Below are 288,358 nucleotides of genomic sequence, written 5' to 3'. Positions count from 1 at the left end.
ATTATTTTGCTAATATCTCCATCAACATACAGACGCAAATCCACAAATGCTATCAGATGTAGTAAAAATCCTGTGAAATATGCTGCCCCTGAGATCCTTAGAATTGGGAGTGATGTGTCAGGAAAAGCTAAAAGCTAAATGCTGGAAATAATAACAATAGTAGAAGCCAGTACTGGGCACTTCTATGAGCTAAAGACTGTTTTAATTGCCTAATATGCGTTACCTCTTTTAACCTTCAGAAGAGACAGATAAGAAGCACTAAAATGATAAAGGTGATGAAAATGAGGCCCAGCAAGTTTAAGGAAGTCACCTAAGATAAAGTAGTTCATAAGAAAAGAGCTGAAATTTGTGCTTGAATGTGTGCTTTTGTCTTCTGGACTCCAAAGACAAAGGCCAAGTGTGTGTGTGTGTGTGTGTGTGTGTGTGAGAGAGAGAGAGAGAGAGAGAGAGAGAGAGAGAGAGAGAGAGAGAGAGAGAGAGAGAGAGAGAGAGAGAGAGAGAGAGAGAGAGAGAGAGAGAGAGAGACTGGGAACTGAACCCAGATGCATACTACCTCTGAGTTACACTCCCATTCCTATTTTATTTTATTTTTATTTTTAAACAAAATCTCACTAAACTACAGCATCCTGGCCTCAAATATGCAGTTCTCCTATCTACTGGGATTCACAGGCTTGAGCCACTGAGCCTAGCTAAACTCAAATATTTATTCCATTGTTTTATTACTCAACTGTCATTGCTATTATGGAATATTTGACACAGGCTACTTAGAAAGATTAAGTTCATTTAGCTCACAGTTGGGAGGTTCAAGGGTATAGTACCCACATGAACTCAGTTCTGATGAGGGCCCCATGGTGGATGCCAGATGAGGACGTCGGGAGTACCTGTCAGGACAAGTCACATTTGAAGTCAAGAAGCAGAGAAAACTGGGTGAAGTCGGCTTGTTCCTTTCATATCAACCCTTCCTCAAGCACTCAAGGAGTCATCTGAGAGCTAGGCTCCAAGAGTATGTCCCCAGTGACATGAGATTAGGAACCACCTCTTGAGATTCTATTGCATTCCCTATTACCAATATCCTGGGAAACAAGCTTCTAATCACATGAATCTTAGCGGGGCACATTAAGCCATATTCAAACAAAATCAATTATATTATGTTCAGTGAGGTCTTAGATACTCCAACTATTCAAAAGGGACAACATGTTACCTACTTATTTATTTGGTTCTGTCATCTGACTATATCTCCAAACACAGAAACCAAGTTTGTGATGGAGAAATAGTGTAATAAAGAAGTATGTGAGCAAAAACACGGATGCCTGTGATTCCTGCCCTGTATCGTGTTGTACAGAAGCCATCACCAGGTCAGCATCTAACGTGAGGACATGCGATTCTGATGGAGGAATTGAATTACTGTGATCATACTGTGTGACGGGCTATCAGTGAAATCAGGAAATGCGCATGTTAGAGATGAGTCCAAAACTCCATTCATTTATGTGTTCAAGAAATACTTACTGAGAATCTACAGTGTCCTGGAGTTCTAGCAATTCAAGATATGGCTTCCACCATGAAGGGATTTATAGAGATACAGATCAGGAAGTCTTGTCACACTGATTCAGTGTGCTAGAAAGAGGTGTGGTCTGGGACCATTTACATATCAAGGAAGAACACAGGATTTAGATTTGGATTTAAGAGAAGAAAGAGGGAAATAACAGAACATGCTTCAGGAATGCAGTGCTTCCACTAATTCATAGTAAACAAGTAGAAGCTAGCTGGAAAGACTCAAAGGCCATCTGTAGGACAGATGAAAATAGCGAATCTAATGTGCAATAGGAGTGGTCAATGTCAAACGCTTCTTAGTCATTTGAGGACACACTCAGTCAAAATAAGTCTACTGCAAAGGTGTGGTGGTGCTTCATTCAAAAAGGTCTTTCATAGGGCTAATCTGAGACTCTCACATTTGAGTAAGATTTTTTTTTTTTACCATTTACACACTTTTTATACCACCATGCCATTCAATACCCTTTGAGATAGACACGGTTACCTTGTTGCACCAACAATGCTGTGTCATTTACCCAGGTTCACAAATGCCCTAATAGGTGAGTCATTACCTGCTAGTCTCCAGTCTCTAAGTTCCAAGTCCTATGGCTGTCAGGGCAAGCAAGTATTAAAGGGGGTCCTTTTTTTGTCTTTTTGGACTGGGGCTCGAACCCAGGGCGGTGCACTTGCCAGGCAAGCGCTTTGCCACTAAGCTATATCCCAGCCCGATGACAAGCAAATGTTAAATGAATTGCTGAATGAAATACTGGCCATGTTGAATTTTACCTCTGACTGTTGGGGTAAGTCCTCAGCTCAGGAACTCAGGATCTGCAGGGTCCTTGGCTAATGTGACAGAAAAGAATTTCAGCACGTGCCAGTCAGAGATATGGACAGAGGTTTATTTGGGAAAAGGGAAGAAAATACACATTAAAGAGAGAATGCAGGCTGCCTCAAGATGAGGAAGGGATTTTGGGGAGTTCAGCGTTCTCTTCTTATAGGGGAAGGGGTGGGCTAGAGGAGGTGTGTGAGGATGATGTCAGTGCAGTAGTCCCCAAGCCAGTTTATGATGGTCTGATAGCCTGGTCAGTTTTAGGGCGGGTCATCTCAGTCTGAGGCGCTTCCTGGTGGTCTGGTGATCTGGTCAGCCTTAGGGTCCTCAGGTTGATTGGGGTCCTCATCAGCTGATTGGCAGATAAGCTGAAGTGTCCTAAATTATAGGTTTCTAGAAATACCGTATCTGTTTTGTTGTCAATGCACAGGGCAATTATAGTTTCTTTTAGTTAACTCTAGGGTCAGGCCTGGGAAAGAGAACTGGTTTGTGGACTAGAGGCTGAAGAACTTCAGTTCCATGTTCTTATATTAAAGTTATGTTTTCAGCCTGGCGTGGTGGCGCACGCTTGTAATCCCCGCGCTTGGGAGGCTGAGACAGGAGGATTGAGCAGGTTTGAAGCCAGCCTCAACTGGCTTAAGAGACCCTGTTTCCAAATAAATTATAAAATAGGTCTGGGAGTATAGCCCAGAGGTAGATGGACCCTGGGTTCCATCCCCAATACCACAAAATAAAAGTTATGTTTTACTTTTCCTTCCTCTCTGTCTCTTTTCTACCTACTTATTTCTTCTATCCTACATCATGACTAAGGAACAGAGAATCCCAGCTACATGTATCGATTCTACTTAACTTCATAAATAGGTATCATGATTTCTAGATGCTGAAGACATCAAAAGAGAAGGAACATGGTGCTTCCCTTCACAAAGCATCTTAATGTGGAGCTTGAATTGGATCATCTATACTAGTGGAAAAGGTTTGCAAACAACTGGCCTTTGAGTGTTGCATTTGTTCCTCAGTGATTGCAAAACTAGAAAACAGTCCAAACACCCAGGAGTAGTTAATAATATTCTGCATATGCAGCTTAACAGCAGTACTGCCTCCCTGAGCAGCAGCTAACTCCTAGGAAAGAAACTTAGAGTTGAGATATTCGCTGGATCACAATCTGATTCCTTTAAAGGACATATGTATTTTATTATTTATTTATTTGATTTTTTTAAGTGGTACTGGAGTTCCTGGAAGCCCTTTTACATCCGGGCTATACTCCCAGACCTATTTTATACTTTTTTATTTTTGGAAATAGGGTCTCTTAAGCCAGTGCGGCTGACTTCAAACCTGCACTATCCTCCTGTCTCTGCCTCCCAAGCGTGGGGATTACAAGCATGTGCCACCACGCCTGGCGGACATATGTATTGTAAAGGTCCCAAGAGACTTTTATCTTTAGAATCTTATAGGTGCAATGAATTCTACATTGCAGCGAGATTCAATGTGATATATTCATGCCAGGTAATCCCAGTACTTGGGAGGCTGAGATAGGACAATCACAGTTTTGAGGCCAGCTTCAGCAACTTAGTAAGACCCTCTTTCAAATTTAAAAAAAAAAAAAAAGGAAAAACATGTCATGAACAGCACGATAACTTCTGTGGGTTCTTGGCTTCCGTGGCAAAAAGAATTTCAACATTCGCCAGTTAGAGATAATGGCAGAAGTTTTAACTTAAGCAAAGTAAGGGTACACAGTCAGGGGAAACAGGGGCCATCTCAAGAGAACGCGAGAGTGGCCATGGGGAGAGAAGGCCAAGAGCTCAAAACATTGCCCAGAATGTTCATGAGCTTCCCCAAATGGCCCCAAATGGTCCAGAATGGCCCCCAAAATAGCCCCAAATGGCCTAAAGTGGTTCAGTGTTCCTCAGAACTCTACGTTCTTATAGGGCTTACTAGAGAGGGGTTGGCCAGGGGCACATGGGATGGCAGGCTCCTTCTTTGAAGCTTTCTGGTTCACAGAAGTTGAAGTCAGGAGATACTCCTGTGGGGTGTGGAGCTCTGTTAACAAAAAGTGTGACTTTTGAGGATCTTCCTGAAGGGGAACTGAACTTTGACAAACGGTGAAGCTCTCAGGTTTTAATCACCTCAGGAATTTCCTGAGCCGTTCTTTTTTAAATTTAAAAGTGTAGGTCTGACTTCTTAAGAATATCCAAGCTCTGTTAACTGAAGATTTCAGATTTTAAGACCTTATCTTTCTTCCCTTCCCAATGGGTCTCCTTTCTACCTAAAATTTTATTTCTTCTATTCTACCATATCAAAAGGATGGGGGTGTAGCTCAGAGGTAGAATACTCCTAGGTGCAATCCCCAGTACTAAAAATAGATGTGATATATTCATATATGAGCACAACATGTTGAGGTGTATTTCTCTCTGCACTCTGCCTCACTACCTCCCTTGTTCCTCCTCATACATGCTAGCGAAATTGGTAGTGATATTTTATTCTTTTTGTGTGTGTGTGGCACTGGGGATGGGACCCAGGGACATTCTACCTCTGAGCTACACCCCCAGCCCTATTTTTTATTCTTTATTTTGAAACAGGGTCTCACTGAGTTGCAGAGGGTCTCGCTAAGTAGCTGAGGCTGTCCGCGAACCGTGATCCTCCGTTCTCAGCCTCCCAAATGCTGGGATTACAAGCATGTGCCACCACGGCCATCTTGATATCTTCTTATATAAACATAACATTATTTGATTTGTTTTCCTTCCTCAAACCTCCCGCACAAGATATTCTTTTTAATCTAGGAGCTAAAAAATGAAGCTATGATCATGTGATTATAGCTGCATATTCGGCCTTTTAGATGGGAAATAACCTGAAGTCATTCTGCCAAAAAGGGGTCCCCCCGCTACAACTGATGGGGTCGAAGGACATGGGTAACCCAAATAAAAACGAATCTCTTTTTGCAGTCTTATGGGATCGGGAGTTTAGGAAAGAGAATTAATTAATGTCGTTTTTTGGTAGAAAACACCCCAGAACAGTATAAGCAGCCAAGGAGAGTCTCCAAAGGCAGCTCACTCTTAAGGGAGAAAATGGAGTCAGAACCTTCCTGCTCCATGGAAATCGTTGGCATTCTTTCTTCCAGCTTCTTTATTCCAGGCTCACAAAAATCTCAGGTCTGTTTATCTCACTGTTTTGTGACAAGAGTCTTCTCATCTTCCCTCTCTGTGGCCATGCTGTGTCTCTTTCTCCGCAGTGAAGTGGGGGACAGCCCATCGCTGGGCCCTCCCTCGGGGATCCTTTGACCTCTCTCCCAAGTCAGGAGGTGGTAGGAGAGACTTAGAAGTAGGGAGAAGCCTTGAGCCTCCACGGAAGCCTCAGGCGATGCCTCCTCCTCGAACTGGCTCCAAGGAGCTAGTTTATGAAAGTGCTGCAAAGAAGATGTTTGCAAAACCCTCAGAGGTACCAAGGAGCTAAAATAATAGAAAAAAACTAGAAAAAAAAAACTGGTAAGAGACTAAGGAGCGGTCTGAGGACTGCCTGAGGGGTGGGGGCTGTTGTGGAGCTGTCCTTGGGAAGGGGAGCAGGGCAAGAATTGAGGATGCCTTGTTGGTTAGACAAGGAGGGGGCCCCAGGGTCTTAATGTCTTAATGATTGGGGGAGGTTATCATTTTGGATAGAGGAAGCATGCATTCTTTTATCTCATTTGATTGTCACTGATGAGAAGGTAATAATTATTAATTATTCATTAAATGGACATGCAAGTGGGGTATGGTGGCACATGCTTGTAATCTCAGCATTTGGGAGGCTGAGACCGGAGGATCACGGTTCACGGACAGCCTCAGCTACTTAGTGAGGCCCTTTGCAACTCAGTAAGACCCGGTTTCAAAATAAAGAATAAAAAATAGGGCAGGGGGTGTAGCTCGGAGGTTGAATGCCCCTGGGTCCATCCCCAGAAACGCAAAAAAGAAAAATGGACATGCAAATTCAGATTGACCAAATTTATCTTCTCTCTCACCTGTGATGACTGCTATACTTTGCCCACAACTCAAGTGTCCACAAGCCTCACTGAAGAGCCCTTATGGGTCTCGTTTTAATCAATCACAAGCTGCCTTCTGCATCTCTTGTTCATTATCCTGAGTGTCTGTGCATGCATTGCCATTGAGAAGCTGGCTGACTACAGAAATTGGTGTACTGGTGCTGAAGCAGGGAAATGGAGGGAAGGCTTATCCAGAGGTGTAAGGTGAGGAGTTTGAGTCTAGCAATCTTGCTATTGAAGAGACGATGAAATTTCCAATTGGAGATATCTAACAGGGAATTGGAAATATGAGCCTGATAAGAAACATCAGACCTTCCTCATAAACATCAGACCTGTAAGTACCTTCCTCATAAAGAAGCAAAGGTCAAACATTGGGAGTAAGCAAGATGCTGAATGAGAGAGTAGTAAAAAAAAAAAGATGCTCAAATGGGCCAGAGCTTAACTGCAAGAAACACAAACATTTTTTTTTATAAGAGAAATAACATTCAATTCAACACCACACATTATTTTGTGAGTGTTTGTGGCAGATTCCTTATTAGATATGGCATTCAGAGGCACCAAAAATAGCTACAATCTCTGATCTTTTATCTTTTCAATAAATGATATTGAGGAAATTGGATATCCACATGTAAAAGAATGTGGATACACAAGGATCAACTCAAGATAGATTAAACACTTCAACATAAGGCATGCAATTGTAAAACTCTTAGAAAAAAACCATAGGGGAAAAGCTTCATGACATCCTTGGCATGAATGTAACACCAAAGCACACAGAGTAAACACTTAAATAAATGGAATTTCGTCAAACTGAAGACATCGTGCACAGCAAAGAAGACAACAAGGTGAAAGCCTGCCAATGGAATGAGAGAAAACGTTTGCAAACCACACAGCTGATTAAAACTTAACAAAAATTATATATATGTATGTATGTATGTGTGTGTGTGTGTGTGTGTGTGTGTGTAACTCCTATGACTTAATAATAAAAGTTAACAACCTGATTTTGCAGTGAGCTACGCAGTGGATGTGGTGGTGTATGTCTATAAACCTAGTACTTGGAAGACGGAGATAGGAGGATTACAGGTTCAAAAACAACCCCTGCAACATAGAAAGATGCTCAGCAACCTAGCAAGACCCTGTATCAAAGCAAAAAATTAAAATGGCTTAGAGTGTAGGCAAAAGGTAGAACATCCCAGTTTCCAATCAATCAATCAATCAATCAATCAATCAAATGAGCTAAGAATTCAAATAGACACTTTTCCATCGAAGATATATAAATGGACAACAGCTGTATAAAAAATGCTAGGCATTACTGGTCGTAAAAGTAAAGTAAAGCAAAACCATGAGACAACAACTCACACCTACCAGAAGGGTGGCTATTATTTTAAAAGAAGAGGCATCTAGCTGGGTGTTGTGGTACACAACTGTAATCCCAGTATTTGGGAGACAGGAGTATTTGCTGAGACAGGAGGATTGCCTGAGGTTGGAGGACAGCCTCAGAAACTTAGTGAGAGCCTCAGTGAGACCTTATTTCAAAATGAAATATAAAAATAGGACTTGGGTGTAGCTTGGAGGTGGAACACCCCTGGGTTCAATTCCTAGTAACACACACACACACACACACACACACACACACACACCATCTTTCATTGTTCCTAACCCATTACCCTTTACCCTTCCTAATGTTATTTGAAGGTACTGGAGGTGAAGATTTTGCGGTTGCTTCAGTCTTCTGGTCTGTTTATATCTTACTGCCTTCACTGTATGACTCCCCACTTTCGGTAATGTACTCAGCTCCACAGCATCCAAAAATGTGAATATCCTGATGTTGAAATCTCTGTCTGAGACACTATTAAATTTTAATAGGACAACATCTGTATTTACTCCAATCTACAGTGTTCTAAAGGGCAGGTGCAGAAACAAAGCTGTGGTTGTTGGGGACAAATTTTCAAGGAGGAGCAAGGTGGTTGGCCATGTCAAAGGAAAGAGGGAGGTCAAACTGAGGCTCCTAGGGTGTTCCAAAGAGTGATATCGTCAAGATGGGGGAAGCAGAAGCTAAGTTAGCAGGGGTGGAGGCAAGAGCAGGTATAGGAGGAGTAAAAGCAAACTTAATATAGTGAAGACTTCCCTAAAAGTGAACTCCACTCATTAACTCTACCTTCCTGCCAAGGATGAGAATAGGCTTAATAAAGAATCTTTAGTGCTTCAAATTCTTTGAGAGAATTTCTACTAAATTCAAAGGGCTCCACGCTAATAAAAACCAATGTTATTTTTTTTTCATCAATTTTATTCTTGTTAGAATGAAACCGTTCAAAAGAGAAAAGAGAGAGACAGAGGGGGCAAGGTAAGCTCAACTGTTTTCATTCTAGTGGGTTTCTAAAGGGGGTCTATTCTTCAATAGAAGAAGAGCAAGCAGTTTCAGAATCTAATTTCTTGTTGGTGTGCTTGCTACTGTTTAGCTTACTCATAGCTTTTATCCATGTAGAAAAAGCAGCAAAACAAAGAACAGGAAATTTCACCACCTGCAGGAACTGTCGAAATGGTTGTTCTGGCAAAAAATGACATATTCACACTAACCACAACTCTGGCCTTGCATCTTCATTTCCTTTGTTGGATGATTGGTCAGAAAGGAGCTGGGCTTTAAATATCACCCCTTACAGCAACAGTGAAAGAAAATCAGTTGATTATTAAAATAATATGCTGGATTATTCAGTTCCTAACCGAATAGTTACATAGTGCATGCTGTAGTGCAATGCTGTAGCTCATATAATTTTTATAACCCCATGAGGTCCATATGTTTAATATTCTCATTTTACAGAATAGAAAGGGGGAGATAGAACTGGAAAGTGATAGAGGTAATCAGTGAATACAGAGCCCAGAATTCTAAATAAATGTTATATGGTCAGTACTGCACAAATCCCACCATCTGAGTAGAGAAAACACACTCTTCCCAATTACCTAAAAAACAAATGAGGAGATGCCAAGAAGAAAGCAGTTAGAAAGGCAAAGTTAGGCTTAGAAGTTCCATGAATTTTATTAATTTCACAAGCAAATTACACCTGAGAAATTATAATTAAATAAATCAATCAAAACCCAGCCCACCTAATTATCTTAAATCACCATGACAACAATAGTTATCATGATAATACAAATTAAACTTATCATGCAACCAATAATCGGTCATAATTAAACCAAATCCGAGTGTTTAGTAGGAGGGTCACAAGGCCAAGAAACAGTTGTATTTCAAAGTCCAGGTCATTGGTAGAATAGTTAGACCTGTGCTTAGTAGCAGAACTTTTTGTGATGATGTATTTTGTCTGTTCTTTCAACATGGTAGCTGCTAGTTATGTGATCCTTGAGTAGTTGAAATGTGGCTAGTAGGACTGAAGAACTGAATACTAATTTTGTTTACTTTTAATTTAAACTGCTACATGAAGCTAGTAATTACTGCATTGGATAATGCACAGATTGAGTCTAAAGAGATCTTTTCCTATAATTATGTTGTAAACACACACACACATACACATACATACACACACACACACACACACACACGCACACACATACACACAAAACAAAAACCTAGTGGAAGCACCAAATCTAAGCTTGAAAGCCCTAGGACTTTGTCATTCTTTCTAAAAGATGTAGAACTGTCGACACAGAAATGTCCATGTAAACCTTAACGGAAAGGGGGAAACAATAATGCCTGGCTAATTGAATATTATCTGAAATCAGACAAAAGGAAGTATGACTCTGAGCTGGCCGGTTAGGGAGAGGTCCTGAAAGCCAAGGAGTTAAAGGCCACCTGAAATTCAGTGAGTAATTGACGTCTATTCGCTGAAAACAACCCGCAGCTGAAAAGAAGTGAGCTTGCAAATTCAGATCCTCAGCTAGCAGGTCAGACTGCACAGTGATAAAAGAAGCTGTCACTTTCACCTGCTTTGGGGTGAAGAATGTCAGAAATGTAGTTTGTGAGTAAAAAGAGAGCGGCGCCAAAGAGAAAGACAGCACGTGCCTCCGTGTGGCCACACCTCCTCCTGGGTGGTCATGTGCAGCTAAGCAGATCATATCTTTCTATCCTTGGAGGTAAAGGCAAGGAGGCTGAGGATATCCATTTTCAATAAAATTTGAACATCTCCCTCAAGCCCTGGCCTCTCAGGACTCCTTCCCTCTGTTTAAGGACTAGAAGTATGATTCTCTGTCCAAGCTTGGAGCTCGATCCAGCATAAGGATGACAGATCTCAAGAAATCTTACTCCTTTGTAGACACCTGCAGCAAACATAGGTGCATCCACGTGCATCCGCAAAGGCCATCACAAGGAAGGGTATTGCCTAGGCACATACATCCCCATCTCTCTGAACTTTGTTATGAGGTGTGATTACAATGCACTAATAAAAATATATTAAAAATAATCATAATGAGAAAACCAGGAAGCTGGAGGCCTGGTGTTTCTGCTGCAATGCAGAATCAGGACCTGAGGGTTGCCCAGAGGTTGATCTGAGCCACACAAACCAAAGAGAAAAGGCCCAGAGAAGGGACCTGGGGAAAGGAAGAATTCATGTCTGTGTTGGAATGTGCACATATTTTTGTGGAAGTATGGAACTTGTCAGGCTTGAAGCAGAGAGGTATCTATTTTTGTGTGTGTGTGGCAGTTTTGTGCAACGTGAAGTTTGACAGACTTTAGCCCACAGCTAATCCTAACCAGAAAACCATTCTTGTGGCAAACAGAGAGATAATTCAGGAATTAAAGGATGCTAGAGGCATGGTTGTGTTCATGATGTTTCCTCAGGTCAAAGGAATTTTTGGCAGACTACAACTGCAGTCAGGTGTGCACATGCCTGTTTAACACATGCAAATAAATCCATGTTATACCTTCTTGATTTTCAAGTAGAGTGGCTCCCTAGATCCTTATGGTGTTTTTGCTTTCCATGGTTTTTGATATCTGTGGTCAACCATGGTCTAAAAGTATTATTACAGCGCTATGAGGAATTACGATAATTTGAGAGGGAGTCCACATTTGCATAACATTTATTATAATAAATGGTTAAATTGTTCTATCTTATTATTCACTATTATTGTTTATCTCTTACTGTGCCTAGCTTGCAAGGTAAAGTTTATCATAGGTATACACGTATAAGTATAAGCATAATGTTTGAAATACTAGAGTCCAGTTTTATCTGCAATTTCAGACATCACCTGTGGATCTTGGAACATATCCCCAGGGAATAGGGGGAACTGCTATGCAGATTTGAGGGCCTGAGAAACAAAAGTAGGTGCTCAAAGTATGATTTGGGGTTCAGAGGCCATACAGATTTCAGAAGCACCAGGAAGACATTAATCACATGCTTCCCTGCTGCCTGAACTCTCCTCAGGTGTTTCCTCGGGACCAGCAAGCTTTCTTGCATGACATCACCATTCTCCCTTCTTTCCACATGACTCGGAATTCAGGGAGTCCAACCCAGTGAGAGGGGGCTCTGCATCTGGGAGGAGAGCAAGAAGCAATTTGAGAGCCTGTGGACCTAGGATCCAATTAGGAGAGAGAGTGGGTGACAAGAGGAGGAAAGACATTAGTGTCAAATTTTCCTACTTAAAAGTTTGCCTTAGGCCAACCGTGATGTATAAACTATGACTCTTGGTGACTCAGGGGCTTTTGTGATAGCCCTACGCTGGTGTCATACACGCACCTCAAAATAACTGTCATGTCCTAAAGTGACCTTGGTGCCCTCCACATTATTCCATCTCAGTGAATGCCACTCCATTGCCTAGCCTCATAAACCAAGCACTGCCTTCAATTCCTCCTTCTTCCTCACCTCCACATTAAATTAGTCACCAAAGCCTCACTGCATTGCTCTACCCTGTATTGTCTCTCAGGTTTATCTCCTACTCTGCTTTGCATTTCCATTGCTGTTGCTCTGATTCAGATCATCCTTACCTCTTGCCTACATAGAAGCAAAACACCCTTGGGTTTTTGTGCTGCTGATGTATCCTATGCAGTGGTGACAGAGAGCTAGCCTACTGCAAAATGAGAGCTCTGATAATGCTTTTCCCTGCACAAACACCTCTACTGTCTCCTCATTACACACAGAAGAGAACAGATGACTACCAAGTTTAGATCTTTTATTTTCTGATTTTTGGTCCACTTAGAAAAGTAATCATCAGGAATACAAATAATGATAAATGCTGGCAAGGATGTGAGGAAATAAGAAAGCTTATACACTGTTGGTAGAATTACAAATTAGTACAACTACTGTGGAGATATGGAGATAGCGTGGGAATTTAAAAAAAAGACTGGGAATGGAACCGCCATATGACCCGGCTATAGCACTCTTCAGTATATTTCCAAAGGAACTGAAGTCAGAATATTACAGTGATGCATGCATATCCATGTTTCATCAGCACGATTCACGATTCACAATAGCCAAATTATGAAACCAACCTCACTGTCTGTCAACAGACAAATAACAAAACTAGTGTATTTACATAATGGAAATTTACCCAGCCTAGCCTGTATTTTAACTTAACCACCTCTTTAAAGGCCCTATCTCCAAATAAGGTCACATTCTGAGGTACTGGCGGCTAGGACTTCCATATATGCAATTTGAAGGGGGAGGAAACGTACAAAGATTAAAATCTTTGTATCTTTGTATGTGGCGCTCTCTCTCTCTCTCTCTCTCTCTCTCTCTCTCTCTCTCTCTCTCTCTCTGTGCGTGTGTGTGTGTGTGTGTGTGTGTGTGTGTGTGTGTGTAGTATGTGAATTAATAAAGAACGTGAATCAAACTCAAAGTCTATTGAAGAATACTTTGTCCCAAACTCCCACTGTAGAGGTAAAGAGATGATATTCAAACTGTTTTAGTGGGTAAAATGGTCCAGGAATCGATAAACTTCCCTTATGCAGAATTCCATTAATAAATAAGAATGAAAACTGGGCATAGGGCACACACCTGTAATCCTAGAACTTGGGAGGCTGAGAGAAGGGGATTGCAGGCCTCACCAACTTAGCAAGACCCCCCACTTATTGAAATCCCTTTTCAAAATTAAAAAATAAAAATGGAACATTATGCTAAGTGAGATTAGTTAGTCACAAAAGTAAAAAAAAAAATCGATGTTCTCTCTAATATGTGGAAGCTAGGGAGAAAAAGAGTCATAGAAAGAACTCTAGACAAAGAAGGAGAACCATAGATGAGCAAATAAGGTGACCTAACTGAAGGAAAGGGGATAGGGGAAGAGGGAAATTTCCTAATGTACATTACAAACATATCAAAGTCAGTAAGTGAAACATGAGAAGGAGGGAGGAAGGAGGGAATGGGGTAGAAATTGAGGGAGGGCTAAATGAGTGATATGTGCAAGTATGCCTCTACCATCTTGTTTCCCATTAAGGTGTATGACTACAATGCACCAATGAAAAGGGGGGCTGCTGGTAAAGTTTGGAGGTAGAATATTTTGGGGTTTAATCGCCAGTGCTAGGGGTAATAATAAAAAGAAGGAAGGAAGGAAGGAAGGAAGGAAGGAAGGAAGGAAGGAAGGAAGGAAGGAGATTTGAATGTGGTGGCACATACCTCTAATCCCAGTATTTGGGAGGCTGAGACAATAGGATCACTGACTGTTCAAGGCCAGCCTCAGCAACTTAGCAAGACCCTGTTTCAAAACGAAAAATAAAATAGGGTTAGGGGTGTAGGTTGGAGGTAGAATGTTCTTGTGTTCGATTCCTGGTACCAAAAATGAAAATACAATAAAGATGAAGGAAGAGAGGGTAAAGGGAATTACTGTGGAGTTAAGTTGATCAAATAATGTTATATGCATGTACCAATATACCACAATGAAATTCACCATTCTGTATAATTTATATGCACCAATAAAAAAGGAATAAAGATGAGAACATAGCCAGAGGACATTCCATTGAAATGAGGAGGACACAGTGGTTGATGAATCTCTAGTCAATGTCCAAAACAGTATTTCCTAAGCTGTTTTCTAAAGGAACATTAGTCTTGGGGACGGTTGATTCGAATTTTATGATATAAATTTTTTCAAATGAACTTTAGAAATTGAAAAGAAGAAAGGAAGAAAGAAGAGAGAAAATAAATCTGTGGCTGATTCTTATTTAAACTTGGTGAAGCCACAGAAAGTCATATTCCACAGATAAGGTGCTCTCTTTTTCAGGGGTGGCCCCCGCAGTGAAGTGGCTGCGAGGGAGGCATTTACACCTGTAATTCTTGTTTTATAAGGGAAATGAATTTGCCTGCTATGTGAGGAACGGTGGGAAATGAACAGTTTTTACTGTGTGCCAGAGATCTCACCTTGAAGTCAGGAAGGATAATGGCTAATAAAGCTTTGGAGTGGGAGAGGCTGAGCCAGGGTGGTGCTCTCCTGATGAGCTGGCTGGGAGGCACCTGTGCAGGATGGAATGCCCCTGTAGCTGGGAAGGCTTATTAAGCCTGAGGTCATGAGTTCAGGGCTGCCTCTACTATGCAACATCCGTGTGGTTTGTTTGGGCTCATCTGCCTGTGTGAAGGTGAAGATCCATAGATAATGTGGCTCTTGCTGGCCATTTACAAAATGGAAAGTGAGCCCAACCGTATTTATACCTGCCTCATTACTTCTGCCTTAAAGGAAGCCATAATCTTGGTTTTTATGACTGTCCCAAAGCCATTGGATTTTTTTTCCACATCAGATTTTCAAGATTCTTTGCTCTCCCCATCTGTATTTGACTGAATGAAAGTTGCAGAGTATAATGAAAATACTCTGACATATTTTCTCTACGAATCCTAAAATAAACACATTGCATACTGAGTTTATATGCAAGTTTTAAAATATTTTTGTATTTGAGCTTGAAACATCTGATTTTTTAATGAGTATAATTGGTAATGGCTTCATGTCTGAAAGCCGCCTTCTTTTGTTTCTAGGTGAACAAGTATCTTAAAGAAAATTAAAGTGATGGTGTATATTGTATGCTTTTATGTCATAATTTCTTTATTCATTCACACAGAAAATGTGTATTAAGAATTTGTTAGGAGCCGAGCATGGTGGCTGGTGGCACATGCTAGTAATCCCAGTGTTTGGGAGGCTGAGACAGGAGGTTCTGGGTTCGAGGACAGCCTCAGCTACTTAGTGAGGCCCTTTGCAACTCAGTGAGGCCTGTTTTAAAATAAAAAATAAAAAAGTAGGGCTGGGGGTATAGCTGTGGGGTAGAATGCCCCTGGGCTTCATCCCCAGTACCACAAAAATAAATAAATAAAAGGAATCTGCTAGGTACTACATGTTAGATGACAGGTAATCAACTATCTTGGCTTCCAGAAGATTGAGAAATTAGTGCTAAATTAAGGTGAATTGGTCACAATTTTCCTAGCCAGGAAGACAATGATAAATAAAATATGATCAAATAAAAGCAATTTATAGTGCCTAAAGAGTGCTTTCTCTATCTGTCCATAGGAACGCACACACAAAAAGGATGCTAATTCAATAAATTCCAAATTTTTTTTTACTTCAATCTAAAAGAGCCTCAATTTAGAGTTGTATTCCAGAGCTATTTGGTTGTGAATGGATATTAGAATGACATTTTTTTTTTAAAACTGAACTAATATAATGGCTTAGATGTGGTTGAAAACATGAAAGTCAGTCCAGCAGAGAGATAGGAGGCTGAGCTTTGGGCAGGATTATGGAACATAGACTAGAGTTTTACTCCATATACCTCCTTTCAGACAAAAACATCAGCATGAATGGACAATTGAGTGTTGTTAACTTCAAACACCAATGGATGTCACATTTGTGTATAACCAAAATGCATCAATTTAAAAAAAAAAAAGAAAGGAGATCAGTAGAGTAAAATGGGGTCAAGGAAGGGAGGAGAAAAGGGAAAAGGAGGTGCTGGGAATGACGTTGACCACATTATGCTATGTGCACATATGAATGAGTCTCACAGTTATATATAATTATACTGTACCAATAAAACATTTTCATGCTCATTTTATTGAGATGTGAAACCCCAAGTTGTTGAACACAATTTCTGAGAACCTTTGTAATAAGATTAAATGAAGGTAGTTCTGTAGAGAAATTATAAAAGTCAATGCCAAGGCACTATTTCTCCAATATTAGGTACATAAATATTATTAACTTTTTCAAACAGTCAAGATTTAGAGGAATATAGGAGCCGTATCAATGAGCTAACCAACAACACATGTGCAAATGCACATACATAATAATCTAAAATGCCATTTGCAGGAACCTAAGGACATCATTCTAAGTAAGATCAGCCAGTTACAGAAAGGGTCATATGTTTTCTCTCATATGTGGAAGCTAGAAACCTCCAAGGTACACCCACAGTCAGTCTCATTTTATTTTAAAATAGGCTCTTGTTAAGTTGTTAAGGGCTTCATCATGTTGCTGAGACTGGCCTTGAAATTGCAATCATACTGTCTCATCTTCCCCAATACTGGGATTATGGGTGTGCATCACTATGCCCAGAGGAATACTGAAGAAAAGGAAGAAGGAAGAAGGAAGGAGGAGGAGGAGGAGAAGAAGAAGAAGAAGAAGAAGAAGAAGAAGAAGAGGAGGAGGAGGAGGAGGAGGAGGAGGAGGAGGAGGAGGAGGAGGAGGAGGAGGAGGAATAAAATGAAGAAATAGTTTAGAACTGGGCATGGTGATGCATGTCTGCAATCCCAGTATTTGGGAGGCTGAGACAGGAGGTATGCAAGTTCAAGACCAGCCTCAGCAACTTAGTAAGATCCTCAAAAATGTAGCGAGACCCTATTTCAAAATTAAAAATTTGCTGGGACTGGTGGCGCACACTTGTAATCTCAGCATTCAGGAGGCTGAGAATGGAAGATTGTGGTTTGCGGACAGCTTCAGCTACTTAGTGAGGCCCTCCACAACTTAGTGAGACCCTGTTTCAAAATAAAGAATAAGAAAAAGGGCAGGGCATGTAGCTTGGAGGTCAAATGCCCTTGGGTTCCATCCCCAGACCCGCAAAAAAAAAAAAAAAAAAAAAAAAAATTCAAAATTCAAAAAAGGCCTCAGTGTGTATCTTGGAGGTAGAGGCCCCTAGGGGCAATCCCCACTATCACAAAACAAATAAATAAACAAATAAATATATAAATACATACATAAGAGTTCAGAGTGCTACATTTAACATGTTAACACCAATCCTCTGCCCTCTTTGTGTTGTACATTGCAGTTGAAGGGAGACTGTGCACAAATGGTACTACTGAGGCTATATTTGAAGGCTGCAGGGGATGTGGGGCCATGACTTGGCTGTAGGTCTAATCCATTAGCTCATTAGGCCCATCGCCAGCATTTCTACCATTGTAGAAATGTGTTCCCTGTAAGCTGTGCCTCTTCCAGGCAGGTTGCTAGAAATCCCACCTGCGAGGATTATGAGAGATGTAGACACGTAGATGCCCAGAAAATGTTTGTGTTCTGTAAAAGAGCCCAGCTAATGTGAACTGGCAGCGATGGAGAGATCTTGGATTAAATGTCACCTCCATGTTGTCCCTTCTCCTTGGCCCGTTTCCTAAATTGAAGCAGTTGGCGATTCAAAGTTAAGGAGGTTTGTTCCATCCCAGTCTGGTTGTGTTTCAGGTTTGGGTAATAAAGAAGAATCAGACAAGTGGTACCAAAACTGCCTGGTGTCAATGGCCCAGTGGCCATGAGGACTAATTGCTGTGCTAACAGGAGCCAAGATTTATTCAGACTTGCCAGATCAGTGGACACAGTCAATTTTCTGCAGGCACGGCTCAGTTCTGCCCCTTTCTCTGCGTGTGCAGCCCTAAGAGACACTGATACAGAGAAGCCTCCAGATGGCTGCAAGTCCTCACTTGTCCTCAGAGGACAGCCCTGTGGACTGGTGACAGCCACTGTCGTCTTTGCCCATTTACCTCTCTTCTGTGTCCCTCTACCTATAGAGTTTAAATTTTTTTTCCAAATTCAAAATAGTTATAGTATAGGTAGGATAAATTCTGTGAGTCTGTATGAAAATACAGTTTTGTTCTTGCTGAAGCACTAAAAGAAATAAGATCTTTGGGGGTTTGTGGGTACTGGGGTTTAAACCCAGAGGCATTCTACCTCCAGCTACACTACCAGCCCTTTTCATTTTTTAGTTTGAAGCAGGGTCTCACTAAGTTGCTGAGGATTTCACTAAGTTTCTGAGGTTGGCTTTGAATCTAAAATTTTCTTGTCTCAGCCTCCCAAGTACTGGCACCATAGGCATGTACTACCAGGCCCAGAGCTAAAGGAAATGTGATCTAAAGGGTGATTAGAAAGATAATGGAAGAGAAAGCAAGTAGCATGCAATTCAATAGCAGATTCCTCCTTTCAAGAGGAAGTCTGTTTCAAACAAACAGATTTCAGTTTGTTCTGGATAGGTGGTCCTCTTCTCTGGTAGCACTTTGCTGCAGGACTATTGTTATTAGACTGACTTAAGGAAGAGCCCTCAGTATTTCACAGCGCACACATGTGTCTAAAGAAGTACCCGTGGTAGAGCCTGTCTTGAAGATTGACTTTTATGGGTGTTTCAATACCAATACCTGTGTATTAGTTGGCTTTTCATCCTTTTGACAAATACCTGAGAAAAACAACTTAGAGGAGAAAAGACTTGCTGTGCTCGATGGTTTCAGATACTTCAGTTCATGGTTGGCTGACTTGACTGTTGTGGGCCTGCAGTGGCAGATCACCATAGTGGGAGGGCGTGGTGCTTGGGAGCAGAGGAAGGGGGCAGGGACAAGAAAGGCCCTTCAAAGGCTCCCCCAGTGACCTGCTTCCTCCAACTATGTCCCACCTCTGACAGTTCCATCACTTCCCAATAGTCCAGCAGAATTATCAATCCATCAAATGAATCAATCCACTAATAAGATCGGAGCCCTCATGAGTCAATCATTTCCTAACAGCCCCACCTCTGAACATTGATGTGCTGGGGACCGAGCCTTCAACATGAGTATCTGGGAGATACTTTCTTTTACATCCAAACTAAGAACCCACTCATCATCAATATATATTACTTAAAAATCCATCTTATAATCATCATACCACCAGTGAAGATACGAGTGCAGGTGGAAGTTCTTAACGATGAGAACCTGAGCAACCTTCTCAGCAGAGCTTAAGTCATGATTACTCTACATTCAGTTATGTCTCAGTGTGCTTGGGAGACTAATAAACTGTGATCGGTGAGGGTTTACTTAAATAAGGAATATCTTAATCTGGATTCTTTGGGTTGTAAATTTCAAAATAAATTTTAAGTTTTTAAAGGGATTAGAAGAAAAATATGATGTCTGTTTCCATTAATGTGAGCTTTAGACCTGGCAGGATCTAAGTGCTAGGTGTTACCAGGAATTTTCATCTTGACTCTGCTCCATCAGCTACTGTTTTTATTCTTTGACCCCAAGTTGATGGCAAAATTCAAGTTCACCATTCTACCAGCTTCAAGTCTAGTGCGATAAGATGAAAAAATGTTAGATATTCAATCAAATAATTGAGCAAACATCTTGGGATTCAGTTCCATCAATGTAGTTCTCATTTCTATCACTCCACTCCCTTAAAACTGTTGTACTGTTTTTTTTTAATCACAGCTGTTTTCTTTACACCATGACTAGCATATGAGTGACTTAATAGATAACTTGTTGAATTTACCAATGGCTCTGTATAAAGTTTGAGGAGAGCCAAAAGTTCCTCAGAGAATAGAAGAGTAGAACCCAGATAGATAAGTGGGTGCATTCAGAAGAAGCAAAATATGAGTTGTGGCTTTGGGCTGTAACATCTACTCTCATGATGACTAATCCATTACCGTGAAAGGAAGAAATCACTGTGATGAGAATTAATTCCTTCAAGAAAATAATTAATCCACTCATGGTGGTTCTGCTCCCATGACCCAAATATCTCCTACCTTCCAGTACTGCCATACTGAGAAACAAAGGTTCCAACACATGAAATTTGCTGGGTCCTCTCATTCCAAGGCAGAGATGCTAGTATACTAGGACGATGCTTACACAATGCCCTTTCTATTTAAGATCTCGCCCCTTGGGAAGCCATGAACTGTAGAATTTCCAACATGGTGCTACACTTTGTGGATCTGCCTTCACAACGCAGGTTCAGGGGTTCTAGCCCATTACACTAATTATTTCTCTAGTTCTTATCCTTGCAATCATGTTTCCTTCCTTTAGCTGCTGTTGCCATTTGTGGGTCCTGCGGGCAGCAGAAATGGGACTACCTCAACCCCTTTCTTTAAAAAATAAATATTCTGGTGTTTGCTGGATTAGGAGATGACTCATGTTACAGGAAATTTGGGAATTGAAGATAAGACCTAATATTTAACTCTCAACTCCAAAAAAAAAAAACTTCTTCCCCTTTTCTATTATTCCTTCTCCAACAATTTATTTTGAATTATGTGACACATTGGGACTACATAATAAAATATAACATAGTTTGTTTTAAAAAAATCTTTGATAAGCAAAAATTAAAAGCTGAGCCATTATGATTGAAAAACAATTTTTTAGCTTAGACTATGAATTTTTTTTCTGTTGTTAGCATGCGTGTGTCTAAGAATGATCTAGATATGTGAGGAAGAGTTGAGAATATAAAATGGTTTCCATCCAAATGTTAGATCAAAAAGATTATGACTCATTCAATCAAGGAGCTGGATTTTTTAAGGCTTATCCAAGTTTTGATGCCTTTTAGATTTGCCTATTACCATTCAAAATTAGTATGTGTTATTCCATTTAAATATTACTCAATGACTTAAAAATGAATACCACATTGAAGTATGTCATACCAGTGCTTTGTACCACTGAGTTCTCCTTCTGTGAGTTGAGTTTACTAAAAACACCACATTGCATGACCAAGAGCCCACAGACTAGACTGTACGTAAAACTGGGCTGGATTCTGCTGCTATTTCCAGATCTTGCTATTCAAAGCACTCCTTGGGTCTAGCTGGACTGCCATACTTTCCTGATATACTTTCTATGGCTATTCATTTATTGTTCTTTTATTTTACTGTTTATAGTAGGCTATTGTTTAAAGTGGCCATTTCTCTTTGGGGTGGCATTTCTATTGAGGTGTTTTGGGGGACAACGTTTTCTACTCTTAAACTACAATAACTGATGATGATACTGCATGCTTTTGATAGTTTTCTAGAACTATAGAATCACGAACCAGATTTTACCATTTTATTAGGGGTGGCTAGAGTGACTACTTTCCAAACCAAATTGGGCTGAGTATGTGTAAAATATGAAATTGCTTTAAATCTCTAGAAGTATCTAAGAAAATTTAGAGGGTGTCATTATTCTAGATTTAGTTAAAAAATAGCATGCATGGGCATGTATGTCTAGGAAGAGAGTGAGCTTTATTCTTGCTGTTTTAAGATTCATTTTCTTCTGAGGGCCTTGGGATCTCATGCTGAGTCCGCCCCATGCATGACAGGGTGAATTCCTAATTCTTTGTCAATTAGTGCATCTGCAGACTTACCTCTGGTGCTGAGTACAGTTTCTGCATTCAGCTCATTACTTTCATCAGTGTAACATATCTAAGATATTTCTAGAGGGCCGAGTTATTTAAGCATGGCTCTAAGTCTCTCCTTAAATGGACCTTGACTAAGTAAGGAGGAAGCCTTAGCAGACACTTGAGACTAATTTTTTTCCCAAATAGGTTAGAGTTGAATAGCAATTACTTAATGCTAATAATATAGTAACATTTTATGTAATAATGTTCGTTTACGTTTTTCCATCCTATCATGTTTAGCACGTGCTAGAGAAATCAGAGCAAAGACTGAGTAAATTGACTGCTTGCAGAATTATTTCTATGTAACTTCTACGCTTTTGCTATTTTGAAATTTCCTGGAACTTATTGGATCCAGAGCATTGTGCATCGTTGACTGAGTCCCCGTTAATAATGTACAAGGACCTAAATCTCATTTGTTTTTAAAGAATTATTGTGCTTCCTGCTTATGATATCCTGAATCTGCTTACAAATATTTTCCCAGATTGCCAGCCCGTTGGCAGATGCATATGCGGTAGCATACAAAGCAGTAAGAGTATTCCAAATTAGGACTGCCTTTCTTATAAAGGCTCATCACTGCTGCCTTTAAAAGACAGCTATAACAGTGTAGGTGAAGCCATATTTGCTGACAGATGTTGAGTCAAAAATATAAACTCATGAGCAACATGATTTCTCACTAAGAAACATAATATAGCTATACTCTGCAGCTTTCTATTATATGTATGTGCTGTAGTTTATTTCAAAAAACCCCATTAATTGACTTTTGGGTTGTTTTCCTTTTTTTGTAATTTGTAAACAATGTTACACTTAATATCCAGAGAAGCCTGTCTTTGAACACTTGAACAAATATTTTCATAGAATAAATTACTAGAAGGAAAATTTTTGATTCAAAGAAAATGTATATTTAGGTTATGGTAGGTGTTGCTAAAACAAAACAAAATAAAATAACAACAACAAAAACCAAAAAGCAACTTGCTCATTTTGTTCGTTTCCATGTTCTTGCCAACTCTGATTAACAACATTTTTACTATTTTCCAATTTTATGTGTCAAGAACTATAGTGCTGTTTCAGTTTTCATTTATTTGGTTAGCAAAGAAGCTGAATATCTTTTCACATATTTACTAGCCATTTTAATTTTTTCATTTGAAAACTACTCATAAGCTTGGCTCATGATTCTATTGGGTTGCTTTTTCCCCATTATTATACAAGTTTCTTATGTATTATAGAAAAAAATATTTATTTTATAATATATGTTGTAACCATTTTTATGCTTATCAAAAACTGATTACAAGCCGGGCGTGGTGGCGCACGCTTGTAATCCCCGCGCTTGGGAGGCTGAGACAGGAGGATCGCACAGGTTTGAAGTCAGCCTCAGCTACTTAGTGAGGCTCTCAGAAACCTGGAGACCCTGTTTCCAAATAAAATATAAAATAGGTCTGGGGGTATAGCCTGGAGGCAGAAAGCCGCTGGGTTCTACCCCTAGTACCACCACCCCCCCAAAAAAAACCTGATTACAATGAAGTACTTTTCTATTCTTTATTAAAATCACCCTCACTTGGTTCACTTAGCAGCTTCTATAAATTTTTATGAGAAACTTAATACATGCATTTGTTTTAATCATTATCCAAAGGAGCAAGCAAGAACCATTGCCTAAACATAGAGTAAATGGAATGTAAGGAACATTTTCATTAAGCATGCAAAACTATAAAAATGCCTATAAAATAACATTTTTTTCCAGAAGATTCTTGAAGACTGGACATTCGTGGAGATCAAAAATCTTGCACCACTAAAAGAAATACTTCACCCATGACAGAAAGCTGTAAATGTATTAGCTCAAAGCACACCATTATGAACCCCCAGCAAGGGTGAGGTATATTATAGAAAAAACACGATCCATTCATACATTCTGCTTCATCATTCATCAATCATGTGACCCAGTCTTGTGGAGCATCCAGTTCTTCATCTGTAAAATTCACATAATTAAATCTGACCTGTAGGTTGCTGTGATGATTAAATACAGTATGACTCATAAGCTGACTACACATACATAAGAAATGTTCAATAAACACTCCTATTCCCAACTCCTACAAATTATCTCATGAACAAAACTGTAGCTAGAGTTACTCAACTGTGACACAAACATTGGAAATGTAAAATCACCAACTCAATAAAGATTCGTTTTTTTCTTAAGATACTCAATTACTAAAATTTCTCACTTTCAGGTAAATTAAGATTCACTTGATTTTCTGGAATCAGGTTGAAACTATATTCTTTGAAAGACATTTTACAACTCACAGCTCTTTAATATTTAATGTTAATGTTGAAAATGATGTTTACTATGGAAAGAATCAGGCTGCATGACAAATACTAAGTTCCATAAACTATTCAAGTAAAATGAGATGGTGGCCATGTGTAGAAAGTGGATTAGAGACCAGGTGGACACTATATGTCCCTTATCTGTCTACTTTTGTGAGGAGGGTCTCAAATATTTGGGGCAATAGTCTTCTCGGGGAGCAAAGGAAGGCACCTGTGATTAATCGTGTTGATAGTTTGTCATCTTGATATCAGGTGATGAAAAGGATACTTTACCTCTATGGTCTTTCTCTGGAAAAACTAATAACTCTAGTCTAATCATGAGGAAATCATTAAGCAAAACCAGTTGAGAGATTCTACCCCCTGCCTGACCTGTAGTCTTCCTCAGAACGTGAGGATCAGCTGAGTGCAGAGGCGCACGCCTGTAATCCCAATACTTGGATGCTGAGAGAGGAGGATCATAGGTTCAAGGTCAGCCTCAGAAACTTAACAACTTTTATTATGTTTCATAATAAAAAGGGCTGAGGGTGTAACTCAAACTTAGAATAACCCTCGGTTCAATGCCCAGTATCTTCCTCCCAATAAAAAAACCCGAAGATCATCAAAACTAAGAAGTTCTAAGAAACTGTCCCACCCCAGGGGAGCCCCAAAAGATACATGTCCTAGAGCAGAATAAAAGGACCTTAGGCAGAAACTAAGGAATCTGAATAAAGTATGGGCTGTAGTTAATACTTATTTGTTATTATTGATTCATTAACTGCAACAAATTTAATAGAACAGAATATGTTGTTAAGAACAGTGAGCTGGGCGTGGTGGCACACGCTTGTAATCCCAGCATTTGGGAGGTTGAGACCAGAGGATCACAGTTCGCAGACAGCCTCAGCTACTTAGTGAGGCCCTCCACAACTCAGTGAGACCCTGTTTCAAAAAATAAAGAATAATTTACAAAGGGCAGAGGGTCTAGCTCAGAGGTTGAATGCCCCTGGGTTCCATCTCCAGACCCACAAAACAAGAACAGTGAAAGCTGGGTGTGCAGGATGTATGGAAAATCTTTATCATACTTTCAAAATGTTTCTGTAAATTTAAAACTATACCTGGGCATGAGTAATCCCAGTACTTGGGAGGTTGAGACAGGAGGATTGCAGGTTCGAGAACAGACTCAGCAAGTAGTAAGACTCTCAGAAACCTAGCAATCTCCTGCTTCAAAATTAAAATAAAATAGGGTCTGGAGCATAGCTTGGAGTCACAATGCCTCTGGGTTCAATCCCCAGTACCAAAACCAAAAGTGAAAACCTAAAATTATTCTAAAAGTTAAAGTTGATGTTTAAAAAATGGTTCCGTCATTCACATTCCATTTCTTTTTATTTCTGACCTTGAAAAGAAAAAATTCAAATCAAAAATTTTTCTCCAATATGTCTAGGAAGAAGGTGAAAGTGTCCAGCCTCACCCTGCCATTTACTCTTAACCCAGTACATCGCTGATTCTGATCTTTTCTCCCCATTGACGACCCACTGCTTTGTGAGCCTATGCTACTGACGGGCACTAGTGAATGCTCAAAAAAGATTTAGAAATTGCCGTAATTCAGTCTTTGTTAAGTGTGTGAATTGGGGACCAATCAGTGTCCTCCTCATAAAGTAACCCCATTCTACAAGAAGCCATTCTGCCGACCAAGAGACCGGGGCACTGCACAGAGTCGGCCTGTGTGTGTGCACACAGCCAGCCATGCTCAGGTTCCCGCCTGGCAGCCAGTCAGCCCTGGACAGGGAGCGCAAAATGAATGCGGGTCAGCTACTGTTCAATAGTGATGTGACAGCCTCAATCTCCTGGCCTGCAGATTTGGGTTAGGTATTATGCAGTCTTAAGTGGAACCAATCTAGACAGAAGCCAGCCCAACCAACACTTAAAAACTCTCTAAAGCACACGATGTACTTATTCATATCGTAGTCAACCACTAAGCCATGCATGGGAGGGAGGGATGGGGAGGGAGTGAGGTGGGGCCTGGGTGGGTGCTCCCTGGGTGATGAGTGCATGTATGTCTACACAAGATTTTTACCCCATTTTGATGTACAAATACAATGTTCCAATAAAAAATTTAAAAACGAACAAAAATCTTTTAGCCAAATAACGGGCTGGGAACCTGCCTCATTTTATTTAAATTAATGAATCAAAGCATTTATTTAAGTAATTGACCAATTTTTTTTTTTCGGTACTGGAAATAGAAGCCAGGAGGCATTCTACCTCCGAGCTATAACTCCAGCACTATTTTTCATTCTTCTTCTTTTTTTTTTTTTTTTTTTTCTGGTACTGGGGATGGAAGTCAGGGACATTCTACCTCTGAGCTATACCACCAGCCCTATTTTTTAGCCTTTTTTATTTTTTATTTTTTTTGAAACAAGATCTCACTGAGTTGCAAAGGGCCTCACTAAGTAGTAGCTGAGGCTGTCAGCAAACCACAATCCTCCTGTCTCAGCCTCCCAAATGCTGGGATTACAAACGTGGGTGACCATGCCCATGGTTACCGTGGGTAACCATGCTTGACCAGTGTTAATTTGCATGTTCAAGTGATTCCAAGAAAATTTGTCATATTCTCTATTTACATAGAGACATATCAAGTTCATATTGTGTGTGTGTGTGTGTGTGTGTGTGTGTGTGTGTGTGAGGGGGGGGGAGACTGGCAGAGAGAGGACATGTTCTGCATGCATGTGTCAGTGTGATGTTGGTTACAATAAGGTTGAGCCAGAGGAAGTAAAGGGCTGAAATATTTTATATTTAGTGGTCTTTCCAAATCAATTTTAAATGAAATGGTTGTTTATGTTTCTTTTATGTTGGGGGGTGACAATGAGTCCTGGTTTTCCAGGTCTTGAGGATGACAGAAGGACCCAGCAGGTCTGCCCACTCCTGTTGTTAATTAAAGTATTTCACGTTCTCCAGGGCATTACGCACTCCGGGCACTAAGCCCCAGAAACACTTGTGCAGTCTAATGATCACATATTCAAATAAACACAGTTGGGGACCACTGGGGAACCAAATAGATCACGTCACCCACCTCATTAGGGGCTGCAATATTCTACAAATGTCTAAAATGCACACAAACCCCGCTTCTTATGAATAATAACCACCAGTCAGGCTCCCAGGTGCTCCGCGGTTCAGGGAAGGTGGACACTCACTCGCCCAGCTGAGACCTACATGGTGCAGGGAGCGACATTTGCTGTTCAGAGCTTGCTTTACTGCATTGGCCAAGTGGGTCCTGCCAAAGCAGATTTCCTTGGATTTGTTACACCCTTTTGTCTGGGCTACACTGTAATTCTCATTTGTCAGCACTGTTAACAAATCTGCCTGTGTGTGAAAGGTGGAGAGCTTCCCAAAGCTGATTCTGAGTTGTCAGAGGGTCAATCCGCATGCGCCAAAATCACCCCGAGGTCCTCACAGCCTCAGCAAAAGAGGACATATTTAAATATTTAACATCCTTCCAAACTGTGAAACTAAGTTGCATAAAGTCTCCTGAACTGAATTCTTGAAATTTCAGTTGAAAGGGGGGCGAATTTACAAGAGAAGTATGTGGCAAAAATATATATATATATATATATTTATATATCATTATATTTGCTAGTTGTTGAGCCAGAGCAAGCTACTTCAGTGTTCCCACCTGTAAAATGAGATTAAGACAGGCATCTGCAGTGCTGGGGTTGACTCAGTAAGTTATTATTTAGGAAGGGCTTAAAATAGTGTACTCAGGAATTGGTATATAAGTGTTGGTTGATTGAATCAAAGATCTATACATACATGCATATTCAGGTTATATATGTATAATATATATGGTAAATATGTATCAATATTATATATGCAGTAGACTCCCTTGTTATACTGTTGAAGGTCCTTTTTCTTTTTCTTTTTTTGGTACTAGAAATTGAACCCAGGCGCATTCCAGCTCAGACCTACACCCCCAACCCCATTAAGTTGCTGAGGCTGGCCTCAAACCTTCAATCATCCTGGCTCAGCCTCCCAAATACTGAAATTATAAGCATTCGCCACCGTGCCAGGCTTCTGGATTTCATATATATCTACACATATACACACATAGGCACATATATGCGCACATATGTAATATATAGAAGGACTTAATACAAGATGCAATATATAGCATTTATTATATATATTAGAGTATCCATCAACAGACAAATGGATTATAAAATTATGATATATCCGCACAATGGGTTTCTACTCAGCTATAAAGAAGAACAAAACGATGTCATCTGCAAGAAAATGGATGGAACTAGAAATTACTATGCTGAGATCAGTCAGTCACAAAAAATGAAGGGCTGTATTTTTTCTCTCATATAAAGAAACCAGTGAGAAAATGGGATGTAGAAGAAACTCCAGAAAAAGGAGGAGAAACGCTAGTGGAGTGATGTAGGGGTCTAAGGGAGGGAGAGCTGATGAAGGAACACCTCAGTCAATGTGAATACTTATATAAAACTCCTCATTCCAATTCCGATATCATGGATGGGGACGGGAGGGAGCGGGGTGGGAGCTGAGGGGACACTCACCACGTGATGTGTGCATGTGTGCCTCTGTTGCTCTGAACTTCATCACGGGGTATAATTACAATGCATCACCAAATATATATATATATATATATATATATATATATATATATATATATATATTAAAAATACATTGATTAAAATACATTGAAGCATACTATATATCATGTTGTATATTACATTACACTTAGATGCAGGTGAAGATGCATCTTTGAGTGAGATCCAGAAGCCACGGCAAAAAGGAGAGTCCTGCATCCTTGAGGCAGGTGAGTTCAGTAGCCCCCATGAAGAAACCCTCCTAAGCACCTGGACAGAGTGTCTCCTAAGACTGAACCAGAGAGTCGGAGGAAACTCTGCAGAGCTGCCGACTGCCCAGGCAACCTAGCCTCACCCTGGGGCAGGGCCTGTGCATTCGTTCCAGCAGGCCTCTGCCGCCGCCTCCGCAGGCTGTTAGCCTTGATGAGTCTCAAGATGCGCTGCTGCTGGCCTTCTTTTTCAGGCAAAGGGGCAGGTTCCCCGGCTGCTGATAAGGACTTTGCTCCAACCAGGAGCTGCAGGGCCCCAGCACGCTGTGAAGCCCTGTGGTTTCCACACTTGAGGGGCCTGCAAGTCCTTTCATCTCAGGTAGAAATGAATCCATGCTGTCAGGCAGGTGTGAGAGAGAAGTATCCATGGACCACCGCAGCCGCATGTGCGTGTCTGTATGTTGTGCACCTCGCATGTGTGTATGCTGTGTGTGATCGCATGTGCTTGTCTGGGTGGACGTGTGTGTGCTGTATGTGATGTGGTGTGTATGTGTGGTATGTGAATGTGGTATGTATGCAAGAGACGTGTGTGTGTGTGTGTGTGTGTGTGTGTGTGTGTGTGTGTGTGTTTTCTTTGTAGTATTTCAGTGCTTTTCTTGTTCGTCTGCATTTGGCTCTTGCCTAATGGAGGCTCTGGTGTTTAGAGGTATCTCTAACATTCCTCTCAGGTACCCAGTGGGCTCAGGACTCTGTCACTGCATCTTCTCATCTGTCTGGGGAGCCCCCACCACCTATGCAGAGGCTTTGAGGAATTTATCAGCAAGCCTGAAGTCATCCTGATAATGGCTCAGCACAATGGCCGAGGATGGGTTAAGAAGCATTCAGAATTCTCTCAAAGTAAACAGGACCCACAGTCGCTGTTCTGCTGTGAGACCTGAGCGATTGCAGGGCTCTGGGTCTCCCTTGCCATCCCGGCAGCAGAACACAACACCTGCCTCCCACTGAAGGAATCAGCAGCCTGAGGTTGTCCTAAAGGAAGTAAATGGCTTCCTCTGCAACCGGGAGAAAATCACCTCCTATCATCAATGATGGCAGAAGGAGGAAGGCTAAACTGGTTCCCCCTCGAAGGCTTGGGAACTTCCTCAAGAAGTGCTTACTAGTGCAATTTGTCAGTTAACATATATATGCTAAATATGTATCAATATTATATATGCAGTAGTCTTCTTTCTTACACTTGGCTCTGGCTTATATATAGAGATATAGATACATATACATTTACATATCTATTTTAACGACGTTTTATTTTATTTTTATTTATTAATTTTTCTACTTTTCATATTTTATTGGCGCATTAACATCTCACATCATATTGTTAATCGTAGTGATAGTGACATGCGTGCACACAGCAGCTAAATGTAAACACTAGCTGAGGTTAGGAGCGGGTTCTCAGTCTTTGGCCTACAGTTCAGGCAGTACTGACAAATCAATACACCCATACAGATGAGGTGATTCTCAGGCGGCCAACCCTCTGCCCCCTTGACAATCCATGTCCCCTCCTCTCCCTGGCCCCTGGCAGCTGAGCACGAGAGGCTCCTTCTCTTGCACGTGGGTGGTTCCCCCGTCCAATTCCCAGACCTTGCACCCCTTCCCCTGTGAGTACAGTTTCAGGGATTCTTTTTGTAGGGTTTTTACTTTCTTGTCAGGGACTCGATCAGTTTGAAAATACACACTGACAGCATTTGGGGAAATCCCCTGGGCTACAGCCACCTCTGAGCCTGTTTTCTTAGGACAGATGGTATTTTGTGACAGCTGCCAGATTTACCAAGACCTTCTGAGTCTTTGGAAAGATTCAAGTAAAAGCCGAAAGCTTACTAGGGAGAGGGCCAATGCCTCAAGTTTCAGTTCTCTTTTAACTTAACTAAAGATCCCTTTGATTTACTGCCTGTTTGCCCTCCTGGGCCCCAACTATTTCTGTCCATATGCTCTTGGGGGAAGGACTTTTTTTTTTTTTACTGAGAGTGATTTTTTTTTTACTGAGAGTGATTTCCTTCACCACGTTTACTGTACATTTTCGCTTAGGCTATTTGGTTTGCTGTTTTCAAGATCTATCCTACAGCTTTTTATTTCTGGAAACAAATGGGTCTCTTTTTCTCCATTTGTGTGTGTGTGTGTGTGTGTGTGTGTGTGTGTGTGTTGTGTGTGCAAATAAAAATTATCCTGAAGTATCCTGAAGTTTGCAACTTTCCTGTGTCAAATACTTTATTAGACATCAAAATAATTTGTCCTTCTGCCTTTTCTTCCTGGATAGCCTCTACTGATAGCCTTCTTTGAGAGTTTGATAGACCACATGTCTACTACTTAAATTGTGTTTCTATATCAAAACACTTGAAGTTGTGTACCTAATAAAGAAGAAAGGTAATCAGGCATGGTAGCATATTCCTGTAATCTCAGTACTTGGGGAGCTGAGACAGAAGGATCTCGAGTTTGAGCCCAGTCTTAGCAATTTAGGGAAGCTAAAGTCTTGCAACTTAGCATGAGAGCATAGATCAGAGGAAGAAAGGAAGGAAGGAGGAAGGAAGGTAGGTTGGCTTAGCTCACAATTCTGGAAGTCCAAGAGCATGGTGCTGGCATCTGTTTCTGATATGGGCCTCACAGTGAAAAAACATCACATGGAGGGGAGAGAGAGAGAGAAAGAGAGAGAGAGAGAGAGAGAGAGAGAGAGAGAGAGAGAGAGAGAGAGAGCTCCATCCCTGGTGTTTCCATTCTTCCACGTAAGGTCAGGGAATGACTTTGTTCTCATTCTTGAGATTTCCCAGTGTTGCCATAAAACAGGTCTTCCTCTTAAGTGATTTTTATATTTTTACAACTAATTTTCCCAAGAAGATGTACTTCATAATATGACATAGTTGTACACTCTGGTATCTATTTTCTTTCTCAGCTCAGGTAATAGAGCCCTAACTATTAACCAGCCCACTATATTTGACAAACAAACTGAATTCCCCATTCTTTTCTGTTGCTAATAGTGAAGAGCTGACTCTACGAGTAAACAAAGAGATTCTTCTGTACAACCACAATACAAATATTAACATCAGGAAATTAACACTAGTACAATTCCATAGAGTTCATTTCTATTTTACGAGTTTTCCCAGTAAGTGCTTTATAATGACAGACAGTCCTAAATCATGAATTATTGTACTCAATTGCGTCTCTTATTTAGTCTTTCCTTAAGTCTAGATTGACTGTTCTCCAGTCTTCCCTGGATATTTTTGGCCCTGATACTTTTGAAGACTAGGCTGGATGTGTTGTAGAAGGTCCTTCCGCTTGGGCCTCCTTGCTCTTTCCCCATGAGAAGGAAGTTGCACATTTTGGGTTGTAGAACTGCAGAAATGGTGGTGTTTCTACCCAGAGCCTCCTGTGAGGAGGCTTAGGATGCCAATTGTCCCATTACTGGGCTTATTCCGACCACCTGGTGAAAGAGAAATCAGGTTTATCCACTACAGAGCTACTATTTCCCCACTTCTTTTATTCTAGAGCTATTGTTAGTGGGGACTTGTCTGGGCAGCTGTCCCTTGTTTGATAACCAACAGGTAATAAAGAAAGGATCATGCGGAGAAGTTGGCTGTGGGGCTCTGTTAGATCATTCTGATAGGCTGGCTGAGCAATCATTTAAAGACCTTGACAACTTTGTTACATAGTCCTTTTCAGCATCATGTTGGCAGGAACCAAACAAGCAAGGGGTCAGCCAACCCTTGCTAAGCAGTGTCTCTTAGTTTTACTTTACAAGACTCTATCTGAGCTAACTGCATATTAAGTGAAAGCAACAAAAATGCAGAGATATAAAAGAGAAGTAATTAAAAGAATGTTCCAGTAACCCAGACGATCAAAATTACGAATATAAGCCAGGTGCAGTGGTGCATGGCTGTAATCTCAGTATTTGGGAGGCTGAGACAGGAAGACTGCAGATTCATGGCCAGCCTCAGAAATCTCATGAGGCCCTCTGCAACTTAGTGAGACCCTGTTTCAAAGTAAGTTAGTAAATAAATAAATAAATATAAAATAAAATTGAACTGGGGATATATCTCAGAAGTAGAATCCCTGGGTTCAATGGCAAATATCACATACACACAAAATTACTAATATAGGCCATAGTCTCTTTAATTTATAATATCTTTTAATATCTTTAATAATCAAGGAGGTTCTTTATGAAAGTTTAGCTGGGATAAAAATGGTTGTAGAAATAGTTAAGATTAATATTATGTCCATTAATGAAGTGCTGGTTTGTTTTCTTGGTGTGTGTGTGTGTGTGTGTGTGTGTGTGTGTGTGTGTGTTACTAGGGACTGAACCCAGGGGCATTCTACCTCCAAGCTATACTCCCAACCCTTTTATTTTTGGAGGGGTCTGGGATGGAACCCAGAGGCATTTGACCTCTGAGCTACAACCCCTGCCCAATTTTTTATTCTTTATTTTTGAAACAGGGTCTCACTGAGTTGTAAAGGGCCTCACTAAGTAGCTGAGGCTGTTCGCGAACCACGATCCTCTGGTCTCAGCCTCCAGAATGCTGGGATTACAAGCGTGCGCCACCACGCCCAGCTTCTCCCAACCCTTCTTATTTTTTTGTTATGAAACAAGGTCTCAGCAGGTTGCTAAGGCTGTTGAACCTGCAATCCTTCTGTCTGAACCTCCCAAGTACTGGAATTACAGGCATGCACCATCACACCCAGTTAAAGTATTATTTATTAAACTCTTTATTTTATTTTATATTGTTTTATTTACGTATTTATTTTTGTGTGGTACAAAGAATGTACCCCAGGGGCATTCTATCTCTGAGCCCTACCCAGCCCTATTTTATTCTTTATTTTGAAACAGGGTCTCATTAAGTTGTGGAGGGTCTCACTAAGTTTCTGAGGCTGTCCTTGAACCCGCAATCCTTTGGTCTCAGCCTCCAAAGTACTGAAATCACAAGTGTGTACCACCATGCCCAGCTGCTTCCGCTTTTTTAAAGCTCTGGACCTTTTAAGAACTAAACCCCTTGAGAGTGGAAGAATGATAGTAATCTAGCTCTCCGTTCCTAAACATGGGTAACTCTTGTGATTAAATTGGACCGAACCGACTTAAGAAACAGTTCTAAGGAGTTAATTTTGTTCTTAAAGTTGTTATTAAGTCAGAATGGAGAGAAAAGCAGGTCAGAATGATCACTTCAAGTCTCCTCCATCAGGCCCAGCTCCCGCACACAGCCGATGTGGTCATCAGCATTTTCGGCCTGCCCAATTGTTTTTTTTTTTGTTGTTTGTTTTTTTTTTTTTTTGATGGTACTGGAGGTGGAACCCAGGGGCTTTCTACCTTCGGGCTATACTCCCAGACTCATTTTTTTATATATATATATTTAATTGGAAACAGTGTCTCACTAAGTTGCTGAGAGCCTCACCAAGTAGCTGAGGCTGGCTTCGAACCTGCGCAATCCTCCTGTCTCAGCCTCCCAAACACGGGGATTACAAGCGTGTGCCACCACACGGCCCGCCCAATTGTTTAAAGATAGTGAGAAGTTAAAAGTCAGTAAACATGCCAGTTCACAAATTTCATAAACCTAGCTGAGACAAATGCAAAGAACAAGTTGTCAGAAACAGTGGTGTTGTAATCCATGTGTAGCAATAATCAGACAAGAACAGTAATTGTGGCAATACATTTGCGTTATAATGAGATAAATTTTGAGAGATTTTTTGAGACTGCATCCACCCACCACAATTACAGGCTTATTTCCCTGTTTATTATCTTGCAAAATCTATAAATAAGATAATCTTTACCAATGTCTTTTAAAAAGCATGTTAAGCTGCCCAACATATAAATTGTTTTCTTATATTCACTTTAACATTAAATCCATTTATAAAAAGGTTATCAGATTCATTTCTTATGATCAAGTGCTAGATGCAAAATGTGGTTGCAGGATTAATTAGGCAGATATTCTTATACACTGTTGGTCAAAGTAAGATTTGCTATAAAATTTTCATATGAAAGTTTTCATATTACCATATTTTATGGGGTAATACAAACCAACAATATTTCAATTTTCATGTCTATTGATGGTGCATTTCTGTTTCTTAAACTCTATTCTAATGAAAAAGAATTCTACATATTGTTGTTATTACTTAGTGTTGTTCTGGAGGTTCAAGACAATTCAATCAAACAAGTAAAAAATATGAATTTTAAATATTGGAATAAAACTTTCCCCAGATAAAAAGCTAATATATTTTAAAATCTAAAACTTTAAAAATTCAATAAAATTATTTGAATGAATAAAAAAATTGAAGAATTCACTTATAAGAACAATGTCAAGAATTCAGGCTGTTTTTATATAGCTAATAACCAATTAAGCACATAAAAAGAAGTAGGAATTTGTGGTAAGAATATGTGCTATGAAATTCTGAGAAATAAAACTAACAAGACATTTTTTATCAGAAAGTATAAACTGATGGCTAATGATGTTGAGCATTTTTCATGCATTTATTGGCCATTTGAGTTTCATCTTTCGAGGTTCACTTGCCCATTTTTTGATTGGGTTGTTTGTTTCCTGAGTGCTGTGTTTCTTGAGTTGTCTGCATATTCTAGATATCAGTACTCTATCAGAGGAGTAGGTGGCAAAAATCTCCTATTCTGTTGGCTCTCGGTTGAGGTTTTGATAGTTTCCTTTGCTGTACAGAAGCTCTTCAGTTTAATGCAATCCCGTGTATTGATTTGCTTTTTGGTTTCTTGTGCCTTTGGAGACTTGTTGAGAAAGTTTTAACCTGTGCCTCTGTGTTGCAATATTGGACCTATATCCTCTTGAAGGAGCTGCAAGGTCTCTGGTCTTATTTCTAAATCTTTGATCCATCTTGAATTGACTCTTGTGTAGGGTCAGAAAGTGAGGTTTTTCTGCATATGGTTACCAGTTTTATCAACACTATTTGTTGAAGAGGCTATCTTTTTTCCTGTGTATGTTTTTGGCCCCCTTGTCAAAAATCAATTGGCTGTAACTGCACAGCTTTGTTTCTGGGTCTTCTATTCTGCTCCATTGGTCCATGTATCTATTTTGGTGCCAGTACCATGCTGTTTTTATTACACTGGCTTTGTAGTATAGTTTAAAGTCAGGTATTGCCATTTCTCCTGCATGTTTTTTGTTGCTGAGAACTACTTTGACTATTATGGTTTTTTTGTTGTTCCAAATGAATTTTAGGACTGATTTTTCTATGTCTGTGAGGAATGATCTTGGTAATTTAATGGGTATTGTATTGAATCTGTAGATCACTTTTGGAAGTATGGTCATTTTGATGATATTTATTCTGCCTACCCATGAACATGGAAGATATTTTCATCTTCTAAGATCTTTGTTGATTTCTTTTTTCAGTGTTTTATAATTTTCTTTGTAGAGGTCTTTTACTTGCTTGGCTAAGTTTGTTCCTAAGATTTTTTTTTGTGTGTGTGTGAAATATCCTGAATGGAGGTGTTTTCTGGATTTATTTTTCAGTGGGTTTATTGTTGGTATAGAGAAAAACTTCCAATTTTTAAGATTGATTTTGTATCCAGACACTGCTGAATTTGTTGATCAATTCTATAAGGTTTTGGTTGAGTTTGTTGGGTCTTCTAAGTATAATATTATATCATCTGCAAATAGTGAAAGTTTGAGTTTTTCTTTTTCTATTTGTACTCCTTTGATTTTCTTTTCTTATTGCTCTGGCTAGAGTCTCAAGTACTATATTGAAAAGAAATGGTGATAATGGACATCCTTGTCTTGTTCCTGTTTTTAGGGGAAATTCTTGAAGTTTTCCCTTATTTAATATGATGCTGGCTGTGGGCTTATTGTAGATTACCTTTATAATGTTGAGGTATGTTTCATCTATTCCAATTATCTGCAGTGCTTTTAGCATAAATGGATGTTGGATTTTTGTCAAATGCTTTTTCAGCATCTATTGAAATGATTATATGATTTTTGTCTTTGGTTCTGTTTATGTGATAAATTACATGGATTGATTTTCAGAGAGATGTAAATCAAAACTACCCTGAGATTTCACCTAACTCCAACCAGAATGACAATCATTCAAATCACAAACAACAACAAATGCTGGCATGGATCTAAAGAAGTAGGAACTCTAAAATATTGTTGGTGGGATTGCAAATTAGTGCAACCACTTTGGAAAACAGTATGGAGAACCCTCAGATGATATAGCAATACCACTTCTGTGTATCTACCCAAAAGAATGGAAACTAAACTACCAAACTAATGCATGTATATCTATGTTCATAGCTGCATAATTCACAATTGCCAAACTATGGAACCAGCCAAGATGTTCATCAACAGATGAATGAATTACAGAACTATGGGATATGTACACAATGGAATTCTATTCAGCCATAAAGAAAAACACATTTACATCATTTACAAGGAAATGGATGGAACTGGAGAGCATTATGCTATGTGAGATTACTCAGTCACAAAAAATAAGAAATCTGATGCTCTCCGTAATATGCGGAAGCTAGAGAGAAAAACGGGTCATAGGAGGAACTCTAGATGAAGAAGTAGATTCTATAGAGGAGCAAATAAGGTGATCAAACTGAGGGGATGGGAGGGAGGAAGAGGAAAATTCTCTAATGTACATGACATATAAACATATCAAAGTCAATTACTAAGCCAAACAGGAGAAGGAGGGAGGAGGGAATTGGGCGGAATGGGTAAAGGCTAATTAGGTGATATGTGCATGTATGCGTTTACCATCTTGTACTCCATTAAGATGTACAACTACAATGCAACAACAACAAAAAAAAAGGAAATATAAACTAGCAGGGCCTGGTGGCACTCGTCTTTACTCATCGCTACTCAGAAGAGTGAGGCAGGAGGCTCCCATGTTTGGGGCAAGCCTGGGCACCTTCCTTAGTAAGACTCTGCCTCAAAATAAAATTAAAATTATGAAGTAGAAGGAGGAGGCCTGGGGAATGAGCTGAGTGCTGGCCCAGTATGTACAAGTCTCTGAATTCAGTCTGAAACATAGCAAACAACAAATCATTCAATGCATAAATAAATAAATAAAATAAAAATAAATAGTTTTTAAAAAAAACTTAAGTACATAAAAAGATAATTTGAACAAATGGAAGGATTATTCATGCTTATTCAAAGAAATACTCAAATACTCAATATTTAAAAGATAGTCATTGTTTTAAAGTCAATACATCAACAACATAATTTCAATTAATATAACAACAGAATATTTCATAGAAAGCAGTGAGATGATTTTTAAAATGTTCTAGGAGAATAATTGGACAAGAATAAATTTGCTAATTTTAAAAGAGAAGAACAAAGAGGAAGAAGTGTTCTAATTATTTACATAAAACATACATAGTAATTGAACATAGATCATGGCATTGGAATATATCAATGAATCAATGAAATAAAAACATCAGATATAGCTGAAATCACAAAAGTGTATGGAAATTTGGTGTATAAGAGGGATGATATTTCAAGTCTCTAAAGAAAGTAGAAATGTTTAACAAACTATATTGGGACACTTGGATATACATTTGGAGAAAAACCACATTAAGTGTTTTCATTATCTCATACTATATCAGAAGTAAATTTTAAATGAAAAGTCTTACAAACTAAACAAAAATTATAAAATTTTAGAATAAAATACAAGAAAATTTTGTAATTGTGGAATGAAAGGTCTTAAAACACAAAAGATTTATAGATTTGAAATCATTAGAATGATATTCTGAGCAGGGCATGGAGGCGCACACCTGTAATCTCTGTACTTGGAAGGCTGAGATAGAAGGATCACAGGTTCAAAGACAGCCTCAGTAAGTAGTGAGACTCTCATCAACCTAGCGAGACTCTGTTTCCAAATAAGAAATAAAATCGGGCTGGGGATATAGCTTGAAGATAGAATGCCCCTGGGGTTCAATTCCCAGTACCACACACACACACACAGAGAGGGAGAGAGAGAGAGAGAGAGAGAGAGAGAGAGAGAGAGAGAGAGAGAGAGAGGAATGATATTCTGTATTAAAACACTTTAAAAAGTAAATGACAAGTTATAATTACATAAAAAGATTTCCAGCATATATAACAAGTAATTATTAGTGAAATACAAATGATTAACAATACATGAACCAAGAAGTTCAGTTGTCTAAAAATACATTTAAAATTAATTCAGCATTACAGGCAATAAAATTTTATTTCAACAAAAGGGATACAATTTAAAATAATTTTATTATTAATAATTAAAATTAAAATTTAATTAAAAATAATTATTTTAATTATGTTCTGATGAAACTCTGGAGAAGCAGTATTCCCATGCACAGCTGCTGGGCGCATAAGTCAGTGTGACCATCTTCATTGGCATTTGGCAATATCTACTACAGTGAAAAATATATATTCTCTCTAACCCTCTACTTTCTCTTTTCAATTTCTATCCCAGAAAACAAAAAAAGATGCCCTATGAATCAATTTTAGGCACCAAACAGAAGACCTAGCCAATAATGAAGTGCTGATTATGTAGGGGTTAGCAATTCCACATTTAGAAACATGTATATTTAAAAGTAAAATAAATTTTTCTCTTTTACCAAGCTCATGAGTCCACAATTTTTATGAATGAAGAAAAAAAATTCAACCATTTTTTTTTCAAATCCAGATGGAGATTTCCAGATTAAACCAATCTATTGAAGTGAATACTCAGTGGATTTATTTTGCCCTCTCCCTTCTCCTGCCTCTCTCCATGAATGAGGCTTAGTCATCATCTGGACTTCAGAGAATTACCTGGTGGATGATCATGGGCACATAGCTCAGCCCTCAGGTATAATCCCTGTCACCATCTATCTCAGTCGCATCCTATAAGATGCCATTTCTGATTTGACTCTCTGTGGCTCCTCTCTTTCTGCTTCTCTCCCTCCACCCCACCATGAGGTTGATGTGATACCATCATAGTGAGTCTTTATTTATTTATTTTTGAAACATAGAAATTATTTAAAAGAAGGAAATGTACATTCAAGGAAGAATGCAGGCCACACCAAGAATGAGAGAAACCAAGTCTTTAAAAAGTGATTTTGCACATGGAAAGCAACTTAAAGAGGATCCACAGCAAACAGAAACAGTGTTTAGGGCATTTGACCTGTACTCTTGGGTGAAAGAGCTTTTTTCTCCTCTCCATCACAGTAGTCGCCCTTCCTCCCCCTCCCCCTCCTTTCCTCCTCCTCCTCCTCTCCTCCTCCTTTTCTTTCCTCCTCCTCCTCCTCCTCCTCCTCCTCCTCCTCTTCCTCCTTCTCTTTCTCTTCCTCCTCTTTCTTTTTTTTTGTTGTACACACTATTTTTTAATCCCACACAGAAGTGATAGAATCCTAAAGCCAATTCTAGGGTGTGGCTCTATGGAAAGGGGCCAGCAACCAGATACTTTCTCTGCTTCTAACCTAATCATTAGGATGGTAACGTAAAAGTGTTTTTGAGCCTTATCTATTGTTTGGCTTAGTTTCCTAGGATAGAAAACCAAAGAACACTTATGCCTTAGCTAGGCAGAGTGGATAGTTTTATGGATTGTTCTTGATATGATGGCTAACGAAAGACTCTGGAAATTTTCATTCCGACTATCTCTGTACAGAAATTTGAAAAACATCTAGCCAAGAGGTTATATTGTCATAGAGGATACCTTGTTTAGCTAGACGCTGAAGCAAGTCTTTACTCTGGAGCTTAGTTTCCAGATGCAGAAATAATAAGGGCTTGATGACACGATCTGTAAATTTTTCTTTAGTTCTAAATACTGCAATCTGATATAAAAATGAAATAGAGTAACAACTTGATGAGAATGCTCTAAATAATCTTCTACAACTGACAAGTTTAGCAGTTTTAATATTACTAGTTTCTAGAGTAGTGATTCCTAGAGGTATAGATTCCTCTCTATAGGAATTCTGCATTGTTCCTTATGTTGATGAACAAAAACTCCTCTGGAAAGAAGAAAAACTACTTAATTTCCAGAAAATTAAAGTGTGAGTTAATTCAAATTTTCAAATATTGTTTCGCAGCCAAATGAAAGCTTTTATACAGTGACTTGTGAGCAGGTATTGTCCAATGTGACATTGTTTATTGAAATCCAGAAACAAGAGAAAAAACCTATTCATAATTTCCATTAATGGTTGTCTATTATTTTCGTAACTGCAGTTAAGTGCTTCTCTGTCTTGATAGTCATGCTTGAGGCCCTTAAAATATGTTACTCCTGACTTTTAAGTACATGAATAATGAATTTCAGAGTCCTATCTCTAGAGGGTCCATGTCAAGTATTAGGAGGCGTTGTCTTGTCTATGCTTGTCTGAAGCCAACTTAGAACATATATTTCTTTTTATGCTTTTAAATTCCTGTTGGATCTACTTCCTATGCTCCTCCATCTTGTTTTTTGTGGACAGGTTTTATTGAAAGCTGTACATTTTTGTGTGTGTGTTATGTGTAATAATGAGTAATGCAGTTTTTCTTTTCCCCCTCTTCATTTTCCTCCTCCTAGTCTTCCAATATCCTACTGATCACTCTCCTCAATTATGTAAATTTCCTTTGGGTTTCTATTTTTCTCTCTAGCTTTCACATATAACAAAACATTCAGTCCTTAGCTTTCTGAGACTAGCTGATCTCACTTAGCATAAATACTCTTCAGTTTCACCCATGCTGGTTAATCTCAGTCTACTACTCTCCAGTTCCATCCATATTCCTTCAAATGACACAATTTGTTCTTCTTTATGGCTGAATAAAATTCCACTGTGTGTATACACCATATTTTCTTTATCCATTCACCTGTTGATGGACACCTAGGTTGATTCCATGACTTGGCTATTGTTAATTGTGCCACTATAAATGTAGATATGCAGGTATCACTGTAGTATTCTAATTTTTATTCTTTTGAATGATACCAAGGAGTTGTATAGCTGGGTTATATTGTGGTTGCATTCCGAGTCTTTTGAGGAACCTCCATTTCTTATAGAACCATCAGTATTCAATCATGGGACTTCACCCCGGTGACCTTCTCTAATCTTAATCACCTCCCAAAGGCCCCACATCTGAAAATCATAGTCAGATTTAGATTCTACCTGCTTACTATCTCACAAAAGAGATTAAACTTCAATATATGAGGTAATGGAGAACACACTGAAACTACATCCATCCAAACCACAGCAGGAGCTACCACTTCACATTGATGTGCCTCAGGAAAATTAAGTAATATTTCTTCTTTTGGGAAACAGCTTTTAATAAAGAACTACACAAAGAATTTGGACACCAACCACAGTATCTGGCCCATCATCACAAGGTGAGTGCCCATCCTTAGTTATTTAACCAAGGCCACTTAGATCTTAACATGTGGCTGTACCCCAACCTGGGCTTGCACTTTACCATTTAGTGCTCTTCTTCATCTCAAGATTCCCCAACTTTGTTTCCTTCATTTCTTAGTTCTGAGGGTCTAGGAGCATACTATTCCCAGAGAACTCAATCAAATCAGTCATACAGCTTTTCTTTGGAATCCAGAAGCGAATCCCTGAAGAAATTGCTAGGCTACATTCTAATAGTAATACTGATCTAATTGTGGTATCCATCCCACTCTCTCCTGTAAATAAATAAAGGAGGTTGTGAGCTCCACAGAGGCATTCAGTGGGAATTACATCAAGGGGTGGTGAAAAGAGCACTAGAACATCTTGGTTCACCCTTACTATCTGAGTGACCTTGTTAGAGTCCTTCACCCATCTGAGCCTAGGCTTTCTCATCTAAAAAGATACAGATTTGAGGCTCTATCCTATCTCTCTCACAGGATTTTTGTGAAAGATAGATGAAATTATACATACAAAGGGGCTTTGTAGATGACAAAACATAACATAAATGTGACTTTATCTTATTTGTTTTTGTGATTACTCTTAAAACAAAATGTGTTTGCAGTATGCTTTTTAATGCGGGCACTTTCAGCATCTTTGGTTTATGCAATGATAAATCATAAATGTGGGACCAGATGCTTCTTTGTCCCCGTGTTCTGGGAAGCATGTCAGGAAATGTTAGAGGTGATCATTGGGTGGCATTCAGGCTGACCCAAGAAGCGGTTTTCAGTCTCATCTAAGACGGGCAGCCAAGAAGGCAGATGGTTTTAACTATTCAGTGCCTCATGTGTAAGCGGATTGATGTTCGGCCCAGTGTGTTCATTTGCAAAAGTCTGAATTATATAAAAAACTTTCTAAGTGAATATTTAAAATTCTTAAATAACAATCTCAATTCATATCCACAAAAAATAATATGATATTTAATTCAATTAAGATGTGTTATGACGCCGGGCGTGGTGGCGCAAGTTTGTTATCCCGGTGCTTGGGAGGCGGAGACAGGAGGATCGCGCAGGCGCGGAGACAGGAGGATCGCGCAGGCTCGAAGCCAGCCGAGCTGGCTTAAGAGACCCTGTTTCCAAATTAAAAAGCATAAAATAGGTGTCTGGGAGTGTAGCCTGGAGGTAGAAGGGTTTCCAGGAACCCCAGTACCACCAAAAAAAAAAAAAAAGTGTTATGTATTACCCTCCTCTCTTAAAAAGTATGATTGAACAAGTTAATTTCTTGATTGGAAAGCACATACTAGGGCCTGCCTTATTATATTTTTATAAGTGATTTTATTCCTAAGAGAGAGGTGAAATGAAGATTAAAGTCTAAGAACAGACATGAGGCATTGCACCCATTTTTACTGAAAAATTAAAAGCATTTTTTTTGTGCGAGAAACTTTTCTTCTGCAGAACTCTAAATTGTGTCATGCCAGAAGGACATTTATCTCCCAAGCTTTATTTTGTTCTCAATTACATGTCCTTTTCATTTAGCCACCTCCAAATGAAATTTAAATCTGCCACCTTTCTTTTCTGATTCAATAAAATAATACGTACACTTATTTTTCCTCCTGTTAAGGGTAAAGGGTTTACTACCTGGTGCCTATGATTATAAGAAGACTCAGAAATCATGGAACAGCCTGCAGCCATGACAGAATCTTATGGTTATGCTACTGCATTCTTTTCTTAATTTGATATGTTTTATTAGAAATGTGATTAAAGCTGGGTGTGGTGGCACATACCTGTAATCCCAGTACGGGCTGAGGCAAAAGGGTTACAGGTTCAAGGACAGACAGCCTCAGTAACTTAGCGAGGCTCTCAGCAACTTAGTGAGACCCTGTTTCCAAATAAAAAATAAAAGAGGGCTGGGTGTATAGCTCAGATGTCAAATGCCTCTGGGTTCAATCCCAAGCACAATGTCATTAAATAGAATACACTTTCATATGCCTGGAAGTGGAAGGGCACAACCTGCCAAAATCTCAGTTGATAACTTTCTCTGCCTTGGTCAAACACATCAGGCTTGTGTCTTACCCTGGAGTTGGACTCCCCACAAAAATGCACAAATACACAAGATGTTTATTCTACTCATGGATCCACCAGCTAGTAATTGGCATCAGAGTAAGAAACCCTAAAGAGTAAGGAAGTCAATGTCTGCTCTTAAATGTTATAAAAGGCCTTTCCTTTTCTCCTCTTAGCCTGTACATGCATAACACAAAAGAGTGACCTCTGGAGGGGAGGGAGAATTCAAGGAAGGTATGTGTCCATCATTTGGTAGCATGCAGACACAGAGCACAACCGAAGTCTCTGTGTGGTAGGCTTGGACTTGTATTTCCTCTCATCTCTCTTTCCTTCTTTCATTTTGGGGAAGAACAGTATCCAATTAACTAATTCTTGAGGCACTTCCATCAGCAGTGTGTCTCTGGTCACAGAGGGGTGGCATTGCTTGGTTTCTCTGCTTATCTTGCCGAGGTGCCATCCTGAGGAATCCTGAAGAGCCTAAGCCTTCCTCCTTCAAAGCAGGCTGAGGACCCACCTTCTCCATCTTGGAGGGAGCTGGGGATGGCTCATAATTCAAACACTGTGTTGTTGATTAAAGTTTGGTAACTTTTTTTTGCCTTTTGTTTGTTTGTTTGTTTGTTTGTTTTGGTACTGGGGACTGATTATACCTACAAGCTACACTTCAAGTCCTTTTTATTTTGAAACAGGGTCTTGCTAGATTGCTGAGAGTCTCAGTAAGTTGTTTAGGCTGGCATTGAACCTGCGATCCTCTAGTCTCAACCTTCCAAGTACTGGGATTACAGGCATGCACTACCATATCTGGCTGTTTCTTCCTATTTCTTATGCAAGACTGGCCTTTATTCCTTTATTCAGATGGAATGTATGCTTCCTTCATGGGGAGAGTCTAGCTAAAAAGAAAATGTCCACTGAACTCATCTGCATACCCAGAGCTTGTCTCTGGTTCACATTTGCAGTAGCACTGGCCTAGAAAACACTCAACTATTTGAAATTAAACACTGAGGATTGGGGTTCTGAAATCAGGCAAATCGAGATTGTAATCTTGGGTCCCCTACTGTCCTGGGTGGAGTTCTCCTGGGGAAATTGCTTCAGCTTTCACTCTATCTGGTCAATAGAGATTATGGCAGTATCTCATCAGATTGTGAAGATTTAGAAGAAATAATTCCTAGGGCATTTTAGCAAGTAGTATGCCATCAGAAAATATTAATTGACAATATTTTTTTCTTAGTTACTTATTGCCCATTATTGAGTGTCTACTCTTCACTGGCAGGCCCTGTGCTAATTGTTACAGATGCAAAGATGAATGAAATATAGTTCCTGTACACAATAGCCACTTAGCCTAGACTCTTTCCACTCAAGAGATCCTAAATAAAGTGGGTACACTGAGGTCAATCACTCTCATGACTCCCACCCCAGCATTTAGAATGAGTGCAGAGAGAAAATTAGCATGAATAAATACTTCAAGTACAATGAAATTGAACTTTCAAATGCCTTTCACTGGAGTAACAGAAATGGAGCAATGGGAAATGATTTGGCTCATGTAACTGGAAGTCTAGGACAGGGTTAGCCTCAGCGCTGACTTAATCCTGTGGCTCTGGATCCATTGTTCCTGAGAGCCCTTTGATGCAATCTTTCTCAAAACATTAGCTTCACCTCTAGAGGGTTAGAGAGATTATGATACATTCTATGTCTTTTTTCCCCCCTGGTACTGGGAATTGAACCTAAGGGAGTTTTACCTCTGAGTTATGCTTCCAGCATTATTATTATTATTATTATTATTATTATTATTATTATTATTATTATTATTACTTCTAGAGGTTGGTCTCAAACCTGCACCATGCTACAGCACAGTGGCCTCAACACTGGGATCTTCTTGTCTCTGCTTTCCAAGAACTGGGATTATAGGTGTGCGCCACCACACTGGGCAGATACATTTTCAGTTTCACAATTTATACCCAACTAGATCCAGAGAGTAAAAACAAAACTGGTTCCAGAAGTTCTTCTACAAAAACAAAAATGAATCTTCCCAGTCCCCTTGACTTTAGTGGCCCTATCTTAGATCATAGGCTCGCATCTAAACTAATGAGCCGCATAGGGAATCGAGGACCCCCCAGACCTGGGGTTGTCATGGAAGGATAGTGAGTGAGGAAAAAGTGTCCCCAGCAGATGTTGTGAGAAAATGACTGCAAAACCCTCCAGGAATTCCTCAAGGAAAGAATTCCCGTTGAAAATACCAGGCCTTGAAGAACTTTTAGAATAGTCGATTTCAGTTGCTTAGTTTATACAAAAAGAATTCAAGACAAAAAATAAATTGGATTTTCCATGGCCTCAGATCTATGACTCTGTTTGGGTGTTATTATTTCAGACCTATTGTGCTTTTAGTACCCATCTGTTTTGTTTTTCATCCTAACTAATAAAAATAAAAACAAAGCATATGATTCTGATTTTTTCCCATTGTCTTAGGGTTCCAGTAGTTGGTGAGTATCATAACTTGGACGGAGGAGAAAGGTAAATGCAGTTTGTTTACAGTACTTTTTGGTCTATTTTAAGGATATAGATTACCTTTCAACATTTTGGTCTTGTGGAGTTCCTCTGGCCCTTATTGATACAAGTTTGAAAGGGCCTCCAATGGTCTGAAAAAAAAACAAACTATAGAATTTGGGGAGAAAAGCTGTATTAATGTGTGCTATATTATTAGCAAATTATATATATATATATATATATATATATATATATATATATATATATTGTCTTTATTGTCTGCATTTTATCCTTCCTAAACTTAACCATGGTTTTGGTATATGACACACAACACTTTTGTTTCATTTAAAATTTTAAAATTCTGCTTCTTGTTCAGGTTACTTCTTATCATATGCTTCAAAGACTGACGGCTTACTATTTGGATTTGAAGTCCCAGTTCCCTTAGTCCCACCTGTGGCTGTGAATGTATTTCTTTCCTTTGTCTAGTATTTGGATTTGAGTTTTTAATCTGCATCATTCCCTTAGGCCCCCATACCTTATGCCACCCTCAAAAGTAACTACCCAGATCCTAATCCCTAATCCTAATTAGGCTTGTCAGGTTCTGAAATTCATAATACAGACAGAAATTGTATTGACTCATCTTTTCTTCTCCTTAATTATAAACTACTTAATACTTGAGATTGTGTTTTGCCCTAAGAACAGAATCTATTATAGCCAAATAAAAAATGTTGTTAAAATTTAACAGGAGCATGAACTGGTGGCCTAGACATAAGACCCACTGGAAGACTGGTTTTATTTGGCAAAGAACATGTTTTAAAACACATTTTTTAAAATTTATTTTTATTGGTGAATTGTAATCATATATCATATTGGAATACAAGACTTGAGAGGATATACAAGCACACATCATCCAATTAGCCCTCATCCACTCCCCATCCCATTCCCTCCCCCTCCCTCAATCCCATGCTTTGGTGATTAACTTTGATACATCTGTTTATGTACCTCCTGTGTTTTAAAGAGGCTCCATCCTCCCCTATTCCATACCCTCTGATTGGTCACTTTAATTGCTTCACTATAGGGCCCTTTCTATAGCTCGACCTCTTCCTGTTGCCCCTTCCTCCTAGTTATTGCTGATTAGGGGAAGCATCTGGTTTTTATTTTCTGCGATATTTCTCTGTGCATGCCATGTTGCAAGTACCGATCCCACTCTTGATGGCCCCAGTAGTGGCCTGGCTACCCGGTGGACTGATCCAGACCTCACTGGCTCAAGCAGTGGCCTTGCCCCATGGGAGGCCCCAATTCTGGTCTCGCTGGCCCCGACACTAGCCTAACCCCTCGGTTGGCTCCGATCCTGGCCTTGGTGGCCCCAGCACCAGCCTAGCCTCAAGGCAGGCTCTGATTCCAGCTTTGGAGGCCTCAGTAGCGGCCTTACCTCACGGTAGGCTCCGATGTTGGCTGCTGGCCCCAGCACCGGCCTAACCCCTTGGCAGGCTCCAATCACAGCCTCAGAGACCCCAGCTCTGGCCTTGCTTCACGGCAGACTCCAATCCCAGCTTTGCTGTGTCCGTCGCCGGCCTCACCCCTCGGCAGGCTCCAATCCGAGCACCCTCTTCGCCCAGCCATTTGTCCCATGTTCTCAAGGGTGCGTGGTGGTAACATTCTGCCTCTGGGGGTATTACTTTAAAGGTTCCAGGTGTAATGCATCAGATCTCTGTCTCCCCTAAGTACTGGCCACTGCCATTGCCACTGCCTCCACCATTTCAAATCTTTCCCAAGCTCTTTTTCCACTCTGAATGTTTTTCCTAAGCATGCATGATGGTAGCATTCGACATTTGGTGTACTTTCTCCAAAAAAAAATAAGGTTGGTAGGTTCCGATTTCTGCTTCTCCTGAATACAAGTCTCCACTGCCATCGCAGAGACCGCTTCCGACACTGCCTTTCTCCTAGGTCTCCACTAAACTCTCTCCTTACAGGTAATGTCTAAAATTCTTAACAATGTAGAGAAGAAGCAGTCCTCCTTTGTGGGGAATTTTTCCAAAAGTTCCAGTTCATTTGGATAAGTTTTGTCTGCATCTCCAGTGTCCTGGCATCTGCCATGGCCTTCTTGACCCCTCTCCGATATTTTTCTTTTCCTTTTTTTTTTTTTTTAAAAAAAATAAGAGAAGACAGTATGTGTGGTTTGAGGAGGTTGTAGGCTCAGGCACTCAGTAGCACTGTGACCCAGGCCCGGTTTCCCCAGGGGTCCAGCGTGCTCCTCACGACTCCTGCGACCTGGGCTCCGGCTCTTCCAGGGGTCCGGCATGCCCCGCCTGACCCCCACCCGGGGCCCAGGGCCTTGTGACCAGGCCCGGTTTCTCCAGGGGTCTGGCGTGCTCCGCACAATCCTACCCAGGGCCCAGGGTCCTTCTACCCGGCCCCGGTTTCTAAGGGGGTCCAGCGTGCTCCACCTGACCCCCGCCCGGGGCCCAGGGCCTTGCGACTGGCCCCGGTTTCTCCAGGGGTCTGGCGTGCTCCGTGCGATCCAGCCCCGGGGCCCAGAGTCCTGCAACCTGGGCCCCGGCTCTTCTGGAGTCCGGTGTGCCCTGCCTGACCCTTGCCCGGGACCCAGGGCCTTATGGCCGCGCCCCAGTTTCTCCAGGGGTCTGTTGTGCTCCGCGGTCTGGCCCGGGTCCCAGAGTCCTGCCTGGAACACATTTTAAGTGTGTTTCAATAGGCCATGTATTTGCAGATTTTGAGTATGAATTTCTGCTATTCTAGTAGTGTTACAACACTGCATTAACATTATCTGCTTGTCCTAAAATGTATTTGAGATTTAGACTGTGAAGCCTGGCTTTACTATCTAATTACTTCAGGTTTACCCTATTACAATTTTATCTTTTTAGGAATATGTATTTTTCTATTTTAGTTAACTTTTGGTGCTGAATATCTCCATACCAGCCTTTTAGCCTATGGCCTTGCACATATTAAGTAAGCATCAGCTCTATCACCATCTTTTCTTTTGTTTTTTTTTTCCTAACCTGAACTTTTCTTGGTGCTATGACATCATTATGGCTTCTCTGCCTAGCATTATTTTATTCTTGGTGAAAACACAGAGGCAGACATCAGGGACTGGACATAACGATCTCTGTGACATTGTGCTTGTATGAGCAGCTCTAACTCCCTGAAGATCGCAGGTATGTTGACTTACTATTTGAGACATCAGTGAACGTACTTATAGGTCGTTTTAAAGTAACAAAGACAAATGCAGTCCTGCATAGCATAAATGCTCTTTGCATGCTTTTATTACAAACATGCAAAATTTATTTCTTGCTCTTTGATTATTTGGGTATTTTATTGACTAGAATTAAGTTTGGTTGCAACTGATTAAAAACATAAAATGCTTTAAACTGGACACATGTTTAGCATACTCTCACTTAAGAGGCTAAGATGGTCCAGGGCTGGGATGGTAGCTCAGACGCATTCGAATTTGTTCACTGTCCTTTAGGTTTCCCCCCTTGTGTCAACATGGGTGCTTTAGTTCCAACCATCAAGTTCATACTCCTGCCAGCAGAAAGGAAAAAAGGGCAGGAATGGGCACATTTATGCCTTTAAAGTACTCACCTCAGAAATTTCACATACATACTTCTCCATTTGTTCCCCTTCACCACAGTTCAGACATTTGGCCATTGCTCACTACAAGAGAATTTAGGAAATAATATTCTCCTTGCAGACAAGTATATAGCTAAAACTTGGAGGTTCGAGTACTGTAGAGGAATGGAAAAATCAATTTGAGGGAACGCCAACAATCTCTAATTTCAATATATAACAGAAGCACTATTTCAGTAGTTTTCCATCTTTTGTACAACAAAGGCATTTGCTTTCTTCCCAGAAAAGAAAATGCATATGCCCAAAAGCATACAACACAGCTGAAGCCAAAGGTGCAAAGTCTTAGTCCCCACATGCATTATTTACATTAATAATATCTGTGCTTATAGTGAATGATACATCTTTGCCAGATTTTTTTAATGTTAAAATATATTATATAGAGTGCCTCTGGACATTTTAGTTTACTGAATTATTATAATATATGATGAATTTACATGTTGAATTTTTCCGTGCAAAGTGAATATACATGCAGCAAATAAGTAATTGACAGAAAATGAGAAGGATGGCCCAACATGTAAGCTTCACTTAGAGGATTTAATTAGGTGCTCCATGGCTCACAAGGCATTCTGGGAGTCATGCCAAGAGGATTTTCAGAGAGAGAAAGAATATAGAATAAGTAACAGTGTTAAGCCACCTGCAGAAAGGAGTGACTAAAAGGTTATTTACCTTCAAAGAGTTGGTCAAGAAACCTGAAGGAAGGACATCTCTGATGCAAGATAGGAGTTGGCAGCCCAATTCCATGTCCAAAGCAGCTGTAGACAGATGGCCAGAAGAGAGGGCAGTACTGCAAAGCCCCGTGTGGTGCCTGGGGAGTGCTCATATGGAGCTTTTTCTAGCACTTGCCAGGATAAGAAGTGACCTCGCTTAGTTGTTTGAGAGCTTACAAAGGCTGTAAGCTTTGGCAGCAAAAAGCCTCTTCTGCAGAGCTTCCCTTCCCCTGCACCAGGAGATGAACTGATGTCTGCAGCTGCATCCATCCCACAGGATCCCGTGGGCTTCTTCTACCTGGAGTCTTGGAAAATATCACAGAGAACACTCAATTATATTTTTATACATCATCAAGGGAGGGCTATGACAATCCATTAGTCCTCCTTAGCAACCCTGTTGTCTCAATACAAGCCATAGCTTTTACCCTACATGCAGCAGTACAGTCCTAGGACTGGGCCTCACTCAGGGGCAATGGAACCAACATCTCCTTCAAAGGTTTATTCATCAAGGATCTGAGAATGACAGAATAAACAAAACATAGATGGGCTACTGAGTTGTCAGAGAAAAGAAAAGCTACACTCAAATGTCATCAGTTAAGTGAACTGAGGCCAGAAGTCCACATTTTCAGAAAAAAAAAAAAAAGAAATGAAGAGGGAGGGAATGGGGTGGGGATTGGGTAAGGGCTAATTGGGTGATGTGTGCATGTATGTCTCCACCATCTTTTATCCCCTTAAGATGTATGACTACATTGCACCAATAAATTAAAAAAAAAAAAAGAAATGAAGAGATGGTAACCTCAGGACAAACTCACAAAACTCAGAAATTATAGTGAATATAGTAGTCCTCATTTTCACTTTCCACACTTGCGGTAAACTATGGTCAACCACAGTTCAAAAATATTGCATGAAAATTCCCAGAAATAAACAACTCATAAGTCTTAAATTGAGTGTTGTTATGAGTAGCATCATGAAATCTCCCATTATCCTGCTTCATCTTACTCAGGACATGAACTGTGCCTTTGTCCAGTGTGTCCATGTCATATATGCTACCTGCTCAGTAGTCACTTAGTAGCTGCCTTAGTTATCAAACCAACTGTCAAGGTATTGCAGTGTTATATTCAAGAAACCTTTGTTTTACTTAATAATGACCCCACAATGCAAAAGTAGGAATGTTGGCACTGTATTACAGAACATTATGACAATTGTGCTATTTTATTATTATTATTATTATTATTATTATTATTATTAATCTCTTATTGCGCTGAAGTGATAAATTAAACCTTATCACAGATGTGTATAAAAAGAAATAAATACAGTGCATAAGTTTCAGTACTATTCCCAATTTCAGGATCCACTAGGACCTTGGGGTGCATTTCCCTTGGATAAGAATGGACTGGTGTATATAAATGGACACTAGCTAGGTCATATATAAAAACAAAACTCTGGCCCACAATCTGCAGCAGCCTGCCCAGAAACCTAACCCATTATCTATATAACCATCCAGGAAGCCAGCATGCTAGCTAGAGGTGAGGCTTGTGAGAAGTCAGGTTGTTATCTCTCTGAACAACCCAGGGAGCCAAATATCAAACTTCTGTAACAATTGGTCTGAAATGGCTAGGACTTAATTCATAGCTAACAATTTTCTTTTTCTTTTTTCTTTTTTTTTGGTCCCTACTTCCCATTGAGACTCAACCAGAGATGGCCATATATGTATCCCTAGCCAACCCCAGAAGATCCCTCTGCCTTTAATTAGCTATCTCCAGCTTCCCCATGACAACAGCCTCCAAGCCCAGCATACCTGCAACTACCCGTCCATTTTTATCCACTATAAAGTTTTCCCATTCTGCTTGCCTTTGAGTCTCTGCCAAAATGCTAGCAACCGCGGCTGACTCCCTCACTGTAGCAAACTGAATAAATAGACGGCTTGTTCTCATTTGATTGGTCTCCATTTATTTCTGCAGAAACTGTGTTCCCTGCAAAACTAATTCCATCAGTTCTCAGTGCAACCTCTCTGCTATTTGTCACCTTTATTTTCTTTTCCAGAAAGCCTCTCCCCTCTCTCATCCATCCATCCATTCATCCACCCATCTACATCATATCCTTTTTTCCAAATCCTGATACCTCCAAAACCCTATCCCAGACAGTGGCGACTAATCTGATATGTTCAGTTCACAGTGTCCCATTATCTGCTGAAAGCCCTTGGCATTGTATATCTCTAGAGTGCATCTGGGGACTTGGAATATTTGGTCTGGTAATATTGGTTGTCTTGTTCTCTAATTTGAATGTGTTTCAGTATCTTCCTGAAAATTTTGTAAGGAGCGTCTCACAGTCGGTCCATTGGTGCAGCATCAGTCCTCTTGGGGATTTTTAGAAATGCAAATGAACTGGGCTCTGACTCCTACTGACCTGTCTAATCCAAAAATCTCCATCCCTGCAGTTTGGGAGACACTGCCAAATAGCCTCTGGCACTGTTTTTAGGTCCTAGGAAGTTGTCAGTGGATATTTGCAGAATAGAATTGACTGTTTCCTTATGGCTGAGTAAATGGATGGGACTTAAGAATCTTTGCTAAGTGAGATTAGCCAGTCGCAGAAAGGGAAGGGTTGTATGTTTCCTTTCATATATGGACGCTAGAGAGAAATTAAGAAACAAAGGGAACTTCAGACAAAGGAGGAAAAACTCCAGTGGAGCAGTACAAGGGGTCTGGGGAAGTGAACTGGGATCGGAGAAGGAGACTTGATGAAGAAAACAGTTCAAATAATGCTATGTTCATATACAAAATGATCGATTCCAACTCAATAATATGCATGGGAAAGGAGAGGTGGGGTGGTATGGGGAGACACATCAAGTGCTGTCTGAACCTCCTGATGATGTATAATTACAATGCATCAATAAAATATATTTAAAGATGCAATTGTTTCCTTTGAATAAACCAAAGCTTCAAACAGAAGCACTACCTTTCCTCTTCAAGGACTGAACAAACACAACTGAATGAACATTTCTTTGAGCTGAGAACACAGGCTAAAAAAGGCATTGAAAAGCAGCTCCTCCCCACCCATTCAGCCTTCACACACTTAGAGACCTCAAGGAACCAGAGGTTTTTATGGTCTGTGAAGAGTGAGTTAAATATGAGCAAATTTAGACTTAACAATAGCGCTAAACCTGTGTATTAGATGTGAAGTCCTGTGGAATAAAAGAAGCTAATGACGGTGGACAGAGCCGATTCCTAACCAGTAGCTGCATCAAAAGCCAGACACTCAATTGAATGAAGAAGTCCCAGCTACCCTGGAGCCAATAGATCTCCAATGAAAACTCAAGGTACAGTCTCCATAGGAACCAGTCAGGAAGCCAGTACACTTGCACCTTCTCCCCAAACACAGCCATGTATGCCAAAACCTGGCTGAAACCAATGGGAGGAGTCAAGAATGTAAAGTTACATTTCTGGAGAATCTTGTATCCAGTTTTTGCAGGGTCTGCAGTTGTTATTACTATAGAAAGAAAATCAGCTGACTTAGGCAGATCCTATATACTTCTATTAACTTTAAGGAAGCAAGGCCAGAGGACTGGACTTTCTTATTATTTTCCAGAAAACATTAATTTAGCAAGAAAAATGATATCTTAAATTGGTGAAAGAAATGGCAGCCCTGGCTTGCCAGGAATGGAGACTCTTAGCAACCAGTAACTCTGTGGATAAGCCTATTATTTTTTTTGTGTGTGTGTGTGGTACTGGGGATGAAACCCAGGGGCATTCTACTTCCAAGCTACACCCCAGCCCTATTTTTTTTTATTCTATTTTTTTAAACAGGGTCTCGCTGAGTTGAAAAGGGCCTCACTAAGTAGCTGAGACGGTCTGAGAACCGTGATCCTCCTGTCTTAGCCTCCCAAATGCTAGGGTTAGAAGCGTGCACAACCACACCTGGCATAGGCCCTATCCTACCATTTTTATAAAACAGTATGTCCTGAAGACTTGATAGAACCCACTAGTAATAGGAGCTGCAAAAAGGGCTCTGGAACAGACAGTGTGAGCCACTCACAGCCTTCACTAAAGCATTTGGAGATGATCTGAATCCATATCCCGGCTGTGGCCATTGAATAAGAGGGATAACCGCCCTCCTTGGGCAATCAGCCTCCTAGCACACATAACCAACAGATCAGGTTTATTCTCAACAGGCCTCACCTCCGCTACACAGATTACAAACTCTTCTTAAGAATCCCACTAAAATTAGAGAATAGATCCTGAGGTTGTTATTGGCAAGGCTCTCAATGCAGTGCCACCCATGTAAAATACCAATCATAAAACCTAGTGAAAAGCAAATAAATTTAGTCCAATAATACCTCTGCCTCCCCTCCAAAGGAAAAACGCGATTAAAATTCTACACCAGGATGTGAGCTTGCCGACAGACGGGAAGGCTGATAAATACATTAACGCCATCTTAAAATGTGAGCCTTATCATGGAACCATCTTGGCAATTAGACACGACAGCACAGAATAAAGAACTAAAAGCCAATTATAGGTCCCCCGGGACTCAGGGAGAATTCATAAAAAATTAATGCGCAGTGAAATGGAAACCATCTGAACTACAGCTGGCAAGCATGGGGGATGCACTTTGATCGTCAAAGCCCAGCAACAAAGAGCACTTTTCGTTATTGTCTGTTAGGCTAAAAAGTCCCTCTGTCTTACTCCTGCATTCCCTGGAAGGCATTTTACACTGGTGATGGAGCTGTGGGAAGAGAGGGTTGGAATGCAGATGATGGTTGGCTGTTGTATATAGAATGGATAGTTCTGATGTGCTCTGTGGGGGAGGGGTGGAGGTTCCAAAGGACATGAGCAAAATTCCATAAGGCCAAGCCTCAGAAGCACTCTTGGGAATAGAAATATCCTGGGGAGACCAGGATAAATATATAAATTGCTATTCCTCTTCACTGCTAGGGACAGACAGTAAGTCAGGGTCTCTCCAAGTTGCTGAGGCTGGCTTCAAAACTACAATCCTAGCCAGGCATGGTGGCGCACGCTTGTAATCCCCACTCTTGGGAGGTGGAGACAGGAGTATCACGCAGGTTTGAAGCCAGCCATGCTGGCTTAAGAGACCCTGTTTCCAAATAAAAAAAAAAATATTAAAAAATGGGTCTGGGAGCATAGCCCAAAGGTAGAAGGGCTTCCAGGAACCCCAGTACCACCAAAAAACAAAACAAAACAAAAAACCACAAATAAACCTACAATTCTCCTGTCTCAGTCTTAAAATTGCTTTTATAAGTGAAAGTGTTAGAAAAGCAAAGGTTAATAAACTAAAATACTTCTGATTTTTAGACCTTTTTCTGACTGTCCAACTCCATGATACCCATTCTGTGTACACATCTCTGGGTATCACATTCATGGATTTAACCAACCTCTAATCAAAAACATTTGGGGGAAAATTAAATCTGTACTGAACATATACAGCTTTTTAATTACTGTTTTTCCCTAAGCAATACAGAATAATAGCATTTGCATCATACTCAGTATTTTAAGTAATCTAGAGTTAAACTATGCAGACGGCTGTATATAGGATCTATGCAAATACTACACCATTTATATAGGGATTTGAACATCCATTAATCTTGGTATGGCATAGTGTCCAGGTGCCAATCTTCCATGAATACAAGAGACCACCGTGTCAATATGTATGTGTGTGCATGCACATATGTGCACATACATGCATGTGCACATACATATATATGCTTTATTTATTTATTTATAAATATATACTTTAGATGCATGCAAATATGATCTCACAGAATTCCTATGTGATAAAAAAAAGGTTGCTACCTAGGTGAAAACTAAAATATATGCTATAATACCGAAAGTAGACAGATTTAGATTTTTAAATTTTCATGCTATGGGAAGTTATGAAAACTAGCACTGCACGGGCACTGAAAGAAGCCAGCCATGCCGACTCTCTAGTTGGTTTAATTTACTTGATTTTTATGTCTATGAGATACTTTGCTTTTTTTTTTCCGTAGCACCATCTCTCTCTTAAACTGAGATCCTGACTCAAGTTTCCAAGTTTATGAAGTTGAAAATAATGCAAGTGTGGGGAAGAGAGGCTGGCGAAAGTGGCCCAGGGTACTGAGCGCATTTACCACCATCCACTGACCCCACGTTCTGTGGCGGTATGTCCAAGCTCTGCAGGACTGTCTTCATAAATGTCCTAGATAATGGAGGGATATCTACTGGGTTCCCAGGTCTGGTGGTCCCTGCCCTCTATTCATTCCAGGTTTAAAACACAAAAGCCATGAGATAAGCACCCCAAAGAAAAGTGGAGAAAAGAGAAGACTATGAATTGGAGCCTAAATGGGTCACTACTTAATGTTGGGGCAGGTGAGTGGGATTGGTGGGATTCTTACATAAATGAGGATTACCATGTATGTATAAAGCATTCTAAGGGAACAAATTGTTTCTACTTAAAGTTATGTAGTGCTCTCTTTTATGTGACTCTCAGCCTTGAAACCTGAGTTTAAAGTGAGTGGCTGACTCTTTAAGAAAAGAGATGAAACAAAACCCAGCACTTCATACCTAATTCATTAAAAGCTTTTACTTCTTAATTTGGGCTAGCAACCCATTTTACTTTCACATATGTGAGAGCTTTCACTGACTTTAATTCACCAATTAACCAGTCTGAATTTCTGGAAACATATTATATGCCAGATGAAGCCCATAAAAGAGATATTTGTCATGGGAGCAAAAAATAAAATGTTTGGAAATTGATAAAATCATAGAAACAGACTTACTGATTAAACTCCCAAAGACTAGCATCTAATTTAACTTCCCCTTCTGAACCAAATGCCTTAAAGATAGATGTCATATCTTATTCATCAAACTATCTACCCCAATAGTAGATAAATATTTACTAGATTAACATGTCTCAGTTACCTATTGCTATGTAACAAAGTACTGCAAAGGGTATCAAATTTAAAAAAAATAGCTATTAGATTTCATCGTTCACAATTTTATAATTTTGGCAGGGCTCATCCAGGCAATTTATCTCTGCTCCATGTACCATCAACCTGAGACCAAAGGATTCACTTCCAGTATGGTGCACTCCCATGACTCATGCACCCTGCAAGTCAGCAGGGAGTGATGAAGTCAGGCTCAGGAAGGATGCTGGGTCAGTGGGGCTTCTTTTTCTCTCCATGTAGCCTTGGGGATTCTCTCTATTCACATGTCCTCTTTTTATGGTTCCTCTACAGGTCAGCTGGAATCCAGGAGTGCAACTAGACATCTTGATATTGATTTAGGGTCCTAAATGCACAAAGTGGAGACTGATTAAGACCTTAGACTTAAATCTGGTGTGCACCTTAGACTGAAACCTGGCACAGTATCACTTCAACTGTATTCCATCAGTTAAAGCACAGCGGGAGGGGACCACACAAGGGCAAGAACACCAGGAGGCAATGATAATTGAGCCATCTTTGAAAAGTAGCTAATGTAGAGTAAATGCAGGAACATAATCATTAAAGAACACTTCAGGTTTGAGGGAGGGAGAATGTCTTAGGACACGTGAAAGGAAGTACTTTCACTGTATAAAGCCATGCACCCAAGTTTAAAGAGAGAATGATACGGCTCCAGGAACTTGCATGCAAGGTGAAAGTTGAGTAGAGCAGGACATGGACACAGATCAAGTTCATTTTCTTGAAGCAGGATGCCCCATGGTTGTCACACAGCTAATCTTATAAAACATTACTAGTTCTCTTCTCTTAAAAAGTTTAAGTGGGCTTTATGATAAAAAAGAATCTGAGTAATTAAACACAATGGACTATAATATGTTGTGGTTGTTGGAGTTCTTTCGGAATTGGTGCTAGACTATTATCACGCATAGAATATAGGAGTCGGATGTAACACATAAGCCCATTAATATTATCTTTTACGTTCCTGAGCATTTGTGCTGCCTTCAAAAAATACAAGATATTCTTCTAGGTAAGTCATAATATCTGAATTTATTAATATATAAGTTAAAATGCACTGTTAGAAATACTTCAGTGGCTCACAAAGTAGATGCATATGGTATAGCTATAGTAGATGCTATTTTAAATACATATAGTTGGTAGCGTGAGGGGAGAGATGCACTCATAGGAAACACATTCACAGGAAGGACTCTGGCACAGCTATTTGAAACTGCGCTGCAGAAATTGCTGAATGGGCATCAAAGAATAGAGAACTTATCTTTGGCGGTGTCTTAGTGCCCACACACGATTATGCAATGGCCTTTGGCTTGCTTTGGAAATTCGTAGATCACTCTCCAGAAGTTCTGCTGTGAGGAAGACCCTACAGAACATCACGTCCTTTCCTTCCACTGCTGGCCCGGTCTTATGAAAATCTCCTTTTGCAGTTTCTAAGCTGCGTTTCTTATCTCTACTCTTGCTCCTTCCATACAAGGTCCCCCAGGCCAGGCTTCACCTCATCAGCAAGAATATGCAGTTGTGAGACACAGCAGGGGTAAGCAGGGAACCACTGTAAACTAGGTCACCCCTCCATCTGCTTCCATGGGCCCCTTTAGAAGAGTTTGGTGGCGTGCCCCAGCAGGTCTGCCAGGAAGTTTACCTGGATGTGGGCTTCCCAGAGAACTGCAACCATGCAAAAACTGGTCCAGTCACTGGGCATGCTTATGTCAAATTTTCTGGCCCACTCCCCTGACAGTTTCCTATGGAGCTTAAAAATAGAAAGTTTTTTATTCGCTAGAAATAGACCCACATGTATCCTCAGACATATACCTGCAATCAGCCACTTATAAATCTAAACCCCACAGACAAGCAGATGAAACGTCAGAAGGACTCTGCGCTGAAAAGTACTACGACAGGTGCTGATAATGATTTCCTCCCCCCAAACAACTGAAGTGATTAAAAAGTTAAATTGTAATTTCCCCAGTAATGAGAAAATATAGGTGATGATAATAATCATTTGGAAAAGTGATAATATTTATCCTGGATAAGTTAAAATTGTTCAGTCCATAACCACCACCCATTGATAATGGCTATTTAGAGCTAGCTTCATGTCAGGTCCTGCACGAGGTGTTTTATAGGCACTCTCTTCTAGGATTGTCACAACTCTGTACAGTAGACACTGTTGGGATCACCATTTTACAGATGAGGCTACACAATGTGTTGAAGGTCACACAGGCAGTAGGTAAGGCAGCCTAGATTCTCACTCTAGCTGTTGTATTACCCTTGGGAACCCTGCAAAGTTTCTACTGCATTTGTGTACCTGCATGTGCGCACACATACACACACACACACACACACACACACAGCTGGCCAACATACTGATAATTTGAGTGAAGCAAGCATTATTTGTACAGCATCCTCATTATCTGATGCCAATTGTGGTTTTCTATAGTCACTACTATTAATTAATCTATTTGTAATAAGTTTATAGAATTACTGTTAGGTTTCACTTTTGTTGGTCATTTTGTTCATACACGTTGCTGTGTTACTGCTTTGATTGCTACTGTTTTCATAATGTTTTGTTATCCTTAAGTGAGGAAACGTGTGGGGTAGCGGATGTGAAACCTCTTGCTTCATTTCAGTGGCCCATAGAGTCTGGGCATCGCCAGCAGAGGGAATGGAATTGGGTAGACACCATCAGCCTCTGCCAGAAGGATGTCATAAGCTGATGAGGCCAGTTGTGAGTTTTTAAGGGTCTTTTCCTATTCAGGATGTTGGCATGTTATATAAAGATCCCTTCCCTTCAACCTCAGAAAGTCTGTGTCTGTAAAAGGTCCAATTCTAGTATAACTTTGCCCTGTTAGGTCTTTTAAAGTGTAAAAGTCTCTGGGAGTCTCTTTGAAGTTTCATTGACTATGGAGGAGGTACGGGCCAATCAAAGGGTTTGGGGGGCTTCACCTGCCTCTTGGAGAGTCATTGTGGCTGAGATGTCCCCTCGCTGCTCTTTCAGTCCTGCCTCTGGCCATACAACTCTCTTCACATGCATCTCACACTCACAATTAGCACATGCACATTAAGACACACATAAAAACACTCAAACACATACACAGTCACTCATACGATGTACATGCCTCACATATTAAATATTCACAGAGATGACTGGACATGCACACTCACACACAGTTGTTTGATGTGGAGTTTCAGTTTTGCAAGAAACTTCAATTCCTCCAAAAATGTATTCTAGAAATCAGTCACATGAGAGTGTGAACATTATTCACAGTACTGAATCGTACACTTAAAAATGGTTAGGATGAGCTGGGCATGGTGGCACATGCTTGTAATCCCAGTACTTGGGAGGCTGAGACAGGAAATTTGCACAGGTTCAAAGCTAGCTTCAGCTATCTAGTGAGGCTCTCAGAAACTTAATGAGACCCTGTTTCCAAATAAAATATAAAATAGGTCTGAGAGTATATCCCGGAGGTAGAAAGCCCCTGGATTCCATTCCCAGTACCCCCCAAACACACACACACACACACACACACACACGCAGTTAGAGTGAGCTGAACATGGTGGCACATGTCTGTAATCCCAGCACTTGGGAGGCTGAGACACTCCTGTCTCAAAGGTTTGAGGCCAGCTTCAGCAACTAAGAGAGAGGTCCTGTTTCAAAATAAAGAAAAAGTTCTGGAAGTGTAGCTTAGAGGTAGAATGCCCCTGGGTTCAATCCCCAGTATGTCACTGTCTCTGTCTGTCTCTCTGTCTCTCTCTCACCACACATCACCAACACACATACACACAGAGAGAGAGTTAGAGTGGTAAACAATGTGTACTTCAACATAATGAAAAATAAAATTTAGTGCTTTGCAGACACCGCTGTCACCTGTTGTTCCCAGTCGCCAGCCGCCAGCCATGGTCAACCCCACCGTGTTCTTCGACATTGTGGTTGATGGTGAGCCTTTGGGCCGCGTCTGCTTCGAGCTGTTTGCAGACAAAGTTCTAAAGACAGCAGAAAGACTTTCGTGCTCTGAGCACTGGAGAGAAAGGATTTGGTTATAAGGGTTCCTGCTTTCACAGAATTATCCCAGGATTTATGTGCCAGTGCGGTGACTTCACACGTCATAATGGCACTGGCGGCAAGTCCATCTATGGGAAGAAATTTGATGATGAGAACTTCATCCGGAAACATACAGGTCCTGACATTTTGTCCATGGCAAATGCTGGACCAAACACAAACGGTTCTCGGTTTTTCATCTGCACTGCCAAGACTGACTGGTTGGATGGCAAGCATGTGGTCTTTGGGAAGGTGAAAGAGGGCATGAACATTGTGGAAGCCATGGAGCACTTTGGGTCCAGGAATGGCAAGACCAGCAAGAAGATCACCATTGCCGACTGTGGACAGCTGTAATACACTCGACTTGTCTTTATCTTCCCCACCAAACCATTCCTCTGCAGTGCAGGAGAGCGCCCCTCTGCCCTATCTGCTCGCAACCACCCCATCTGCTCAAATATCCAGTCATCGTGCTCTCGCTGCAGTTCTTTGGGTTCCACGTTTCCTTAATTCCCCTCCAAGTCTAGCTGGACTGCAGAGTTAAGTTTATGATTATGAATAAAGACTAAATAACAAAAAAAAAGAAAAAGAAAATTTATTTAAAAGACAGAGCCATTCACTGTAAATACATGCACACATTAGTTAAATCTTTTATTTCTGAGGATAGCAAGGCTTTTGTGCCTTTGTCCTCCCAAAGGGCCCTATCACAAGAAGAGGCAGCCCAGCAATGTCCAAGCCACTGCTCTGAGAGAGGGAAAGTCAAGTTTGATCCTCAAACCCTGGCACAAGAGGGCCTTGCCTAGCCAGGTGTGGTGGCACACGCTTGTAATCCTAGTACTTGGGAGCCTGAGACAGGAGGATTTCAGGTTCATAGCCAGCCTTAGCTACTTAGTGAGACTCTCTGAAACTTAGTGAGACCTTGTTTCAAAATAAAAAAAAAATAGGGCTGGGGGCATAGCTCGGAGATAGAATGCCTCTGTGTTCAATCCCCAGTACCTACAGGGGAAAAAAGACAGAGAAGGCTGTGCCTAAGGCAGCTGGAACAACAAGAAAACACCTGCCTTCGGGATCTGTTGCTGGTGTGGATTTACATCTGTCCTGAAAGAATAAGTAATGGGAGGGAGGGAGCCGAGCAGAGTCAGAAACACAGTCCTCTATTAGATCCTAAGCCCTATCTGGTGGCAGGTTCAATAGCACTTTAAAAAATACTTCTTGGGGCTTTAAATGTCATTGTCAGCCTTTGTCAAAACTCCCCTGAGGCTTCTATAAAGACACAAATGGGTACAGAGGGCCACTCACCCTCTCCAACTGCTCGCTACTATGGCTGGAACATGACTTGTAAACTTTTCACCCAGCCTCCCTGGTCCTCTCCCCATGACACCTCCTTCTGGAGTGGAAAGTTCCCCTCTAACTCCTACAGCATCAAGGGCAACTGAGGAGAAAGGCCCTCCCAAGAGATGGGTTTTGATGGTTCATGTCAGAGGGTTGAGCATCTTTGTGCAAAGCCAGTTGTTATTTATATCCACTTACCTCCCTCTGGAACTACATCTCTAACCAAAGTCCGGGTCTTGTTCAGCTGGAAAAAAACAGTAGCATCCAGACATGACTGGGTTCTTTGTTTGAGATGTGAAATTTTGCATGTAAATCAAACAGAGTTTGCTAAAACAGTCATCGCCTGAGCAAATACAGTCTGCTTCCTGGTCATTGCCAAGTAGGAGAAAGATGGTGGTTTAGCTACAGAGAAGAATGTGGATACCATAGAAATGAAAACTCAGAACTAAAGGATCAAGGCAGGGAACCTGAAATTTCTCTTCTCCGATGTCTTCTGCTTGCCTACAACTCCCAAAGGTTGTAACACAATTCGAATGGTAGCCAGGATCCCTAAGGGATGTGGTTAGGCATTCTTGCCTCAAACCCTGGGTAGGAAATTAGGCACAAATTGCAACTTTTATCAAGTTTTAGTGACTCGGACTGTGACCCCTTTGACTTCAAAAGAGTGAGAAGGTGTGCCAGGGTTCATGCTATCAGGAGGATGCAAGTATTCGTAGAGGCCCCATTCCAAGCCGGTGAGGCTGGAAAGAGGGAACAGGACTCAGTCTCCAACGGCCTGTCTCTCTGGAGTTTCTTCTTGTTCCAACCATCATTGGAGCGTCAGCAGCTGAGTCCTCCAGGGATACACAGGGAGGGGTTGGCCATACCGTGGTGAAAACGTTCTTTATGCCAGTCCTGGAACTGTTTGCCCTGAGAGTGCCCCTCGCCCTCTCCCCTCTCTACTTAGTAATGGGAGGAGGAAGGGTATGCAGAAGAGTTACCAGCCTTCAAAATCCCTGCTCTCAAGGCTGCCCAGCCCTGGTTAGCATCCGGTGCCTGGATTTCAGGGCTCTTCCCACCATCCCTAATGACACGCTCTTAGAAATGTGTGCCTCATACCCAATATCTGCTTCTCTCTATGGAGTCTGGAATTTGGGTATTATCTAGGCAGAGGGTACCTATGTGATCAGCAATCCCCCACCCCCCCAAAAAAAAATTAAAGCAGTGCCTGGGCCTGGAGTTTCTATTGGGCTTCCCTGATAGACAATGTCACATGTGTGTGGTCACAACTATTGCTGAGGGAACGGAGTTCATCCTGTGTAACTTCTCTGGGAGTGGGCCCTTGGGAGCTTCTGTTTCCTCTGGATCTTACTACCCAGGTGCCTTTTCCTTTGACTGATTTTGATGTATATCTTTTTGTTTTAATAAATCATAGCCTTAAAGATGGCTGTGTCTGCTGTAGCCTGCTGGCAAATCACAGCACCGGAGAGTGGTTCTAAGGACCCCAACGGAGAAGGGCTGCTTATTTTGCAGACTGTGTTTCCCAACCCAGTCCACTGATTTTTAGCTGAGTTTAGTTAATGGGAGGAAATGAAGGGACAGTGGACTGACAGGGAAGAAAAGAAACTCGGATAATACTTCCCACCCTTTTGACCTCAGACTGTGTTTCTGGTGATGGTTTACTCTCGGGCTCCCACCAGATGATCCACAGGGCTCCACTCTGGCCACATAACCACAGTCCTTGCACTGTGCTGCCAACACCATCCTGCTATTGCTAATTGCCACATTGACTCCCCTTCCCCTGTTCAGCTTCTTGTCTATCACCTGTGTAACTGATTCTATTATGAAATAAATATTTGATGAAGGACTAGATTTGAGGACTTGGCAGACTGTGTTAAATTCTCACTTTTAAAAAATACCTAAAAGTCAGGTCCAGTGGCACATGCCTATAATCCCAGTACTTGAAAGTAGTAGATAAAAGGACTGTAGGTTTGAGGCCATCTCCTGCAACTTGGTGAGACTCTCAAGAACTTAGGGAGACCCTGTTTCAAAATTAAAAAAAAAAAAAAAATATATATATATATATATATATATATATATATATATATATATATATAGTGGTACTGGGGTTCCTTCTACCTCTGGGTACACTCCCAGACCTATTTTTTTTATATTTTTTTATTTGGAAACAGGGTCTCTTAAGCCAGTGCAGCTGGCTTCCAACCTGTCTCTGGCTTCCTCCTGTCTCTGTCTCCCAAGTGCAGGATTACAAGTGTGTGCCACCATGCCCGGCAAACTAAAAATATTTTTAAAAAAGACCTGGGGGAACCAGACATGGTGGCACACGCGTGTAATCCCAGCATTCAGGAGGCTGAGACAAGAATCGCAGTTGGCAGACAGCCTCAGTTACTTAGTGAGTCCCTCTGCAACTTAGTGAGACCCTGTTTCAAAGTAAAGAATAAAAAATAGGGCAGTCAAATGCCTTTGACTTCCATCTTCAGACCTGCAAAAAAAAAAAAAAAAAAAAAAAAAAAAAAAAGAGCTGGGGATGTATCTCAGAGGTAGGATGCCTGTGGGAAAGAAGGCAGGCAGGCAGGCAGGCAGGCAGGCAGGCAGGCAGGCACTGAAGTGGTTTTGTTTAGCTGGCTTTATTCTTCCTGCTATATCACTTAAATGCCTATACTGTGCCACCTCCATGCCAGAAAATGGATATTCCAAGATGAAAGACATCATATGAACTCAAGATCCGTGGACTCAGGCAGCTTCTGAGGAAGTCACATTTTTTTTTTCCTGGCACAGGCAAAGTTTCATCTTATGACTAGAGTCTTTGGTTCTGACTTCTAAGCCACAGGACCGTGCGGTGATACTCTGTAAGGTGAAGGGCTTTAACCATGGGCTGGGTCTTGGTGCATCTCAACATTCTGTTACTGACCTTGTTAAGCAAAGCACAAAAGGATCTATTTCATTTATAATGCTACTGGGTTGGGGGCTTGGGGCTTTAGAGAGCCAGCCAATGTGTGTGCATGTTCCCATGACCATCAGTGAGTCTCAGGCCAAAAGTGGTCCAGTGGTTGGCTTTAAGGGTGACAACTCTGTCCTGAACACATTACTCAGCCAAGGGTTGGCACCTGTATATACTAACCTGACCAGTGCAAAGGTAGCTTTTCTTCCCAAGACTCCACATGATAAGAGTATCGAGGAATTCTGGATACTTGGGCCTAATGTTTGGCAAGAGAACAACCAGAGTATGGTAGCCAGGGTCTTTCTCTAGCACTCTGCAAAGAACATGGAGAAGGCAGGCTTTGCGTGGATCGTTAAGTGATCAGCAGCCTTTCTCTGAGGCTGGTTGGGATCCTCATCCTTTTGTCAACTAGTGGGGGTACAGACAAGGAAACAGAAAATGACCAGAGAGCACAAATAACACTATAATAAGACAAACTTTTTGCAGGATATTTGAGCCTGTTATGCCATATCTGGAGGGTGAACAAGACATGATCTTGTAGCAAGAGGAGGGAAGATGACAACTGTGCTTCAAGCAGGAGGCACAGAAGAAGTTTACTTCGACTAGAGCAGGTTGCGAGTGGGCTGGGGAGTGGGGCAGCTCAGCAAGATGGCATGCAAGAGATGGGGCTGCAGGGTAAAAAAGTGGAATCTAGCTTGAACAGAGCCTTGCCAGTGGATGTGTGGAATTCACCCTAGGAGCAGAGTTCAGTAGCCATTGAAGGGCACTGGTTGAAGAATCTGATTGTAGATTTGAGCTCTTCAATTTTTATTCTGGCTGCACTGTGGAGAATGGATTGGAAGGGCAGGGGAATGGGAAGATTCAAGAGCTGTTAAGAAGTAGACTAAAAGATATCTGATGGAGAGTTGGATTTAAGGATAGAGGGAAAGAAGAAAAAAGCTTCAAGAACGCCATCACGTGCCTGGTTTGGCCCCTGTATGCAGTGGTGACATTCCTGAGCCGGACTGGTCTTCAGGGAGTACCATCTCCCTCAAATGCGGGAGGTGACCTGTCACTAGGATAGGCCAAATGCCTGGCCAGTAGGCAGCTAGGTGTGGGAAACAGCAGCTCTGGAAAAGAGCTTGGCTAGAGGCCGAGATGTGGGAGGTGTCCCGAGACGGATGGAACTCGAGAAACTTCAGAGCTATGAGATGGTTGTAAAGTTGCCACACAGGGACTGCAGCGAGCAGGCCAAGTAAAAAGCAAGAGACGCTTTATTCTGCACTCCTGGGCAAGGTTCATGGTCCAAAGGTGTAGCCAGTGAAACACACTCCCAAGTCGGCAGGTAGAAACTGATTATGGGGCTGTTTTTTTGAGGGCAAGGGAGAATGGGGAGTTGAGTCTTTCTGGGAAGGCTGATTGTTGTTTCATAAGCGGTGGTCTGTATCAAAGTTCTTGGAACTGGGCGACACCTGTGTCAGGAACCAGGTGACATCGGACAGGGCAGTTAGGCCACCGTTGTTTAGCTGCAATTGCATGCACCAGTCGACTGGAAGTTTCAGGGGTGGGGGGCTGACAACGTTCCTGCTCTGACCTAACAATAACCGAGGGATAGTGTGTGGCACTGGAGGAAACTGCACAGTGTGCAATACCCCAGCAGCCAAGAAATAGAACTTTAAGAAGAGAGAGGGCGAAATGGTCAATGCTTCTGAAAGATTAAGAAAGTGAGAATTGAATGCCAACTCTGGGCATCAACTATTGGAGACTGCTGTGGTTTGAGTGTAGGATGTCCCCTTCAAAACTTGGGTTAACATCTGGTCCTCCACATAAGTGCTGCCGGATGGTGAAACCTTTAAGAGGAGACTGGGATTAATGCAGTTCTCATGGGACTGCTTAGTTACCCTGAGAGCAGTTTGTTTCACAGTGAGGCTGCCCCTCACGATCTCTCTTTTCTGAACACCTTTGCTCTATCCTTTTCTGCCATATGAAAATACAATATAAGCCCCTTGCCTGAAGCTAGAAAGATGCCAGTTCCATGCGATTGGACTTCCCCGCTTCCAAAACTTTAAGTGAAGCAAGGCTCTTTGCTTTATAAATTTCTCAGTTTGGGGCACTCTGTTGTAGCAAAAAAATGGGCTAAGTTTCAGTAGAATAATAAGGATAGAAGCCAAATGGAGGATGCTTAGTGATAGAAGGAAGGAGAAAGGACTGAGTAGAGGCTAAGTTGAGGGAAGGCTTTTAGAAATATTGAAAAGACCTGGACTGAAACGGTGTCAGTGCTGATGAGAAGCAACTGCGAGAAAGCAGGCGCTTGAAAATACAGGAGGAAGCGTGGATAAGACCTGGAACAACAGCTCTGAGGAGAGGGGGAAGTGGAACAAATCGAGGGCCACACGGGATGCTGTCTTGGACAAGTATGGGATGAGGAGGAGGGACCTTTTCCAGTTTAGCAACAAGAAGGAAGAAGGAAACGTTAGATGAGGTTGCAGACAAGTGTGTAGATTTAGGTAGCAAAGAAAGAGAAAGAATTCCTAACCAAAGGCATATATGTGATATTTTTCACTTTATGAGAAGAATATATACTTCTCCATGGCAGGGTCAGAAACGTAAAGACTGCCAAGAAGACTAGAAATAGCCACAACTGAAGTTTTTAGAGCTACAGAGACTGAAACCAAACTATGAAACATTCCAGGAGGGAATTTTTCTTTTCTTTTCTTCTCATGTTTGAAGATACACCAACAGGGTTTCATGGGGAGCACAAAGTGATGCTTTCCGACTTGTGTGGCCTCTTCAAGGCATCTTACTCATCCTTGGGGCGGCAGGCTGTCTTGCAGGAAGCCTCCTGGTCTGCAGTGGCTGGCTCCCTGGGTGATTCCCGAAGGCAGCCTTATTTGCACAGGAGGGACATGCTGCTCTTGCTTCTGCGTGGTCACAACTGCGGTCACAACTCCCTGCCTGGGAGAGGCCAGACCCTCCCTGCTTCCAAGCAGTACTTTGTGAAAGACCCTTCCAGCCCTCAGACCAAGGGGGAGGTGGGAGGACTTCCTGGGATGCCCAGCAGCTCCTGGAGGAGGGGAACAGGAATAGAGGGGCGGTTGGGAGGCAGAAGAACAGGAAATGGGAGGGGGAGAGGGCCGTGGGGAGGGGAGAAGGGCCATGCTGGAGTAACATCGCAGGGTGGCAGAAGTAAGGGGAAGGAAAGTCCTGGAGCGCCTCTGCTCAGCTGTCCTCAAGGGGGAGGAGGAAAGTCTCTGGAGGGTGGGGTGGAGGTGGGTGGGAGCTGTGAGAAGTTATTTAAGAGCCAACTTTCTGGTTGTTTTTCCTGTGTCTTTTTGAGGAAGTCCCCCAGAGGCACGGAGGCACCCTAGAGCCAGGGAGCCCTTCAGGTAAGTGCCACCCTGAAGCACCCTGCAGCCCCAGCGGCCCGGGGTTCCTCTGTCCTAGGAGCTCCCCGCCAGCCCTTGGGCTGTCTGCCTCCAATTTCACTTCTTCACCTTTCATATCCCATGCATGGCATAGCCCAACTTTTCTTTCTTCTGTCTTTTTTCTTCTTATCAGTCCTGGGGATGGAGCCCAGGGGCTTTTTCTACCTCTGAGATACACCCCCAGGTCTGTCTTTTTTTTTTTTTTTTTTTTTTTTTTTTTTTTTACTTTGAAACAGATCTTAACTAAATCGCTAAGGGTCTCACAAAGTTGTTGACTTTGGCCTCCACCGTGTGGTCCTCTTGTCCCAGCCTCCCAAATACTGGGGTGATAGACATGCACCACCGTACTTGACAGCTCTATCCCCCCCCACTCTGCTACTGAGGATTGAACCCAGGAGCATTCAACCTTCAAGGTATACCCCAAGTCCTATTTTATTTTTTATCTTGAAACAAGGTCACCCTAAGTTGTTGAGGGTCTTGCTAAATTGCTGAGACTGACCTCCAGCCTGCCATCCTCCTGTCTCAGCCTCCCAAGGACTGGGATTATAGACATCGCTGGGAATGTGCTACCATGCCCCTTGGCCCCACTTTTGAGCAAGACTTCTCTTAGTCCTCCACAAAGCTATCCAGGAGGCTGTGCTTGCAGAGAAAGCCATCTGATGGGAATCGGGGTGCAGATTACAGGCTCCCTTTCCTCAAGGAAGCAAAGTGTAGAGTGAAGAACACAAAGCCTTAGGGGAGAAAGAGGGGCCAAGTAGGAGCACCTGTTTGCTGGAAGGAGCAGGCTCCTCCCACCCGCCAAATCCTGTACACCCCCCCCACCTCAAGGCCAGGCTGAGCCCCTCCCCCCCAGACCTGCCCAGAGCGGTGCTCCCACCCCGTGGCCCCCGTGCACCCCAGCTATCCACTCACTTGTTCTCTCCATGGGCGGCCGCGTGGCTCACCGCACTGTGGGGCTCTGCAGAGCCCACTTTTGCAATTTCCCAGGGAAGGACGGCTTTTTCCTACCTTTTCTCCATCATTGAACCTGCTTCTCCTTCTTCCTTCCCTCCCTCAGCTCACCGGGGCCTGTGCATAAATGCATTTGTAAATATTATGGGTAACATCTTTGGGCCTTACCCCTCCAAGCTCCCCCGTCTCCGTCCATGACCAAATACCCGAGCAAGTGCTTCCCTAACCCTCAGCCTCCTTGCGGCGCCCTGTCCCCACCTCCTGACACTGGCAGCTCTTCTTCATCTTTTGAAGATGTGTGTCTGGTTTTGAAAACAGCCAAGTTGCCAGGAGTCATGACTAGGTGAACCAGGTGATCAAGGCCCAGAAACAAAGTCCCCTTCATCTGGTCAGTTGGTCAACAAGTACTTATTGGGTGCTGATGGAAGGCGTGTGGTGTTTACACTGGCCGTTCGCCTGCAGACTCCGCGGGAAGGGGAAGCAGACCCAGGGCGAGGTCGTTGTTCATGCCACTGACCAAGGAAGTTTAGAGAACAGTCTGTTTTGAGCCCTGCTTAACATTTCAAGGGTCCAGAAGGTGGTCCATGCCTGTGATCCCAGTACATGGGAGGCTGAGATATGAGAATGGCAGGTCCGTGGCCAGCCTTAGCAACAGTGAGACCCAGTTTCCAAATTAAAAGATAAAATAGGGCTCGAGGTATAGCTCAGAGGTAGAATGCCCTTGGGTTCAAGCCCCAGAACCAAAAAAGAAAAAAAAAAAATTCTGAGGGTCTTGCTAAATTGCTGAGACTGACCTTAAGCCTGCAATCCTCCTGTCTCAGCCTCCCAAGTACTGAGATTACAGGCATTGCTAGGATTGGGCCATCTTACCTAAGCCATCCACCTCCCCACCCTCCTTCTTGGGGTCCTGTTTCCTAAGAAGCACCCACCTGCCTCCTTGTACCCCACTGGATTTACTCAAAGCTCTTTTTGGGGTTCATTCCTAACCCCACTACTAGTAAACTCTCAGAGTAGAAATCCTGTTTTGTTCTCTGATAGACATACATAAATATATCTCCATATCTCTTTCTAGATAGATAGATAGGCAGATAGATATTAACTAGAACACAGCGTGGCCCATACTAGGCCCTCAATAAGTACTGAACAAATTCAATAGCAAAGGTGACTGGAGGGCAACTCATACCTGGACGTGGTTGAATGGGTGGGTTTATTCTTAAAAGTGACCTTGGCCTCATAAATCTCCTTAAAATGGGCATATGACAGTAAATGTTTCTTTATAAAGATATTGCCTTCACCTGGGTGCAGTGGTAAACACTTGTAATCCCAGTATTTGGGAGGCTGAGACAGGAGGATCACGGGTTAGAGGCCAGCCTCAGAAACATAGCTATTGCTTTCAGGAGTCCTGAGGAAGGGAAATCCCTGCTGTCTAAATCATCTACAATTTTTCATTTCTTCAAACAGACTCCCCTTCGCCTCTTTTCCATATGTTTTGACAAACACGGAACCTCCCTGAGGTCCTCGGGGAGCTGTGCTCGTCGTTAGGCTGATCCTGGCCGCCACTTCTCAGTCTTTGTTTATGCGAAACTCCAAATGTGTTGCTCGAGTGCTATTACACACAGACATGTCTGCCTCTCTATTTTCGAATCCTGGTCTCAAATGGAACCTACTTCACATTCCTTCTCATGACCCCCTCCTTCTCTTCCAGGACCTTATAAAGTTGAGAATGTCAGACACTTCCCGGGCCGCCCTTGGGGGCAGGAGAGCCATCCCGCCCAACAACTCCAACGCAGCGGAGGACGACCTTCCCACAGAGGAGCTGCAGGGCCTGGTGCCCAGGGGCGTCAGCCTGCAAGGTAGGAGGGCTGCGCGTGTCTAGGCAGCGGCCAGGCTAGCCCCAATTCCCTATAGACTTTAGGCGAGCATCCATCCTCCTTGTCTGCTGAGTTTCACAAAAGGATGCCCCCTGCCAGCCTCTGGTCTAAAAACAGGACTCCAGACTGGGCATAGTGGTGCATGCCTGTAATCCTAGTACTTGGGAGGCTGAGACAGGAGGATTGCAGGTCAGAGGCCAGCCTCAGCAACATAGGGAGACCCTCATTAATAGGACTGGGAGTATAGCTTAGAGATAGAATGCTTCTGAGTTCAAGCCTCCACCCCAAAACAGAGAGAGAGAGGGAGAGAGAGAGGGAAAGAGGGGGGGGGGAGAGAGTTCAGAATCCTATTTTTTTTTTTTTTTTTGCGGGTCTGGGGATGGAATCCAGGACATTTGACCTCCGAGCTACACCCCCTGCCCTATTTTTTATTCTTTATTTTGAAACCAGGTCTCACTGAGTTGCAGAGGGCCTCACTAATTAGCTGAGGCTGTCCAGGAACCGCGATCCTCCGGGTCTCAGCCTCGGGAATGCTGGGATTACAAGCGTGCACCCCCATGCCCGGCTCAGAATCCTATTTTTGAATGGGAAAAGCAGCAGAGGCCCAACCTCTTGCCCCCACTCTGCCACTGACTGACTGTGCAAAGTCACTGCCTCTCTACCACTCAATCTGCTTCCTCTGCAGAGTGAAGGTGTCGGGGCCTCTTCCAGCTCCACTGTTCTTTGCTTTGAGAATTGTCCTCTAGCTGGAAGATTCCACTTCCCAAATATTGTGGCTGCTTTTGATTGTCTGGCTTGCACCTCGCTCCTCCCTCTTCCCTCCTCCCTCTGTGGCTGCAAGTCTCAGAGCTGGCGACAGGTGCCAGATTCTGACAGTAATCGGGATGGAAGCCCTCTATTTGTCTCTTAGCAGCCAGAGCAGCGAACGAGGCAAGCTGCTCCCCCGCCTCTTGCCTGGGCCCGATCCCCAGGGACTGGCGCCGGTGCAGCAGCCACCAGCCGACCTCCTCTCAGCCTGTCAGCCGCGACAGGGCCCAGGTGCCAGCGCTGGCTTGGTGATGCAGGCGCCATTCCCCTGGGCCACGCCGGGCAGGGACGTCCAGACCTCACGGCCCTGGATGGCATCTAGCTGGGAGAACGTTTTGTAATAGCACGTGTGCACCAAAAGCCACTGTTGTTCCTGAGGGTTCTCTGTGCTGTGCCTCAGAGGGGCTGGATGCCCACTCGCTGGGGTAGATTAGCACCGCCATTCTCTTGTCAGGAGACTGGTGCTGGAAGTCTCAGGGCTCCTGGTAGCAAAGGGGAAGGACAGCACTGGTTACTAATGAATGCAGCCAGGCCAGAAACTGCCCAGACCTTGCACCCAGGTTTGACTGTGTTACTACCACATCTAGAAGACTTGATCTCACCGGGTAGAAATAGAGAAGTATCCGGTAGGTATTCTAGTTTGAGGAAGGTGGTTCACAAAGCAAAGGACATCTTCATTTGAGTGTGTAGGGCAGTTTGGAGGGCCAAGGTAAGCTCATTGTGAACTGCCTCTGTCTCCCAGAGAGCTCCCACTCTCTGAAACCCCACCATTAGAGCCGTAGGAATGAGCTGAAAATAAACTTAGCCGCTAATCTCTGTGACGTAGGGAAGAAAACAGAGGCCCAAAGCAAGTAGCTGATGCTCTCTCCTCCACTGCCGGACTAGAAGGTTTTTACTTTCTTTGCTTGAGGCTGGGAACTGAACCCAGGGGCATTCTGCCTCTGAGCTATGCTGCCAGCCCTTTTTATATTTTTCATTTTGAAACAGGGTCTCACTTCTTTTTTTTCTTTTTGCGGGTCTGGGGATGGAACCCAGGGGCATTGACCTCCAAGCTACATCCCCCTCCCCTATTTTTTATTCTTTTTTGAAACCAGGTCTCACTGAGTTGCAGAGGGCCTCACTAAGTAGCTGAGGCTGTCCGCAAACCGCGATCCTCCAGGTCTCAGCCACCCGAATGCTGGGATTACAAGCGTGCGCCACCACGCCCGGCCGGGTCTCACTTTTTTTTTTTTAATTATTTTTAAGAATGCTAGTCAGATGTCGGGGCACATTCCTGTAATTCTAGCACTTGGGAGGCTGAGATAGAAGGACGATAGGTTCGTGGTCAGTCTCAGCAACTTAATGTGACCCTGTTTCAAAATAAAGAATACAAACAAAACAGACAAACAAACAAACAAAAAACCCTGGGATGTATCTCAGAGGTAGAATACCCCTGGGTTCAATTCTCAGTAACCTCCACCGCCTTACACACACACACACAGAGGAATGCCAGTGAAGCTGGAAAGCCAGGCGACATCAGACCACGAAGGAAGCCACCTTGGAGTATTTGGTTTTCTAGGAAAATTCCCCTCTTCTAGAGAAGACGCTAGATCCAGGCACTGGAAGAAGTGGGAAGTAGGAACAAAAAGAGAAAGGCCCAGCCATCCTTCTCAGGATCAGTGAGGAGAAATGTGGGCCTCCACACAGAACAAGCAAGAAGCATTGAGCCCCTGTGCAGGAGGCAGAGGACCCGGCTGCCTGTCCCAGGACCCAGCGCAAACTTCAGTGTCTCCATCAGCAAAATGGCAGCAATGCCTGCTCTGTAGATTCTCCCGAGGGTCTGCTGAACAGTGCCCGTGGCATCATCTAACCTACAGCCCGTGACCCATACATGATTGCTGACTTGGAATGGCAACAATTCTGTGAGCCACCTTCCTCAAATTTGAATACCTACTGGATGCCTCTCTGTTTCTACCAGATGATCACACCCCAACCAGATCAGGTATCACTGATCCAGTGTCCACTGAATGTTCTAAAGAGAATATGTACAATGTGTAGCCCCCATAAATCTGAAATCTGAACAGAATGTTGCCAGTGAGGCATCAAAAGTGTCAATGAACTTGTTCAGGTCAGCCAGTTTTGTAAAACTTCTAAGTATTTTGAGGTTGTTGTATTTTTTATTTTTTACTTTTGAGGCAGAAGTGGAAAAAGCTTAGCTGAGTTATTTTGAAAAATCAGTCCTTCCTTATTTGGCAGTCACATGTCTACAACCCAAGAGACACTCTGGGATGTCCATGATGGCCCCTGGCACAGGAATGGGACCCAATGACTATTTGTAGAATGATTTGAATGAATGAACTGTCAGTCATTTGCAAAATGACTCATCATCCCGAGTGTCATTTTAGTCTTATTATTAATAACAAGTTCCAGATTTCAAAAACATGCCTTCATTTAATATTTTCACACAGATAAGCTAAGTGCCACCTGCTGTTGATGATAGTGCTTCTGAACCTAGGGTTCATAGCTGTAAAGTCTTACGTGAGTAAGACAGAAAAAAATTACCAGCGTACAGACTGCACAAGGAGGTTGTTCTGTACATTTCAGATTTCTGTTTAGTTGTCCAAAGAGCAGGTGGTTTTTTGACACTAAGAATATCAAGCTCTCCCCAAATCACACCTGCTAAGGAACTAATGCTAGAATGGCATGGTCACTTACTTATTTACTTAATGTCATCTTCTTGCAGTTCATCTTGTGGCCACTAGTAGCCTCCAAGAGCACCATTCCTGATCCTATCAGAGGATGCCTTTGGCTCCAGGAACGCAGAGCCCCAAGCCAAACTCTTCATCCGCCCCCCCCCCCCCGCCCCTTCCCCCAAGGGTGGCTCTTCCCTTTAGCAAGCTCCTCCTGGGAAACTGATTGAGAAGTCCAGAGAGGCAAGAAGAGAAAAAAGTGTCAGTATTTTTGTTTTAATTAATCCCCTGGCAATCAAACCTGATGTATGTAATATACACGGACATGTGTAATACCCTTTGGTCATGGTTGTGACTATTTGGTCAAGAATTATTTTAGTAGAGTGGCATGTACTGAAGTCCCAGCTACTTGGGAGATGGGAAGGGGTTCACTTGAGACCAGGCGTTTAATGCTGGCTTGGGCAACATAGCAAGACACTACATAAAAAAGAGAGGAAAAAATAAGTATTTTAGTAGAGTAAAGTCAGTATCAGAATATTTGAACTCACATAAGGTTCCTCCTACATTTACCATGATATTTAAGAAAAATGAAAATATTTGAGGTGATGCTGGGACCTCATGGGACCAGTGAGATAGACGTGGTATCTGATGTCCTCACATGGTCTTAAGGAGCCTTATGTCTCCTTCTGTGCTCAAACACAGCCAGGAAAAGTACTGTGAAAATATCTTTGAGTTGTTTGGATTTATATAAATTTTTAATAGACTGTTCTGCATACTCAGTTGGTATTTCTTAAAGGTCTCTCTTTGGCCTTCATTGTCTCAAATTATGTGTGGCTAAAAATGTAATGCTCCAGAAGATAACCTTATCTTCCTGGGCTGGTGTCAATTCTATAGCCCGGTTGTGCCAGGGCAGTGGGGTAGGTTGCAGACAGGCCAAAGAAAGTAACAGTGTACTGAGACACATGATGTGCTGGGGAGAGCTTACAGGAGATTATGACTGTTCCAAGAAGAGTCCAGGGGCAACAGACTGACAGATACCACCCCTGTCCCTCAGGCTGCTCCACCAGGCAGAGCCTCCTCTCCCTTACACTGTTTAGTCCAGGGACAGCAGACTGAATGAGTGACACACATCCTTCCCACAGTGCCCTCAGTAATGAGCCAGACCCCCTCAGAGAGGGCTGTGTCTGTCAGGCTGCCGAAGCAGTAGCCTCATCAGCATCAGCTCGCTTAGTCAGTTTGTATGAGCAGCATCCCAAGGAGGAGCCATCCTGATGCACATGCAAGGAAGTAGCTTTCTGTGGATAGCACTAACTCACCCCGGTTCTCAGTGTATGTGGGAGAAAGCCAGTGTCCTCCAAGATAACGGGATATGTATGTATCTGAATATGTATGTGGCTATCCCAGCTTAGGCTTGATCTCAACTTGGCTAGGTTTGGGGGAACAGAAAGAGGTTGTTCAGGGGCATGGTGCTTTAGCATCCTCCTTTCCTTTAAGGATGATACAATTGCTTTGCCTCTGTGTTATTAGCAATAAGTGACATTTGCAGTCATAATTAGCCTCTTTATTGGCAGATCAAAGACATTGAATTCAAACAAGAAAGCAAACGTGGTTGTATGAAAATTCAAATGTAGGTGGAATCTTTTGCCTTTCTGAGTATCTTCCCCCGGCCCGCCATCATTCTCTGTCACAACTAAATCAACCAATTAGGTAGTTAACATCTGGGTTCAAGGTTACATAAGAGGTGTTCAGTGTACGATTAGGAAACAATGCTGTAATGCATTAGTTGGTCCTTTCCTTCAATTCATGAGAAACATATCCTGGTTGCCACATATGTTTCAGGAGCCACTTCAAGCTCCCTCTGGGCATGCAAAGGTAAGTAAGTCAGTCCTTGACCTTAAACAGCTCTGAGTCTAATAGGCAAAATAAACAAAGAGATGATCATTGCTCTTCAGTGCAATAAATACTGAAACCTAGAGTAATGAAAATCCAGTGATTTTTGCTTCATCATGATGTATAAATACAATGCACCAATAAAAAAATTTAAAAAAGAAAAAAAAAAAGAAAATCCAGTAAATAGAAAGGAATGTCTTGTGGTGTAGTTGATTGAGAAAGAAGGTGAAAAGGGCTTCAGGATGACAGGGTGTCTGATCTGTGTCTTAGAAGATGAAAAGAAACATTCCAGACAGACAAGTGCAAGGAAGGGAATTTTCAGCAGAAGGAATAGTATATACCAAGTATGGAATGGTGCCTAGAGGAGAGTTGAGGTGAACCTGAGAAAACGGGTCAGGGATCCCAGCATAATGGGCACTGAAGACCTTACCTTTAATCTTGCAGATAATGGGGGATGCTTGCAAAGGATTCTAAATAGAAGAATTAATTTGCAGAGTCAATTCTAGTAGTGAGTAGAATATAGAGAGAAGGATATAACTTCAGGCCAAGGAAAGATAGACCAGGTGGATTTTAGCCCATGGAAAAGGAATGAGTTTCATTTCTCTCATTCTGTCTCACTCTGAGCAGCTGAGCATTTCTTAAACATTTTAGGGTATAGAGCATCTAAAATTAGCTGGTGAAGACAATTTCTTAAATCATTGTATTATGATAGTTTAAAAGTTCAGGTATCTAAAAAATGTAAGATCTCTCTTTCCTCTTGTTTCTACCACAAACAAACCTGCTTACTCATGAATAGCATTTATGCCTATAGGTTAGTAATAATATTACCAAAGATTGCATGGAGAATTCAGCTCACCGGGGAATTCCTAGAATATGAACCTAAACACTTAACTTATTTCAAGATTCCATCTGTGACAGGTATAATCATTCTCAGAAGAATATTTTTACAACCTAGGGAAAAGATAATCCATTTTTTTTATATTAGAGAAAGGAGTTGTAGGATAGAGAGGCAGGTGGCTCCTGAAGAGAATTTTTTTTAACAGCCTATTTTCTGATGTACTTGGAATTAGGCAAAATTGTTTAGGTAGATTTTTTTAAACCTATTTGAAAGAGCACACTGATGACAGTTTTCCAACCATAATATTTCTTTTCTTAAAAAAAAACGTGGCTTAGCAATGAGTTGCTCCATTTTGCCAAGGACTGGGCTTGGACAGGGAGATGCAAATTTATTTCCTGTTTGTGGCAAATGGAGCCAGAGGATGAGAAGGCTCTTTCAATCTAAATTATATCTTGTTAAGCCAATAAACAAAGCAAAAATCAATAGGCCAGCTTAACAAATGTTTGCTGAGTACCCACTACCTGGGAATGGGAACTACTAAGCAAAACAGACAAACATATGGTGATATTTTTGCATGTATGCTCCATTTTATGACAATCATTAGCAAAGTCTTTGCTTTTATCAGGTATTATAAGAACCACATACTGTTCTTGGATTGATCTGTGGGTAACTATTTGTGATTAATGAAAGAAATGCTTAATTGGTGTTACTGGGGACCTTGCCTCCTTCCCCAATATTGGCAAGAACCCTTAGAATTGTGGTTTGTCCCCCCAAGAGTTTATGTTGCAGGATTACTCTATGAGATGTGATGGGACCTTTAAGAGGTGAAGACCAGTGGTAGATACTTAATTCATTGGGAATGCTGTCCTCAGAAGGGATTAAGATAGTTCTTATGGGACCCCTGAGTTAATTCTCAAAATGTGAGTTGTTATAAAGCTTGAGGCTGACCCCTGAGTCATTTCCTGACTCCCTTTCCTTTCTGGCAATGTGATCTCTCCTCTCCTCTCCTCTCCTCTCCTCTCCTCTCCTCCTCCTCTTCCTCCTCTTCCTGTTCTTCCTCCTCCTCCTCCTCCTCCTCCTCCTCCTCCTCCTCTCTTCTTCTTCTTCTTCTTCTTCTTCTTCTTCTTCTTCTTCTTCTTCTTCTTCCTTCTACTACTACTTCTCCTCCTCCTCCTTCTCCTTCTCCTTCTTCTTTTCATCCTTCTCCTCCTCCTCTTCCTCCTCCTCCTCCTCCTCTTCCTCCTCCTCCTCCTCCTCCTTCTTCTTCTTCTTCTTCTTCTTCTTCTTCTTCTTCTTCTTCTTCTTCTACTACTACTCCTCCTCCTCCTTCTCCTTCACCTTCTTCTTTTTCTCCTCCTCCTCTTCCTCCTTCCTCCTCCTCCTCCTCCTTCTCCTTCACCTTCTTCTTTTTCTCCTCCTCCTCTTCCTCCTTCCTCCTCCTCCTCCTTCTCCTTCACCTTCTTCTTTTTCTCCTCCTCCTCTTCCTCCTTCCTCCTCCTCCTCCTCCTCCTCTTTCTCCTTCACCTTCTTCTTTTCTCCTCCTCCTCTTCCTTCCTCCTCCTCCTCCATCTCCTCCTCCTCCTCCTCTTCCTCCTCCTCCTCCTCCTCCTCCTCTCCTCCTCCTCCTCCTCCTTCTCTCTCTCTTGCTTACACTTCTGCCATGATGATGCTATGCATCATTAATACAGCCCAGGGGACCCTCACCATTACCAGTACAATGTGGTTTAAAATTTTATCCTACAAAACTGAGAACTTAAATCCTTTATTGTTTATAAGTATTTCTTTTCTTTAAAAGTACCCAACCTCAAGTATTTCTTTGTAGTAACAACAACAACAACAAAAAATTTATACACCTTGTCAATTCACTGGCCTACTGGGCTATGACATTGAAGAGAGGACAACATGGCTATCATTTTCTTCTTTTATTTTTGCGGGTCTGGGGATGGAACCCAGGTGCATTTGACCTCCGAGCTATACCCCCTGCCCTATTCTTTATTCTTTATTTTGAAACCAGGTCTCACTGAGTTGCAGAGGGCCTCACTAAGTAGCTGAGGCTGTCCATGAACCACAATCCTCCGGTCTCAGCCTCCCAAATGCAGGGATTACAAGCATGAGCTACCATGCCTGGCTGTCACGCTCTTCTTTTTAATAATATGCCACTTCAGCCGGGCGTGATGGCACATGCTTGTGATACCCGTGCTTGGGAGGCAGAGGCAGGAGGATCACGCAGGTTTGAAGCCAGTACAATAATAATAATAATAATAATAATAATAATAATAATAATAATAATAATATGCCACTTCCTGCTACCTTCCTTTTATCCTACACATTTGATTACAGTCTAGAACATTATTTCTTTAAACCTCTGACTCCTCAGTGTGTCTTTTTTCTGCAAGTTTCATTTTTTAAATGAAAAAATTTTTCTTAGTACAGACTCTTTTGGTACTGGGGATTGAACCAGGGCCATTCCACCACTGAGCTATACCTCCAGCCCTTTAAAAAATTTTTTTGGAATAAGATTTCACTAAGTTGCTGAGGTTTCACTAAATTGTTGAGGCTGGCCTTGAACTTATGATCCTCCTGTCTCAGCTTCACAAGTACTGAGATAACAGGTATGTGCTGCCATGCCCAACCTGGTTTAGATTATTTCATGATGAACTTTTAAGACATTATACAGGAATTTTTTTTTAACTTATGATTGCCTTAGTTTTCTCCCACTTAGAATATTAGGTTTTCTATGATTTTTTTCTCTCATTCCAAAGGCATTGACTTATTAGAATGATACTACACTGGAAAAATGGAAGGATAGCTTAAAATATTTTTGAAAACATCATACTTTAAATTAAGTATTGTTGCCGGGCGTGGTGGTGCACGCTTGTAATCCCCTCATTTGGGAGACAGAGACAGGAGGATTGCGTAGTTTCGAAGCCAGCCGCATGTGCTGGCTTAGGAGACCCTATTTCCAAATAAAAATGTAAAAATAGGTCTGGGAGTGTAGCCTGGAGGTAGAAGGGCTTCCAGGAACCCTAGTACCACCAAAAAAAAAAAAAAAAAAAAGAAAGAAAGAATTAAGTATTGTCAAAATCATAACAATACAGACTACCTTACTTTTAGAACAAATTCCCTCTAAATATATGGTGGTTTTTTTTCCCCCGCTAAGAAAAATACTATAAACTCATAAGACTTTCTTTTGGCCTGGGTTTTATATACTCAAAAGGATTCATTAGCATCATTGGTTTTACTTACTCTTTGTTACAAGCAGTAGGAAGATATGGCATTTCTATTCTTTTGTGTGTGTGGGGGGGGGGCAGTCTGGGGATGGAACCCAGGGTCATTTGACCTCCGAGCTACACCCCCTGCCCTATTTTTTATTCTTTATTTTGAAACTGGATCTCACTGAGTTGCAGAGGGCCGCACTAAGTAGCTGAGGCTGTCCACAAACCGCAATCCTCTGGGCTCAGCCTCCCGAATGCTGGGATTACAAGTGTGCGCCACCACGCCCAGCTTTGGCATTTCTATTCTAATGTGAAACAAAACTTCTCATGTGGAAGCCTCATGTTACAAAGTCTTTTATCATCATCTCTAAAACCTGCGAATTTTGAGGATGAGGTTGCCTGACAAGTGATATTTAAAGCATTGCTATAGTTAATCCTATGACAAATGGCATAATCCATTTTACAAAGAATAATAAATTCAAATATCCAAATTTTTGAGATTAGTTTCATTCAAGTGAAAAGCAGCTGTCTCAGTCAACGTTCTTGCTGCTGGACCATACACAACTTAGAGGAAGGTATATTTATTTGCTCACCATTTTTGGAAATTTCAGAACTCAGTCCATGTTAGGCCAGGTCTGAGGAGCTCAGGACATGGTGGCGAGAGCAGAGAGGAGAGCATGGACTCTGCTCGCATATCACAGAGTCCAGAAGCAAAAGAGAGAGCAGGGGGAGGAGAAACCATATAATCTCCAAGGTTACACCCCTTGGGGCCCTTTTTTAGAAACCAAGACTCAGTTCCAACATTGCTACCTTGTTTCTGTGAGGGCTAGGTGGCATTCTAAGTCAAACCAGTACAGTGGGCACATCTGCTATGGCATTGTGCACATGGCCTTAAGTATGATGACAAACTAAGACATGGTCTAGTTCTCCAAGGGCTTACACTTTTGTGGATGATATCACCTGTATAAAGTAATACAGAGTTATAAATGATAATATATGCATATTTAAAAAGAGAGAAGTGTATTTGAAGAGTGGAGAGGAGAAAAGGATTCTATCCTCCTATCGAAATTCAGAAAAAGGAAAGCTAATATGTTTGCTCAAAAGACAGGGAATATAAAAGGTCATGCTTTTAGAAAGGGTTGAAAGGACTCATCCAGAGAACATCTCAGGAGACATTCTTTAACAAAGTGACTTTCCATCTCTTGGATTCCAGTTTTCACAACCCCTCTCACAGACCTTCTTTCTTAACTCATTGACTCCAAACACTCCAAGAACCTGTCCAGATGTTCTGTGCCATCATCATCATCACCATCATCATCATTGATTGCTGAACATTCGCCATGTGCTAGGCCCCTAGATACAGAACTCAATATATTTTTCTATTTAATCCTCATAGCTACTCTATTTAGAAGACATGGAAGCTGAGGCCCAACAAGTTTCTATAACTTGTCTAAGGTCTGAAAAATAGTAAGTGACAGAGTCGGGATTTGAATTCAGACATTTTGGCTTCAAATCTCATGTTTTCATTCTCTCTGCTTCCTAATTCTCATAATAGCTGCACTAATAACAACAGGATGACAATAATAGTAAGCATTTATTGATCATTGGTGGCAGGCTCTCCAGGAGGTGGGTACTTCATTCCCACATTAAAGGTAAGAAACCAGTAGCTCAGAGAAATTAAATAACTTTCCTCAGGTTGCACAATTAGTACGTATTGAAGCAACTCCAAAGCATATTCTGCGCTATACTGATCTTCAAAGAAAAGATTTTCCCTGGCCATTTAGTGTGGAAGCCCTTACACCTTGAGAAGCTTTGCAGTGCACATCTGCATATTAAAGTCTCCCCTCATTGCTCTGGTAATGAGCCTTGATTAACTCTGGTTAAGGCTGGCATTTTCCAAATTGGTTTTACCAGAGAGCTCTTACCTTCTCATTACCTGCCAGTACAGAACTAACCCTGTATAATGCAAGGATGGGCTGACTTCAACCAGACTTACAAGCCATTAGGTTCACTGGGCTGGGGAATAAAGAAAGCCAGGCTTTCTTTTGCAGGAGAAATCGACAAGTGAGAACCAAATACTAAAGAAATAGTAAGAGCCAGGCGTGGTGGGGCACACTTGTAATCCCAGCATTTGGGAGGCTGAGACCGGAGGATCACGGTTTGCAGACAGCCTCAGCTACTTAGCGAGGCCTTTCGCAACTCAGTGATACCCTGTTTCAAAAACAAAAAGACTAAAAATTAGGGCTGGGGGTGTAGCTCGGAGGTACAATGCCTCTGGGTTCCATTTCCAGTACCAGAAAAAATAAATAGTTGAACCTTTCCTCTCCAGTTTTATTTTCCTCTGTAGGTAGAGGTACTTGAGAAGTTGAGACATAAAGCAAACATACTAATTTTCAGGGGAAAGGAGGGTAGGAAAAAAGTGGTAAATCCTGAGTGCACCAGGAACAGTGTCTTCATCTCCTGAGGCTGACTGGACTCACCACTATCCCTCACCCAAAACAGAGAAACAGCCTTCTACCTGGCCATGTAGCCTCCAGTGCTGACACCATCCATCCCCTTTCCACGCTGTCTCCAGAAGCAGATTACGTTTTTGAACATTTGCTGTTTCCGATTCTTCACTGAATCCCCAGTGCAAAATCCGAACCCCCTTACAAGGTGTACAAGGTTTGTGATAGTGAACTCCTGCAAGCCCCTCTTTGTCGCTCCTTCTACCATACTCCAGCCATCCAACCACTTTTGAGTGCCTTAAGTAACCGTGTACTCTCTTGCCTCAGCCTTTGCACATCTTACGCCTGAAGGATTCTTCCCCATCTTCCTTCCCACATGCATGATTTACTTCTATTTAACCACTGCTTATCCTCCAGAAAATTTCCTTAAACCCTCTAATCTGGGTCAGGAGCTCCTCCTAGTACCCTATACCTCCTTTAAAAGCATCCCTATTACACTGTATCTTAATCATCTGCTCACTCCTTTAGTATCTACCACCCTGTGTTTACTTAGCTTGTAGTGACCATGCAATTACCCAATCCATATTTATGTCCATGTCTTGGATGACTTTATAACATAATACAGTATGGAAAGCTAGCAAGAATATCAAGTGTATTGAATGCATGCTTAGGGTTGAAAATTATTTTAAAAGCATGAAACAGTGAACCAATTTTATAAAAATAAATGTATCAGGAGTACTTATAATGTCTTGAAATTGAGCTAAAAAGAAGAAACATTTGCATAAATAAACACGGCAAAATAGCAGCAGAAATGAGTGACTTATTGGGTTCTGAACTGCTTAATCCACTCTTGATAGAAATGACATTAGAATGCATTTTAAGAGTTTAGCTTCATCAGACACAATACAGATCTATAGTAAGATAAGAGTATCCAAGACACTAATGATATTATATATTTCAAAGACAGAAATATACTATGTGTTTTTAAAAGATATAATGGTCTTTTATAGTTAATTGAGAATAAAACAGAGTAATATGTTCAATTTTAGGAAAAACGCTTGAGGAGATAAATTGGCAAAATGAAATATATTCCAAAACAGAGTGATAAGTAAAAGTTCTGGAAATAATTTCTTAAATAACATTTAAAGAAACGGAGAATCAGAGGGAGCCCATACGCAGTCTTTAAATACCTAAAGAGTGCCAGGGGACCTGAATAGCAAACTTACTCTATATTTATCCCCAAATCAGAAACAGATATTAAGGGTTTGAAAAATTGCCGGGAAGCAGATGTCCGTTCATTTTAAAAGAATTTTTTCAAATAATTAGACTTGTGCAAATTGACTGCCCTGTGAGAGAGTGAGTTCCCTGTTCACTCAGAGGCTAGAAGCCCAAGTAGTAGGATATTTGTGGAAATGGTTCAGCAGGACATAACAGGTCTACCAGATGGTTCAGAACCTGTGTCAACCTCTGAGACTCTGTGTAATATTAGTAGATTCCTTCTAATTGCAGCTGACAAATGGAAGATAAACCAATTTCTGAGGCTATAACCATTTCTTAGGTTTTAAGGTATTAAAAATCATTAAAAACCACTGTGCTAAAAATAAAAAAATGGATCAGAAGACTTGATTACTAAAGCCATTTCACCTGGGACATTTATGTTTCGCCAGCTCTTTTGTAGGCTGGTTTAACAGTGGGGATAGTTACCTTAATAAAAGCAGAGAACTTAGGAGAAATTCAGTTAGAAAAGAAAGGTCTAAAAAATTAAACATCTTCAGCCCACAGCATCATGGAAAGAGAGTGCCCTTTAGGGGGCCGTGTACTATGACATGGTTCTGAGATGAAGCAAAAATAAAACTGCATCTTGTACTTTCTGTTTGCTGTAATGCTCTAGTCAGAATAACCCATGAGCACCACAGCATCTGAAGTGGCTCCATCAGGTTCCCTCTTTGTGATCCACAGTACACCTGTGAACCACCGTGTGCCAGGCACAGGGCCAGACCCTTTGTGCTTTGTATCACTGAGTCTTCTAAGATGTTCTCAAGGTTTTAGTATCCTCAATTTAAAGGTGAGAAAGCTCAGAATTTGACAGGTAATTATGAGACCTATGATTTAAACCCAAGATTGGCTGAACTTTGAACTCACCTAAAGATCTTAGGTTTTAGGGCTAGAGAGGATAAGAGTATTTTTTTTTTCCTTTTGTGACAGTGGGGATTGAACCTAGGGAGATTCTACCTCCTAGTTACACCCCAGCCTTTTTTCCCCCTTTTTTATATTTTGTTTTGAAATAGGATCATTCTAGGTCACAGAGAATCTCTCTACATTGTTAATGCTGGCCTTGAATCTATGATCCTTCTTTCTCAGCCTTCCAAATACGGGTATTACACCTAGCCTGGAGAGGATCTTTCTTTTTTCTTTTAAATTTTTTTATTGGTGCATTATATTCAAACATCATATTGGGGTAAAAAACTTGTGTGTACAAACATGTACTCATCGCTGATTTAACCCCTACCCAATTCCCACTCTATTCCCTCCCCGTCCCTCCCTCCCTTGCTTGGCTTAGTGATTGACTTCGATATGTTTAAGTACATTGTGTGCTTTAGAGATTTTCCTCTTCCCCCTCCTTTCTCCTCCTTTAGGTTGTCTTGTTTGCTCCTCTATAGGATTTCCTCTTTCAAGAGTTCCTCCTATGACGAGAGGATCTTTTTTTTTTTTTTTGGTGGTATTGGGGTTCCTGGAAGCCCTTCTACCTCTGGGCTACACTCCCAGACCTATTTTTACATTTTTATTTGGAAACAGGGTCTCCTAAGCCAGCACGCGTGGCTGGCTTCGAACCTGCGCGATCCTGACGAGAGGATCTTAAAGAGCCTTTGCAGAAAAATATCGGGCTCAGGCAAAATCAAGGAAGTCTTCGGAGCATGGCTGGGAGTTGCCTCTGCCTGGTGTAAGCTCAGCAGCTGCCTACTCTAAGAGGTTTACAGCCATGAGGGCAAAAGGTGTAGCAGGCAGAATCAGGGAAAGAGGTGTGGGAATCCAGGGTACCCCACTCAACCTTCTCTCCCTAGTGACTCAGATGCATATCCAGAAATCCATCTCTACGCTCCAGTGTAGACAGAAAATTAGCATTACCTACCCATCAAGTGATCATCTACAGAAGAGAATGGGGAAGGGTAGGAGGGGAGAGGAGAGGAGGGGAGGGCGGCTGCTCGGGGTCATCAGGTACCATCTCATGGCCAGCTGCTTTCATGCATGTTAGTTCTGGTCATCTCAAGTCACTTTCACATACATCTTCTGCTGTATGATGTTTCAACCTACCATGTTAGTCTGACAATAAGTGTTGGTGTCCTTATTTTATGATAAGAAAATGAGATTAAGTGATGGATGCACCATGAGATGACTAGTAAACATATAACCGATATGCATAGTCCGGGTTCCAAAAGACAGAGGAAAAGCCTAGAGATGTTGGTATCAAACAGAACAGGGATTGATACACAGATGAGTCATTGAGTAGCCAAGTAAATCAATGTGAGACTATTTTCTGCTGTGTAAACAGAAGTAATCATACTTATCCCATAGAAATGTTAGTTCCCAGCCAGGTATGATGACACATGTCTCTAATCCCTGTGCTTGAAAGGCTGAGATAGGAGAATTTCAGGTTCCAGCCTAGCTTCTGCAACTTAGCAAGACTTTCAGAAATTTAGCAAGATCCTGTTCAAAAATAAAAATAAAAGGGCCAGGGGTGTGGCTCAGAGGGAGTATGCTCCTAGGTTCAATCCTCAGAACCATACATAAACAAGAAATGTTAGTCAGACATGGTAGCACACTTATAATCTCAGTACTTGGGAGACTGAGATGAAAGGACCACGGTTTGTTGCCAGCTTCAGCAACTTGATGAGGCCTTCATCACCTTAGTAAGACTCTGTTTCAAAATAAAAAATAAAATAGAACTGGAGATGTAGCTCAGAAGTAGAATGTTCCAGGATGTAACCCCCACTACCAGAAAAGGGAAAAAATAGTTTCCTTACTCCAGACCTGTTCCTTGTCTTTCCCGCCTCTGAGGGACCAGGTCTAGTTTTAGAATTAGAGAAGGATGGGGCATTTGACCTTTCCTGGGGTAAGAGGAGAATTTTGGATTAATGGCCAACTTTGTCCTTAGAATGTCCCTTTGAGGCTTTGTCAAATTTGATGCCTCTCTTTTGAAAGAGAAAAACTGAAGTGACAGTGCCCCATAGTGAGGGGTAGTCATGACAGGAAAATACTAACATAACAAAAACCAGCGTGAGGCTGAGATTCTGAGACTCTGAACTCTGGCCCTTGCTTCTCTGTGTCTGGATCTGTAAGATAGGCATCTGTCTCTCCCCAAGTCAGCATCCTGTGATCTGAAATAAGATCACAGATAGAAAAAGCTCTAAAGACTCTTTTCCAAGCAGGAATGTCACAAGAGGCTCTCAAATCTGCTCTAATTCCCCTCCCCATTGACAGTTTCATTCAGCAGACATTGCTGCCTTCTGTCTTCAGGAAAGTAATCTGATTTTTTTCTTTTTAGATAAAGTTTAAACCAAAGTTACCTAATGGTTTTCTTCAATTGTTTTTCTTGTATATAGATTACCTCACTGTCACCGATGTCCACCTGTTCAAGGAGAGATGGGACACCAACAAGATCGAGCACCACACTGACAAATATGACAATGACAAGCTGATCGTCCGTAGGGGACAGTCTTTCTACATCCAAATTGACTTCGATCGTCCGTATGACCCCAGGAAGGATCTATTCAGGGTGGAGTATGTCATTGGTGAGTGTCATGGGCAAGCCCTAGTCATGATACCATGGGTCCAGCTATACAGCGGGGTGGTCACAGATGCAATTGCATTGTTTCCGAGTATCATTTTTTACAGTGGCTAGCACTTGGATCACATCCAGCCCCTCCATCATCCCATGTTCTGAGACGGGTCTGTATCATGCCAAACATCAACAATCAGGCCTACCCTGGTGAAAAGTCAATACCATTGATAAAAAATGTTAGCTAATCCAAGTATTTTTCCATAAACAAATGATGTTGGCATCCTAGAGCTGTAACTTTTAATTTATCACTATAATGGATTAACCTCATGTGCTGAAAATATTTGCAAATCTCACCATGCATTCTCCACATGCGAATTTCCCAAAATCTGTTCTGTGCTAATCTAGATCCATGGGGTGGTCCATAAAAAAATGTATGGCCCAATAAAGTTCACTAAACACTTTGTATTCTAGTCTCCTCTTAAATATTGACAATGCGCATTACCTTCAAAGGCCTTGGAAAGGACTATTTTATTTGGTCCAGTGACTCTCAAATTAATTTGATCATGGAGTCTTTTTATTAAGTTACCGCTATTGACATTTGAACCTTTTCTTAAACATTTCTCTAGGAATTTGCAAAAGTATCAGAGAAACACATGAAACACAGAACACAAACACAGAGAAACAAGGGTGACTTGATACAAGGAAATCTGTCCATACAACACTGTACACAAATTAAAGAACCAAATATTAAAATCAGTTGTGACTAAAAGGCACATGATAAAATCAGCATTATTTTACAAAGAATTTGAGAAAAGCAAAAGTAGTAGAAAGTTCTTCAATTATAGTAAAGATTGTTTACTCCTAAAGAACAACTTAAGTGAAAAAAGGTTAACAAAGTTAATTACAGTCAGAAATTAGATAGGAAAACCTACTGTCATCTTTTTTTGTTTGAAAGCATGTCTCTAAATATTTGAGAAATTAACAATATAAGGAAAAATATCTGCTAAACATTGAAAAATAGGAAAACACCATTATTTTACTAAAATTATGATAGTATATGTGGAAAAACCCAATAGATGCAAGGGAAAACTATTTATAAACTGAAAGAATAAACTTTAAATGTTCCCACCACAAAGAAATGATAGGTATGGAAGGTGATGAACATGCTAAATTTATTTATTAATCATAATGTATGTATATATAGTAATATCATATTATACCCCATACTTATATACAAGTGTTATCAATTTTTTTAAATCCTCTAATATTAATATGTAAATTTTGGATATTTTTAGTCAAAATCTCAATGGAGTTTTAAGGAATTCTTGTTGCTGTTTATTTTGGATTCAGACTTGATAAAATAATCTTAAAGTTCATTTGAAAGAATAATAATTACCTAAAAGTAGCCAACAAACTATTCAAAGAAATAGTAAAAGTATTTTTTTTTAATTTTTTTTATTGGTGCATTGTAGTCATACATCTTAATGGGGTACAGGATGCTAGAGTCACACATGCACACATCACTCATTTAGCCCTTCCCCAATTCCCACCTCATTCCCTCCCTCCCTCCCTCCTTCTCATGTTTGACTTAGTGATTGACTTTGATATGTTTGTGAATGTACATCATGTGCATTAGGAAATTTCCCTCTTTCCCCTCCCATCCCCCTCAGTTTACCTTATCCGTTCATCTAAAGTTTCTCCATCTCTGTCTAGAGTTCCTTGGAGTATAGAGTATTTTCTATTAGAAGCAGCGATCGAGACATACTATCACAAATATATTTCAGAAATAGATTTCAGCCCAGAAATAGATTTCAGTATATAATAGAAAATGTGGTTGGTAGATTTTGTTGAATAAGAAAAGTATATGGGTTTGTGTGTTTGTTTGCTCATTTAAAAAAAATAAGTGAACCTGGAACTGGCTCTGCAATTAGAAGAAAAAAAATGGATCCCTTTCTTACACCATATAGGTATTCAATTTCATATAAAACTTATTAATGTAAAATATGAAAACCATACAAGGCAATTTTGTGAGAAATTGAACAGAGTTAAATAAGATTGTTAACTCTGAACCTTCAGAAACAAAAAACTATATAAGTACATCAAAATACCACAAATGGCCATATATATGACCAAATATGAATATGGGATACAAAATATCTATCATAAAATCATCAGACAGAACATAGATCCTAAAATTATTCAAAACATAGATCACAAGAAAAGGGTTAATATAGAAAGTAAAAAGTAAGCCCTCAAAATTTGACAACATAATGAAAACAATAGAAAAATAGACAAAGCTTGTGAAGAAACAATTAGCAAAGGAGGAAATCTCAATGGCCCGTAGTCATATGAAAACATACTCAAACTCACTAGTAGACTGGAGAAGTAAAACAAAGCAATATCTCTTTGACTAACAAAAGATTAGAACATGATAAAACATCCAATTTTATATTCATTTTAGAAAGCAATTTGGTGATATTTTTACTAATAAAAATATATATGACATTTAACCCAGCAATTCCAATCTTAGGTATCTATAGCAAAAATATATAAGATCCAGATTATAATGATAAGTATTACCAGTTTGGGCCTTGTTTATAGTGATAAAAGTAAACAAATTTCAATAGTGGGATGGCTGACTATATTGTGATATATATTTTTTCTATATGTATATACCTATGATGAAGTTTTATTTATAAATTAGGTACAATAAGAGATCAATAGCAATAAGTATAATGAAATAGAATAATTGTATCAATGTACTATAATAAAAATTATGTGACTATGGTCTGTATCTCAGAATACCTTACTGTACTGTGCCCACTGTCCTCATGGCAGTGTGAGAGGACAGGATGCCTGGGTGATGGGAGGTATGGTGTGGGCATTGTGGTTCACACTGGGCTAACACGCAAGGGTGACTGCAACAGCACGGTGATATGTGTGAGACTGTGACAGGTGGTGTGACCATTCATTCACATGGCTGCTGAGTGACTGAGGGGCAAGTAAGGAGGACTTTTGTTGGACCAGGGGATGACTCATTTCCTGGGTGGAAGAGGCAGAAAGGCATGCACTTTCGTCATATTTCTCAGAATGACACACATCCTAAAATTTATGAATTGTTTATTTCTGGAATCTTCCACTTTATATTTTCAGACTGAGAGTAACTGAAATCATGGAGAGTGAAACTGCAGATAAGGATGGTCTAGTGCATATGTGCACAGACATGCACAATATTATGAGTACAAAAGAGAATAGGAAGGCCATCCAGAGGTACTGACATGGGCTTCTGACAAAGGAAAGGGAAAAGAAGCAAAAGGGCAGGGGAATTAAGCAAGAAAAAAAAGCAAGTCTAAGATGAGTATATACATGCATGCAAAATTATTGATTGTGTGGGAATATATGTATATACATTTGTCTGTAAAAAAATTAAACTAAAAATAAATGCTTCCTTAAGAAAAAGAATCTCTGACCCTCAACTACTTGATAAATACAGTTTATGCTTACTTGCATCTACAAATGCAGATTGGCAAACAAATGTGGGAAAAGCAAATTGGTAGAAGCCCCAATAGAAGTGGAAAAGCAGGAAGCCGTCACTGAGTCTGAATAGTAAGATCCATGTGATGACTGGGCTCCTGCGCACAATGGTTTGTTATCCCAGTTGTGGGGTGAGAGGAGAGAAAGCTGAGTTATACTTTCTGTATGCTAAGCAAAACAAAATAACTACAACTTAATTATATTTTGGAAGTAGACTCTTATTATTAATATACATTTTAGGTATTTTTAATTTTTAATACTTTTATTAGAGCATTGCAATTATATATCATAGTGAGGTTCAGTGTGATACATTTTTAATAATGGGTAGTTCAGTCGAGAAAAGAATCCGCAGCTAATATTGTTAACAATATTTTAAGGTCTGATGAAAACTTATTTCTATTTCAACCTAAGTTCATTTACCTCTCTTTTCTGTGTTTATGCTTGTGTGCGTGTGTGATTATATGTTTGAGCAGAAAGACTAGACTTGATTAAAATGCCCTGACATGTTTATAATAGAATAATCACTCTTGTACTATTGCATGTCAGCTAACACCCATCTGAAACTCTGCCTACAGTTGCATTCTAAATATAACCAGATTTTTACCTCTGCCTTGATAGCCAAGTATTTAGGACAGGATGAAGTGAATGGGAAAGCTTATAGCCTTAAATTGGACTGAGACCCAACTGAAATCAGAGACCTTTTTCCTGAGACCATTCAGAAAATAATCATGAAAATGGAAGTCTTGGGAAGAAAAAGAAGCTGAGCATCTTAGATGGAGTTCCTAGGAAACAGACTCACAGAAGGATGTTTGTATGCAGGAAGCTTATTGGGGAGTAGTGTCAGGATCAACTCCTATGAAGAAGAGAAGGAATCAGTGTTGGGCAAAGAGAAGAGCTAGAGAATGAGGCAAAAAAACAAGGGCCTCCGTGGACCCCCAGTGAGCTCTGGAGTTGGGATGAATCCTCAGAGTGGTCCTGTTTCAAGGCCAGAGTGGGCCCTTCACACCCAGGATAGACTGGCCATTGTTATAAGCTGCCCCCAGGGAGGCCCTGCAACCTTAGTGTCCTTGGTTTTCTGTGACTGAGGACAAATCCCTCAGAGCAACTGATTGTATGTGAGCTGTCAGTCACAAGCACTCTCAGCAACAGGGAGGGGTCTGGGGAGCACACCACAGCATCTGTGAGGACCCATACAGGGAGTATTTGAAGTTCTTATTTTAAAAACAAAAGAGCCAGACATGATGGTGCAAGCCTGTGATTCTAGTTCTTGAGAGAGTTGGATTGCAGCTTCAAGACCATCTTCAGCAGCTTAGCAAGACTGTCAGCAACTTAGTCTGACCCTATTTCAAAATAGAAAATAAAAAGGGCTGGAGGTGTAGCTTGAAGGTACAGTGTCCCCGAGTTCAAGCTCCAGTACAACAAAGGAGGAGAAGGAAAAGGAGATAGTGTTCCTTTTTATTTCAACAAAAGGAAGAAAAAGCATAGCTAATCTTATTTTTAAGATGAAAACATATATATATATATATATATATATATATATATATGAACACACACACACGCACACACACACACACACACACACACACACACACATATATATATATATATATATATATATATATATATATATATGCCAATCTGTATTTTAAACCCTTCTCAGAGCCTATAATATATGCTTTCAAAGTTAAGCTGTATACTGTACATATGACAATTGAGGCATTATTACACTGGAGGATTTTCTATTTCCAAATTTGTTGTGGCCTCCAAAAAAATGTCAAAATTACACATTCTACTGTTTGATGAGAGACATTAAGCACACTTAGAAGAGGCAATTAGGGGACCAGTGACAGGGATATTTTTTTTCTTTGAGGTACTGGGGATGTATTTTGGTCAGTGTCCTTTCTGCCTGTCACACCATTCAGGAAGTTACGGGACAATGTTAGCTTTCCTACTGTGATAGTGCTGAGACGGGAAAAGAGAAAAATAAAACATTCTTGAGCACTCACTGAGGCTCAGAAACAATTCTCTTAAAATGCAGCTCTTGTTTCTGTAAGACTAAATAAAGCCATAGAAATTAGATTTTAAATGTAATTGCCATAATGAGAAAAGACAAGTCCCTACTGTAAACTGGAAATGAAATTAAATGCAAAAATTTGTAGATGCAGATGTACCTTAATATCAAGAAACCCAGAGTGTAAAAATACTGATTTAAAAAATTAAAAAAATATAATATTTAGGTGGGTGTGGTGGTAAACGCTTGTAATCTCAGTATTTGAGAGGCAGGAAGATTACAGATTGGACACCAGCCTCAGTAACTTAGTAAGACTCTCAGCACCTTAGTGATCCTCTGTTTCAAAGTAAAATAATAATAATAATTAATAATAATAATAATAATAATAATAATAATGGCTGAGTGTAGCTCAGAGATAGAATGCCCCTGGGTTCATTTCCTAGTATCACACACACACACACACACACACACACACACACACACACACAACACACTATTTCATAGTGAATCCTTGAATTCCCCAACAACCTTGCAAAGGACACAGTTAAGCTCCTCAGAGGAGACACTCACATAGGTGAAGAAAATGAAGTCAACATCCTGAGTACCCATGGTGCTAATGGAGTAGAGCCTTTCTTCTTGTTGTGGAACTTGCCTGTGCTGTGGTGCAGGAGCACCGTGTGCAACACAGCCAGCATGGCCTCCGTCTGTCACCCCTCCACAAACACCTCCAGCACCTCCGAACAACAGTTCATCCTGTAGTCACACCAGAGCAAGAGAAGGCAAAAACAGGGAGCTTTGCCCCACCCAGGGGCCACCTTCCCAAACTCCTGCCCGAGAATGCAAACCATGGGCCGCACTCCCCACTAGATAGATAGATAGATAGATAGATAGATAGATAGATAGATAGATAGATAGATAGATAGAGATAGATAGATATTGGTATACATATATATGTGTGTGTGCACAGTTATGTATTACATACAAACACATACATAAAGAACAAGAAACTTCAAATATTTTTAGAATGTTTTAACACAATTAAATGTATCAACAGATAAATTGAGGCACTTTTAAAGAACATAATCACGCTTAGAGAAAGCTTAAAGTTGAACTTATTTCATAAAACTTATACTTAATTGCTTCCACTTTTCATGCTATTGTTACATTCTGCTTCCCTGCCACATCATAAGATTAACTGGGATGTATTAATACTTTGCATTGTCCCCTTCCTACCATCGTCAGAACCCAGGATTATTTATAAGTGATTCTACCTTCTAATTAAGTTCAATCCTCTCTTCCTTCCTCCTTCCTTCCTTCCTTCCTTTTTTCCTCCCTTCCTTCATCATTCCTTAATATTAAAGTAAGTCAAATTTTAATATATAAATTTATTGTTCAATATTTAAGCAAGATGGGCCCAGACCAAGCCATGTGTGCTGGACTCTCCCAGCAGAGGTGGATTGGGAGCTAGGGCATTCCCTCCCCCTGGGATTTATGAGCTCCTGGTTGGTAACTGCATCCATTAGTTGGTGACAGAGCATAGCTCTTTCTGAGAGCTCCTGGGAAGTGTTAATGAATTTGAGAAAGTGGGTATCAGCTGAGAAATGTGCCCATAGCCTTTCCTCTCTCCACCTCTGAGCCTGAATCCATGACAAATCTTAAAAGGCTTGAACAGAACATTAATTATAGGTTTGCTAACCTGTAGCTGGAGCTGAGAAATCTTGGGAGCTGCGTGTGGTGTTAATTTGCTGTTACTTTAACATGAGCTCCTACTTCTTTGATACCTAGTTGAGGAAGAAAGTCTTAGCTATCTTCCTTAATAGCTCTCCCAACATAGGAGAGGTCACTTCCCTAGTCAGCCCTCCCAAGTGACCACGCTGCCTGTGAGCAAATTTCCTTCCCCTTAAAGTTCAGTCCCAGCAACCTGAGGATGTCAAAGCCAGAATTTGAAACACTCTCGACATTTTCCTCAGTTCTGCAATGGCCCCCACAGTTCTACACGTCATGTTTCTGTTACAGCAGAAAGAAAAGGAGAAGGATGTCAGGGAAACAAAAGTCTTTCCAGAAGTTTCCAGGATGTCATTCCTATCTTATATGCAACCTTTATGTAGAGGAGAAGCTGTGAGGTACTTACTCTTCCCCCAGTCTCTTCAGAGGCAGGGACTACAAAGAGCTGTGAGTGGATGATGGTAAAAACCAACGCAACATGCTAGACCTCCCGTTCAAATTTGCATTCGTGAGTATATGTGGAGGTGCAGCCCTTCTTTATAGTGCCACTGAGGTAAGCCATTCGAGGCTACGGTCATTACATGCCCAAGCACTTCCAAGACCAATTGCTAACCCTGTAAGACATCAAAATACCACCAAAACTTTAATACTTCTATTTCACTTCTTGAGCAGCACTTATCAAAAACCAAGGGGATGTTGGATTCTGATGTGTTTCAAGGATGGCGATGCCATGGGGAATTCCCATTCAGGCTAGTTCTTTCTAAGCAGGATATGTGGTGCATGCCTATAATTCCAGTACTTAAGGGGCTGAAACAGGAGGGTCACAGGTTTGAGGTCAGCCTCTTCAACTTAATGAGACACTGTTTTAAAATAAAAAATCAAAAGATATGGGGGTGTATCTTGGAGGTAGATTGCTCTTGGGTTCAAACCCCAATCCTACCCTATCGTCTATTGGTCTGAACAGTTGGGAGGACACTGGTTACTGGGAAAGAAACCAAATTTTAATGGTCTGAAAGCAAATGAGATATGAGGATATAGATGTAGCAAATGTGGATTAATCTTTAAAGGAGGCTGAAATAAAAAGAAATAGGGATGGAAACTAGAGAAAAATGCAGGTTGCAGGGGATACATTTTGATTTTGGAGTTCGTCTTGGGCTTGGAGGGACTCAAATGTATATGTAGGCAGCGGGGAGGGACCAGGAAGAACCTTGGAGATTCAGGAGAAGCACTGAATGACTGAAAGAGAATCCTGGAGGAGGTAGAAGCATAAAGTGCTATAAAACAAGCAAGGGATTTACTAGACGGAAGAATCTGTGTTCTCTGAGGGTGTTGGAAAAGAAGTGAGTGGGGATGCAAATATTTTAGGTAGAAATATAAAACGGAACACCATATCTGATGGCCTTAGGTTATTCCAAGCCATAGGAGGTAAGCAGTAGCTGCAGGAGTTTAGGAAGGCAAAGAATCATTCTTATACCTGTGCTTTAGTCTTTTTCTTTTGCAGTAACCAAACACCTTAGGTGTAATAATTTATAAAGAAGTTTATTTAGCTCTCTTTTTTGAAAGCTAAAAGTCCAAGATCAGGTGGCCCCATTGGTTCAGCACCTGGTGAGGGCCCCTGGCTGCATCACAACATGGCAGGTGGCATCACGGTGGGTACACACGCGAGAGGGGGAGCACATGGAGAGGAAGGAAGTCAGAGAAATGCAAGGGTCATTCTTTCTTAAAATGCTTTTATTGGTCCATTGTAACTTGTTATCATTAGACAGAAAAATCCCCTAAAGAGCTCATTAATATTCAATGTTTATGTAGTGGAGTCATGAGGATTATAATCACAGAAGTGGATACATTTATTGTAATGGATTTACCTGGGTGGTATCAAGTAGACTGACTGTGTGGCGGGAGGAGGTGTATCCTGGGGATACAGCCTCAGAGACTATACATGGTTCCTCTTCCTTCTCTTCTTTCTCTCTCTGTCTCTGTGTGTGTGTGTGTGTGTGTGTGTGTGTGTGTGTGTGTGTGTGTCTGTCTGTCTGTCTGTCTCTCTCTCTCTCTCTCTCCACCTCCATAATGTGAGCAGAGCCCATGTGTTCTCTCTCTGCTCCCTGTCACCAGGCCCTGAGATCCATGGTCCCTGCCTCACATGAACTGAACCCCAAACTGTAAGAAAACGAATCTTCATTCCTTTAAGATATTTGGTCAATCTTTTAGCTTATAGCTGAAAAAAAAAATGCTGGCTGGAACATAACTATGCATCACAGTGAGTTTCAGAGTGATACACTCATACGTGCACACAGCATCCGGCATGTTTCCCTCTGCATCTCACCCTGCTCCCCTCCTTCCTCCCTGTATATGTCAGTGAGATTGGCCGGGATACCTGCAGGTATGGGCACAGCATTACAGCATAGGACTGTCTTCTGCATCACCTCTCCTTTTGGCTCTCCTCACCTCCCTCCGCAGTCCCCTTCCACTGTTCTACCAGTCTCCCTTCTCATTTATCAGAAGTCCCTTTTGTTCCCTATTTTCCCTTAGTTCCATATATGAGAGAAAACATATGACTCTTGGCTTTCTGAGACTGGCCAATCTCACATAGCATAATATTCTCCAGTTTCATTGTTTTTCTGAAAACGACATAATTTTGTTATTTTTTATGGCTGAATAAAATTTCACTGTATGTACATACCACATTTTCTTATCCATTTATCTGTTGACAGACACATAGGCTCAATCTTTTTGTAGCAACCCATTCTCCTGGGAACGAATTCATCTGTAGACCAGCATGAATCTCTTCCAAGGGCTATGCTCCCAACTATCTAATTACCTTTCACTGTCCCAGCCCTCAAAGGTCTACCACCTCACCACTGCCACCCTAGGGATCAAGCTTCCCCTTTGGGGAGCCTGAAAGCCAAATCTTTTAAGACAATGTCTCTCTGTGGACTTTTATTTCAGAAAGTCCAGATAAAATTACCATACTAATGTGTGATTTTCACATCCATAACATAGTTTCTCTGCTGTGAAATTTCTTGCCCCAAATTACACAGCTCATAATACATAGAGGAATATGCCTTTGACTGATCTTTCTACCATTTTCTGCCACATTTTTCTGAAAGACTAGAATCTTGCTATTCATCATTTTGAAGGAACACTTCTGTATGATGTAATTCCAAGTTTTTTCTCCTTTGTGTTTCTGCATTGACAATCAATGTGTTCATTTTAAGCATCTTTGTGAAGTGACTATTAATGGCATCTAAGAAACTAGGACAGTGTTTCCCAGAGTGTTTCCCTATGAACACCTGTCATGCTCCTTGGGAAAAGAAAAAAGTCCCATTGTCAAATTCATTCGAATCATGCTGTGCTTTGTATCTTTTCTCAGAAAGTTGTGACATACACCAATATATTCAAGACTTTGAGTAGGCATGCAGTCAAAAAATGAATCTTGTTTACAAGATTTTAAAACATTTCCCAAAATTGTTTTACTACAGACACTACCCTACTACATTTTTATTTTCACAATAACCTTTAATAAAATACAGAACTCAGGCTAGAAAATATCAAATTACAGTTGTCTATTACCTTTATTCTACAGAATACCAAGAAGGGTAGATATATAATTTGACTGTAACATATGTGTATATTTATAGTATGTTGTATATTTGTGCTGTATGTGTTAGGGTAACTTAATGCAATACCCATGTTTTATTTTGCTCTTTTTTTGGTGCTGGGAATTAAACACAGAGGCATTTTTCCTCTGAGTTACACCTCCATCCCTATTTTGTTTTTATTTTGAAATAAGAGTCTTGGTAAGTTTCTGAGGCTGGCCTCAAACCTGTTCAGCCTCCTTCATACTGGGATTATAGGTACTTACTACCACATTGCACATTGAGCTTTTTTTATAATTAAAATACTCTACCATCATTAAAATAATTTTATCAATTTTGCATTTATACTAATTTTTATTTTCAAAAGTAATATTTTAGCGAGGCATGATGGCACACGCTTGTCATCTCAGCATTCAGGAGGCTGAGACAGGAGAATCACAGTTCACTAACAGCCTCAGTTACTTAGTGAGGCCCTTTGCAACTCAGACCCTGTTTCAAAATAAAGAATAAAAAATAGAGCTGAGGTGTAGCTGGGAGGTAGAATGCCCCTGGATTCCATCCCTAGTACTGCAAAAATATAATAATAATATTTTAAGTATACTTTTTATAATAGTATATATTTTCCTTTTTTTTACTATGTAGCCCACTTCCTTACCTTTTGAATGTGTTTTCTGAACTCTTATTGAACACCTTTCACATGCAATGCATCATCTTGGGATTAGAGATAGTAAGAAATGATCATCCCCTGCCTTCAGAAGGTCCATGGGGGACAGTGAGCAGCAGACACAGAGTTCACTGCCAGCTTCTTGGACAAAGTACTTATAAGGTCTGTTGGAGAGAGTGACTGATTATGAGGATTGGTGGAGAATCCCCCAGGCAGTGCAAGTACAGTGTGAGATGGGCCTCAAAAGATGAATAGAAATTGACCCCATGGATTAGAAAATACATATTCTAGGGAGAAAAAGAGGACAGAGAGAGAGAGAGAGAGAGAGAGAGAGAGAGAGAGAGAGAGAGAGAGAGAGTTAGTTTAGTGCAGTATAAAACTTGGAAACATGTTGATGGATTTGATGTGATAAGAAGTTCAGATAAAATAGTCTCTATACAACAGTTTTAAGGAGAGAATTAAGAATATCTTATTTTTTCACTTTTTAGATTATTATGCCAAAAATGTAAAAGACAAGTTAAAGAATTGAGATTGTTGTCAAGGATGTTAGTAAGATATTTGGAACAAAAACTTTAATGAATGAAAGGATAAATATGTGCTTCCCCCACCAAAAAGTATGTATTTACTTCTATAACAAGAAGTAATGGAATAGGTGGGATTTTTCTCCCCTTTGCTTAGTAAAATAGGATTTGCCTATAGTAAGGTAATACACTGTGGTTGGAGGAATAGTAGTGTGTTCCAGTGACCAGCCTTCTTCCATCTGAGGAGAGGGGTCTTTTCCAGGATGATTTTTCATTTGATAGAAGGGCTGAGAGCAGCATGGTGGCAGAGGGTTTAGATCTCTGTCAGAACCTGGGCTCCATCCTTGAAAGCAATGACTGAATTGATGAACCTATCAAAAATAGGCATTATAATACTTACTTGCAATAGTCATGCATGGTTTTGTTGTGTGGCCCCAAAGCCCCATGTGTTAAAGGTTAGGTACCCAGAGTGACAGTATTGGGAAGTGGTGGAAACTTTAGGTGGGTTTTAGTAGGAGGTCTTTAGGTCATCGGAAGTATGCCCTCAAAGGGGATTTTTTTCTTTCCTCCTCCTCCTTTTCCTCCTCCTCCTCTTCCTCCTCTTCCTCCTCCTTCTCCTCCATTTCTTCCTCCTCCTCCTTTTAGTCTCTTTTTATCTCTTGGCTTCCTAGTTTATCAGGTGATCTCTTTTGCTGAAAGCAACAGGGCCACCTGATCATGGACCGGAACCTCCAAATCTGTGAGACAAAGCAAACCTTTTCTCTTTATAAGTTAATTATCTCAAGTGTTTCATTATAGTGCTGTGAAGCTGATATATGCCGTTTATGGATTAGAAGACATAATACATATGAAAGCACCTGTTTATTCTCATAACAAAACTGGGAAGCAGAAAGTATAGAAATAATCTCATTGAAAGCTGGGCATAGCAGTACACACTTGTAATCCCAGCATTCAGGAGGCTGAGACAGGATGGTTGATGTTCACGGCCAGACTCAGCTACTTAGTGAGGTTCTTTGCAACTCAGTAAAACCCTATTCCAAAATAAAGAATATAAAATAGGGTTGCAGGTGTATCTCAGAGGTAGAATGCCCCTGGTTTCCATCCCCAATACTGAAAAAAAAGAAAGAAATCAAGAAACCAAGAAAGAAAGAAAAAATATCTCATTAAAAAGGAAACTAAGCCGGGTGCGGTGGTGCACGCTTGTAATCCCAACACTTGGGAGGCTGAGACAGGAGGATCGCACAGGTTTTAGTCCAGCCTCAGCTACTTAGTGAGGCTCTGAGCAACTTAGTAAGAACCTGTTTCCAAATAAAGTATAAAGTAGGTCTGGGAATATAGCCTGGAGGTATAAAACCCCTGGTTCTATCCCCAGTACCACAAAAAAAGGAAACCAAGCCAGGCATGGTGACACACATCTGTAATCCCAATACTTAGGAGGCTGAAACAGGAGGGTTGCAGGTTTGAGGCCAGCCTCTAACACCCGGAAGGAAGGAAGGAAGGAAGGAAGGAAGGAAGGAAGGAAGGAAGGAGAAAATCTGAAAACCAAGTTCATAGAAATTCAGCAACTTATCCAGGGGTTTAGGCAAAGGATCTGAATAGACATTTCTAAAAAGAAGAGACACAAATATCCAACAGACATTTGTAAAGGTATTCAATCACATGAATCATCAGTAAAATGCAATTAAAACCACAAGAAAACACCACCTCACATTGGGTAGGATGGATATTATAAATAAGATGAATGATTGTAAGTATTGGTGAGGATACTGAGAAAAAACAAACCTGTACACTGTTGGTGGGAATATAAATTAGTAAGCCCTTATGAAAAACAGTATGGAGGTGCCTCAAAAAGTTGAAAGTATAATTTCAATCCCTCAGTCTCACTTCTGGGCATATATTCAGAGGAGCTGAAGTAGTTATACTGAAGTGATATTTGTACTCCCATGTTCATTTTAGCACTATTCACAGTAGCCAAGATACAAAACTAACCTAAGTGTCTGTCATTGGAGAAATCGACAAACTGTGGTGTATTTGCACAATGGAATACCTACCATACAGCCTTTAAAAAGAAGGAAATTCTGTAACTTGCTGTACCAAGGATGGAACTGGAAAATATTATGCTAGGTAAAATAAGCCAGGCACAAAATGAAAAGTTCTGTATGATCTCACATGCGTTTGGAATCTAAGAATGTTAAACTCATAGAAACAGTAGAAAGGTGGTTGCCAAAGGCTAGGGGTAGAGGTGAAGAAGGGAAAATATCTATCAAAAGTTAGTGTTTTGTTATACTGGATGAGTAAGTTCTAGTGATCTATTTCACGGCATAGTGTCTACAGTTATAATGATGTATTGTATACAGCAAAATTAATTGCTAAAATAATAGATTTCAATGGTCTCACCACAAAAATATGATAAATTGGTGAAGTGATGGCTATGTTAATTAGCTTGGTTGAATCTTTCTACAATATGCAATAGTTCAAAACTTCACATTGTGCCCCAAATATAATCAATTATTATTTGTTAATTAAGTTAAATACACACACACACACACACACACACACACACACACACACACACACACACTTTTAAAGGCACATAGGAGGCTACTAACGTCAGGTTTTTTCTTTCCTGGTGGCAAAGACAGCAATCACTGAGCCTCCAAACAGAAATGTCAGGGTCCTTTGCAGCGACCACGCTGGAGGTCTTGGCCCACAGTTGTGGAGCGACAGAGGCTGTCCCATCTCTGCAGGAGGTACGGCCCTCCGGTTTCCAGTGCCAGAGACCTCACTGTGCCCCTCTCCAGCCTGCCGTGTGGCCCAGCCCCAGCCCGAAGAGCTTGGTTTCTAAGCGGAGCGCAGTGTCCTTAGGGTCGCAGAGTCTCCAGCGCGCTCTGTGACATTGTGCGCTGCACAGCACACTTTTGAGGACCACAGGTGTTGGAATGAGGTCTCGCAGAGCGCCTTGCTTACTCCCTCCATTCTCTCCCCTCTCTTCCCCTGATTTTCTTTTGCCCAAGCTCCTCCTCTCCACTTCTATCTTCATACCTATGTCTCACAAGACCTCGTTCACTAGGGAGAATTCATAAGCTGGCCTTGTTAGCACTCCTGAACTAAAACTGCCCTATACCAGGAAGCCATGCCCCAAACTCTCGCCTGACGCAGGGTGGCTGCTCTCTGTACCTTCCACAGGATTCCAGGGAATCTTGCCGTATGTGAAGCAAGAGATGAGAAAGGTGGCAAGAACTACTTCATGAAAATGAATGTGCCAACCATTGTACCTTGCTCCTAAGCCTCCAAGCTGAAGAGGCAGCAGAGAAGTGGAACTAAGCCCACCAAGGACGGGAGTGGACTAAGTACTCATCACCTATGCCCTCTCGTACCTCCTTGAGCGTGTTGTAAAGATTGGCGATAGGATGATGGGAGCTTTGTGAACTGCTTAGCGATGGTGGCATGCTAATAAGATGACCCAGTTGCCAGCTTTGTTTTGAATACTGCAGCTATACAGGAAAACTAGATCCTTATAGTTTTCCTTAAGGAAATATAACCTACATAAAGTGCTGCTGTAATAGCAGCCAGACAGATATTAGATGACAGTCAGATGAGCTAAAAATAGTTGTACCTCTCTTTGATATATTTCCGACCCTCTATTTTCAGTATCTCAGCTTTTACTCTGATCTTTTCTCCTCTCTCTGCAATTTCTACTATTTTCCATCCCTGCCTTTCTTTTTCTCACTATCTTTCTCCTGTGCATGCGTGCATGCATGTGCGCGCGCGCACACACACACACAAAATCTCTATTAGGGGAATAATAGGAGCTGACCTCAGGAAGTAAGTTTAACCATTTTGGTCCTGAGTATTTCTTTAGCCTCGTGTTCTAAATGTGTGGCCCCATCTCTGGCTCAATCCTTGCTTGGCCGTTTAGATATGCCTTGCGCTGCACAGTTGGAAGTCTTGTTGTGCCTTCCTCAGTTTCCCTACTTTCTTTTCATTTTCATTTAAAGGCCTTAAAACCTCTCATCTCATGTCTGGTTCAATGGATTTCTGATGCAGAAATTGCTGGGTCACAAATTGCTGCGTCCAGCACTTTGTGATGCCCCGCTGGGGGGCTTAGGATAAATTTAAGACTTCATTCCTGTCTTTATTTATTTTTATTTAAATGCACTTGTTTGTTTTGTAATCAACAATAATTGTACATGTTTATGGAGTATGTTGTGATATTTTATTCTATGCACATATTGTACAATGATCAATTCAGGATCTAACTCATAATTCAAATATTTATCATTTCTTTGTGATGAGAACATGTGAAGTCCTCTCTTCTAGTTATTTTGAAGGACACCAGAGCTTGCTCCTTCCCTTTAGCTGCGTCTTTGTGCACATCAGCAAATCTCCCCAGCCCTTCTCCCTGCCCCAAGCCTCTGTGAGCACTATTCCTCTCTCCTTTTCTATAGGAGAAAAGTCATCCACTGACTGTATTTCTGTACCCTTCCTAGTTCATTAAAATTATGATCTCCAAGTCTAGCTCTGTCTCCACCAATGACAAGATTGCACTTTTATGGCTGAATAGTATTCTGTGGTATATATGTACTGCTTTCCTTTTCCACTCATCTGATATCTCAGCTGTTGTTAATAACTCTGAAATGAACATGTGAGGGCAAGTTGATGTAATGATTTTATATCCTCTGGGTATACACCCATTAGTACACTCCTGTCTTTAAACATTTTGCCATATTGGGGTAAAATGAATTCTAAAATTGATTTATGAACAGAAACATAAAGGATATAGTCAAGTGCTGTGTGGACACAATTCTCTACCATAGATGTGTGCTCTGGGCAAGCGGGGATTGCTCTGAGCGATGTATGGGTAGGCGGGAATTACCCTGGGTGATCAGGAGGGAGACGACAGGCTAGGATTGAAGGGTGAGGTCTCAGTACAAGGCAGGCAGGTCTTGAGATGGAGCTTAAGTAGTTAGGAGTTCTTTTTTAAGAGGAGTAGGAAATGTATACCCTCCAGGCTATTGTTGGAGGCATTGTTGGAAGTCCAAGAACTTATTGTTCTGCCCCTGCACACAGGCTTCTGATGTAAAAGAAATTCTTCTGGAGAGGAATGTGTAGAATGATAATAAGATAGATTATAATTAAAAAAAACAAATGTTAAATCTCATTCATTCCTTTGACTGTTGTGTTCAGTAATCACAGATTGGTCAAATGTTGTCACCTGTCCAATGAATAACCAGAGTGGCAGCTCTCTGTACCACATGGCAGGAAAGATGTGCCCAAAATAGCATTTGATCTCTTCCTCTGTAGTCGAACCTTTGAATGGAGACATAACATTGGAAGATACCTAATGAAATAAAAATTCTCAATAGGATAGATAATATTTTCCCACCAAATTATGTTCATACATATGCAAATTTGGTGGTGGTACTGGGGTTCCTGGAAACCTTTCTACCTCCGGGCTATACTCCCAGACCTATTTTATATTTGTTTAAATTTGGAAACAGGGTCTCTTAAGCCAGCAAGCCTGGCTTCGAACCTGCGCGATCCTCCTATCTCCGCCCCCCAAGCACAGGGATTACAAGTGTGCACCACCATGCCCAGCTGCAAATTTATTTTTAAGACTGCCTAACTGCCGATCGTGGTGGTGCACGCTTGTAATCCCCGTGCTTGGGAGGCGGAGACAGGAGGATTGCACAGGTTTGTAGCCAGGCTCGCTGGCTTAGGAGACCCTGTTTCCAAATAAAAATATAAGGTCTGGAAGTATAACCCAGAGGTAGAAGAGTTTCCAGGAACCCCAGTACCACCACCAAAAAAAAAAAAAAAAAAAAAGACTGCCTAACTGACTGACATTTTCTAGGGAGGCTATCCTGAGGAATATGATACTCCAGAGGGAAGTTTTGAGAAAAAAGATTGAAAACACAGGGAGCTGGACATGGAGAGAAGAAAGAGGGTTGATTTCCATGAGTCCGTGGCATGAAGGAGGAATGAAGATGCTGGGGGTTGAGCTTCTAGTCAGGGCAAAAGAGCTGAAGGAGGAGGATCCACTGGGAGTACCTGCCCACCAAGCAAGTAGGACTGGCTGCTCCAACAGACATATCTCACTAGTGGCTTTGCTCTGTGTGCCTGCTTGTTGTAAAGGTGAGGTTCGCAAAGTTTGGTGCATTTCATAAGACCCAGAATCCTAAATGTTAGAGTTGGAAGGAACAATAGTTATCACTTTGCCCAACCCACTTATTTTACAAGTCTGGTGACTACCGACCCCCAAAAGGATTTAGATACTTTCCTGCAAAAGATCAGCCCAGGGCCTGATGGAGCTCTGTGAGTCACAATTAGGGTGATTTGTAATTTATCCTCCAGACAGGGTACTTCAGAGAGTGATAATGAGACCAACTAAAGCTAGCCCTGATGGCACACACCTGTAATCCCAGAACTTGGGAGGCTGAGACAAGAGGATCACAGGTTCAAGATCAGCTTTAGAAATTTAGCAAGACCTTGTTCCAAAACAAAAAAATTAAAAGGACTGGAGTATAGCTTGGTGGTAGAATGTCTCTGGGTTCAATCCCCAGTACCACCAAAAAAGGAGGAAGAGGAGGATTAACTGTAAGGGATGCTAGAAAAGAGCAGAAAGTGGGGCCATCCTTAGCAAACTTTGGATTTATGGTTGTCAAATAAGCTGAAGAAGAGGAAGTTAATAGAAAGCTAGAGGACTATATAGGAGGCAGGGGGAAAGTCTCAAGGTGTTAAACAAGTTGAGGTACACGTCCAAAGAGGGTATTGAAAGCCCATTCCAAGGAAGAAATATATCAGGAGCCCAGAGCATGACTGGATTGGTGTAATATTGACTGGGCTTTGGAAGTACAGACGGGGAATGGTGAGTTCAGTGACATTGGTCCAGTCAAGCAGATACATTTTATATTGGTCCAGCTTTCTGTGGCAGGACCTTGTCTCTAAATGTCACCTCACCATCCTTCTCCCCATAAAGGCAACCATTTGAGAGCTCATTCTAAGGGGACGGGTCTCAGCTAACAGCTAGTAGAAGATTCCAATACATTCATCCTTGATAAAATTTTAATACCTGAGATGACAAGTCATACTGACTCTTAACTCCACATTTACGCTTAGTAGGAAATAATGCTTCAACATCCTAAAGGAATAAACTGCCTAACAGATTCGCTTTATTGTGTAAAGTGGGAGGAAGTCCTGGCTACTTTCACTTGGAATCCTGCGGTCCCAGCCTTCTGCCAAAACCATCCCTGATCCTAGGTCCAGCATCCAGGCAGGAACTCTAGGAACAGCCAGTAATCAGGTGACCTGAATTTCACTGATTTCTATTTGAAAGAAGAGACTACATTTGAGATATCCAATGACAGTATAGTACAGGACAATCTGAAGGCCTTTAGAATGGAAGTAAGAAAGGAGATGGAGAAGAGGAATGAGACATTGGTATGGACTAGATATTTACATCCCTTCCGAACTCCTTTGTGGACACCCTAACCCTCAATGGCATGCTATCTGGAGGCGGGGCTGTTGGAAGGTAATTAAGTCTTGAAGGTGGAGCCCTTCTAAGGAGAGGAGGAGACCAGAGCTCGGTCTGATCTCTTCTTCTCTGCCATGTGAGGACAAAGAGAGGAGACATCATTTACAAGCAGCAGCCCCCTTTTTTGTACTGGGAATTGAACCCAGGGACATTCTACCTCTGAGTTATACTCCCAGCCCTTTGAATTTGTTTTATTTTGAAACAGGGCTCTGATAAATTCCTGAGTGTCTCACTAAGTTGCTGAGGCTGGCTTCAAAGCTGTGATCTTTCTGTCTCCGCCTCCCAAGATTACAGCTGTGTGCCACTATGCCCAGCTGTAAAGCTGCACCGTAATTTTAGATATCCCAGCTTCTGAAACTGTGAGACATCAATGTCTGTTGTTTAAACTACCAAGTCTATGGTATTTTGTTAGAGTAGCCCAAGCTGACCAAAACAGGTATCAAGGAATGAAAATATTTGGAGCCTGTATTTTCTGTAATTCGGTAGCTAAATGAAGCATGTGGGACACTTGGTACTGCAGGTGTTGCCTGAGGAAAAATACACGAGCAGGAATTTTTTGCGGGGGGAGGGTCCATTCATTTTCATAGAGCTATCAACTCTGCCCATAAAGGCATTTCACTCTCTCATTTAAACCTAGAATAATTAATGCTGCCCCAAGTTCTGTTTCTTTGTCTGGGAAAAATACAAAAGCAAAATATCTGTCACTTTTTACCTCATAACTGGTTCCCAGAGGTGAATACCATGTTTAAAACTCCACATTTCAAAATTAAGTTGACAGATATCTATAGGTTTACCAGAAAATTAGTGCCCAGGGTAGACAAGAGCCTTTAGTTTTCTGAAGCAATTAATTTCACAGAAAGACAAAAGTGATGGAAATGAAGTTGTGGAGACAGCGAGGGTGGCATCTTCCATCAAACAACTTTATTTGTGCAACATATCCCTCAGTTATGGGAAATGACAAACTGTCTCCATTACATCATGTCCGTCATTTCCATCTTTTCTAACTTTCATAGTTGTGAAACAAATTGCTTTAAACATGTCAAAGACACTTGAGTGGAGTGTTAGCCAAATTTTAAAAATAAAGATGATTCATAAAGACAGTTTTGTGTCTATGGCTATCAAGACAAAATTTCCCGGGAGGAAAAATCACAGTCTCAATTATTTAGGACACAGGCATAAGGTAATCATTTTCGGAAGTTAGAAAGAAATGTCGTTTTTGTTCGCTGTCTTATTTCCCCTAGATTTATTGAAGATCCTGGTCTTGTGAGAACTCAGTGGTCCCTGTTTCAATAATCGGCTTAGCAACCACTTGTGTGTTGATTTGTTCAGATTCTAGATTGGGTCCGTATCACCATGCCACAGGTCAGCACCTCACTGAAGTCCTGATCCTCACCAGCTTGCCTGTGCTCTCTTAAAGTCGATGCTTCTTGAGGGAAAGACGGCCTCATTCCCCTTGGCAGACAGGGAGAATGCTTGCTTGCTGTTAGGCAACTAAAAGCATTCCACATAGTCGGTATATTCTTTTGAAGGATTGAAATTGACGCTCCAAGTTAAGTTAAAAAACTATTGCTCGTTTTTTATTGGTGCATTTTAATTATACATAATAATGAGTTTCATTGTGGCATATTTATCAGCTTAAGAAACTCAATGACTGATGTTTAAAAATAAGTAGAATATGGATATGCAGAACAATCAGACAAATAGTGAATACATATGTGTGTGTATAGATGACATATGGTTACATATATCATATACGCATTAAAATAAAACTTAAATTTAACCAATAAAACTATACACACACAGAATGATCATACAGTGAATGAACAGTTATGTGTAGTTATATATATGTAGTTATATATTACATAAAACATATAACTATATATATAAAACTACATATGTAACTATGTATTCACTGTATAATCATCCTTAGTGTATATGTAATATGATTTTGTGGTTTAAAATTAAAATTTGTTTTTAATTTTTAAATCAACTCCACTTACAAGAACAATACTTTATGTCCCTTCAACCCTGAATATATTAATGTACACTTCCTACAAAGTCATTCTATGTAACTGTGAAAATGAGGGCATGAATATTGATACATTATGACCATGTGCTCTTCAGAACCCACTGGACTTTCCCTGATTGTTTCAATAAAATTCCTCACAGCAGGAGCATGGAGCCCAGGATGACATACTGCATTTAGTTGTCCTGCCTCACCTCTCACCTCTTTGGTTTGCTTCAGTTTGGAAGTGTTCAGAACAGTTTTATCGTCTCTCTTGGAATTTTGTGAATTGACCTCTTGGAAGATGACAGAGGAGTGATTTTGTGGAATGTTCCTTGGTTTGGGTTTGGCCTCATAGTTCTCATTTCCTCGTGATTAAAATATCTTTCATGGGAATATCACAAGAGTGATAGCAGTATTCCTCCTAGGGCATGTGTCTTAGTCCATATTCGGTTGCAATAAATGTGTGCCTGAGACTGGGTAATTTATAAAGAGAGGGAGTGTATGTGGTTTACAATTCCGAAGGCCTGGGAGGTTCGAGATTGGGCAGCTGCATCTGGTGAGGTCCTTCCTGCTGGCGAGGTCTCTGCAGGCAGCACAGGGTGTCTCGTGGTCAGGTGGGGTGCATACCAGAAACAGAGCCAAACTGGCTTTGTTAACAGACCTACTTTCAAAATAACCCACTAAGCCATGAATCTATAAATGGATTAATATATTTATGAAAATGGAGCCTCCATAATCTAATCATTACTTCAAGGTCCCACCTCTTAATACTTTATAATGAGAGTTAAATTTCAGCGTGAGCGTTGGTGAGACATTCCAACCATAGCAGCATCCTACCTGAGCCCCATTACTGATGATGTTAACTTTGATCATTGGATCAATGGGTATCCCAGAGAAGAGACTTTGATGTTAACATGCAAGAAATTGATTACGAAATGCTCTTGGGATTGACTCCAGTGGAAGAGAATTGGGAGGAGCCATCAGAGAAGCTGGTCAATAGAAGCCCCAGCTAACCCCAAGTGCAGTCGAGGAACTGGGAAGGCTCGTCAGAAATCTCCTGAGATCAGGTCAGGGAACTGGGCTTTGTACACCAATATTGATCAGTTATTGGAGGTGAGCTTTCCTGAGAATGAGTGTGACCCTAGATGAGGCAAAACGACTCACAAAGGACAATTTTCTCTTATCACTCCCAATGTCTGGAAACAAGCCTCTGGCATTCCTCATGGGCTTTGAGGAAGCTCATGCAGAGCCCAGCACAGTGGTGTCTGCTGGGATTATCCACTGCAAATACTCTTTATTCCCTTTTTAGCTAATAACTGCCTTACAGGAAAGGACCTTGAGACTATAACATTATTCCATTCATCACTGACATTGTGTGTGTGTGTGTGTGTGTGTATGTGTGTGTGTGTGTGTGTTACTGGGGATGGAACCCAGGAGCATTCTACCTCTGAGCTATACCCCCAGTCCTATTTTTTATTATTTATTTTGAAACAGGGTCTCACTGAGTTGCAAAGGGCCTCACTAAGTAGCTGAGGCTTTCCATGAACCACGATCTTCCTGTCTCAGCCTCCCAAATTCTGGGATTGCAGTCATGCACCACCATACCCAACTCTCATCACTGACTTTTCAATTGATAAAATGATTGGTTAATATCAGTATAAACTCTTTTTCTTTTTTTATTAAATGGGATACTTAAAATCTGTTATTATCATTAGTTAAGTTAGTGTTCAAACAGTCCTAGAGATTGCCAGTTAGAAACTGTTCCAACTGGCTTCAGTATCTTTACTTCCTTATTTTCTGGCACAAGAAGAGGTTTCAGGCTCATTTTATATTTTTTCTGTTCTAGTCCTGGAAAAAATAATTTCTCCAAGGAGTTTGTCTTACTTTCAATAGAAAATAGACTCTAGATCTTGACCTAGGTCTGAGATGAATTCATTTCTACTGTACCTCTTTTGAACAATTCCAAATCTAACCTGGGTTACCATTGGCTTTCACCCTGTGTCATGCCTATGGTGACCTCTGACCCCCTGACCTCCATAATGTTTTTCACCCTTGAAGTTTTTCCTAACTCATAACTGAGAATATGAGTGAACATGGGTATAGAGACAATAATAATATCAGATAGCATCTTCTGAATTTTCCCCAGGAGTGCCACAGTCTGCTTTGTGTTCATGTGAGTTTTCTATTACTGCTGTAACAACTTATCACAATCTTAGGGCTTAAAACAAAAATATTATTTTTTTGTTTGGATACTTTTATTTTTTTATTTTTTTAATTGATGCATTGTATCCATACATCTTAATGGGCTAGAAGACTTGTGGAGACATACCTGCAGACATCACCCAATTAGCCTTACCCAATCCCCACACCATTCCTTTCCTATCCCTCCTTCCCATGCTTGGCTTAGTGATTGACTTTGATATATTTGTTTAAGTACATCATGTAGTTTAGAGAATTTCCCTCTTCTTCCCTCCCATCCCCTCAGTTTGTTCACCTTATTTGCTCTATAGGGTCTCCTTCTTCATCTAGAGTTCCTCCTGTTACCCATTTCTCCCCAGCTTTCACATATTAGGGAAAGCATTCGATTTCTTATTTTTTATGACTGACTAATCTCACTTAGTATAATGTCCTCTAGTTCCATCCATTTCCCTGTAAATGATGTATTTGTGTTTTTCTTTATGACTGAGTAAAATTCCATTGTGTACATATTCCACAGTTTTGTAATCCATTCATCTGTTGGTGGACATCTTGGCTGGTTCTATGTTTGGCAATTGTGAATTGTGCAGCTATGAACATAGATACACATACATTAGTTTGGTAGTTTGGTTTCCATTCTTTTGGGTAGATACCCAGAAGCGGTATTGCTGGATCAAATGGTAAGTTCATTCCCATTTTTCTGAGGATCCTCCCTACTGTTTTCCAAAATAGTTGCACTAATATGCAATCCAAACAATAATGTTTTAGAGTTCCCATTTCTCCACATCCTCATCAGCATTTGTTCTTTTTGTTTTGAATGATTGCCATTCTAGTTGGAGTTAGGTGAAATCTCAGGGTAGTTTTGATTTGTATCTCTCTGATTGCCAGTGATGTTGAGCATTTATGCAGTATAAAGACAATTAAAGGTGTAAGAAAACCTTACCTGAGATCCTCATATTTGGTATCTTCCTTCATGGAGGTAACAGTGGAATTCAGATGCTGATTTCTGGCTGGTCCTAGTTTTCCTGGTTTGACACCAGGCCTGGGATCCAGAAGAGTCTTGGAGGAAGTCAGAGTTTGTGAAATATGAAAGAAAGGACAAGAATCCAGTGCCTTCTTCACATTTTAGGCAATTACTTTAATACATTATGGCAGTATTTCTTAAAGTCTAAATATAGAGATGAGAGTAAATGCTAGGCTTCTCATATATTAAACTTTTAGCAACAATGAATGTGTTATGCCTTTGCCATTAGCTATTAGCTAAAACCAGCTTTTTTAGAACAAGTTGCAAATGACTATTTAGAATGAAGTAGGGGGATGTTTGACAATCAGGTGCTGCCTGAAAAGCTGGCCTAGATGAGTCACGGAGAGGAGATTCTTCACCCATCAGCAGACACTGTGAAACTCTAGCACATGCTCCAAGTGCTTTATAATTTAAGACTAGTGTCAATCAAAAATTAAAAAGTCAAGGGTTATTTTTCTCTCATATATGAAAGTAGAGGTGAAATAAGAAACATAAGAGACTTTAATGAGGAGAAATATAGAATAGTGGAAGAGGCCTAGGGGAGGGAATTGAGAAGGAGAAGAAGGAGAGTAGAGGAAGGAAACAGTTCAAACAAAGCTACAGCAATATGTGACCCAAGGTGGGATACAGAAGAAAAAACACCAAGAGCTGCGTGCATGTTCGTATCACACTGAGCCTCCTTAAAATGTATTATTGCAATACACTAATAAAAGTATCATAAGAGTTTATAAAAAATAAAAATAACATAAAAATATTCATCATGATGTCCACTCACAAACATATCAAAGTCAATCACTAAGCCAACCATGAGAAGGAGGGAGGGGGTAGAATGGTGTGGGAAGTGGGGAAGGGCTAAATGAATGATGTGTGCACCTATGCCTCTACTACCTTGTACCCCATTAAGGTGTATGATTAAAATGCACCAATAAAAAATAAACAAAAGTCAGATAAATTAGAAAGAAAAAATATTCATCAAAGAATGTTCACTGCAGCATTATTTATAAAGTAAAACTGCTGAAATCCTATGAACTACATTATGACATGAAACTATAATGCACCAATAAATGTATAAAAACATAAAAAGCTGAAATCAATGCATCACAATAATGTTTTAGACAAAAATTCCCTAAATACATCATTTTCCATGGGAGTCGAACTGAGTGTCATTCACAGAAGGCCAAATCATCTCCTTCCACTGAAATCTAAAGACCTGCTCAGCAACAACCTTTATTAAAGACCACGGGGAGAGGAATGAGGGAGACTGGTGTGTATCCAAGGCCTTGGGGCGATGTTGAGATGAACAACTGTGCTTTCCCCCAGACCACCCCTCGGACAGGATCCACTTGTCTCTCATAGATTACCAAAATTATTGGCACCCTTTTCAGGAAAAAAAATCACTTAGTGACCCTTTGGTGCTTCTGCCACACTTTATTTTTATTCAGTGCCCCCAAGTTGCACCTGAGACTACTACTGCCACCCTGGATCATTCCAGCATTCTGCCCCGGGCAGGGGGCACTGCAGACTTTGGGAATCTATGCTCTATTTTCCTGCTGCAGGTGCATTGTGATCTCTTGTGTAGTTTATTGCCACTTGCAAGAACCAGTGTTGAATACAGTACATTTTATTATGCATTTTTTTTTCTTTTTGTGCTACTGGCAATTGAACGCAGGAGCATTCTAGCTCTGAGCTACACCCTCATATCATTTTTTTTATAAACAGGGTCCCACTAATTTGCTGAGGCTCTTGCTAAATTTGGGAGGCTAGCCTTAAACCTGTAATCCTCTTGTCTGAACTTCCCAGGTACTGGGTGAGGTCTGCACCACAATAACCAGCTTTGTTATGTTTTTAAATGTAAGCAATGATCAACTGATAAAGTAACAATGAACAGCCATAGTAAGCAAATGAACACCTGAACACAAACATGTACACAAACAAGTAAGGCACATGTGTCTTTCTACTTCCCCTCCAAGTTCCATACTTGTTATTATTATTTTTTAGCAGTGACATGCTTTTTATTTTACCATCATGTATATAAAGGAAGACAAATATGCTAATGGTAAACTTCTAATTTGACACAGTAATCTCACAAGTATTTATGCAGTTTCAGAAAAGAAACAAATTCCTAAGTTGTTACCAGAGCAAATTACTACAACAATCAAGCAACACATATTTTTGTGCATTATTTTTCCATGAAGACAAAAATTTAATGCATAGTTTTGTAGATTATTTTTCTACAAAAATATTTTAGATTATTTGTATATTATTATGAAGACAGTAATTTAACAAGTTTTGTAAAAACCAAGTCATTCAAACTATGTCTCTAAGAATACAGTTAAACAGATACAAGAACAAGCTGAAAACTGCTACAAACAATTCATTTAAGTCTCAATACTGTACAGGAAAATAAAACTTGTTATTTTTTCAAGTGTTCCCAAATAAAGCAAAAGAAATCCTGTACAGCTCAATTTTCCCAGTAAGCAGATATATAAAATAACAAGATTTTACTAAATACTAGTGACCTAAGGGCACAATATTCATCTTCCATATGTATCAAGACATATACAAAAATATGTATTATATCATCAGTACAGTTGTTTCTGACTCTCCCAACAACATACTGCTCTTGTTCTGTTATTCTTATGTGGAATAAGTATTTTGTCTTAAACTATAGTCACAACTTGTGTATTGAATTTTAAACCCACTGAGCACAGCAAATATACCCTATGTAACTCAGCACACCCAGCGTTCTGTCTGTACCAGATTAAGTGGTATTGTTTTGCTCATAGTAATTACTAGTAAATCTCTGTTTAAATAAATGCTTATAAAGGGTATACTGTGAATATCTACTTGTAGATTAATATAAGATGAGCAACATCTTACTCCTTAAAATGTTCCTATGTTGATTTTTGCTCCACCTATAAGTGGTTGAATCTCTGGCAACAAAAAATCATTTAACACTTGCCATTACATATTGTACTCATATATATTTCATTCCAAAGATAAACAAATATTCTGTCAGAAGTGCCAATGATTTGTTTTTATTTCCATTATTATTGATATTAAATTATTAACAAGAATTGACTGTTGTAGCTAAAATGTCATCAGTTGTGCTATTTTGCTTAGAAAAGTTTCTTTGCTAACCTTTGATCTTATCCTTGTTGGCTGACACTTTTTTTTTTTAATCTCAATGACTGTGATTTTAACAAAACAGTTAGACTTAGGAACCTTGTTCTGTTCACATGATGGATGAAACAGCATCTACATCCATACTGACATGGAGCTTTGGTTCCACAGAATTGCCATTTGCTGGGGAAATTTAGTTCTCACAGGAGAGTGTTATGTATGCTTCTTGAGCTGATTGGAAACACAGGAAATGTGAACTTGAGAGCTGCTGGCTGCCAAGCATGTCATGTGGTCAGAAATCTTTATTGTTCCAGCCAAAGTGTGTGTCTTGAGGGTCCTCCTTCAACCCTCTCTACCCTGTGGACTTTCAGAGCCCAATGTGAGGGTGGCAGAAAGCTAAGACATGGAAACATTCCTTGTCAATTGAAAGAGTTCTCTGATTTCAACCCCTTTGGAAAAATTCCCAGGACTGGTATAGCCGGATCATATGGTGGATCCATTCCCAGTTTTCTAAGGAATCTCCACAGTGATCTCCATAGTGGCTGAACTAGTTTGCACTCCCATCAACAGTGGAAAAGAGTTCCTCTTTCCCCACATCCTCGCCAGCATTTGCTGTTGTTTGATTTCTTTATGCTTGCCACTCTGATTGGGGTTGAATGGAATATCAGCGTAGTTTTGATTTGCATCTCCTGATGGCTAGTGATGTTGAACATCTTTTCGTGTATCTATTGGCCATTTGTATCTCTTCTTTTGTGAAGTTTCAATTTAGTTCAGTTGCCCATTTCTTGATTGGGTTGTTTGCTTTGCTAGTGTAGAGTCTTTTGAGCTTTTTGTGTATTCTGGATATTAGACCTCTATCAGAGTGATGGCTGGTAAAGATCTTCTCCCATTCTGTAGGCTTTCTCTTTAGGTTCTTGATGGTTTCCTTTGATGAGAAGAAACTTTTTAGTTTGATGCCATATGCCCAAATAAGGGAGCATTAGGAATACCAGAGAGACTCCAGATAATGGAGGAGAAACCTCAGCAAAGCCAGAATGGAAGGATAGGAGAGGAAGAAAGCTGAGGTTGAATAATGAAGGAGCTACATCCGAATATGTATAATATTATGAATATAGCATGGTTAACCTGGACACTCATTGTTGGGAGGGGGAAAGGGAAAGCGGGGTCGGGGAAGAGGGCACTAAGCACTGTCTGAATATGTGCCATTTTCAATATGTTTCACATAAAAATAAAAAAATAAAAAAGAGTTCTCTAATAATTGGGGTGAATTGGGGCACATAGTTTGGTTTATAATCATGAAACCAAGCTATGATAGATCACACCTCGTGACACCAACATATTATTATTCTTTACCACATTTCTGTATCCTAGAAGAATTTAAACTTCATGAATTCATAAAACAATAGATCCTTGTCTAAATTCATGCCAGAGGAGGGCTGGATATTGCTCCAGAAGCAATGATGATGTAGGTGAATTTAGTTATTTTGGTGGTCACATCCATTTTTAAAAACTTTTTATTAGTGCATTGTAGTCATACATCTTAATGTAGTACAAGATGGTGGAGGCATACATGCACACATCACTCAATTAGTCCTTACCCTACTCCCACCCCATTCCCCCCTCCTTCTTATGTTTGGCTTAGTGATTGACTTTGATATGTTTGTTAATGTATATCATGAACATTAGAGAACTTCCCTCTTCCCCCCTCCCATCCGCTCAGTTAAGTCACCTTATATGCTTGTCTATAGTATCTTCTTCTTTGTCTAGAGTTCCTCCTATGACCCATTTTCTCCCTAGCTTTCACATATTAGGGAGAGCATTTGATTTCTTATTTTCTGTGACTGACTAATCTCACTTAGTATAATGTTCTCCAGTTCCATCCATTTCCCTGTAAAGGACATAATTGTGGTTTTTTTTATAGCTGATTAAATTCCACCATGTACATAACCCATAGTTTTGTAATCCATTCATCTGTTGATGGACGTCTTGGCATATTGTGAATTGTGCAATTGTGAATTGTGAAGCTATGAACATAGCTACACATGAATTAGTTTGGTAGTTTGGTTTTTATTCTTTGGTTTTTATTTAATTCAACAGTGGTGTTGCTGGATCATATGGTAAGTTAGTTCCCATTCTTCTGAGGACTCTTTATACTGTTTGCCAAAGTGGTTGCACTAATTTGCAATATTACCAAAAATGTATTAGAGTTCCCACTTCTCCACATCCTCGCCAACATTTGTTGTTTATGTTTTGAATGATTGCCATTCTAGTTGGAGTTAGGTGAAACCTCAGGGTAGTTTTGATTTGCATGTCTCTGACTGCTAATTATGTTGAGCAATTTTTCATGCATTTATTGGCCATTTGAATTTATTTTTTCTTGAAGTGTCTAATTAGCTCACTTGCCCATTTTTTGATTGGGTTATTTGTTTTCTTAGTGCTGAGTTTCTTGAGTCCTCTGTATATTCTAGATATTAGTCGTCTATCAGAGTAGGTGGTGAAAATCTACTCTCATCTGTTGGCTGAGATTCTCCCATTCTTGGTTTAGGTTCTTGATAGTTTCCTTTGCTGTACAGAAGCTCTTCAGTTTAATGAAATCCCAATTATTGATCCACCTTTTAGTTTCTCTTGCCTTTGGGGTCTTGTTGAGAAAGTTTTTACCTGTGCCTATGTGTTTCAGTGTTGACCTATGCCCTCTTCAAGGAGCCTCAAGGTCTCTGGTAACATTCTTAATACTATCTCCTTTGGGAAAAAAATATTTGATTCCCAATTTCAGTTTCCTCCCAGCTGTGAAAACCAGCTTTAAGAAAGAAACAGCAATTGGTTTTCATAGCATAGTCTAAAAAATGTAAGCAAACATGTCTTTCCTGGTGATATAAACATTTTAGCATTGCCTCTAATTTCTCCTCTATTGGCATGATTTTCATTACCAACATACAAGGTGGGAATATTATGAGAGGTCAAGTTATGTTCATAGTCACCCTGATTGTTTTCCTGTAGTTTTCAAACAGAAATCAATGCTAAGTGAAGTCAGCCAGTGGCAGAAAGTCAAGGGTCCTATGTTTTCTCTCATCTGTGGGTGCTAGAGAAGAGATAGGAAACATAAGGAACTTCAGATAAATGAGGAGAGACCAGGATTTCTAGGATGCAGCCCAAAGATCTTTGCACAGGGTCAAGATCCCTGCAATTCTTACCTGCCCGGGTCAGCGGCTTCTCATACCACAAACGTTCTGAGCTTCTCCTCATTCCTTTTACACACCATGCTGCCACCATCTCCTCTGCTGGGGAGACTCCTCCCTACAATGTCCTTCCATAAAATGATATCCCAAAACACTTCCAAAGATGCCATCAGCCACTTCCTCCTCTGGATCTTCACTGTCCTTCAAGACTGGTGATCCCAGTAAAAGCCTGGCACAGTGTGGGCACATTTAAAAACATGTGTACATTTTGTTGAAGAAGCTCTACAGTCTTCTTTTGTAGAAATAATATATTCTCATAAAGAAATTCTCCTATCTCAAAGTTGTTGATGTTTCCTCTGCATTTTCTCATGTCTTATTTATCTCTCCACACCATTGGCATCATCCTGGATCAGAGTTGCCCCATGTTCAGATTATTTCCTTGGTTGGCCATCCAAGTTGTGCATTTCTTAGAGCAAGGAACCAGATGGCCAGCATCAGGCAGAAGCCTTGTCATTTTTTTCTGATACATTCAAAAGCTTAGAACAGTGCTGGATGCATGTATATGCCACCACACTTTAAAAGGTTTCAGCTGACTTTGGAAGTCTTGAAGAAAAGTGAGCTAAAACTAAAATAGGCAAGGATCTTTAAAGAACTCTTGGATTCTAAGGTATGGACTCGGCATAAGCACCTATCAACAGAGCAATGGATATAGCAAATATGGTATACATCCATCCATACATCCATCCATCCATACATACATACATACATACAATGGTCACAATAAATAATGAAATCCTGCCATTTACAGCAAAATGGATGGGAATGAAAGACATGATGTTAAGTGAAATAAGCCAGACACAGAAAGATGAGTTTCTTGTGTTCTCTCCCATATGTGGAGATTTTTAAAAAGAAAAGAAAAGAAAAGACAGCCGAAATGCAGAATGATTGTTGCTTGGGTCTGCAAAAGGCTCAGGTGCTAAAGGTGGGAGGGGCAGAGTAAGGACAGAGAAGTGGGTAGATATGATTAATGCATGCTATATGCACATATGGGAATATCACATTGAATCACACTAATATCTATAATTAATATGTGTTCATAACAAAGAGTACTTAACATCAGCTTGCCGAACATTTTTGAGCACCTACTACGTTCCAAGCTGCTGGATATGCAAAGTTAAACTAAAAAAAATTGTACTATTATCAAAAAGGTGCCCACCCTTATCCAGTTTTCTAGAGTCCAAATAAACTTCCTGCCATTATGAAACATCTGGAAATACATATATAATTTTCTAGTAGGACGGTTTGAAGTGGGAAGGCCAGGTCCCTGAAGTCCTTAGCTAGATGATTTGCTTTGGAGCATCATCATCCATGACACCTGTGCCTTCTTGATGGTTATTCTCAACCTAAGACCTTTGGTTGGTGCCGAAAGCCAGCTAGTCCAATGGGGCGCGAGTTTGCTCGCGGTCGAGGGTCTCAGTAAAGGTGGGGAAGGACAGAGTGATTTTCTACAGATTCTTATCTGTAGCGGTTCTTTCCTAGGAAAATAATCCTATGATCGGCGCTTTTAAAAAGAACCTGACATGGATCGATGCTTCTTGTGCAATCGAACACTTTATTTTGGACACAAGATTTTTTTATATTTTCCCCTCTCCCAGTGAATTTCTAGTAAAAAGAAGTGCAAAACACCCAAGGTACAAAAGAGAGATACACATGCAAATTACCAACCCTGAACAAGACAAAAGTAAAAACCTGGGATATCCCAGGTCTTTGTGTTTGAAATCAGTCCCATTATCTCAGGTGGGTCTTGTGCTGCGGAGCCCAGCCCCCTTTGGCCTTGCAGCTGCAGAGGCTTCTATTTGGCTAAAAGTCACACCCAAAATCACTTGAAGAATTTAGTTTTTAAGATCACTCAAAGAATCCAGTTTTTAAGAGTTTTCATTCCTAGGGCTTAGTCCAATGTCCTCCTTTATATATAATGGGGGACGAAGTCCGAGATTCCAGCTTTCATATAGTTATCTTAAGGAAAATCCGTGTTCCTTCATGATGATCTAGGGAATTTCGATGAATGTCTGCTGGATTTTGTCTGCAATACTATTCGCTGTCTGAAAACTTAAACTCATGACACAGTTTAGCAGGTAAACACCAAGAAATAACATGAAGTCTTTAGATTTAGTTGTCAGATATATTTCTCTAGCAGCTGAGCATTTTCCTTCTTTTAATAATCCATATTTCTATCACTAACCCTCTGCAACTTTCTTTTCTTTTCTGATTACCCTAATTCTCTCTTTCCCATTCGGGCCAATCTCAGGATAAGCTCTTCTTCATACAAAATACTTTCTTATTTTCACCATATTTTCTTTCTTTCATCTTTACACATCTATTTTTATTTGTCCTTTGTTTTGACATAGCTATTTTTAACCAGGTGGTGTCGCTGTATTGAAGGTCAAAGGTGGACTGGAATGCTGCTTCTAATTACCATTTGAACAAGGCTCATCTAAATTACCATTTGAGCAAGGCTGAAAGTTTACTGGAAGGACATGGATTCAATTTTCACTCACAGTCCTGATCTTTTTTCCACCGGAGCAATTTCATGTGGAAAGTTAAAAGAATCATTACTAAAAGAATAGTAGTTATGAAAGAATATCTAAGAGTGGAGGAGTTTTTTGGCCGGAGACGATGCCCTCTCTCGGGGCTAATCGCCGATGACTACATGGATTCTCACACATGTAGATGCCGAGATGGAGTGGGCAGCAAAGTCTTGGCAGGTTGGAACAAAGTTTGCTTCACTGTCCAAGGCTACCATATTTCTGCTTCCAGCTCTGAGGTACGCATCATGCCATCACTGTAATACTTCAAGGGCCCATTCAGAAACAGATTGATCATTTTGAATACAAAAGGTGCATCTTGGTAAAAACAAATGAGCCAAGTGGAAAAATGAATTAACATCATAAAATTTACCTTTCCAGCTGGAGGCATGATATATCCCTGAGTTCCTTAGAGGCTTGTAAGAATGCACTATTAAAGGAGGTTTGCCATTTGGAGTCAGAGCTCAGCTTAAAAAAATGTTTATGTATAAATGTAAAATATTCTTAAGGAAAAAGTTGAGAATGAGAATTTTTTATTTTGTGCGAAGAAAGTTTGGAATGGACCACTGGCTTGCTATTGCGGCATCTCATTCCAGAATTTCTGAGGTCTCTGTGATGTTCTTAAAGAGGCTTGACATTTGCAGAGCACAGTTCCCTCCCATTGACATTTTTTTGGGCGCCTGCTAGGGGAAAAGCAGGTGACTTTGTAGAAGAACATGTCTTTAGACCAGTTTAGTTAGAAAAATAGAGATTTGCATGCATTCAGAGAAGTTTGCTTGTCCCTTCTGCCTACGAGTTTTACTATTACCAAACATAGCATATGAGAATAAACTTACAGACGACATGTCCAACATGTGTGTTCTGAGTGGCAAACTTCATTTCAGAGACCAGTGATGGACAGGTCTCTTTTTGCATTCATTTGTACCTGCCCCTTCTTGATGCCAAGTATGTTCTTCTAGATTCTTTCTGGAAACAAGGCAGCATTAGAACGGTATTGTTAGCAGCAATATCCAGTCATATTGAACACACTGTATGCTAATCAATGACCTTTCCGGACTATCTGGGGCCTAATGAGCACCTAGGACATTGTATTTTTAATGTAGAAATATTCCAGAGCTATCAACTGACAAAAATAATATTTTATAGGTCAATGAAATCCTTCGCTGGAAACCACCCATGCAGTACTTTGCATGCAGTGGGGTATCCAGTCTGCAAAATGAAGAGTTGGGAATAAATTTTCTCTAGGGTCACATATGCCTAAGTCTGGGCTGCAGGTAGATTTCTCTAGTTACCTTGTGAATAACACTCTTATGAGCAAGACATGCACAAAGCTTAAGCCCAGTTACCCAGAATCAGCAAAGCACTTTAATGTAATCAAGTGTTTCCATCCCCTTCTTCCAGTTCCAGCCTGGGGAGAATTAAGGTGGGTGTGTAACTGTTTGCATAGGTACCTGTCAGGAGAGTGGAGTCCTCACTAAATGGACAATGGGGCATCAGAGTATAAGCTTACAGTCCAAGTACATTTTGCATTTAAATGTTTTCTGACCTCATAGTACTTTACAAATTAAAGCCAGCATTTACGCTAAAAGAATATGTTAAAGATCACTTGAGAAGATGGCACCAATTTTAAATAAGTGTGAAAGAATGAAATCAGTAATTAGCATGTCTTCATGTTTAGTAGCCCAGTCGCAAAAACTACGTTGTTTAAAACAAAATGAGAATTCTTGTTGGGATATTATATTTCCTGCTTTTTTTTCTTACTATTACTTTAACACAAAAGTTGCACAATTTGGGGGAAAAAAGGTCTGTTACATATTTCTATCAAACATGTGCCGGGTAGCACCTACATAGGGTCATGCGCCACATCCAGATTTGGGTAAATCTGATGGCTGATGGGCTGCCCTGGATGTTGATGGATGGGAGTTCCAAGCACAACCCAATTGTGGTCTTTAAAATGTGCTAACTCCTAAGGGTGAGAAGTGCTTTTTAGTGAAATGAAATACTACTCTGTCACAGCTTCCTCACTCACAATTCAATCATGGAAAATTCTCCACCAGTGCTGTCATTGAAGTCATTACACTCAGAATTAAACATGGTATAATAGAGCTGCCAACGAGACCCCGAGGTACTATCGACATGTTGGGTCTCACATTAATAATCAGCTTTTCCATACGGTGAATATGAAAAGGCCTGCAAATTGGGGTTCTTTATTTTCCCTTTATTTGTTTTATTTTGTTTATTTTTATTCGGTTTTGTGGAACTGGAGATTGAACCCAGGGGCACTGTACCTTTCAGCTATATCTCCATCCATTTCTATTATTTTTATTTTGAAACAGGGTCTTGCTAGGTTCCTGGGAGTCACTCTAAACTGCCGAAGTTGGTCTCAGTCCTTGTGTCTCGGTCTCCCAAGTACTGAGATTATAGGCATGTATCACCATGTCCTTCTTTCTCCCTTTAGAATTCATGTACTCATGGTCGTTTCCTAATTCCTTCCATTTGCTGATGTGTGCCTACTTGGCCTCACCATGTCAGTAGGGCTGCTCAACCTTCTCCTTCTGCCCTTCAGTGGCTGACATTACTTAAGAGGCCTTCCAGCTCAAATCCACGTTAGTCCAGAAACCCTCATGCAAATTCCTCTCTGCCAAGTCTCCTATCTCCATTACTAACCACTTTGATCCACAGTTTTGGCTCACACATCTGTTACCCAACACCATGAATCACCTTGCTGTCCTTTGTCTAATACGACTTTAGATTTTTCAACTTTATCCTTCTCTTGACTTCCTGAATCTTGCTTACTCCCTTCTAGAATCTTTGTGTTAGTCTGCCTTTCGCTGCTGTAACCAAATAGCTGACAAGAACAGCTGAAATGAGAAAAAGGTTGTTTGGGTCCATGGTTTTCAGAGGTTCACTCGATGATCAGCAAGCTCTAAGGCAGAGAAACATCATGGTGGCAGAGTAAAGTGGAGAAAAACTGCTCAACTCTAGGCATCTGGGAAGGAGAGGAGGGAGGGGGAAGGGCCGGGGCAGATGCAGCCCTCAAGGCCACACTCCCAGGGGCCTACTTCTTCCAGCCATGTCTCCACTACTGAACTGTGCTGCACTGGGAGCATGCTTTCAACTGAGCTTTTGGGTGAACATTCCAGATTCAAGCCATAGCAATTTTGAAACAGTCTTGCTAGATTCCCTGATGCCATAAAGTATATAACACCACAAAGGCAGAGTTCTGTGCCCTGACACCACAAAGGCAGAGTTCTGCAGAGCCAGGAAAATAGAGCTCATGGTTCAGAGACTGTAGCCAAAACCCTGTCTCCACCTCTGCCTTGTTATGAGACATCATGCCTGTGACATACTTCCATCTGTAAAAATTCCCTCACGCCATTTGCATAAGGCCTCTGGGAGACAAACCTTCATTTCTGCCATTTATTTCTGTCTCTATGTGAACTGTCGTGGCAACTCTAAGTAATTTTCAGGGTCTTGAGATTGAGCACTTCAGCTATGAAATCAGTAAAAAGAATTAAGTAAAATTAATTTACTAGGTTTTTCAAGATTTTTTGAGATTGTGAGGAATTTAACTAGCAGACTTTAAGGAAACTAAATGTTATGCTAGTAATGCTATAGATGTTTGTTATTAGTTTGGTAATATATTTCTCTTTGGAAAGTAAAACTAGATTTTGCTATTCTTTGGCTCAAATTTTAGACACTGGATATCTATAATAAATCATTCTTAAATAAATAAAATGTAATATCCTCTAAGGCAGAGGTTGGCAAACTTTTACTGTCTTGTGCAGAAAGTATTTTAGCCATTGCAGACCATATGGTCTCTTTCACAATTATTCAGCTCTGCTCTTGTGGCATAAGACAATACAAACAAATGAGAATAGCTGAATTCCAATAAAACTTTATACAAACAGGTAGCCAGATATGTTTGGCACATGGGTCACAGTTTGCCGACCTCTGTTTTAAGGGATGATTAGAAATTAAGGTGTCCATGGATGCCTCAGGAAATCAGAAATGACAACTGGATGGTGAGTTTCTGGTGACTCTTCCATGATAATTTTGGAATTACTAAGTCTTTTAGGGTAATAGTGAATGACATTACTTTTTCTTTTTTTTTCTTCTTTCTTTTTGCTTTTGACCTTTTGGTCAGTTATCCTGACATAAAAATCAATCAATTTAATATTTTGGTATCTGGGATAAACTGCCTTCTGAAAGTAGATCTGGATGCTTGTCATCCCGGTACTTGAGAGGCTGAAACAAGAGGATGGGATGGCAGGTTCACTGCCAGTCTCAGATACTTAGTGAGGCCCCCAGCAACTTAGTGAGAGCCTGTTTCAAAATAAAGAATAAAATATAGGGCTGGGGATATAGCTCAGAGGTAAAATTCCCCTGGGTTTAATTCCAAAAAAGAAAGAAAAAAGAAAGAAAGAAAGAAAGAAAGAAAGAAAGAAAGAAAGAAAGAAAGAAAGAAAGAAAGAAAGGAAAGAGGGAGGAGGAGGAGGAAGGAAGGAAGGAAGGAAGGAAGGAAGGAAGGAAGGAAGGAAGGAAAAAGAAAGAAAGATCTGGGTGTTGTAGATTTGTTTGCTGGCAGTCAGCTTACTCCATTCTGGTTTTCCACAGCTGGAGCAGAAAAAGAGTAACTTACAGGAATACAGAAGTATAAGGGAACTGTGGAAAATAATAACAATGTTCCTTTATTAGGTGGTTTCCCATCACAAACCCTTACCAGTGCTATCTCCATTTTACAGAATTAATAAAGCAGTTGTTGACAGAGGACAAATGTTTTGCCCAATATCCCACAGTAAGTGCTAGAGAGCACTGAACTGTTTCCTCAATGGCCACAATACTTCTCAATAAAAGTAACCAGCTTTCCCAGCTTTCCCTGAGACAGCCACCTTTCTCAGTTTCAGACCCAGAGGGCAAAATTACTTCTTCCTCCTGTCTTTCCTTTCTAGTAGCTCTTATGTTTAAAACACAAACAGCAGGTGCCCATGAACCTTTGGTATACCAGGCATAAAGATTTTATTATACTTAAAAAATGCATTTTTCCCTTGCCAGAAGTAGACCATAAAGAGTCAAAAAAGTGGAAGTTCAGACAATTATGTAATTTGTCCCAAGTTGCCCCAGTAGTTAATTGTGGAGCCAAAACATCACCAACTCCAGAGCATTTTCAATACAAACAATTACCATAGTGCCTAGTAAGTCAAATCGCAGGCTCTCAAGCCAGGCAGTCTGGTTCAAATGAGAACCCCACTGCTTTCCAATTGCACTGGGGCAACTTTCTTAAAGATTCCTGATTTGTCAAATTAGGAGGATAACTGGTCTCTTCTCATAGTTTGCTATAAGAAATAGATGGGTACAAGAACACATTAAATTCCATCGCTATTGTTTTTCTCCATGGACTAGAAGCTCTATGAAAACAGGAGTTACTGTCTCTTCTGTTCACTCTTATATCCTTAGAATTGAGAATAATGCCTAGCACGGATAGAAAATAATGTCACACAAATAAAAAATGTTCAAACTAGAGGCATTAGCTTAGGTTATAATTGGGATCCAATGCCAGCGTAAGTGGCCATGGCTCTCGGGGATTTTGTAGTAAAATTTAATGTGAGTCTTTGAAGTCATAATTTGACATACGATACAGGTTGATCATCCTTAATCTGAAAATTCAAAATAAACTCCAAAAATGCAAAAAACCCGATACCAGTGAAAAACTCCACACTATGAACTTTGCTACATTAAACTATTGCATAGAATCACCTTCAGTCTGTGTGCATCCAGTATAGAGAAAGGAAAAATGTTTCAATTATTGTAGCTCTATAAGGTTTGAATTCAGAAAATGTACATCTTCTAGCTTTATTCTTTTTTGAGATTGTTTGGGGTATTTAGAGTTCATATTTCATATTAGGATAGACTTTTTCTGAAAAAAAAATGTACGATAGTTTTACCTTAAAAAAATATCCTCTGGTAAGAAAGAAAGCAAAAAGAAACACTGAAATGTTATCTCTAAGTGATCAAAAGTTTGATATCAGACAGATGAATCTGTTCTGTGAGATTATCATTGTTAATTTTGGATAAATTGCTATAATACTGGATGTCAACCACTAAGCCAAGCATGGGAAGGAGGGATGGGGAGGGGATGGGGTGGGGATCGGGTGGGGGCTGACTGGGCGATGTGTGCATGTATGTCTACACAAGTTTTTATCCCATTAAAATGTATGAATACAGTGCACCAATAAAAAATTTTTTAAAAAAGGAAAAATGAATTTCATATTTAGACTTGGGTCCCATCCTCCAGATATCTCATTATGTGATTGTCACAAAATCTTAAAAAATCTGAAATAAATTTAAAAGGGTTCTTTCGGTATTTCTTATCAAAAGTGAATGTTAGTAAAGGATGCAGCTGAGGTGAGGACATTGCAGGTAAAGAGTCCTTCGGATATACTCTTCTAACTTCTTTGCTGTTCTCTAAGGTAGTTTTAAACTTTCTTTCATCCTTTATTTTTAAAACTTTAAGTCTGGCATTATCACATATATTTTTATTTCTTAAATTTTTACTAAACTTGTGTTTTGTTTTTGTTTTGTTTTCAGTACAGTACATTCTAAACCCAAATCAGTATGTAGGGGCATCAGCTGCTGGGAGCTCAGTAGTAATTGAATTATGAGTCCCATTAGTCTGACAAGATTGCCTTTAATATCTACACTTCAACAGCAATGGGGCTCCAGAGAGCCATGAGGCCTCTGGGGTAACGGGCCACCACGTCCCTGAGTTTGAGCATGCACACGGAGGAAGGCTGAACAGGAAGAGGGCGCACAGAGGTGCCTTTGGAATAAACATGCTCTTGGAGGTGGATTTATGTGGGGACTTCTTAGAGGCTGAGCCCGATGTATTCCCAAAGGCACTGCTTAGACATTGTGGCAGAAAGCCACCACTGTGACTTTGATTTATAGTAAGTATATGTGATGTCCATGCTAAGTGATGATTAACTGGTACCCTAACACATGGCAAAGCTCTGGGGCTCTAGTCTTTCTCCCTGGTTTGCACTGTGTAAATCATTCTTGTCATTAAACTTAAGCATCCTTGCAGAATTGCACAGCAGTAACTTATACAACCACCTTCTTAGAATGCTCTGTCTCTGACAAAAAGACGCCTACCAAAGGAGCTTTTAAAGACATCAACAATTAGAGAGGCCAAAACGAAGCATTGTCTGTGTAGTGTTTTGTATTCTCCACACAAAACAATTGAGGCGTTTGTGAGTTTTGCTCTTGAAGGTTTTTCTACTTACAACCAAAATAATTTTCAGGCTTGTCTTATTTGTATTATTTTTAAAGTCAAAAAGAATCTATTACATTTTTAAAACATTTATTAATAAAAGATTCACCCCAGTTTGAAATAACAATGAATTTGATCTTCCCTGAAAACCAAACTACAGTGAGCTGAATAATCAAAAATTTTCTTTTTTAACACTCTAAAAGGACTTTTGTTTCCTCTAATGAGTCAAAGAATTCTGTGAGGTTGACTTTTAACATACGCTTCAGAAATCCGTTGATAAGATTTACTTTTCAGGTCAAAATCATGAAATAAGGATTTGGTTTAAAATGGTAGCAATAGGGAAAAATGAGGTGTATCTTGAGTTAGTTTATCCATAAAATGTGATGAGCCTAGAAATGCAGTAAAATAACTTGATATTTAATTTCTGTTAAAATAACACCTAAAATTTTAATTATCCGTTATGCATAAGAAATTACTATTTACAGATATTATTTTATTTTGTCTTTCTGTGAGATGGGTAGTATTCATAGTCTCACACACTTATAAGGATAAAGAGAAGGAAATAGGAATGAGTAACTTTTAGTTAATTTGCCAGAAATTGACAGGGTGGGATGAAGCCAAGCCAAAATTCAAACCTCCATCATTTGCTAAGGGGGTTGAAATCTCGAGCATGGTGTAAGTTTAAGTCATTAATAGGAATGAGAACAGACACACATTTATTTATTTATTTATTTATTTATTTATTTATTTATTTATTTATTGGTGGTACTGGGGCCCTGGAAACCCTTCTACCTCTAGGCTACACTCCCAGACTTATTTTTATTTGGAAACAGGGTCTCTTAAGCCATCAAGGCTGGCTTTGAACCTGTGCAATCCTCCTGTCTCCGCCTCCCAAGCACAGGGATTACAAGCGTGCGCCACCATGCCTGGCAGACACACATTTATGTTGAATATAGAAAGGGTCACAAATAGCCAGGTGTGGTGGTGCACGCTTGTAATCCCTGTAATATATTTTTGAGACCCTGTTTCAAAAATATATTTTAAAAAAAAAGGTCTGGAGGGTAGCCCAGTGGTAGAAGGGCTTCCAGGAACCCCAGTACCACCACCAAAAAAAAAAAAAAAAAAGAAAGGGTCACAAATAGACAATCTGTTAATACAATCCTATTATAGGTAATTTAACAAAATAAAATATTGTATCAACAACCATAAAATCCCCCTGGCTATATGACCTAAAAATATGTTATTTTCTAATACTACTTCTACCTAGAAGAACTTTTTAGAAGGTACCATTTCAGGAAACCAGTAACTCACAGATATCATAGAAGCTTTGATTCTGTATACAAACTGGTGTTTCTACATTGTGTTTTAACTCATTGTCTAACCAGCTGCTATAGTTTAGATAAGGTTTGGTCCCTTTGAATTTCACAGTCCCATTGGGAGGTATTAAGAGGGTGGAAACTCATATGACTGTGACATTCAGAGGTGGCACCTTTGGGCAGTAATTAGGATTAGACCCGGTCATTCAAATGTCCCCCCATGAGTGAAAAATGGTGGCTTTATAAGAGAATAAGAGACCAGGTCACATATGTATTCTTCCTCTGGCCATGAGATTCCATGAGCTTTCTCTGGACTCTGCCAATAAAAGGTCATTGCTAGATGTGGCCCCTTGACTTTAGACTAGAAATATGAGCCACAATAAACTCCTTTGTTTTATACACTACCCAGTATGTGGTACTGTGCTATTAACAACAGAAAAATAAACCAAACACTAACCAACAAAAGTCTCTATAAGTCCTTATACTTTTTTTTTTAAATAGGACAAATTGGCAAGTGTGAGCCTCAACAAAATTAAGAAAATCAGCTACTAACCTGCTCCTTGGTAGCAGAGATGAAATTCAAACCTAAGTTTTATTATTTCAAGCCTAAGAAAATATCACCATGCTTCATAGAGTTAGAATAAAACTGGTGTGTGGAGTCTACTCAACACTATTAATTCCTTCTTCTCCTAGGTCGCTACCCTCAAGAAAACAAGGGAACCTACATCCCAGTGCCTGTAGTCTCAGAGCTGCAAAAGGGAAAGTGGGGTGCCAAGGTCATCATGGCAGAGGATAGGTCTGTCCGGCTGTCCATCCAGTCTTCCCCTGAATGCATTGTGGGGAAATTCCGCATGTATATTGCTGTCTGGACCCCATATGGCATCCTCAGAACCCGCCGGAACCCAGACAGGGACACCTACATTCTCTTCAATCCGTGGTGCGAAGGTAAGTGCTCCTCTAAAAACTAATTCACTTATTTCCAGGGCATCTCATTTGGACAGAGCAAGATTCTAGAGGATGTGGCTTTTTCTACCTTCTTTTTTATGATTAAAGCGGAGAGAAAGATGCAAACATGTTCAGTGTATGTGAAGATAAAACCCGTGTATGTGAAGTTAATGCTGCTAACACGTGTACTCTAAGAACTGATTAGGATGACTTAAAGCTTCACGGTTAGCTATGCAACTATATATTGATGGTAGAGCCTCTGTATACTCTTTCTTTGTTAGCAAAATGAGCTTATTAAACTTTCAAAATTAGTAGAGTTCTATGACTCTAATTTTAAAACAGTAGATTAAAAATCAGATGTGTCCACAGCAGAATTAGCTTTTCCATTTGCCAAATTCAACAACAGAAAGTAAAGGATCCCACAACTGTGTTTATATGCAGAGTGGGTTCACATTTTGTAAATCATTACCCTGTATGTACAAACATATTATAGTATTTTAATATATTACTACTTAATCTCTAATGTACTTTGAGTCTTCCTCGATGTCTGCTGTAGAAACAAACTCAGTTAAGTTCAGCACTTTATCCATTCAATTTTCAAACTCAACCAGACACAAGATTTTCTGTTCTACCTTCATTTCTGCCCTCCATACCTCCCCCGAGCCCCCGCTCCCACACTTGGTATGGGGCTGATAGAGGCAGATGCAACATTGATGGGCTGGGGAGCACTTCTGGATCTTTGGCAATAAGTAAAAATATATAAAATATATAAAATCCAAGAGCAGGAGACCTTTCAAATCATCCTTCCTTATATGCATTGCTTCCTAATACCTTCCAAAAATTAGTATATTATTACTGATTTTGAGTGAACTTTGTTTGAGAAAGTTTCATTTGGATCCAGATCTGTCTAAACTACATGTAAATAATAAGAGGACAATGTTTTCTACTGACATAGTACATAAGCCTGATGTTACTGCTCTTTTCTTTGAATTGTTCTAACAGTGTTGGCAGATGGCACCATGCTGACCCCATAGGCCCCACCCACCCATCCTCATTGTCTCCTGCCCAACACTCTATCTGTAAGACTGATGCCCAAGGTTGATGGCTACCAAGAGATGTTAACCGGGCCATGTGTAGTTCAAAGGTTAACTTCTGTTTGTAATAATGTCAACCATGTAATGAAGCATTTTGTACTCATTTTATGGCGCTATATACAGAGATGGGGTATTCAGTCATAGAGATAAATTAAGGGTTGAAAGTGTTAAGTTAAAGAAAATTGCAGCTGGGCGTGGTGGTCCACGCTTGTAATCCCCGCACCTGTTTCCAAATAAAAAGTATAAAAATAGGTCTGGGAGTGTAGCCCAGAGGTAGAAGGGTTTCCAGGAACCCCAGTACCACCAAAAAAGAAGAAAAAGTAGAAGAAGAAGAAGAAGAAGAAGAAGAAGAAGAAGAAGAAGAAGAAGAAGAAGAAGAAGAAGAAGAAGAAGAATTGCATAGACAAGCAGAAATGACAGTTAGGTACATGGGTCTGGAGAGAAGAAACAGAGATGTGAATTTGGAACTAATCTGCACCTAGGAATAAACTCTCAAAGAAAAATGAGATCTTGTATCAAGCCCTCGGGAATATTAGCATTCAGGAGTCCAGTGGAGGAATTGGCAAAGATGAGCGGAGACTAAGACAGAAGAGTGTGTCGGTTGTGGCCTATTCTAAGAAAACTGTATTTTAAAAATCCATACTTATGAAATAAATAAATCAGGAGTTTGTTATTGACTTTCTTTGCATTACAAAAAGAAAGCTAGCCACAAGCTCCATATAACTTTCTAGCACTCTGGAGTATTTAAGGAATGATATTATTTATCCCAAACTTTAGTTTGCTCTCAGATTTTCCGTATTACATTATCTATGGAAAATGGGTATTTATCACCAGGCATGGTAGTGCACACGTATAATCCCAGTACCCGGGAGGCTGATACGAAATAATTGCAGGTTTGAGGCCAGTACACAGTTACCCCATTTCAAAATTTTTTAATGAAATGGGGCTAGGGTTTTAACTTAGAGGTAGAGTACCTCTGAGTTCAATCCCCTGAACTGCAAAAAATGGAGTACACGTCTGTGTGGCATTTCAATTTATGTGGCCTTTCTTCTTGAAATGAAAAGGGCTAGTCATGCTGCTTGGCATATTAATTTTTAACAATTTTATTGGTCCATTATAATTGTACATCATAGTGGGATATGTAGTGATGTGTTCATACATGCACATGACATTATTTATAAGAACCATTCATGGGTGTATAGTCCAAAAATCAGCATCATGTGCAGCAACAAGAACAGGTACACACAGCATCTTTGGATGTTTAGATTTCAATGGGAATTTGGCACAGAGGGTGAGGGATGGGAGGGTCTCCTTCCTCAGTGGTTCTTGAACCTAGAGGAGGTCAGGATCATCTGTAGGGCTCGTTAGACCAGATTGTTGTGCTGGGCCCTCTGATGGAGTAGATCTGGGTCAAACCTGAGAATATGCATCTCTAGCTATATGCCAATGCTTCTGGGTGAAGCCAAACTTGAAGAAATGCTGGTTTACATAATAATCACACACAAACAATAGCAACAACAAAACGATATTGACAAAACACAGCGAAGTATAACCTATTTTTAAATTTTCACTAGCTCTTTCCTGAACCTAATTCCAGTCTTTCTCCGCCATAACCACTCCTTATTTCTTTCCCCTGTTGATTGCTTTTGTTTTCCAAACTCTTCTCTGATTCTCTCCCAGGAGCAAATTCTTCCTTCGCTCATACAGAAGAGTTCAGCGAGCTTTCTTTGTTGTTTGAACTACTCCCACAATCATGTTTTGGAGGGAAGACAGTTCCCTCCAGAGAAAGCCTAGTGTCAGATACACACTGAGATCTCTCCGAGGGATGTTTATGAAACGGGAGAAAGAAGGCCTCTCACTGCACTACGTGTGAATTTCCTTGTGAATTTTCCTGAGCATCTGCAGAGTAGGTCCAAAGAAGGGTGGGACCACTGCCCGAGTGGAAATGATAAAAAAAAAAAAAAAAGGAAACAGTTCTCAGTAGTTGTCTGGAGAGCCTGGTAAAGCAAGATGCTAGAAACGCCACACTACAGATATGGAGGTGAGGTTCAAGGTGGCTGGACACTGGGTTGAAAGTTACACCAGCACATACAGCACTTACTGTCAGGAGAATGTTCCTCTGTGTTCCTGGGGGCTCTTCCAGCCTGCTTCACATTCATAGGCAATTTATTGCCTTAATCACTAAATCATTCATGAGGATCAGTAGCAACACCACACAAGGTGGGCAGAGTGGACACGGGGAAGAGTTATTGCTGAGTGAGTTGGTGCGTGTTTGTTTGTTTGTTTTGTATGTTAACACTAGGGATTGAACCCAGGGCCATTCTCTGAGCTACACCCCCAGCTCTTTTTATTTTTTATTTTGAAACAGGGTCTCATGAGGTTCCCGAGAGTCTCATGAGCTACTTTGCTAAAGTTGGGCTCAAACCTGTGGTCCTTCTGACTCAGTCTACCAGGTACTAGGATTGCAGGGATGTGCCACCATGCCTGGCAATATATCACTGAATTGTAAAGTTCATAGCCCTAGACAGGCCTCAGGTCCGTTCTCTGAGGGAGCCCTTCTCCAGGATGCTGGGGACGGAACCGTATCCGCAGAGGCAGCAGGAGTGAATTAGGCATTTATTGTGAATTTATCATGTTTTGCTGACCACACAGGAACTCTGGATTATTGGATGTATTCACTATTTAAATGTCAAATGTTTCAATTTGGTGGTCTGGCATCACTGTCAGACAGTGAGCCCTGAAGGACTTAGCTATCTGATACTTTCCTGGCACTGTTGGGCAGTAGTTGTTATGCTTGGTTGGGCATCAGTTATTTCTGCAAAGTCTTGTTACTCCAGATAACTTGTCCCTCACCCTCAGATTCCCTATCACTGACCTCATGCATCTATCCCCTAGCACAGCCTGGCACATGCTTGATGTTTAACAAATATTTGCTCCATTGATTCGGTAATTCCAAGTAACTACTTTGTAGCTTCGCCATACCCTATCATCATAAATAAATTGTAATGTAAACTCAGACCGTACCATCTTGAAAAGAGTCACAAATATATGGCATGTTTGAAGGAGCATGTTTCTAGGTGATGTATAAGTAGATTTATCTATTAGCATCTAGCACCAAGTTAGCAGGATTTAGTATGTTTTACATAGAGAATAAGGAAATATGACCAAAGGAAAAATATGAATTTTTCCTTTGTAACTATACATGGCCCTTTAGTTCTTCCATATAGAACACAGAAATTCCCTAGGACTGGTATTCTCAGAGAAACAATGCCCAGTACCCCATTCTTTCAGATGCTCTTGAGCCCAGACTAGAAATGATACCCTAAGGCTAGTGCCATTCACCCACGAATCAAGAAATGCTGATGATGTTTCCCCCGTGGCCATGGTGACACAATTACCCACGCAAAGTACAATAACATTATTTATTCATTCACAAATATTAAGAGTCAGTGCTGAATTTGGTACAAAGGATTGGGGGAGGCAGACATGGTTTTTACCCCCATGGAGCTGCAAACAAGGATTTTATAAGGGAGATATATAAAAATCTAATTACAATTTTAAAAGTACTAGGAAAACCAAGACAAAATAAGAAGACAATACAGGGGCCCCAGACCTAGTTGGGAAGCAGAGAAAGACCAGTCAGTGGCTTATCTTTGGATCCTCTCCAGCCCTTAGAAAGTGCCTGTGAAAAATAATAATCAAATAGTGGGTTAACTGATTTTTTATGAGGTTTCAATCAGCTTAAGTAAAAATTTTAATTCTTTATTTATCCAAGTCTTCTGCTTAATAACATGCTTTATATAGTAGTCTCCCCTTATCCTTAGCTTTAAATGCTGAGAGGTTTCAGTTAACTAAGGTCTTTTATTATATTTTATTTTATTTTTTATTTTTTATTGGTGCATTATATTCATAAATCATGTGGGGGTAAAAAAGCTTGTGTGGACATACATGTACATGTCACCAATTTGACCCCTACCCAATTCCCACCCCATTTCCTCCCCATCTCTCCTTCCCATGCTTGGCTTAGTGGTTGACTTTGATATGTTTAAGTACATTGTATGTTTTAGAGAATTTCCTTCTTCCCCCTCCCATCCCCTCATTTAAGTTGTCTTGTTTGCTCCTCTATAGGATTTCCTTTTTCATCTAGAGTCCTTCCTATAACCCATTTCTCCTTAGCTTTCACATATTAGGGAAAGCATCTGATTTCTTATTTTTTGTGACTGACTAATCTCACTTAGGATAATGTCCTCCAGTTCCATCTATTTCCCTGAAAATGATGTAATTGAGTTTTTTTAATGGCTGAGTAAAATTCCATTATGTACATATCCCACAGTTTTGTAATCCATTCATCTGTTGATGGACATCTTGGCTGGTTCCATAGTTTGGCTATAGTGAATTGTGCAGCTATGAACATAGATACACATGCATTAGTTTGGTAGTTTGGTTTCCTTTCTTTTGAGTAGATACCCAGAAGTGGTATTGCTAGATCAAATGGTAGATTTGTGACCTAAAATTTCAAATGTCAGAAATAAGTAATTCCATAAGTTTTAAGTTGCATGCCATCATGAGAAGCGTGATGAACTCTCACACCATTAAGCTCCATGCTGCCCATGGACCTTCCATGTTGCCCATGGATGAATCCATGAATCTTCTCTTTGTCCAGAGTATCCACACCATATATGTTACTTGCCATTGGTTACTTGATAGCATCTCAGTTATTATCACAGTATTGCAGTGTTTGTGTTCAAATAACCCCTTATTTTACTTAATAATGCCCCCAAAGCAGTGATGCAGAAGAGGGACAAGGGCATAAAACACAGAAGGACAGACTAACTCTGGTACTATGTGGCAATGTTTCAGGGAAGAGAAGAAAAATCATAGTGTCTCCTTTGTTTCTCTCTGAGGTTCAAGGCACACTGTAGGATTTGGGACACAGCTCTAGTGGAAAAGGGAAGGCTACTGTATCTCTCTTTGCACCATCTGACTCACTTACAGGAGCACTCATCCTTTTACTACCAAATTAGTAACATCCTATGTGGCACTGCTATCAAAAGGGGCCCCAGAGAGCCAGGCATGGTAGCATAGACCTATAATTCCTATACTAAGGAGGCTAAGACAGGAGGATCACAACTTGAGGCCAGCCTTAGCAACTTAGTGAGACTCTGTTTCAAAATATACTATAAAATAGGGCTGGGGGTTTATTTCATAAGTAGAATGCCCCTGGAATCAATCCTCAGCACCAAAAAAGGACCCCCATAAACATTCTCTTCAATGGAACAGAGGGCACCCCAGGATCAAGTTTCAAAGATGTTTACAAGATTTTTCGGGGAGGAGCAGAGTTGGAAAGGACTATTGGAGCATTGCCTTCATTTATCAATTCATGTGGCTTACAGTTCCTTTTATGTAGAGATTTATTTATTTATTTATTTATTTATTTATACTCCTCAAAGTATGCTCATAAGCAATGTCTCCTTAGCTTGTTGTTTTGGGAAATATGACCCTACAGCGTTCATCCCTGCACAGTGCCTGGTGCAGAGTCATTGTTCAACGGATGTTTGCTGAACCGAATGGATAACCACCACATGGAGAGGTCAGGAGTGGACTATTAGGCTCATGTTTCAAGAAAGAAAACAGGCTTCATGCTGACATATAAATATCTCAAGGTCATACAGGAAGGTGAGAAACAAATTAGTGCAAAAGTTAGGTCTCCTGACTCAATCAGAGTAAACTCTTTTATTTTTGAAACAGAAGTCATTGATATCTGGCCCCGTGTGGCAAGAGAAACATAGCTACTGGGAAGCTTCTGTAATGGTCTATCCACGGTGGAAAGTTCTACCCTTAAAAATAAATAAACAAATAAAATTTAAATTAAAACCAAGTTGATAGCCTTAAGATCAAACAAAACTTTCTCTGAATAAATAAGTTAATTAATCAATTAGAGCATGCTCGCAAGGGCATAGGATCCCTCAGAGAATACGTGCTAAGAAGTTCTGACATTTTCTTTGTAGAATTGCTTCATGAATAATAGTCTGTCTTTTGAAGATATCTAAGCTAAAAAGTCCCTAACCAGCAAAACTGGCGAATGAGCACACATTGAACAAACTTCCCAAGCTGGTATCTGCTGTCGTGCCATGAGACATGTTTGCAAAGAACATAAGTGGGCTCAGTCGTTGAGAAACTGTCTTCCTGTGTTCCATGGACTCATTCCATCCCTGAGCTAATAGGTGCAAAGCCAGGGTCTCTGGAGTGGCTGGATTAAAGCAGACCAGGAAGAAATCAGCTTTGGAGCCTTCTAGAACAAAAAGCACATTTCTTAAGTGGGTCCAATATTTCACAGTCCTCGAAAACAAGAAATTATGCCCAATGTGCCTGTAGTGCACAATGCCTGCTGGAGGCTGCTGCCCCTTCTGGTTTACTTGGAGATGGAGAAACATATCATGATGCCAGTCTGGAATCACATTTGCTCTGCAGATGTAGCCATTCCTTCCAAGAGCGATTGCCTGTTCCCAGCATAAATCTTACCTCTCCCTTTAGAAATGTTTTTATATAAAAAGGGAGGCAAGAATAAACGATTCCTAATCTTTTTCTGAACCCCTCCCTTCACTAAAAGATGCCACAGTTTGCCTTTTTGGTGGAACCAAACTATTATTCCTGCTAAAAGATTAGAAACAAAACCAAACCTTGATGCAAGCTGTTGTCTCTCGGAAATACCCTGTGTGATGGCCTTCCTGCTGGCAGAGTTTTCTTTGATCCCTGAGCTCTTGCCCTGCTAGGATGGGGCCTAATGATACTGATACTGAGAATAGGACTTCTTTCACTTTAAAATAGCATGTACATGGCAAAAAAAAAAAAAAAAAAAAAAAAAAATCAGCCCACTCAATGATAAATGGCCTTTCTTCGTCCAAAATGTTTGTACAGATACCAAAATCAATAGGCTCGGCAATCATCTTTACGTGTTTGTTATAAATTCTTATTTGTCTGGGTGGGGAGGCCAGTAGTAATTTCCAGTGGTATCTGAAATCAGTCTTCTAAGTGAGTCTTAAAATTTTGCAGCCCACAACTTTCTGTTTTTAACTATTCTACTATTCCCACCAGAGGAACAGTAAAATAAATGATATAATCATTCTTTACCTACTTGCCTCATGCAAATTGTTAGTCACCCTGGAAGGGCAGTTATTGGCAAAGCATTTTGAAGTGCCACTCTGGGGAGCTGAGCAGAGACACCACGTCACAGTCCCCAGTGACGTCATGTGTAATCTGTTTTCCTCCTGAGTTTTATTGCAGTGATGATGTTGACCAAGCATTACTTGGAATCCAAAAGCTGTCATGGATCCATGCCCATTCCCCGATCTCCCTCATCCCAGCCTCTACTTCTGGTCCTCATGTAATTGAGAAGTTCTCAGAGCCCACACTTACAAACAAGCACGCGTACACACACACACACACACACACACACACACACACACACACACTCCTACCATCTAACTGCACAAGTTGTTGAGTTTCTAGAACAGTGAACTATGTTAGTATGTGTATGTGTGTTGTTGTTTTTTAATTAGCAGAGCTTTGTATATTACAAAGTGGGCAACCAGTCACCTCTAGAACGAGAAAAACCCCACTCGCTACTCAGAAACCAACCCTGAATTTTAAAGCAAACACAAAACACACATAAAAAAAAAAGAAATGAAAAGAAAAAAAGCCAACAAAAATCTTCAGAGGCAAATGATTACATTTTCCTATTTTTTATTAGCCTTTCAACATAAAGAGTTTGTGGGGGGAGGTTCCATAGTGATGTATGGTATTTTCCACCTAGCTTTGGACAACTATATTTTAAAGTGACAGATCTGAATAAAAACAGGGGAAGTGAAGCACTCCTTTCCACCTTCAATCTTATTTTAAAATCATAAATAAATTTAAAATTAAAATCGAGGTTTCCCATTTGACTTCCTTGCCTTGTGGAGGATTCATGATTATGCCCGCTTGGTTTGAGGTAAGATTTAATTCAGCTGCTGGAAGAAAAAGGGTGGCCTAACGCACAGCCACAGAACTCCTCCTATTCAGAGTTTTCAAATTTATACCTTCCCATCTATAATAACCCAACATGCAAAGGTAAATCCTTCGTTTTCTTGGACCTCTCTCTCACTCTACATCTCCGCTCTCATCCTTAACCGTAGACACTGACTGGCTTCCCTCTCTGCTATGGTACTGTTCCTATCGCACTGGTTGCTGGGGACCCAAGTAGCCTGGGGTCTTGGAATGAATAGTCATGGCTTCCCTGGGAAGCAGCTAATACTCAAATTCTGACATCTCACTAGCAGTAGGGCTTTGAGAAAATCGCTTGACTTGTCTTTGCATCAGTCTTTCCATCTATCTAAGGAGGATAACATAATACCTGTCTCAGGAATGCTATGAGTTTCAATGAATTAATTTAGTTTCATACATCATGTCAAAACTTCCTGGTTTGTAGAAAATACAAAACACATGCTTGTTGAATAAATAATAAAATTATGTGATTTTACCATGCAGAGGGATGAATATTATCGCAACATCCTTAGAGCACTAAAGGAACAAGGCTTATTGCAGCCTGTGTTGGGGAGATTGCAGGGAGATTTAAAGAAGAAAAAAAAGTTATGTAGATATGATGGTGTTTAATAAATGTATTAGTAATAAAAATGTACAACTCTGTGTGTGTGTGTGTGTGTGTGTGTGTGTGTGTGTGTTGCTAGGGATTTAACTCAGGGGAATTCTACCTTCAAGCTGCAGCCCCAGCCCTGTTTCTTTATTCAAAAACAGGGTCTCACTAGGTTGATGAGAGCCTCCCTAAGTTGCTGCCAGCTTCCAATCTACAATCCTCCTTCTCTGCCTCCGAAGTACTAGGATTAAGGTATGTATGAAGCTGGCCCCACCATAGCCAGCTTCTAATGCTCTTAAAGAAAAATTAACCCTCTGACCAAATACATAGCTTCATTTGAATGCAAACTCACTTTTAAAAATAACATTTACTGATGATAAAGTCTGATTACAGGAATAAAAATAATGGATAGAATTGTAAGACATCAAATGTTGAAGTCAGACTTCCATTGCTTTGAAAAAAATATCTGGCATGCTTAATTTAAAAGGAAGAAAAGTTTATTCAGCAGCATTGGTCCGTGGTCACTGGGCCCTGTTGCTTTGGGCCTGTGGCAGCGCCGTACGTCATGTCAGGAGGATGTGGCAGAGGGCGCTGCTCACTTCAGGGTAACCAGGAAGCAAAGAGAAAGAGAGAGGGAGAGGGAGGAAGGGGCTGGAGTCCTGCAGACCCCTTCAGGGCATGCCCCCAATGACCTAACTTTCTCCCATTAGGCTCCATCTCCTGAATGTTCCATGTTCTCCCATGAGCCTTTGGGGAACATTTCATATCCAAAGTATAACACCAGCTATTAACATTTTGGTATATTTCCATCCAATTAATATATTTTGACGGCTTTAATCTTAATTGATAAGTGAGTACACTGTACTTTCTAAATATTCACACATGTACTACAAGTATATGGTAAAAGTGAGCCTCTGCTTTTACCAACTTCCCAATCCTAGAGAATCACAAGAGAAAGTCAACTTTAACTCTGTATATATTACAGATACTTTACTATTATTTTACATATTACTGTCCATTTATACACCTGTAAAGTTTGAACAAATTTAACCGCAAATGAGATTGTGTTGCACATAGTGTGTACTTTAATTTTTCATACATTATATCTTGGAAATTTTTCTATATCAATTCATACATATTCTTTTGAATAAACAGCTTAATATGATTGTATTATAATTGATTTAACCTTTTACTTACAACCATTTATATTTACAGTGATTTAGATTTACTTACAACAATTTACGTACAGCTCTTTTCACCATGGCATGCTATAGTCTATTGACTGTTACAGATACATTTCAAACATACGTATCTGCATCTGTAGAGTAAATACTTAGAGCATTACTAGGTCAAAGGAAATTCACATCTTCGGTTTACATAGACACCACAGATTTCCCTTTAAAATGTCTTTGCTCTTTTGTTACAGTCACAACACATAGAGTATTCATTTCTTTACACCCTCATTGATACTAGTTATTACCATTTGTTTTAATATTTGCTAAAATGGTAGGGAATTGTGGTTATTTTATGCCTGTTTTAATTTGTCTGTCTGCAGTGGTGACATTGAGCATCTTTCCATGCATTTGCTGAATGTTTTGCTTCTGTACCTGTTCTTATCCAGAACATGTTAGGTGAGTTAAGAATTGTCAGGAAGAGACACACATACAGCTCTTAAATTTATCAATAGTTTTTTTAAAATATAATGAGAGAAAGAGATCTTGCTGAAATTTCATTCCCACGTGAATATCCAGTTGTCAAAACACTACATATTGATCAGATCTCTCATTATCCAATTACTTGAAATGCCATCTTTATGATATATTGAGATCTAATGCACATCAGGCTCCATTCGTGTGTATGGATTTGTTTATTGCTGTGCCATGCCAATACCACTTTTAATGATAGCTTCCTTTCAGCTAGCTATAGTCACAGAAGTAGTCCATAAAAAGAAAATAACAGAAAATCAACATGTAACAAGAAGCATTTATTCTTTTTTTTTTTTTGTAGTACTGGGGGTGGAACCCAGGGGCTTTTCTACCTCTGGGTTACACTCCCAGACCTATTTTATACTTAATCTGGAAACAGGTTCTAAGATGCAGAGAGCCTCACTAAGTAGCTGACGCTGGCTTTGAACCTGTGAGATCCTCCTGTCTCAGCCTCCCAAGCACTGGGATTACAAGCATGCGCCACCATGCCTGGCTAGCATTTATTTTTGGAGATCTGGGGCTGGTTAGTCTAGACAGGCTTGACTAGCCAGCTATGGCTCAGGTGAGAAGTTCCCTTCACCCTGCACAGTTATGGTAACAGTCACCTTTCTTTGGCCAGTAAGCTCTCCAGGGCATGCTTGTCTCATGGTGATAGCAGAATTGCAAGAACAAAGCTCAGCTGCACAAGAACATGGTATCTCCTGTATCCTTCACCTCTCCTGACACCCCACTAACCAAGTGAACCTAGTCACTTAAAAGAGTGGGGGGATAGTCCACCTTTACAGGGAAAGGCTGCCGGTTACATGGCAAAATCCATACATACAGAAACATAAACTTGGGCACAAAGTTCAATTTATCATTGGGAAGTCCTCCAGTTTTTCTTCTCTGTACCATTTTTACCTTTCAGCTATTTTCTTCAGTTACTTCCAAAGAAAACTTAAACCTGCAGAGTTCTAAAAACTCCACGTTGTATTCTGGTTGTATTCACATTGACTATATAATTTGGGTAGGATTTATATCTTTGCAATATTGAATCTTCACATCCAATTAGAAACATTTTCAATGTTTTAATTTACTTGAGTTTTCTCTTGTGCCTTTTGGCAAAATTTAGTTTTATTATAAAAATTTTCAAACAAACTCAATAATGCGTACTCATTTACATATCTCTCAGAGCCAACAGCTCTCGGAATTTTACCACACTTGCTTTCTCTATCCTTTTCCCCTTAATTGTTGCTTTAGTATTTTAAAGCAAATTCCAGTCATCATGTTATTTTGCTCTACATATTTTAGCATGCATCTTTTAAAATATGTACATATGTGTACATATGTAGTTATGTGCATGTTGTGTTTACATACGTGTATGTGTACATATATAATAAAAGTATGCATATATATTTACATATGTGTATAATTTGTTTTATACACACACATAGTCATATATTACCCAACAATGTTTTTGTCAATGATAGATTATATGTACAATGGTTCCCATAAAATGTTTTCACCTAGCAACATCATAGCTGTCTTTATTTGCATAAGTAGACTTTATAATATTTGTATGATAATGAGATTAGCTAACAATGCATCTCTCAGAATGGATCTCTGTCATATTTTTGGTATTATTTAATAACCATTTCTCAGTCAAAATTTACTGATGTCTAATAAATTTCTACTTGCAATTTCTTTTTTTGTTGTTCAAATCAAAGTCTGTAAGTAAAACTTGGTCAGTGTATCTCTTAAATCCCTTACTCTAAAGAAACCTTCTCATCTTCCTTGTTTTTCCCCTGTTACAAACTTGTTGCTAAAACTCGATTATTTGTCTGAATTTTTCTAATTCTCTCTGAATTTTTCTAATTCTCTCTGGTGGTATCATGAAATAATGTTTAAACCCCCACGGTACTTTCTCTGATAAGAAGCTAGTTAGATTTAGAGAAAAAAATCAGATTCAGCTTCAAATATTGGGGAGAGGATAAAAAATCTTAATAAGTCATGCCATGTGCTTTTGGGGGCATTTATTTAATTAAGAGATACATGTATTTAGATTTATCAAGAGGATTAGATTTTATTCATCTCATTTAACCACTAGGAAGTTCTCTTCTCTAATGGTTTCAGCCTAGACCCATGATTTTATTAGATGTTGTAAAATGATGATATAATCCTACCATTCCTTCTACAAATTTATTGGCATCAATTATTTTGTCACCTTGATGTAAAATGCATATGCCCTTTCCTCACTTCTCAGTTTTTGAATTAATTAAACACTACAAAGGTGGTCAGTGCATTTTTTAAATCATAATGAATTTACAAATACTGGAATATTTGATGTATTCTAATCTTTCACAGGGACTACTGTTTTTGATATTTGAACGTTTCCACCCTTGGCCCGTGAAAGCCTCTTTAAGCTGGCTTCTGATTCTCCTGTCAGGACCTCTAGATATTTTGGTCACCTCCTTGTCTTCTGTCAGAAAAACATGTTTTGGGTACTCTTGTATATTTCATAACCCATACCTATAATGAGTGATTATATTGAGGTGCCCAGGTACTTTTTAGTTGGGATGTAGAGGAAGGGTAACTGTACTTAGAGACTGCTGTAGTTTGGATCTGACATCTCCCCCAAAGGCCCAAGGTTAGTCCTCAGCCCTTGGCACTATAGAAAGGTGATGGAACCTTTAAGAGGTGGAGCCTAGTGGGAGGAAGTTTGGTTTCTGAGGTTGTGCCCTTGAAGGAGGCCCCTAGCCCTTCCTTTTTTTCTTTTTGCTTCCTGGCTGCCAGGAAATAAGCAGCTTCTTCTGCCATGATCACAGGCTCCCAAATAATGGGACCAACTGACCACGAATGGAAACTTCCAAATTCTGAGCTAGAATAACCTTTCCTCCTTATAAATTGATTATCTGAGGTATTTTGATACAGTAACAAAAAGCTGAACACAGAGATAGTCATCTAGGCTCAAGTTCACTAATTGATTTATCAGTTGATTTTTTTTTAGTTCCCATTGGTAAGCAGAGCTAGAAATTGCAGTTTTGTTTACTTATTATTGTATATAAGACAAAATTTTTTGGTACTGGGATTAAATGTTGGGGCATTCTAATTCAGAGCCCCTTTTAGTTTTTTATTTCGAAACAAGGTTTCGCTAGATTGCTGAGGCTGACCTTGAATCTGCAATTCTCCTATCCCAGCCAAACACGTACTAGAATTACAGGCATGTACCCCTACACCTGGCTAAGACACAGATTTTTAAAAAACCACCTTACTGAGATATGATTGACATAACAAAAGCTGTATAGACTTAATATAGACAATTTGGTGAGTTTGGAATTGAGCATACACTTGTGAAACCATCATCACAATCTATGCCATAAACAAGTAGAACACTGTGTGTGTGCGTGTGTGTGTGTGTGTGTGTGTGTGTGTGTGTGTGTGTGTGTGTAGCATACAGTGTCTCTTACAAAATTTTTGAATCTAAAAATGGGAATTTTTGAGGCCGGGTGTGGTGGCACACGCTTGTAATCCCTGCGCTTGGGAGGCAGAGACAGGAGGATCGTGCAGGTTCAAAGCCAGCCTTGCTGGCTTAAGAGACCCTGTTTCCAAATAAAAAGTATAAAATAGGTCTGGGAGTGTACCCCGGAGGTAGAAGTGTTTCCAGGAACCCCAGTACCACCAAAAAAAAAAAAAAAGAGAGAGAGAATTTTTTGTGGTACTGGGGATAGAACCTAAGAGGGTTCTATCTCCAAGCTACACCCCCCAGCTCTATTTTTTGTTCTTTATTTTGAAACAGTGTCTCACTGACTTGCAAAGGGCCTCACTAAGTAGCTGAGGCTGTTGGAGAACCACAATCCTCCTGTCTCACCCCCCCACCCCAAATGCTGGGATTACAAGCGTGCACCTCCACACCTAGCTATTATTTTTTGAAACAGGGTCTCATTGAGTTGCAAAGGGCCTCACTAAGTAGCTGAGGCTGTCTGCAAACCGTGATCCTCCTGTCTCAGCCTCCCAAATGCTGGGACTATAAGCATATGCCACCACGCCCAGCAAGAAATTGGAATTTTTAAAGAGGAAATTAAATAAAAATATTATTTTCAATTTTCTTTAGAATGCAAGGTTTAAAATTGTCAAGATTTATGCTTTTTCTTTGAAGTTTTGACATTTTAACAATTTTCATCTAGGTGTTTACTATTTTTGTTGTTGTTTCTATTTACTATATTGGGTAAGTCTTTAACTCTGGGATTTTTTTTCTCTTGTATCTTTGACAATTTTCTTTCTATTTTTCTGTCCTCTCTTACAATAAGTGCCTTTTAGTGAGATGTTGGACTTCCTGAATATCTTCAATTCCTCTGTTTATATTTTCCTTATTCTTGTATATTTCCATCCCCCAAATTCTCAATTCTTCTAGAAATGCTGTTGACATTCTTTCTCACCTCCCTCAATATTATGAATTTAATGAATACACACACACACACACACACACACACACACACACACACATACAGTTTTATATTTATAGTTTTCAGTCCTTTCAATCAATCTGAAGTTATAATGAAGGAAGATGAATGTATTTATCAACTTGACCAAACCATATTCAGATATTTTGCTTTTTTTATATGATTGAATGTATTTTATATGACTTTTGTTATATGTCATTCACCTTGTTACATACACAGCTTCAAGTATTGTTTAAAAATTTCCAACTTATATTTAGTGGCTGCTATATTACTATTTCATTATGTGGAAGGAAATGAGAGGTATTTCAGATATTTTCTCATTTTTTCACTGTAAGTAATACTGTGATAATATCTCTCTCTCTCTCTCGCGCGCTCGCTCTCGCTCTCGCTCTCTCTGACACACACACACACACACACACACACACACATACACCTATAAGTGAAATAGGTATCTCATCTAGTTTACAGTTTGGGGTTTTTTTTATAGTTTTTATATATTTATTTCCCACTCACATTTCCTCTTTTGTGAACAGGTTTTTTCTTTTTGTACTTTCTTTTGTATACGTTACAATTTTCTTATAACTTTATTGGAATACTTTTCATAAAATGAAAATTTATTAATATTTCCTATTGTTACAGAATTTTCTAAGTTTTGTTATATGCTTTTCATTTTATTTTATCTAAAATTCAAGTTTTACATTTATATTAAATAAAAATGCACTCATCATTTTCTTTTTGATTTTTCTATTACTCTTGTTTAGATAAAAATTATACTTCTACTTTTCTTTTTTTTCTTTTCTTTTCTTTTCCTTCTTTTTCTTTTGATGGTGGTTCTGGTGCTGGGGATTGAACCCAGGGGCATTCTGCCTCTGAGAAACACCCTCAGCCTATTTTATTTTTTATTTTGAAACAGAGTCTCACTAAATTTCAAGGGGTCTTGCTAAGTTGCTGAGGTTGGCCTTGAACCTGTGATCCTCCTGACTCAGCCTTCCACATACTGAGATTACAAGCGTGTGCCACTCTACCCAGCTTGCTTTCACTTTTCAAATTCAGATTTTAAATTGATTTGCAGCTTATTTTATGTACAAAAAAGGTACTTTTCTCTAGCAGCCAATTTTCTCAATTGAACACTAATCATTTGGTGAACACACTAATCATTCTCTTTGATTTCCTTTATTATATATTAATTTCAGAGAAAGGTATATGTATACAATGTTATCTATTTCTGAGCTATATATTTTGATCAATCAATTTATTTTTAGACCAACTGTATACATTATAATGTCTTTATAGGATACATTAATAAGGAACAAAGCCATAGCATCTCAAATGAAAGAGAAACTTTATAACATCATCCTTCAAAACCAGTTCAAAGTGTCACTTCCAGACCTCATAGGTCGTAGAGGGGATTCTATCTCCACAACAAACATTTTAAACCCATTTGGCCAAGATGGTTATTACTGCAATAGCCACAACAGTTAAAGCACCATTATAAAAGAATAAAAATACAAAATCTACACGAATAGCCTTTCATTGTCTGGCTGTTTCATAGCATCTGGTAGAAAGGTATGTATATAAATATTCAATTTTCTTCACATACATTCTCATGTTCTCTTTTAGAAATCAATGTGTTCTTTCATGCATTTATTTAGGAATTCCGACCCCAGACGCTCAGTGTCAGTAGGTACTTTTTATGCATTACGTACAGTTGTTTCCACTTAGACATTAGGTGATAATTTTAGTTTCAGGGTCCTCAGACTATGTAGAGAGAGCCGCCAATGGCAGTCTGCCTCTGGATCTCAGCTGTGCCACTGATTTAAAGGCATCATAACTCACACTTTTGAGGGGTAAAAGGGAGGCCAGGGCCACTCATCATAAACTCTAGAATCTTCTGAAGGATAAAATAGCTTTGGGAGAAATGAAGTATAGATACACACAAAACATGGATAAATCTCAAAATAATGGAGCCTGTGTGAAAGAAATCAGATCTCTAAAGATTCTCTGTATGATTATATAACATTGCAACTAGCTTAAAGTGATAGATTATTAATGAGTCCCTAGTGCTGGGACAAAGGAGGATAGGGTAGGAGAGTTTCAAAAAGAGGTGAAAGGAAATTTTGAGGGAGGAAGTGTTGGATGTTTGTTATTTTGATTATGATATTGTACATCTTAAATGTGTACAGTTTATTAGGCATTGAAATATATAGTCATCTCTTGTATTCATAGATGATTGGTCCCAGGTCCTCTCCCCAGGATAACAAAGTTCATGAATGCTCAAATTTCTTGTATTACATAGTGTAATATTTGCATATAACCTAAGAATATCCTTCAGTATATTTTAAATAATCTATAGATTGCTTATAATGCTTCATACAAGATAAATGGTATGTAAATAGTTGCTACACTGTATTATTTAGGGAATTGTGACAGGGAAAAACAAGTCTTTAAATGTTCAGTACAAGCCAGGCGTGGTGGCGCACGCTTGTAATCCCAGCATTCGGGAAGCTGAGACCTGGAGGATCGCGGTTCGCGGACAGCCTCAGCTACTTAGTGAGGCCCTCTGCAACTCAGTGAGACCCGGTTTCAAAATAACGAATAAAAAATAGGGCAGGGGATATAGCTCGGAGGTCGAATGCCCCTGGGTTCCATCCCCAGACCCGCAAAAAAAAATTAAAAATAAATAAATAAATAAATGTTCAGTACAGACACATCTTTTCCAAATATTTTTAATTCATAAGAGATTAAATCTGCAGATTTGAAACACAAGGATCTAAAGGGCCAAATGTGTGTGTGTGTGTGTGTGTGTGTGTGTGTGTGTGTGTGCATGCGCACACATGCGTGCATGCATAAAAGCCAGGAAAATGGTAGAAAAGAGGCAGAGAACAGGGAGATGGAATACAAGAGAGTGCAGAAAATTAGAAATGATCAAGGAATAACTAAAGAATAGATACAAACCACAGTACATTTCTAAGCTGGAACTGAGAAGAAATTCTTCTTAGACCCTACTGTGCATAAATCTTCTGGGGATATTTTCCCTGTGTAGATTGTGACTCAGTAGGTCTGGCATGGGCTTGAGGCTCTGTTTTGCTCACAAGCTCCCAGGCAAGAGAGAGGATAGAGCATCGTTTTCAACTTTGTTGCAGTAAGAATCACTGGAAAGCTAGAAAAAAAAGGTAACCAAATCCTTATGCCTGAATCTCAACCCTGTCCCAGCCATCCTGAGTTAGATACAGAATTCAGCATTTTAAATTAGGAAATTTTAAATCTCCCTGGATGATCCCCTTGTGCAGACAAGACTGAGAACTACCACAGGAGAGAGAATCTGGAGGATAGAGCCCCCAAAAGGTAATAGAGGTGGCAGATGACCTGGCCCAGGTAAATATAATAAACCAGGTCTCCAATCAGAGCCCGGAATGGCCCTGTTTGTTATGGTTTGGCCATAGAATGTCACCTGGAAGAGCTCATCAATTGATGCAGAGATGTTCAGAGGGGAAATAGTCCAATCATGAGGGTTCTAATCTCATCAGTGGGTAAATCCATTGATGGATTAGCAATGTAGATGGATTTATGGTAGTAAAGGAGAAAGATAGGACATGGCTAGAGGAGATAGGTCCCTAGGGGAGTGGACTTGGGACTGTACATCCCTCGCCACCTCCCCTTGAGCTCTCTCTCCTCGGCCTTCACCATGTGAGAGCAGCATCCCTCTGCGTACCCAACACGGATGTCACCACCATTTATGCTGGCAGACTGAAACCTCTGAAACGAGGGGCCCCAATTAACCTTACTTCTTCTAAGTTTGGTGTGTCCTGTATTTATTACAAGGATGGTAATCCTGCTTGAAATACCGTTACAAGCATGCAGTTACCTGAGTGTGATTGACATATAAGGTCATACCTTGCTAAAGATGTTTGGCTGCATTCACTCCCTGCGTAGGAATCAGTACCAGACTCATAACTGAGTGTGTGGGTGGAAAGTGAGGCTTTATTGCGATTGCAAGAGACAAAACTGACCAGGGAGGCTGATCGGATACACACCCCTACCAACATATCCACAAGAATTTTTCACTAAAAGGAGACAATCCACAGCCTGGCCCCTCCTCCAGCCTGATGAACCTTAAACCAGGCATGACAAATGATACTACTATCCTCTGAAGTGTCCCAGATTTGTCTTAGAAATTATTTTCAATTCAGCCAGTTTTCTATTAATGTTAACAGGTTGGAAATTATGTGTTGATTAGTCTTGCCAATTTTAATCTGCATCATAGAATTCTGATTCTGAAACTACTTACGCACCGGAATCCTAAAATACCTAATGAGACATGTCGATTTAATTGTGCTGCTTGGAACACAGACAGCCAGAGTTTGTCAGCATTTTGCTGACAAATGTCATTTATAGACTGATCTTTGGTATTGATCATTTTCACTATGACTAAAAAGTATTGAGAAATGAGCTGTGCTTAGGGAAACAATAGACTTTTTTTTCAGTTTGGTACATTAAATTGCAAGTTTAGTTACAAAATAAACTTGTAAGAGTTTGAAATCAGTCTGGTTTGGTAATGATCATTTTGTTAAATTCCTGGTGCAGAGGATGCTGTGTATATGGATGATGAGAAAGAAAGAGAAGAGTATGTCCTGAATGACATCGGGGTGATATTTTATGGGGACTTCAAAGACATCAAGAGCAGAAGCTGGAGCTACGGTCAGGTGAGACACTTTAAATTTGTCATTGCTAAGGACATTTTTACCAAATATTTTTGTCACATATATTACTGCAGGGTGCCATATATCGATATTAGACAGACACAATTTCCTGCTTTTCAGAATCTGAGAGTCCAAGACAGAAGACATAGGAGTAGAGACTTATAAAGACAACTGCATAATTTATCACCTAAAACCACATATCTTCCTCTTATTACAAATGTTACAGAGATCAGAGGTTCTGTAGATAATATGACATTCTATTGAGAAATACTTTGGCATCTTAGTACAGGAGAAATTCATTAGTTCAATCTGGAATGGACTGAAAAGTTCCTTCTCTGATAAAGAAAGGTGTTTTAATAATGCTACAAAAATACTCTAAGGTGTATGTCCAACTCAAAGAAATAACTTTTAAACTATTCTTAGTGTAGGATACCACTAATTAGAAAAGACTGTTACCATTTTGGTAAAGGAGAGTCCTCTGGACTTTTACACAGGCACATTTTATCAACTGTAACCTCAAGTTACTAAATATAAAGTAGCAAATGGAGCTGGGCATGGTGGTTCACATTTGTAATCCCATTACTTGGGAGGCCGAGACAGAAAGATCATAGGTTTGAGGCCAGCCTCAACAACTAAGCAAGGCCCTCAGAATGTATCAAGATCCTGTTTCAAAATAAAAATTAAAAAAGGGCTGGGGATATAGCTCAGAGGTAGAATGCAAGGAAAATTAGACAGGAGTTGTAGACACACTGAGGGTACTGCTGGCCAGAATGCCTTTGGGTAGGCCCTCTTGAGCAAAGGCCTTGTATCTACCATCATTCAAAGAGGACATTTGTTTGGGTCCTTTGGCAAAAAAAAAAAAAAAAAAAAAAAAAAACAACTGAGCCAGTTGTTTCGAGTGAGACAAAGAAAGAATGAATTCTATGACTATTTCTTTAACTTAATAGTTACTATCATTTCACAAATACTGCTGAGATATGCTGCTTAATGAGAACTGGAATAACCAGTTATTTATAGACTTGAAAAATATGTGGAACTACAGATTACTACATCTATTCTTTTGGGGGCACACCCACAATTGGTATTCTAACTATATTTGAAAAAGAATGGCACGGCAATTAGCCACAAAGGCTGGGGTCTCTGTCACAAGTACTTGGGTAGATAATATGCAAGAGTTCTATATCTTAAGACATTTCCTATTACAGTGCACTATAATATAGGTAAAACCTCCTCAATTTGCCATTCTGTTACTATTTAGTCTTTATTCCTTTTAAAGACAATTCTAGTATTGCCTGTGGCCAGCAGTCCTCTCTAAAGAAACTGGTCTGCCTACTAGGCTCTTCCCAGGAGGGTGCAATCTACCTTTCCTAAGCCTTTCCCCATCATCTTATCTCAAAAGAAAGAATCTAAGAGTGCACTGGCTGTATGAGATCTCCTCCCATTCATGTGATGTATTTGAGAACTGTTTATTTTCAAGACATGCAGGGACTCATGTTACTATCAAGGTCTTAAGACCTTACTGACTTTGGTTAAACCATTCATTCCTTTGCCTTGGTCACTGAAGCCCATATGCTACAGAGAACTCTGAAATTATTTGTATAGTTTGCTAAAGAACTTTAAGCTAGTTCATGGCTCTTGGGCACAGCAGATCTCTCCTAGTTCTGTTTATATTTTTGGCTTCCTTTTATATTCCTCCTCACTTTATTTAAAAATTAAAAAGGACAATTGATACTAAACATTATGGTAGAACACTACATAAGAAACACCTTTCCAAATTTCATATTGTGGCTTCATTTTATTTTTCTGCATAATAAACTGAAAAGAAGTATCTTCTTTCAGAGTATATAGTAAGTATTTTCTCATTGTTTCTCTCAAATAGTTTGAAGATGGCATTCTTGATGCTTGCCTGTATGTGATGGACAGAGCACAAATGGACCTTTCTGGTAGAGGGAATCCCATCAAAATCAGCCGGGTTGGATCTGCAATGGTAAGCAATGGCTACTGATAACCAAAATCTAACACCTGTACCATTTGGGTTGGTGTGTATGCCAATAAAAAGCTGGTATGACTCACACCATTTTTCAAGGAAAAAAACAGGATGATGACAGTTTATCAGTGCTGAAGCTTCAGCTAGAGCCCAACACCAAATCTAGACATATTTTACATATTTAATCCTTAGAATAGCCGCAGTGGTCTCTTAGGAGGCCCTGAACCATCTTGAGGAATGCAGAGATCCCGCAGCAGGACAGCTACAGAAGATACAGAATGCCCTAAGTGAGGAGGAGGGGGTCAGGGAAGGAAGCATATTAAATGGGGAGGGGAGGCTGTGAGGAGTCCTGGATAGTGATATACCCAGCATACAGGGTGAACCCTTGGTGCAGAAAAGTGTATCATGACTAATTCACGAGCACAATATTCCAGGAAACAAATGGCAAGGTAGGCTGCATGTAATAAAAAGACCGAGAAATGAAAAAAATCCTTGTATTACCAACGTCTATAATTTTTCTAAAAAATTATCTCTGGAAGAATTTTATCTTTGAGTTAGTAAAGTTAGTATTATTAACATGCAAATATTAGTCTGAGTATGATATGACATGTAATTTCCAGTGGTAGTTTTAATGTTATTAAGAACTAAAGTACGTGTAAATTTAAGATACAGTAGAGCTTACATAGTGAATGTAGAAACTGATATCTAAAGACAGTTTGGGGATGAGGGTGTAACAAGTGTGATTAACATGCATGAGGCCTTGGGTCCAATATCCAGCACCTAGATAAATAAGTAAAAATAAAGGCAGTTTTGTTTTTTTCTGTAAGTCTACACTACATAATGAAATAATAATGTGTTCTGACGATTTCAGAAATATCTTTGTAATATCTATTTATAAACAACATATATTACACACTCTCTCTCTCTCTCTCTCTCTCTCTCTCTCTCTCTGTCTGTCTGTCTGTCTGTCTCTCAGCTAGGAATGGTTGCAATTACATTAATTCTCTGTGTGTGTGTGTGTGTGTGTGTGTGTGTGTGTGTATGTGTGTGTGTGACTGGGGATGGAACCCAGGGGCTTTCTACCTCCAGGCTGCACTCCCAGACCTATTTTATACTTTTTTGGAAACAGGGTCTCATTTAGGTGCTGAGAGCCTCACTAAGTAGCTGAGGCTGGCTTTGAACCTGTGTGATCCTCCTGTCTCAGCCTCCCAAGCACGGGAATTACAAGCGTGCGCCAACACAGCTGGCTACATTAATTCTTTATTAAACATTCTAAAATGGCACGTTCTTGATCCTAATCTTACCCATACATTGTACATATTTTTACAAGTCTATAAATCACAGCTTACCATAAACTTTTGCAGGAGGGAGATAACAGGAGAAGGACTCTAACCTAATACTGTCTATAGTGGCACTGGGCCAAGTGAAAGCTGTTAAGTATTGAATTAAGCACAAATTACTATTAGAAATTGCTTTAAATTTTTATTAATTATGAAAACTCTGTGAAGTTCTAATTTTTAAAATATATTCCCCAGTTACAAGGGTTGAAATTAGAATCTAGGAAATGATTTTTTTTTTGGGGGGGGGAGGTTGGTAAGAGGAGACCACGGGCATTAAGGAATAAAGGTCCTGCCCTAAAAGAAAAAAAATTAAGTAAAATCTCTAAATGTACCACACCCCCATTTACAGGTACAGAAATTGTGATAGTTTATAAAACTTTCACATTTCTTATCTCTTTTAATCCTTAGAATAGCTTGTGAGTCTTTGCAAAATCTACTCAGCTATAGTGATTTTTAAAACCCAAATATTGAGCCTCCAAAAATCAATGAAAAGATGACACTGAGAAGAAAGTACCAAGCATTTTCTGATCATTCAGGCAGCTTTTTTCTTGTTCACAAATCCTGGAAATGTATCAGAAAATTTATGTGGCAGTTAAACAAAGAACAACATAAGAATAAAAACAAAACCTTTAAATTTCTCAATTAAAAAGTGCCTTACATTTAAAAAGATGTATTTTAGGGTTTTTTTTTTTTTTTTTTTGGCACTGAGAATTGAACCCAGAAGCATTCTCCAAGCTACACTCCAGTCCCTATTTATTTATTCTACCACGGAGTTAAACCTCAGCCCTATTTACTTATTTATTTATTTTTTTAATTTATTTTTATTTTCAAACAAGTCTCACTAAGTTGTCAAGGGCCTAATAAATTACTGAAGCTGGCCTTGAACTTAAATTCCTCCTGTCTCAGTCTCCCAAGTACTAGGATTACAAAAGTGCACTATCATGCCTTGCTTAAAAGATATATTTTGAGAGCTCAGAATTTTTTTTTTTTTCAGAACTGGGGATGGAACCCAGGGACATTGTACCTCTGAGCTACACCCCCAGCCCTATTTTTTACCTTTTTTTATTGATTTTTTTCAGTACTAGGTCTGAAACTTGGGGGCATTCTACCTCCAAGCTACACCCCCAGCCCTATATTTTATTCTTTATTTTGAAACAAGGCCTCACTAAAGTAGCTGAGGCTGCCTGCAAACTGCAATCCTCCTTTTCAACCTCCCAAATGCTGGGATTATAAGCATGTGCCACCACACCCAGATATTTACTTTTTATTTTGAAACAGGGTCTCACTAAGTTGCTGAGAGCCTCACTAAGTAGCTGAGGCTGGCCACACCTGTGCTCCTCCTGTCTCAGCCTCCCAAGTACTGAGATTACAAGCGTGCGCCACCAGGCACAGCAAGAACTCAGAATGTTTGATGTTGGGAGAGTCTGACCAGAATCTAGACACCCATGTAGACGGGCCTGTATGTGTGTTCTTCAGAGATGAGACCCGGGCTTTAAGTAGAGCAGAGCCTACTGCATAGTTTTTTCTGAATTCCTCTCAAATATCTCCCAACCTGATCACTAAAGCTGGAAACTCCTCTCACAGAAAATGAATGCTAGGAAAGAGACATGTGATGTGCATTCAAATTTTTCTAGCACTATAGCAGACTTCAGTTTATACCAAGATGCGAGTGATGGAGGCAGAACTTTCCTAAGAGCAACTGTGACCAGGAAGAGGGCGATGAGCAGCCCTGGGTACCTGACGAAAGTGGAAAAAGGGGACAAAACACAGGAGCACAGGACGGGCCTCCAAGACAGACTGGTTCATGGTGCTCATGACCAAATCTAACAGTGAAGGTTGGCGAGGAGTCTGCAGGAAGCAGCCTGTCTGTGCTGCTAAAAGAGCACAGATAATGACCCAAATTGTGCAAACTTCCTAATGACAACAAGAAAAAAAATGTGCGTTTTAAGTGTCTGATCCTTCGAATATATGACCTTGAATAATTGTTGTGGAGGACTGTCTTGTGCACTGTAGGATGGTTAGCAACATCCCAGGAGATGCCAGTAAGATGCCCCACACAAATACACACACATACATGGCAAGCCTGACGTCCAGTCGTGTCTCTAGGTATTGTCATATGATCCTTGGGGTAAAAAAAAAAATTCACATAAGAACCCTGCCACTGAACACCATGGCATTTTAGTTTCCCTGCTTATGGAAAAGAACTAACACTTTATTCTTGCCTGTCAAGAAGACTGGTCTTAAATTTACTCAGAACCTGCTGGTTTCATTCCTCTAGTAAGTAGGAAGTAGAGGCAGCATCACTTGGGAAGGTTCATGCCAGGAGACTGAAATTTGGCTTTGGTTCTGACTATGTGACCAGGACAGACCCCTCAATTCCAGGGCTCACTTAACCTTAAAATAAAAGGTTTTCTTCTATACTCATATCATATTTCTAATTCCCATTGATAGCAAGAATGCTTTTTTATTCTTAAAAACAATGCCCCCCTTTCTTCTCTTTCTCTTCTTTATAAATACAGAATCTCCTCCTGTTCTTATTTTAGGTTGCTGTTATTTTGCTTCGATTCAGAAGTAGGAAAAGTTAACAATCTAAACAGCCTTAGGCTATTGGACTTTCCCGAGAGAAAGAAAGTCCAAAAACCCTGCAATCCCACTGTCTGGGGATTGGGTCTGAGATGTTATAGTATCACATAACCTAGCTTGTGTTTATGTTCTTCTAAATACTGAATGGTACATTTTACCAATGCTTTACTTCATATTTATTTAAGGGAGAAAAGGGTAAATTAGAAAAAAGAAGGAACTCACCCAAAGTTCTATTTCTTCCTTAAATGGCATCCCTTGATTGCTGTTTTCTTTCCACCTCATTTCTAATGTGACAGTCCCCACCAAGAAAATTGCCAAGAAATGTGCCAGGAAAAGTTAAGAAGGATGCTTTGTGTACCACCTGAAAACTTCTTTCACTCACATGGCATTAATAAAGCATTCCCCTTCTAGCCCTAAATTGCTATGAAGCAGCCAGACATGAACTCTGAGCTCCCAGTCAGACTTATGAAACAGTTGTGCCATGACATGTGACAAGAACAGCATGGTCCAGGGAGAGGGGATGACAGTGACAATAGCCCATCATTACTGCTGGGCATTACTGGTCCATGCCTGATCCTCTTCAGTGACTGATTGGATTTGGCAGAAGCTATGGACAGAGCTCTTCCTCCAAGAGATGCAGCTGCTGCTGCAGTGGTTTCTGTTACTGCAGATAACTGCTTGCTTAGTCACCATGAAACGTCAGAAAGTCTCACCTCCCTATAGATTTGCTCCTGTGGATTGAGACTTTAACAATAGAAGGTCTGTACTGAAACCAGCACATGAGATCTGGAGACTCTCCTGGGGTCTTCTAGACAAGGAAGTACAGGTCCTTGGAAGTGATGTCATTCACTCAAGGACACACAACCAATAAGTGGCTGAGATAGAACTAGATGTTGCCCTTGCTCTCAGACCATATTGCTTTAGAGGGCCACTAACAACACGTTACTGTCAGTAATATGATTACTATATCAAATTGAGCATCTGTTTCCTAGAGAAGAATGAGTCCCCAAGTGAACTGAGCCCAGGATAGGTAAATTTTTTTTTGGGGGGGGGAATAGATAAGTGAAGAAAGATATAAATCAGAGAAATCAAAATAGCCAGTCACCAGATCTCCAGGAAAGAGTTCCCAAAAGGAATAGGTACCAAATGTGATTATGATGGTGCTAGTGATGATGGTTGTGGTGATGAGGGTGGTCATGGTGATGGTGATGAATGTGGTGATAGTCGAGGCAGGAATAGTGGTGCTGATGATAGTGGTATTTGTGGTGATAGTATTGATGGTGGCAGTGATGGGAATTATAGTAATGGTGATGGTGGTGATGGTGATGGTATGGGGGTAATGGGGTGATGGTTGTGATGATAGGAATGATTTTGGTGATAGTAATGATTTTGGTGATAGTAATGGTGGTCATGGTAATAATGGTGATGGTAGTGATGGTAATAGAAGTGGTGGTAATTTTGGTGGTAGTGATAGTAATAATGGTGGTAGGGTGGTGATCGTAATGACGGGGATTGTAGTGGTGGTGGTGATGATGGCAGTGATAGTAAAATACTCAATATTCATTCATTCATTCATTCATTCATTCAATAAGTATGTATTTAGAATCTACCAGACTAGGCACTGGAGTACAATGGTAAATAAAACATGATTTATACCTTCACAGAGTTTAAAGTTTGAATAGAACAGATGGACTAGTAAATAGAAATCCTCAACACAGTATGGCAAATTCTCTGGTAAAATTAGGCATAAGATTCTTTGGGAAAGAAAATCTTTCTAATCTAGCTCCGAGTTCCCCCAGGACTAATCACTGGCCTAAAGAGTGTTGAGATTTTGTATCAAAAGGTAGAGGAATGGCTGACAATGCCCCCCATAGCACCAACTAAACATGCTATTATTCACAAAGCACTTTCTCCATGGTGGAAATTATATCCAAATTGCCAGTTAACAAAAGAACTGGAGGAAAATGTAGTAGGGGGTGTAGTAACTTGCTCCTCTTTGAGTTTATTTTGCAATTCACAAAGCATAAGTTTGCCGCAACTAGAACGTTTGTCCTGTGGTGTCCCAACACTTACAATTACTTGATTCCATGGTACTGTATTTCAATTCAATTATAATAAGAAAAAAGTAACATTAATAGGAAATTTTGGAAGGTGGTAGAGAAGGAAAAAATGTGAAGATCATTATATATTTTAAAATGCCAGTGCTTTCACACTATTGCCAGCCTGGACTCCCCAGCATCCCTGGAGGTATACACATTTATTTTTAACCCTAGTCATTTGCTAATATCGAACCATGATGCCATCATTAATCCCCATTAATACCTTGTTCTGACTGTGCCTTTTGGGAATTAACTCAAGATTGAACTTTTTTAACCAATCGATGTTCTATGTACTCTTTAGCATTATAAAAAAAAAAAAAATCTTGAACTCCAGCTAGTAAATCAAACTGACCACAACTGGAGGCAGGTCCTAGATTCTTCCAGAGTCCAGTATAAGATGAATGATTGCAGACTTTTGAAACAAAATGGGCTTCATAGTTTCTGATTCTCAAACTTCTGTGACCCTATAGATAAATAAAAATAAATCGGTTTTCCTTTTGTCCATCACAACCCTTTCCTTGTCTCAGCATACAGAAAGATATAGAAAGGTTTCAGGGTTTTTTTTTTTTATGTGAAAAAGACAGCCCTACCACCACTACCTTGATATGTTGCCAAGCAACTCCACAGGGGGTTTACTACAAAACCATGTTTTTAAATTTTTTTTCTCTAGTTGTTTACCTACCCATCTTGGATAGGAAGTTTAACATTCAGGAAATTTCTTCGTGAAACCAACTTCAACTACAAATATTCAGATGACAGTTAAATTTTTGCTTGAGTTAGAAATTTTATACCTAAGTCATTCCAAATGAACTTTAAAGTCAGAAACAAATACATAAAATCTGTTCACTGATCACACAACTCACCACAGTGTCATTCCCTAACAGTTTTTTTTGTTTTTTGTTTTTTGTTTTTTGTTTTGGTGGTACTGGGGTTCCTGGAAGCCCTTCTACCTCCGGGCTACACTCCCAGACCTATTTTGTATTTTTGAAACAGGGTCTCTTACGCCAGCGCGGCTGGCTTCAAACCTGCGTGATCCTCCTGTCTCCGCCTCCCAAGCGCGGGGATTACAAGCGTGCGCCACCACGCCCGGCGGTAGTCCCTAACAGTTTTAAAGAAAAACATTTTTAGCCGGGCGTGGTGGCGCACACTTGTAATCCCCGCGCTTGGGAGGCGGAGACAGCCTCACTGGCTTAAGAGACCCTGTTTCCACATAAGTTTTTTTAAAAAATAGGTCTGGGAGTGTAGCCCAGAGGTAGAAGGGCTTCCAGGAACCCCAGTACCACCAAAAAAAAAAAAAAAAAAAAAAAAAAAAAAAAAAAAAAAAAAATTTAAACAGAATGAAGTAGCATCCAACTGCTCTTTTTGTTTTTAAAGTAGCCAATCCCTCCTTTCTTTGAGTAAGCTGTCATAGAAAACTCTGAGGAACCAGGTGCTCAGTGGTCATCATCCCCAACTTCTTCACCACCAAGGAATATTTTCACATTTCCTTATATGGATCTAATTTTTTGAAAAATAATTATTAAAAAGCATGATTTTGTAATAATAGTTTGTTTCCTCATTCTTGTATCTGAAATATATTATTGCCAATCAGAACTTCTACATGGTGTTGATTATCACCTTCACATAATTAGTACAACCATACACACATAACTCAGGGCTACCTTGGGAGGGTAAAGATACAACTTTCACTTGGTATTTTGTAAGAGTGATGATGGCCCAACTCATTACTAATTTGCAGTGTCTGGGAGATCAAAATTCCCATGCTGGTGACCACTGCCAGATACAGGCTCCATGATAGAGTTGAGTCCCCATTCAGTGTTTCTGTGTCTCCAAAACTATCAGATTTTATTTTATTGTCTACCTTCATGATTCATGCACATACATTTCATACATTCCTCAGTTTTGGAGGGCAGAAAAAGGCCAAACCTTGTGATGCTCTTCATAACTTTGGTAGGAATTCCCATGGTAGCAACTTGTAGAGAATCTACCCATTAGTATTTATCAACAAGGTTATAACTATCTTATATGGCAAAATACTAAACCACCAATTCTAAAGTTAGAGTCAAGCTATTCCTAAGAATGGAAGGTATTTCTGTGATCCCAGAATAAACAAGGGAAACTAATAACAAAGGGAGTTCAGGACAACTTTCACTACATTTCTAATGAACCATAGTGCCGTAAAGTCACCTTGTCACCAGCAATTTTCACTTCTATTTGCTGACGATTCTTAACAATTGACAACTCTTTTGAAAGCCAGTGGGGCAATAGAATTTACCTAGCAGAAATTATCTTCATAGCCACTTTAGAGAAATGTTCCCATTCCATTAAATAACCAATATGCAGATGGAGAAACTGAGATATCAGGAAGTTGAGTAACTTTATCCAAGGTCATGGGTAGCAGTAGAGATGGACCTTTGGTTACCTTTTGGTTATATGATATTTTGCACTTCTTCTGGATCTGTCCTAGTCTTGTCTTCTCCCTGCATCACATAAGCTCCGTGAGTACAAATATAATGCCTTTTACATACTCTGTCTGATTCAGTCTCTCTCTTTTAGGTGGAGAGATTTGGGGGACAGTGAACTAGCTCTCTCTCTCTCTCTCTCTCTCTCTCTCTCTCTCTCTCTCTCCCTCCCTCCCTCCCTCCCTCCCTCCACAAAAGCCAGAAATGTAATGAAGTTTTCATTTGTGGGCAAACAGCTTGGTTTCTCAGTTATTAAGGCTACATTTCTTATGCCTGCTCTTTCCATATTTTGGGAGAAAAACAGACATTTATTACAAGCCATCTCTCGAATGTGATCATCACAGCCAGTCTAAATGTCTGCTTTCCCTGAATTGCTTCCTGGAATGAGGTTTCAATGCAGCATCTATTTCGTAATCACAAGGGCTATTTCTGAAACACAGGGAGGGGAGGGGGAGGAGTGCTTTCCAGCACTCCCTTCAAGCTGTGCAGTCAGAGCTGTTCTGGTCTCCTGGGGCCAATGTCCCCGGGAAAGATGGAGAGAAGGCAGCAAAGCCAGCCAGGCCAAATAGGATTCGTCCTCCATGCACCATGGGTTTCTTGTTCATCTCGTTCCTTCTTCTCTCTCCTCCCATGACCTCTTTTTCTCTCTTCCCTCTGCTTGCTCCATATCTTTTCTTTCTCTATCCATCTACTCCTTTCACTTAAATATTTTTGGAGACCTGACCTATACCAGCCTGCCCTACACCATGCAGCAGTGGTAGGGCAAGGAAAAAGAAACACATGCATGTCCATGTTTATAGCAGCACAATTTACAAAAGCCAGATAATGGAACCAGTCGCATGTCTTTCAACAGATGAAAGGATAAAGAAAATATGCAATTTTATCAGCCATAAAGAACAAATAAATTAGAGTTTGTATTTTTTCAATGGGTTTTATTTTCTTTTCAGTCCTCTTATTTGGTGCATTGTAATTATACATCACATGCAGTATAGAGTGATAGAAACATTCAGGTATATGATTCTTGGAGTACTTCCTTCTGGGTTCTACCCCTCCCTCCCTCTCCTTGCACATGTCTTTGAAATTGAAATTGGTAGTTTTACGTATGTTCATTGCATTATTTCAAATGTCATACTTGTTACATCTCTGTCCCCCTTTCTCCCTCCCCTCAGTCCCCTCTGTCACTCCACTGGAGTCTCTGCTCTTCTTCCTGATGTTATTCTTATTTCTGAAATTCTGTCTAGCTTCCATATTAATGTTTCTTGAGACTGGCTAATATCACTTAACATAATATTCTCAAGTTCCATCCATTTTCCTGCAAATGACATGATTTTCTTCTTTATGGCTGAGTAAAATTCCATTGTGTATATATACCACTATTTTGTGATCCATTGATCTGTTGATGGACACCTAGGCTGGTTCCATCATTTGACTACTGTGAATTGTGCTGCTATGAACATGGATATGCATGTATCACTATAATATCCTGACTTAAATTCCTTTGGAAGGATCCTCAAGAGCAGTATTCTGAATCATGTGGTGGGTCCATTCCCAATCTTCTGAGAAACCTCCACACTGATCTCCATAGGGGCTGTACGAGTTTGTAGTCCCAACAAAAGTGTATAAGAGTTCCTATTTCCCCACATCCTCGCCAACATTTATCATTGTTTGTGTTCTTAATTATTGCCATTCTAACTAGAGTTAGATAGAATCTCAATATAGTTTTGATTTGCATCTCCCTGATTGCTAATGATGTTGAATGTCTGTATGTGTGTATACGTATATAAACATATAGACATATATATGCACTTGGTATTTCTTCTTCTGAGAAGTATTTATTCCATTCAGTTGCCTTTTTATTGTTTTTTGTTTGTTTGTTTTAGTGTTAAGGGTTTTTTTGTTTTTCTTTGCTTTGTGGTATTGGGAATGGAACCCAGTGCCATTCTACCTCCAAGCTACACCCTCAGCCCTGTTTTTTATTCTTTATTTTGAAACAAGATCTCACTAAGTTGCAGAGGGCCTCACTAAGTATCTAAAGGTGTCAACAAATCATGATCCTCCTGTCTCAGCCTCCCAAGTACCGAGATTACAAGCATGTGCCACCATGCTGACTCTGTTATTTTTAAATCTTTGTATATTTTAGATATTAGTCCTTTCTTGGCGAGGTAGGTGGCAAACATCTCCCATTCTGTAGGCTCCCTCTTAGACTCTTGATGGTTCCCTTTGCTGCACAGAAGCTTTTTAATTTAATGCCATCACATTTATTAATTCTTATTTAAATTTCTTGAGCTTTTGAAGTCTTATTGAGAAAGTTTCTACCAGTACCTATATGTTGGTGCATTGGTACTATGCCCTCTCCAGCAATATCAAAGTTTCTGGTCTAATATCTAGGTCTTTTAACCACCTTGAATTGACCCTTGTGCATGGTGAGAGGTTGAGGTTTAATTCCATTCTTGTACACACAGACAACTAGTTTTCCCAACCCCATTTGTTGAATAGGATGACTTTTCTCTGGCCATGTGCTTTAGGTTCATTAATCAAAGATCAACTGGTTATAAATATGAGGCTTTGTTTCTGAGTCTCCATTTCCATTGGTCTATGTGTTTGTTTTTGTGCCAAAACCATCCTGTTTTATTACTATTGCTATGTAGTAGGGTTTGAAATCAAGTATTGTGATGCCCCCAGCATGGTTCTTATTGCTGAGAGTTGCTTTGGCTATTATGGGTCTTTTATTTTTCCATGTGAATTTTACTACTGATTTTGTCTATATCTGTGAAGAATGACATTGGTATTTTAATAGAGATTACACTGAATATGTTGATTATAGAATGGACATTTGATTATGTTTATTCTGCCTACTCAAGAGCATGGAGGTTTTTCCACCTTCTAAGATTTTAATTTCTTTCTTTAATGTTTTATAATTTTCATTGTAGAGGTCTTTTACTTCCTTAGTTAAATTTATTCCTAAGTATTTTATCCTTTTTGAGGTTACTGTGAATGAAATTGCTTTCTGTGTTTTTTCTATTTAAGCAAACTTTACACATGATAAAAATGCATGAATATCAAGTTCACAACTCAATGGATTTTATGGAGAAAATCACCACTCCAATAAAAATATAAACATTTTTATCTGCTCAAAAATTTTCCTTTTGCTCCTTCTACTTATTCTGTACTCCCACAGACAATCACTATTCTGATTTCTTACAATAAGTTCAATTTTCCAGTTTTTAAAACTCATATAAAGGGATTAATACAATGTGTATGGGCCCGGCTTCTTTTGCTCAACCAAATGTTGAATGTTTATTTAGTTTTTTTCCTTACTACTGCTGAGTAATATTTCATTGTATTTTGTATCACAATTTGTCTATCTGTTCACCTACTGAGATGTTTCTACTTTGGAATTATTATAAATGAAACTATTATAAGCACTGTACAAGCCTTTTTATGTTTTCATAAGTCTGGGTCAAATAGCTAAAGATGGTGTGCCTAGATCATATGACATGTGTATGTTTCGTTTTATTAGGATAGGCCAGTTTTCCAAAATGATTGCACCATTTTATATGCCTGCCAACAAGGTATGAGAATCCCCAGTTTTTCCATAATTTCATCTATTCTTGATGTTTTCAGCCCTTTTAATTTTCACCTTTCTAGTGGATGCATAGTGTTATTCTGTTGTTGAACACTTTTTCATACATTTATTGGCCATTCTTATATCTATATTTGATGCAGTATCTTTTCAAGTCTTTGCCCATTTTCTTTTATTTTTATGGCACTGGGGTTCCTGGAAGCCCTTCTACTTCTGGGCTATACTCCCAGACCTATTTTTACATTTATATTTGGAAACAGGGTCTCCTAAGCCAGAGCACGTGGCTGGGTTCTAACCTGCACGATCCTCCTGTCTCAGCCTCCCAAGCACGGGGATTACAAGCGTGCGCCACCACGCCCAGCTGCCCATTTTCTTTTTATTTTTTATTTTTATTATTGAGTTATAGTAACTTTACGTATTTTCTAAATACATGTCTTTTGTTAGGCATGTATAGAACATATTTTCCCCTAGACCATGACTTGGGTTATATTTTCCAGATGAAATATTCTATCTTATTTTGTGGTACTGGGATGGAATGGAACCCAGGAGCATTCTACCTCCAAGCTATACTCCCAACCCTATTTTTTATTCTTCTTTCTTTATTTATTTTTGTAGGCCTGGGGATGAAACCCATGGGCATTCGACCTCCAAGCTACACCCCCTGCCCTATTAATTATTCTTTATTTTGAAACTGGGTCTCACTGAGTTGCAGAGGGCCTCACTCAGTAGCTGAGGCTGTCCGTGAACTGCAATCCTCCAGTCTCAGCCTCCCGAAAGCTGGGATTACAACCGTGTGCCACCATGCTCAGCTTTTTTTATCCTTTATTTTAAAACAGGATCTCCCTGAATTGCGGATGGCCTCACTAAATAGCTCAGGCTGGCCTCTAACCATGATCCTCCTGTCTCATCATCCCAAAGGCTGGAATTATAATCATATGCCATCATGCCCGACTCTAGACTAAATATTTTAAGAATAAAAGCTTTTAAATTTTGTGAAGTACAATTTTTAAATAGTTTTTAAACTTGTTTATACTTTTATTGATGTACTGTAATTATGCACCATAGTGAAGCTCATAGTAATACATACATACATGCACACAGCACTTGGTGTGTTTCCCTCAGGATCCCCCTCCACCACCCCTTCCCTCCACCCCGGCCAACATGGTAGTGAGATTGGTAGTGGTATCTTCATATGTGCTCATGGCATTTTAATTGTTTCCTTCCTCAATCTTCCTTCTCCTCCTCCTTTCTTCCCTCAAACCTCTTCCACGAGTCTACTGGTCTCTCTCCTCATTCATCTGAAACCCCTTTTGATTCCTATTTTCTCTCTGGCTTCCATATATGAGAGAAAACATACCACCCTTGATTTTCTGAAATTGGCTGATCTCATGTAGCATAATATTCTCTAGTTTCATCCATTTTTTCGCAAATGAGAGAATTTTATTCTTCTTTATGGTTGAGTAAATATATTGTGTGTATGAGCCACATTTTCTCTATCCATTCTTCTGTTGACACACGCCTAGATGTTTGTTTGATTAGTTGGTTGGTTGTTGTGATTCTGGTGATCAACCAAGGGCCTTGTGTGTGCTGGGAAAATGCTCTACTACTGAGATATAATATATTCCCAGCCTTAAACTGTTTATTTAAAAATAGTACTGCATAAACAGTTTATTATTTTCACAGGTAATGAAGATAGTACAGTACATTATATTTGATTTTAAGCCTTGCAATACACCAATTTCCAATGATTTCACATCCATTCATTCAGCAGAGCTTATTCCATGCTGTGCTAGCCCTGGAAATACAAAGTCAAAACAGCACAGTGACTTCTTTCCTTTCAGGAACATACAGTCTTCTAATAGGAACAAAGACTAACAAACCAATGTAACAAAACATAGTAGAGTGTGGTAAATAAGAGGATGGCAAAGAGCACCATATGAACACAGAAGGACATCCAAGGAATAGGTAAAAGTTTCCAGAATGAAAACTGCTGAGTTCTCAACAATTGATAGGCAGTGACCAGGCAACACCAGGGGTTTGAGTATAGAAGGCATTTATTCAGGAGACAGAATAGCACTTTCAATGGCACTAAAGCACAGGACAAATCGGTGAAGCCACCTCTAAGAAAAGCAAAGGAGATGCTGGATGATCACCCCCACCCCTACCCCCAGCCCTTGGGATCCTGTATGTGGCCCTGGCTGTTGTAAATGCCACAAAATCCCTGAAAGCAGCAGAGTGAGAAGCCAGGCAAAAGAGAAAACAAAATTTCTGCTGCCCCCTTGCTTTTCCTTTGCACATTTTGCTGGGATACCTGTCCAGGGAGTAACTGTTAGAGGACTTCACCTTCAGCTCATTGCCCCTCCTATCCTTACCACATAACTTGGTGAATATAAAAGCAGTGCAAAAACAGATCTCTGTGTTCTAGACCAAGGGTTTTTAATTTTATTTTCTAGAATTGTTTTTTTTTTCTTTTAAATGCCAACAAAATCCAATTGCATAGAAGAAAATTGTGGAGCCACTGTTCATTAGAGAGGTGGTGATGACTGCGCCCCCCTTCACCACCATCATCACTGGGTCCTCTCCTGTCTCATTCTCCAACAGTAACTACTGAGGCCCATTTACAAAGCCCTAGAGTGCTGTTTGGCACAACTGGACATCTACTCTACCACTTCCACCCATGATCAAGACAGTCGCTGCCAGGCTGTAACTAGGCACTTATAGTTCACAAAACCTGAGAAGCAATTTTATAAGAAATAATTCTTCACCTTCCCAAATCTAAGTGTGTGTCTTTGAAGCATGTTCAAGTTAGCCAAAATTTATATCCAATTGTCTTTGAAAAACTATTATGGACAAGATTAGGTATAAAACTTTTCTAAAAGAGAAAAATCCTATCTTTTATTAGAGTAATACTTTTAACAATAAAATTTAACAGCAATTTAATAGGTTTATAACAGAGAAAAGCCATTTCATCATAGCCATATAAAAAGTTCACCCAATAGAAGAAAAATGCCTTTACATATTTAAAAAGAAGCAGAAAACAAATTGTGGTTAAACAAAATATAAATGTGCTATAGGAAACAGAATCAAGAGATGTCAGATTTCTTTCTTTCTTTCTTTCTTTCTTTCTTTCTTTCTTTCTTTCTTTCTTTCTTTTTTCCAGTATTGGAGATGGAAACCAGGGACATTCTACCTCTGAGCTACACCCCATCCTATTTTTTGTTTTTTAGTCTTTATATTTTTTTGAAACAGGGTCTCACTGAGTTGCGAAGGGCCTCACTAAATAGCTGAGGCTGTCCGCCAACCACTATCCTCCATTCTCTGCCTCCCGAATGCTAGAATTACAAGCTTGGCCACCACACTCGACGAGATGTCACATTTCTTATTTGTTAGTATCAAGTTAAAATATGCTGAAGCCCTCATGACCAAAATTAGAGAGAAGTCCAATGTGAGCCATGATTTAAGGCTCCTCCTAGTTTTTGAATTGTACAGAGACTCATGACTTATTCCCACCCTAGGGTGGAAGTCCACACCAATACTCCAGGGCCAGATCCAGAGGTCAGAGCATGCCATTCTGATGGCAGATCTGTTCCCTCAGAAGGAACCGTGGCCAGCCATCATGCCACTACCTCATTCACAAAGGGCCTCCTGCCCAGAAGACATTGTACATCCTGTACATGTCCCACGCTGCAGCAAGGAAGGCCTAATGGTCCACTTCATGAGTGGCTGAGCCTCCCTTACTGTCCTCAGACCATTGCCTCTACCCATCTCCATATCTGAACAAACCTGGTTGAATCACTTCCAGTGGATCTAAGCCTGGAAATCACAGCAATGGCCCACCCAACTGGGAACCTTCTTTGACACATAAAGGGAATTCTGACTGTCTCAAAATTTTTAAAAATGTAAACATTCAAGCCAGGTGCAGTGGTGCACGCTTGTAATCCTAGCACTTGGGAGGCTGAGACAGGAGGATCGCACAGGTTCGAAGCCAGCCTTGGCTAATTAGTGAGGCTCTCAGCAACTTAGTGAGACCCTGTTTCCAAATAAAGTATAAAATTGGTCTGGGAGCATAGCCCGGAGCTAGAAAAGCCCCTGGGTTCCACCCTCAGTACCACAGAAAAAAATTAAACATTCAAAACATAGAAAGAATAACAATTATATGTATTCTCATTGCAAGAGTTAAATACAGTTGGCAACTTGGAATATCCACTTCCAGTATCTTTTATGAATGATCCCTACCTTTTTTTGTGTGTGTGATAAGAAAAACAAAATAACACTTCTCTCTAAAAAGAACTCAGGCAATCTAGGAAAGTTTACAAAGTTAAGTTAAAAAATTTTCCCATAATTTCCTGCTTCACTGAGGTTTATAGGACTCCATTTTACATATATGCCAGATTTTCTTTATCCTCTCATCCACTAACGGACACTTACATTGCTTCCATATCTTGGCTATTGTGAATAATGCTGCAGTTATCATAAGTATAGATGTTTCTATGACAAACTGACTTTAATTCCTTTGAATAAATACTCAGAAATGGATTTCTGCATCATATTGTAATTATATATTAAGTATTTTTAGGAACTTCTACTACACTATTTTCCAAAATGGCTGCACTCAATTTTATCTCCACCAACAGTGTACAAGAGTTCCCTTTCGTCCATATCCTCACTGACACCTATCATTCATCTTTTAGATAATAGCCATTGTAGCACATGTAAGATTATATTTCATTGTAGCTTTACTTTGCATTTCCCTGATGAGTAGAGATGTTGTGCACTCTTGCCTGTATCTACTGGCCATGTCTTCTTTCAAGACATGTCTTATCAGATATTTTGCCCATTTATTAATAGGATTATTTGCTTTCTATATCCAAGTCTCTTCTATATTTTGGATATTAGCACCTTATCAGATATCAGGTCTGTACATTTTCACTCAGTCCGTTTACTCTGTGGACTGTTTTCTTGACTGTGCAGATGCTGTTGGGGTAACATAATTCATATATCTGTTTTTACTCTCATTGCCTTTGCTTTTGGCGTTCTCTCCAAGCAAACAAATGTGCACAGTTCTCCCCACGCTTCTAGCTTTACAGTTTCAGGTCTTTATTTAATCCTCTTATCCATTTGAGTTGATTTTTGTATATTGTATGAGATAAGGATCTTATGGTAAACAGGACAGAAAGACAAATACTGTATGATCTTATTTATATGAGAAATAAGAATAAAATCTATCTTATAAAATCAGAGTAACAAAAAGGTGGTAACAAGACACCAGGGTGGGCATGGAGATGGGGAAATATATATTGAAAAAATGATGCATAGTTTTAGTTAGACTGGAGGATCTATATATATATATATATATAGTGATCAGATGCATGGATGGTGAACATAGTTAATAATGTATTTTATATAAAATTACTAGAGGAATATATTTTTAACATTTTATGACAAATAAAATGATCATTTGGTAAGATGATGGGTATGTTAGTTTGATGGAATCTTTCTATAATGGGTACATACGCCAAAGCGTCACATTGTGCTCCATAAATATAGTGAAAAGAAAAGAGAAAAAACTTTCCACAAAAAATTATCTTAATTTGTTCAGCAAGAAATAACCATTGTTAACATTTTATTACATTGCAACTGAATATATAGATATTTAAATAGATACAGTTTTTAAATCATATAAGAGTATAGAAACATAAGAATCCCAAGTGTTTAACATATTTCTCAACACTTGGTATGATCAGTGATTTTTTTTAAATTTAGACTTTATTGTTTCTTTCTTTTCTTTACTTTTTGGGGGATACTGAGAATTTAACCTGTGGTCATTCTACCTCTGAGCTACACCCTCAACCCTATTGTTATTTTTATTTTAAAACAAAGTCTAGCTGGGTTAATGAGAGTCTCACTCTTGCTGAGGTTGTCCTCGAACTTGCGATCCTTGTGCCTTATCCTACCTAGAACTGGGATTATAGGCATGTGCCAACCTGGCCGGTTTAATTGTAGACTTTCTCATTGGTGTGTAGTGTTATCTCCTTGTGGTCTTACTTTTCATTTCCCTACCTAATTGATGGCACTGAACAACTCTTATTGCCTTGACACCTATGAATCTTCTTTAATATCATACCTGTTCAAATATTTTTCTCATGTTTTAAATTTTTGTTTGCTTTCTTGCTGAGTCTTAAATGTCATTTCTAGGACCTGAATACAAGTGCGTTATAAGAAAAAAATGATTTACAAATTTTTTCACTCTTGGCTAATAAAAAAAAGCTGGGCATAGTGGCACACATTTGTAATCCCAGTGCTTGGGAGGCTGAGACAGGGGGATCGCATAGGTTTCAAAGCCAACCTCAGCTACTTAGTGAGGCTCTCAGAAACTTAGTGAGACTGTTTCCAAAAGTATAAAATGGGTCTGGGAGCATAGCCCGGAGGTAGAAAAGCCCCTAGATTCCACCCACACACACACAAAAAAAAGAAAGAATAAAAAACAGGGCTGGGGATATAGCACAGAGGTAGAATGTCCCAGGGTTCAATCTTGTATACTGCAAAAAAAAAAAAAGAATTAAAATTCAGTATATAAAATAACTGCAGATGCCAGTAGAGTTCATAAAAAATTATGAAGTATGTACTAGACACTGTATACATTATCTAATTTAGCAGCACCTTTTGTGTTGATTTAAACACAAGAGATTTTAGCAGCACCTTTTGTGTTGATTTAAACACAAGAGATTTTAATCTCATTTAAGTAAAGTGTCCAAGGTTGTACAGATTTAGAGGTAGGATAAGAACTTAAATCCAGATCTCCACATCATTCAGAAATCTATTCATGTGAAGTCTATATGTTGCTTTACATTACATACCACTTAGTTTTTAAATTACTTTCAAATAAGCCAGACATGGTGGCACACACTTGTAATTCCAGCATTTGGGAGGCTGAGACAGGAGGACTGCGATTCATGGACAGCCTCAGCTACTTAGTGAGCCCCTTTGCAACACAGTGAGACCCTGTTTCTAAATAAAGAATAAAAAATAGGGCTGGAAGTGTAGCTCGGAAATAGAATGCCCCTTGGATTCTATCCCTGGTATCACAAAAAAAATTACTTTCAAATTAAAAAAACAAAAATGATTTACAGATATCTTTTCACTCTTGGCTTATCTTTTCATCCTCTTCACAGTGCTTTTAAAAGAACAAAAATTCTTAATTTTGGTGAAGTCTGTTATTAATATTTAATTTATGGATCACACTTTGAGTCTTCTTTGCCCATACCCAGGTCATACAACTTTCTTCACTGTTTTCTTCTAGATATTTTATTGCCTTATATTTTATATTGCTTTATATTGTTTTATATTTAGGTCTGTAGATCTACTTATAATGGTTAAGGTATGAATCAGAGCTTGCTTTTTTGCATATGAATATCCAATTACTCCAGTCCCGTTTTTTGAAAAAAAAAATTATCCTTTGACTATGGGATTACCACTTTGTCAAAAATTAACTGTATTTGTGTGGGCTTATTTATGTGTTCTATATTGTAGTCCATTTATCTCTTTGTATTTATGCCAAATAATGCCATGCAATTCAATTTTAAAGTATTGCATGTAATTGTGCTGAAATTCTATTTTTATTTTTTGATTTTATACCTTTACTGTTGGCAACCTAATTATACATCATATTATCATAGTGGTAGTTAAAGTGATACAAACATAAATTCACACATCACTTGATGAAGTTTTGTGTATTTATTAAGTTTTACTTTAATAGAAAAAACTGAGCTGTAGCCAAAGAAATTGTTAACCTTCAAATAAGGTTTCTTCACTAACAGGAGACATCATTTCCCAGCAAATCCTTCTTTAAGGAGTTTATTTAAAACTTACAAAAATTATTAAAGAATAAAGTAATTATGTATTTTAAAACTACATTTTAATTTTAGATGGTGTAATTAACTATGAGAACACATTAAAACATTAGCGTTTAATTTCCCCTCTCTTCTTTTCTCCCTCATGTCTAATCTTTTCTTATGGTGATTATTGTTTTAACATTATTGAGTTTTCAAATTCATTCTGTAACTATAATCCCCATAGGAGCTTAACTTTATATGTATTTCTCTCCCTATTGAGCCTTTTTATCACAATCTCTGTCCTTGGTCTCTGTCTTTGAGTCAGTTCTTAACTGTCTTGATGTCACATTTTAAGTTCTTTGTGGTAGCTGTTATATTCCTGCAATCCTCCATGTTTGGTCATCTTCATAGCTGCACATCTTAGTTGTTTGTGATGCTCAGGGTAACCATGCTTTTTCTCAGGACCATGTGAACATTAATTGAACAGTAATATGGAGAAATGTGAAGGAGCCTGATTCCCTTACTCATTTTTTATTTGCATTTTTCATCTAAGCAACTGAACAATTAGTTCTTTGTCCTAAAGTTCAAAATGGTTAAAATATATAAACAGTGAGCATGTACCTCCAATTACCATAGAACACAAATTTCCCTTATAATATATAGATTCTGGTTTTTTCTCCCCTAAGTAAAATTATATTATAGTTATACCTTCTATTTAATGAGTTGGGTGCTATATTTTAAGGACACTAATTATTCTTATGATGTATCATCTTTGTCTTTAATAACTGTTAACTTTTCTTTAAATGTTTGTCTTTTTTTACAGCTACGAGATTTATTCAGGCAGCAGGGTCAAAAGGAGAAGCAGTCAGAGAGAGAGAAAAAAAAAGAGAGAAAGAAAAAGAGAGTAACAGAGATAGAGAGCAACTGTCTTTTTCATTTGCAATTTCTTTGGTTCTTTCAAGTTTGTCTTCTATAGCATTAGTTTTATTTTTAGCAGTGTCTATTCTATTTCTGGAAGTTTCTAATTTATTATTAGCCCTGTCATGGATTTGGTCCTTAATTTGTTTTCTTAGATCTGTGACCTAAGAACCTGAGAAAATTCTGTATGTTCTTTAATCTTGTTTTCTTCTAGTATGACCTCTCTCTCTCTCTCTCTCTCTCTCTCTCTCTCTCTCTCTCTCTCTCTCTCTCTCTCTCCTCTCTCCTCTCTCCTCTCTCCTCTTTCCTCTCTCTCTCTTCTCCTTCTATTCCTCCCTCTTTATTGCTTCCTTTTCTTTTTTTCATGCTCACATTCTTATATTTGCATAGCTCTCCCCCAAGTATTTCATTTTCTTTAATAGATGAAAACTTGACTTTCTTCTCAACCTAATATTAGTTTGATATCTCCTCTGAACTATGGTTTGAGGCCAGTGTACTTCATTGTATCTTTAGTACCCATAGAGAGACTAGAGAGAGAAAGAAAGATTAACTGAGGAAATGGAAATATTCATTAGAACAGTTGGGCTCTGCTCTCTCTTTAAAATTCTGTAAAATTTCTCATCCCAAGACTGTCTTTCCTAGTGGAAGGTGTATTCTTGCCCTTCACTTCATTTTCTTGTTTTACCCCAGAATTTCTACCTCTTTTGAGCTGGAGACCCTTTTCTTTCTATTTTTCCATGAGTAGTATTTCCACTATTCTTATCATAACAAGGCAAATATTGCCATTTTTAATTCAGTTTGTTTATATCCAGATTTTGAAAGATAAATTTTAAAAGTGTCGGGGTTTTATTGACTCATCAATAAAGGCTTCTGAAGAGCCAGTGATGAAGATCAGGCCCACACTATGCTTTCTGTTGCTGCACTCCAGGGTCCTCACCTTCTTGGCACCAGATTTTGGAGTTTATTGCATTGTGCTCATGATGCTGAGAATGACTTTCAGGGAATTTTTTTTATTTTCCAATTCTGTAAGCATTATTGGAGGGCACAACCTTAAAAAAGTTGAATAACACCTCCTGCCCATAGTCCTAGGGTTCATGTTGTCTACATGACTACTAGTGACACAAGACCAAGACACTTTATTCTTCCACTGGCCCGATGCTGAGTTCACAATAGGGCATCACACAAGCCAACCGTGACATGAAAAAAGGACCAGCATGTCCTTGAAGTGTCCCCAAAACATATCTTACTGTCTGAATAGGAAATATTACTTTAACCCATTATACCTGTCACTAAAGACTTATCTCTTTCAGTATCTAAGCTCCCTAGAAATCAATGTTCTAATTAGAAAACAGTAGCTAATCTGGCCCAATTCTAATAAATGAGAGTTGTGATTTATCTAACAACAGGGAACAGCTCAGCATCAACAATTAAAATGTCTAAGAAGGAGAGGTTTTTTTTTCTTACTCTTCCCCTTAGCTGATCAAGTTCAGCTTTATGCTATTAATAACCCTTCTAATTAATAGCTATCTATTTGAAAACCAGTCATCAGAACCACAGTTTAGGAACTTTCACCTAAGGGATTCATAGATCTTCTTCTATTTCTCTATGATAAAGAAATGGCAAAGTGATTTTAAAGCTGAATTTACTTACCTATAAAGAGCAAACCACATGAGAGTCTATCAAGACTCTCCTCTGGCTCTATTATAATGGATACACATATTAAAAATAATCATTTGAACTGCAAAAAGAAGTACTGACCACAAATAAATCCAGAAGGGTTAGCTAAACCTTGCTGACGCTCTTCGTCTTATAGATCTACAGGCTAAAGTCAAAGTTCACATCAAAGGCACAAGTTTGCAATTAGCTAGATGGGGTCTTTCAGAAACATTCAAAGAATATTGAACCCAATAACTTGGTAGTTACTAAAACACTTCTTCACTTTAGCCTGACAGGACACAGAGTCAAAGGGAGACAATAGTGCATCTAAATCAAATGGAATGGCAGTCTTCTAGATAGCACTCCACAGAAGGAGCCTCTTTGGGGAAAGCTATTGAGTAGAAGAGGCATGCACAGTTCAAGCAATTTCTGCCAACTTTGTCTATTTCATCCAATATTGCCCATTCATAGGTCCTGAGCTTGCCATAATGTTTCATGACACCAAGAATCAAACTCTTCCCACTATGTGGATGGCTCTATCTGGCCAACTTGCATACCATCTTTTCTCTAAAGCCCCCAACATTGCTACCCTCCAACCTAGCTTATTATGCCCTCCCTTGGCCCCCACTCTACCTGTTTGATCTTTCTATCTTAATACCAATGACCTTAATTTCTTGTCCATCTCTTTCCAGGGACAAGTTCTTAGTATGAGTCAATGTGCAGTGCCTATCTGCTTGTTGAATACACGAGTGATTATTGAACAACTATGGAGCACTGACTCTTTGCTAACAATTGCTGACATTCATAAAGGCATAGATTTTATTTCTTCTCTCTGTAAACTCATGAAGTAGTTGGGAACATAGACTCCTCTACAGCTAAACACAATAAACCAAAGAAAGAGGTCTGGACAAGTATTGAGCCTGTGCTATTAGTTGGTGAAGCAGGAAACATATACATCTTGCATTATTTCTTCTACAGTTTTTGTGACCCAAATGAACATACTCCAGATTACAATTCACACTGTTTACTAATATCTTTTCAGCATCACCCAGACTTATGTTTCTCAAACCAATGAGCAAACAAACCACCAGTAGATTTTTTTTAATGCAGATTCTTATTCAGTAGGTTTGTGGAGGGACATTCAATGTTTCTAATGAGCTCCCAGAGAATTTGAAAACTGCTGGCCCACAGACATACTTTGAGTAGCAAGGCTCTAAACGTTTTCACGTCAGTTATAAAGATTGTTAAAGTCACACTCATTTTTGGAAAATCACTACTGTTTCTCACCTCAACTCTTCTGACTGTAATTAAATGTGGCCGAAGTTACATCAAAAGAGATGGATTCAGCAGTGCCCAGAAAAAAACTGGCAGAATGCCTCAAAACTGTTACTTCTTGGCCTCAGTTTTATTGTCTAAACACAAAAGGTCTTTGCTCCTGCACTTTTGGTCTTCAATTACTAGACAATTATAGTCTGAATACGTAGCAAGATTTTCCCAAATATTCAAGATGGCCATTTTTTGCTTAAGTCTCCTCCATATTAAATTCATAACAACACAAATCCTTCATGTAATCAGAAATTCCCTTTAACAAAACTATAAAACTTTAATCCCTTTAAATAATCATAAAAAGAATTTTTCTCCAATGATTTTTTAAATAAATAAACTGTAAGTTATTCATAGGAAACTATTTTTGTATTAACCTGTAATGGTTTCTGTGACAACATCTATTAACTTTTTAAACAATTCATTAGTCCACCAATCATCATAGAAGTCAAAGCCCATTAGAACACTGATTTCTTACTTGTGGGTCAAGTTATTTTCCCATAAACACAGGATTCTTCCCTGAGGACTTTTCTTTTGCCCAAGGTCATTGTCTGGAAGGGACTCGTTTAAATGACCTTTCTTCCTTCTCACCTCAACTGGCCTCATATAGGTTAATGCCAAAGATGATGAAGGTGTTCTTGTTGGATCCTGGGACAATATCTATGCCTATGGTGTCCCCCCATCAGCTTGGACCGGAAGCGTTGACATTCTATTGGAGTACAAGAGCTCTGAGAAGCCAGTTCGATATGGCCAGTGCTGGGTTTTTGCTGGTGTCTTTAACACATGTAAGTATCCAATTGAGGGATATTTTTAGTATAAATTTCACTGCAAGACTTTGTATCTATAACCTGGCAAAGAGACTTAGCAACCTCTGTTGCCTCTATAGAATTTATGGGTGAGTATTTTGGGATACAGTCAATGCATAATTAAATTTGCCTGGCCCAAATCTGCTCATGGTCTCTCTGACTGCAGAATCTTTATGGAAAGAATGATAGACCATTTCCTACATAATCCATCACTCAACACCCAGAGAAGGGGAGGGTCACAAGGGCTAAGTAAGGATGGAGGGGGAAAGATGAGCCATTTTCTTCTCAGTAATCACATTTTTTTTAATGTTAAAAGAAAAAAACCCTAAAATTATAAGGAAAATATAAGTTATTTGTTATTGAGAAGATATGATTGTGATATATGATTATTTGCTTATTTATCATTGAGAAGTTTTATAAATATTTCCACTTAATTTTTATCCCAATTATAGAAGGGATTATGGCAGGTGGTCTCATCTCCACCTTTACACATGAGTCTCAATGCCCCTGAGCAATTAGATATCAGAACGTAATGAACAACCTTCATATCCCCAGTTGCCCTTCTGGCGTTTAATCTGCCCAACCACCGATCTGCAGAACTAAATAGATAGGGATGGAATTATTCTCTTCAGCCTCCTGCATTATTTTTCAAAATGGCATTTGCCTCTCTTGGCCCAGATAATGCTACAGTTAATTCAGTGAATATTTTAAAAAGTGCATTTATTTCAGTATGCCTTCCCCACTTGTAATGATTTTCATTCACATGCCATTTCTACTGCCTCGAAGCAACATTAAGCCCAAGTTCAGTGCCCTTCCTGCCTGCTTATTAATAAAGAATGTTTCACCTAGTTAACATTTTTAAACCCATAAAATAAAATAAAAAGGGAGTGGCTAGAGGCGAGGGCAAGGCCATTTTTAAAAGGATTGTTAGGTCCACCTGTTTTAAATCAAAGCTGTGACAATTTAGTACTTAGTCAGTGATTCCAATAGAAACTGTTCAGTTTTGTTTTGCTTCCTTGTGACATCAACAGAATAAGAATATTTTCTTAGCCTTTTCAATACACTTAAGGGCTAAAGGAATGTATATTTACTGAGAGAAATAAAGGCCAAAAGTATCAGTCCCTTAGAAGTTCTGGCCTCTGGAGTTCTAGATACTTGAAGCCTAAAGTTAATGATGAGATGAAGGTTGGAAGGGGTCTCTCTCCCTTAAGACCCTCAAGCTGAGTTAACAACAATAATCATGGGAGGCAGCCCTATGCAAGCAGCCACTCCTTTGAAGTGATTCCACTAAAACAAAAAGGCCCCCTCGCCTCCACCAGGCCTACAACTTCACTAACCTAGATCAGTTCCTTTGGGCTTACAACCAGATAAAATAGTGATCACCTTATATTCATTTTTACATTTTTGTATTAAAAGGCTGTCAGATCCATGCCTGAAAACAGGTTTGGGTGGTAAATGAAAAAAAGAAAAAAGACAAAAACACACTGTGGAGAAGTCACGGTGAGAGTGAACTTGAAGTGTGAATTGGAGGGAAGGAAAAGAAGGCACTCCAGAATCAAGCTTTGCCTGTCTTCAAGTTATGAGTGCCGGGCAGATGCCATAGTGTACACCTGTACTCTCAGTATTGGGGAGACTGAGGCAAGAGGATTGCAGGTTCAAGGTCAGCTTTAGCAACTTAGTGAGACCCTATGTCAAAATAAAAAGATAAAGGAGGCTAGAGTATGGCTTGGAGGTAGAATCCCCTGGATGCAATCTCTAGTAACAGAAGAAAGAAAAGTTACTCTTATGAGTAAGGTCCACTCTAGAACAAGTCTCATTCTGTAGTAATGAGTTTGTGTTCAGCGATTCATATTAGAGTCATTCAGAAACAGAAGAAGGCCGGGTGTGGTGGCGCACGCCTGTAATCCTGGAGGCTGAGACTGGAGAATCGTGGTTCACAGACAGCCTCAGCTACTTAGTGAGACCCTCCACAACTTGAGACCCTGTTTCAAAATAAAGAATAAAAAATAGGGCAGGGGGTATAGCTCGGAGGTTGAGCGCCCCTGGGTTCCATCCCCAGACTCGCAAAAGAAAGAAAAAGAAAAAAGAAAAAAAGAAAGAAACAGAAGGAGATTACCGATCATTTATTCTTAAGACCACAGGTAAACAGGGGCTGGAGGAAGATGAAGGTGAGGAGCCTGTGTTGACTGCCTTTGATGTTGTTTTGGGTAATACCAAGTCGTATAAGGAAGAAGACACTTGAGTCTGGCAACACCTTTGAATTTCCAAGGTTGTTTTATGGAAGAAGGAGGATAGTCTTTGTTTAAAATGCTAAACTATTCTGAGAGGGGGAGAAAGAAAAGCCAAGTCATTAATCTTAAAATTGTCAGCTGAATTATTTTCAATGAGCCCTGATGCCTGGTGTCCCAGGAGCCAGGGAGGACGTTTGGATTAAGCTTCATCACTAGATATATATGGCAAGAGTTGCATCCAGGTAATTTATTATCTAACAATTAAAATGAATTTGTAGTGTCACAAGAGTGAATTACAGTCAGGAAGAGCAAAACCCCACAAAGGCTCTGCTCTGTAAATCCTTATTAGCTGTTTTTCTTTTGTGTTGTTTTTAATTGCCAGGATCATGGTCCCATTAATGGGACTAAGATACTGCTTTTATGACCCTGTGATTAAAACCTAAAGGATTAGGACCCTGCTACTGGGATTCTATCCCATTTGGCTTCAGTTGGCACCAACTTAAGTGCTAAAAGTCACATGACAAAATGTCCCTCTCAGGCCCCCAGGGAGTTGAACAAGTCAACTTTATTCAGTACAAAATATTTGAGGACATGTCTAAAGGAGGTTTTCATGTCAGTAAAGAAGAAAGTCATGTGAGAATGGGTTTTGCACTGTGCAATTGGTACATTTTGATGAAGTGTCTAATTATGGCTCCTTCCTCATAGTTTTACGATGCCTTGGAATTCCAGCAAGAGTCATTACCAATTATTTCTCAGCCCATGATAATGACGCCAATTTGCAAATGGACATCTTCCTGGAAGAAGATGGGAGCGTGAGTTCCAAACTCACCAAGGACTCAGTGTGGTGAGTCAGATTTACAAAGACCCTGGCCAGTATCAAGTTAGAGTGACCATACACACCATGAGACGCATTCTATCCAGCGTGCCTTTCTCCTCTGTTTTAATGCCATTCAAAACCATAAGCTTCTGCCTATGTCCAATTGTCAAAGGTTTGTTTAAGCTGAACAATTAGAAATATTACTGATAACAGTTTGGGTTCCTCATGATAAAAATTGATCATCTGTTATGACAAGACACACTAAAAATGACCATGGTCTTAGAGACTGTATGTGCCTGTAACTGCTTCCTCTTCACCTAAGTGTATTAATATTGTGGCTGATGGCAGAGGTACTGGAGCTGGGCATTCACTATGGCAGTGCCCTATGAGTAATATAGCTAGAATTTACTAAGAACTTACTGTATACCAGTCTCTACATAAGTATGATCCTATCTAATTGTTTTAACAGTTTTACTAGGTAGGTGTTATTAATATTCCTATTCACAGATGAGGAAACTGAGGCCCAGGAAGGGTACTCAAGGTCACATGTCTGCTTATCTGGGAAGAAATAAACTCCAAGTGCCTCTGACTCTTAACCATAACCTATTTTTACCTCTACAATATGTGGTCACTGTCTGAATATAAGGATGAGGTTCACCTTGACTGTGTCCTCACCCTTCACATAGAGATAAAAATGGGAGTCAAGCTAAAATTGTTTCCAAATGCCAGCTACAGGTTTCTGTCGCTGTCCTGAATAGCTGTGCCCAAGCCAGATCCCATGAAAGTACAGAATCCCCAAGAAATTTCTCTTTTCCTTGAGACCCCCTCAGTCCAGATCAGTAACTAAAAAGAGAATAAAAAATTCTGACTATCAAAACTGATATTCAAGAAGGTCTTTATGGGAGAAAATTGAGACATAATTTTACTTGTTGCCAGGCATCGAACTAGGTAGAATTTCTAAGCCAGAAATGTGCCTCATACATTTGTTCTTTAGAAGCAATAAACCTAAAACACTGTCAGTTGTAAAAGCATCCAAATGGGAATGGTAGGAAGTTATAAGCTCATTTTAAGAGAAATTAAAAGTTAGAAGTGCCCGAAATCCCTCATGTTGTGGGAATGGATCACAGCTTCAGGAGCAGTATTACCTCGCCAGGACCTGTGAATGCTCATTTGAGAATGTTGAAGAAGAAAATCGCTGAACTAGTAGCAATGCGCCGCTAGGAATAAAAAATAGTGTTGTTCATTGGAGCGGAGCTGTGGTAAGCTGGAGAGCTCAGGCCAGACAATGCCCCACCTCTGTAAATGGAAAAACAATTTAAAGAGTCATCGAAGCCCGTGGAATTGCAGTAGAGAAGCCCTGTGTGTATACAGGATGACAAGAACACACCAAAATAGCCACCCCGAAGCCCACTTTGACAGTTGAAAATGAGAATTATTTGGCATTCAGCTTTCCATGTCTCTTTTACACACACACACACACACACACACACACACACACACACACACACACTTTGTAGGCAACTGCAGTTCAAAGGTATTTCTCTCGTTCTTTGAAGCAAAATTTCCCATTATGAGTTCCCATGGGACACCCCACCTAATAACCCAACTAGCCCTTAAATAGAATTGATCCAAAGTTGTGAAGCTGGCAGATCTTGCTCTTTATAACCATTTTATCTTTCAGCTCTCTGCTCCAAATTCCTTCCCTTACCCCAGCACTTTTTCCTCCTTCAGTGCATTTCTCAAATATCCCAGCACCCTGGCTGAGACCCTATTCACTCTCCCATATGACCACCACCCTAAAGTCCTCTTCTCTCCTCTTGTTTGGCTCAGAGTAGGGTTTCTATACATGAAGAGTGACCATCTCTCGGGCATGACTCCTGCAAATCCAACTCAGGACATACCCAGACACAGAATGTAGGGATTAGAGGACTCAGTCAATGGCCTGGCTCAGCTACCAACCAGCTGTGTGACCTTGGACAAGGCAGGATCTTTCTGTGTCTCTTTCCCCTTCTAAAGCAAAGACTAGAAAATCCTCTACCTTACCGGGCACACAAGTATAACAGGTGCCTAATGAATGTTAGTGGCTATGATTACCTTTGTTATTAGTCGCACAGCTGGAATTCCTTGGCAGCAATCTGTTGCCATCAACCAAGTACTTTGAAGCAGTTGAAATAAGAAGGGTGGCCTACCATCCCAAGATAACAGCTATATCTGTCACTATGAGGCTCTTTTAAAGAAAGAACAGAACTTGTACCTCCCCATTACAGACACTGGTGCATGATAGAAGCTGCAGGTGTTCCTGAGGGGTATACCCTGACAATCCTTAATTGAAAAGGAGGCTGGGTCCTTGCAGCCACATCCCATGTTGATCTTGGGTTGGGTTTTTATCTTCTGTGTGGCTTTAAGAAAAATGACTTCATCTCTCTGAACTTGTTCCCTTGTCGGTAGAATGACAGCAATCTTAGCAGTTAGCATTTCTTATTAAGTTCTCTATAAAAATGAAATAAGGTTATCCAGGTAAAATACAGATTGATCATCTCTTTTCCAAAAATCTGAAATCTGAAATGTTCCAAAATCCAAAACTTTCTGAATGCAACACGATACCAACCACAAGTGACCTCATGAGAGGATCACCATCACCTGACCTGGTGAGAGGGTCACTGACAAAACATAGAAACACTAAAAATGTTGCATAAAAATATCTTCAGGATATACACCGCAGATACATATGAAACATAAACTAATTTTATGTTTATGGGTGGGTTCCAGTCCCAATATATCTCATTATGTGTGTGCAAATATTCCAGAATTTGAAAAAGGTCCCAAACATTTCTGGTGCCCATTATTTCAAAGAAAACATTCTCAACCTGTCTCTACCACACTGGTTGATTAGTATTGGCCTCAGGTAAGAAGCAGGGGCTGCCTGAGCTGCAGGTCTGGTGAGCACAAGAGGAGGCAGCTCTCTGAAGCTAACCCAAGGCCAAGGTGGAGGTGGGAAAGACTTGATGGGCATAAAGTGACCACTTCGAGATCACTGCAGTGTACACTGGCAACACATGGTCTAAAGAATTCCCTAGCAAAGGTCAAGAAACAATTGACCTCACCTGAGTAAGCTCCCAGACTTATCTTCCCTCCTGAATGGGCACCAACAAGTACCTCCCACCCCCAGCCTGTCCTTCTCACCCATGGTTTGTGTATGGCCACAGCTTTCAGTGCCTGCCCCCTCCTAAGTGAAAAAAACCCTGAGAATGTTCTCACCCACTCGCCTTCCCTTCTTCCCTCCCTCCGTCTTGTCCTATCAGCATTTCAACACCTAGGTCCCAATGGGCCACACTTTGTGATGAATTAATTTGTCCATCCTGGTCTCAGTGACCCAGTGCATCTTCTTCTCCAGGACTCAGCCAAGTTTTAGCATGCCCAAAACAAAAATAAGCCAGAAGGGAGGTTCAAAGAGAGCTCAGGAATATGTGAGTGTGTCAGGTGACAGAGTTTGTATCTCATTCCTGGCACTGACTCTTCTCTTGTGATCACAAACCATTGAGGGCAAGCAGCTGGCAGCCACCTTGTGTCCTCTGAAGGGTGAATATTCCTCTCTGAGAGCATCTCATCTCACAGGAGCTACACTTTCTCAGAGAGCATCCTCAATGACAACAGAGGGCATGGTCTAGGGGCTCGTTAGCTGTTCAGAAGTAGGCTAGGGGGCCAAAATACCTTTGAAGGGCACAACTGGGCAGAGTGATTGGACCCTAGGGTGGCCAATGAATTTCCAAGTAGGTAAATGCAAGATAGATCTTGTAAGGAAGAATTTAAGCTGCCTTTCTCCAGTGTGTCAATGGGCTTTGAATTATGTGTGACCTCTAAAGGCACACCTATGAATTAAGGTAGGCAGTTTAATGGAGATGCTTCCTCAGTGCTTTGCTGCAGTAGAAATAAGGATCTCATTGAGGGAGAGCCCAGGCTCACACAGATGGGCAGGGGGACCGTGACAGCTTTGCTTTGCCCTGGAAGAGCAGAGTTTAGTAACCTCATCTTACAAAGGTTTCAGTGGAAATGGAAACAATCATGAAAGACACAGTTGGGGCTTGCCCTGTGCCCCGTGTACTGGTACATGTTAGCAAAACAAGCAAAACCAAGATAGATCAGACATTGCCCACCCCCAGTGCAGAGGTGCATTTTGGAGCAGGAAAACCACCAAAAGGGCACCATTTTCCACCCAGAATTATCAAGTCAGGCTACACTGACTTCAGCTGAAGGCCACAGGACACTGCTCACCCTGAGAACATACAAAGCCTTTTCCTGAGCCCCTTTTCATGATCCTAACAAGTGCCCCAGCCCTATTTTTGCTTATTTTGAACTAGGGACTCACTAAGTTGCAGAGGGCCTCACTAAGTAGCTGAGACTGTTTACTAACCCCGATCCTCCTGTTTCAGCCTCCCAAGTACTGGGATTACAAGCATGTGCCACCATTCCCTGCTGGACAATTTTTATAAATGAAATCATATAATATGTGTCAGGCTTCCTTCATGAAGTATAATATTTACATGGCTTATGCACAGCATAGCATGTGTCAGTACTTTACTCCTTTTCATTGATGAATCATACTTCACTATATTGGGTAAAATACATTTTATTTATCTGTTTATCAGTTGCAATTTGGGATTGTTTCTACTTATTGTCTATTGTGAATAATGCTGATATGAAAAGTCATGTAAAGGTTATGATGTGAACATGTATATTTAGGTCTCCTGGGATATACATAGGTGTATAATTGCTTGGTCTGATGATAATTCTGTGTTTAACTTTTTGAAGAACTGTCAAACTGTTCTCCAAGGTAGCTACACTATTTTATTTTCCCACCAACAGCACATGAGAGTTCAAACTTGTCCACATTCTAACAGTTTTACTTCCCGATTTTTCATTATACCCAGATTAGTGGATTAGTGAAGCATCTTATTATGGATATAATTTCCATTTATCTAATGACTAATTATATTGAGCATCTTTTCATATTTTTGTTGACTGTTTGCATAACTTCTTTGGCAAAAAAGGCTGTTCAGATCCTTGTCCCCTGTCTTTTATTTTTGCATTTTAGCAGTTCTTTATATATTCTGGCTACAAGTCCACAAATGATCTGTAAATATGTTCCATGGGCTATCTTTTGACTTTCTTGGTGCTGTTCTTTAAAGTACTCAAGATTTTAAGTTTTTACCAAATCCAATGTTTCTATTTTTTTCTTTGCTTATATTTTAGTGGGTCATATATAAGAAACTATTACTTAATGCAAGGTCATAAGGATTTGTTTCTTTATTTTCTTTTAGGAGGTTTCCAGTTTTAGAACTTAGATCTAGGCCTAGGATCCATTCTGTGTTAACTTTTATATGCAGTATGAAATTAAAATAGAAGTCAGGAAGTGACTTCTATAATAAGAGACTGAAATCATCCTATTGCTGACCCCTGTGTGGGGCGAATCACTTTTCTCATGTCATCTTCAATTTTCAACAATTTGACTGTGATGTGTCTAGGTGCAGAGCTCTTTGAGTTTAACCTCCTTGGAGTTTCTCCACTTCTTTAATGTATACAATAATGTCTTCCATTAAAATAAGAAAGTTTCAGGCTATTATTTCTTCAGCATCTAACTCTTCTCCTCTGGGGTTCTCATTATGATGCTGGTACATGCCCTATGACTCTGGAGCGTTGCTAGCTTTTTTCCTTCATTTTTCCTCCACTTTTTCCTTCAGCCTAGATCACTTAAGTTGCCCTAGTCAAGTTTGCTATTTTTTCTTCTTTCTGCTTACTAAAATCCACTGCTGAAACCCTCTGGATTTTATTTAAGTTATTGTATTATATAACTTTGTAATTTCTACTTAGTTTCTTTTTTGGAATGTCTATCTTTTTTTATTGGTACATTATATTCATACATCATATTGGGGTAAAAACTAGTGTGTACATATATGTACACATCACTGATTTAACCCCTACCCAATTCCCACCCCATTCCCTCCCCATCCCTCCTCCCCTTGCTTGGCTTAGTGGTTGACTTCGATATATTTAAGTACATTGTGTGTTTTAGAAATTTTCCTCTTCCCCCCTCCTTTCTCCTCCTTTAGGTTGCCTTGTTTGCTCCTCTATAGGATTTCCGTTTTCATCTAGAGTTCCTCCTATGACCCATTTCTCCCTAACTCTCACATATTAGGGAAAGCATCTGATTTCTTATTTTTTGTGACTGACTAATCTCACTTAGCATAATGTCCTCCAGTTCCATCCATTTCCCTGAAAATGATGTAATTGAGTTTTTTAATGACTGAATAAAATTACATTGTGTATATATCCCACAGTTTTGTAATCCATTCATCTGTTGATGGACATCTTGGCTTGGCTGGTTCCAGAGTTTGGCTATGGTGAACTGTGCAGCTATGAACATAAATACACATGCATTAGTTTGGTAGTTTAGTTTCCTATATTTTGGGTAGATACCCAGAAGTGGTATTGCTGGGTCAAATGGTAGATTTGTTCCCATTCTTCTGAGGATTCTCCATACTGTTTTCCAAAGTGGTTGCACTAGTTTGCAATCCCACCAACAATGTCTTAGAGTTCCCACTTCTCCACATCCTTACAAGCATCTGTTGTTGTTTGTGTTTTGAATGATTGCCATTCTAGTTGGAGTTAGGTGAAATCTCAGGGTAGTTTTGATTTGCATCTCTCTGATTGCCAGTGATGTTGAGCATTTTTTCATGCATTTATTGGCCATTTGAATTTCTTCTTTTGTGAAGTGTCTATTTAGTTAGTTTGCCCATTTTGTTATTGGATGCTTTGTTTTCTTAGTGTTGAGTTTCTTGAGTTCTCTGTATATTCTAGATATTAGTCCTCTATCGGAGGTGTAGGTGGAAAAAATCTTCTCCCATTCTGTTGGCTTTCGATTGAGGTTCTTGATAGTTTCCTTTGCTGAACAGAAGCTCTTCAGTTTCATGCAATCCCACGTATTGATTCCCCTTTTAATTTGTTGTGCCTTTGGGGTCTTATTGAGAGATCTTATCTGTGCCTATGTGTTGCAGTGTTGGACCTATGCCCTCTTCAAGGAGCTTCAAGGTCTCTGGTTTGATTTCCAGGTCTTTGATTCATCTTGAATTGACTTTTGTACAGGGTAAGAAAGTGAGATTAATTTCCAATTTTCTGCATATGGTTAACCAGTTTTGCCAACACCATTTGTTGAACAAGCTATCTTTTCTCCAGTGTATGTTTTTGGCCCCTTTGTCAAAAATCAATTGGGTAAAAGTGTGTGGACTTGTTTCTGGGTCTTCAGTTCTGCACCATTGGTCTATGTATCTGGTTTTTTTTTTTTTTTTTTTTTTTTTTTTGCCAGTACCATGCTGTTTTTATTACAATGGCTGTGTAGTATAGTTTAAAGTCAGGTATTGTGATTCCTCCTGCATGGTTTTTGTTGCTGAGAACTATCTTGGCTATTCTGGGCTTTTTGTTATTCCAGATAAATTTAAGGACTGATTTTTCTATGTCTGTGAGGAATGATCTTGGTAGTTTAATGGGCATTGCGTTAAATCTGTAGATCACTTTTGGAAGGATGGCCATTTTAATAATATTTATTCTGCCAATCCATGAACATGGAAGATCCTTCCATCTTCTAAGATCTTCTTCGATTTCTTCTTTCAGTGTTTTATAATTTTCTTTGTAGAGATCTTTTACCTCCTTGGTCAAGTTTATTACTAAGTATTTTATTTTTTTGTGGGAGATCCTGAGTGGAAGTGTTTTCTGAATTTCTTTTTCAGTGGATTTATGGTTGGTGTACAGGAAAGTATCTGATTTTTTAAGATTTATTTTGTATCCAGATACTTTGCTGAATTTGTTGATCAGTTCTATAAGCCTTTTGGTTGAGTTTGTTGGGTTTTCTAAATATGGTATCATGTCATCTGCAAATAGTTAAAGTTTGAGTTCTTCTTTTCCTATTTGTACTCCTTTGATTTCCTTTTCTTGCCTTATTGCTCGGGCTAGACTCTCTAGTACTATACTGAAGAGAGGTGGTGATAATGGGCATCTTTGCCTCGTTTCTGTTTTTAGGGGGAATTCTTGAAGTTTTTCCCCATTTAATATGATGTTGGCAGTGGGCTTATTATATTTTATTGCCTTAATAATGTTGAGATATGTTCCTTCTATTCCAATTCTCTGCAGTGTTTTTTTTATAATAGATGGATGTTGAATTTTATCAAATGATTTTCAGCATCTATTGAAATGATCATGTGATTTTTGTCCTTGATTCTGTTTATATGGTGAATTACATGAATTGATTTTCATATATTGAACCAGCCTTGTATCCCTGGGATGAACCCTACCTGGTCATGGTGTATGATTTTCTTTATGTGGTTTTGAATGCGTGTTGCTAGTATTTTGTTTAATAGTTTTGCATCCAAGTTCATCAGAGATATAGGCCTGTAGTTTTCCTTCCTTGAACTGTCTTTATTTGCTTTGAGTATTAGTGTGATATTGGCTTCATAGAATGTATTTGGGAGAGTCCCAGTCTTTTCTATTTCATGAAATAGTTTGAGGAGTATTGGGATTAGCTCTTCTATAAAGGTTTTATAGAATTCACTTGGGAAACCATCTGGTCCTGGGCTTTTCTTTGATGGTAAGCTCTTTATTGCTGTTTCAATCTCTTTGATTGTTATTGGTTGGTTTAAGTGTTCAATATCTTCTTGACTCAGTTTAGGAAGGTTGTATTTATCTAGGAAGTTGTCGATTTCCTCCAGATATTCCATTTTGTTGGAGTATAGTTTTTCAAAGTAGTTTCTGATAATCCTCTGTATTTCTACACTGTCAGTAGTAATGTCTCTTTTTCATCCCCTATCTTCATAATTTGGCCTGATTCTCTCTTTTTTTTAGTTAGGTTGCTAGTAGTTTATCAATCTTGTTAATTTTTTCAAGAAACCAGCTTTTGGTTCTGTATTGCTTTTTATTCTCTATTTCTTTAATTTCTGCTCTAATTTTAATTATTTCCTGTCTTCTACTGGCTTTGGGGTTCAATTGTTCCTGCTTTTAAAGGGCTTTGAGGTGTGTTGTTAGGTTATTTATTTGAAGATTTTCTGTTTTTCTTATGTGAGCACTCAGTGCTATAAATTTTCCTCTTAATACTGATTTCAAAGTGTCCCAGAGGTTTTGATATGTTGTATATTTATTTTAATTTCTTTCTAGAAAATTCTTGATTTCACCTCTTACATGTTCTATGACTCATTCTTCATTCAGAAGTGTGGTGTTCAGTCTCCACATGTTTATGTTGTTTCTCTGGGTCTTCTTATAGTTCATTTCTAGTTTAATTCCATTATGGTCTGAAATGACACAGGGAAGTATGTAACATTTTTTAAATTTGCTAGTGCTCATTTTGTGTCCCAGGATGTGATCTATTTTGGAGAAGGTTCTGTGAGTAGCTGAGAAAAATATAAACTCCTCTGTAGTTGGGTGAAATATTCTATATGTTTCCAACAGGTCCATTTGCTTAATGGTGTTCTTTAGTTCTGAGGTATCTTTACTGACCCTTTGTCTGGAAGACTGGTCTAGTGTTGTGAGAGGTGTGTTGAAGTCTCCCAGTATTATTGTATTGGAATTTATGTGTGACTTTATATCACAAAGAGTTTGATTTATGAAAGTAACTGCACTTATGTTTGGGGCATAGATGTTGATTATTGTAATTTCCTCTTGCTGGATTATTCCTTTTACCAGTAAAATATGACCTTTTTTTTCTCTTCTAATAAGTTTGGGTTTGAAGTCTAACTTGTCTGATATCATAGTTTCTATTCCTGCTTGTCTTAGACTTCCATTAGCATGGATTACCTTTCTCCAGCCCTTTACCTTGAGTTTGTTTCTAACTTTACTTGTAAGGTGTGTTTCTTGTAAGCAGCAGATGGATGGATTCCAGTTTTTAATCCATTTTGCCACTTTATGTCTTTTTATTGGGGAGTTGTGACTGTTTACATTCAGTGTGATTATAGAGAGATAATTTTTAATTCCTAACATGTTAAGATTTTATTTCTGTTTGAGATACTGTTTATTCTTCTTTGCTTAGTTGTCTGCTGGATGAGAAATCTTGTTTCTTTGGTTCTGGTGTGTATTACCTATTTCTTCTTTGCAGTTAATCTCTTTGAGTATTTTCTCTAGCACTGGTTTTGAAGACTGGTTTTGTCATGGAAGCTGCTTATTTCCCCATCTAATTTGGTAGATAGTTTTGCTGGGTAGGAAATTTTTGGCTGGAAGTTATTTTCTTTCAGAGTTTGGAATATGTTACTCCATGCCCTTCTGACTTTCATGACTTGGTTTGGGAAGTTTGGAGTGATTCTAATTGGTTTGCCTCTGAATGTCACTTGGCCTTTGGTTTTTGTTGCCTTTAAGATTCTCTCCTTTGCTTCCACATTAGTCATTTTGACAATTATGTGGCATGGGGATCCTCTTCTCTGATTTTGTCTAAAGGGAGTTCTATAAGTTTCCTGGACCCGTGTATCAACCTCTTGCTTTATGTTTGGAAAATTTTCTGCTATCACTTCCTTGAAGAGATTATTGATCCCTTTGGTTTCACCTTTTCCCTCCTCTATTCCAATTATTCTTAGGTTAGCTCTCTTAAAATGGGCCCATATTTCTTCAATATCAAATTCCTGCTGCCGGATTTTTTTTCTAAATTAGAGACTATGCGTTAATTTTTGGAGTGATCATCTGCTAGGAGCAAGATTCTATTTTCCATGTGGTCTAATCGGTTGTTTATACTTTGAATTGAGGCCTTTACTTCAATGATTGCATCCTTTATCTCTTTTTTACTCTCTCTGAATTCTTTTCGAAAGTCCTCTATTATTTCTACAGTTATTTTCCTGATTTGAACTTCTAGAGATCTCTGAATTTATTTGTTATCAGGTTCTGATACTGTGGGGTTGAGGGCATTCATTGCTCCATTGTTATTCCTCTTTCCCATGATTTGGAAGTTTGTGCCTTCTCTGGGTTCTTCCCTGGGTCACTACAACTTCACTTAAGGTGCTCTGGATCTCGAGTCTGGTATCTCAGTCCCCACTACTCCTTTACTGGGTTGTATCGCAAAGTCTCAGACCCAGGGAGTCAATTGAGGCTGCTTTGACCATGGAGGTACAGGTCTGGGCGTTCTCCCACGGGGAGCTGCAACTATGGTGTGATATCTCTGCCGCCGACACTCCCCCACTGGGTTGGACTGCAAAAATCTCCAACCCAGAGAGACTATCTGAGCAAATCCCTGGGAGTGCAGAACTGGGATTTCTCCTATAGGGGCCGCAATTTGACTCACAGTTGTTGAGTGCACTGATAGAGCTGTAGTGGACTCAGTGAACTCACTGCTGCCACCGCTGGCAATATGGCACCTCTGCCACGCCCTCGGCCGTGAGGCTGGCATGTTTCTTCTCTGGTTTTGAGCTCCACTCTGAGTCCCTACAGGGTGTACTGAGCCCAGCCCCTGGGAGGTTTAGACGCTCCTTGCACCGAAAACCTGCTGAATTCCACCTGGCTGTTCTGCAGCTGCTCACCTCAGCTCTCTGTCCACCCCTTCAATCTGGAGCCTGGTGGGTTGTTGCTGGAGCCATCTAGTGAATTTGCCGCTGCCACCGGCAGTATGGCGCTGCTGCTGCATCCTTGGCCGTGAGGCTGGCCTATCTCCTCTCTGGTTTTGAGCTCCATTCTGAGTCCCCCTCCTCTCTGGAGCCTGGTGCTGTGAGGGAAGATCTGAAATGTCTATCTTTTCATTAATATTTTTATTTGGTAAGACATCATTCTGATTTTTTTTTTCGTTCTTTGAGTATGTTTACAAGTGTCAGCTTAAAATCTTTGCCTAGTAAGTCCAACATTTTTACTTTTTAGTCACAATTTCTCTTGGCTTTTTTTGTTTTTCTTTTCTGTGTATTGTATACTTTCTTGTTTTTTTTTGTGTGTGTGTGTGTATGTGTGTGCATGCACAGTTTATATTTTTTTTTTAAAAACAGGTCATTTTAAATAGTTGTGAAACCCTGTTTCCACAAAAAAAATGCAATAGGCCTGGGTATATAGTTTAGGGGTAGAATGCCCCTGGATTCGATCACCAGCATCTCACACACAGTTGCGTGCGCGCACACACACACACACCATACACACACACACACACACACACACACACACGGATTCAGACATTTGATTGATACTTGACTCTTGACTTGGTCCAGGGCATGTCCTCCAGGGTTTCTCTCTATCTCGCTTGCGCTCTCTCTTGAGCCCTTATAAAGTCACACAAACAAAATTTTAAACTTATGTCTCTTTATTTCCTTTTAAGGACTCTTTTTCTCTGAAACCTTTGTGGGTAGATTATAAATGAGCTGACCCTGTAGGGTCTTTAAGTTAGCCACGTTAAAGGCAGTAAAGACTCTTTGCTTAAACACTTTATTTTCTTTGAGCATGTAGTGCACAGAGCTCTGAAGCCTGTCTTGGTCCCAGCTGTGGTCTCTGTTTATCTCTCTTCCACCCCATGTGTTTTGCACCTCTGTATGGGCTCCAGCCAGCTCTCAGAACCAGGGAAAACTTTAAACTGTGCTTTCCTTCTTTTCATTAAAAAAGTACTTTTAGTGTATTTGGGGGAAAACTAATACATGGTTATAAAAATTTTAAACATTGAAGAGAAAGTGCAAAAGAGTTGTCATCCACTTTTTAATTCCTCAGAATATTTTTAGCATTTTAAAACATTCTTTTATATATCTTTGTATGTATATGATATATTATATTCTTTTTATATATCTTTGTATATTGTGCATTTTACTATTGCATAGCAAAGTACCACAAACTAAACACTTTAAATCAACACATACTTATTATTGGTTCCCGTGGGTCAGAAGTTCAAATACAGGTTAGCTGGGTTCCATCTTAGCAACTCAATGATACAATCAAAGTGCTGTCTATTCAGACTCCTCTTCTAGGCTAATCCAAGTTCTTGGAAGAGTTCAGTTCTCTGAGGCTGTAGAACTCATGGTAGCTGCCATCTTCTTTGAGCCACCAGGGGAATGTCTTTGCTACTTCTGTTTCTGACTTGCTTGGTCTTTGACCTTTAGAATCAGATTTAAAGAGATTGTCTGATTAAGTAAACCCCATCCTGATAATTTACCTTTTAATTAAATCAGAGTTAACAGATCAGTTACCTTCATTACAAAATCCTGCATGGCATGTAAAGTAATATCATTGCAGGACCGACATAACATCCTATTCATAGATTTGACTTGCACTGGAGGTGAGGGAATTGCTTAAGGGAAAGGGTAAGAAGAGTGACTTAAAATTCTGCCTTTCACACATATACACCTACGATGAACACCTATGCTGTATCCAGTGCTCTGTAGTATGATGTATGAAGTGATTATTCCATGGATATCCTTCCAGCCTAAAAAATATAGGTTGATATTTTATGGCTGAATAGCATTCTAAGAAAAATAGTATTGGAGGGTTTCAAAAATACTTCATCATATATTGAACAGTTAGGTTGTCCCCAGTTTTTCCTTCTTACATATTCTACTAGGATAAATATTCTTAGAGATCTGTCTTTGCATTTGTATGTTGATTTACTCTGGATTTACTGAAACAAGTGATAGACTAAAGCAGTCTAAAATATTCCATGTAGGGTCCCCCAGCAGTACAAGATGTCTGTCTGTCTTTCTTTCTTTCTTTCTTTCTTTCTTTCCTTCTTTCTTTCTTTCTTTTCTTTTCTCTCTCTCTCTCTCTCTCTCTCTCTCTCTCTCTCTCTTTCTTTCTTCTTCCCTTTTTTGTGGTACTAGGAACAGAACCCAGGGGGATTCTACCTCTGAGCTATACCCCCAGACCTATTATTTTATTCTTTATTATGAAACATGGTCTCACTAAGTTGCGGAGGACCTCACTAAGTAGCTGAGGCTGGTCAAGAACCTGTCATCCTCCTGTCTCAGCCTCCCAAGTACTGGGATTACAATGAAACCCATACCTTTGGCAAAAGTTGTCTGTATACTTTGTACCAATACTGTAGATTTATCCTTGAAAAGACTTCTATTGTTAGCTGTCAGTGCACAAAACATACAGGAAGTAACATTAAACATAGATGCCTTCACTTGCCATCTCCATAATTAACTCTCCTAATAAAAAAGTTTTGATTCTGATTAAACAACACCCAATGAAACAGGACCTTTATTTTAATTTCTATACTCCTTGTTTAGAAACAGCAAGAAAACTAGATTACTTGGAGATTTATAATTTTTAAGAATTTTGAAACCTAGCAAACGATGGTTCAATAACACCTGCCTTGCTAGCAGATGACCTCACAAATCTTTTAACCAACAAAGTTATTTCTGATTTTGCTTTCCCTGAATTCAGTTACCTATGGTCGAACATGGTCTGAAAATATCAAATAAAAATTTTCAGAAATAAATTATCATTTTAAAATCTCATGTTGCTATGAGTAGTAAGAGGAAATCTCACACCATCCTTCTCCATCCCACCCAAGACATGAACCATCCTTTTGCTCCCTGTATCCATACTGTATAGGCTACCTGCCCATTAGTCACTTAGTTGCCATCTTGGTTAACAGATCAATTCTGGTGGTATCACAGTGCTTATGTTCAAGTAACCCTTTGATAGAGAAAACAGCCACATTTCCACAAATTTTGTTGCAGTATATAGTTCTAATTATTCTATTTTACTATTTGTGTGTGTGTGGTACTGGGAGTGAAACCCAGGGGCTTTCTACCTCCGGGCTATACTCCCAGACCTATTTTATATTTTGTTTGGAAATAGGGTCTCACTAAGTTGCTGAGAGCCTCACTAAGTAGCTGAGGCTGGCTTCGAACCTGTGCGATCCTCCTGTCTCAGCCTCCCAAGCGCGGACATTACAAGAGTGCGCCACCATGCCCGGCCTATTTTACTATCCTTTTTTGCTGTTCATCTCTTATTGTGCCTAATTTATAATTAAGCCTTATCATTAGTGTATGGGCATAGGAATAAACAAAGAATATTTACAGGATTCGGTACTGTGTGTGGACTCAGGTATCCAGTGTGGGTCTTGGAATGTGTCCCCTGTGAGTAAGAGGGAACAGCAGTACTTAGCACCTCCTTAGGGCAGGTCCAACTCCCGTGCTGAGGATGTGGGAGTAGAATACCACAGAGCCTCAAAACTGGGTTCATACCTCCTACAAATGCATGACCAAAATGGCAGGATAAGACAGCAGAAAGACTATTCTGGATCTAGATAAAGAAATTTTAAAATAAGAAATAGCATTTTGGAACCAGAATATATTTCTTAACCTGGAGAGTTAGTAAATGGAATTAAGAAACATCTTTACAGGAGAGGAAAGCATTTAGATCTATTGCACAGCATGGCAAATACCATTTACAATAATATACTGTATATTTCAAAATTGCTATGAGAGTATATTTCAAATATTCTCACCACAAAAACTAAGTGAAGGAATTGATGTAGTCTTTCTGTGCCTTGTGCCCCACAAATATATACATATTAAATTATTTATTATCTGTGATTTTTATCAATATAAAATATTTTAGTGCTAAAGGAAGTTTCTGAGGCCAAAAGGAAATAAAACTTTATAGAAACTTAGATCCTCGTCAAACTTGCTAAATATCTGATAACAGCAGGGATAGCTTTGTCCCTTCCCACTGAACATCTCTATAAGTCACATAAATGTTTAAAAACAAAGAAAAACATTATGTCATTTGAAGGAAAATGGAAGAAACCAGAGATTATTATGCTAAGTGAGATCAGCCAGTCTCAAAAAGCAAAGGATTATCTGTTTTCTCTCCTATGTGGAAACTAGAGAGAAAATAGAAAACAAAAAGGACTTTGGATAAATGCGGAAAGAGACCAGTAGAAGAGGGAAGTGGAGAGCGGAAGAAGGGAACTGATGAAGGAACAGTTGAAATGATGCTATGTTCATATATGAAGGTATCACTACCATTCTCACTAAGATGCACTGGGTTTGGCTGGGGGAGCCAGGTGGATCCAGAGGGGAGCACACCAAGTGCTGTGTGCAAGTATGTGGGTATCACTTTGAACCTCACTATGACGTATAATTAAGATGCACCAATCAAAGTATAAAAACTTTTAGTGTCTGTAAGTAATGTCCCTTTCACTGGGAGAATTTGGAACAAAACAGAAAAGCATGTATACAGTCACACCTGCTCAATATAAACTTCATGGCATTTCCCCTCGGCCATCCCAGAGCAGAGAAAATTGCACAATGAAAAGATGTGGCCTCAGCTTTGAGGAAGCTCCTCTGCAGCAACTCATGGCCGGCCTGGAAGCTGGCCTGCCTTGGCCCACTCCCCACTGACAAGCCCAGCCCCATGAGAAGCTGTCATTCCCATTCCAACTCACCTCTCCCGCCCCCGCCAGCAGGTTCCTGATCCTGTTATCAACTCCCCTACCTTCAACACACATTGATGATGTCTCAGTCATCAGTGAAATAGGAAGGGAAATCTCATGTAACTAATTAGGTTTCATAGTGAGAGAAAAGAAACTTTCCCCAGTTCTGGGTCATTTGAAAAGAAATATTATCTTCAAAAAAAAAAATCTTTACCTGCGATCTGAAGTGCAAAACATATTTATCTTGTTCCAGGCTAACCTTGCCAAGGAGATATGAATTTAAATAAGGATGCTTTGGAGCCTATTAATCTAGGGTGATTTTTTTTGGGGGGGAGAGGTTAGCAGAAAAAGCCAGGGTCACTAAGCACCAAGGGTTGTAGAGAAAGCAGGTTGTCATCCAGCCGGGACTACAAATGTCTTACTGCTGTTTTCTTCTGGGTCCCTCTGTCTGATGGGGCAACCTTTGCTGTTCTGGAGGGAAGCTAGCACAGAAATTATTTAACATGTACACCTTCCCTCCAGCTTCGGAGCAAAGCCAAAGATGATCCTCAGGGGAACAGCCTCATGCTCCTGCTCAGAGCCCACCACACTTCCACTCCTGATCGCATCTGCACCTCTCCTCGCTCGGCAGACCCTGCCTTACTTCCCACACCTGTCCAGGATGCTCCTGGCCTCAGCCTCTTGCAGCCTTGGTATTTAAGCCCCTTTCATTCCCCTTCCTCTCTACCCATGCTTCCTCCTAGAGCATGCCTCAGTCTCTCCTAACTTACAATACTCAAGCCAGCTTTCCCTGCCTCATGGTAGGTGCTACCCACTGCTCCATCTTTATTTCTCCCCCTCATAACTTAAGTCTCTTTAAGGAAGAGTATGCACCACTCTCCCCAGTCCCTTTCTGGCTAGCTTTGGCCCTTCCCTTCACCATCCAGAAGGAAACTCCAGCGACAGCCTCCTTATCAAATTAAGTGCCATGTATATACACGAAAGTGCCTCTTGGGTCTCATCTCTTGGGATTCCCAATAGACATGCAAAGCTCAGTGCGTCCAGAGTTGAACTGGTCACCCACCTCTGCCCACCTCCCCCAACAGAAGCCTTCTTCTCTTCCTCCTTTATTCAGAGTCTTGGTAACAAAACCAGCATATTCTCTGGAGATGTGTACATCTTCCTCAGCTCATCCAGGTCTCTTAGCCACTGCAGACCCTTTGAATGGCTTGTCTCCCTCTCCATGGTGACAGGCACCTCTGTAGCTAGTGCTTTTTGGTTCCTGGTAAACTATTGAAATATTTCATGGTGGGAAGGACTTGGGCAGAAGGACTCAGCTCAATCTCCAGTCTGGTTTCTCTACCTTATCTGCCACAAACACAGTTTTGTAAACCTAATTCTCCTTGAATTATTTCTTGCTGGGCACAGTGGCACACGCCTGTAATCCCAGTACTTGGAAGCCTGATACAGGAGGATGGTAGGTTAAAAGCAGCCTCACCAACTTAGTGGGACCCTCAGAAACTTAGCAAGACCCTGTTTCAAAATAAAAGATAAAATAGGGCTGGGAGTATAGTTTGGAGGTAGAATGCCCTTGGGTTCAATCCCTAGTACCAAAAGAAAAAAAAAACCTACTACAATGGCTTCTTATTGCCTAGGAGCAAAGCAACAAATATTAACTTAAAAGGATTTCACAATCTTATCTTTGCCTATATGATAGCTCAATGTTTGAGAACATAAGACTAAAGCTCTACCATTAACTTGCAGAGGGACCTAAAGGAAGTTTCTTAACCTGTCAGCTTCAGTTTCCTCCCTTGAAAACGAGATAATTATAAAAGGACTCATGGGGCGCAGGGCGCAGTGGCCTGGCACGTAGGAACATTGGTACATTTGTTAGTTGTGTGGCTCACCTGCCCACCCTCACCGAGGGCCATTCTTCTCTTCTTATCACACAAACATGTAAGCATGCCACCTTCAGCCGCAACCAGCAGCATCCAGCTTCCCAAACATATGTGCTGGCGAGCACATGCTTCCACAGCTTCGTTTTCATACTTTTATCAATCTGCTACATTCCCCCTTCATCGTCCAGGACTCAGCACAATCATCACCTCTTCTGGAAAGTCTTCACTAAGGTTCTGAGGCAGTCACCCACGGAGACACCCAGGAACTCCCAATGGACTTCCATTGTGGTGTGCATCACCTCAATTAAATATTTTTTTTTAATTTGGGAGTTATTGTATTTGTGAGCTTTGCATCACTGTGACCAAAATACACAACATACACAAGCTAAAAGGAGGAAGGTTTGCTTGGGCTCAGGTTTTCAGAGACTCCAGCCCACGGTTATTGCTCTGGGCTCATAGCGAGACAGAACATTATGACAGGGAGCACATGGTGGAGCAAAGCTGCTGGGTTCATAGTGTTCAGGAAGGAGAGAAAGAGGGAGAAAGAGAGAGGGGGGGAGGCTAGGAGAAGATAAGCTCTTGCAGGGCTCCCACTCACTGACCTGCTTCCTCCAACCAGGTCCCACCTCCCAGAAGCCCCAGCCACCCATGGTCTAATCACTGCTAAGTCAGAACCCTCGTGGTTCAACCACTCCCTCAAAGTCCCACCTCTGGACACATCAGATCTGGAGAACATTTCATATCCAAAGCCTAACAGTGGCTGTTTGTGAGAACTCATCACACAGCCCAGCTCTGTTCTACACACTCACATGTGTACACTCCTTTGACAGCAAGCCCATGGCATGTTCATTACATGCTGTACATGTTTGTCATTCCTCCTATATTGTGTGGCTCTTCATGGGCAAGAATCTATGTCCTGATCATCTCTAAATCTCCAGCACCGAGCAAGGTGCCCAGGGCATAGGGGAAACATAGTTAGAATTAATGTCTCTCAATTGAGCCAATCAAAAATGGACTGCACTCAGAAAGACAGCAATGGCAACATGTACCAACCGGAGATACTGAAGGACATTCAGGGTAAGGATGGATTGTCGTGGGATCTGATGCTCCAAGCAAAGACTGCTGCTCCTACCTCACACCATCATTAAATTGTTATTACTTCATGAACATGTTCTATAGTGCTGAGGGGTTAATGTGCTGTAGTTTGATTCTGTGCTATCATATTATTTCAGGTCTCTCCAAGGACAATAACACAATTCACAATGACATTTTATTCTATGTTCTTGCTTCAAGGGTCATATGCAAAGTTCTAAGAAATTTTTCATGGCCCTTACTTCATAGGTTGCCCACCTTTGATAAAGGATAGAGATGCTCACCCTGACAACCTTTTCTTATTTTTGACAACCAGATGGAAATAATCACAATTTACAGAGAATTATAATCAGGAGTTAATGTTATAGTTTCTATGGCAATGGTCTAAGGCCATAAGCACAAGTATGTAGTGCATAATAATTGCTACAGAGGAATATTCTTTTTATAAACACAACTATGTGAACTAAAGTCAAAGATAAATATTTCAGTTTCAGATAACTTTTCTTCCCTGTCCTGTGAGCACATAGTGATTTCTGTTTCATATGACAATAGAGAATGGTTAAGATCAAAACCATGACACATTGATTAAAATATCACCAGGTGGCCTGGCATGGTGGTGCATCCTTGTAATCCCAGCACTTGGGAGGCTGAGACAGGAGGATCGCACATGTTCGAAGCCAGCCTCAGCTACTTAGTGAGGCTCTCAGCAACTTAGACCCCGTTTCAAACAAAATAGAAAATAGGTCTGGGAGTGTAGCCCAAAGGTAGAAAGCCTCTGGGTTCCATCCTCAGCACCACACACACACACAAAATTATATATATCCAGGTGAGCTTGAAGCTGGTCTTTGCGACAGAGAGCAGCCATGGGAGGACTCCTAAGGGGAATGAATATGCCCAGTAAACTCAAACCCAGAACACTTGGTTATCTCGAGAGACCCCAGATTTAGTTTAATCAATTCCAATAGTCTGAAACTAGCATACACATGGGACTTGGGGGGTCACTTGTTGATTCCTTGGAGCATGATATGTGATAGGAAGTCTAACCTGTTGGGCTCTTTTTTTTTTTTTTTTTTTTTTGGTAAGGAACTACCACTGCTGGAATGAAGCCTGGATGACAAGGCCTGATCTTCCTGTTGGATTTGGAGGCTGGCAAGCTGTGGACAGCACCCCCCAGGAAAACAGCGATGGTAAGACTCCACGATCCCCCACCCCCTCCAAAAGGCATCACTGCGGACCTTTATCTTGCTTTTATATTTCCATTTGATGTGTGGGCAGAGAACCAACATCAGAAATGTGCTTTCTGGGCATGTGTACAGTATTAACTAGCTGTCAATCAGGTTTAATTTAATCTCTAAAGCCATCTTTGCCCTGATTATTTCACAACTTTGAAAAAAGAACACAAAACTTCATATATATAATTCACCTATTCTTGCTTTGATAAGCAGTTTTGAAGACAAGATAAAAATATCTACATAAGTTTTAGCTAGACTATAAAATATACTTCAGCCCTCCCTGGCTCATAGTGATAAGATGTGAGGTGGGAGAGAAAAATAAAGAATTTGAAAAATAATTATAGATTATCCTTTGAATGTTGATTTTCCCCAAACTTGTTTTCTTTTTTAGGTTATGCGATTTTTTTCAAAACTTGATTATGTGGGTGTTGTCTTCTCACTTACTGACTCTACTGTGTTTGACCCAGATTGTTTTAGTCATACCCTAAGCCCCCATCTCTCTTTAATATGATAATACAATCATTGTTTATTAATGCTTATTTCCTCATGTACCGATAAGATATAGTGATGTGTACACATATACATTCAGTACATGTTCACAATGGAACCATATTATACACTGGATTTTAAGGAAGAAAGTTTAACGTTATAGTGTTCTTAATTGTGTATCATGAGAAGACTTTGGTGGGATCTAATGACAGCTAGTCTCTCAATGACTGTGGATAGATAACTGAAATTTAATTTTTTTTTTTTTAAAAAGGTTAACAGTCAGAGCCTGCTGACTTTCAGAATGCATGCTGGGCATTGGCTAATGTTTTTAGGTAATGTCTCTATCCCATAGTTTGGGACATACAGAATGTCCAAAAACAAAACTAAAACAATGGCCACACACCCACCAAGGGCACAACATTTCCAGAAGAGCAGGTACCAGATAAAAAGAGATAAGCCGGGTCACCAGCAGCTTGACACAAACACACTTGGGTATGTCTCTGTAGAAAGCAGAACGGATGCAGGAATAGTACTACCCTGTATTCTTTTCCTGGCTTCAAGTTTGGGTTTGAGTAGGCATTTCCAGGAAAGCCCTTCTGATTAAGTACACTGGTCATCTGTCCTCTCTAGCCATGGATAACATTTGGGCAAAGTCAGTGATGAAGTTGAGAAACACTCTCTATGGAGTCACCCTAGGTGCTACATTCTGTCTGGTACCTAGACAAAATTGGAGATGACACACTCACGGCACCTTCCTCTGTGTGATGCAGGCATGTACCGGTGTGGCCCCGCCTCCGTCCAAGCCATTAAGCATGGCCACGTCTGCTTCCAGTTTGATGCACCCTTTGTTTTTGCAGAGGTAAGTGGGAAGCTAGAGGATGGTGCTATTCCCTCCCTAACCTCTTAACACACAAAGGAATAAGATGATTATTGTTACTTCTTGATTTCCCAAGTACACGGCATCTGTTTTCTGTTAACAAAAACTCCTAGGCATTCCAGCCTTCAGGTTGTCAGTGCTAAAGACTGTTCTTACTTAATATTTTCCTTCCTTTTTTGCAGTTGTTTTTCCATTAATGGCAAATTATCACTCACTTAAAAGTGGCAGAGACAGTTCCTGAATGGAAATTTCAGAGTATGTGGCTTACCTCTAAAACTAGCCAGCAATCCATGTAACACAAAATACAACTATACCCCTAGCCAGGATCTTAGTCTGAGCACTTCAAGCCATGTCCTACCATTAGCCAGGGTCTTGGTCTGAGTGCTACCATCACCCATCCTGAGGAGGAGTGAGGGGGAGGCATGAAGCACTGCTCCCATCAGACATGCATCTCACTTTATGGATTAGTGGGGACATTTGGGTGAAAGGCCTAAAATTCCAGAAGAACCAAGTAAGGGCTAGAAGCAGAAGAAGCTTTTAAAGTCTACTCCAAGGAGAGCGCTCAAGATCAAATTAAATGTAAGAAGTCAGGCAAAAGAGAAGAGTGGGAGGCTGCTGAGGGGGTGAGGGAATATTTGAAAGGTTGAGAGGTCAAAATTCCCTAGAGTATATTTAGACTAATAAACTCACAAATAATAACCCATGTATTCAGTTCTTACTATGTCGTCACTTTGCCTACCATTGGATACTTTTATCAACACTTTAAAATGGGTATTAAATCCTAATGCTCAGAAAATAATAACAATAGTTAAGAAATGAGATAGCATCAAATTGAAGAGCTTGGAGGGAAATACATCATCAGGAGCTATGCGTTAGTATGTTTTTAATCACATTAATTCTCACTGTGATGTATAATTGCAATGTACTTATAAAATAATACAAAGTAAATATATATAATTTTTTAAAAATAGCTTATACACAACAAAGGAAACAATTAAGAACACAGAAAAAGAGCCTACAGAATGAAAAAAAAATCTTTGCCAGCTACTCTTCCAACAAAGGATTCATATCCAGGATATATAAAGAACTCAAAATACTTCCCAAACACAAATAACCCAATCAATAAATGGGCATATGAACTAAATGAACACTTTTAAAAAGAAGAATACAAATAGCCAACAAATTCCTACTTTAAAAAATATTCAACATCCTTAGCAATTAGGGGAATACAAATCAAAACTATGGTGATACTTTATCTTGCTGCGGTTAGAATGTCAGTCATCAACAACACAAATGATAATGCATGTTAGTGAAACCATGGGAGGAAAGGAACACTTATACATGGGTGGCAGGATTGTAAATTAGTACAGCCCCTCTGAAGATCAGTGTGAAGTCTCCTCAAAAGACTAGGAATGGAACCACCATATGACCCAGCTATGCTACTCCTCAGTATTCTTCCAAAAAAATAAAAATCAGTACACTATAACAATACATGTATCCCCATGCTTATAGCAGCACTATTCACAATAGCCAGGTTATGAAACCAGCCTAGGTGTCTTTCAACAAATGAATGGATAAAGAAAATGTGTGTGTGTGTGTGTGTGTGTGTGTGTGTGTGTGTGTGAGATAAACTTTTATTCAGCCATAAATAAGAATAAAATTATGTTATTTTCAGAAAATGGATAGAACTGAAGAGCATTATGTTAAGCAAAATAAGGTAGACTCAGAAAGTCATGGGTTTTATATTTTTTCTCATATGTGGAAGCTAGAAAGGAAAAAGGAATGAATGTGGGATATAGCACATGAAATTGAAAGGAGACTAGTAAAAGAAGGGGCCCTGGGGGGAGGAGAAAGAAGGGAAAGGGGAGGTAATGAAAAACAAAATAAACCAAGTTACAAATGTGCATGTATAAATATGTAACCGCAAATACTACTATTTTGTATAAACATAATGCAAAAATGATTTTTTGTGTGGTACTGAGGATGGAACCCAGGGGCATTCTACCTCCCAACTGTACCCCAGCCCTATTTTTTATTTTTTATATTTATTTTGAAACAGGGTATCACTAAGTTGCAGAATTCTTCACTAAGTAGCTGAGGCTATCTTTGAACCATGGTCCATCTGTCTCAGCCTCCCAAGTACTGAGATTACAAATGTGTGCCACCACACCCTGCTTCACAACTGATGTTTTAAAAAAACTAAAGGCTAAAAGAACAAAAAATTAAAATAAAACAAATATTAAAATTCTCCTCACTTTATAGAAAAGAAAATTGAAGCAAAAAGTGGTTAACCTTTCCTTAATCATCTAGCCAATCAATAGTGTTTCTGGGATTTGAAGCCAGTTGGGCGCGTGAGCTTGGGCTGGTAATCACTGTATGTAACTGCTCTAGAAGGAGCCTCTTGTGTTAGGAGTATGCATCAGGCACTGTGCTATGGGGAACTCAAGGCCCATTGTGTGTGAGTCAGCTTCTCATCATTGTGACCAAAATACTTGTCATGAACAATGTTAAGGGAGGAAAGGTTTATTTTGGCCCATGGTTTCAGAGGTCTCAATTCTTGGCCAGCTGTCTCCATTTCTCGGGGCCTGTGATAAGGCAGAACATCATAGTAGACGGGTATTGTGGAGAGAACTTATCAGCTCATGGCAGTGGGGAAGCAGAAAGAGAGAGAGAGAGAGAGAAAGACGGGGGTGTTGAAGATAAAATACAGCACCCAAAGATATACCTCCAATGTTCTTCTCCTTCAATTAGGCACCTTTCACAGCCTCCACCACCTCCCAGCAGTCCATTCAGCCATCAGTGGATCTACTCCGCCACTGCTGAGGTCTGAGCCCTCATGCTCAAATCACTTCCCAAAAGTCCCACCAGTGAATATAGCTCTATTGGGAACCAAACCTCAACACACAAGCCTTTGGGGGACATCCCAGATCCAAACCACAGCACTCATGTCTTTAGGAAGCAATTCTGGACCAAATGTGGCAGCACATGGACACACCACAAGAGAAGTAGCGATGGCACAAAAGATGCCGTAGAGAAAATTGTCAGTCAAGCAGCGAGTCAGCACACTATCTGCATTCATACACAGAGGTGCTTTATTTGAGAAATGGGACCAGCTACTGAAGTATGACAGCAGATACCTTAAGACTCTTTCTAAGGATGGTTCCTGACTTTCGATGGTCCCACTTGTGACTTTCCAATTTTGCAATGGTGCAAAAGCGATACACATTCAGTAGAAGCTACACTTTGAATTTGGATCTTTTTCTGGTAGAATTCTCTCCGGTGGCACAGACAACAGCAGCCAGCTATAGCTCCTGGTCAGCCCCAGCCACAAGAGGAAACCACTGACACTGCGCTGTGCTGTGTCACACAGCTAGGGTGCTTGATAGAATAGGTGTAGTCATGTATTTTCGATTTATGATAGTTCAGCTTACAGTGGGTTTACTGGGATGCAACCCCATCCTACATCCAAGGGCATCTGTATTGCCATAGTGATATAAGCTGAGCATGTGGGATTGTGTGGGAAGGAGAGATGATTAGGACTTAGTCAGGCAAAGGTGTTAGAGAAAAACAGAGGAAGGAAGAAATTTTAGGCGGAGAGGGTGATTTAAGCATCCAGATGCCATGTGGGGGCAACTGAAAGTTCTGCAGACATACACAGATACCAATAATGCATTGGGTCAAAAGATGAAGGCCGAAGGAAATCTACATGGGGGACACTATGTCACGAGAATTTAGTACTTCACCTTATCATCCAGGAGATGTATCACGGGGGAGGGCATTGGTGGCCATGGGAACACAGATGGGATGGAGTTGTCGCTGCAGATGAGGAGACCAGCCAGAGGGCAGGGTGGTCTGCCCATGCCAGGGATGAGAAGGGCCAGGACAGACAGATGACAGTAGTGGGTAAAAGGAAGAGGCAGGATGGGGAACTATGGAGTACGTAAAATAAGAGTCACTATTCCGACAGCAAAATTAGAGATTTGAAATGCACAAAAGAAACTGTTTTTTCACTGTACCTGCCACTGCCATTTCTAGAAGCCTCAAGAGACTAGGCTTACTGTACTTGGAGTTTTATGTGTTTGATTTCACTTTGGGATTTGAAGATTTGTACAAACCTCCCCAGCTGCCAACTGATAGTTTGTGATGCTCCGAGAACTTCTTAATGGGAAATCACTCTCAAATCCACAAAGCCTTATTTTTGTATTTTCATTGCACTTTATTGCTACAAAGAAGGAAAGAGGAAGGCCCTCCCTGTGTTAGAGAACAGCCTAATAGCTGTTAATGCAGGTACTTTTTGCTGTTATTAAATATAGATCAGGGTGTTAGGAATGTCATTGAGATTTGCAGATCATAATTACTCCTTTCTCCCTCAACACAGAGCCTCATCCAACAGAGGGCATGTGTTGTTGCTCTGGAACAGGCCAGGAGGTCCAGGGCTGAGCCAATTTTAAGAGATGTGTAAGCTGTTGAAAAGTATATGGGGCATCTTTTCACAAGGGTCCCTAGAGGAAGACCCAGGAGGGCTAAGAATGTCACTTTAATAAGAGGCTCCATGGCCCAGATTTAAGGCTGAGGTTCCTCTCTTCTTCTCCTCCTTGTTACATTACTGGGTTCCTACCCCAGTGTACCTCAGCATCACTGAGTACCTACCCCAGGTACCTCAGCATCACTGGGTATCTACCCCAGTGTACCTCAGCATCACTGAGTACCTACCCCAGGTACCTCAGCATCACTGGGTATCTACCCCAGGTACCTCAGCATCACTGGGTACCTACCCCAGGTACCTCAGCAGGAGTTTACCTGTTCTCATCCCTTTGCGTGCTTTCTTGGCCACTCTGTTTTTCAACCATGTTGATTATAATGTGCATTGACTTTTTTTTAGTTTTCCTAGAGATTTGATCTCTTTGAGTGAAAACAGAAGCTAAAAGAAGAGGGGTATTCATGGTACACATCCTCCCTTCTGACTTTTTCCTTTCCTTCCTCCATTGTGGAAATTTACTCTTCTCTTTTCTAGATTTCTGTCAAGACTTGAGGCCTGAATTTCTGACCCTTCCCTCCCCATAGCCTCTTAACATGCTGAGTTCCTCCAGTTCCAGGGCTCATCTGCTTCTTCTCTCCCCAATCCATGGTGGTCGGCGCTTCTAAGGAGATGAGAAGAGAGAAGAACAGCTGTGTCTGGAGTCGCCTCAGTTCCCACACTCACCAAGCACTCGGGGGCTCTTAGTGAAGACTGCTCTTCTTGATAAAGACATTTCTCCTCTGTTAACTTCTAACTAGCTCCATGGAGTTCTTTATGCCATGATACCCCAATGACATGCATGCTCATATAGACCATGCACACACACTCCTGGCACCGAGATGACTTTGGCCACAGCATTAACCGACTCCCGAGGACTTCATTAACCACCCCCATTGCTCCAGAAGCTATACCTTCCCTAGTTCTTGGCTGGTAGGACTCCACTGCAACCTGTGCCAAGGCCTCTCTGTAGATTCTTTGCTCTAAATTCAGACTTGGTGTTTCTTATTTTTGCTACTTATTAGACACAGCTCATTTTTAAAGCATCTTCCACTCAGATCTAAAATAATTTGTCCTTTTACTCAGCCTTAAAAAGGAAAAAAATTATGCTGTTTGCAAAAAAAATGGCTTGAACTATAAAATATTGTGCTAAGTGAGATTTAACCAGTCTCAGGAAGTCAAGGATCAAATGTTTTCTCTCTCAAATCTAGAAAGAAAATAGGAAACAAAGTGGACTTCAAATAAATGAGGAGAGAAACTAGGAGAATAGTGGAAGGGGTTGGGGAGGCAGTGGGGAGTGCTGGTTAAGGAAACCATTCAAATAATGCTATGTCCATATATGAAAGGATCACTACCTATCTTACTAAGGTGTATAGGGAGGAGGGATAGGGAGGGGCACACACCAAGTTCTCTGTGTATATATGTTGTATCACTTTGAACCTCACTATGATATATAATTACAATGTACTAATGAAAGTATAATATATATGTACATATATAATTTAAAAATTATTTTATGGCCTCTTCTTAACCTTCCTCATGCATCCTGCCAGAAATGTCTTTCAAATATCCCCAATCTAACCCCATCCATGATGTCTATTTCTACATCTGACATCCCCACAGCACTGAGCCCCTTGAAGTTGCCTCTTAACGCATCTCCCTATCCCATCTTCTATCCTTCTTCGGTCTATTCTCCACAAATAAGCCAGAATTATATTTTAAAATGTAAATTAAAATATATCACACCCCTGTCCCAAATCTTCAAGTAGATTCCTATCACCCTAAATTATACATGAAGATTTATGAGCTTCTACATGGTCTGGCCCTTGGCTTCTCTTCCACCCAATCCCTCAATCATTTTCCTCCAACTCTACTCACCTTTCTCTTCTGGGAGCATCTAAACATGCTCTTGTGTCAGGGCTTTGACACAACTCCCCCAGACCCCAGGGAAAGCCCCTCACTGCCTCTTTACTCTCCATTCCTCAGGTGAAAGAATAATTTGCATGTTTGCTCCCTCACTGCATTGGGCCTTCTTTCCTGGTCACCTCTTCAAAGAGGCCTATACTCACCCCGCCCCCATGTAGAGTATTACTACCTGCCTTGTCTTTATCCTCCCGCCCTGCCTCAGGGTTTATTCTCTCCCTTCTAAAATAGAAGCATCATGAAGGTAGCATCTGTTAGATTCTCACTGCTGAGAGCAGTCTGATGGATAGTAGCTATTGCAGCCAGCATTCTCATTGCTGTGACCAAAAACACCTGATGACTACAATGTAGAGGAAAGAAGACTTAATTGTTTATAGATCTGGAAATGTCAGCCCATATAAATGTACAGTCCATTTTATACCAGCTTCCAAGGAGAAGCCAGGACCACAGGTCCTCAGGGCATCGTGGTGGGGAGCAGAGAACCAGAGAGAGCAAGAGGAGGTTAAAGCCAGATGCTGTAGCCAGGCAGGGCTAAGACACATGCTCACACATATACACACATGTGCACACACTGGACTCTTTCCTCATTTATCTAAAAGTCCCTTTTGTTTCCTATTTTCTTTCTAGCTTCCACTTATGACAACATATGAACCTTGACTTTCTACAACTGGCTGGTCTCACTTAGTATTCTCTAGCTCTGTCAATTTTTCTACATAATTTTGTTCTTAATGGTTGAGTAAAATTCCATTATGTAAAAATATCATTTTCTATATCCATTCATCTGTTAAGAGATACCTGGGTTGGTTCCATACTTTGGCTATTGTGAATTGTGCTGTTATAAACATGGGTATACATGTATCACTACAGTATGCTATTTTTTATTTTTTTTATTTTTTGGTGGTACTGGGGTTCCTGGGAGCCCTTCTACCTCCGGGCTACACTCCCAGACCTATTTTTTTTAATACTTTTTATTTGAAAATAGGGTCTCTTAAGCCAGCGCAGCTGGCTTCAAACCTGCGCGATCCTTCTGTCTCCGCCTCCCAAGCACAGGGATTACAAGCGTGCATCACCACGCCCGGCCAGTATGCTGATTTAAATTGTTTTAGAAAGATATGTAAGAGTGGTATAACTGGATTATATGATGGTTCTATTTCGAGTCTTTTGAGGAACCTCCATACTGACCTCCATAGTGACTTTACTAATTTATAATCCCACCAAACATTATAGTTTTCAAACCATAACAACAGCCATCAGTAAATAGTTGTTGAATGAATCAAGCCAGCAAGTAATCAAACAAGAGCCGATACAGAATACATTGCTAAGAACAGCATCTTGGGGGCAGGATCTAGAGCTGCATATTCAGTTGCCCATAGTCATGATGGGAGACATGGTACATGTATGAAGCAGCAGAGAGTACACACAAGGGCCTTGCACAGCTCCCCACCTGAAGGCTAAAAAGATGGCAGGTACTGGGGTGGGTGGTTGGCTATTGTACCGGGAAGGCTTGCGGGTCCAGGTGAGCATCTACTGCCTCTTTATGTTCCTGGAGAAGCCACACTTTCCTAGCAGACCATGCAGTGAGGTTTTCTTCACTTGGAAACAAATGGACAAAGGAAAGCAAACTCTATCCTTGGTACTGAAAACAAGAAAGCTTCTCCATCCTCAGTGAAGAACACAGCTTCTTTCAACTGTGCACATATATCTTAATTCTATGGGTACAAGTGGAAGTTTTCAGAGAGGACCTAATAGCCTGCTCAGGCCCAACCCATCTTTGCTGAGGCCCCCCGCCCCACCCCACCCCAGGACCTTGAGCAATGGTGGAGGCTGCACAGGAAGTACCTGTCTGTGCCAGACATAGAGGCAAAGATGCAGCATGTGGGAGAGTGTCACATTTCATGTCAGGATACCCAGCTTCCATGTGACCATAGCCCTTCAAGTGCAGAGGCAGGACTAGGTTTTCATGCAGACGAACAAAAAGTTTAATCTCCAGTACCACAGATAGATAGATAGATAGATAGATAGATAGATAGATAGATGATAGATAGATAGATATAAATATAGATATTAGCTTTAAAGTTTTCACAAGTATCTTTACCCACCAGCCTGACAAAGAAGGTGTTATTTAACCCAGGTTCCAAGAGATTCAGTCACTCACTCAAAATCACACAGCTAAAGTCCAGTATTTCTTGCAGTGCAGCCAGAGTTTAACGGCTGCTTTATTCTAGAGAGTCACTTGATCTTAGGTGGGGCTATCACTGGTCCTTTTTTAATTCCCTGATAATTTTTTATGCTGCAATACTAGAAAACTAGTACACTACTGGCTGAAATAAAAAGAAAGCTTGCTGATGTCACTTGGAAAGAATACTTTCCCTCTACCTCCAACCGCAATTACCTATACAAAAGCCATCTCACTGGCATGTTTCTTTTGTTCTCTCTCAACAAGGGACAAATCATTGGACAACCCTGGGATTTTAGCCTCCATTAATGTCTTAAGCCATACTCCAGGGGAGCCAGGATCTAGCTACTTTCATATTTAGCCTTGTCTCCCTGGAAAACATCAGCTATTGTAAGAGCTGTTATTAAGAGGATATTTATCATCACCGTTGCTATAATTTGCAAGTGGAGGAGGCAGCTGTTTGTGCTTGCATGGCCTCCTCCGAAGGGAATGGTGCGATGCTCAGGCAGCTCATTTAAAGTTTCCTTAACTCTTTCTCTCCAAAATGACAAATATTCCTAAGGTAGCTTCTGCATACTCTCCTGTCCTGATCCTTGATTTTACACTTTAGTCTTTCATTTCATATGGCTAGCACCATCAAATTTTGGTTACTCTGCTGAGAAGTGAGCCTGCCATTCATTACTCTCAGAAATCTGAGTCCTGAAAGTAGAACCACCAAATCTCCAGGCACAGTGGTACTCATGGCTCTGCATGGTAATGTGGAAAAGGAAGTGTGTTATGGAGGTCAAGAGAATGGGCCATGTGTCAACTCTGGGGAAAGGTTAAGGGAATATACTAGGGACCAACCCAGGATGGAGGCCAAAAGGAATGCTATGGGTCAGCCCCAGGTGAACCTCAAGGGGGGTGGGCTATGGGACAACCTGGGGTGAAGGTCAAAAGGGTGAGCTATGAGTTGGCTCCGGTCTCGCACTTCTCCGCTAACTCCTGGACATGTGACCATGCATGGCTGACCTACTTTGCTTTATACTTCTGAGTCTTGGTGCTCTCATCTCTAAAATATGAATAATAATGCACATCTCACAGGACTGTTGTTTGAGGTCTAAATTAAATCATTTACAAAATGTCCTTGGAACATTATGGGTATTCAATAAGTATTGGCTATATACTCCTAAGGAGAGATACTTAACTTTATGTAAATTCAGAATAATTTGTGAGAAAGTAAGAAAAAGTTGCTCTGATTAACTTCAATTTCATTTTTATATTTTATTTATCTATGTATTTATTATTGGTACTGGAGGTTGAACCCAGAAGCATTCTGCCTCTGAGATTCACCCCCAGCCTTATTTTATTTTTATTTTGAAGCAGGATCTTGTTGTTGAGCCTGGCCTAGAACTTGTAATCCTCCTGTCTCAGCCTTCCAAGTACTGGGATTGCAGGCATGTGTCACTGTGCCTGGTTTAACCTTAATTTTAAAAGTTAAGAAGCCGAGCATGGTGGTGCATGCTAGTAATCCCAGTACTTGGAAGGCTGAGACAGAAGGATCTGGGTTCACAGCCAGCCTCCGCTATTTAGTGAGGCCCTCTGCAACTTATAAAATAAAGAATTCTTTCAAAATAAAGATTAAAAAATAGGGCTGGGGGTGAAGCTCAGAGGTAGAATGCCCCTGGGTTCAATCCCCAGCACCACACAAAAAATAGTTAAGAATATATCATTATGTTTTTGTAAATCTATAATGTCCTCTCCATTTTTACTCAGTTTTGACATTTTTAAACCATGTTCACATAGATCTTATCCCACTCTGTCCTAAAAAGTTTCTGCAAAATTGGCAGAAGTATAATTAATTTTATGTTATAGAAACAGGAACTCAAGTTTATAGATGTTAACCTAACTTTCTAAAAAATACACACTCAGAATCAGAGTCCAGGTGTCATACAGCTAATGTTGTGCCTCTCCCAAGACTCTTCCTCCGTGGCCAGACACATTGCACCTGCCCATCCCGCCACCGGTCATAGCTTTTATTTCTTCCATTCTTTAGTTCGCAAGCTCTTCCTCTATTTGCACATTTCAACTAGGCTGCTACTTTCCAGCCAATCTTCCCACCCACCACCACCACTCCATGCGCTCCCAAAGTATCTTGCACTTACCCTTCCAAAGTACTTGAATTATCAGAATCAACTGACAGCTCCTTAAAAATATAATAGATTTAGAATCTCACCCAAGATCTTTTTAACCATGCATCTCCTAGTTTTTAAAGTTCTCCAGGTGATTCTGATGCAAGCCCTAATGGAGGGACCTATTCTATTTTGTCCATCATTAAGGTTCTGCCATTGTGAAAAGTACTTGAGAATACTATTAAATTATCAATAATTATCATAATTATCAAGAATATTTACAAGTGTTGGCTCTCTGCCAGGCATCATGATAACTAGTTTGCATGCATTTATTTTAGTTAATTATGCTAGCCATGAGGAAGAAGCTATTATTACTCAAGGAAAAGGAAGCTGGGAATGGTGGTACACACCTGTACTCCTAATATTTGGGAAGCTGAGACAGGAGAATCTGAGGTTCAAGGCCAGCATCAGCATCTTAACGAGTCCCTCAGCAACTCAACTAGGCCCTGTTTCAAAATAAAATAAAATAGAACTGGGCATATAGCTCAGAGGTAACAATCCTGCTGGATTCAATCCTCATCACCCCTTTCCCAGAAGTGCTGGGAGTGGGAGGAGTCAGCCAGCAGGGCCCCAAGTGGCACGCTTTAGTTGCTGAACCATCAAAATATTTTCTCCTGGATGGTCTAATCTTGTTTTCATTTAAAATACTTCTGGCCGCACATAACAGAATTAGAGTGGCTACAACAGTTGGGGTTTCTTTTCCCCTGTAAGAAGTCAATCCCAAGGCTGGCTTTGGCTGAATCACTTCGTCAAGCCTGCAAAGGCTCCCCGTTTCTCTGTTCTGCCAGCTCACGGTTTCAGGGTGGTACTAGTGCCTTGCAAGCACACTGCGCTTTGCATGAACTGATGGAAAAGTCAAAGGGAAAGACAAATTCTCCCATGGACCTCTGTAAAGTAGGAAATTCTCTCTGTGAAGCCACCTGGCAAACTTTCTTTCCTTCCTGGAAGTAGGTCACACAGCCTCTGCTGGCTGGAGAGATCTGAGAAGGCAAGAAATGGCCGGGGTGCTTCTGGCTCCCCTGGAAGGTTGAATTGAGCAGCAGGGAAAGGGGAAGATGGAAATGGTGGCTGTTTAAATGGCCCGTGGCCCCGGTCCATTTAACACGCTAAGTGACACAGCCAGTCTCAGAAGGCCACAGGTACTATGCTTTCTCTCATGTGTGGAAAAGCTAGAGAGAAACAAGAAACATAACAGGCTTTGGATAAATGAGGAAAGAGATCAGTAGAATATAGAAGGGGCTGGGGAGGGAGGTGGGACGGGGAAAATGGCTTGAGGAAGGAAACAGTTCAAAGAATGCTTTGGCAATAAATAAAAGTATTACCACAGGTTTGAATAGCAGGTACGGGAGGGAGGGAGGAGTATGATCAGGGTAGGATCCAGAAGGAATCATACCAAGCGTTATGTGCATGTGTGTTTGTTATCACACTGAACCTTGCTATGATGTATCCTTGCAATGCCAGTAAAAGTATTTAAATAAATAAATAAATAAATATGTCCACTTCAGAATGTTTTTCAAAATGAGCTTGGCCCTATGAATCCAATTCTGTTGAAGAAAGGGGCATGTCAACACTAAGGATCTCTAGATATATACACCAGGAAAACTGATCCCAGCGGAGTTCTATCTCTGAGCTACACTTCCAACCCTGTTTTATTTTTTTTATTTTTAAACAAGATCCGACTAGATTGCAGAGTGGCTTGCTAAGCTGCTGAGGCTAGTTGCAAACCTGCAATCATCCTGCCTCAACCTCCCAAGTGCAGTGATTTCAGGAGTGCACCACCATGCCCAGCTTTTTGTTGTTCTTTTGTTAAGACAAAATATTTGTTTATCTTTATGGAATACAGTAGGGTAATTTGACACATATATGCAATATACAATCAAATCAGAATAATATATATCTCATGTGTTGAGAATTTTTGTACTCTTATTCAATTTAAAACATATCATTAATTTTTAAACAATATTTGTCTACTATGCTATAGGAAAAAAACAGAACACTTTCCCCACTCCAAGTGTTGATGTCATTTATCAGACTTCTTGCTGTCCATTTCCAATCTCAAGTGACTACCATTCCTCTCTGTTCTTCCACAAGATTGCCGTTTTAGTTTTCACAACTGATTGAAAACATGTACTATTTATCTTTTTGTGTCTGGCTAATTTCCCTTAACATAATGACCTCCAGTTCCACCCATGTTGCTGCAAATGATAGAATTTTACTCTTCACGACTGAATAATATTCCATTGTGTAGATATACCATATTTTCTTTATTCATTCAATATCCACCGGTGGGCAGCAGGGTTGATTTCATATTTTAGCTGCTGTGAGTAGTGCTGCAGTTGGCAACAACGACATTTGATGATGGCTAACGCTATCCTCTCCTCTTCCAGGTCAACAGCGATCTTATTTACATTACAGCTAAAAAAGATGGCAGCCATGTGGTGGAAGCCATGGACACCACCCACATTGGGAAATTAATCATAACCAAACAGATTGGAGGAGATGGCATACAGGATATTACTGATACTTACAAATTCCAAGAAGGTAACTTACGACACCAAATAAACTTTTAAAACTTCTGCCCAAGTTCATTTAGTACTTATTCATGGTTACCCTAAAATGTGTTCCAGAAAATGCACTGATGTGGGAGGGATTTGATAGTGAGAGAAATAGAATAAATCCCATGAGTGACAGGCACGTCACACCCAACACTTTCCACTGTAGTCCTGTTTGGCTGTCTGCTTTCAGTAGAATTCTCTTTCACGTGCTTTGTGAAGTGAATTGCCTTAAAGTTTTTTTGTTTGTTCATTTGTTTTTGAAACTGGGGGTTGAACCCAAGGATGTTCTACCTCTGAGATATACCTCCAGCCTTTTGTATTTTTTATTTTGAAACAGGGTTTGACTGAGTTGCTGAGGGCCTCACTAAGTGGCTGATGCTGGCCCCAAACCTGCAATCCTCCTGTCTCAGACTCCCAAGTACTGGAATCGCAGGTGTGTGCCATAATGCCTGGTTGTGTCTTATCTACTTAAATAGAATAAAATACATGTTCTTGCTGAAAAGAACCTTAATTAAGAATAATCCTATTAGAAAATACTATATGACAAGCATAACTTTAATTTCATAATAGAAATTTAAATAACTACTTCACATTTGTTTAGTGCTTTTCAAATTATTTTTAATACATTGTCCCATTGAATTGTCATGGAAACCTCATAATGTAGATAATACAATATTCATAGAACAGTGCAGTCTCACTAATTCCGGCCAATTAAGCTGATGGCTGGTTTTAATTATAAAATAATACTTTGGTGGTTTTTTGTTAACTTTTATTATAGAGAATGTTTCAAATGGCGCTATTGAGTTCAGTTCCATTTGAATCAATACTGAGTGACTCTGCAGTTAGTTTGATGTAGGGCATCCTAGTAGTGAGTAGGACATACTTCCATTATGTGGAGAAGGCTGTGAAAACAAAGAAGCAGGAAACTGGTCCAACCTGGAGATTCAGAAAGACTGAAGCTCAGGAGGAAGAGTCATAGATCTCATTAAAGAAAGCTGGACAGGGGTTTCCTGGCAGTGGGAATGAAGCCACAGATAAGGGGTGTGAAGCAGCCTGGTAGGCTTCGAGCCTTGCAGGTCTTGATAATGCTTGAAACAAGGTGTGTTGGCACACGCCTGTAATCCCAGTAATTGGAGGCTGGGACAGGCAGATTGAAGGTTTGAGGCCAGCCTCAGCAACTTAATGAGACCCTGTTTCCAAATAAAAAATAAAAGAAAGCAGGGAGTATATCTTAGAGGCAGAATGTCCCTGGGTTCAATCCTTAATAATAATAATAATTACTATTATTATTATTATTATTATTATAATGCATCAAGCTCAATATGCCAAAATGGCTGGAGAGAAAGCCATCCAAGATCAGTCTTGGCCAAGGGGTGAGGGTTTGGGGTGTCCTAATGGGGAATGTGAAATAGATTTTGCAAATGATTGAATTCTACAGGTTCTTAGGGGCAGCATTTATTTCAGTGAATGGATAAAAATGACAAGTAATTAGCATATGCCTAAATATTCATCAGTATTCCTGAAGTGTTAAGGAGTATAGGGTTTGTTTAAAATATTTCAGACAGTCTCCCTGCTCTTATTTACAAAAGCAATTTGCACTATAAATAAGCTTACTGAATTGAGAACAAGTATGCACAGTGTTAGAAATTCGGGATTTTTGTCACCTAAACCAGCGAATTTTTTTACTGTATTTCTGAGAAGGTTCATTCTCTTTTCATTTAGTTATCATCCATTGCATAACATGGATATAAAAGGGTTCTTGTTTTCTTTTTAGCTTTTTCCTAAAAGGAAAATAAAAAATATGTGTATATATATAAGCACAATAAAACAAACAATGCCCTTTTATTATGGAGTTACAAACATAAAGATCTGGAGAGAGGAAAAGGAAATTCCATAGAAAATGTGAAACAAACGAGCTGCAACACCCTCTCATGTATACATTTATACATCATCTGTTCAACAGCTCACTCTTAACCACCTGCTGTATCTTGAGAGCCGTGTAGAAATGGGACACACACAGCTCAGCCTCCCCTTCTAGCTACAGAGAAAAACAGAACGAGTCCTCTCTGCTGTCAAGGACTGCCGGGACACGTGGGGACAGAAGCCACAGGTTACAGGGAAGGACCCCCAAGCACACTGGGGCCAGAGAGGGCCTTGTGGCCCTCACAATACTCTGCTCATGCTACAAGGGCTGTCCTTGCCCAGGGTGCCCTGGTTAGCAGAGCGGACTTGAGTTCTCAAGGAAAAGGCAGTAAGGCAGGGGAGGCGGAGGGGACTATGCTGCTTTGTAAGATATTAGTTCTGACTGGACAAAGAAATGAAGGAAAGGCAAGCATGTGGCAGTCAGCGAGCCACACAGCCAGATGGCTTTCAGACATGCAGTAGGGCAGGGCTGCCATGAACTGTCAGCCTCCAAGGGGACAGTGAAGGCCCAACCAGAACAGAACAGAATTTGATGTCAAGAGAGGAAAGAGTAAAAGCCAGTCTATGGAAGAGGACTGAGGGCTTGGCTGAGGATAGGCAAAGATGAAAACAACAACACTCCCTGTTCATGGGGAAGGCTTCTGAGATCCAGGCCTCCATCATCTGGCACGAAGGCAAGGATCAGGGAGAGGGTGGTGTGTGTTCTTATCCAACTGGAAGATCACCTAAATCCACACGAATAGTCATAAGAGACACCCATCCTGCTTCTGGGCTGGAGTTTGACCCCAGGCAGATAACCAGTCTGTTCATTAAGGCTGGCATTTACATTTCAAACTCGAACTTTAGAAATGACCAAGAGAGTGCTATTTCAAGAAAGACATCGAGCCTTCTTCCGAATATGGCGAGAAGAGTGATGGGCTGCTGGTGTCTGCCACAGGCCTCGAGTCAAGGGCTCGGTGTTGGCACTCTGATTCTCACAGTGAATCTCTCCTATCATTTCTCTGAATCCAAAAAGGCCAAGTGCAGTCACTGAAGCACAGAGATGAGTAAAAACATAGAAAAGAAATTATTGCCAGATTTAGGAACTATTTTAATTAATTAAATTGTGGGAAGATCATTTTTCACATCCACTTACTAAAGTTCAATATCAATCTCGTGAATTTTTTTCAAAATATAAGATTAAGAAACTATAAAGCATTGGAAAACAGAGTTCAGAAAACTTGTACTGGGGCAATCTATCATCTTTTATGATGCTGTCTTCATCTTCTTCCCTCTTCACTTCATCAATGACTCCCTCTGTCGCCTGCACTGTCATCTCTCCTTCAGTTTCCCTTTCCAATTAGCATTTCAGTGTCTCCTGCATTAAACAAAAAAATTTAAAATTTTTAATTGATGCATTGTAGTCATACATCTTAGAGGAATACAAGATGGTAGAGGCATACATGCACACATCACTCAGTTAACTCTTACCCAAAACCCACTCCATCCCCTCCTTCTCCCTCCTTCACATGTTTGGCTTACTGATTGACTTTGATATGTTTGTAAATACACATTAGAGAATTTCCCTCTTCCCTCCTCTCATCCCCTCAGTTAGGTCACCTTATTTGCTCATCTATAGTATCTCTCTTTTTGTCTAGAGTTCCTCCTATGAGCCATTTTCTCCCTAGCTTCCACATATTAGGAAGAGCATTTGATTTCTTATTTTTTGTGACTGACTAATCTCACATAGCATTTCCTGTATTAATGTTCTCCATTTCCATTCATTTCCCTGCAAATGACATATTTGTGTTTTTTATGGCTGAGTAAAATTCTATTGTGTACATATCCCATAGTTTTGTAATCCTTTCATCTGTTGATGGACATCTTGGCTGGATCCATAGTATGGCAATTGTGAATTGTGCAGCTATGAACAGAGATGCATTAGTTTGGTATTTTGGTTTCCATTCTTTTGCGTAGATACCCAGAAGTGGTATTGCTGAATAATATGGTAAGTTTGTTCCCATTCTTCTGAGGATCCTCCATACTGTTTTCCAAAGTGGTTACACTAATCTGCAATCTCGCCAAAAATGTATTAGAGTTCCCACTTCTCCACATCCTCGCCAGCATTTGTTGTTGTTTGTGTTTTTAATGACTGTCATTCTAGTTGGAGTTAGGTGAAATCTCAGGGTAGTTTTGATTTGTATCTCTTTGGTTGCTAATGATGTTGAACATTTGTTCATGCATTTATTGGCCATTTGAATTTCTTCTTTCATGAAGTATCTATTTAGCTCACTTACCCATTTTTATTGTATTATTTGTTTTTTTAGTGCTGAGTTTCTTGAGGTCTGTGTATATTCTAGATATTAGTCCTCTATCTGTGTTGTAGGTAGCAAAAATCTCCCATTCTGTTGGCTCTTGGTTGAGGTTCTTGATAGTTTCCTTTGCTGTACAGAAGCTCTTCAGTGTAATGCAATTCCACATATTGATCCACCTTCTAGTTTCTTGTGCTTTTGGGGTCTTGTTGAGAAAATTCTTACCTGTACCTATGTGTTGCAGTGTTGGACCTTATGCCCTTTTCATGTAGCTGCAAGGTCTCTGGTCTAATTTCCAAGTCTTTGATCCATCTTGAATTGACTTTTGTGCAGTGTGAGAAAGTGGGGTTTATTTCCATTTTTCTGCATATGGTTAACCGGTTTTGCCAACACCATTTGCTGAAGAGACTATCTTTTTTCCAGCTTTTGGCCCCTTTGTCAAAAATCAATTAGCTGTAAGTATGCAGATTTGTTTTTGAGTCTTCTATCCTGCTCCATTGATCTATGTATCTGTTTTTGTGCCAATATCATGCTGTTTTTATTGCTATGACTTTGTAGTATAGTTTAAAGTTGGGTATTGTGATTCCTCCTGCATAGTGTTTTTTTTTTTTTTGTGTGTGTGTGTGTGTGTGTGTGTGTGTGGTACTGGGGATGGAACCCTTCTACCTCCAGGTTACTCTTCCAGACCTATTTTTATATTTTTTTATTTGGAAACAGGGTCTCTTAAGCCAGAGAAGCTGGCTTCGAACACTCCAAGCACAGGAATTACAAGCGTGAGCCACCATGCCCGGTTCCTCCTGCATAGTTTTTGTTTCTGAGAAATATTTTTGCTCTTCTGGGTTTTTTGCTGTTCCAAATTAATTTAAGGACTGATTTTTCTATGTCTGTGAGAAATGACCTTTGTAATGTAATGGGTATTGCATTGAAATTTTTACAGAATCCTTTTTCAACATTGTATTCTCTATCAAACATGTCCCATTCTGCCCTGCTCCTGCCAGCACACCCAGCTCTGGAAAGAGCCACCCGGATCTGCACCTCTTTACCCCTTACCCACTGCACTGTGATTTCTGCTCCCAGCATATCCTTCAAGTTCTTCTGCCCAAAGTGCAGGACCACCTGATTGTACATAGCATCAATGACCTGCAGGCTTCATTTTGCTTGACCTTCCTACACTTTGTGAGGACTGTATCCAATCACCTTTCTTGAATTCCTCTCTTCCCTTCACTTCTATAATATAACTATTTCTGGTTCTGCCCCCACCCCTCTCCCCCTTTGCTTTTCCTAGCTCCTGCTGCATCCCTAAGCGTGATTGCCGTTCTTCACTCCTTTCTGAAGGCGTCTTGATTCTAGCTTCGCTCCTTGGGCTCCATCTCTACCTACTGCACGTTCTTCCTACATAGCTACTGCTACCTCTCATGCGTCTTCTGAGCGCTCCCAAGTCTGTGTCTCAGCCCAGACTTTACCCATGTGTCCCACAGATACCCGAAACTGAATCTTCCCAAATGCTACTTTCTCTCGCTTCCTCCTCCTCCTCCCCTCCTCTATCCTAATAAGGTAACCACCACTCACCCAGATTTAGCAACTTGAGAATCAGTCAGACAGCAAATTTTCTATGTATCTCCTCTGAAATATTTACTGCCCTCCTCCGGCTTCATGGACATGTTCTGAGAATAAAGGAGAATTGGATGTATAAAACTCTTCATATAGGGCCTGACCTTGGTGAAGGTTCCATAAAAGTAGGCTTCCACTTCTGTTAGTAATGCAATTATTACTGCCATACTGCTCCAAATGAGTTGGGGCGATGATTATTTTTCTCCTAGAAAAGAACAGCTGCAGCTTCCTTATCTCACCCTTCATCCTCATCCCCCTTCCTTCAGTCTAACCCCTACCTTGCTGCCAAAGTGCCATCGTCTAGTGTGTAAGCCTGAGCCTGCTACAGTGTGGTGTAGAAGCCCTCACTCTCTTCCTGCTGCCTCCAGAGCATTCCAGTCACAACTCACAAAGCCTCATTAGCTGACTTTTGGGCCCCTGCTTTAAATCATCATTCTTACCACTGGGAGCCACACAAAACTTACAGGAAGAAGAATTTTATGTGTTCATGATTCTGCAGACTTTAATCCATGTCAGACAGGCTTCCAAGCAGGTCCTCAGGGCATGATATGGGGAGCAGAAAGAGAGATGAGAGCTTGTGTTACCTCCCGGCAGCAGGGGAGAGAGGGGAAGCTGCAGTAGGCAGCTGGAAAAACCTTGTTCCTAGCCACTCCCCAGGGACATACCTTCAGCCATGTCCCTTCTCTGGTCATGGCTGCCTTGCTTAGTACACAAGCTTTGGTGGACATTTTTAATCCAAGCCATAGCACCCTCCTTATTGAACCTCCTGACCACACCCTCCATGTATCACAAGCAGCAGCCAGATCAACTGCTGGCAGCTCCTCCACCAAGCCCAGGCACCATCCACCAGAGTCCTACGGTGTCCCAGCATCTGTGATGCCCGTGTCTGTACCTCAGTCTCTCCTCACTGGTCCTTTTTGTACCTGTGAGGGAAAGCCTGGGTTCTCATTTGTGCCCAGCTCAGTGCCTGGAACCTCATGAAGGGTCAACAGCATCCAAGGACGAAGCGAGTGAGCACAGAGAAGGCACTTTCACAGGCGAGACTACCTGTAAAATGAGTTCACCTGGAACATTTAGGATCTGTTGTAAACGTGGAAGTTTTGTATCTGGCTGAAATTAGCATGCTTTTGCAAACCTCGATCCTTCAGAGTCTCCTGCCAGCCAGGCCCCAGGTCCTGGGGACATGGAGGTGGACAGGACAGACCACATCCCTGCTGTTGTAGAACTTGCATTCCAGCAGGAGAGGTGATGTCACACAGGAACAGGTGCCGTGATGAGGCAAAGAAAGAGACCTAGACTTGTGTGAGTGAGAGACGAGAGGCCTGGGGTTTGGACACAGAGAGGGATGGAGGGGGCACTCAGGAGGTAATGTTGGAGCCAGGACAGGAGGCCTCATGCAACATGAGAGAGCTATCCTTATCACATCCTAGTTAACAGGAAGGTGTTTTTGACCTTGCTCCTTGAAGCTACAAAAGACTCAGAAAATACAGTCTGGCTTTAGATAACCTCTCACAGCAGCACAACATTGCCTGTGGCCCCGAATTATACAAGATGTCAGTGCACCAAGCATAACTGCAGAGAAACATGAATTAGGTTGTGAGTTCTGGGAAACCATACAGTCCTCTCCTTCTGGTGGGTCCGCTCTGCCTGCCATGGCCCACTCAACCCTCCCTGCTCCTTGCAGGAGGAAGCCAAGGATCCGCCAGCTGAGGCATCTCTCAAACTTGAGCATTGCTCAAAGCTCCACACAAGCCTCTCTCTGCCCCTGCCCCTGCCTTCGGCTAGCTCAGCGCCTCTCCCCGAGGGCAGCATCTCCCAGCTCTTGTTCCTGCCGCTGGAATTTGCTCCTGCAGTTTGCCTAAATACACATTTGGCCTCCATCCAAAGTGATATCGCTAATGCCCTCCTTCACGTGGACCTGTTTGCCAGATGGTTTCTGCTGAAATATTTCACTGCACTTTCAGTTGCCCTCACCCCTCCTTCCCTTCATTATCTCCCTCTTACTGATCTGCAAACAGGTGCTCCAGCCAATGCCTGCCCTAGACCAATTGTTTCTGGCACTTTTTTTTTGCAGTCTTGGCAATCAGGGAAATTGTTAATACACACTTCCACCCCACCTTACACACACACACACACACACACACACACACACACACACACACAACATTAGCATACAATACCTGCTGGCATTTTCTGTTCTTCCAGAGTGGCTTCCATTTATTAGGCACTTACTCCTTCTAATTCACATGATATAGGTGTCCTTACTTTACAAATGAGGGAAATGATCGTATTCATAGTGCCTGGCCCATGCAGTTGTTATGAGGATTGGACAGGATGATGCAGAGCAAGCATCTATCCCAATGCCGGGCACGTAATTAGCACTTAATGATAGTTATGACAATTAATTGACCTCTTCACCACCATTGCATTCAATTATTCATTGGTAAAGTAGAAGACAATGTCTTAAAATTAATGTAATTATGAAAGCCAGCATTCTTATTTCAAAGTGATTTTTCCACCAGCCATTCTCATGACTAGCTTTTAAAAACCAAGGGATTTAGCTGTGTTGGTGCAGCCTGGGAGGCTCAGACAGGAAGATGGCAAGTCACAGTCAGCCTCGGCAATTTGGTGAGACCCTCAGCAACTTAGCTAGACCTTGTTTCATTGAAAATAAAAAGGGCTGGGCTGGGTGTGTAGCTTGGATGTAGAATGCCCCTGGGTTCAATCCCCAATGCAAAAAAAAAAAAAAAAAAAGCCAAGGAATTTGCCTTTATCTTTTCATCTCTGTCCTCCATCATGGTACCTGAAAATACACCCCAAGATATTTAGAATAGACAAGAGAATGGCGGCCACCCTTCTCCTCCTCCACACGCTCATCCTCCAAAACAAGCATTTTATCGAACACTATGTAAGGACTTGCAGCCCAGCCTGTCAGTCTAAAGCACACACACCCTCCGAGGCCTGATATGCATCTGTGTTTCCTGCTTCCTCCCCTGTACAAAGCTATTTTTTTCTCCTAAAGAAAACCCTCCCACCATCACTCTCCCCTTCATCTCCATCATGACCCCTTCAGACACTCACTCTCTGCAGCGCACTTTCCTTGAGACATCACAAACTGCAGTAGGATTTGGATGTGTCCCCACAGGCCAACAGACATCCCTCAGAAAACATGCTTAGGGTCAGAAACATCTGGGAGAACTTATGCTACAGAAAAGTGAACATGCTTGGGCATGGTGCCACCTGCTTGTAATCGCAGTGCTTGGAAGGCTGAGACAGGAGGATTGAAGGTTGGAGGCCAGCTTCAGCAACTTAGTGAGACACTGTTTTCAAAATAAAAAGATGATTAAAAAATGTAAAAATCAGGCTAAGGGCATAGCTCAGAGATGTAGAATGCCCCTGGACTCAATCCCCAGTAACACACACACACACACACACACACACACACACACACACACAGAATGATCAGGCCTTCTTGCTGTAGGACTTTGTCTTAGAACCTCTAATGGGCTGAAGAAGGCTGTGATCCTCCAGAGCCCTCTGGACAGCTTAGGGTTCTTCCAGGTATGACCCGGGAGACCTTGAGAAGGGAAGGCCAGTTAACACTTTGCTAGAGACCAGTGTTTTTCTTTTTTCTTGTAACTTATGCTTTTATAAATATACGCTTTTACTGATCCATTGCAATTCTAATCATAATGAGGGCCAGAGTGATAGGAACGTAATTCATACAACACTTGGTGTGTTTCCTTCTGAAATCCCCGCTCCTCCCCTTCCCTGTACACATTAGAGAGAAAAGAGTATTTTCATTAGGTTTTAGATGGCTGTGATTGAAGCTGTACCTTACAAGAACAACTCAGAGGAGAAAAGGCTTCTTTTTTCTCACAGTTTCAGAGGTTCAGTCTGTGGTCTGCCAACTCTAAGGCAGAAACTTTGTGGTCACGGGCCAATGGCAAAGCAAAGCTGTTCAACTCGTGGTGGTGGAAACTAGACTGAGAGGAGGAGGCCAGGGACAGACATAGCTGTCTAGGCCACGCCCCACCGCTCACCTCCCCCAGCCACGCCCCGTTTCTGAATCCGGCTTCACTGACAACATATGAGCTTTCCTGGGGGAACTCCCATATCCATCCTAACACTCAATATCCTAGAGTGACTCATTATTTGGAAAAAATCTATGCTTTCTACCAGGCAGGATAGTGGGCACCTTGGATGGTGAATAAGGGCAGACAGGAGCCCTCCAGAGCCCACACAGGAAGGAGCAAGTGGGAAATTCCCAAGAGAAGAAGGAAGGAGAAGGACAGGCCTGTTCAGGGGGAGGCAGGACCCCTGAGTTAAAGAAAACTTATATTGCAAAAGACAGAGCAGCAAGAGGTAACCTTCCAAAATCTTTGCTTAGCAGACCCCAAATTCTAGCTATGTGGCTTGGGCTCAGGGTGGGAAGCAAATTGACACTGAAGTTTGAGAAGAATTGATCTCACCAGTTTTTCCTGCTAAATCTTTGGAATAATGGCCCTGGAGAACCAGCCCTTAAAGCAGCTCCTTCAGTAACCTTCTTTCCAGGTGGACCATGGTACCATCACTGGCAGCCTGAACAGCTCAACACCTCTCTGGGTACCTGGCTTTGCAGACTATATAACAGGAATAACATCTGCACCTGGGAAGGCTGTAAGCGCAGACAATAAGACAGAAGGGCATGGCAGGTTTATGGAGGTAGTGGTCTCTTCAGGGGGCTGTGTTTTCTTTTTTCTGTCATTATCTCTGGATCTCTCCTAGGTAAAGAAGAAGAAAGATTGGCCCTAGAAACTGCACTGATGTACGGAGCTAAAAAGGCCCTCAACACGGAGGGCATCGTCAAATCCAAATCTGACGTGGACATGGACTTTGAAGTGGAAAACGCAGTGCTGGGAAAGGACTTCAAGCTCATCATCACCTTCCAGAACAACAGTCCCAACCGGTACACCATCTCAGCCTATCTCTCCTGCAACATCACCTTCTACACCGGGGTCTCCAAGACAGAATTCAAGAACAAAGCATTCAATGTGACACTGGAGCCCTTAACCGGTAAGCTAACTAGGGTTTGGTCATCTCCAGGACTTGTCTTCTGGCAATCTGTCCCAACTGACGACCACACCCACTCACAGCTCTCTGTCAAATTCAAGTTCAAGTTCTCCGGAACGTGAACCACACAGGGGAGCTCACCTAGAGTAGGAAGGCCTCATCTTTCATCTTTACATCTCATGCATAGATGTGAACAATGAAATTTTCAAAGCCTAGAGCCCCATGAATCATGAGAATTAAATATAACCTCACTCCAGCTACTCAAAGTGGGGTCCATGGACCAACAGCAGCAGCAGCCCTGGGAACTTGTTAGAAAAGCAGAACCTTGGGCCCCACCCAGACCTCAGGAACCAGAATTTGCATAGCAAATTGGATTGGTGTACACAGCAAACTGAGAAACGTGTGTCTAAAATGTCCCATCTCAGGAAATATGCCTCCTCTTCCAAGTTAGGGAAGGTCTTTGGGGGCTTTGGGCAGCTGCCCAACAGGAATAGTGTATTTTGCTTTACTATGTGAAGACAAAGAGACCTAAGCTCTGCAGAAAGACTGTTTCTCAAAATTGATCAGCCTGATATCTAGGGAGAGAGTCTGTCACCAGTAAAAGAGGCTAGAGACACAGAATGCGCCGTGTGAGAACCTGCGGAGGGCTCTGGGCTCTCTGCCATCTCTCCTAGGACTTCTTTCTCATGCTTTATTCTTTCTAGTCTCCCCTGAACATTCATCCTTCCAAACATTTTTGTCACTACAAAAATTCAGAATACTTTAAGTAGAGTGGGACCTGTAGCTTGTGTTGGGGATGACAGTTTTGGCTGGTCTCGTTTTCTCTGCGGTGCTAGTATCTTTGGCCACACAACTGACAAAAATGAGTCAACCAAAAGGCACCATCTCCAGGCAGAGTGCTAAGTTAGAGAAAACTGGAAAGGACCTGCTAGTTCAGGGCATTGGATTTCTATTGACCTGACATGTGGCACTGAAAAGAAACAGGAATAGAAGGCATGCAAATAGTTCTTACACAGAAGAAGCAATCAAAAGTAACATGTCTACCTTTCCTGGATGACAAGATCACATGCCACAGTTGTTCTCAGGCTTTCTAGGCTCAGTGGCTGTCCCAGCCGACCGTATCCTTCAGGATGCTATTCCCAGAGAAATGGAAAAACTAGTCCTAAAATCTCTAATTTCAAGAAATCTGCCAGAACTTCATGAAGTGTATAGCCCTAGATTCAATAATGTAGCTAACAGTTAAGAAGTCACCGTGGTATTTTGGGGAAAATGAGAAGATTAAATTATTTTTTATCTTGAGGTGGAGGAATGGATTCTTACAGGAAAAGCAACATAAAGGACTAGAGAAAAAATTCCTCATAACTATTTAAGGCAGACACATTTGATTTTAGAGAGTCTGAGGCTTGGGATTTTTTTTTTTAAAATCTGGATATAAGGTGTGACTGCATTACCCATTAGCTCTATGTCTCTGGACAAGTTTCTTAAACAATCTGGGATTTCTCTGTCTTTATGTGTCTATAGGAAAATACCACCCGCACTAGGGAGTCCTTCATTCATTCACTGAACATTACTTCGTGTTTGCAAGTCCAGATTCTGTGTGCTAGAGATAGAGAAATGCCTACTCTTACAGAGTTTCTAATCTCATGAAGAAAACAAATAATAAGCAATCAAACAAGTATAGTTTTATGTATAACTGGGAAATATAAAGCAGGTTAAGGGTGGCAGGAGCATTATCCTTAGGAATGGAGTGGCCTAAAAAAGCTTAAGAGTGTACTAATGAACATAAACTTGATAGAAGGGCAGGGCTGAGCATTCTAGGCATAAGTCGTTTATGCAAAGACTCTGGGGCAAGAGCACAAAGAATGTGTCCAGTGAGAATCAAGGAGCCAGAATTGGGAGAAGTTGTGGTTTGTTTCCCCAAAACTCATGTGCTGGAGGCATGGCCCTCAGTATGCTGGAACTGGGAAGTAGTGAAACCTTTAATAGGTGGAGTCTTGTGGATAACTAGGCCATGGAGATTTTCCCTTGAGAAATGACTGATAGTTGTCTTGTGGAGCAAATTAGTTTGTGGGAGATCAGGTTGTTATGAAGCAAGGTCACTCCACAAGCTTGGCCCATTCTGCACATGGCCAGTTCCCTTTTTGTTTGCCCTTCATAGTATGACATAGCCATGATGCCAGCACCATGCTGTTTGGATCCTTCAGTCATCATAATTGTGAGTCAAATAAACCTATTTTCTTTCTTTCTTTCTTCCTTCCTTCCTTCCTTTCTTTCTTCTTTCTTTCTTTCTTTCTTTCTTTCTTTCTTTCTTTCTTTCTCTCTTTCTTTCTGGTGGTACCATGTTTCCTAGAAACCCTTCTACCTCCGGGCTACACTCCTAGACCTATTTTATATATTTTTTAAATTTGGAAACAAGGTCTCTTAAGCCAGCGAGGCTGGCTTCAAAACAATGCAATCCTCCTGTCTCCGCCTCCCAAGCACAGGGATTACAAGCGTTCGCCACCATGCCTGGCAAACCTATTTTCTTTATAAAGGACTCAGCCTCAGGCATTTTGTTATAACAACAGAAAACAGATTAAAACAGGAACAAAAGTGACAAGTTGGAAAGTAGTGGGTGCAAGATCATATAGAGAATTGTTAGTCTTTGTAAGAACTTGCCCTCTATTTCTGTGAGCTGGGGAGCCATTTGAGGGCTTTTAGCATGATCTAGCATTGTGTTGAGAAGACACTCGGGAGGTCAATCAGGATACTATTGAAATCATTCAATGTGAGTGACACATGATGGAATAGTTGGTACTGGTCAGAGCTAGTCTTGAAGGCAGATCCCACATGATTGGCCAATGGACTGGTTATGTGGTGTGAGAGGAGAGTGTGGAGGAAAATTACACGAGATAGAACATATAAAATGCTTTGAACGTGATTGGTTCTCATTAAGTGTTTACTTCCAACATTCTGAGAAACTACTGTGTTCGAGGCAATTAGAGGCAAGGCAGGTGACAGAAGCCAGTCCGCATCTAGACAATGACAATGAACCAAAGGGTATAAACTTGGGCCCCAAGCGGGCCAGTTCTCTTGCTCATGCCCCATTACCTGGGACCCAGCATCTATCTCTAGACTTAGGAAGCTAAGAACATGCCTTAACTTATGGAAGCCCTGTCTGTCAAAGTCCTACCCTACCTCTCTCCAATTCAATTAAATAATGAACTTATATGAGTTAGTGGATTGGAAAGGCGGAATAGATTATTTCTCTAATTCATCGACCTACAGACAGCAAACCAAACCTAAGCCTGTCTATATTAATGTAGCCTCCTCCTCCTAATTCAGCCTACTCCAGGATTCACTTGGAGGGAATTGGAAACTCTTGCTTTAGTCTGCAGGTAGGTGCCATTAATTGCAAGCACTAAACGGCCATCACAATCCGAAATAAATTGCATTACCTTGCAAAAAGGCACAGAGTTCTAGACCTCAATCAAGCCTTCTTAGGTGCCTATATTGCAAAGAAAGTTTTCCAAGTAGAATGAGAGGTGTACTTTCCAGCCTGGTGATTAAAGGGAATGTGTGGGCTAGAATCAGCTTGGGAGATTTGAATAACTTAAACCTCCCAGTACCTTCAAAGGTGCTATCATATCCACTTGGCTATATTTAGTTTTCTTTGCTTTTTGGAAAAGAGATGAGGCAGCTCCAGTCTGTGTCTCCCTTGGTTTTCCCCAGACACCGTAAATGATATTGGCAGCACCCCAGCTCCTCCGCTCATAGAGTGAAAATCTATTCCTCCTTCTCTTGCCACGTTTAATAAACTTTATCTAGAACAATTTCTTGTGCGGTGGCAAAACACAGCACTTACATAACAGCCTATTTCAGGAGCACTGTTCTCTTGGGCTCTGAAGCACAGCCCAGTTTCTTTAGTGCTGTGGTTTAGGGAATGCTGTGCCTCTGAGAAGAAAGGAGTCCTGATGCTGAGACTCTAAGGGTAGCAGGAGCCTCTGTAAAGATGGATAGAAAGAAGGCAGGCATATACCACTAGCCTAAAAAAAAACCCTGCAAGTCAAATACAGCCTCCAAAAATAGGCAGAGGAGGTCCATTTTTTATTACTATTACTGGAGGCAGCTAGGGGCAAAAAGCGCACTCTTCAAGGCTGACACTTTGCCACTTTATCCACCCAGATCTGGGGGCGGGGGTATGAAAATCAGGCCGCACACTTGCGTGAGGTCCTATCCAGTGGGGGCAGCTGGATCCTCATCTATCTGGACAAGTGACTGCTCTGAGAGCTCTGAAAGCATAATCCGGGTGCAGGACCAAAGAAGACAATATGAATGAACCATCTTAAAAGGCAGAATTCAGGGGCCAAGGTTAAAGTAACATCATAGCTTCAAAGGAAAGGCTTTAAATAGAATAGCACTTCCCAGGAACCTAGCCAACAGAGCCGATTGTGAAGCACTTGCCTCCCATGGACCAACACATTCAAGTAATCTACAAGGCCTAAGGCAGGATTTCTCAGCCTTGGAACCGCTGATGTCTACGACTGAGCACTCCTTCGCTCTGGGCTCCCCTGTGGATTGTAGGTATGAGGCAGCATCTTTGGCCTCTACCCACCGGCTGCCGGTAGCAATCTGCCACCAAGCCCAGTTCTGACAATCCAGGAGTCTCCAAATACTGCCAAGTGTTCCCTGGGAGAGAAACAGAACTGCCCCCCATTGACAGCCACTAAATTAGTATGTCCAGACTTTCAGATCCTTGGGGATGCAGGACTTTCGTTTTTTATTTTATTTGTGTGTTTGTGTATGTTGTACTGGAGATTAAACCCAGGGGCAGTCAATCTCCAAGCTACACCCCGTCTATTAATATTATTATTTATTATTATTATTATTATTATTATTATTATTATTATTATTATTTGAAATAGGTTCTCACTGGGTTGATGAGAGTCTAAGTTGCTGTGGCTCATTTCGAACTTGTGATTGTCCTGTCTCAGCTTCTCACATACTGAGATTACAGGCATGCGATACCATGCCCTGCAGCACTTTCAATTTTTAATCCCAAACTGTCCTGACTTTACCCTAATTCCACCCCACCACAAGGTTTGAGCCTCCTTCTCTCAGAGCTTCTCACACTGAAATAGGCATTCCTTATCTGATTCCAATGCAGGCTCTGATTCAAAGACTTGGTGGGGCCAGAGGACCGGCTCTCATGATGGTGCTGCTGCTGGTCTGCAGAACACACCTGGAGCAGACACACCCAGGCCCAGGAGAGAAGGGCTGCATCCTCCAGGGGAAGCAAAGCTTTCCATGGGGCTGATTCTGCAGATTCCCTGGCTTTGGGAACAGTGCTTCCCATCCCCAGCTGCACATTAGCGTCAACTGCAGAGCTTTTTAAAAATACCAGTGCTGGACTGGGCGTGAATCTCAGTGGCAGAGCGCGAGCTCAGCATGTGTGAGGGCCTGGGTTCTTTCAGTCCTTCTCACCTCCCTCCAAATACTGAAGTCTGGATCCCAGTCTTCATGGCTCTCATATCATTGGTCTGGATTGGGGTCCAGTGTGGCAGGTGATTGCGATGTCAAGCTAAGGTGAGGTCTCCTTGATCAGAGGGTAAGAGGCCATCATAGCGCTTCCACATCTGTAAAGTGGTTTCCAAGTCCAGTGCTGCCCAAGGCAGAGGCTTCCTGTGCCCTTGGTCTTCAGGACCAGGGCAAGTTGCCACAGACCCAATTCCGATACAAACATCCCCACAGGAGATGATGAGTATGGCCAATGCACCTTCAACCCAGAGGCAACAGCAAATCAGGAGACCTGTGCTGTGCGCTGTACTTGCTCACGCCCGGGCAGCATTGCATCCTCCTTAGGGACTTCTGCACAGTCTGGCAGGCTAGAATGAACTACCCTGGTACTTAAACTACTAGCCGCAGGAACTGTTTCCTTCAACAACTTCCGAAGGAAGGAGGGATCTTTGGCAAAAGCCAGACATTGAGCAGGAAGGTGGTGGAGATGTCTGTGTTTATAGTCTGTGCCCTGTGGTAGGGATGGAGACGTGAAGGGCCCACTCGCCTGCTGGGCCTGCAGGCTGATGGCACAGCACAGCCACCTGGCTCTCAGAGGGTCGGTGCAGGTGCCACACCTGTGCTGGGCCAACAGAACTGTCCTTTGCTGTCTAGAATCCAGGGCTGTGGGAAATGGGGGGAGATAGAGGAAGTGGGCCAGAGCCACAAGGTAGATTCACCATCCTCAGCCCAGGTGGTGAATAGAGGGGAGCCCCACCCTCCAGATGTCATCATCATGAAGTCCCCAGTACCTAAAACCTGACAGCAGTGACTTCAGGAAATGTACTTTTGGCACAGAAATCTCCAAAATTAGGGGCTTGGAGACAGCTGAGTGCTTTGGGGAGAAACTGGTTACAGAGCTTCTTTCTCTTAACCAGAAAAATCATGATATCAGATTGGTGTAGAAAAAGCTGGAAAGAAAATGTGGATCAGTAAAAGGACAAAACTTGGGGAGGTAATAGCTCTTCCCAAGAGTGCACCAAGATTCCCTGGTGAGATGCATCTCATTACACAAGGCGGGGGGTGAGGGGCACATGGAACGGTAGCCATGGTCCTGGCTGCTCCACAGCTACCATCCTGGGATTGTCCCAGTCCAAATCAAAGCAGCCAGTTAAAACTCCTTGGTCACCTATTTTAAACATCTTCATCACAGTTTTCCATCTTACAACAGGAAAAAGCAACATTTGGAAAGTTTGACACACTTTTTGTAGTAAGACGTCACTGAATATTAAATTTTCAGCACACTCGTTCTTGGCCCAAGAAACAGGAGAGCTTGTCCCCAACTGACTCTGTTCCATTTGCCCCTGACCTTTGCTGCATTCCTGGTGACTTATGCACTAGTGTCGGAAGGATGGGGGACCGAGGAGAAAGTAGAGCAGGTCCTGACTCGGGTCTTGATGCTGGCCTATCTGTTTTTCCTTCTGCCAGTCAAGAGAGAGGAGGTGCTGATCAGAGCGGGCGAGTACATGAGCCAGCTGCTAGAACAGGCCTTCCTGCACTTCTTTGTCACAGCACGCATCAATGAGAACAGCAACGTGCTGGCCAAGCAGAAGTCCACTGTGCTGACCATCCCCAAGGTCGTCATCAAGGTCGGTTTTAGCATCTCATTTCAAACAAGGGAGAAAGGCAAGATTGTCAGACACTTGGACGGTGTGTGTGTGTGTGTGTGTGTGTGTGTGTGTGTGTGTGTCTGTCTGTCTGTCTGTCTGTCTGTCTGATGTGTTTGTGTGTCCTGTTCCCAAATATTAAAATAAAATAAAATAAAATAAAGGAGCTAGGATCCTCTTGTTCTTTGAAAGAAGTAAAACCACCCTATATATAGTCGTGCACATCTAACACTCCTCGTCTTTCCAGATTTAAATATATAGATGTGACTGCAGATATAAATATAACCTGTGGATATAAACACACTTGTGGAGGAAGATAAAGATGTGTAATGGATACAGAGACAGAACTTTCAGTGTCTCCAGAATAAAGTGGGTCAGGCTCGCCAGCCGTGATGTGAACTGCCTACATTACCTCCATCTGCATTTTGGATGGTAACACTGTCCGCAGAGCTATAATTTTATACAGTAGGAACACAAATTAAAATGTACAGCTTGATGATGGTGACTTTTAAATATATGTATAAACCCTTCACCCACCAGCCATATGAAAAAATAGAGGCTTTCCAACACCCCTGAAAATTCATTCCTTCATGTTTTTTCTGACATCAACTCCTTCTGCCATCACCAAGATGACCATTTTATTTATTTATTTTTGTGTGTGTGGTACTGGAGATGAAACCCAAGCTGCACTACCAGTGCTGTTTTTTATTCTTTATTTTGAAACAGGGTCTCACTGAATTCCGGAGGGCTTCACTAAATAGTAGCTGAGGCTGGCTACAAACTGGGATCCTCCTGCTCAGCCTCCCAAATGCTGAGATTACAAGTGTGCACCGCCATGTCCAGATGCATTTAACTTTTTTTAATTGGTGCATTGTAATCATACATCTTAATGGAGTACAAAATGGTAGAGGTATACATGCACACATCACTCATTTCTGAGTTCTGCAGGTTTGTTTTGCTCTTTCGGGAGACAGTTTTAATGGTGCCTCACCAGGTACCACCAGAAATTTCTGCTCAAGGGACTTGGCAGGAGACAGTGGGAGGAAAAATGGAAGTATGGAATCCTGTTTCTCCTATGTCTCAGGAGCACAGCTGTTACCTCTGGTGGCATCCGAAACCAGCCATACCCCTGAGATTACTTCCTGTCTTGGTAGCAGGAATCTGAGTATGAAACAGAGATTCTTTTTTTTTTAATTTGTTATTGGTGCATTATATTCATACATCATATTGGGGTAAAAAACTTATACACATCACTGATTTAACCCCTACCCAATTTCCACCCCATTCCCTCCCCATCCCTCCTTCTTCCCTTGCTTGGCTTAGTGGTTGACTTCAATATGTTTAAGTACATTGTGTGTTTTAGAGATTTTCCTCTTCCCCCCTCCTTTCTCCTCCTTTAGGGTGTCTTGTTTGCTCTTCTGTAGGACATCCTTTTTCATCTAGAGTTCTTCCTATGACCCATTTCTCCCTAACTCTCACATATTAGGAAAAGCATCTGATTTCTTATTTTTTGTGACTGACTAATCTCACTTAGCATAATGTTCTCCAGTTCCATCCATTTCCCTGAAAATGATGTAATTGAGTTTTTTTTAATGGCTGAGTAAAATTCCATTGTGTATATATCCCACAGTTTTGTAATCCATTCATCTGTTGATGGACATCTTGGCTGGTTCCATAGTTTGGCTATGGTGAATTGTGCAGCTATGAACATAGATACACATGCATTAGTTTGGTAGTTTGGTGTACTTTCTTTTGGGTAGATACCCAGAAGTAGTATTGCTGGATCAAATGGTAGATTTGTTCCCATTCTTCTGAGGATTCTCCATACTGTGAAACAGAGATTCTAAGGAGTGACATCATATAACACCCTTATCTGGGTCTGAGAGACTTCCCAAGTATGTGTGGTGTGTGTGTGTGTGTGTGTGTGTGTGTGTGTGTGTGTGTGTGTAGGCAGGTACCGTGGGTTGAACCCAGGGGTATTCTCCCTCTAAGCTCTACTTCCAGCCGTATTTTTTTTTAAGTTTATACAGGATCTTACTTAGTTTGCTGAGGCTTGTCTTGAATTTGTGATCCTCCTGCCTCAGTCTCTCAAGTACTGGGATTATAAGCGTATGCCACCAAGCTCAACTTAGAGAATATTCTTGAGGTGACTAAGAGTGATTAGTATAGGTCTTCCTAAACTGCATTTCTTTAAAATGATATATAAATGAAAGTCTGATAAAGCATGTACACACACACACACACACACACACACACACACACACATATATGTTGGTACAGGAGATTGAACACAGGTGTACTCTACCATAAAGCTATACCCTAGCCATTTTGTTATTTTGAAACAGGTTCTTGCTAAATTATTGTACACTGGCTTCCAACCTGCACTCCTACTGTCTCAGCAGCCTAAGTGTTGGGATTACAGGTGTGCACCAGCATGCCCATCTAAAGTCGACCTGTGGAATAGCCCTGGAGGCAGGGGACGGGTGCAAAGGGAGTGGTGAGGAGTAGGCCTGGAACCCCAGGGATCATCTGCTATGGATCTTTTGCAGAGGCGGCAGCTGTTGTGTGGCATTCAGAAAGGTAGCTTTCTTTGGGTCCTTCCTAGGCTCAGGACACTGTTATCAAAGCCTCACATGCCTCACTTGATAAGCCCACAAGGTGGGAGTACTAACACCTCCACTTTACTTACGAGAAAACCAGAGAACAGAAAGGCTGTTCTCAGTGCCCGGCAGTCTGTCTGGGAACTGGCTCACTCTCCCACTTTTCATGATCCGGCCCTGTGTGGATGACACATAAGCCACCATAAGATAAGGCTCATCCAAAATAGAGTCCCCCAAGTTCACACTGAGGAGCAGAATGCCAGGCCCTTCATTTCTGTAAGGCCTACGCTGACACATCTCTTTCGTACTTTCGCCCTTGTTACCGTCTGTAGACCCAGCAAGGCATTACCTGCATAAAAGGCTTTAAGAGCCAGAATAAAAATGAGGATGTACAAGTTGCAGGCAGAATCAGAAACAAAGGTAAAACAAAGATGTGTGTCTTGGGGTTGCTCCAGGGATGTTGTCGTGCTGTGAGATCATCAACCCAGTAGCATAAGGGGCCTTAACAGGTGGCCACCCCTTATGGCCGACCCCCTTAGAGATGTGTGCTGGGTCCTGCCGCCCCTCCCAGCTACATGGTGGAGGCACATCTTTCTGCTCTCCTGGGCTATTGAGTGGGGCAGTGCCTGAGCTCAGCCCTGAACCTCTCCCACCAGGATGAGGCCTGTAGCCTTTCCTCAGTATGAAGCCATGGCTTATCCCTGCAAAGTCTCAGGAGAAACCTTTCCACACCGTGATGTGCTCAAACTGCAGCAGAAAATAAAATTTAATTGCACCTCTGATAATAAACTGGGTGCACGAAGGAAACTGTTATCTTTGATCTTTTAGGCATTATTAATTTGAAGGATTATTCATATGTTATCATCTGGATTTAGAATTTAAAGAGCAATTTAATGACCCAAGGGCAGAATCAAAAATACTTTATCCTGCAGGTGAGCAGACCTGGGCACATTTGTTCTGGTTTGATTTCCACAAAGGAATCAGGGATGCTGCACCTAAAGGACACTTGCTTAGAGGCGAGGCCATTTGACAGAGACTGAAGTTAGGGAGAGATGCAGAATCTGGCTTCGGTCCACGGCCAAGTTTGTTCTGGGAAAGAGGATTAAGGCATTGTCAGGTAAGCCTTAACCATTAACCCCAAGAGTAAACAAAATTCAAACTGGGGGAAAAATGTGCTGGAGAGAGTATAGTAAACCCTAAAAACGTTGCAGGTTATCACTGAGATGTATCACTGAGATGTATCACTGCTAATTATGGAAGCTGACTAACAGACCAGGGACCTGGGATGCTGCTTAGGGGTCTGAAGACGTGAAGCACAGAGCCATAGTTCACAGATGGCATTTCTCAACCTGAAAGTGACTGAAGGAGGGAGGGAAGCCTGAGAAAACAGGAGAGGGGATGGGGTGGGGTGGAGGAAGGGAGGGGATGAAGAAAGAGGAAGCGAGAAGAAAGCACCAAGTTGCAATGTTACACAGAAGACCTCAGGGAGATGAGTCAGGTAAATGGCATGAATCAAGATGGGCGTGGTGGTGCACATTTGTAATCCCAGTACTTGGGAGGCTGAGACAGGAGGATTGCAGGTCCAAAGCCAGCCTCAACAATTTAACGAGGCCCTCTGCAACTTGGTGACACCTTGTTTCCAAATAAGAAATAAAATGGAGCTGGAGGTTTCTCTCAGAGGTAGAATGCTTCTGGGTTCAATCCCTAGTGCCACAAAAAAATGGCCTAAAGCAGGAGCTAGAGAGCTAAACGTGCAGAACTCACACTGGCTCAGAGGTCCAGGATCATCTAGGACACCTGTCCTGAAATGCAAAGAAAGCACTAGAACGTCTTCCAGGCTGTTTGAGCCTGAGATGGGCTCATAGCTGACTCCGTCTCCACAGGTCCCCATGAATTAATGTGCCAGGCACAGAGGGAAGAACTTGAGAGGAAAAGGGTAGGAGATGTGACCCTCCCGTCCCCAGCTGGTGGCAAGAGGAGGCTAGCACGCGGCTACCTTGCTGATGGCAGCTAGGACTTAGTAAGACCTTTAATACTGACCATTTCTCTTGTATTATCTTTTGTATCCCTCCCAGCCACCCTATGGGGTGGGTATTCCTGTCACCTTCATTTTACAGAGGCCCAGAAACAGTGGTGTCTTGTATCATACTGCTCCGCAGCCAGATTGTATGAGCTCAAAGCCTGCTTTTTCAACATCATAATCCCTGTCTATTCCTCTCTTAGCATCTGTTCTCTCCTGTGTATATAAGAGATTGTGACAGCTCACCTCCTAGGGTTCCTGTGAGTATTGAATGAGCCAATGAGTGTCTCAGGCCCAAGTCACAGTGAACACTTGGTGTGTGGTGTTGTTGCTGTTGCTGTTATTGCCACTTCTGCTCCAAATTAACCTGCTCATTTCACACACCTGCTGAGGGGAAGAAGTTTCTAACTGGAGTCATTCTGACTCAGAAAAATGTACAGATAACCACTAGGCTGTGCTGTTCTCACAGTGGGACCTTCACAGAAGTCAGGGGTAGAGACTGCTTTAACAAAAGGAGTTGTGAGTTCTAAGAGAAGAGAGATCAAAGTTGGATAGAATATCAAGAATTAAGACTGTACCTGGGCACTGTGGTTTGTGCCTGTAATTCTAGTACTTGGGAGACAGAGGCAAGAAGATTGAAATTTCAAGGCCACAGTGCAATAATTTAGCGAGACCCCATTTCAGAATGAAGAAATTGTAAAAGGGCTGGAGTGTAGCTCAGTGGTAGAGTGCCCTGGTTTAAATTCCCAGTACCATTCACACAGAAAAAAATAATTAAGACTGTAGAAGGATAAGCGTTCCTCAGTGAATGGATTATGTTCAACCACAGACATGGATAGAGATCATCCAGACTCCAGAAGAAAACATGAGCAAGGGCAGGGACCAGGGATCTGGGAGTCAGGTGTGCAGAGTAACAAGGATCTCGCCTTGGCTGGAATAAAGGTTGGAAGCCAGGCACGAATAAGGATAACCTGAGAAAGGCAACTTGGGGCCATTTTGAGACGACTCTTAAGTCTGTGGGTGAGAGCTTTGGAACTGACTCTGTGCACAAAAGTCACAGTGAAGATTCCAGAGTTTGAACACAACATGATTGCCAACTCTGTCTGCACAAGAGTTCTCACCCCTCTAATTTCAAAGTCTTGGCCCAAAGAGTAGTCTTCTGGGACTCTCCGAGTGAGTCTTGGGACTGGAGTTGCATAGCAGCTGGAATCCAGCTGTTCTTACTTACTCCCCTTTCAGAGAAAAATCTAGATCACCCTGGAACAATTATTGGGTCCACCTCTCTGAATCCAAGTGGCTGTCAACCTAAGCAGTTAGGACAGTGGCTACATGGTCTTGTGTCCTAATGGACCCCATCTTGGATTTTTTCCATTCCCATGGCAATAAAGATTGGGCTTGGGTTAAATTTGTCCCCAGTTAACTATTCCCAGCACCCGCTGTGCATGAATCATGGTGTGTGATCATCATATGGAAAATGGCAGGGAGAGGCATTCATTAAACTTTAATGAGCACACATTTCTCTCCTCATGCTATCAAAATATTTTGATGAGAAAATTGTATTTTATTAAAAGCAGACATAGAATTTTCTCTGCCTTCCCATGTGCTGATTGTTGTAAGCTGCTTTAAGTCAGGAAAAGACTCCTCAGAGTTTAAATTTTTTAATTAACAGCTGGTTTTGGGGAGACGATGGGGGCCGCCAAGGAATCCAACTGGTCTCCAGACTGCAGACTGTCTTGTCTGGGCTCTGTGGTCCATAATATGGGAACAGAAACCTGAGAAGTTTCTCCCATTCTCAGCAATGTGGGTTTTATGGCCTCATAAAATCAACTCTAGTGAGAAGTCAGCAGCAGCCCCTGCTGTAGAGAAGTAGAAAATCACAGTGGCTGAGGCACCGCCCAGCATCAGACCTGGTTCAGATTCCTATCTGGTTTTCTCTGGGCTAATGACCACTTTATATGCAAAATAATAAGTCACCCAGAACTGTCACTGTCAACCTCCCAGAGAGGAAGCAGGGACCATCCTCTGAGCAAGCTCTCTTCCAGGAGGGTCCTTACACCAGGGCAGATGGATCTTGTGCCCATCAGGAGTGGGAGGGAGACAGCAAGGGGACTAGTCCACCCCATTCACCATTCACCAAGGCCTGAAATGGGGAGCTTTCTCTTCTACCTGGCCCAGGTACACTGTGGCTCGACCCCACTCCAGATCTCTTCTGACTATAGAAACTACATAGTGTGTCACCAACAGCAGCCCTAATCTTTTATTCCACCTGGGGCCCTTCTTTAGCTGTCTGTGGATTTTATTGTGGTTAGTCGTGGAATCCTTGTAGATTCCCTGCTGCGCGTGATCCTGGAGTGAGGCGTGGTGGGCTGCTGAGGTGCGAGCTGAGTCCCTGCTGTTCTGACACTATGATTCATATGCTTTTGTCCCAGTGGACAAATTAAAATTGGGGGAGCCACTTTAGATGCAATCAGCATCCCGAAGTACTGACAGCAAGATGAGGCAAGTTATGAGACTTAACTACAGTTAGTTGTTTTTGTTTTGTGGTGTGGTGTGGTGTGTGTGTGTGTGTGTGTGTGTGTGTGTGTGTGTGTGTGTACCCCCCAGAACCCTGCGCAGGGGAAGCCTATTTACCCCAGGGGACTCCAGGTGAGATACCTGCAGACATGTTTTCATATGCTCAGGGACTGACTGCACCCATTGATGGCTGTTTTCAGGAGAATAGTGGGTGTGCTTGGTCAGGCAGGAGAGTACATACTAAACTCTATCTGGGGGTTGAGCCCTGTTACTCTCTCTCTCATTTCCATCCACCCCAGCACAACTGTGTAGCCATGTACCCCTGAGAAAGAAACGAGACATCACTGGTAACCACAATACTCAAATCATAATTTGGTTCATGCATTTTCTGTTTTCTATTTTATATATATATATATATATATATATATATATATATATATACATACACACACATATATACATATATATACACATATATACATATACAATATATACATATATTGTATATATATTTCTATGCATGTATATACACTCAAAAATATCTAGAATAACCAATCTCCTCTACCTGTCATGTAATTTCACTATATTTGAGCTACTGTATATCTTTTTTAAAAATGATTTTTCTATTTTTATCCTAAATAGAAAATCCTATTATCATCACGTAATATATATATATATATATATATATATATATATATATACACACACACACACACATACATACTTACTTATATATATCAAAGCCCCAAGGCCACCCTGTCACATTGTACTCTGGCGTAGGAATCTAATTTTTTCCCCATAAAGTCAAAAAGAAAGAGGTGGGTGGTAGATGTGTTTTCAAATTTAGTTCAGGGTCAACTTATAATCATTGTCCCCAACGGATGGTTCGGTGATAACATAAAAAGCTAACACTGCAAATGATACTTCAGTGGATTTCAGAAAATAAAGAAGCCTTTCCTGCAAAAAAAAAAAAAAAAAGTTACTATTTTTATCTCTCGTCCGTCAGAGATCACAGTGTAGGTAGTGTTTAAAGATGAATGTTTCAGAGTCAGAAAGACCTAGATTTATATCCGGGTTGGTTCTGCCAACTTACCGGCTCTGTAACCATTTTCATGCATTTTCTAGGTTTTACTTTTCTACCAATAGAATGAGGATAGTAATAATGTCTATCTACAAGCCCATAGGGATGGACAGATTAAATAAGATAACCTAAGTGGAATGATGACCATAACACCTGTGTTATTAAGTATACACCAAATAGTTATTAGTATTCATTTTGAAGTGTTTTTCACTTTATTACACCTTTACTGGTGACATTATTATACATCCTAGTGAAATTCAAAGTGATACAGACATACATACAACGGTTGGTGTGTTTCCCTTGGTCGGTTTCTCCCCGCTCTCCACTCTCCTCTCCCCATACAGGCTATTGAGATCAGCAGTGATATCTTTATATATGGACATAACATTATTTGAACTGTTCTCTTCCTTGATCCTTATTTTGCTCCTCCCAACCTCCCTCCCCCACTCTGCTCCCACTATTCTACGGGTCTCTCTCCTCATTTATCTGAAGTCCCTTTTGCTTCCTATTTTCTCTCTAGCTTTCACACATGGGAGAAAACATATGACACTTGACTTCCTGAGACTGGCTGGTCTCACAGAGTACACTATTCACATAAGGGCACTGAGGTACAGATAGGTAACTTGGAGTTTATAGTCATAGAATGGGTGAGACTTGAATGCAGATAGGTCGTTGCTTAACCCCTCCCTATAATGACCTTGCCTAATAATAAATACTGCCAATATTATTCATGGAAAAGCTACACTCGAATATGTGTATACAAGTGAATATAACATTGTTAGCCTGGACACTCAGTATTGGGAAAGAGGGAAAAGGGGAAGGGGGCATATATTCACATAGCACCAAGAACTGTGTGAATATATGCCACTGTCAACATGATCAACATTATGATGTGAGACTGTAGTGCACCAATAAATAAATAAATAAATAAATAAATAAATAAATAAATAAATAAAACGTTTCCAAACATAAGCCGGGTGTAGTGGCGCACACTTGTAATCCCAGCATTTGGGAGGCTGAGACTGGAGGATCATGGTTTGCGGACAGCCTCAACTACTTAGTGAGGCCCTCTGCAACTCAGTGAGACCCTGTTTCAAAGTAAAGAATAAAAAACAGGGCAGGAGGTGTAGCTCAGAGGTCAAATGCCCCTGGGTTCCATCCCCAGATCTGCAAAACAAAAACAAAAAAAATCCAAACATAAGAAATAATAATAAATAAAACTATAAAATTATACTACTAATATTATTAATATGCTATATATTACATATCATCTCTATAATATATTATATTATTTACCAATAGTATAAAATAGGATAATAATATAGAACTAGAAAATATTATGGTATTATTAAGCAGAGTCAGTGTAGAGTGTCAGTAAACCATGTTCTGTCTTTAAGCCTCATCTACTCTACTCACTGTATAAACTCAGGATTATCTGTGCCTCAGTTGCCTCATCTGTAAAATGAAAATTCTTCATGCGGCTGTGAAGATTAAATGGCAAAAGAATTTTCTATGATGATGGGACTGTTCTAGTCCACATATCCAATATAGTAGCTATTAGCCATACAAGGATCTTGAGCCCTTAAAATGAGATTAGTGCCACCGAGGAGATAAATGCTTAAATTTTAATCTCATTTTAATTAATTTAAATGCCCCCATGTGGCTAATGGCTACCATGCTGGCCGGCACAGATTTACACACTGACCAACCATGGTCAAGTCCAACCATGGTACAGTCATGCCCACTATTTAGTAAACACTAGCCTAAGTGTTAGCTGGGAGCACTGTGGGTGCTGGGGCTGGTGAGCAGGGTTCACAAACAAGGGGTTGCCTATTACCAGCAGTGACCAGAAGATGAGTAAGAGGGGGAGAGAAGTAAATTTCCAGTAATACATGGAAGACATGATTGAAAGCCCTTGAAATACAAGCTGTTCGGTAAATCTAGTAAGTCATATGAATCAAATTGGTGGCTTAATTCATTCTTGCTTTTTCCTCAAACTTTCTCCTTGATTTCAGTTTCAATTTTGCATATGATTATGTGCTTGTAAACAGATATTCGGTACCTTGTGATTTCCTAAAAAGTATTTCCTTCCAAAAAAAATTGACATAAGTGTTTCCTAACCTCCCTAGGTATGTTGTATCTATGAATGTGTGTGTGTGTGTGTGTGTGTGTGTGTGTGTGTGTGTGTGTGAGAGAGAGAGAGAGAGAGAGAGAGAGAGAGAGAGAGAGACTTTCCTGTTTATCAGTAAGCAGAGTAACTGCTTGTTATGAAATAAAAGACATGAGCACAGTATATCAATATTGTTGAGTGACATTTAACTTGGAAAAGCATCATAGCAACAGACTGACTTTTTTAAAGCAGAGATATTTTAAATGATGTATAGAAATAAAGTAAGGACCATCAAATACATAGAAAAACATTTGATGTTACCAAGAATTACATACATTTTATTCTTTTCTCTGGTCCATATAATAGATATGCTTTTGTAAAGTCAATATACATATAACCTTCTCTGCATTGCGTAAAGTATCTCTATAAGGTTTTAAGGGAGCAAGGAAATCAGATATACAATTGTACTCGTGTGGAATTGTTTTTATAGGAAAAAAGAAAAGGGAATTATGCAGATTCCTGAAAGAATTCAATGAAAACAGACCTTGTCTCCGAAAATAGAAACTGTTCTCCACATCTCACAGACACCATAGCGTGGTACACCACCCAAGTCAACACATAATAGAAAAATATTATGTGTAGACTCCATTTTCATCAAAGGAAGTGGGAGGAAATACCTCCACTTAAATCTCCCAACTAGGAATGGTGATCTTGAAAGCTGTACAGCGTTTTATATTTGGTTTGGTTTAATTTTTTTTTTTTTTTTTTTTTTTTTTTTTTTTTTGGTCGTACTGGGGTACCTGGAAGCCCTTCTACCTCCGGGCTACACTCCCAGACCTATTTTATATTTTTGAAACAGGGTCTCTTACACCAGCGCAGCTGGTTTCGAACCAGCGCGATCCTCCTGTCTCCGCCTCCCAAGCGCGGGGATTACAAGCATGCGCGGGGATTACAAGCATGCGCCACCACGCCCCAGAACATTGGTTTGAATTTTTAAGATTCAGTGTTATCTCAGTAGTCAAGGCCAAGAAGGTCAAAGTCTGGGTGCAGGAAATTAGTATCAGAAAAGGTACACTAAGTCTTTGTTAACTGCCAAAGAAACACAGTTCAACACGAGAAGGGTCCCTTCTCTCATCTTCCTGCCTCTTGGCAGCCTTCTCCTGTGTCAGGTTCCTGTGTCAGGGAAGTCTAGGCATTATTGATATACCCATGCTAGTAGGCAATTATAGAGATGATATCTGGAAGCAAAGTGATTAGGCATGACACATGAAATTATCTAATCTTCTGATCATATTCAGATCTGAAGCTCATCCCTGAAGGACTAGCCTCTTGAATACAGTCTGAGTGATTCAAAAACCCAAAATCTGAAGCTTCCTGAGTGGAAAGAAAAAGTTTTTGGATTGGGGGGAATTTTAGATTATTGATATTTAACTGAAGTCTATGCAAATATCCTAAAACTTGAAAAAAACCAAAATCTAAACTCCTGGTTTCAAGTATTTCAGATAAGGGATATTCAGACTGCACTAAAGTTCCCCATGACATCCTCAGTGACCTGAAAAGGTATACTCTGTTTACTACAGCATAACAATCTTCCTGAAGCCGGGCGTGGGGCACACTCTTGTAATCCCCGAGCTTGGGAGGCGGAGACAGGAGGATCGCGCTGGTTCAGAGCCAGACTCGCTGGCTTAAGAGACCCTGTTTCCAAATAAAAAAATATAACATAGGTCTGGGAGTGTAGCCCCAAGGTAGAAGGGCTTCCAGGAACCCCAGTACCACCAAAATCAATCAATCAATCAATAAATAAATAAATAAATCTTCCTAAAGAACTAGCCTATGGGCATGGGAAGAACTCTTAATCTGGGACTCATGGGTCCCTAGAGAGCCTTGGATAAGCTTCATGGGCCTATAGTAAATCCCTTAAAATGCAGATCCACAGTATATACATCTTGCCTCTGCTGCTGTGCATTTTGGTGAAAAGAAGTGTTAGTAGCAGCTGTAAGAGTTGTCTTTAAGGGGCTCATGCCTATACTTGTAAACTCATGTCATAGAAAGACAGGTAGCTCTAAAAAGCATTTCCCAGGAAGAATTAAAGTCAGTAGTCTATGGAGCAGCCTACCTCCTCCAATTTAGAGAGTTTTCTTAATGTTATATTTGCCATGTGTTTTAAAAAATCCAAAAAGTTAATGAAATTTCTTAAGTGTGGGGAATATGTGTTAAACCAAAGGCATTATGTAACATACTTGAGTGCACTTTTATATATGTCCAACATTTAAACTGACAGAGTCAGGACATGGAAGGAGAAATTGATAAATCCAGCCTGTCTCCCTGATGTTTCGTCTGTCCCCGTGGTTTCTACTAGGATGGGAGGAAGGGGCAACTTTGCTTCCCAGGGGACACTTGGCAATTGCTGGAGGTATTTTTGGTTGTCATAGTTGGTGTTGAGGTGCCAATGGTATCTAGTGGCTATAGCCACAGCTGCTGCTAACCATCCTACACTGCACAAGAGAGCCCCCAACAACAAAGATGTCCATAATGCCTCTCCCCTTGTTGAACTCTACTCTTAATCTTGTCGCTGCTACTCTAAATTCAACGCTATCTCCACCAATCTGAAAAGCTTCCTTATTCCTGGATGGTACCTGCACCTGGTGCTTGAGTTGTCTTATTATTACTGCACTGTTGACATTCCCGACTTCTCTAGCCAGAGTACTAGGCTCTCAGTCCAGCCTGTCTAGTTAGGAAGACCTGAACTTGAGTCCCATCCTCATCAATAGCTTCAACTTTTCATGCAAGATACTTCTTTCTCTGAATCACAGTGTTTTTGTTGTTGTTGTTGTTGTTGTTTTGTGGGTTTTTTTTTTTTTTTTTGGTGGTACTGGGGGTGGAACCCAGAGGCTTTCTACCTCCGGGCTATACACTCAGACCTTTTTTATATTTTATTTGGAAACAGGGTCTCACTAAGTTGCTGAAAGCCTCACTAAGTAGCTGAGGCTAGCTTCGAACCCGTGCGATCCTCCTGTCTCAGACTCCCAAGCGCGAGGATTACAAGCGTGCTCCACCACGCCCGGCTGGACCACAGTGTCTTTTAAAAGATGAAATTCACCGGGCGTGGTAGCGCACGCTTGTAATCCCCATGCCTGGGAGGTGGAGGCAGGAGGATCACGCAGGTTCGAAGTCAGCCGTGCTGGCTTAAGGGACCCTGTTTCCAAAAATAAAATAGGTCTGGGAGTGTAGCCCAGAGGTAGAAGGTACCACCAAAAAATAAATAAATAAATAAAAAATAAAAGATGAAATTCCAGCATCAGCGATTCTTGCTGCCCCAAACCTTTCTCCTCAAAGAAACAACTTCTACTACATCATCAAGTTTCTGAGTTCCTTAGAATTGACATAAATCCAGCCCTAGTGTTGTGAGGCTTGCGTGAGAAACACCGATTCTCCACTGGGACTGGTCCTTAGTAACCAAGGACCAAATTGTGCTTAAAATAAACAAATTACAGGTTTTACCACCTGAGGTTTTAATTTTAATGGTTCAGAGTGGGTCAAGACCTTTGTAGTTTTAAATTCCTCCTGGTCAAAGCACTGACCTCCCAACCTAATACACAGTCCTAGGGATCCTGCTGTTGCAGACCACTGAGTGCAGACCACTCCCCATGACCTCCAGCCATCTCTCCACCCACTGCGCCTGAGGAGATAAGGACTGGAATGTAACAAACTGCAGAACTGGCTGAAAGTTTTATTTTTCTTATGTATTAAAAAAATTTCATACACATAAATTTAGTCACAAACCATGACTTAAAAAATTAAGCCATAAGATTTATGTATTTATTTATTTATTTATTTATTTATTTATTTATTTATTTATGGTACCGAGGATTAAACCCAGAGGCATTCTACATCTGAGCTATACCCCCAGCCTTATTCTATTTTTTTAGTTTGAAACAGGATCTCACTAACTTTCTGAGGGTCTCACTAAGTTACCGAGGCTACTCTTGAACTGATTATTTTCCTGTCTCGGCCTCCCAAGTGCTGAGATTACAGGACTGCACCACCATGCCCAGCTGCCATGAGATTTTATCATTGAGCCAACAAACAAGGGTCCTCCTCTCCAATGTCCTTTCTCTACCACCATCAATAAGGAAGTTTTCTGTATTAAACACTGGCCAAAGAAACAAGGTATAACAATGGCTAGATTGTTAAATAGAAAACTTAAGCAAGCCATAAATTCTACTCTTAAATGGTTTACCTGACTTAACAAATATGTATTGGACTCTGGGTTGCTATTGCAACTAAAAATATTCTAAAATATAAGGTAAATTAAACAAAAATACCCAAAGCATTACTATTTTTTTTAAAAGCATGAGCTATAATGCATGGCACTTTTGCCATGCACCTTGCAAGCTGCTTAATGCACCTTGTCTTATTCTACCCTTTTCATATGAGAGAAGAACCATTATATTATTATTATTATTATTATTATTATTATTATTATTATTATCTTGTTCTGAAGTGACTTAGGTCATCCACTTGGCATACAAAGTCCCTAATGAAACAAATCCAGTGGCCACCTGGCCATTTCTACCACACTGAGCTTGTTTTGGGAAAGCTATGGCCCCAAGTGCATAGGAGATAGTAGCACAGAAGAGGGGCCCATAGTACCAACAATACTATACAACACCACCCCATGTGACTATCAGCCCAGAGTCTCAGAGAGCTTGAGTGAGTCACCAGAGATACTGACGGTAGCTAGTATTGAAGCAGGTGTTGAACTCCTGTCATCTCGTGTGATGCTTTGCCCAGTACCTGATACTTGTGAGAGTTGCTATGGATACGCTCACCCACAGACAGACAGCCTTACATCCTCTAGACTCCTGTCCTCCTGGGGTAGAAGATGTTGTGGCTGCAGATGAAAAGTCTTGTGTATTTTAGTGTCAAAATTCCTCATCTTCAAGTAAGGACTCTCTCCTTAGGCATCTTCCTAATGTGTCTAGAAGAAAAAAAGAAAGAAAGAAAAAAATGCACAAGCCAGCAAAGCATTTTCTATCACTTGAACTCAAGCATCTTTCACATCCTGGTGGGAAATTTGAGTCCTTTCCAGAAGCAGAGTTCACTTGGCCGCCCTCACCAAGGAAATCTGTTGCTGCACCGAGCACACTCCCACCTCCTGCTGACAAAGAGCAGCCAGTGGCTGCAGTGATTAACCTGTGCTCTAATTAGGGTGGATTTTATAATGAGGAAAAAAGTGTGATTCTAATTAGTAATTTTCCATCTCTAGCTCCATAGGTATCTCCCAATCAAAGCAATATGCTCTCCTCCTCACACTGCATGTGTTGCCAACAAATAACCCACCATACTATAAACCTGAGCAAAAGTAGAAATGGCTATAAGGAGACAGGGAAGTACAGTGAGATTTGACTTCCTGCTAAAGAACTGTGTCCCTCCTTGATTTGTCTCTTAGGTCCGAGGCGCTGCGGTTGGTTCTGACATGGTCGTCACTGTTGAGTTCACCAATCCTTTAAAAGAAACTCTGCAAAATGTCTGGATACACCTGGATGGTCCTGGAGTGGTGAGACCAAAAAGGAAGATGTTCCGGTGAGTGTTTAAAGAGGGTGGGAAGGCAGTGTGTGGCCATGGGATCGCACACACACATACAAACACACACACACACACACACACACACACACACACCATTTCCAGTCAATCATCTGATCCTCAGTGAAAATATCTGGGAAGCTGTTACTCCTTACAGTTACTGTCTGTAGAGCATAGGGTGAAATAGGGCTGGTTTGACCAGCACTTCCATCACTGAGTCCTTAAAACCACCCCAATGGGCTAGATACAATTATCTTCTCTCTTTTATAGCTGAGGAATTGGGGCTTCAAGAGGTCGACTGCTTTGCAGCCCCATGTGATGCAGCTTCTAAGAGTAGAGCCAAAAGCTAAGCTTGGTGGTGCATACCTGTAATCTCAGTACTTGGGAAGCTGACACAGGAGGATTGCAGGTTTGAGGACAGCCTCAGCCACTTAGCAAGACTCTTAACAACCCAGGGAGACCCTGTTTCAAAACCAAAAATTTTAGGCCAGGGTGGTGGTGCACGCTTGTAATCCCCGTGCTTGGGAAGCCAAGACAGGAGGATCGCACAGGTTGGAAGCCAGCCTCGCTGGCTTAAGAGACCCTGTTTCCAAATAAAATATAAAATAGTTCTGGGAGTATAGCCCCGAGGTAGAAGGGTTTCATCCCCAGTACCACCAAAAAAATTTTTTTTTAATTTTAAAAAGGGGTGAAGGTATAGCCCAGAGGTAGAATGCCCCTGGATTCAATCCCCAGCACCACACACACACACACACACACACACACACACACACACACACACACAGAGTAGGGCCAAAATTCAGGTTCAAGGTTGGTAATTACAGAAGTCAAGTTTCAATCATTTTGCCTTACAACATCCTCTTGTGTTGATCCTAGTATCTGCTGAGTACCTGCAGTGTGTCACAGAGGATGCTGAAAGAGGCTCCTTTTTTTTTTCCAACTCCAGTGCTTAGATTTTGCTAACCCAATTACCATGTAGAACTGGTGCTTTTGATGGATGTTCATTTAGTGGAGTCTAAAAGGTTCTACACTTGGTTCCATTCTGGGGAACAAATAATGCCCAGGCTCTGTCATACTATGAATGGAACTTAGCCTCGTCCACACCTAGCACTATCAGACTGCCTCCTGCAGGGCTGCTTCTGTGGCTTCACTTGACAGAGTGTCGCCCAACAGGACATCCCATTTCATGGTCAGGTGGGTCTGCGTATAGGAAAACATGTCTTTTCTACCTTTCAGTCTATCAGTGATTCTAATTCTCTTTTCTGGACCAGCACAAAATAAGGCCCATCTCTCTCTTATCTGATGGCTTGCAAATGTTTACAAGCAACTGCCTTCATCTTCCTTGAGTCTTCACTACTTGGAACCAGATACCTGCCCCAACTTTATCTTTCTCACCTCTAATGTGATTTCAGCTCCCTCCCTCTTCCACACACTTCAATTTGTCTGTGCTCCTCTTAGACTGTGACACTCAGAATGGATTCCATCTTTGAGGCTTATTACTTTTATTTCTACCCCAAATAAGTCCCTGTCAGCATCAATCAATCCAACAAATTTCCTGAGGGGTGACCTTCTAAGGTATAAGAAAAGGAAATGGCAGACTCCGGAAACTGCCTTATGACCAGCTATGTTAGGACGCTTCCCAGTGCCCTTTTAAGACATCACCCCATTCTGTAAACTATAGGTCAAAGCCTCACTCACCCTTCTGGGGTACCTTTATTATCCACACAAAGGTTCTCTGCATTTCTTTCAAATCATGGGAGACCACAGCTTTTGTATCCCATCATTTAAGAGATGCCTTATTAAAGATGCAATATACAACCGAGAAAATAATTTGAGTGATTTTTTTTTAATTGCGAGCACACAACATAACAACCTTCCTGTGCTAATAGGAAAGTTGCAGGGGGAAAAAAAAGAATTAAATTAGAAATGAACCACAGCTAGAGAGAGAGGTCAGCCGCAATAGCCTTGCTTTCGTCAGAAAGGGCAGTCTCGCTCACCCATTCTCGCACCTTCCCACTCAAATCAGATGCAAGAATCACTCAGGCAAAGTGAAACACGTTTCCTCTTCCAAACAGCCCCCTGCTGTATTCAATTTTTCCTTTTCAAACAGTAGCCACAGGCGCCTCATCTGAGGGTGCTGGAACCTTCTGCCACCTTTGTACCTTGGCTATCCCAAGACTCCCACCTTGCTCAAAGCAGACATATCTGCTGTGGTTTGGATGAGTGTCCCCCAGAAGCAGAGCTGGGTCCCCAGAGCAGCAGTATTGGGAGATACTGTGGAGCTTTAAGAGACAAAGCCTAGTGAGGGATCTAACCCCTGGGGACACATTCCAGAAAGGATTACAGGGCCCTGTGGGAGGCTACATGGGTTTATACACTCATTCTCCATCTCTATCTCTAACTATCTTTATCTTTATCTCTATCTCTGCCTCCGGGATTGAGATATGAGTACTTGCTTTGAAACATGCTCCCACTACAATGTTTTGCCCTTAACCAGAAGCCCAAATCCATGGTGGTAGCTGATCTTGGACATGAACTCCCAGTACTATAAGCTCAAAGGAAACCTCTTTGTAGTTCTTATGTATCCTGTGCCAGGTATTTTGTTATGCTGATGCAAAGCTGACTAATGTGATGAATAGGGATACTTTATGTCTTAGAAAAAAGGTAAATTCCCGCGTGGTGCAATAACCCAGCATGCAGGAGGCATGGGGCTTGAGGTAGTTCAAGCCTCAGGATGCTTTGCTTATTGCTAATATCTGACATTGGGCAAAGCAGGTTGTCAGGGGCAGAATGGGTGAGGATGGTCCCCACGTGGACATGTGCCCACACCTGGGCTTAAGGTACCATTAGTACTTAACTGTCAGTACATAGGTAAGTGGCAGATAGGTGCACAGACAGGAAACTAGATGCGCCTTCATCGATTCAGGCTGCTACAAGAGAAATTTCATAAGCTGGCTTAAATAACAGACCTTTATGGCTCGATAGTCCTGGAGCCTGGGAAATCCTCTGAGATCACAGAGCCAGGCAGTTAGATTCCCAGTGAGGGATCTCTTCCTGGCTTGCAGGAAACCATCTCCCTACCATGGCCTAAGTGGTAGAGTGAAAGGAAGGCAAACTCTCTAGTGTCTCTTCTTCTAACCCTACTAATTCCATCTTGAGGGCCCCACCCTCATTACTTCATCTAATCTAATTGCCAAAAGCTCTGTCTCTAGATACCATTACATTTTGGGGTTTGGGCTTCAACATATGAATTTAGGAAAGTACAGATGTTCTATCCATAATGGTCCTGAATCTCTTACGGAAACTCAGATCCAGGGTGGAATCTCTCCCACTCAAGGAAAGATTTATCTCTCAGAGACAATCAAAAACTGAGAGGGAAAAAACATAACATAGAAAATGCTCATTATCTAGACTGGTCTTGGGACTTTGGTGCAAGCACTACTTTGTCTGTTTCCTCCTGACTCTGGCACACACCTTTACAATTAGGACCTAAGCCAGCCAGTGCCCATTCCATATAGCCAGATAATTACAAACCCTCCACTGTGTGCTGTGTTGCTGAGTTTGGGTCTAGGAGTGTCAAATTCATGTAACAACTTGAACCCCTAGAAAGTGCAATTCCATGCCACCCAAATCCTTAACAAGACTGCAGGAAACAGATCTTAAATAGTGAGGGAATTGCCACCACCATCCATCTATTTATACCCTTTCCAGATTAGAATCTAGAAAGCAGAGGTCTCAAACCTGAAGCAGTCGCCTGGAAGGCAGGAGGTGATGAGCAGGAAATTGGAAACAGGAACAAAGGAGGTAGTGCTGGGTCTCAGTCCTTGCCCAGGGTGCAAACCAACTCTCTCCAGACATGCTTTACCTCTGTCTTCCCCTGCTGCCCCCACAATCTCAGACATTCAGAGGCAACTTCCACCTGTGCTCAGCCTTAAAGTTTCTGCACTTGATGTTTCCTGAACACCAAATAATTCATCTTCCAGATTCATTTTTCTCTTTTAAGAAAAATGATCAGGCTCAGTGAATTATTTTAAGAGAAAAAAAATCCCCAACTTTATGATTTGAATTTAAACTAAAAGTTTCTCAAATAGGAGAGAAACTGGGAGCTAAACACACAGAAGACAAACCATAGGTAGTTGCAGTGTGTTGTGATAATAATCCCATTTGCCTGCATGCATTCAAGATGATAAATGGCCAGTACATCCTGATGGCTCAGCACGTTCTTGAGAGTCATTTATCATCACATCTGTCCCCAAGAAATAGGATTATTCCAACATTACTCCACTTATCAAAATGAGCAAATGATTTTTCTCGCATTCTGTTATATATTTATCTGTAGGTAAAATGACATGCATGCATACCTTCGTATCTGAATATTTTTATGTGTGCATATCATTATGTGGATGGTTTTATGGGTAAGAGCAAATAATAAGATAAAGCTCAAGATTTGGTTGCTGCATGAGGTAGTTATTTATATTACACAGTCCTGGGTCAGATTCGTAAGCAGGGAAACTTTCACAGGTGTTTTTGATTGATCATGTGGGAAACCAAAAAAAGAGAATGAATAAATTTGGGCTAAGAAATTACACAGCTGGTGAAAAATAAATAGCCTAAGTTTATATTCATATTAAAATGATCCCTGTTAAATAAGGAGAGAAATTTTTGCTTTTCTGCTCGCAGGCAAGAGGAACATTCCAGATATTTTCTCCATATCATTATTATTATTTGCCAAGTTTAACCATAGAGAACGCTGACCACACAAGTAGAGGTGACAGTAATAATAATAAAATTAATAATAATAATAATAATAATAATAATAATAATAATAGTGATATGTCTGACATTTCTTGACATTTGCCTTGTCACAATTCTAAGTGCAGCACAAATATGGGTTCACCCACCCTCTTCTCACCCTATTCAATATCCCATAATATCCACCTTCTATAGGCCATTAAAACAATGGTGAAGTCAATGTTTTTCCACCTTTGAATCATACACCAAGTGATGTGTGCTTGTATGTTGGTATCATTTTGAACCTCACTATGATGTATAGTTAAAATACACCAGTAAGAGTATAAAAATAAACAAAATTAAATCAGTTGACTTGATTTGAAAAATATGTGCAAGCTCCTGTATGGCTTTTATATAACTGATCAAAATAATTTATAGAGCCACATTTATAAAGAAGCAAGATTAAGAAAAGCATTAACAAATAGCAAATTAATTTAGATGTTTTTGAGTATCAGCGTCAAAGTCAGTGCCTGGAGTAGTGCCATAGAGAGCTCCCCAAGGCCGTAGATGCCTCTTGCAATTCACTGGAAAAGATATGAGAAAAGAATGTTTTATTTAGTATCTGGATTTCTGAGAGATGTGAGGCCTTTGCCCTTTTTGCCCGAGAATATGCACCCTTAGCCAGCTGAATTGCACATTGTTTTACTGCTGTTAAGGAGTCCTCAGCTCTCACTTTACATAGAAGAGATCAAGTATAGACATGTGGCCCCATATTTTTTTCCCTTCCCTTTATTTGTCGAAAGTGATGCTGCATGACTCCAGACCCCCAAGGGCAAATGTGGGCTCACCGCCAAAGCCCTTAGCCATTCCTGGCCTGCTGACAGTTCCCCACCCGGTGATCCCTCCCACAACCATCTCAGTTCAAAACTCAGCATTGCTCCCAGCTCCTTGGCCCCTCGGTCCTTCCATGGTTGCATGGTGGCTAGGAGGAATGCCTTCCCCCAGCCGCAGCCCTCTCTTGCAGGTCTATAAATCTAACCACAGAATTCCTTGAGACAACATAATCCTCTTTTGTGAGGGACATGAGCACTCTCCTCGGGTCCCCCAACATGTCTGTTTTTGAGACACTCCCTATCATCCTTTTCTGACCCCAGTTCTCCCCACAGTCCCAGCTCCCTCACAAGCTGGGTGTTGATGTGACAGGTGAGCAGTAGCATTCCCATCTGGCTTGGCCGATTAGTAGCTATGCAGTCTGAGAGAAGCCTTTCGATGTCCTTGGATGAAGTGTGTGTGTGTGTGTGTGTGTGTGTGTGTGTGTGTGTGTGTGTGTGTGTGTGTATGTGTGTGTGTGTGTGCGCGTTACTGAAAATTAAACGCAGGGCATTCTACCTCTGAGCTATGCCCCCATCCCTACCTTATTTTTTATTTAGAAATAGGGTTTCACTAAGTTGAGGAGGCTATCCTCAAACCTGCGACCCTCCTGTCCCAGTCTTCCAAGTACTGAGATTATAGGAGTGTGCCACGACACTCAGCAGAATGGACTTTCTTTACTTGTAACTGGGGGATAAGAATGCCTTCCCTATCGGGTGGATAAGAAACACAACCCAGTACTTTGCCCTAAGAATTCCCCTTTCCTCCTCTGTCCTTACCCTTTAACTTCCTGTTCATCTGGACACAGGCTCTTCAGAAAGAACTAAGGAGCCCTGGTCTCATGTATGCTCAAACAAGCATTCATTTAAAACCATGCCTGTGTGGTGCAGACTACAGCTGTCCTCCAAGTCCACACACCACTGCGGAAAGAGCCGGGCACAGATTCCAGGCTGCTCACTAATGCCATGAATGTTGCTTTGACTTAGCAGGTTCTATAGTGACTGACTATCTAAGCCATGTGGTAATGCTTCCTTCAGTTTCTGTTCCACCCCAAAACCAGATGTACCCCCAGGCTTTCCCTTGTCTCAATATCACCATAAAACAATAATTTGGTAAATTTTTTTTATCACACAATTCATCTAGTGAAAGTTATAGATGGATGAGTAGCTAGACCATTCTTTTCATCATATAAACAAAGAAGCTGACCTGACAGCAGCTAATGTTCTCTGAATGTTCACTGCATACCAGGCCCTGCCCTAGCCTCTGTGCTGAGTTATTTCATTGAAGTCTTACCTCAGTGCTATGGAATAAACTCTACATCATCCTCATTCTGCACATGAGAAAACTACACCGTAGGGAAGGACAACCTATTGCCTTGGTTCCCACAGCTAATAAGTGGGAGAGTCAGATATGAGCCCAAGTATGGTGACTTCAGAGCCCATGTAGCTTGTAACTAGTACACATAGCTCACTATATAGACACCAGCCACTGAGCATTATTTAGATAACAATGGCTGATGTTTTTAATGGATACACTCACTCAATTTTTTTCTCTATATAACCCTATCTAACAGGCAGATATAAGCACTAAATACACCCCACATACCATGAATTAAAAACATTTTTACTTGATATTCTTACATCATCAAAATCTCCATTTTTCATAAACTTCTAAACACTCCAGACTGCTAAGTGTATACAGAAGCTTTGGGCCTTCCAACCCAGTGGAGTTCAAATTCAGGATGTACCATTTCCAGCGATCATAAAGGAACTTTGACAATTGATTGTGTTTACATTTAAATGAGTCCTATTTGGTGCAAGCTCTACATTGTGCAAAGGACCATGGAACCTGTTGTATTATGTCATCTCTAGGTGGAAGAAGTCTATTCTTTTGCTTTGGGGAAAATCTTTTTAGCAGCCTTCATTTTGCTTACTTATATTCAGGTTTTTGTGAAAGTCAAAATAATATAAGCTCTATTTGTCTAGCAGAAATCTAGAAAGAATTGGCTCCAATCACACCACTTTCATCATCTGGGCCATTAGTTCTGTGAGCTTGGAGATTCCATAACCTCCTTAGGGCCTTCCGTTTTCTCCTCAATGACATGGGATAGTTAGCCATTTCTAAAGTCCTTCCAAGTTTGACATGCTGGCCTCAATAACCCCACAAAATAGCCAGATCCTTTTTCACCTTTCAAGCCACTTATAATGGTCTTGTTCTATTTCCCTTCCACTCTACCAGGAAAAGGTTGCCCAAGGGCTCCACGCCCTCCTCAAGGGTCAAGGGGCAGAATCTAGGAGGAATCCTCTAAGTACACTTGTAGGAAGCTCTCAACACTCAACCAAAGAACATCTGCCTTTTTTGAGAAATAAAACCTGTGAATATGTAAGCACAGTGGGCATAAAAGGTATCTTCTGTAGTATATAATATGAAATACAATATACAGTCATAGAGCAGGAACTCAGATAAACCTGAGATCAAATTGCAGAAAATTGTACCATTTACCATTTATACAGTATTAGATAAGTGAACTCACTGGTTTAACTCTTCACATGTCAAGGAGTATCTCCCTCAAAGGCACTGCCTTAAACTTATAAAACCTGCATGCTAACTCCTCCCAGGCTTATATAAACACATGCATGAGAAGTACCCAGAGAAACCTAAATCTCCCCAACCCTGATTGAATTCAGTTATCTACTGGAGTAGCTTTGTCCATGAGACTTAGGGAGACTATAGACCATGCATTGAGGAGAAAGAGGAGAAGCCAGGACGATAAAAGACCACCCTAACATCAGAACACATTAAGCCATTGTCAACTAACAAGTAGCAGAAAGGTGCATTGGTGAAGCAAAGCCAATATGGTGGTTAGCAGGATTATGAATCACACAGCATAAAAACACTTGATGTGAGACAGCAGCAGCAGGAGGGTTAGGTCCAGATGTTCAGCTTGGGAACAACATCTATTCCAAGGAGATTGTCAAGAGCTAATTGAAGTGTCCAGGCTTCGGTAAAGGCAGCTCAGTATTCAAATGAGACTCTAATCTCAGGGCAAAAGATGAGCCAAGACCGAAAATCAGTCCCCTAGACCAGGGCAGTGTGGAAAGCTTGGGTCAAACCAGAGCCTAGGAGGCTTATGGCTAGGTGGTACTCAGCCCAACTCCTCGCATCTTCTGGGAGGCCAGTGGAAGCATCCAGGTGAAGAGCCACAGCCCAAGGGGCCTGCTGATGACCAGCTCTGGAGCAGATCATGCTATGTCAAGATCTGACATAGCTCATGACATCCATGGGACTCATTTAGGTTCCTGTTTATGGAATCAGCCAACCAGCTCCTTCCATCCTCTGACCACCATCATCTGAGCAGAAGAGGGCATCTGGTTCAGGTAAGGGTTCTCTTTGCTTTATGATCAAGGAGGAAAGCTGAATCTGCCAACCTCTGCTTTCTTTCAGTGAAATCCGGCCCAATGCCACCGTGCAGTGGGAGGAAGTGTGCCGACCGTGGGTCTCTGGCCCTCGGAAGCTGATAGCCAGCATGACCAGCGACTCCCTGAGACACGTGTATGGCGAGCTGGACTTGCAGATTCAAAGACAACCTTCCATGTAGGAATGCAGGAGGCGGAGACAGACCAGCCACTTGGCCTCTTGTAGAGTTGGTTAAGGAAATGCTAACACAGAAATAGCTCTTGCTTTAACTTAGGTGAGAAGACCCAGGCAGGACTGGAGGGCCCAGAGTGGAGATGCAGTGGACTTCAGAGACACACATTTCCAAATCCAGGCTATCCAGCATGGAAGTTAGCTTTGAATCGCTCTACCTTCCAAAGGATTCTGAGCATTAGCTTTAATTAAGCTCTAATTAAGCTCTCATAGCTCATAAGAGTGAACGTCATCATTTATCATCACAAATGGCTGCAGCTTCAAATACCAGAATGCTCACCTTAGCAGGGATATTTGCTCAATTCCCGGCCTCACGGCCTCATTTATAATTTCTGATTCTCCATTCAGCCTTTGTATCACATAATCCCCTAAAGAGAGGGAAACACATGATTTGGTCCTTAGAATTCTTTTCCCCTTTCCTGGAATCAGGTTCTGCCCTCCACATAGAATATAGTTCCCAGGAATTGAGCACAACATCATTTTTCTTCTTGGCAAAAACAGGGAAGCTCTTTCATCTTGCACCTGCAGCCAAGCAACTGCAAGCCAAATTTCACAGATTTACCTCGTGAGAAGATGTGGTCCCATATTAACAAATTGCATTTGTGGGAAACTTAATCACCCAAGAGGAGATAAGAAAGCAGGTGCAATACTCAATCTATTAAGTAATGTAGTTATATGGTGCATTTTATAGGTGTCACACTGTGGCCTGATCAGCAGCAACCAATATCCCTAACTTTAACCCTTCCTAAGGGGTGCAGAACCAGGAAGTAATGAGGCTGGTTTGGGACTGGAGTAAAAAGGAATTCATCTCCTTAATTAGTGATTATATCTTACCTGTCTCTCTGGGAGCATCTCCTTTATACAAGGACACAGCTTCAGTATTTCATCAGAAATTAAAATAAACCAAGTAAGTTGGAGAAACTGGCAGATTTAGTGACTAGATGTGGGAAAGTTCAGGAAGCCATTGAGTTCCTCTTGTCTTTTATGTTGCCTAGTTGGAGATCTCACTGCAACTCTCAGGTGCTGAAAAGTAATACGGATTCAGCCTTGCAAACGGCCAGTGCTAGTTCTGGCCCAATGGCAGAGGTTGCCGGCATCATTCATATTCTGCTCCAAGGTTCCAACAGAGAAGGGTACTGGTGTTTATTTGCAAGCAGATTTATGGTCAGAATTTCCCATTGAAATGCCTCCAGTATGATTTAAGTCAGTAGATAGTGGTTCTTGGGGGAAAAATACACAGTTGGGAAGAAGCTGGGTGGGAGATAGAGGTCAGAATAGAATTCTCTGGTCTATCTAACTGCATTTCTCAGCCTGTACTGTTTTTGAACCTTCAGTGCTAACCTGTGAGGGTGATCAGATCCCCTCTATAGGTACATACACATAATTCCCATGAAGTCATCTCCTAGCATTTGCCAAGCTTCTCAATACCCAGACCTAAATGCATGTAGCTACAAGGTTAAACTTGCCTAACAGTATATTGTTATTGATGATAATGTAATTGACGCTTTAAATAAAGTTAATGTGATTGTATTCGCATCTGCATAGACGTGAATACTGCTGATTTTTAATACTACACACAACTGCTTGAGAAACCATCTTCCCCTCTACTGTAGTATACAGCCCAGCCCTGAATAGAACTATAAGCATTTCTCCTTTGGAGAAAATAACCCCTAATAGAAGTTGGTGTCACAGTTAGCTTTCCTGACCTCCTCCACATTTTATTAACCACAGTGGATGAAAAAGGAAGTCTTAAAACCAATGCTCAGAAACTGAAAACTCTCCATAGATATTTTCTCACAAATAATCTTATGAACCATTATGCTGAACCAGTGGCTAGCCAGGATGGAGACCCATCAAAAAGAACACCTGCCATGGTCTTATCCAAGGATAGAAAATATGTGGCAAGTATTGATAGGAAACCCTATATATGGCAGATTGCACTGAGCAGTTGCAGCTCGGATTGGGCCTCTGAGTTCTTCATAACTCAAGACAGGAATTGCCAAGTGATTCGGCATTGGCACTCACGATAAAGCCAGTTCATCGTGTCTACCTTAGAACCAGCCCATCCTCGTTGACAGCTGGGATTCCACATTCTATAATAATGCTTTGGCAGTTTGGATCCTCAGTGTTTCCCCAAGGTCCATGTGTTAGACAGGCTGAGCCTCCAGCATGCACCCTCAGGTGGTAGTGAACCCTTCAGGAAGTGGGGCCTAGTAGCTGGTCTTCAGATCACTGAGGGTGTTGCCTTGAAGGACACAGGGGAACCCCAGCCCCTTCCTCTTTCTCTCACATCCCAACCATAATGGGAGCAGCTTTGCTCCACTGCACACCCACCACCATGTGCTGCCTCACCACAGGCCCAAAAGCAATGGAGACGATGAGAATGTACTGACATCTCTGAAATACGAGCCACAATAAGCCTATTCTCTCTATAAGTTGACTCTGTTGGGTATTTTTTACAGTAATGGAAATCTGAATAGCACAAATGCCATGACTCTTAAAATCATATTCTAGCCATGATAACAATGTGTCTCACAGTCAGCAGAGACTGAGGTCTAGTTTCTGCCTGTGCTGGTCCTTGATGCTGTAAATGAATCCATATTTGTGTTTAGAACTTCAAAGCAAAAGGGGAGTTATAATTCTATGTTTCCACAAGGTTTTCCTGGGGGCTATCTCAAACAAATTTTAACAACACATACTAACAGAATATGATGATAGATAGATATAGATAGATGATAGATAGATAGATAGATAGATAGATGATAGATAGATAGATGATAGGTAGAGAGATGTTGCTTAAATTTTTTTCAAATAATTTCACCTCATCAACCTTGTAAAGAAAGTAAATATAATCATTTTCAACCTGTTAATGAAGGACCTAATAAGGCCTAGGAAACTATGTGTCATAGTGAATCAAGCCAGAGATGACAGGAAGCACTCAATATCAACTTTGCTGTACACTCTTCAATGTCTTATTGTTTCCTCAGTTTTAAGAACACTAACTTGAAAACAGTGTCAAGACTGTGTGGAGATCAGCAAAATAATAACAAATAAAAATGGTTACAAATTTATAATATAGGGATGTGGAAGAAAGGAGTTTGTTCTAGAATCATTGGCAATCAAAAATTATAAAATCATATGTGGACATGCATTGCTTGTTAATATCTGTCTGGTGCCAGTATAAAGTTAATAAACAATCAGTCCAACCATCCAACCATTCTCATTTTCTACCGTTCAGGTACTCCTACCATCCAGCCTTCTAACCCTTCAGCCATCTTTTCTTCCAATCATCCACCCATGTATCAGAAATCATTCTAGAGACAATTATCCAAAGATGAAAAATACATAAAATCAGATAAAGTACAATAGAATAGGCATGGTATAAAGGTATGCCCAGAGTACCATGAGAGCAAATGCCTGGAGAAGTCTTTCCCAGGTCTCTAGAAACAAAGGAGGAATGACTGGGTATGGTAGTTCATGCCTGTAATCTCAGGACTTGGGAGGCTGAGGGAGAAGGATCACAGGTTCGAGACCAGCCTAAGGAAATTAGAGAGACCCTCAGCAACTTAGCAAGACTCTGTTTAAAAAAGGCCCGAGGTGTAGCTTGGAGGTAGAATCCTGGATTGCATTCCCAGACACACACATATGTACACATGTGCACACACACATCACACAAAACTTAAAATAAATAAAAGGAGTGATGAATTAATTTATATCATAAAGAATAGGAGGTAAGTTGGAGATTGACAGAGAGGAGCTCTTGTGAAAACCTAGAAGAGATGAGTGAGCCCCGACTGGTTTGCTCTGACAAGATGGTGGTGAGTTGATCTCAAAGATCATGTCCACTTCTGTCTCCAAGCAAAGCTGTCCAACCCAAGAGAACCAACCACTCCTCAAGACAGATTTGTCCTATTCTCAGCACCTCAACTCAGTCACACTGATCTTCATAAGTGCCTACATTTCTAGAATAGAAATAGCCCCCAAAAAAGCTTTATAGTGCATCTATTAGAAATCACTTTAAAAGACTTCCAGGAAGATGGCAACCGAGTACAGAGGCATTTACAAATCCCGCTAACAGTCGATCTTTATTACTACAAAATCAGCGCTTTTCATAGCCAGAAAACACTACCAGCAGAGAAATAAAAACTGCAAGTACAAAGGACAGAGAGAAGGAAGGTTAGAAGAATGGCCAGACGCCAGAGAGGAAACCAGCCCGCATTCCAGCTGCGGCAGAGCCGCACCGCCGGTGCCATCTTCTCTCACAGCGCTGGCTTCCAGAGAGGAGGGGGACTCAGAATGGAGCTCAGAACTGGAGAGGAGATACGCTGGCCTCATGGCCTGGACATGGCAGCAGCGCCATACTGCTGCTGGCAGCGGAGAATTTACCGGATGGCTCCAGACCAGCGCACTCAACCAGCCACCAGGCTCCAGAGAGGAGGGGCAGACAGCGAGCTGAGGTGAGCAGCTGCGGAACAGCCGGGTGTAATCCAGCAGTTTTCTCGGCGCAAGGAGCCTCTAAATCTCCCAGGGGCTGGGCTCAGCACTCCCTCCAGGGACTCAGAGTAGAGCTCAAAACCAGAAAAGAAATACACCAGCCTCACGGCCAAGGGTGTGGCAGTGACGCCATATTGCCTTCGGTGATGGCAGCGAGTTCACCGAGTCCATGACAGCGCACTCAACAACCGTTGGCATTGGCTGTCATTTTGTGAAGCAGAGAAACAAAATTTTGGTGTTCAGGGTTCCTGACTTCTGACCCCTGCTACTCCACCATCACCCAACCTCACCACTCGAAAAAGTACTGTTTACCTTTTAACTCTTCTAAATCCATTCTACTAAGACTGGACTATACACAATACCCACAATCAATGGGAAGACAATAGGAGAACAGGCCTGAGAACGTTTAAAATATGAGAACCAGGAATAGTGGAGAAATGACAGAAGTCATGAATACTGACCTACAAGAAATACAAGAAGGGGAGTTCCGAATCTTGATTTACAATATGATGAAAGGATTTAAAACAAGTCTAGAGGAAATGAAAGATGAGTTGGAAACACTAAGAAAGAATCAGAAAGAGGTCTGGAATGAAATGAAAGAATCAATAAGTGAAATGAAGACAGCAATAGAAAGAAATTATGGAAGATTAGATGAAATGGAAAACAAAATATCAATGTTAGAAGACAGTACATCCAAAACCGAAAACACGGTTAGCGATATACAGAAATCTTCACAGCAACAAAACCTAAACATCCAGCAAATATGGGATAATATGAAGCATCCTAACTTATGGATAATAGGCATTGAAGAAGGGATAGAGGTACAGACCAAGGTCATCCGTAATCTCTCCAAAGAAATAATTTCAGAGAATTTTCCAAACATGGAAAGAGACTTGGATCTTCATGTCCAGGAGGCATACAGAACACCATTGAGACAGGACCAAATAAGGACCTCCCCACACCATATAATAGCCAAAATGACCAACATAGAGGCCAAGGAAGGAATCTTAAAAGCAGTGAGAACAAAAGGATGGGTGACATATAGAGGCAAAACAATAAGAATCACCCCAGACTATACAACCCAGGTCAGGAATGCTAGGAGAGACTAGTACGATGTGATTCAGACACTGGAATAAAATGACTTCCAACCAAAACTACTCTATCCAGCAAAACTACTATTCAAAATCAATGGGGAAACAAAAGTATTTCAGGATAAACAGAATCTTTAAAAAATTCATGAATTCAAAGCCAACACTAGAGAAAATTCTTAAAGAAATAAACCATAAAGAAGAAAAAAGAAGCAGACTTCAGAACCAGAGAAGAGAGGAAGTTCATAAGTGGGCCATTTAAGTAAAGAAGAAAGAAAAAACCACCCAATAGTAGACAGAACACAAAATGGCAGAAAACAAAAATCATATTTCATTAATATCTCTTAATGTCAAAGGACTTAACACACCAATCAAAAGACATAGACTGGCAATGTGGATTAAAAAACATAATCCAAATATATGCTGTCTGCAAGAAACCCATTTTATAGCCAAAGACATTCACAGACTGAAAGTGAAAGGATGGAAAAAGATATACCACGCTATTGGAGACCAAAAAAGAGCACGGGTAGCAACCCTGATATCCAACAAAACAGACTTTAAACTAAAACACATCAGAAAAAAAGAGACAAATCAGGGCACTTCCTTTTATTAAAAGGAACAATACACCAAGAAGATATAATGATAGTAAATATTTATGCCCCAAACGCCGGTGCAACCACATTTGTAAAACAAACCTTTCTGGACATCAGATCCCAAATAGACCCAAATACAATAATTCTGGGAGACTTTAATACTCCTCTCACACCACTGGATCGATATTCAAGACAAAAGATGAGTAAAGACTCCTTAGAACTAAAGAAAACCATAAACAAAATGGACCTAATACACATTTACAGAATATTTCAGCCAGGAACTACAGAATACACATTCTTCTCAGCAGCCCATGGAACCTTCTCCAAAATAGACCACATCCTGGGACACAAAGAAAATACCAGCAAATTCAAAAAATGTAATATAATTCCTTGCATCTTTTCAGACCACAACGGAATAAAAGTAGAAATCAACAACAAGAAACTCAAAAGAAAGTATTCAAATACATGGAGATTGAATGATACACTAATGAATGATGAATGGATAAGAGCGGAAATTAGGGAAGAAATAAAATTTATGGAAACAAATGAAAACAGAGACACAACCTACCAAAATCTATGGGACACTATAAAGGCAGTATTAAGAGGAAAGTTTATTGCATTGAGTGCCCACATAAGAAGGACAGAGAACCACCAAGTAAAGACCCTAATGACACAACTCAAGGACCTAGAAAGACTGCAACAGTCTATTCCCAAAGCCAGCAGAAGGCAAGAAATCATTAAAATTAGAGCAGAAATAAATGAAATAGAGAACAAAAAAACAATTCAAAGAATCAATAAAAAAGTTGGTTCTTCGAAAAGATTAATAGAATTGATAAACCCCTGGCCAACCTAACCAAAAGAAAAAGAGAATCACCTCAAATTATCAAAATTAGAAATGAAAAAGGAGATATCACCACAGATTGTGAAGAAATTCAAAAGATTGTCAGAAACTACTTTAAATACTTATACTCCAATAGACTTGAAAACATGGAAGAAATTGATAGATTTCTAAGCACAATTAACCTACCTAAAATCAACCAAGAGGACATAGCAAGCCTAAACCAACCAATAGCAGCCAAAGAAATAGAAATGGCAATAAAAATCCTTCCACCAAAGAAAAGCCCAGGCCCAGATGGGTTTCCAGCTGAATTTTACAAAACCTTCAGTGAACAAATAATACCAATACTTCAGAACTTATTCCAGGAAATTGAAAGAGATGGAACTCTCCCAAATTCCTTCTATGAGGCCAGTATCACATTAATCCCCAAACCAAATAAAGATACCTCAAGAAAGGAAAACTACAGACCAATATCCTTAATGAACATAGATGCAAACATTCTAAACAAAATACTAGCCATACGCATTCAAAACTATATCAAGAGAATAATACATCATGACCAAGTCAGTTTCATCCCAGAAAAACAAGGCAGATTCAACATACGCAAATCAATACATGTTATCTACCACATAAATAGAACCAAGAACAAAAACCACATCATCATAACAATAGATGCTGAAAAAGCATTTGACAAAATCCAACACCCATTTATGTTAAAAACACTGCAGAAAATTGGGATAGAAGGAACATACTTCAACATCATTAAGGCAATATACTATAAACCCAAAGCCAACATTATATTTTGGGGAAAAACTGCAAGAATTTCCTCTAAAATCAGGAACAAGACAAGGATGCCCACTATCACCACTCCTTTTCAATATAGTCCTTGAGACCCTTGCTGCAGCAATAAGACAAGAGAAGGAAATCAAAGGAATCCACATAGGAAGAGAGGAATTAAAATTATCCTTATTTGCAGATTACATGATCCTTTATCTGGAAGACCCAAAGAACTCAACCAAAAGACTTCTGGAGCCGATTGACAAATTCAGCAAAGTCGCGGGATACAAAATCAACCTAAAGAAATCGGTGGCTTTTCTTTATGCCAACAATGAATCCACAATGAAAGAAACAAAGAAAACAATTCCTTTCACTATAACCTCAAAACCAATAAAATACCTAGGAATAAACCTAACCAAAGATGTAAATGGCCTCAACAACAAAAATTATAAAACATTAAAGAAAGAAATTGAAGAAGACCTTGGAAGATGGAAAGACCTCCCGTGCTCATGGATAGGCAGAATAAATATTATCAAAATGGCCATTCTGCCAAAAGTGATCTATATATTCAATGCAATTCCCATTAAAATACCAGTGACATTCTTCACAGACCTAGAAAAAATCAATCATGAACTTTATATGGAGAAAGAAAAGACCCAGAATAGCCAAAGCAATTCTCAGCAATAAGAAACATGCAGGAGGCATCACAATACCAGACTTCAAACTATACTATACAGCAATAGTAGTAAAAACAGCAAGGTACTGGCACAATAACAGATATACTGACCAGTGGATTCAAATAGAAGATACAGAAACAAATCCACACATCTTTAGTCAATTAATCTTTGACAAAGGGGCCAAACTCATACTCTGGAGAAAAGACAGCCTTTTCAACAAATGGTGCTGGGAGAACTGGCTATCCGTTTGTAGAAAGATGGAACTAAACCCCTATATCTCACCAAGCACAGGAATCAACTCAAGATGGATCAAAGACTTAGAAATTAGACCTGAGACTGTGAAGTTAGTAGAGGAGAGCATAGGCTCAACACTACAACATATTGGCACAGGCAGTAACTTTCTCAACAAAACCTCCAAAGCTCAGGAAATTAAACAATAATTAACAAGTGGGATAGCATCAAACTAAAAAGTTTCCTCTCATCAAAGGAAACCATCAATAACCTAAAGAGGAAGCCTACAGAATGGGAAAAGATCTTTACCAGCCACCACTCTGATAGGGGGCTACTATCCAGAATATACAAAGAGCTCAAAAGACTCTTCATTAGCAAAACAAACAACCCAATCAAGAAATGGGCCAATGAACTGAATAGATACTTCACAAAAGAAGAGATATAAAAGGCCAATAGATACATGAAAAGATGTTCTACATCACTGGCCATCAGGGAGATGAAAATCAAAACTACACTGAGATTCCATCTAACCCCAGTCAGAGTGACAAGCATAAAGACATCAAATAACAACAAATGCTGGCGAGCATGTGGGGAAAGAGGAACTCTTTTACACTGTTGGTGGGAATGCAAACTAGTTCAGCCACTATGGAGATCTGTGTGGAGATTCCTAAGAAAGGTGGGAATAGATCCACCATATGATCCAGCTCTACCACTCCTAGGTATCTTTCCAAAGGGGTTGAATTCAGAAAACTACAGCAACATATGTATACCTATGTTCATAGCAGCACAATTCGTAATAGCCAAAATATGGAACCAACCGAGATCTCCATCAACAGATGAATGGATAGCAAAACTTTGGGACATACACACAATGGAATTCTATTCAGCCATAAAGAAGAACAAAATTGTATCATTTGCAAGAAGATAGAGTCCTGGAGAACATTATGTTAAGTGAGATCAGCCAAGCACAGAGCTCCGGAGAAGGTACATATGTTTCCTCTAATATGCCCAAACTAGGGAACACAGAGGATACCAGTGGGACTTCAAATAATGGAGGGGAAATACCAGAAAAGTTTGAATGGAAAGATGGGAGAGGAGAAAGGCTGATCTTGATTAATGAGCATCTACATCTGAATATGTGTAAAATTATGAATATGACATGGTTACCCTGGATAACCATTGGTGGGGGGGGGGAAGGGAAAACGGGGGCAGGGGAGAGAGGGCACCAAATATAGTATAAATGTATACCATTTATGTTCAATAAAAATTTTGTTAAAAATAAATTAAAAAATTAAAGTATTAAAAAATCACTTTATAAAAACAAATGAATAATTTTTAAAAGGGCACCTCAGTTTCATTAAGAAGAATAAGGAAATGATGCTGACCTCAATTGCCAAGAATTACTGTAAGCATGTCTAGCTCTCAAAACAATACACATTTATAGAAGATACCTGGTAAATTTGCTGTTGATACAATTTATGAACTCCCATTAATTGTCATACTAATTATTGTTCTAGGACTAAGTAATCATTTAAGCAATGTTTCATTAACCCTGAAACTAACATAAGATGCTCTAATTAGCATTTCCTATTAGCAAAGCACATGTGCCTACAACACAGACAGGATTTTTTGTCTCTGGTTTAAGCAAATTTAGATAATGGGGAAGTAAAGCATAAATAAAATTAAAATCAGATTTAGAATTTGTTATCTCAGCCAGGCATGGTAATGAACACCTGTAATCCCAGTGCTTAGGAGGTTGAGACAGAAAGATGGCAGGTCCAAGGCCAGCCTCAGAAACTTAGCAAGACCCTCAGAAACTTGATGAGACCCTGTTTCAAATTTAAAATAATAATAATAAGGGTTGGGGTGTATATTGAAGGTAGAATTCCCCTGGGTTCAATCCCTGTACCAAGAAAAGATTTGTTATCTCAGTGGACAAATTGCAAATAATGATAAAATTATTGTTACTCTTCCCACTGAGAGATAGAGTCCATATCCTCTTGACTCTGTGAAGCACTATGACTGTCTGGAATGATGGAAGGTGCTAGAAACAATCCAGCCTGTTTGTTCTAAGTCCTAGGCCTTAGGAAAATGGCAGCTTCTACTTCTTGTCTTTGAATCCTCTTTTACACAGAAACCTTGAGCTTCTATTTAAATCTACTCTGAAATGCCATTCTGGAAAAGCCACTCCAGTTGTATTAGCTAAGCTCAGCCTTCCAGCTACCACCATCCACCAAAAAACCACACATGATATTGAAGACATTTCAGGCCCCCCAGGCCAGACCACCCACCAGCTGCATACCAATATATGTCTTCATGCAATTCCCCTTAGGGTAGAAGAATCATCCTGCGAAGACTCACCCAAAGTCCTGTCCCACCAAATCCTATAAAATAATAAAATTGTTGTACTTTTAAGTTCCTAAGTTTGAGGCAATTTATAATACAGTAAGACATCACCAAATACAAATTTATAATACAGTCTAACAATCATAGAAAACAGAGAATTTTACTAAGTAATACTATTCTTGCTTTAAATAGATATTCAGTTAGCCAGACATAGTGGCACACATCTATAATCCCAATACTTGGGAGGCCATCACAGAAGGATAGTAGGTTCAAGGCCAGCCTCAGCAACCTAGTAAGACTCTGTCTCAAAATAAAATATAAAGGGCTGCAAGTGTATCTTGGAGGTAGAATGTCCTTGGGTTCAATCCTCAGCAAAATAAATAGGTAGGTAGGTAGGGAGGTAGGTAGGTAGATGGATAGATAGACAGATAATTCACTGTGCTTCACCTCATCTTTTCTCTCTGAAGAATACCTATAGATACGCCTTTTGTCATTCCTCAGCAGCCTCCATATATTTCAAGAGATCTAACATGTTCTTCCAAGTGTGAAAGTATAAATATCATCAGCTCCTTTAACTCTTCCTGTTAAACTATGGCTTTCTGGTCCTTTTGCCACCATAATCTCTATCAAGACTTAGTGAGATGCCATAGGGACAACTTGAAGATTAAAGAAAAGCAAAATGGTGAAGAACGACAGTCCTTTCTCAAAAACTAATGAAATGGGGCCTTCATATTGGAAACTTCAAAGAATGTCAGATCCTCTATCACCCCCGGGAACCCACAACCCACCTCCTCTGAGAGGTGAAGTGCACAAGACTGGCCAACTACTCTGATCACGAACCCACATTCCCTTTTTATTCTCCTTGAACACTCAGAAATGCCTGGACTTGCACATGGGTTACACTGACCTACCTGTACCTCTGTGAAACAGAATAAAGTTGTTTTTTATACTAGTTAGACAAGTTGAGTATCCCTTAACCAAAGTGCTCAGCACTTCTACAGTGTTTCAAATTTCAGACTTTGCTCATATTTTGTAATATTTGCATATGTATAATGAGATATCTTAGGGATAGGACCCAAGTCTAAACACAAAATTCATTTCTGTTTTATATGTACCTGAAGGTAATTTTATATTATTTTATATCATTTTGTACACAAAATATAGTGGGGCTTTTGTTGTTGTTGTTGTTGTTGTTGTTGTTGTTGTTGTTGTTGTTATATATTTTTTCTTCTGATAATCAAATCCAGAGCCTTGTACTTGCAAAGTACATGCTCTAGTACTTACATCCACAGCCGTATAAAGGAAAGTTATTTTTTGTTTGGTTGGTTGGTTTGGGTTGAGTTTTTGTGGATTTTTTTTTCTTTTGTAGCACTTGGAACTGAACCATGGTCTCTACCAAGCTACACCCCCAGCCCTATTTTATTTTTTATTTTGGAGCAGGGTAAATTATAGCAAGCTCTTGGTCTCAAACCTGCAATCTCCCAGGTATTGGGATTAAAGGCATGTGTCATTACACCCAGCACAAAGCAAAGTTTTCTGAGGTGAATTTTCTCCGTATGGCACCCTCCTGGAAAAATGTTTTAGATGTTAGAGCATTTCAGATTTTGAATTTTTGGATTGGGGATGCTCAACCTGCACCTAAACTCAAAATTTATGGCCACTGGAATAAGGAAGCCAAATAATAGTCTGGAACCAGGAGAGTCTGGTAAGGATGGCTCAGAAACTAACCCCAGATATAGGAAGACAGTCATGCTTTACTATGCTGGATACTATTTAGCCTAGGATCATCTTGCCTCTAAAAATACTTCTTAACATGCATTGGTGGCCACTCACTCACAATGGCCAAACAGTCTTCTTCCTATCCACTGTTTACCAAGGACTTCCTCCAAAGTCTGGGGCTCCATGTTTTTGCATAGACTCTTTCATCAGAGCACTGTAAAATCATAGTAGGCCCCTATCTGGTCACCTTCCCAAGGTCCCTCACAGAAAGAACTGCAGTTTGTCTCTCTGGAGTGTCCTCCTTGCTCTCCTTGGTGCTGGTCAGCACTACACAGATCTGAGGAAGGGCAAGAGTTTCTGGTCTGCCATTCTCAGAAGAGAAATTCTTAAACTTAGTAATGAATGGCTTTGTATTCTGAACCACAGCACTTAATACAGATTTGCATTTATTCCTTGGCCTAGTGATATCTTTATTCTCCTTCCTTTTAATGACACTTTATTATTTGCTTGTCCTTTGCTATTTCTGGTGCTAGTCCCCTATGGTTAGTACTACCTACATTTAAAATTTGGACATCTATTTCTTCCAGGGACATGCAGATGGGACATGCCACAAAACACTTTTCCATCCAAACCAAACCCATTGAAGCTGAAGTGTGCAGAGTGGTGGCTGATCTTATATTTGTTTCTTGGTATTTTATTCTTTATTATAGACACAAGGCTGAGCTTGTATTATTCTTTTATCTTGACTACAACTATGAACTCAAAAATTATGGCTTCAATAAAGGATTTTGCCTTTTATGCTGATCATTACAAAGAAATGCTGGATATCTTCAGTAATATCCCAATTAGCTTTACTGAGCACAAAATGCAAAAAAAACATATGGATCAACAAAATATTATTATCATATGAAATTGAATAATATATATAATATAATAAAATCCTTTCCTCTGATGAAAAACAGTAGGCTTCAGTGATATATTTGCTGGCAATGTTAGCTAGAAAAGAAAGGTCATTATCCAAGAAATATAAGCTAAAAAAAATCTGAGCTCACCTTACTCATCTAAATATTGGAAACATAATATAAAAGCATTATACTTCAACCTAGTTCCCTTTAATCTCAACTATCTTCTAAAGAGCCTAATTTAAGGACAATCTGGTACTTATGTATTCTAATCAGTACTAAACATTTTATTCTTTTAGTGCTCAGTGCACATAAAACGGTAAGACAAAACAAAGTACCATGTCTTGCTTTTTGAAAATTGAAACCTTAGATAATTAAGTATCCAAAAGATTACCTTATTCTTTTATTACTTGTAGTATTACTACCAATAAAGTATGCCATAATAATGCCGTGGCATATTTGTTCCTGAATAAAGAAGAAGAAAAGAATCCTGCCAAAATAGGGAGAAAAAGATCACCTTTGAGCACTTCTGGTGAAGTGTAAATTGGTATAACCTTCTGGAAAACTATTTGACACTATCTACCAAGTCTAAACACACAGTAATCCAATAATTCTATTCCAACATATATTTTTAAACATAATATAATAAAATATACAGGTAAGCTGTGGTATATTTGCCCAATTAAATAATAAATAGCAATGATAGTAAAATAACAATATCCATAAAATATGATATAGTATATTTTGTTGAACTCCCCATGAGTTCAATCTCCAGAACCACAATAGAAAAGATGGGCAAAACTAATCTTTAGGGTTAGAAGATAGGATGATTGTTACCCTTGGGGGGAAGATACTAACTAAACAGGGACACAAGAGAGCTCCTGGAATATTGATACAGTCCTGTTTCTTGTTCTGGGTATAAAATTTCATTGAAACATGGTGGTTTTCATTATTTATCGCTATTATGACAAGTTGTCCCCAAAATTTAGATCCTGAAAACAATGTTCATATCTCCGTTTTTGTAGTCAGGGATCCAGGCATGGTCTGGGTCCTTTGACTCCAAACCTCTCACAAGGCTGCCATCAAGGTTAGGCCAGAGACAACATGGTGGCACACACACAATTGTAACCAGTATGTGGGAACCTATATAGGAGGATTTCAAGTTGTAGTCCAGCCTCAGAAACTTAGAAGGATACTGTCTCAAAATAAAAAAGTACTGGGGGGTATATCTCAGAGGTAAAATGCTCCTGGGTTCAATCCCCAGTACCAAAAAATAAAAAATAGAATAAGAAGGTAGGCAGGGCTGTGGTCTTATCGAAAGGCTCAACTGGGAGATGGTTTGCTTTCAAGCTCATTGTGCAGATCTCTCTATATGACAGCTCACCACTTAACATCTGGTTTCCATCACAGTGAGAAAGAAAGAAACCAAAAAATGCGTGCAAAATTAATATATTCTATCCTATCATTTTATCATATTCTAGATACTCAAAGTAAGTCATGAATACTTATTGAGACTTAATTCAGTTTCTTTGGGGTGTTTTTCTTCTCAACAGAAGACATAAAGCATCAGGATTTACTCCTTGACAGAGGACCACCTGCTAGTCAAAAGCTTAAGCTCTGTAGCCAAGAATGCAATGTCTGAATGCCATGGTGGGAGTAGTTTCTGTTGTCATTTCAGTACCACCTTGTAAATATAGCTGGAAGAAAGTCCTTGAAAACCTTCACCCTTCACTGTTAATATTTGGACCACCCTCAATTGGGATTCATATCCTTGTACATGGCAAGTAAACAGAAATTGTATAGCTGACCATATGTTAACACATAGGAAAATAATACCCTTTAAGCTTAGAGTTAATTATCTCTTCCATCTCTGTTGTGCCTTGGCATGACTTCACTGGCAATTTCTACCAAATGTTGAAAGAACTTGTAGTATATGGCTGACCCATCACAATGATTTTCTTTGCCAAAAAATGATTCAGAGTCCCAAATGACTAAAATAAAGCCCATGTAGGCAAGCATCCCCTTTCGGGTATATAAAAGGAGCTCTGTCATTTTAGTATACATACTGCTATGTACATGGTACAGAATAAGCACTGTGGAGTGAATGAGTTTTCCTAATGGCCACCCAATGGAGTATTCCCTGATAAGCCAAATTTTTTATCAGATTATGAAAATAAAGAAAGATAAGAAAAATAACAAGAAGAGACAGACCTCCCAATACTAGCTGGATTCCCAGATTTTTCCCACAGTTCTTAAGACCTAAATCTTGATGACAAATGCAGTCCAAGAAATAACCATTGGATTTTAGTAAAAGTATGTAAAAAATAAAGGTCTGGAAGCAAAGAGATGTTATAGATCAGGCAACTAATAATAATTTGGACTTCAGGAATGACTGCTCATTATATTAGTTGGTTGGAGGAGATTGAATTTTTGAGAAAAACTGCACATGTATTAGAGGCATAAATTCATTGAAAAACATGTGACACTCTGTGACATGGAGACATACTCCTCACTAACCACCATCCCAAATACAAAATTGCTTGCAGTAGCTAAGAATAAGAAGACAGAGCTAGAAGAAAATTCAAGATAACCAAATGGTGTCAGATGAGATGGAGGCTCCTACTGCATCATAGTTGAGAGAATTTCTCCTTTTTTAATTTCTTAATTTTTTCTAATTTATTTTTTATTTTTATGTGGGATATATTGAAAATTGCATACATTCAGACCATGCTTGGTGCCCTCTCCCCCCTACTTCTCCTTCCCCCTCCCAACAATGAGTGTCCAGGTTAACCATTCTATATTCATACTTTTACACATATTCAGATGTAGCTCCTCCATTAATCAACCTCAGCCTTCTTCCTCTCCTACCCTTCATTCTAGCTTTGGTGATGTTTCTCTTCCATTGTCTGGAGTCCCTCTGGTATTCCTAATACTCCCTATTTTGGGCATATTAGAGAAAACATATGTCCCTTCTCTTTCTGTGCTTGGCTGATCTCACTTAACATAATGTTCTCCAGGTCTTTCCATCTTCTTGCAAATGACATGATTTTGTTCTTTATAGCTGGGTAGAATTCCATTGTGTGTATTTCCCATGATTTTCCAATCCATCCATCTGTTGATAGACCTAGGTTGGTTCCATATTTTGGCTATTAAGAATTGTGCTGCTATGAACATTGGCATACATATGTTACTGTAGTTCTCTGATTTCAACTCATTTAGACAAATACCCAGGAGAAGTATAACCGGATCATTCGGTGGATCTATTCCTAGTTTTCTAAGGAATCTCCACACTGATCTCCATAGTGTCTGAACTAGTTTGCACTCCCACCAACAGTGTAGAAGAGTTCCTCTTTCCTCACATCCTCACCACCATTTGTTATTTGATTTTTTTAAGCTTGTCACTGATTGGGATTAGATGGAATCTCAGCATAATTTTGATTTTCATCTCCCTGATAGCTAATGATGTTGAACATCTTTTCATGTGTCTATTGGCCATTTGTATCTCTTCTTTTGTGAAGTGTCTATTCAGTTCAGTTGCCCATTTCTTGATTGGGTTGTTTGTTTAACCAAAGATGTAAAAGACCTCTACAACAAAAACTATAAAACATTAAAGAAAGGAATTGAAGAAGATCTTGGAAGATGGAAAGATCTCCCTTGCTCATGGATAGGCAGAATAAATATCATCAAAATGGCCATTCTGCCAAAAGTGATCTACAGATTCAATGCAATTCCTTTCAAAATACCAACAACATTCTTCATAGACCTAGAAAAATCAGTCATGAATTTTATATGGAAAAAGAAAAGACCCAGAATACCCAAAGCAATCCTCAGCAATAAAAACCAGGCAAGAGGCATAACAATTCAAATTATACTATAGAGCAAAGTAGTAAAAACAGCATGGTATTGGCACAACAGGCATACTAACCAGTGGAACAGAATAGAATATACAGAAACAAACTCACACACCTATAGTCAATTTATCTTTGACAAAGGGGCCAAACTCGTACACTGGAGAAAAGACAGCCTTTTCAACAAATGGTGCTGGGAGAACTGGCACCATATTCATTTGTAGAAAGATGGAACTAAATCTCTACCTCTCACCATGCACAGGAAGCAACTCAAGATGGATCAACGATTTAGAAATTAGACCAGAGACTGTGAAGTTATTAGAGGAGGGCATAGTCTCAACACTCCCAACATAGGCACAGGCAGTAACTTTCTCAACAAGACATCTAAAGCACAGGAAATTAAAGCAAGAATTAACAAGTGGGATGGCATCAAACTAAAAAGTTTCTTCTCATCAAAGGAAACCATCAAGAACCTAAAGAGAAAGCCTACACAATGGGAAAAGATCTTTACCAGCCACCACTCTGATAGAGGGCTAATATCCAGAATATACAAAGAGCTCAAAAGACTTTCTCCTTTAAATAAGGGGCAGGTTAGGAACCCCCTGTGTAGGAAGAGTAGGCCAAAGAGTAGGCCAGAATGATAACAACAATAAAGTACCTGGACCCACAGGGGATACTATAAAGTAAAGAAAGCATTTGCAGAGGGAAGTGCGAAATTGTCATTCATAGCTCAGCCCCACTTAATATTGCTCCACCTTTTTGCCTCCCCTCTGGAAAAATTACTGAACCTATTTACAGGCTCTTTTGTTCTTGGGTCTTTGGTAACATGGTGTGGAGCTAAACTAGTTGGTCAATATACCACCCACTGAAAATCATAGAAAATTCAGATTGTTTTTTTGTGAAGATTAAGGCTGATGATGTAATTACTGCTGCTGGTGTCCTTCCTTTTCACAGGGCACAGAAAATACCAGCCCTCACAGAATGACTGCATGTTCAAATTTAATTCTTGCATCTGAACCTTTGCCTCCACTGAAGTAGTTTTCTGGGAAAGAGAACACCTGTAATTCCAGATGAACAGATATCTCATTTAGAATTAAGTACAGATGTCCATTGTTTCCAAATTCATAGGGCTTTAAATGGATAAGAACTATGGCCTCAGAGAAATCTGAATTAAAAGAAATAATGCTATGATAAAAAGGTTCTTAAGTCTCAAAAGACTAGGACTGGCGCCACACTACTTAATATTAAATGCACTGGCACCTCGGGTGGGGAGGCTGAGTGAACCGAGTACTGAGGAGACAGCCCTCTGTGAGCAAGCCGCTTTGATGCACCCTCACTTAATGCTGTCTCTTCCTAGAACTCCTCTCGCATCTCCAGTGGTTCCCTCCCAGGCCTCCTCCTGGCTCTGGGGGAAGGTTCATAGCATCTTTGCCTCCCCTGCACAGCTCCTCTCTACTCAAGCTCATTTGAATGATCATGTGAAAATGTTAGATTTTGAAATTTAAAGAAAGAATTATGAAAGCAGATGCATCCCCTACTCTAGATAATCCTTTAATTAACCCAAATTAAAATTTGGACAGTTTTGAGCACAAGAGCAATATTGACTGTGAAGATCACCAATAAAGTTCTAGATTTACATATTGAAAAAGCTTAAGCCAAGAACAGTGGTGCACGCCTGTAATCCTAGTGCTTGAGAAACTAAAACAGGATTATTGCAGTTTTGAGGCCAGCCTCCAGCAACTTAGCAAGACCTTCAGAAAGGTAGCTAGACCCAGTTTCAAAATAGACAATAAAATGAGCTAAGAATGTAGCTTGGAGATAGAAATGCTGAGAGGGGGTGGGAGGAAGAGAATGTCATTTTTCATTGAAAAGGTGGATGAAAATCTATTTCTAAGTTAAATAAAAATGATCTGCTTTTTTGTGATCTGTGTTCTTTTGATGATCTGTGTAGTCTCCTCTATAAATCAACAATGATAATTTCATCATATTAGTTGCTCAAATGCAGTGTCATTTAGCCTTAAAATGTCAGTTTGTCATCTACTTTTTGGTCAATATTCATCTTAAGAAGTAGACAGCCAGTAAATAATGAGGTTTGCAAATTCAAAGTTATATCTCCCAATCTACAAAATAATTATTTTTCTTATTGACTTACCTAAGCTAGGCTTAATTCACCATTTTATAAGTGATTTGCATAAAGAACAAAATTATGTCATTTGCAGGGAAATGGATGGAATGGGAGAACATTATGCCGTGAGATTAGTCAGTAACAAAAAGTAAAAAATTGGATGTTTTCCCTAATATGTGTAAGCTAGAGAGAAAAGGAGTCATAGGAGGAACTCTAGATGAAGAACGAGAAACCATAGATAAGCAAATAAGGCGACCTAACTGAACGGGAAGGAGGGGAGAGGGAAATTTCCTAATGTAGACGATGTACATTCATAAACATATCAAAGTCAATCACTAAGCCAAACATGAGAAGGAGGGAGGGGAAGGAATGGGGTGGGGATTGGGGAAGGGCTAAATGAGTGATGTGTGCATGTATGTGTCCCATTAAGCTATGACAGCAATATACCAATTAAAAACTCTCACTTCCTAAAAAAAGACTGATGAATCCACAAATTACCTAATTGCGATATTTTTCCATACTATCTATATAATGCTTTACATGTAGTGAATTGTCAATTAAAAGTAAGTCGAATGGGGTGGGAATTGGGTAAGGGCTAATTCAGTGATGTGTGCATGTATGTCTCCACTATCTCGTATCCCAGTAAGATGTATGACTACAATGCGCCAATAAAAAATTTTAAAAAGTAAGTTGAATGAATATAACACAATTGATGATAGCACAACTCACAACAGCCAAGTTATGGAACCAAGGTATACATCTACAGATAAATGGATAAATAAAATGTTCTGTGTACACACACACACACACACACACACACACACACACACACACAATGGGGTTTTATTCTACCATATAGAATAATAAAACCCTGTCATTTGCAGGAAAATAGATGGAACTGGAGAGTATCCTATTAAATGAAATATATCAGACTCAGAAAGTCAAGAGTCATAGACTTTCTCCCATAAATGGAAGCTAGAAAGAAGAGTGGGGAAAGGGACTTCATGAAAACAAATGAAGCAAATAAGGTAGAGGAAAGGGACTAGGAAGAAGGAGAAAGGGAATGGAGAAGAACCAGGAATTATATTGACCAAACGGTGTTATGAGCATTTACAAAAACACCACAATGAAGTCTACCATTCTTTATAATTATTAGGCACCTATAATATTTTTTAAAGTAAGTTGAATTTAGTTGCATTTTTATTTATTGGGAAAATTCATAATCCACATGGGGAAGACTGCTTAAACTCTCTTTACACTATACTAATAGCATGCCTTTTTAGTTCTATTTCTTAGAGTTATTCCCAAAGGCCATGGACTTATTAAAAATTAAAACTATATAAGGTCAGATTCTCATGGCATAACAAAATAGAGAAAATGGCAAGAAAATTTATAATGAGGGTGAAAAGCACTCAAAGGTCCCAATGGCATGTGTAGCAGCAGGCACCTTTCTCTGCCACCTGCCAGGAAGGTGAACTCTGGGAACTTCTAAGTTCACGTCCAGGGGCCTTCACTACACAATTCCCTCTCAAAGTCCTGAAGGAAGCTGGGTGTGGTGGCACACCCTTGTAATCCCAGTACTTGGGAGGCTGAGACAGGAGGATCCTGGTTCACAGCCAGCCTTAGCTACTTAGTGATGCCCTCCACAAATTAGCGAGATGCTATTTCAAAATAAAAAATCGGGCTAGGGATGTAGCTTGGAGGTAGAATGCCTCTGGGTTCAATCCCTAGCACCACGAAAATAAAATAAAGAATAAAAAATAGGGTTGAGGTGTAGCCCAGAGGTAGAATGCCCCCGGGTTCAATTCTCAGTACTGCAAAAAGAAAAAAAAATGTTGAAGTCCTGGCATTGTTCTCATATGATCATAAATATTTGTAGAGTTTACACAAGGAACTTTCTTGTGGTACTGGGGTTCCTGGATACCCTTCTACCTCTGGGCTACATTCCCAGACCTATTTTTATATATTTTTTTAATTTGGAAATAGGGCCTCTTAGGGGAAATACCAGCAAAATTTGAATGGAAAGATAGGAGAGGAGGAAGGCTGATCTTGATTAATGAGGGTCTACATCTGAATATGTGTAAAATTATGAATATGACATGGTTAACCTGGACAACCATTGGTGGGAGGGGGGAAGGGGAAATGGGGGCGGGGGGAAGAGGGCACCAAATATAGTTTAAATGTATACCATTTATGTTCAATAAAAAAAATTGTTAAAAAAATAAAAAGGCATTTGAATTTAATCTTAATTTAAAAAAAACAAAACAAAAAACAAAAATAACCAGGTTTATAGCATAAAAAAAAAAGAAATAGGGCCTCTTAAACCAGTGAGGCTGGCTTTGAACCTGTGCAATCCTCCTGTCTCCACCTCCCAAGCACGGGGATTACAGCATGCTCCACCACGCCCGGCTCACAAGGAACTTTTTAATGTTTTATTTTGGTTTTTTAAAATTCATCATTGGCGTATTGTAGTCATACCTCTTAATGGGGTACAAGATGGTAGAGGCACACATGCACACATCACTTATTTAGCCAATTCCCACCCCATTCCCCCCCTTTCCTGCTCATGTTGGGCCTAGTGATTGACTTTGATATGTTTATGAATGTACGTCATTGCACAAGGGAGTTTTTAAATACTTTTACTGGTGCATTGTAATTATACATAATACTGTGGTATAGAATGATAGGGATGTACATGCACAAACCCTTGGTCTGTTTCCCTCTGAATCCCACCCCCATTCCTTCCCTTCCCCACACATCTCATTGAGATTGAGATTTAAAATTTTATATAAGTAAATAGCATTGTTGAAACTGTTACCCTTACTACATCTCTATCCCCCCTCCTCCCTCTCCTAAGCCCCCTTCATTGCTCCACTGGAGTCTTTCCTCCTTTTTCTGGGTCTTTGTAATTTCTCTCTAGCTTCCACATATGAGAGAAAATGTACAACTATTCACTTTCTGAGACTGGCTAATTTTGCCATAGAGTAATATTCTCAAGTTTCATTCATTTTCCTGTGAACGACATAATTTAGTTGTTCTTTATGGCTAAGTAAAATTACATTGTGTGTGTATATATCACAGTTCTGTGATCCATGTACACCTAGACTGGTTTCATAATTCGGCTATTGTGAATTGTGCTGCTATAAATAAGAATCAAAAAATGGACAATTGATAGTTGGGCACAGTGGCACATGCCTATAAATCTCAGAACTTGAGAGGCTGAGACAGGAGGATCATGGGCTCAATGCCAGCCTCAGCAACTTAGTGAGATGTATACAATGTGAGACACCATACGTAGCTTTCCACACATCATGTGGCTGTTTTATGGGACTAATGTGAAATACAGTTATGAACATCTCGAGTTTGAACATATAAGCAGTTATGTAGCATTTGAACTCACATGCTTTATGCATCCCAAAGCCTTGTGTCACATATCAGCAGTTTGCTGCTCTTAATCCTCATAAAATCCAGTAGTTTCAGATGAAATATCTTGAAAATTCTCACTGATGCAGTCAAATGAGTTAAAGAAATGATTCCAGTGACAAACTCCTACACATCAGTAAGTCAAATGTATGGCAATAGTTATTTTATTACTCAACTGTACAGTTAAGTATAACACAGCAGCAATTCAAAATACATTTGAATTGCACTTGTTTTGTCTCAGTATCAGATAAACTTTAACTGATTTTCAAAATTTTAGATAATACTAAAATTTAAATATGGCTAACAGAAAGAATCCAATTAAGGGTCAAAATTTAATCTAAAGGTAGGAACTGTAGACGCCTCAATGTAAAACCTCCTACAAATACTGCATTATGCCTTGCTATTTACCTTGTATTTCAAACATCTTTTCTTCTGAAATAATTCAGGCAAAAAAAAATGCCACTAAGTGGGGTGGAAGGGTTTAGAAATGACAGCAAACTATAGTTAGTGGTAAATATTATCTTCTTGGAAAATATAAAGAAACTGGATATCTTAACTTGGAGGTGTTAAGGGCCAGAGGCTGGGGCAAAGAAATCTCTAGTCAAACCTCATGATATCTTGTGGACTTCATAGGTCTCCCTGTGTCTGCCCTTTCTCCTTCAGTCCTTGTCTACAGAGAAGCAGGAGTGTTTCTCTTTGAGCCGGGTCATGTGACTCCTCTATTTAAAACTCTCCCATAGCTTCTCATTTCAGTGTAGAAGCAAATCCCTGGAATGGCTAAAAGGTTCTGTGTGGTCAGGTGTTCAGTTATCTTTTTTTAATATACTTTTATGGCTGCATTGTAATTATACATCATAGTGAGATTCAAAGTGATACAAACATACTTGTACACAGCACTGGGCATGTTCCCTCTGGATTCCACCTGCTCCTCCTTCCCTTCCTGTCTATGCTAGTGAGATGGGTAGCAATACCCTCACAGATGGACATAGCATCATTTGAACTGTTTCCTCCCTCAAGCCTCCTTTTCCCCTCCCTGCCTCTCTCTCCCAAGCCCCTTCCACTCTTCTGCTGGTCTCCCTCCTCCTTTTCCCACTTCCCCACTCCAACCACCTGAACAGGTGGTATACCACATTGCTATTCTTTGAGCCAGATATTCTCCTGTCTCTTGCTGTCCACTCAGCTTGGGAAGCGCTCACCTAAGAGATGCGTGTGGCTCACATACTCTTCTTTTTCAGATATTTACTCAAGTGCTACCTCATTTTGAAAGCCTTCCTTGGCGAGTCCATCTAAAATTGCAATAACTACCCCACTGTGGGCTCTGAGCCTCCCCTTCCCACCTCTCTTCTTTAGCCCTAACATGTTATTTAACTAAATTTCCCTCAGTAGCCATGGATCTCTTGCAGATACCAAAACCCACAGATGCTAAAATCCCTTCTGTAAATAATACAGTACTTGCATGAAACCTATAGACATCTTCTATACTTTAAATCATCTCTAGACAACTTATAATACCTAATACGATGCAAATACTATGCTATGCCAATTGTTATATTGTGTTTTTTAGGGAATAAGGACAAGACAAAAATCTGTATGTATTCAGTACACAGATGCAATTTTTCCCCAAATATTTTTGATCCTTGGTTGTTGAATCCATAAACATAGAGCCTATAGATATGAGGGCTGACTGCGTTTATTATCTATCTTCTTCAATAAGAATGTATGTCCCATGGGGGCAGAAATTTTGCCCACTGTGATCACTACTCTGTTTTCAGCACTCTGGGACATAAAAAGTGCTGAAGTGGATGAATCACATTACTCACTTGAAGGAGGCAAGTTAAATGGCAAGATGGGGATCAGTGAATTGCCCCCTCAACCATGCTCTGCTTTGAAGGTTGTTCTGTAGCTATGACTCTAGTCTTGTGAGAGCTGACCCTGATAGAATGTGCATAAAACTTTTTGTTACTGATAGGCTTGAAGGTCATGGGCACTAAAAGGGACCACAGAACGAACTATCCTGATGACTACTATTAACCAGGAGTAACAGTGAAGTAGCTCAGCGATAGGAAATAAAAGTCTAGGAATGTCAGCACCAATATCCCTGTGCCAAAATTCACTATCACTGGAAAGTTGTCTTTATGGGTATATTTTAAATATTCCTAACTGGTTCACAATCAGGGCTTTTTTTTTTTTTTTTTGGCGGGGGTGGGGGTTTCTGAGGATGGATCCCAGGGACATTCTACCTCCAAGCCACACCCCAAGCCCTATTTTGTATATTTTATTTTGAAACAGGGTCTCACTGAGTTGCAAAGAGCCTCACTAAGAGGCTGAGACTGTCCGTGTACCCGTATCCTCCTGTCTCAGCCTCCCAATTGCTGGGATTACAAGCATGCGCCACCACGCCCGGCTCCATGATCAGTGTTTTCTAAGAGATAAAAGTGAAAGTTGATCATGGAGTCTTGTGCCTCAGCACATTTGGTTCGGGAGAAAATACTGGTTGAGTACCAAGCCTGTCTATCCTTACTATTACCTCTTATTTTTTATTCTCTCCTTCCTATGCAATAAACAAGCAGTACAATTCAGAGTGCTTGTTTGTGTTTGATAGGTTAGCTCACAAAATGGTCAAACCAGCCATGCTACTTTGCCCTATTTTTGTGTATATTGAGTCTCATTTATACTTTTACTGGTTAATTATAATTATACAACATAGTGAGATTCAAAGTGATACATGTACACATCACTCGGCATTTCCCATCCCACCCTGCTCCCTCCTCCCCCCCCGTACATGTTAGTATTGATAGTAGTACCTTCATAAATAAAGATAACATTATTTGAACTCTTCCCTTCCTCAAACATCATTTTTCCCTTTCCCATTGCCCTTCCACAAAATTGACTTGTGCATGCCTGTGAGCAAATGACCTGAGATTGTGTAACTCACCTCCCTCCAAGACAACAAATATTTGCTTATCCCAGAAAATCCTTCATTGCCCATCAAAGTAAACCCTTACCTGTATACGTTGTTTTTCTTTTCCTGAATTCTATCTCACTGAAAGGGTCATTCATTATTTGGAGTATCTTTCAACAGCTAAACCTAGCAAGTCGAAGCCACTATCCTAGCCCCTCAGCTATGGTGGGATGGCCCCATAAACATCACACATTGTTGATAATTGTTCTTTAGAACAAACGTATAGTGATTCACAGGATGTCTCCAAATCCTTCTGGGATTTCCAAATATTTTCAGTACTTCAAATCCCAAGTAATTAATTTTTATATATTTATTTATTGACTTATTTATTTATTCATTTATTCTTGGTGTTAGGGATTGAATCTAAAGGCATTCTGCCTCCAAGCTACACCCTTAGCCCTATTTTATTTTATTTGGAAACAGGATATAGCTGAGTTGTTGAGGTTGGCTTAGAACCTTAGATCCTCCTGTCTCAGCCTCCCAAGTACTGGGATTACAGGCATGCACCACTATGCCCGGCTTCAAATTATTAATATTGATTTTGAAAGTTAGATGCTTATTACAGTGATTGCAATATTTCCTCAACTTTGAGGTTTATTTCTTGGAAGATATTATTTCATATTTAAAGAGAAATATGGCTGTATTTCAAGTGCCTTCCCTCTACATGTTAACTTCTCCCATTTTTCTTTCAAAGTATTCACTGGTGTGTTTAAGGATAATAAATGACTCATACACCCTAATGCCACAAGGACCGACAATTTATCCTGTCATGGCCCCTCAAAAGGAGGCTGTTCACACAAGTGTGCGCGTGCACACATGCACACCTGCACACACCACAGTGAATGCCTATAATTCAGGCCCTCAGTAAATGTGAGCTGAGTTGTGTTCAGCCAGAGTATACACAGAGGCAATGCTCAGAATAGTAAGTTGGCATCTATTGCCAGACTAGATTCTGGAGGTGCTGTCCTGCAGAACTTCCCGTGCACTGAAGGCTCTCTCTCTCTCTCCTCACCACGCTTATGTATAAGTAGTATTTTTTTTTCCAGTACTGGGGATGAAACCCAGAGGAATTCTACCTCCACGCTACACCCCAGCCCTATTTTTTTTATTCTTTATCTTGAAACAGGGTCTCACATAGTTGCAAAGGGCCTCACTAAGTAGCTGAGGCTGTCTGTGAACAGTGATCCTCCTGTCTCAGCCTTCCAAATGCTG

The 288,358-nt window shown here is 40.4% G+C and overlaps 1 protein-coding gene and 1 pseudogene across 2 annotated transcripts; both read left to right on the top strand.

Annotated features, from left to right (window-relative positions):
* The first annotated feature begins 61,950 nt into the window (after positions 1 to 61,950).
* LOC308273036 (peptidyl-prolyl cis-trans isomerase A-like) lies at positions 61,951 to 62,446 on the top strand (annotated as a pseudogene). The gene has a single exon. The product of its transcript is annotated as a peptidyl-prolyl cis-trans isomerase A-like (transcript).
* Positions 62,447 to 72,440: 9,994 nt separating this feature from the next.
* Positions 72,441 to 261,073, top strand: F13A1 (coagulation factor XIII A chain; the record flags this gene model as incomplete). The annotated part of the gene is made up of 14 exons (XM_080709828.1): positions 72,441 to 72,570; positions 89,056 to 89,244; positions 132,211 to 132,462; positions 152,918 to 153,036; positions 154,913 to 155,020; positions 179,427 to 179,601; positions 182,559 to 182,697; positions 203,089 to 203,192; positions 204,497 to 204,585; positions 217,777 to 217,930; positions 228,537 to 228,824; positions 235,785 to 235,945; positions 251,741 to 251,874; positions 260,920 to 261,073. 14 exons carry the CDS (start codon positions 72,441 to 72,443, stop codon positions 261,071 to 261,073), a joined length of 2,196 nt encoding a protein of 731 aa, XP_080565954.1.
* Between the last annotated feature and the right edge of the window lie 27,285 nt (positions 261,074 to 288,358).

The sequence above is a fragment of the Muscardinus avellanarius genome, assembly GCF_963383645.1.
Source record: "Muscardinus avellanarius genome assembly, chromosome: 14".
NCBI lineage: Eukaryota > Metazoa > Chordata > Mammalia > Rodentia > Gliridae > Muscardinus > Muscardinus avellanarius.
Note: the sequence above shows the minus strand (reverse complement) of the source record. Positions and strands in the feature narration are given on the sequence as shown.